General features: G+C 41.9%; 3 protein-coding genes across 7 annotated transcripts; 1 reads left to right on the top strand and 2 right to left on the bottom strand.

Annotated features, from left to right (window-relative positions):
• Positions 1–5363: 5363 nt before the first annotated feature.
• Positions 5364–13895, bottom strand: gtf3c3 (general transcription factor IIIC, polypeptide 3). The gene is made up of 19 exons (XM_073462710.1): positions 13655–13895; positions 13395–13479; positions 12553–12923; positions 12353–12476; positions 12085–12276; positions 11836–12001; positions 11600–11747; positions 11339–11507; positions 9937–10037; positions 9662–9833; positions 9040–9242; positions 8846–8947; positions 8561–8693; positions 7926–8151; positions 7783–7837; positions 7550–7685; positions 7063–7187; positions 6822–6974; positions 5364–6591 (listed from the first exon to the last, which is right to left on the bottom strand). Exons 1-19 carry the CDS (start codon positions 13745–13747, stop codon positions 6469–6471), a joined length of 2877 nt encoding a protein of 958 aa, XP_073318811.1. The 5' UTR covers positions 13748–13895; the 3' UTR covers positions 5364–6468.
• Positions 13896–16156: 2261 nt separating this feature from the next.
• Positions 16157–18127, top strand: LOC140992321 (adenosine receptor A1-like). Its single transcript, XM_073462627.1, has 5 exons — positions 16157–16168; positions 16498–16695; positions 16771–16905; positions 16995–17179; positions 17320–18127. The coding sequence occupies exons 2-5, from the start codon at positions 16519–16521 to the stop codon at positions 17996–17998; spliced, it is 1176 nt and encodes a 391-aa protein (XP_073318728.1). The 5' UTR covers positions 16157–16168; positions 16498–16518; the 3' UTR covers positions 17999–18127.
• A 472-nt stretch (positions 18128–18599) lies between these two features.
• On the bottom strand, positions 18600–188138 carry dmd (dystrophin). 5 transcript variants are annotated; one of them, XM_073462659.1, is made up of 79 exons: positions 188037–188138; positions 186155–186225; positions 183884–184002; positions 175631–175827; positions 167622–167750; positions 165363–165458; positions 163830–163928; positions 162581–162762; positions 160918–161068; positions 156327–156446; positions 152602–152703; positions 150741–150848; positions 150430–150609; positions 146790–146959; positions 145108–145231; positions 142431–142509; positions 140989–141101; positions 139651–139779; positions 135425–135617; positions 130191–130336; positions 123476–123576; positions 122296–122407; positions 122093–122206; positions 121668–121823; positions 121422–121592; positions 118266–118448; positions 115760–115894; positions 113064–113213; positions 107973–108134; positions 106066–106176; positions 105089–105262; positions 104845–105000; positions 104571–104741; positions 104204–104383; positions 103908–104030; positions 102944–103114; positions 102367–102489; positions 102147–102281; positions 100486–100638; positions 98565–98735; positions 93138–93260; positions 92295–92467; positions 92059–92194; positions 89735–89910; positions 89328–89475; positions 88862–88987; positions 88197–88346; positions 87948–88046; positions 87447–87546; positions 87131–87300; positions 86726–86843; positions 86154–86365; positions 85737–85891; positions 84384–84570; positions 79581–79753; positions 79336–79492; positions 77490–77601; positions 75648–75916; positions 74881–75027; positions 72867–72929; positions 69596–69659; positions 66965–67028; positions 62538–62573; positions 47159–47220; positions 46437–46511; positions 44018–44219; positions 43848–43933; positions 42440–42597; positions 39315–39481; positions 37425–37536; positions 35503–35639; positions 34172–34210; positions 32500–32565; positions 27918–27983; positions 25385–25543; positions 24464–24707; positions 23642–23756; positions 23232–23321; positions 18600–21144 (listed from the first exon to the last, which is right to left on the bottom strand). In XM_073462659.1, exons 1-79 carry the CDS (start codon positions 188124–188126, stop codon positions 21026–21028), a joined length of 10605 nt encoding a protein of 3534 aa, XP_073318760.1. In that variant the 5' UTR covers positions 188127–188138; the 3' UTR covers positions 18600–21025. The 5 variants fall into 5 exon arrangements, with proteins under 5 accessions (XP_073318760.1, XP_073318761.1, XP_073318762.1 ...); XM_073462660.1 differs by lacking the exon at positions 62538–62573 and having other exon boundaries at positions 66965–67025; XM_073462661.1 differs by lacking the exons at positions 62538–62573; positions 72867–72929 and having other exon boundaries at positions 66965–67025; positions 118266–118446; positions 121420–121592.
• Between the last annotated feature and the right edge of the window lie 57026 nt (positions 188139–245164).

Here is a 245164-nt window from a genome sequence, read left to right as displayed (position 1 = left end):
ATTTAGGTCAATTGTGCAAGCAGCTTATTAAGACCCATATTTACGTTTTCTGTTAGATGTTGACCACTAGTGGGCGTAGTAAGCACTACGTCAGCAAAGGAGGAAGTCAGGTGAAATTGTGCAAAGTGCGCCAAAGTCAGGAGACCCAGGAGACCGCTGCTTGTCTACAGTGAGTTATTTTAACTTGCTAACGTTATGTCACGTACTTAACGTCGCTTTACTGAAGTTGTGTAACTGTATGTGTTTTGGGAGTCCCAGCCAACCGACCTATTCAGTGGTTTAGGCACGAGGATGCGTTGGTTTAACTGTACTGTGTGAGATACAGTAAGTGCCATCTTTCCTCCAGTAGAAGCTTCCAGTCTGCCGGTTATTTATAAATGGTGAGACTTTGTGACTAAATATACACACAACCTGGTGAAAACAGACCCAGGCACTGACATCAATACACTGTCAGCCGGTGATGACGGCGCTACACACTTCACAAGCTGTGCTCACTGGCAGTAATGCACATACGGCAAAAACCTGCGTTTGATTTGGTGCTACTTTCATCCCACGCTGAGACAAAGGAATGATGGGGGAAAGTGCAGGCGAGGCATTCAAGTGTTTCCTATAAAAACTAAATGTTTGTGGGCAGGACAGGAAGAACATTTCATCCCTTGGACTCTAGAAGTCTCCACCGAAGTCAGAAACACTGCTGATTTTCTTCTAGGTGGGGCGGCGCTGGGCTGCATTACTGAATAATGCAGGTGTCGGAGCTTGAAAGCTGCAGCGGGCAAGATTTAGATGTAAAGAAAGAATCCAGTCAGCCTAATTTAATCACAAAGTGGAGCCACAGTGAAGACTGACCCAGTCCCTGAAGGGATGCCAGAAATTCGTCCTATTTGCCCAAATAAAGCTGTGGTGTTGGGGTGTTACGCTTCTCTGCCAGACATGAGGGCAGAATAACTGTCCCCTTGACTGATTTAGTCTCTCGGTTCACTTACAGGATCCTCGGGTCGAGTGTTTGGGGATCTGGATGACAAATTTAAGGTCTTTTAAGTTAAATATACGAGTATAAATCTGGCATGGGTTGGTAAAAAAAAAGCACTCACTCACACACACACAGCGTCCTGAAATAGCTGTAGCGTGATTGGAGAACAATGAGGCGGACCCGTCAGAGGCGACAGCTTCCTGTCCCCAACACACCCATCACATTCCTCTGTGCCAGTTTGTGTGTGTTTTTGTTTCAGTGCACTCTTGTATTTCTAACCTTGTGCAGGCCGAAAAGAGCCCAATCCTACGTGACGGACATGACAGAGCTGCCCCGACTGTGGACACAGAGAAACACTGCTAGTATTGTTAAAGGAATAGTTCGACATTTTGGGAAATATGCTTATTCATTTTCTTGCAGAGACTAAGATAAGACTATTGATACCACTATGTATGTATGCTGAATGTGATGCTAGAGCTAGCAGCCAGTGGAGACTCCAACAAGCCTTTTGGCAAAGAAATAGTCTGGCACATAAACCCCCGTAAAATCACAAATTGTTGTTTTTACACTTCAGTTTTTGTGTGATTTAACATATAACATGTTAATTATGTGAGAGGTGCTGGTAGGAAGATTTTCTTTACCTTTAGATAGAGTCAGGTTAGCTGTATCCTCCTTTAACAGCCTTTATGCTACACTAAGCTAAGCTAAGCTAACTGGCTGCCTGTGGTAGCTTTATTTTTAACAGCAAGACATACAGTAGCTACAAGCGTTGGCCTGTTTCCAACAATTACTTTAAAAGTTTAAACACAATATTACACAGCTTCAAAAGTGTAAGCATTAAAGCTGCAAACGTTAGCATGTGCGACTAACTAGCTTACCAAAACAAACCTTCCCAAGCGTTGGGAACTGTAGTTCTTAAGGCTAAAGTGTATTTCATCTTTCCTTAACATTACCGATTTGACAAGCTAACGTTGGCAACTCTGTCTTGCTTAATTAGCTCTCAAGCTACAGCTGATACAATCTGTTGCTGGCTGTTGCTTTTGTCTCAAGCGCCCCTTTGTTTAGAAGACTACTAACTATATCAAGCGTTAAATCTGCCGCTGTGACGACTGTAAACTGTATTTTTAAACTGTGTATGTGAAGCTGAGAAAATAACTGATGATGTTATCTTGGACTGGCCTTCATACCCAAAACAAATAGGGGGCAGAATGAGCGCTAACTGTAGCTGCCTACTGTAGCTGCTGTTAGCTAGCTAGCTCAGCTAGCTGGGCAGCTAGCAGTCCATTGGGAGCTTATATAACCGTCTATGTTTACATCTCGAGCACAGGACCTTTGACCTGACGGGACTGGGCTAACTGGTTAGCATGCTAATTTTAGTAAATATCTCTGCAACACAATACAAAGACGTAATTCTGTCAAAAATGCTATTACTTACGCTACAAATGTGCATTATGGGAAATTATGGTGCATTATGGGAAATGTAGGAGTGCTTCATCCAGACTAAAAGTCAGGATATTTCAGCCTTCTTTTCTAAATGTGTCCCCCAAAATACAAAATCACTGGAGTACCACTTTATATTTTGACTTGTCGCTTCCTGTGGGTTAAATACCGTGGCTTTAGTTTTGTCGCTTTAACTCACTGATATGTTTGCATACTGGGCACGTTTACACAACACGGCTGCAAATTTTATCCAAGAGCACCTCAGAAAAGGTATTTTCCGTTGTATATCAGGGAGTTTAATTCAAGGAAAGGCCCGGGACAGGAATCAGGATGCACTGATAATGAGAGTGGTCTCAAATATCGGGTCAATAGGCCTTGTGGTCAAAAATAGGCGCAATACACTTGGGAATCTCACTATCGGAGTGAAATGCTAAGATGCAGCAGAGCGGTGGTGGATCCAGGCCCTGCCCTGCTGAAGTGTCATCAAGCAAGACACTACAGATAAATAACACCGGCACCGCATGAATCTCATCCCACACGATCCGAAATACTTCTTCATGGTGGATTTAGGGGTTGCCGGAGTGCACATCCTCAATCAAATCCCTACCAACAACACAACCTCGGCCTACGCTGTAGTTTATTATACACAGATTACAATCAGGGTCAGATCCTACATGAAGCTATTAGAGAGGAAATGGGAGATGAGCTGTTATTCTGGGATTGATCTGATTGTGTGAGGCACACTACAGCTCTGATCTAATTTACTCACATTCTCCCAGCATGTGTGTGTGTGTGTGTGTGTGTGTGTGTGTGTGTGTGTGTGTGTGTGTGAGGCAGCAGGTTGAAACCACTGTTGACTTTCCCTTTTTTAAGCCACAGCCTGTCTCTCTCTCTCTCTCTCTGTGCTCTGACAGCCACACATGGTGCAGCAGGAGGAAGGGTTTGATGTGGGGCTTTGTTGTTGTTGCTGTTGGGGCCTTTATTTGTCACTGTTGCCGTCATGGCATGACTTCACCAGCTCCCCCAGGTCGGGAGGCAGCCCGGACAGATTGATGAGGGGGGGTGAAAATATGCGATCAAATACAGTCGTGCGTGGAGAAAAACAATTGATGAGGGCTTGATGCTGTCAAATCAGGCTACAGCTCCACATCAAACCTCCCTCTGCTGCACTGAAATAAACTCATCTATTATTACATATGCATGTGAGACACCCTTTCTTACCTTTTTTTATGCGATTTAAAGCGTTTACAGCCGCGTGTGCACGCCAGAAAGATCCCCAAAAGAAAGCGCGTAATCATGGACGACGGACCTCCACACGGCCCGGGCACCGCCGACCCTTCATCGGCTTCCCAAGCGGGCTCCTGCGCCTCGGAGCCCGGGGTGCAGCGCCGCCGCCTCCTCGGTAGCGAAAGCTCCCTTTTGTGGGAAAAAAAAAAAAAGGTTTTATCCCGTTTTTTCTTCAGATCATGGTTGCCATCTCCTCCTCCTCCTCCGGGCCTCGTATACTTCTCGGTGATGTTGGGCAGAGAGACGCGTTCATATCTTATTTATTCGGCTGGAGCGCTTCACATCCGCCGCCGCGCTTCCGCCGCTTCACGCGCTCCGTCCGCGGTGTGGTGACGCTCCTCCGCGCGGGGCTGAAGCAAAACCGACCGCATCCTGCTCATAGCGGCATATTTACGATTTAAGTGCTGGTTGGGAACTTTTTCTTTTATTTTTTTTAAAGCCAGGCCTTGTTGTGGGAGTCCATACTGACCGAGCTCAGCATCAAAATAACTGATCTAACACCTCCCACTGCCCCCCCCTCCTCTCTGCGGTGCCCAACATGAGGTCCGCGGACCTTGAAGGGGTCGCAAGAGGAATGATTTCAATTACAGACCATAGGAGGATTAGTGTTTTAATCACAGCTTTCATGTGAGGACAGTTCAATAATAAGGGCACCCCAGGATCAGGTCTCATCCATAGGAAGGGTAATGATATGAATATGTCAGGGCCAATGGTGGGTTTCATGGGAGCGCACAGGGAGGGGCCGACAAGGAACCAGCGGGATTTAAAGGTCCAGTGTGTTGGATTTGGGAGGATATACTGAAGTATTCATAATTATGTTTTGTTTAGTGTTTTATTAACAGAAAGGAGGCTCAAATGTTAACAAAAAACATGGCCGACCGCAAGAAAATGACGTCTCTTTGGGCAACTGCACCCTCAATGTCTAAATATTGTCGTCTACAAACACATCCGACCTCCTCCCCAAGTCACGGCCCTTTCAGTGAGGCCTCACGTGACCTTATTTTGGAATAAATTGTAAAGTAGTGCATGTGGAGAGACACATACGTTGTTGAATCTGTATGAATTGTGCCATGAATCACTTATATGATGTTTGTGGATTGAAAAGATATTTTTTCAAGTCAAGAAAGTCTCAGTTTGTCGTAATTAAAGTAAAATATCATCTAGTTTTGTGTGAAGCCGCTCGCTCTCTACTGTTGTGTGACGTTGGACTACGGCTCCCTTGTAAAGGTCGCAGTAGATGAATGTTTCCCAAGTTTTCAAGAAGAATTCAAACTTCGAGTGGCGTTTCATTGTACTTTTCTAGTAGGATGTGACTTTTCTTAACATAGAATGAGCCCGGCATACTTTTGGAAGTTTCTCTACTGTGTTCATAAACAGTATTCCTGACTTTACTTCTCAGTGTCGGTGGGGAAAAGGTCCCACAAACAAAGCTCTGCCCTCTCTTCCACCAGTGAGGCCTGTGGCCCCCCTCTGGCTCTGGCCTAGATGGAGTGCAGTGACCCGGGGAGGAAACATGATGGAAGCAGACGGTTGGAATAGGAGAGAGGGAGGGATTTGGCAAATAATCCCACCGCCTTAATCCCTGCAACAACAAAAGAAAAGTCTGCCCGTCCATCGTTTTGTCACACTACTGTCAAAAACTAAAATAAAATCACAACAAAGGATGTGTCTGAAACATCAAACTTATCTTTATTATTCAAAAACAATGTTTTGTTATCAAAAATAGAAATGTGTTTTAACAGCGTGACTTGAATTTTATAAAACAGTATTAAGACTTTGCACACATGATATTACAAACTTACAAAGAAAATACATCATCGTCTGAGACTGGAGGAAAACAATGTCTGAAAAACTCATCACCGACCACTTCAGTCTCAGATATCTGTCTGTGAAAGTGTTCACTGTGTAGGTGAACGTGTTGAGATGATAATAACTGATGTCTACGTTCATTACGCAGCAGCGCCTCCAACGCTGCAGACAAATAAATACTATGAAAAGTCTTACATATATACATCACAACTGACATGACAGCATGAAGACAGCCATTTGTACCCATGAGCTGTTTCGTATGGAGGATAAAAGATAACTTATGAATACAGAAATAAATACATTTGAATACATAAAATTACAAATGTATAAAAGCTGAAAAATAAAACATAATTAATAATTAAATGCATGAACAAATGTTGGTAATTAATTGGATAATCAAAATAAATGTTATATTTTGTTTAACACATTTCTACATTTATTAATTTATGTATTTCTACATTAGTATATTTAGTATTTTCTGTATTTCTGTCCGTATTTGAACAAGCTAGGTGTCACCAACCTCACTATAGAGCATGATTGGTCAACAAGACGAGAAAGAGTTACGCTATCTAAGCTAGCTAAAAATCGGTAGCATGTGTGAGCTCACCTTTATACACCACTAGCAAGAAAATTTAAGGGAAACTGATGTGACCAATCATAATTCACCAAAAAGGATCATCTGTGTCATTAATGACCATGAATATATAATATTAGAAATACATAAATAAATACGTGTAATTTGTAGAATACATGTAAATTAAATAAAGTAGGAAAAATAAAAATGTATTTATTTCGTTCTGCATTTACTTATTTTTGTATTCAGGTTTTATTTCTTCATTAAATTTTTTATCTATTTCTATATTTATTTGATCATTTATCCTCCTTATGTCCTCCATATCTTTATCAAAGCAGCATTTACAGGCACTGAATCAAAATCACTGTCACAGATCATGTGTGCATTTCTAAACAACGCAGTGTGTGGTGATGAGCTGCCGGGCCATCTCCATGTTCCCGCTGGCCTGGTAGATGAGGGAGAGGTTGAAGGCGATCTCCCTCTGCAGATCCACCTGATCGTCCGGCATGCCCTGCAGGGAGGAAGAGTGGTGAGAGGATGGAGAGACGAAAAGAGGAAAAGACCTTATCAGGCTGCTGAAACTGGAAAACTGGTCCATTCATCAATGTCCTCGATAGAAGTGAGGGAGAGCTTTCTAAATTTAAAGTCACAATGACACAGCGGAACGAGAGCTCAAACTCAGGAGTCCAGTTAACATGCGGAAAGAAATAGTTAGCTGACGTGTGCTGGGTGTAAACCGACCTCCAGTTTGGGTGCGGGCATCGTGAGCGCCTTCTGGTAGTAATGAATGGCCAAATGTGTGAGGCCCATCTGGTGCAGCGCTCTGCCCAGGTTGTACATGCTCTCCTGACACTCTCCACGCAGCTCCACGTACCGCCACAGGAAGGAGAAGCCCTGAAAACACACATGTATATTCAATAAGAACGGACAAAGACAATGGTGTGTAATTATGAATGAAAGCAAAGGTGAGCGACGCACAAACCTGCAGCACCAGCGCGTGTCGTTTGGCGACGTACTTCTGCGACGCCATGTGGAAGAAGGTGAGGCCCACACACAGGCTGTAGAGCGGGTTGTCTGGGTGAGTCTGGAAGGCCTGAACATACTGGCCTGAAGACACACAGCATGTTGGACAATGTGTTAGATGAATGGAAAAATTAGCGAGAAATATTTCCTCACCTCGCAAGACCAAAACAAACAGGAGGCTGCTGGACAACAATCTGCCAACCACGTGTTATTTTGCTCATGTTCCAGACTGATTAACTTTCAGACTGAAGTTTTTCTTCTAAGAACGCTCTCTGTTAAAATTCCCCATAACTGACTTTATATTTTTGTCAATTGTATTGCTAGCAAGAATGTGCCAACCTGAACATCACGACAAGGAAGCCGCGACACGGTTGTTTTAAAGCGGTTTGTACCTCGTTAGCTAAAATATGCAGAACAAGTAGCGCAGTCTGTATGTGTTTTCGTACCCAGAGCGTGTTTGAAGCTCCCCGACACCATGGCGTTGTGTCCGCAGAGGACGCACAGGGCGTGGTTGTCGGGATGTTTCAGCAGCAGGCGCAGACAGAAGCGATGGTGACGCTGGTGGTGGGAGGTGATCGTCAGCTGAGGGGAAGAAAAAAGCATCTCAGACATCCGTTCCACTTCTGTCTCGGATTATAAATCTTCAGAGGTTTAATGCAAAATGAAGACATTTGCCCACCTGGTTGAAAATATTCCAAAGCTGAGGCAGATCTACTTTTTCCATCAGCATCAATCTGTTGAGAAGAAAACACACAGAAGACGATTTACACTTTCATCAAACAGACAAAAAAGAAGCCGTACGACGGAGCCGTTCGAGTCTACCTGATGTAGTTGTAGGCGTTGTAGTGGTTGCGGTCGAGGATGGTGGCGGACAGGCCGATGAACTCCATCTCCTTCCTCCGGGGCTTGTTGTCGTAGAAGGAGTAGAACTCCATGGCGGACTCCACCAGCAGCTCGGCCTCCTCGTAGCGCTGCACGTCACACAGCGTCAGCACGCAGCTCACCAGCAGCTGCCACCAGTCCTCTTTGGACAGGACGTTGGTTTTACCTGGACACGAACCAGAATACACCGTCAGTTACAACGAGCTTCACCGACTGTCTGAACTACAGAGTAGATATTTTAAAGTTAAATGTTCACACGTGATTAGCTGTTTTGTCAGTTATATTTTCTATGCATGCAGATGTTGTGTTCAAGTGCTTGTAGGAACGCAGGACATCATAGCTGACACTGTAGTTAATGAAGTAAAACATGCACAGCTTCAAATATGTTCCTTCAAGAGAGCGATAAACAGCTTTCTCTCCACATATGGACGCTCTTAATAAGTGCTGACAGTGAACTGTATCCGGCCAACTGCTCTGCTCTGCTCCTGCCAACTACAGGCTATGTGCATCAGCCAGGTATGAACACTCAAACACACACACACACACACATGTAAATGTATATATAATATCCATACCAGTGTTGTCCAGATAGGCAGCCTCTTGGTCAGCAATTTCCGTCTGCATGTCTTTGACCTTCACCAGCCGCAGGTGATTCTCGCCTGACACCGTCACGGAGCGCACGCACACCTTCGCTCGCTGCATGGCCACCTGCATGTACACGGCACACACACACATTTGTCTGACTCGCTGGGGGAGATGATGAAAATGCAAATGGCCCTCTCTCTGCAATCTGTCTGCAAATGACTCCACATTAGCCTTAACCAGCTCGGCGCCTGTGTGTGTGTTCATGCGTGCGTTACCTTCAGCAGCATGGAGATCATGGTGATGGTGGAGTCCAGGTAGTCCTGGATCCGTCCCTGAGTCTTCAGCAGGGTGGAGCGGTGCAGCAGCAGCTTTAATTCCTGCAAACACACCGTGTATAAATACATACAACAGCCTTCTAGTAAGAAAAACACATTTTTGACTGGAGGGAGACAAAAGCACACGGCCTTGCCTTTTGTGCCGCTGATGAGTCCTGCGCCAGCGTCTCGCTGTCGTACATGGACTCCAGGGCCTTGAGCGCGCACTCGGGCCGGCCCAGCTGCTGCTGCAGGGTGGCCAAGGACAGTCGAGCCTCGAGGTGCAGCGGAGCCATCTCCACCACCTTACTGTAGCTTTCTGCTGCCACCTCCATGTGGCCCAGCGCCTTCAGACACTCTGCGAGGGAGGAAGGCGCTTTATGTAACAGGTTTGTTTTTTTCCCTCGCTCGTCACAGTCGAACCGAGAGGTCACTTCAAATCCTGTCTTGCACCTTCGCTGCAGAGTTTCACACAGTGGAGAATGTTTTGGATGGAAGCTCGTGCAGATACGCCTCTCAGCTGCTAAGAGGATATTTCAGGTTCGACTCTCAGATCTGTCTGAGCAGGATTACACTTTTTACACTCACTGGAGCTTTCAAAGCCATTAAAGTGGGAATAAAATAAGTATTTACTTCACTCAGGTGTCAGTTTAGAAAGGTACACCTGGCTTAAACTAATACGTTCAAACAGTCCTGCAGTAAACCCTCCCTTAGTGACGGTTATAAAGTTCAAACTCAAGTCTTCTTTTTAAGATGTTCGCTTCCTGTTGGTCTCACCTGCGTGTCGGAGCCACACGACAGCCAGGTTGTACTTTTCGGATATGACGAGGGCGGACAGCAGAGGCAGGGCGGTCATGTACTCGCCCTCCTCCAGGTAGGCTTCGGCCACGTCCAGGTACAAGTCCCCGATCTCCTCCGGGCTCTGCTCCATCAGAGTCGACACCAGCCCCTGACGGAGGCACATTTATTATAAAATCAGTATTTTAGCTTCTCATTTTCTCAATAATGCACCACATCACTGTTACTATGAAACCCTTGTTAGCCCTGTTTACCTCCAGAGGCGTGAAGACATGCAGGTGTATGAGGCAGACCATCAGCTTGGCTCTCAGGTCCACTGGGACGCTGTCTGGTACCTGTACATCCTTAATTTCACCTGGAAACAAACACACACACACACACACACACACACACAGTGGAACAGCGTTACTATGTTCCAATAATAACAGCTATGATTAGTTTCTGTGGTGGGTGAGGAGGAGTGTGAAACTTCACAGCTCAGGCGTGAACACTGTTAGTAAGCTACATTAATAACACAACAAATCACTTGTTGAGGACCTCCGGGAATCACGTGACTCCAGTTTTTTTTTCCATTTCCTCCCTCACTTCAGTTTGAAAGATGGTTTTCTATCTAAATCTGTTTTTTTTCTAATCAGCGGATGATAAAACTCCTCGTGGCGAGCGCTTCTCTCTCGGATCCTCGTCTGTTATTAAGAAGAGGGAAAACGACTACGATGCAAACTCACCTTCCTCAGCAAAAGAAGTGAGAAGGTTGTTTTCCATCAGCACGTCGTCATTTTGAAAAGAAATGATCTGTAACCCACATCAAACTGCAGGAAGTGGATGTGCCCGTGTCGGAGCTAAATTTGCTTCTTGAATAAAGGATCACAAAAACATTTGTCTCCTCGTCTAGACTAATAATCACTTCCCTGCTCTCTGTACAGTCAGCGTTCAATACGTTCGACTGGGTTAATTGGCGCTGCTGACACATCACAAGACGGACAGACAATGCAGCAAATGTCGTCTTCTTCAAAGGGTTAGGCTTTGTAAAGGGAATTATTCTCAGGTCCATAGTGAACGAGCGGCAGTGTTTTAGCGGCAGTGATTTCTGAGTCAAACATCTCTCGGGTTCAATAAATACAGTCGCTTCTGAAACGTCCCTCAAGGCCATAAAAGTGTCAGATTTATTAGACCTGAGAGCGTCTTCAGCCCCTCTGTCCGTCCATGAGGAAGACAAACTGGCTCCTGTTACTGTAGGTCAGTAACCAACACTGTAATCCTCAGTTAGGTTTAGGCAGGCTTGTATAAAGTACTCAAAGGTCAAACTTGAGTAAAAGTAAAGACATTGTGTTAAAATATTACTTTGGTCAAAGTGAAAGTCACCCATATGAATAGTACTCGAGTAAAAGTCAGAGTATCTGATATTAAATATACTCAAGTATCAAAAGTAAACCTAAAATATACACATGTTTGGTTCAGGTGCAGCATGTAATCTGCAAAGTAACTAGTAACTAAAGTAATCAAATAAATCTAGTGACATACAAAGTACAATATTTGCCTTCAAAATGTAGTAGAGTGGAAGTATGAAGCAGCAGAACATGGAAATACTTAAGGAAAGTACAAGTACCTCAACATTTCCAGACAGAGTCTGTCATCAGCGACTCTGGAGTGACTCACCTTTCTCCTCAGCTGCTGTTTTCTCTGCAGTCTCTGCCTCTTCTTCGCTCTTCTTCTCTTCCTCCTCGGTCGTTTTTTCTGCCTCTTTCTCTTCCCGTTTTGTTTCCACGGCTTCTGCTTTGGCTTCTTCATCCCTGATCAAAAGTAAACCTGCAAACTGGACCAACACCTGGGAAAAGCACAGTATGTGCACTCATTAAAACAAAACACATTTTAATTGCTTCGTTTCACACAAACACACGCACACAGACTGAGTTGTACCTCCAGAGCTTTGTTGTACTGGCGGCTGGCGATGTAGAGCTCAGCTGCCATGTTGATGAAGTCATCGCTGACCAGGCTCGGGTGTCGCAGCAGAGCGTCCTCGATGACACCCAGAGCTGAGGTCAGGTCGTTACTCTCGTAGTAACTCCTGAAGAAAACACACAAATATGAGTTCAAAAAAGAAAATATCACGACAGAAACTTTGACCTTGAATGTGTCTCCGTGTGTCCTCGTACTTGGCCATGTCCTTGGACAGCTGCATGAAGTGCTCTCCGTCCTCCAGCGGCAGCAGCGACAGGATCCTGCGGTAGCCGTCCATGCAGTGCTTGTGCTCGCCCAGACGCATGTGGAGGCTGGAGCGCTCCCACAGGTAGCGCACGTTGGTGGGGTTGTACTTGATGGCTGAAGAGGCAGAAGGACGACTGACGTTAGGGCTGAAAATAATAATCATGTTTTTGAATTTGTATCCTGAGTGTGAGACCGACCCTTGGTGTAGCAGACGATGGCCTGCCGGATGTTGTCCTGCTCCAGACTCATCTCTGCCAGCCTGATCCACTCCTCGCCGTCTGACGGGTTCAGGTGGGCGGCGATGAGACCGAACTGCAGTGCTTTGTCCATGTCTTCATCGTCCTCGTAGATCATCGCCAACGTGGAGAACGGCTCGTAGGCCAGAGGAGCTGGAAGGGACGATTCATTCAGACTCCAGTGCAACTACTACTCTTGCTCTTAAACGCTCTCACAGTCGTTTCCTACCTTGTCTGATGATCTCCATGCACATCAAGATGGCGTCCTCTTTCTCCCCGCGGGCGTAGCGGATGTTGGCTTCGCCCATCAAGCCTCTGAGAGCTCGGGGCAGCTTGCTGCGATGGCGTCGCTCCTAAACACACAGAAAGTCATCAGCTGGGAGAACCACCCACCCACACACTCCTCCTCCTCTTCCTCCATCTACTCACCCTCATCATCTTCTTGTTCTCCCGGTTCAGCTCCATCTCCAGCGCGAACACGTCCCCCACCGACGGATCCTCCTCATCCTCCTCTTCCTCCTCTCTCCTCTTCCTGCGCCCCCTCCCCCTCGCTCTCCCGCCCCCACCTCCGCCTTTCCCCCGACGCTTCGGCTTCTTCTCCGTCTCCTCCACCTCCACCTCCGCCTTCGCCTTTGCCCCCTCCTCCTCTTCCACCTTGTAGTCCTCATCATCTTCATCGTCAACATAGCTCATACTGTCCTCCTCTTCTTCTTCCGCCTCCTCTTCTGAGGATGGGGGTTGTGGGGTTTCTCCCAGCATGGAGGCGAAGGCCAGCTGGACCCCCGGGCTGACTCCGTCATCTGAGGGGAGAAGAAAAAGATTTGTGGAAGGTTTTGCCCTGGGTTTCGTCTTTTAGGCTACGTTAGGGCTGCAAATACTGATTATTTTATGTATCAGTCAATGTGGGGATGCACGACATATAAAATCGGACCGTTAAATTGTCAGCCTGGTGTTGGGAAATTAATATCAATCGCTATTTATAGGTCACATTGCTTTCACTGACGTAACAAGAGCAGCATTTACAAACTCTGATACAGTAGGTGGATGTTTGTACCTTTAATGTTGGTTTGTGATCCACCAATAAACACGGAGAAGAAGAAGAAGTATAGCCACAAATGTTTTAATACAACAACAATCTTATTATGAGTTACAGGACATTAAATGATCCATCTCTGCTCACTACATCTCATCATTTCTAACCATCAGTCATGAACTTCTGCACCAAACCACACTTGAAAACCCTCCTAGCCTCAGACAGACAGCAGTGTTACCTTTGTTCCCGGGGGCCTGTGCAGAGGTGGAGGGCTGAGCATCATCCTCCACTCCTTCAGCTGCGACCTCTGTCTCCTCTGACTCCTGAGAGAAGACAACATCAACTTTATCTTACCTCAACAACACTTACAGACGTGAACTGTGATGCGTTTAATGTTAAGAGTGCTACTGCGTCGGCTAGCTAGCTAGCTTAGTTTTGCCAGGAGCTAAGTCGTTGTAGATATCCAAGTGCAGACTTTAACCACACTCTGTGACCTACCTTGGCTCTCCTCTCATCTCTCCGCTTGTCAAACTCCTCAAAGGTGATCCTACCCTCCAGGTAGTCGATCAGCTCAGCGCTGAAACCAGACATGTCTGTCTGTTAGCCTGTTTAGCTTCCGGCTAAAGCTAGGAGATGGTCCTCTCTATTAAAATGCGTCACATGAGCTACAAATGTATTAAATCATAAACTGTAAGAGAAGAAAACCTCCTCAGCACTGACTGCTGCTCTTCATGTCAACACCGAGCACGTTGAGCTGCAGTCACGTGACCCGCAACAACTTCCGGGTTGGCGCTCTCGCGTTAATAAAAAACGATAACAGTGTTCTGGTGACACCTGGTGGTGACAGGTGAGAACGCAGCAGCAAAACTAAACAAACACAAAGTAAAAACAAAAATACTTTTATTGGGACATAAGTACTCAAGTACTGCTAAAAATTTGAGGTACTTGTACTTCGTTTGAGTGCGTTTTCTATTATGCGGCGAGTTACTTTATGAAATATAATGAGCTGATGTATAGTATAAACAAAATATAAAGAATTGGGTTTAATTGTTAAAATTAACTCCCTCTAAACAAACTACATCTTTAAAATTGTACTTACACATGAATGCATCAGTAATAAGAATATTATAATATAATATATAATTGTTAAACATGCACAGGTGTGTAATTTCCTGCATTGTGTCCTTTTAATCTTTGATAGTTTAAATACATTTAACCAATATTACTTGTGTATACTTGTACCTTGTAGCTACCTTGTGTACTTTGTGCAAACAATACAGCAATAATACGCTGCAATCTGATAACATGTATGCTCATGTTTTAAAGCACTGTGTAACACTTGTTTCTCATTGTAGCTGCACATTAAGCACGTTCGGTTCCTCCTTCATTGTTCTTTACTGAAACATCACAGTCATTCACCGCATGAAAGAGTTGCTCATGCAGACATAATCCAAAAAATTAATATGACTTGTTTGTTTTGTGGGGAACAGGATGGAGGTTTACGTCAAAGCATATCTGCTTTTCCATTTCACCCACATCCAGAGCCGTGTTGCAACTGCTGCTGTTCATTCAGCGGCCTCCTGCTTGACGTATTCTGCATTATTCCTTTTATCTCTGCTGTAAGAAAGAAAGAGAGAAAGAGAGGGAGAGGAGAAGAGGAAGGGATGGCGGGAAGAGGTGTGGTTTCATCCTGCTTCTTTCTCAGTTTCCCCTCAGTGAACTCTGATGTCTCTCCTGCATCAACCCCATGTTGTTAAATGTGTCCAGGATGGTCTGCACCTTCCAAACTGTGTGATGACTGCACCTGAAGCCTAGCACAGGTGAGTACGCATCGTGATCCAAGCTTAAACTACTTTATCCACCAATGAAACAATAATTATGCAGGAAATTGTCTTGTTGATATCTGTTTATAGAGCCTTATTACGCTCTATTTGTCCTTGTTTTGTTTTGTTTTTTTCTCTAAGGGACTGTATGAGAATTATTAGGATGGTCTGAACAGCATTTTGCATTAACTGCATTGCAATTTGTATTTTATCTTTTTGCTGAAGAGAGTGTAGTCCGATGTTTGGGGAGAGTCCTACAGCCAGAATTATATTAAATTTCACCCTCTTCTTCCAAAATTTGAAGGCAAGATACATCAAAATGTGAAAAACATTTCATTTTCTAGTCACTATAGTCGAGACAATATGTCAGTTTTGAGCCAAAGAAGATGATCTTTATAGAGAGTAGGGATCATCGTTAACTCTCACTTTGTCTTTAATCTGCATTCTAACTGAATAATGGTAAAATTAACATTGTTGATGTGTGAATAACAGACAACACGTTGACAACTTGTTTGCATGATGTTAATAAATTGCCTAGCCTTCCATAAAGAACGGCGACTGATTAAAAATAACAATGGCGGCTCCTCAAGAGGTTAAATAAATAAAGTTATATAATTAGGGCAGCAACTCAAAATTATTTTCTTGATAAGTTGATCTGTTGAGTCCAAGTTTACATCTTAAAATGTCTAGTTTTGCCCGACCAACACTCGAGAAGCTAAAGATGCTCAATAGAAAATCATATAAAACAAAGAAAAGTAGCAACTGCTATCATTTTAGAATCTGGAAGTCGCTAGCTAGCTGGATAATTTGCAATTTTGCTGGTGTGACGATCAACAAAGTTGCTGATTAATTTCCTGCGGATCAGCTAATTGATCAATCGAGTCATTGTTTCAGCTCTAAATAAACATCATGCATGTTCAGCACCAATTCCTCCTCTAATGTGCCAAAAAAACCAAACATTTTAACCTTAAATCATGGTTGAGTTGAGATATTAGGTGGGACATAACCCTTAATAAAAAGGTCAAACATAACGTTGACCTCACCTGGACTATCAAATAATTTGTGGACGGTCCCTAATCACTCACGCACAAATGCAGAGATGAAATGCAGCGACATGAAGTTAATTTACACCTGCTGCTGTTGATTTGTTGTGAGTCTGTCCTCATGTGTGCGCAGCCACAGGCAGCAGGTTTGATTCTCTATCTCTGAGTGTAACCGGTGGACACTTGGGTTGTGTGTTTGTTGTTTTTGTCCCTTATCAGGAACAATTTTCACCACTCAGTAGGTCGGCACAAAGGCCTCAGACTGAGCTTCATAACAACCACTGTTCCTCCGTCCCGTCATATCTCTTGTTCTCTTCAGCTAAATCCAGCCTGTTCTCTCAGTATAAAAGATAGAAACACCTCTCTGAGAAGCAGTGGACACATTAAGTGGATGATTTGCTCACCTCTTGCATGTTTCTTTTACAACTTGGTTATTTAAAGCTGTAATACTCGACTTTCTCACAGTCTCTTCCAGGTTTTCCAGGACTGTGGGATCATGAATGCGAGTGGTAGCTGTTCGGCATCGATGCCGTCTGGATACCTACCTCGCTTTAAAGGGATCTACATCGCCACTGAGCTCATCATCGCCATGCTGGCCATCATAGGCAACTTCCTGGTTTGTCTGGCCGTCATCCGCAACAAGAAGCTTCGCACCGTCACCAACTACTTCCTGGTGAGGGAATCAGTTTTTATCTGAAATGTGGGATTCTTGTCTTCACAGAGGTCTAAACTCTGCTTGTGTGTGAAGGTGTCGCTGGCAGTGGCGGACATCCTGGTGGGATTGGTGGGCATCCCCTGTGCAGTGCTGACAGACCTGGGTCAACCTCGCCACAACATGCCCCTCTGCCTGGTGCTGCTCAGCATGCTGATGGTGCTCACACAGGTAGGAATGTTTACCTGGAGGCTCTAGTGATTGAATCTATGCTAAACATCTTGTACGACTTCTTAGAAAAATGGTCGATTCTCTTCCAGAGCTCCATCCTGAGTATGTTGGCGGTGGCAGCGGAGCGATACATGGCCATCCTCTTGCCCTTCCAGTACGAGCGCGTCATGAGCCCCAGGAACGCCAACCTGGCCCTGCTGGTCACCTGGTGCCTGGCGGCCGTCTCCGGGTCTGTGCCCCTCATGGACCCACACAGACAATCAGCAGACTCCAAGTAAGAGGATGAGGAGGGAGGATAGATGATAGACTGAGTAAATAAAAGAGGGAATGGTAACGAGACTGCAAGAAAATCCAAGGATGAATGTATGAATTAATGTAATATAACATAATATATATGCCTCCTTGATCTTCCAGCTACTGTATCTTCACCTGTGTGGTGGACATGACCTACTTGGTCTACTTCAACTTCTTCTGCTGCTTCCTGGTGCCGCTGGTGGCCATGATCTTCATCTACGGACACATCTTCCTCACTGTCCTACACCAAATCAGACGCATCAACCTGGTCAGGGGGACGTCCGTTAGTGAGGTGACAGTTGTTGGTAGTGGGAGCTCCGGGATGGTTGACAGTGGGAGCGAAGCCGCTGTGGGAACGACTGGAGGTGGCGCAGACATGGGGGCGAGAAAAGAGTCCGGCATCGGTTCTCTTATTGACACTGAGACTACTGTTGTCTTCACAAAGACAGGACCCAGGGTCTCCACAGCTGGATCCATCAGCAGTTCTGCCCCCGCTGACCTTCATCCAGGAGAGTCCACCAAGGCAAAATCCAACTTTCAGGAGCTCCGTAAAGCCACCTCCCTCATCCTGGTCCTGTTTCTCTTCATGGTGTGCTGGATGCCCATCCACGTCATTAACAGCATCCTGCTGCTCTGTCCACAGTGTAAGGTGCCCATGTGGCTCACACTAGCGGCCATCATGCTCTCCCACGCCAACTCGGCCCTCAACCCGATCGTGTACGCGTACAGGATGAGGTTGTTCCGACACACTCTGACGGGAATATGGAAAGGACTGTGGAGCCTCCGGTCAACACACTAAGCGCTGGAGGATCACTAGAGCAAACACTCTTCACACACAGCTCGTCATGATAAAGACTACACATCAGTCATTGTAGCCACTGCTTGCATACTTCAATACATTGACACATGCAAGAAGATTCATCTGAAGATGTCCAATAAACTGTTTGGTTTTGGAAGTCAAAGAAGTCAGGAGTCAACCTGCAGACGAAACATTTCTATAAAAGTTTCTATATTTAGAAATATTCTAATATGTGTTGTTATTTACTGTCTTTCAAACTCACCTGTAACGTTTCATGCTCTGCTGAAACAAATTGCGCATTTTATTTAACATCAGGAGCTGTACGATGAGATGAGAGAGGATGAGAGGCCTGAGGAGCGAAGCTGCTGTGTAGTCTGGTGGTGTGGCAGCGGATACTTCTGTATCTCTTGGCAGACGGCAGCAGGGCGGGTGTTCAGTTTACTTTGGGCTCTGTGCAGACATCTCACCTCACTGATATCTAAATAGTAAGATAATGGTTGTTTTGCTTTTTGTACATAACCAGCTTTTCAAAATAAAAGTTTATATGTGCACTTTTTCTAAAATAAACACAATAAAGAGCAAATCAAAGAGGCGAGTCAAATCAACATAACTGCGTGCTTTATTGATATACAGTAAAGCATTTTATAATACAGTAGTAAGGCATATATTTGGTGGAATCTGATATGTTGTGAAGTATTGACGCGTTATTTTGAAAAATGATGTGAGAATGAAACAAACGTTAGAAATGAAAAACAAAGAAAATCAAATTCAGTGTCTGGATCAAAACAGAAACAAAAACTTTTGGATCATGCTGAAAGTATATGACGCCATAAACACACACACACACACACACACACACAAGTGTATAACGCCGCGATGCTCACCACGGACTTCTCTGAGTGGTTACACATTAAATAAGGATGGAGTTTATTTAGTCACACATGCTAATATCGTAACACCTCACACAGCACAAAACAAAATAGCTCTTTAACCGAAGACGAATCTGCTAGAATAAACGCATCCTCCACACAGAAAAACAAATGTCTAGTATGTTCCAGGTATGACAGTAGTGCACACGGGTTCATCTGATTTGTGTAAAATGCTCGTTTTTGATACGCGAGTCGTATAAATCTCTGACAGAGATGAGAAATGCAGTGAATGCATCCGAACATTCAGATCGGAGGCTCCTACAGTGCAGTAGAACATGTACGGAGCGTTATATATATTTATAGGACATCTGACGTGACTCAATCAGCCAGCAATAATCAATTAATAATAATCGATAATCTGAGAGGAGTGAGGGATCGAGTACAGTAGAGAAAAATTGCCTCCGGACCGGACTTCACACGAGGTAGAGCTTAACGTTACTGGGCTTTCCTAAAACTCAAATATTTCTCCGTTTAAAATCAGAAGAATTCTTCAGAAACAATCTCAACTAGCAGCCTTGTGACACTGTAGTGCTCAGATTTCATTAAAATAACATTCTTCTTACAGTACAAACCGATGCACAGTGTACTGTGTGTGGTCAACAGGCCGTAAAAAAGACACTCGAAAAGCATCTTAGTGACACCAGTGCAATAATCAGGACATTTTGTCTTAAAAAACGTTCTTTCTGGAGGATTCTGTCGAGGCCCGATGCAGAACTGAGGATTAATGCAACTTAAATAACTGAATTTTAGATGAGATCATCTTTAATACAACAAATGTTTATGCTCGGACTCTTAAAAACTTATTTTCAAGTTCTTTGCGCTTTAAAATGGACGCATGGAATTCAAAGACATGAGCACCTAGGGTTTACTGAAAGATGCTTTGAAGTTGCATTGTGGGAAAGGTAGGATCCAATGTTTTTAACATTTTACCCTTACTAGGAGCAAAAAGTCAAGATATCTAGGGCTGAATATATTTAATTCATTAATTACCATTTTATAAAAGGTAAATAAAATTAGTACTTTGATCAATAGGGATGATAAATGCAGGATATTGCACAGTGAGCCTTTCTAGTGTCAAATACTTGTTTAATGTACTATAAAGAGTCTGCCGTTTTTCATTTCCACTAATTAAGTTGATTATCATAAAGTGGAATCCGAATGAGGCCCAATTATGCCCTAATTATTTCCGGATTTTGACGCGACCTTGCTGAATTGTCTCAGTTCTGAACCGGGCCTCTCGCAGCACACAGTACACGGCGCTGAAAAGCAAATACAGGGATGGTAAAAACTGTTGCCATAGAGATGTTAATAACAGGGAAGATGGAGAAACTGATGGATGGGCGGACGGACGGATGAGCGGATGAATGAAGAATTCAAATATAACGTGGCGTTTGTCAGCCAAAGCCAAAAAAAAAAAAAAGCTGTAATGTAATGTGGATATTAGGCACCACCACACACACACAGACACACACACACACACACACACACACACAGACAAACTCTCACACACATACACACACACACACACACAGTCTCACAGACAACGTACTGTAAAGATCCAGGATGCCTGCATTACCTTGACAGTAGTGTACGCTGTTATAGAAAGACATTTTCCTCTTAGAAAGCACCCTTATGTTTACAATCATTCTTTTTTTGATACAAATGTCTGAAATGCTTTAGCTGTTTCCCCGATTACAAAGAGATGGCAAATATTCGACCACACTGAACACACTTATTTGTATCTCATCTCTCTTTGACGACCCCTCCCCTCCCGACCCCACTCTTGTTTTTATACAATTGCATAGAAGTTTAAAAACCAGCCTCTGTTAATAATAAAACAACTTCAGGACGTTTTAAGAAACTACTGAAATCTACAAGTTATAATGTTTTTCTTTTGTTTGTTTTTTTTTTTGTACGCGTCGTTGCTTTGAACCGCAATCCTTCACAAAAATAGACGTTATATATTCTCTTTGTAAACTGTGTTTCCAATCCAGTTGTTTTGACTAGAAAAGCATGCGACAGGTAGGGAGGGGAGGGGAGGGGAGGGGAGGGGAGGAGGGCGAGGAGACGGGGGATGAAGGTTGAGGGGAGGGCGGGATCAGAAGGGCAGGGCCTCGTGCTGTCCGGCGCTCTGCTCGTCTGTCATCACGCTGACCAGTGACTCCATGGCTCGGCCCAGATCATCGGCCATGTGGAACAAACTGCCAATACTGCGACCTGGAGAGAGATGAAAAAAAAAATACTCAGACAGCACACACTCGCTAATGGTGACAGAGTGAAAGGTGCACACAAGACCAAGTCTAGGAGTCTACAGCCATGCTAGCTGCTCTGTGAGGCTGTACATGAGCACTGCATTGAGTTAATGCTAATGCTAGCAAGGCAACATGCTCACAATGAATGCTAACATGCTGTTTAGCAGGTAGGGGTTCGTTCACCCTGAGGGGAACATGAACAGTGTGAACCAGATTTCATGTCAATCTATTGGACAGTTATTAAGTTATTTCAGTTTGGACCAAAGTGGCTGGCCGACCAATTTCTCCATTCACAGAGCCACGCCCCCCAAGCCCTAGTAGTGTTTTTTGTGTGGTCGAAACAATTTTATATACTCTAGTGAGGACAGCCTTGTTTCAATCTGCGATACTGATGTTCAATATGTACAGGGTTGATATTTGACGTCTCGGCTCTGACTTCGTCACTCCCCAAAATGAAGCACCTAGCTCAGCACAGGGAGTGACCATAATAACTTGCCAGCCTAGCTAGTAGTAAAAGAACAATGTTCAAAAACAAGATCAAAACTACATACTCAGGGAAAAAAGTCAGGATATCTCGATATCTTCAAATATATTTGATTAATTAATTACTGTAGTATATATATAGTAAATTAAAATTAAGGTTTTAATCAATAGGAATGACAAATTAAGTCTGTTATGAGCCTTTTCTGTACCAAATATTTGTTTTTTCACTACCTGACAAATAAAAGATTACAGTCTGCTGCTCTATGGTTGGCAAAACTGGCTCTGACTTCATCACTCCCCAAAATTAAGTACCGAGGTCAGAACAACAGGGAGTGGGGAGTGACCATAATAACTTCCCCTATAGCCAGTTGCAATTTCATCAATGAAAACTATGAAGAAGAGTTTGAAAACAAGAACTATGATGAAATGTACTGCCCTCCATTATATCTCTTCTGCAGAAGCTGAGTTAACCTTGCTGTCAACTTTTATCAAATTAAACTGTAGTTGAATCTTTCTGTGAACCCCACATTGTGAATCGACATGATCACATCTCATGCCAAATCTACATGCAATATAGGGATGAACTATGCACACACACATCACAGCTATGACTCCCTACTGTGACTAACAGCAGTGTGACAGAGGACAGCAAAGGGGAAAGGAAATTAAACAAGCGAAGAGGGAGGGAGGAGATATTTGTTGTTTTTTCACACTGCATCACCGCACCATGACGTCTCCACTCGGCCACAATGTCTCCGTTTTGTTTCAGCCTCATTATTAAGCCAATTATTAGGTTTTCTCTCAAGACAGTCACTCCGTGTTCTTGTAGGGGCTCAACGTGGCGTGATCATGGTACTCGCATGCAGCATAAACACTCTTTAGGGGTGGGGAAACGAGATGAGAAGGGTGAGAGACAGAAAGTTGAGCCACTAACCTCTCATGGGTGTCCCCTTCTCCCTCCTGGCTCGAGGAGAAAAAGAGGAAAGGAAGAAAAGAAAAGAGGAAAGAAGAGATAAAAGGAAATAATCAGCCTTTTTGGGTAATAGAGGGAAAGAAAGATGTGTGAAGGCTTACAGCATTACTTATTTATTTTCTTCTTTTCATTTTTGTTATACTATGTTTCTTTTTCCATTTTCCACTTTAAAAAAAGTACAAAAATGGCTGATCGGTGTGTTTTACGTCATGTTTATTAGAGCTGCTTTGCGTCTGATGAAGCTCAGATCCTGTGAGTAAAACTGGTGGTGTGAGCAGAGGACACATCTCATTAGTTTCCCCCGACCAGCCGGAGGTTTCAGACCTGTATCTTTCACATCACTTTAGGCTACAGTTACCTAGAAATGCTCATAATAGGTACCTCTCTGCTAATTAGCTGAGATACACTTTTAATGAGATCAAAGCTGCAAACTTTTCCATTTCCTCTGAACGCCTTGAGGAGAGCTTCACTTAAAAACATTTTTTTTATATTTCAGGGAAAAAAACAGGAGTGAAATATTTGGTTTGTATCTGATTTTTCCACAAAAGACTGGAAGTTGTTATGCGAGACGAGTTGTCGGTGTCGGCGTGTCGTACCCTGGCTATGAGGGAAAGAATTGTTGAGCTGCTCCATCACTTCCTCCAGCCCAGATGCATCTTGGGAAGGGCTGGACAGCTCGTCTTCACCTGCAACAGGAAGGAGACGAAGTTTTTCCACATTCAAGAGCGGCTGGCTGACAAATAATGCCAAGTCACATTGTTTATGTCGTAGGGAAGTGTGAATAACACACACACACACACACACACACACACGCACACACTCAAATATGACTAACAGTGCATGGTAGTCCGGTGTAGAACAATAACAGCATGGTCTCTACAAGCTGTGAAATCAGACGTCTCTATTTATATCCTCCGTGCTTTTCAAAGGGTGGATGCAAATTAAAGGATATAAGTGGGAGTGTGTGTGTGTGTCTGTGTGTGTGTGTGTGTGTGTGTGTTCTTACCCATTGTATCAGTAGTCTGGCTGGCGGCCACGCGGAGCAGAGGGAGGGAGGAGTCGGAGCGCTGGGAGGAGGTGGAAGGAGAGGACAGAGCTGTGCCGTTCACCTTGGAATCCGTCTGAGACACACACACACGCACACACACACACATTAGACACACAACAAATTGGCAGCAGCGGCGCACAGCTTAATTAGAGGAGTCAAAAGGGAAGTGAAGTGTGTGTGTGTGTGTGTCTGATCCTGTGTGTCAGCTGATACTGGCACTCAGACAGCGTGGAGGAAGCTGCTCCGGTCTGAACTCACTGGTGGGAAACTTCACATCAACTTTGTTTTATTAATCCGGGACGCTAAGTGGGTCCTCTGCTGTCCGTCACTTCATGGACGAGAGTTCGCTGCCTTGCTCAAGGGGCCTTTTTGAGAGCAGATGTTGTGTTGTGCTATGGGGACACGCCCTCCTCCGTTTGAAATTCAAATCCATCTTTGAAGGTGCAATATGTAAGAATTAGCGACCTGTCGTATTAGGAGATGGTGGCGATTCTTCAGTTGGGTGTTGATAAACCATGACTGAAGAGGACATTACGTTTGTTGCTGTATTTTGTTCTGCACACGTACTTGTGCTGCATCATATTTCCAGCAGGCTAATGCTTGAAATGTTTTGTTGAATTATTAAATTCTCTTTAATATGTTGTGACAGGAGACCCTCCGCAAAGGGGGCCGTGACCACCTCAGTCTGCCTCTGGGTACGACATGATATGGGTCCAGATAAAGCTGAGGTATGTCGGCTAATTTGGGTGCAGTCGGTGTAATGAGTGTGTGTTCGCGTACCTGCTCCAGCAGCTGTCTGAGCCGGTGCAGTTGAGACTCCAGTTGTTTGTTGTGGTCCTCCAGGATCTGCATCCGCGCCTCCAGGCGTCCTTTGTGCTGCCGCAGCAGTTTGGCCTCAGCGATGAGCTCGGCGTCGCGAGCGCTCTGCGGCGACACCGGGAGCATCTCCGGGGGCGACGGCAGCGGGGAGAGGCCCTTCCTGTCGTGGGCCTTCTTCAGACGGTCGTACTCGGACTGTAGCTTCCTGCAGCGAAAACATCACAGGAGTTAATCCAGTCTAGTCCAGCTGCTTTTCATCTTATCTTTTTCTTTTTATCTTTTTACCCCAAGTTTCAACGAAATCTCCATGTTGGGATGAACAAAGTGAGGACTGAGAGGAGGAAGTATATAAGGAGGAACATAAAACACAGACTGTGTCTGCTAAAGGTGTTAATATTTGCAGTTGACAGCCAAAGTCTTTATTTATCGATATTCTCGGACATTTGCATTATAGGATTGATTAAACACAAGGAAGGAGAAGAGGACACTGGTACTTGGCTGCCCTTACAAAGTGATTTTTTACAGGGGTTGAAGAGTTGTGTTATTTTAATGATATATATTTTCAGAGCCGTTTAAACTCGGTCAGATATTCACATAAATCCAAGTGTGCACCTGAAATAAGACAAAGCCAGAGGCAACACTTGTAAAGAGTCGATGGAGTCCGCCGTAGCTGTTCTGGTACGGATGCAAATTTAAAGTAATTTCTTTAAACGCTGCTAACAACATATGAAATATTTGAACATTTTTCCTTTAGAAAACTGTTTAAACTCTGACGTGATCTATGTTTGATGTAAGATATCTGATATTAGTGCAGAATCAGGACGCTGCAACCTGTTGAAGTTGAAGAAGATGATAACAGAAAAGCCGGGTCCGCTCACTGACCTGTTCTCCTGCTCCAGGTCGTTGAGGACCCTCTCCAGCTCTCCCTTCTCCTCCGTCTCCATGGAGATGAGGATCTGGGCGGGGCTGCGGGGCTGGCTGAGAGGAGAGCCTTGGTTCAGAGACTGGCAGTAGTGCTGGATCAACATGTGCTCGTCATCGCTGCAAACACACACACGCACGCCCGACAGTGATGGGCGGACACATACACACACATTTACAAGGAACATGCACACACACACACACATACATACACACACAGAGAGGAAAATGGAGAAAAAGAAAAATCAGCAAGTGAATGAGACAGCAGCGGTGGATCAGGACTGCACCACAGAAGAAGAATCTAGAGCCACAGCGGGGACAGAGAGAGGGCCAGAGCCGCCGTCTTCACAACACACTCGTCCTCCACTCTGTTTGCTACGCCGGATGTTTTTCGGAGCGATTGGATTGGCCACGCTCTGCCAACTCTGACCGATCACACGCTCGGCCCGCGGTGTTTCGGGGGGGGGTTTTAATTAGGCCAGGTATTTAGATGCTGCTGCGTTCGCCGCGCCGCTTTCAGCTCGGCCAATCTCCCTGTCTGAATGCTAAAGGAGCTGCAGACGAGCGGTTTGAAAAACAACAAATCCCCGTTAAGATGACTGCTGAGTTGAAAGTAAAACTCATTATGGGTGGAGTGTGTAGCACTCAGCGCTGGTCTAAAATAGCCTCGAGTCGCTTTCCGCTTCATCTTTTCGTGCTGCGTGTTATGTTGATGTGTTACACTGCAGCCACTCTTTAACCTTTTGCAATTTTAATTACAGGCTTATCTTTGCAGGTTGTGTTCGTGTGCATCTATTACACTTGACAAACTTTCAGCGCTATTGTGCCTGAGGGGAAATTTGTCTGGCACCCAGACTAAATATAGCATCCACGTTTACTTTAATTCTTGTTTTCGAATGTGTCCAGCGACTGTCTGCTGCGTGCATCTGTGGGATTACAGTCAGATTTTCAAACTAAATCAGTGACAGCGCTTGTAATTTTATTATGCGGATGAGAAATCTGTAATTGAAAGAAATCAGCACACACTCCGTGACTGTACGTTGTTATTTTTTTGGGGGGTTTAAAACTGATGTGATGCAGCGATAAATATTTACAGAAGAAGAAAAAAGCTTTTTTCCTCTGGCAACATTTGAGATCTCAATTTTTTTCTTAAAATGGGAACACCAGAAGCCTTTATTACAAAATGGGGGTTTGGAGTTTGACATGTGTGGGCGTTTAACAGTCCAACAAAAGGTATCAAGCTATCAAGTTGCATTATGGGAAATGTAGGATCCAGTTTCTCACAGCCTACGCCCAAATACCCCATTAATATATTACCATTAGTTGGTCTACTACATGTTAGCAGAGCCCAAAGCGATGTCGTTAAACTCATTTTGTTTGACAGTCATGATTTAAAACTAGTTTTAACCCGCAAACGCTCCATGTCAACACCTTTTCTCCGTAATATTGAATTTCTATGTTGTAAAGTTGCAGAGTTGGAGCGCTGCAGGACACGAGTACCACCGCACACTAAATGATCCTGGACTCATAAATCGTGTTTACACCCGTCAGTTTATGAGTTTCACATCATCTGGAGGCTCTGGCTGTTAAAAAGTAAACGCTACAGGGGTTTCAGCAGCTTCACACAGATGTTGCCTGCTGGATAATAAAATATAAATGTGAAATGGAGCAGCAGCGTTTACAACTATAAAAATTTGCTGTTAAATTGATTAATTTCAATTGATTCACCGCCGTCTGTGAAGTAAATCTGTTGCAACTGTAGAACTTTTTCCCCTTTAATAACTTTTTAATTGAATGAATGTGAGCTGCTTACTAGCACTAGCGCGTTCCCAGCTTGCTAACATGTTAACCAGCTACAGAAGTTCATCCCTGAAGAGTGAGCGGTCGCGTACAAGATATTTAACGGAGGTGCGTGTCGGCATTTCATGTTCGAGTAAGGCTAGACGAATGATTTTTGATAATGACCGACTCCAAATTTTCGGGAGCTTCTGTTCCTCTCTCTGTACCATTAAAAACTTCCTGTTTAAAATAAATCACATTTCTTTTTTACTGCTGTGAATACATTTCTAACAAAAGGGAATCAGAGAAAGCAAATATACAGTTATAAATGTAAACACTAAGACTAATACTCTCATTACTTGGGATGCTTGGATTTTGTTTAAGAGCTACATATGAGCTTTATATCCCAAATATATTCACCCAGATACAATATCATCCCAGAGGACAATACAGACATACTGACATCACCTGCTTATATCAGGTACACAGGGACATATTTGTATGGGAAATGACGCAAAAAACAAGATAAACACAATTATATGAGCTTGTATCCAGAATATTCATCACATGTAAACAAAGTCACTGACATATAAACACAAACCAGCCAATGGAAACAAAGAAAAAGACAGAGCCAGTTCACACGCACACAGCGAGCCAGTCGGTGGGTGAGGAGGTTGGCAAAAACAAAAACAAACAAACAAAAAGCGGTTCTCACATGCTCTCATTGGGTGAGATACTGTCATTCAGATAAGAGCCATTACGATTCTCCATTTCTGCTAACCTGCGGAGGGGGAAGAAACAGAGCAGTCAGTCCCAAAACCAAAAGGTCGAGCAAATTAGCAGATTCTAGAGGGAAAATACCGAGGACGATTGCGGCTTTTGTACAGATTGGGATGAAGACGCTCCTCGGGCTCCGTGTGTCCTGTCACGGCTTATTTAACTTCTAAACTCCGACTCTGTGGAAGCTGCTTTTCAAAGAGTGAGCGGATGAAACGGCTGCAGCAAGAAAACGAGGCTTGTTGTCTCCGGTTGCACTAATTGCGAGCAAACAGCGGCGGGAATAAAGGACATTGTGTTTTTCTTTTGTTGTTGTTGTTGAGGCTGCTGGAGTTTCCTCTGTGTTTGGCGTATGTTGTTATCAGTTTACCCTGAACAGATGAAATGTAAGACACCCACACACCGCAGCCCTCTGCAACCCTCCGTCTATTGCCTTGCCACTTTTATTTTATCGTGTTTACAACTGTTGCACTACAAACTGAAGCTGCGCCCTCAGTATGTGTCCTCTTCAGATTTTTACACAAGTTGGCTTGTATTGCCTCGAGAGCTGCCTTATTAAAGTGGTAGTTGGCAGAACTGTAACACTTAATGCCGCTATTTGGTTCTCGTTTTTATGACTCGCTTGTGTGTATGCCTTTTTAAATGATTAACTGGAGTCAAATTTCTTGTGCGTTAGTCTCAAACACTGCAGGGATACTGTATGTGATGTGGGAGACTTTTAAAATATTATGGCAACGTGTGCTAAACGCAGAGAGGCTGCGTTAGCGAAGAAGAGCAAAAGGTAAAACATGGGATAGTGTGAATGGACACTGGGTTCTTTCAAAATAATACTAGAGTTTGGTTTTGTATTCTTTAAAAGGAGTCGTTCAACATATAATCTGCTTCATCATTGGAGCTGAAGAGGAGTTGATTAGCTTAGCCTAGCATAAAGACCTAGCTAGCTAGCTTAACACTGGAAGATATTTGTTCTAACGCTTCAGTTTTGGTACAAACAAGATACAACTTGTCAGTGAACTTTAAAGGCTCTTTTTGAAGTTAGAGTGAGCAACGCTAGCCGTTTCCCTTTGCCTCAGCTTTTAGGCTAAGCTACGCTAACAACCCCAAGGCTCTACAATGAGACATAATTGAGGTATTATCAATCTTGTATTGTATTGTGTTGCAATGCATGTCAAACATGCTAACTAGCTAGCCCCGCCCCAGTCCAAATATCCTGTGCTACCAACACTTCTCTGGCGCTTCAAACTCCCAGTCCTGACTGCTAGCTGCACGGCTAACTGAGCTCACTCGCTAACGGCAGCTACAGCTGGCAGCAGCTAGCGGTTACTTTGATATGCTGCCCCTCATTTGTTTGGAGTAGATTCTTACATATTGCACCTTTAAAGCTGAAAAAGCGCTGTAAGGTGATCACTAAGGGTGGCGGCAAGGGCGGGATTTAGGTGGAGGCGCTGGAGATAAACGACTATACACGCGGCTAATTATAACTCGAGGTAAGTGAGAAAATGTGTTTTTTGTGACACGGTTGAACTGATCCTTTAAAAAGGAAACAAACCCTGGTATTATCTTTGAAGAAACCAACTCGGGCCATTAGCACGGGCCTTGTAAACAAACCTCCCGGCTGTGCTCCTCCATCAGATCTATCATGATAAAATAGCTGTGAGTGAAAAGCCAAAGATTTAAATTGCCCTGTTGCTATCTCCATCAGATCAGTTTCCTGGTGGTTGGAGTGTCTGCCCAGAGATTTTGGGGCTTTATCAGCGCTCAAATAAAAAAAACGAAAAAAAAAAAACGGCTCATCGCTTGGCAGTGAGAGTTTAAGCAGATGGACTGTGACAGACTGGCATCTGCCCAGGTCGGTGTGTTTGTACTCATAAGCTGCTACAGAAACAAGAGATAACCTCGTGATCTGGGGGCCATCGGCTCCCTCAAGGCTTAATTATGTTACTCCTTCGCCCTACCACCTTTCTTTAATCTGCTGGATGGTATCTGGAATCCGCCAGATCTAGACGAGTCAGGGGCTGAGAGCACAGGGCCGGAGGGGGGAAGTGTGACTCAGCATGTGTGTCCATCAGCGTGTGCTGCTGTGTGTTTATATATATATATAGATGTGTGTGTGTATGTGTGTGTGTTAGCCCGAGGCAACAGTGAGTGGTGTCAAACACTCTCTGGCAGGGATCAAAGCCTCGGCCTGTGGCTCAGACCTCACGCTGACTCCACAGAGGGATGCCAACAGTGCCCGACTGACTGATTCAATGACCGATTGATCGACTGCTTGATTGACTCTTTGTTTGATTGATTTGACTGCTTCTTGTCCCTCAGCGGTGGGTTTTTTTTTTCTGGGAGCGGTTAGGATCACTGCAAACTGAAGGAACACCGAAAATGTTTTGGTGAATAAGCTCTGATTGACTCAGTGTGGCACCACAACAATATCGATGGCTTTTCTACTCTCGTCGGGGTCCAGGTATTGATGAGGTTTTTTTTCGAGCGCACATGCTGGCGCGCCGGATGGTGCAAGCAACATCTCAGATGCATTAGCATATGCATATACTGGCCTCTCACTGCAGAGCGCTTATTCACCAAAAAGTCAATGCATCACTTTATCATGAGTACAGATTCAGTTTCTACTGTATGCAAAGGGATATCTTGACATTTAAGTTCAGCCTTACGTGCACTATTACTCATTGGAAAATCATTCTCAGCACATTCAGCATTTAAACCGACAGCGCTGCTGGCTCTTACTTTACATTTAAGTGCTGTTTTTCTTTGAAAAGCCCTGCAGCGATATTGTGTTTAAGCAAAGACTGAGTTATAGATAAAATGGCAAATGCCGGGTGATAAAAAGATACTCGAACGCTGTTTGTCAAGGTATCCCACATCTGTAAATAATCAACAATCGTGCATAAACCATTTTCAAAGCACTGACATATACAGCTGTTTATATCTGGTGTATTGATCTGGAATGAGTTGTTTTAACTGTTAGAGGTACAGGAAACTCAAAACTCTGACCAAACATGTCTCTACGTACATTTTATCTACAGTATTTCTCATCTATACCTTTAATTTCTGCTTCAGACGCTGAGATTTAAAACGTTTTGCTCGTGTTTTGTCAAGTGGACGAATGCTGGAAGTGTGATTAAAGGTGCAATATGTAAGAATTGGGTCCAAACAAAAAGGGGCAGCATATCACCAGAGTAACCGCTAACTGCTGCTAACAGTAGCTACTTTTAGCTAGTTAGCTATGCATCTAGCGGTCCGGACTGGGAGATCAGAGCACCAGGGGAGTGTTGTTGTTTGTTGTTGTTAACTCTTACATATTGCACTTTTAAAGGGTAACTCCACCAATTTTTCACATTAGTCTTGTGGAGTACTGCTGCATATGTGACATAATTTAAGTAAATTGCCTCCAGTGATGTCACTCATCATCCACATTGCATTGTGGGAAATGTAGCCTCCAGGTTTTGAAAAAGCTGCTCTCTCATAACGCTGTTGGATTCATCACAGACAGTTTAAAAACAAATGATCCAAACCGGAGGTATCGCCTTTATTATGCCACGCATTCTTCTTCCTGTTGCCTACATTACCCACAATGCAATTTAGCCACTGAGTGACATCACTGGAGGCAATTCATCAGATTACATTCAGCTTCCTCTGGAGCCACGAGAGGCTTTAAAGTATTTTTTTCACATATGCAGTAGTGCTCCACAAGAAGACCTGTCAACACACTTTAATGTGGAAAATTAGTGGAGTAACCCTTTAACAAAAACACTGTAGATGAATGAAAACTACATTACACTGTGCTGAAAACAGCAATTTAATAGTATATACTGCATATGCTTTGCACAGTACATCAGGTGTATACCTTCACGTGGACATGGAAGACGTTTCCTGTACCTTTAACTCATCTTCAGAAGATATAGGACACCAACTGGCCTCTATATTAAACCACAGACTGTATATGACATGTGCCTGAAGCGTAGGTCCACATCTTCAGTGTTAATCAAGGCATTTTAATAACATTGCTCAGACTTCGTTACTAAAATAGACTCACTGTGTTGCGAACAGTCCCTTCAAGTCCATCTGTCACGTATACATGCCTGAGTTTCTACATGACCTTCTCATTTATGAAAATGTATAAAAGATCTCTTTAACGATCAGCTTTTCACGTCTGAACGTTGACCGAAAGTTCCCCAGAACTGCGTCAGCAAAGAATTAGGGCAAACGATCCCCTGTGAGTTAACGGCAGCGTGAACACTGCGGGGGTAAAGACAGGCATCCCAATGCAGGAAGTGTGCTGCACTTTAGCATTTTCTCCAAATTCATTATTCCAAGTCACATCAATCAAAATGTTTCTGGTGTCTGGGAGAGCTCTCTGGAGGAGCTATTATCTTTGGCGCTCGTAGGGCCGAGGGTAGCGGTCGGGGGGGGGGAGAAATCTAAAAGTGGAGCGCGAGGAAGGTTACCGTTCGCAACACTGTGAGTCGACGCTGCGAGGAAGCTGCTGCTGAATGCAGATAGTGTGTTACCGGTTGGCGTAGTGCTCGATCCGAGTGTGCGTGTCGTCATGTGACAGCTGAGGGGACGATCCGGGCCTGCGACAGAGAGGGAGAAACAGACAGGAAGAAGGGAGAAAGAGAGATTGGTGAATTCAACCAGGAGGGACTCATTAATCCAACACACACTCGCACGTGCACAAGCCGCATGAATCCGCAGGAGAGCGATGGAGAGGAGCGACAGTACGAGGCACAGATGTGTGGCGGCGTGAGATGCTCTGTAAATAAGCTCCCCTGCTTGTATCCTGCACTCCCGGCTTGGAATACATTTGCCTCGCACTTCAAAAGGCGCGTCGGATCTGAGATGTCGCACCTCGTCTGCTGAGGGAAAGATCAGTATTTTGACATCATTAACCACGAGTCTCGGAGGAATCTCACGACTTTTCCTGCGGCGTTTTAGTCCTTGAGAATTTACGGTTCGTCTCTTTAAAATCCTGAAAACTTCCCTTTGCAGCGAGGGCACCTTGACGTTTGGAAGTTTCGTCTGTGAAGAGCACAAACAGATGAGTTTCTACACAGAGTAAAGGTGGACGAGGACTGAAAAACGTCAGGATAATCTAAAAAAATATGGAGTTACGACACGCTGATAGTGTGACTCTTGTGTTTTAGTGTCTTCAGGTCAAAAATGACCCGTGAAAAACCTACCCGAACCTCGCACTCATTAATTATCTTAAAAAAGAGAGACCCGGTGTGAACAGACCCGAGGATAATTAGACCCGATCCACGGTGCGGTCGACCTGAACAGAACACCTGCAGCAGCAGCATGATGATTTATCATTTAACAAGCAGCCACAGTGGGAAAGAGCAGCGATATAACGTTAATAATGTCATCAGAAAGATTGTGGAGTCATGGAAACTAATCTCAAAAATAATTCCTTTATGTGTTTGACTCATTTATAGAAATAATGTCCTCGTTCACCTCCTCCACCAACAATAAAACATTCTGTATCCAACGCGGTGATACATTTTTCTAATTAATTTCCCAAATGATGCTGCGATTATGATCAGAGCTGATGTTGGATCCATTGAGATCATTAAGACACACAGATCTCGGACCTGTGGCAGTACAATCAATCAGTTCTGACCTGAAGAGGCCTCTTGGATGAGGGGCGAAACGTCTTCAAGGAACTGACACAGTCGAGCTGCAACAATGAGTCGATTCTGTGATGTATCGTAGGCGACTGGACTTGTGTGTGAAGCGTAGCACGGCGGTGGTTTTCAATAGGAATCAGCGTACGGAGATGAAAAGTCGTATCTGCCGCTCATTACAGGCCGCGATGGCCGTCGTGTTTACAGTCGGAGTCGGCGAGTGACTCATCGTGAATCACGGAGCTGCAGGGTGATGTTGGGTCAAGCAGCAGCAGCTGTGAGATGTAAACCCAGCACAGCTACACACAAAATGACACTACACAATGAGTGTGACAATGGGTGGAGGTAAGGAAGTGTGTGTGTGTGTGACTGAGAGAAAGAATATGTATGTGTCATTAGAAGAAGAAAATGCAATCGTGTGTTTGTTTGAGCCAGAGAATATTTGAAGATGAGACTGACAGGAAGTGAATGTACAGGTGCAGTGTGTGTGTGTGTGTGTGTGTGTGTGTGTGTGTGTGTGTGTGTGTGTGTGTGTGTGTGTGAGCCAGGTACTCACGCATGGTCTACGGGCCAGAAGTTGATCAGAGTGACAGGACTGCAAGACAAAAAAACGTGAGATGATGACACAGGAAGTGGGAGCACACTGCGCAGCAAGGCATGATGGGAGCTGTAGTATGGAGGCAGCGGCGGAGTGACGGGGGGGAGACCGGACTGACACGAACACGACAGCGGTGTGGTAAAATATGAGACACTCACACACGACTACACACACTGTTACTACTGATGGACACACACACTTCAAAGTTACACATGAATCCTACATGAAGTGTCACTGAGTGCACGTGTATTGTGTTTGTGCGAGTGTTTGAGCGCTCTCATATTAGCATCGACCTTCGAGTCATTCATCAGTGAAAACTGTGAAGCCTTCACGAGCTTTTGTGTTGTTGTGTTTCTTCTTTCTGGCCTTGAATGAATAACAGTGAAGCATTCATCATTCCTCTCCAAGTGTCAATACCTCCATTTTTATTGGCCTTGTGTGTTTCTGCCGATAGTAGTTCTGGTGGTTATTTGGATTTCCATAATCATAAATATTCATGATAGATAGATATGATCAGCGTATTGGTAAATCTATGCAGTATTTCAGTCCAAGGGTTTGCTTCAACTTTAGCATTAGCATCCTTCAGGATCAGTTCACAGGTAGCATTAGCATCCTTCAGGATCAGTTCACAGGCAGCATTCACATCCTTCAGGATCAGTTCACAGGTAGCATTAGCATCCTTCAGGATCAGTTTACAGGTAGCATTAGCATCCTTCAGGATTAGTTTACAGGTAGCATTAACATCCTTCGGGGTTAGCTTACAGATAGCATTAGCAGCTCTTATGGTCAGTTTTCAAGTACAATTAGCATCCTTCAGGATCAGCTTATGGGTAGCATTAGCATCCTTCAGGATCAGCTTATGGGTAGCATTAGCATCCTTCAGGATCATCTTACAGGGATTATTAGCATCCTTCAGGATCAGCTTACAGCAACATTAGCATCCTTTAATCGTCTCTACCTTTCTCAAATCCCTCAAATCGAACACACTGGATATGGATAAACAAACTAAATGTGTAACGTGTAGACAGCAAACACACGAGGAGCTGGAAACCAACTCTGAACACACACTGCAGCATAAACACCATCACAGCTAAATCTGTCATCAAACTGTGGCTACACCTTAAAATTAAATGTGTGTGTGCGATCAGAGACCTGTGATTGTTTGAGCGAGCGTCCTCTAATTCAGGTCACATAAGTGGGAGTGTCTCGCAGTTTGTAATAAAACCTACTTTCTCGTCTTGTCCGCCCTTGTGTGTGTGTGTGTGTGTGTGTGTGTGTGTGAGACTCACGTTTCCATGTTGTCTCCCTCCAGGATGGTCTGGACAGGCAGGTAGCCCATGCGTGGGTGTTTGGCAAAGTAGCGCTTGGTCCTGAACTTGTTCTTCAGCACCTTGGCAAAGTCCCTGACATCCTCCCCTGATGTAGTCTGGAGAGAGAAAAGGGCACAAAGGTGGCTTTGTTCACTCCATGGGAGTGGGGCACAAACACACACACACCTTTCAGTACACGTCGCTCATTTATTTCTAGCTCTTTTGCCTTTATTCACGCATCTTGTGAGTGAAGTTAATGCCCTCTTTGTTGGGTCTGAGTGTGTCATTACAGTTACGAGAAAGAGGAACAGATTTATGAGGCTCAGCCAAGAGCTTCAGAGTCTTTATTTTCGCCCTGGGCCTGCGCTAAAGAAATCACAGTTTAACCCTCTATTTACACTACATGTTATAAATATATATAGCTACAGCTTCAGGTTTACCACCACACCAGCTGACATGTAGTGTTGGTTATGTGATTTGGCTACAAGTTCATTTCATGCCCTCCTTTAAAGTTTCCACAGTGGCCCTGCTGTAAAATTCACAGGCTTTTCCATGACTCTGTGCTATTATGTCAGAGATTATGTATGACCCAAAAAATGTCATTCCCTCTCTGGTGCTGGCGGGTTTTGCACTGAAGCTGGGTTCACTGTAGAGGAAAAAAGATGAAATATTTTAATAAATAAGTCAAGCTAGTAGGAAATTAGGTTTTCGTGTCTTCTTTCAAGCTGGTCCTTTGTTAAATATCTTACTATTCTCTGACTTTCCCTTAGCATACGCCCAGAAATGAAAGCTAGAGTAATTATTTTTGGTCAACTGAGGACAGCAGAACATGCTGTATACACAACAGGGACATATTATCACCTTACAAATTTGTTGGAGCTAAACAGCAATATCAAATTACCAATATTCACTCTCCTTTTAGCTCCATTTTTGGTCTCCACCAGCTCTCCTGAGAAAAATATCTGGATCTTTAGCTGCTAAACGCTCCATGATGGTCACCAGCTAGTTGCTAATTTTACCTGTCTGCTGTTTCGTGCGGAGCAGGTAGCGTAGAGTAGGTTTATCTGAGCCGGTTGAGAAAACCTGAAGTTAGATAAGAAGCTAAATCCAGCAGCTGATTAGCTTAGCCTAGCATAAAGACTGGAAAAGTTGAAAACATCTAGCTTGGCTCACTCCAAAGTTGAAATCACATTTGCACTCTAGCAACGGTACATTTTCTCAATTATCTCGTTATATATAGTATCATTTGTTAAATTGGTGAAAAACACTGTCGTAAAAATGACATGTGCTAAGCTAATTTCCCGCAGGCTCTAGCTTCATATTTAGCATACAGAAATGAGATTGCTATGGATTTTGATAGATAAATAAACAAATGAATGAATAAACTGAATAAACAAACTGAACTTAAAGGACAACACAGCTTCGTGCTGTTTAACTTTGTTTATATTTGGCGGACCCTGCCACCTTTCTAACTTCAAACAGTGTTCTGGGGACCTTATTTTCCTCTGAGAACAGCTTGTTTACAAAAATAAATATTTCTTAGTTGTATTATTACCTCATTAATATTGTATATCTGAGTTTGAATTCCTTCTCCAAAGCTACATAGTGCTCCTTTAAATTGGGGTTATTAATCAAGTCCACTGTTCACCAAAAAAAGGCTAGTTGAAGGCGCAGCAGCTAATCTACGGTGTATAATAGTAGGAAAAGCACAGACACTCTGCACTAGGTGTAATATTAATTTACTGAGGCAAGCGTGCCCGTGTTTTTCACTTCATAACATAAGGAAGAAGATTACCTGACAGCAAGTTTGACACCTTAAAATTCACATCTTCACCGTTTTTCATTTCCATTTCATTTACACGTTGCAGAGCAGGAATATATATATATATTTATATTCATACCGGAGTGCAGTACTCGACCATGGGGTACTGCATCTTATGTCCCTTGGCGACGCGACCGGAGAAAAAGCAGCTTTGGCAAATGTCATAGTTGAAATGTTTCAGACTGCGATATCTGGGGAGAGAAAGAGGAGCGTAGAGAAAAGAGAGGGAAGAGGGAAAAAGGGAGGATGGTGGGGAAGCAGAAACATAAAAAGAAAAGGGGAGAATCAATAAAAGAAGATTTACGGTTCTGTTTTTTCCACGTTAGGAGTAGTTAAAATTCCTCCAGCTCGGTAGCTAAATGAGAAATTTATTCTCTGGCCCTGGGACTCTTCATTAAAATTTATCACTGCTCTTCTCGTGAAGGGGCCCACCAACAACAGAGCGGACACGCCTCCCTTTACAGGTCCCAACCTCTAGTTTAAAAAAAGAAAAGAAAAGAGAAAAAACTCTCCCGGGCTTTATGAGTATTTTAAAGGTTAAGGTTACAAATATGACTGCCGTTCTGTCATTATAATCAGATCATCAATCATTCATATGTACAAGTGGGCTGTTTTACTGCCCGCCGCTGCGAATGCTGAATTAGATTAGGGCGACAAATAGGTTCACGAGCTTTTTCACAGCCGGAGCTAGACTCTGGTGACAGAGAGCAATGTCATTGATCAGATGGGTGAGGCTAATGTGCTTTTACTGGAATAATAAACCCCAACAAAAGGGCTTTTTAACCTCACAGTGGGCCTATTTCTGTATTCTCATCCTGAAGCAGTATGATCCAAGGTAGCTCAAACCAACTCTCTTATTTGGAGGTGTTCAGGAGTGGAATTATGGGGCCTGAAATGATTAGCAAATATTAAAACGGTTACCAACGCTGCGTCATTAACAGAGTCGCACTGCAACAGAAGGAACGAGGGGATGTTTGATATGAATTAAGATGCAAAAAAAACCTCATCTTAATCATAAAGTAGGTGTTCATGACTCACGCTGCCTACATATTGCACCATAATAATAATCCTGGAAGTTCATTTTATGTCGAACAGTGCGAAATCTGAACTAGAGCCTACAGTTATGTTGCTGCTATATGCTAGCATCAGCAGGCTAACATGTGGATGTTAAGCAGGTGTAATGTATACCTTTGTTAAAGTGGTTCCTACATGAAAACGAGCAGAAACTCTGGAAAGAAATCCTCCCTCGTGACATATCGCTTTGCAACTCGTCGATAGAGCTTCTTTGAACAGATGCTGAGGCGTCTTGTCTCGAGCCGCTGCCTATAAAACACCTCGCTGGGTGTCATGACAAATAGAAAAAGCTTTGTGGAGCCCAACCGGGGAGCCCGGCGCTCTTTCACATTTGTTCCTGCGTGTGCGCGAACACATGAAACGAAACATGAAAGTCCCACTTCTGCTCTCCGACTGTTTAAATAAAGAACACTACAGGGACGAGAACGCTCGCTCGCCTTTAAAAATGAAAAGCTCCTCTGTATTACCTCTCTAATAAAAAAGAAATGCCTTCTCTCTCTGGCGGTTATTGGAAAAATGGTGACATATAACGACATTTAAAAGGAACATATAGAGCAAATGGCCTGCTGATATATGCTATAGACCAAACACTGATATATTAAAACATTATTTCACAAAGCCCAAAGGCCAAAGATCTCTTTGTGCAGTCGCTTTTATTTGGGCTTAATTGAAAGTGAAATTAATTTAGTTTTTTATTGCTCTCTATCTAATGAGATAGAGAATATAATACTCTACGGCAAAATGGCTCCAATTGTGCTCATTTCTTCTGATTAGACATTCAGATGTGCTGCTCAAAAGGTGGATGACGTGTCGAACATTCACGTATAAAACCCAGATGAAAAACAGTTCAATCTCTCAGGCAGTTTGTACCGTGAAGCAAAAAGTGGTTACCGACCTGAATCCTATAATGGGACACTCTTTGCAGATGTTACACTTGGCCTGGTGCTTGGCGGTCTCGGCGGCGGCCACGCGGTGCAGGACGGGTAACCACACCATGGACTGAGGCTCCAGACGCATCCAGTCCAGGAACATGGCGGCTTCCAGTTCTGGTTTGTTGTTGGCCTGGGGAGAAAAGATGAAGGTGCGGTGAGCGCAGGTTGAAAGTAAAACAAAAAAAGTGACACTGGGGAATTAGTTTTCCATCTTATCTTTTAGTGAGGAGATGAAATCAGATCTTTGTTTGAAGTGTTTGGTTTTCACTGTGAATAAAAACTAAAAAAAATGTTTCACAGGGAGCTGGTTAATATTTCATGTCTCTTGATGTTTTTGGTTTTGAAAAAAAAAAAAAACGACCTTGAATGATATGTTGGGAAGAAGTCTGGTTAAAAGACTTTCTCTTATAAAACCATCCTACCATACTTACCGAAAGAACACATATGTTCATTTTCATTATTTTATATTGGGTTACAACAAGAATTACACACTTTAATGCTCAAAAAACACATTCAATCTTCTCATTCTGTCCAGCACAGTCTGTTGTAGCTCCTGTCTCTTTAAGGCCCTCCCTCCGCAATACCCAGTCTCCTCTGATTGGTCAGCTCACACACGCCTGAGCCAGCATCGCTAACAACAACACAGCAGCTGTGCTAAATCAATTTTTACGTGCCAAACTAGCTGCTAGGCATGAATAAGGCAAACATGTGACATGGTGACGTAGTGTGATGTCACAGAGTCACAGAATCAAAGGCGGGACTACTGACAAGGCGTTTGAGGAGCAGATTTTCCTGTGGGAGAGATATATCTTATTCTCATATATCATAGAGCTCAATCTTTGTTTAAAAACAGACTCACACTGCAGTTTATTTGGTCTCAATCCAACATACACATTCCTGCTACCACAAATACTCACTACAACACCAATGTGGGTTCTTCGACGGCTGAAAGTACGCCCCAATAAAAGCACAATCTCCTCCCGCTTGAGTAACGTCTGCTAAAAAACGACAGTGACCAGCTGTTTTGGGAAATTACCGAGCCTTTATTTCATGTCTGTCCAGCTCCTCTAAATGAAAGAGTTGAGCAAAAATAAGCAGACACAAGATATTGGCTTCATCCATCATTTTCCCATCAGCAGGGACTCTGGGAACTCGAGGGTTTTGGAGTTTCCATGGAATTGACCCCCCACATCTCCCTCTTTCTTTCTGTCTGTCCGTCCCCCGCCCACATGCACACTGACTCCTGGAATGAAGCTAAGCTACATCCATTTTTAGGGGTAGATGAGATTAGATCGTCCACCTGGTGTGTGGGCCTGAGAGTGTACATGTGTGAGTTTCTGTGTATTTGTGTGTCGTCTATAAACGAGCTGAAAATCATCAGAATCTAAAGAGGGCTGTTTGTTCGAGCCACATAATGACCAAAAATGAAAGAAAAAGCTTTCTGTGGGTGACAATGTTTGAGATAATCAGTGATGCACACAGGTGTCTGCAGCAGAATGGGTCTGCGATGCTTCAAGGTACAAACAAAGCACCAGACAATTACAGCCTCAGAAACTTGATTTTGACAGCTCACATATATCAAGGTGTGTATTAGCGGTTCTGTCAATCAGCCTGCATGTAAAGTGTCTTCAATAACATCACAAACAAAGCAGGCAGGCAGGAGCTGACAAATGCTGATTGTGATTCTCAGGGGACGATTATTATCTTCAGAAATCACAATTTGACGCTCGCTACGCCCGTCAAGCTTTCTGTTCTCGTAAGCAGTCGTCAATGATAACAGTGGCAGGTACCACCCGCAATTCTTGGTCATTTCAAAACGTGACATGTTCAGACAGAGTTAGACACAAATTGCTTCTTAATTCTGGCTGGCGACCGTGTTTTTGTCGGCAAAATAGAAAGCTGGAATCTTTATTAGCTATACACAGGACACTAATTTTGCCAACGTTATGCACACATGTGCAGCTAGCCTGGGCCGTCCTGTCTCGTAATACCACTCTGTACCTCAAGAGGTGACAGAGAGTCAATGTAGCAGCCAGTCTGCCCTCAGTCCAACATGAGAGGATGAAGAAGTAGTTCCCCCGAGGACATAAAAACAAAATCTTGATGTTCATTGACATGCATGCTCCTGGTAGGAACACTTTGTCAGTCTGGATTTGAATGCAAATTTCCATATGTGCAGCTGCTCCCACTACAGCCTCATGCACACTACTTCAATATGTGTACAAATCCAAAAGCTCATCGGGCCTCGACACGGTAGCTAAGCTGCGATTGGACGATCGCTGTACGGAGGAGGGCTTTTTAGCAAGCGGTCATTTTCCACAATATTCCCTTTGTAGAGCAAATGACAATGGTTTTCCCTTTCTGAATACATTCGAGGAGAAGAGCTAAATTCGGCGTCCAAAGAAGAGACTTTCGACATGAAAATGCTGGATCATCTTTTGGAGATCAGGGATAATCCAGTCAGCCCGCAATTACTGGAAGCCTCGTGTGTACGCTGGATTTGCTGCTTGTTTTGTGGCTCAAACGTTTTCTGCTCTCTGCTCCCAAACATAAAGAAACACAAAGGGAAGGCTGATCTCCAGAGCTGGCGACTCTCCTTCCCTTCTCTGTGCCGTTACACACTTTATCATTCTAACACCCGTGTGTACGTAGGTATACGCTTCATTCACTCCAATTTGTTTGTGAGATCTGTTTTTACTCTGCTTTCCATAAAAATGTGCATGTTTCCATTCCTGCATCATCTCTACAGCTGTCAGAGATCATTTGTTTGATCCTCTGCAGGATGTCATTCACACACACACACTCACTCTCTGGCCCTGTTTACTAGAGTCTGTAATGCACTTGTTTTTATCATCCTTGGTTTTATCGATGTTTCGCCCTTTATTTCCTGCAAAGCTCTTGGTGACAATCCAGTTTCTTTCTATAAATAAACCCCATTTAGCCTGATGTAAACAAACACTCGGACGCTCTTCATGCGGAGGGCCTCGGGCATCAGTGCGAATACATATGCAGCAATTGCAGCATTTAACAGTCCTGTTGCCGTCATCGTGACGGTATAGCTCTGCAGAAAAGGCAAAAAGTTACGTACAAACTGGAAGCAGCTGCGGACGGAGGGCTCGATGTTGGAGCCGCCGAAGGAGGCGACCTCGCCGAGCTGCCGGGGGATCTGGATGGAGTCGTGGAGGAGGAGGCCGAGGCGACGCTGGTCGCAGAAACCCGTCGCGCTGGCGACCTGTCGGAACAAAACTGGAGGGTGGAGAGGAAGGAGGAGGAGGAAAGGTGTAATGAGGGAATGATGGATGGGGATAGACAGGGAGAAAATGGAGAGGTATGAGATGGACTCTAGATATTTTGGGCTCTGTTTTTGTGTCGGGGCAATTTCCCGCTTTAGTTGAGCATTTTATGACCTTGAAGTTGTTGTTTCCTGTTTGTTAAATGAGGTAGTGAAATGTGATCTGTTGGAAATGAGGTCTTAGATGTAACATAACGCTTTAAATGTAAAAAATATCAAACACTAAACAATCGATGCACATGAGTCAGCATAAAAAAAGACTTCTGTGTGGTTAGTGGAGGCGCGTTTGTAAATCAGCCTGCATTTATCTATTAATTAACATGACTGCTCCACCACTGTATGAATAGTTTCTCCTTCACGTCATTAAATCGCCGACACCACCTGAAGGCACCACAACACGTATGTTAATGAATCTGCAGTCTGATTTGAGAAGTGCTGCCAGAGTGCCGCGCCAGTTACTATGCACAGCCGTCCGCTGTGTTTACCTTCATTAAAACACATTCAAATAACATCAGGCTGCTGCAAAATAAGCACACACACACACACGCACACACACACACACACAAGACGGGTCGGTTATAACTCTACCTGTTTATGTGGAGACGTTGGATTAATGGGGCTCATTAATCCTGTACTTCTTTTCCAACTTTTTGTAGCCAAAGCGTATTTAAAGTTTTACTCTTTAAACACAAAACGCTGCTGTTTCTCATCAATTACGATATTATATTACCGTTAATTACGTGAGAAGCAGCTGAATTATGACTGAGGGAAAAGTGGGATTGATGCGGTTCTGCAAACAAACTGTTATTGTTTCTATTATTCATTTCGTACTAATTAACTGTTAAAGCCCCCACACCATCTGCCTCTAAAATATTCAGACAACAAGATGATCTCAATGAGAGTTGTTACTCTCGTGCTCCACTGTGATTGGCTCAGCTGTTTCAGAGGCACGAGAGCAGTAACGTGATTTCACTTCCACTTTTTGAACTTTGCGCTGCGGCACATACATGAATGAAAACGGCAGGTGGAGACGCCCAGACAGAATCAGAAACAACACTACAGGTGAACACAGACATCACCATGAAGATGTTTTCTTCTGTCAGTCTGAAAGAAGTCATGTTACCTGTGGCGTCTCCCCTTAAGAGCAACTAAAATCCCTTATATTAGTGCACAACTGCTGTTTCTGTGTGTGTGTGTTACTTACATCTGTACTTATCCTCCAGGTGAGCCTTGCAGAGTGAGATGACTCCAGTTTTGAATGACAGAGTCCGGATCTTTCCGGTGCGACCACTGCCGGGCGACAAAACAACATGTGAGAGCACGTTCACCCTCACTGATTCTCAGATATGCGTGTGTACAACATGCTCCACGTACGTGTCGTAGACGTTGAGCAGCCAGTTGAGGCACATGTCGACGCACAGCGGGACGTTGACCAGGTGCGAGTGGCTCTGCTCCAGCCGCTGGTACAGGCTGGTCAGACAGGTGACCAGCTGGGAGATGTCGAGCAGCTGCTCGTTCTGCTTCAGCCCGTGCTGGTCGAACACCTCGCACGCCATCGGCATGCTCAGCAGGTCCACTGTACACACAAAGGGCGAGAGAGGAGGGCGGTCAGTGAGCGAGCAGCAGCGCGTCCTTCAACCGGACCGACAGGGTTCAAACCCCCCATGTTCAAAGTGTGCTAAAGGACGATGGCGAGAGGGCGACTTCGCTCGCGGGATCAATAAAGTGTCGCATTATTCATCTTTGTCATTCATCGAGTCCACTGAAGGACAGGAAGAGAGAGGAGAGAGGTGTGTTAACACTGAGGAACGGGTCAATATGTCAACTGAAGGGAAAAGAAAGTCTACAAACTGGACATTTACTTTGTTAAACAGAAAGAAAAATCTTTCTGCAAGAACTCAGATAAGAATCTGCCGGCTGGAACTCTTCAGATTGCGTCTGACAAGTTTGCTTTCTTGTGAATTTTGTGACTCACAAAACCGCGAGTCGTCTTTGTGACGCCGGCTGTTTCCCTTCTCCTCTTCCAAGAACACACAACATGGTGAACAGGAGGAGAGAGGCGCACTGAATAGATATTGATGAATAAGGCGTTTCACTTTTAATTTGAAATTCAAACAACTATTCAGAGATAGCAAAAATGAATATATCTACACGACTATAATCATAATCTGTGCTCATGTTAGTCCTACTTCAACAGATTGTGGGCGTTCACATCATGTTATATTAAATTACATTAAATCCGTTTGGGTTTTGATTTTGGGTCTGATTTTGTACAACTAGTGCAGTGCCAGTTCAAAATGTGCCTGTTTGATTGCTTGGCCTCAGTATCCGTATTGCAGCTTTAGTGGCGAGTGGTCTTAATATTGAAAGTGTTGTTTGTCCAGATTGCACCAAATTTGAAACTGCACTTCCTCGAGTCGTCATCAACAAACTCGCCAAGTGTGGAGAAGATTGGATCAACGGCTCTCGAGATGTGCAAACCACAGACAGACAGAAAGAAGGAGACTCCTTACTTTATAGTTAGATGCAAGTGCATCAGCAAGTGAAAGCTATACTGATGATTTTTTCAAGGCGGCTGCGTACCAATTCAATAGAAAGAGGGACATTCCTATACACACTGTTGGTATGCACTGTGTGTTGTTAGCTTGCTTACAGCTAACTTAGAGCTACTATATTGGCTCGCTTTCTGTCTAAACACACTTTTAAAGCTTTTTCACTGACCGCCTGCTGCTGGAATCGATGCTAATGAGAGTGAACGGTGTACGTGTTTGTTGCTACAAGCAATCCCCTTCCACATACATATAATTATTTGATGCCCTGCGCTTATGAAAATATTGATGATTGCAGCTTTAAGGTGTTTTATTTATACATTACGCTCTTTATTTTTTATAACTGTATTACTACTATCATTACTTTTTCATATTCCCTTTTCTTTACATCTAGCTTTCTCTTATCTTACTCTAACACATATTCCGTTTAAAAAAAATAGGGTTTCTATATCTTCAATATCATATTATACATATATTTGTTATTTATATACCACTGTGGGATTATATTAAGGCAAACAAAAAGCAATCTAAATAATTCAGGAAGACAGAAAGAGGACCATACATGAGCAAAAAGACTGACTGAGACTGAGGGATAAAAAGAAATGAGAGGAACTTGACAGTAAAAATAGAAAGAAGGAAAAATAAATTGAATCTTCTGTCGGGGAAAAATGTGAGCAAAGGGTTAAAGGAACAAAAAAAGCTTTGCCGCACTGCATTCAAGAAGGTTAATCACTATTCATTTTTATTTTAAAAAAAACCTTCATAACATAAATAGTGCTTCTTTGCTATAACGGCCGCAGCCGGCTATACGCCTCGAAACATATCACACACATAACAGCTCGTGGGCGGCTCACGCTCTCCAGATCCACCGGCGAGAGACGAGAAGGATGAGTAAACACACATATGGACACACGCAGACTGTGAGGGCAGAGAGGCAAAGATGGTCGAAGGACAAGAGAGAAGAAAAAGGAGGAGGAGGGAAAAGAATACGCAAAGGAAGGAAGCGAAGAGGAGACGATGGAAAAGAAGAAGGACGCTGCAAATGAGGTGAATTAAAAGAAAGAGGAGGGCGACGGAGGAGAGGAAAGAACAAAAGGAAGAGTGTAGGAGGGCTGGAACACAATGAGAGGAGCACTCGTGATGAGAGAGGAGTGTACTCGACGCAAGAGACAAAAACCCTATGTGACACATATACAGGAGAGGTATGTACATGTGAAGTATATATAGAGGAGGAGAGTACTTACAGCAGAGAGCTTTCTGCAGGCGTCTGAGCTTCATGGCTGTCCGGTAGGCCGAGAATCGAACATTGTTCAGGTCGGCTAAAGAAACAGAAGAAGAAGAAGAAGAGTTAGCTGTGGATCCACCAAAGCAAACAGCCTCATAGTTTATTCCTTTGACCTTGACAGTCATTTAAAGAAGAAGTCACCCAAAAATGAATATTCAGCCATCTAGTATCGCTGTTGCAGCAAACAACTGAAGTAGATGGGGATGGGGAACGTTGAAAAATAACAGCTCGCTGAGCATAATCCCAGCCTCTGAGAGCTCCAAGGTCCCAAATTGATTTGAAAAGACGTTATTTACAATCTTTGTTAAGCACAAATCTGCACAGAAGCTGCTAAGCTAAATCATTAGCGTGCACCCCAGCTGAAGTGGGTTTATGAGCTCAACCGCATCCTGAGGGCGTGCATAACGTCTTATACTTGAGCCATTTCGGGGTTTTTTGGGTCCCCATCTACTTCAGTTGTTTAGGAGAATGTTGCAACGCTGTTTTGCTGTGAAGCTCCAGAAATGTTTTCTGGTCTAAGAAACTTCACCTGACTTTCCATCAGCATGAAGGTGAATAAATAATGACTGAATTTTCATTTTGGGGTAAACTAATCATTTAAAAGGTGTTTTAAAGGGCAATTCATGGTTCTATGAGACGACAGGGGGTGGCGGTACATTCAGAGGTGAATGAGCATCTTACCCAGAGATTGGTAGAGCTCGGCCATCTTGGGATGATCCCAGCATGTTGTCTGGGTCTGGTGGCTGGAAAGGGACAAAAAGAGACAGACTGGTCAGATGCTGAGAGTTTTCTGAATCTCTTGGCTTGCTGCCGACTCTTTTTTCTACACCCCTGACTCCAGTAAAGTTGGAACAGGTGCTCCAAAACAGTTTTTAGATCATTCCACAACTTTCTCAGCAAAACCTGTTGCTATCATGTGATTTCAGAACAGCCATGTATTTACAAAAAACAATGACGGTGACGGGGAATTGGAGTTGCATACAAAAAGCTCATTGTAGGTTGTTTTCTGACCGTATGAGCAAAGCTGGCACACTATTTTAGCCTCCACATGTAAAACCATCAGCTAAACACCCAAATTGTCAATCACAGACATTCAGATGACAGATGTGCAGTTCCACTTTGATGCAAAATGAGTCACAATTAAAGTAGAATGGATAAACCGATGCTACTTCCACGAGAGAACATTTGAATCGTCTGATGAGTTTTGTAAGACGCTAGAAAAGATAATGTGTTTTGTTTTAATCAGCGTCACTGTCTAATGTTTTTCCAAGTCAGAATGTGTGAAAAAAATCAGGAAGTTGCCGAAGAGAGACTTTAACTGTTAGACAACAGTCTGTCTTACAGATTCAGCTTGTTCTTCACGTTTATTTGCAAAAAAAATGCACGTAGAGAGTTTGTTTTTAAGAAATCTATGGTTGCATATTCAGAAAAATGTGTCAGATTTCAAAATAAAGCTCTGCCATGAGCTCTACTAAAACCCACACCAGAAACAGAACTCAAAGAGTTGTTGTTTTGTTTCTTTATGTACGGAGGAGATCACAACACTGGTTTTGTACAGCTGACATAAAACCCTCTAAGATGGTGAAGTAAATATTCGACACACGCCTTTCAAAACCAGCATGAGGGCTGCGTACTTATACTGGTGATTGTGCCTTTCTAAAAACACCCAAAGCAGATGGAAAGTCCTTTCGGGCAACACCAAAATGAATCTCTGTCGCTGATGAATTAGATCAGCTTCCTCCAAAATCCCACACTATGACACTAATCCTGTTGTTTGTGTGTTTTCTCCCCTCCATCGCATAATCTCGGAAAATAACAGCCCGCTGTGGCCACAAAGGCAGCCGTCCTCGCTGCATCACAGCGGCGGGGAAGTGTGATAGAGGGAAGAAAGAGAGATAGATGGTTGCTGTGTCATTCTCCTCTCACACATTCTCTCCTCGTGACTGCTGCCCGCCGCTCGCAGGAGACTCGGGAGGCTGCGTATTCGGAGACACACTGTGCGATTCACGCCTTCACAACTGCACCGAGGGTGTATTTTCTCTCGCGCACGAGAATAATAATGACAGCGATGATATTTGGAAGGATTCACGCGTCTTGTTCGAGGTCTTGAACCCCGTTCCTATTATTGGAGCTGCTGCTGGATTCTGTCCTACACGTTCTGTGTCAGTCTTGCATTGTGTGTCTGTCTTCTCGTGGGTCGGAGCTAATTAACCAAGTTGACTTTCTTGTGACCCGTCACGCTCGCTGAAATTAAGCACTTCTGACAACAGTGACTTTTTTTTTTTTAAAGGACAAACAGAAGAAGGAGGTTGTCAGAGTAAATGAGACCGGCTTAAAGAATTCAGACGTTGACACCTCCAAGAAATGGACAAAAATAAATTGTCTTTATCCGAGCGTGGCTGGATGAACTTCTACAGGGACCCTGGGGCAAAAACGAGCAGCTTGGCACATAATATCCCCCCCCTGCATGCAATGTGTGCAGTTTTTCTATGATGGAATATCACCCAGCCCCAGATGTACTGCACATTAATTCAGAAATATAAAACATACCCCCAAAAACTAAAATAATAAAGGTCTTGAAACAAGAGTTTGGCCCATTCTCAATATACCTCTTGCTCCTGCCACGCCTACGGGCAGGGTGTTGTTCAATGTTGCATCCTCCTTTGAAGGCATATGACACCTGATATTTAACTCAAGTTCAGCAACAAAGATGCTGCACTTGGTACAGCTCCTCTAATATCAACTGGGTTGCTAATGTTAGCCTATAAAGCAGCGCTAGCCGCCAGGTAATGGAGCAGTGTTTATTAGCATGACTTAATCGATGGCGCGAAGCTGTAAATGAAATGCAAGTGTTACGGCTTCTCTGTCTCCGTCAGATTAATGGCAAACGGGATTGTGATAATACCAGGGCGGCCGTGGTTACACACATACAAGACAGCGTATTGAAAATGACAACAAAGACAATCGACGACATTCGAGGGTCTTGGCAACGATAGAAGCTATGAAGCATTTGAGTCAAGAACGAAAACATTCTGGTCATTTCAACTTGAAATTCAGAATCAGCTAGTCAAAGTTGTTTATAACATTCATATCCTTTCGGCCTCTCTGGGCCTCCATACATGCAGGTACATTATCCCTCATCCATCATGTTATTTTCTATTTTGGCTCTGTTATTGTGCCTTCACCATAAATTAAGTATATGTATAGCTGCTGTTTGAATAAAGCAGTGACAGATCGCTGCTGTGTATATTTGTTGCTTTATTACCTTAAATATGGTGTCAGTGCTGCTGCAGTTGTACAGCTGCCAGCTCTCCCCATATGTCCTCCCAAACACTTCTTGTTTAATCCCAGCCGAGTGTCATGATCTGAGCTCTCATTTGCATTCCCGTGGCATCTTTAAACACCCACTTTGAATTGGAAACGCCATCCAGAAAACATTAAAAAAACTCCACTTATACTAAACGGCAGCGAAAACTAATTATGCCACCGTAAAGCAAAGAGCTGATTTCACTGGTTATTAGTTCCACTTAGCAGCCGTTGTGATAATTATTGTGCTAACATGATAAGAAAATCCGGACAGCCACTTCCAGCCGCATTAATAACAAAGTGCATCCGTTTGAGCCAAAGTTCTGTCAGATAGATGCTGCTGTAAATGTGATGGTAATGTGCCAGCTGCCTGTTTACATAAAGCTAATGGAAGCCACATGTCTTACCAGCGAGGCAATTAAGTTTTTCTTGTTCGGAGCACATCAAATATTTGAAAAGTCCTTCACAGGAGACGGGGAACAATGGAACCTCGAGAAATAGTTTCTAGTGGCTTCCACTTTATATGTCAGACGGTTAATAAATAGACATTTGGCTCGCCGCAATCCTGGAAATGAGAGTGGCTTCTTATTTAAGAGCATGTGTCAATCACGGTGTCTGTGGCGCTTTCGTCATTAAGTTAAATATAGGACAGTTAAATGGCTATTCAGTGCCAGTTAGAATGAAATATTGGAGCCGTTTTGTCGCCAGTATGAGGGAGAGAAAGTGGAGCCGGAGAGAAAACTTGAAGATGAGGATTATTTGATGTGGAAGAGGGAAAACCGAACACACATTCAGTACAGGTGTGTGTGATCAAGGCTTACATACATGTGAGTGGTGGGCGTACGAGGTGGGCGACCACTGCAGCACAGTGGGTGTCGTGGATCAGACGGTAACTTTGTGGCGAACAAAACAAACAGCTTTTTAAAAAAGTCGTTTAAAACACGGTTCTGCTGCTCGGCGTTCCTTCACGGACTGTTTTCTGCTTCATAATTCTGGCCTGAGGCCTGTCGGTGCACAAACACAACCCTGCCCGGCTTGTTAAAAGCACACATGTCGAGTTGGTCACACACAAGCGCACCTGCAGTTAACCTTTGTCTGAAAGGCAGACAAATAATAATCCATATGCTGGGCTTTTTTTTTTTTTCTCTCCCCGCATTGCCCTTGTTTTTCTCTCTCCTGCCTTTCTGCCTCTCTCCCACATTCCCACTCCAGATAATGAGGAGAGGGGTCCCATGGTGAAGAGCTACTTAAAAATCCTCTAAGCTTAGAGTCTGTGCAAACAGTAGCTCAGTCACTCAGCTCGTCATCGGCGCACAGCTCCGAGCCACTCGGACAAATGCTTCTAATAAGCGTGCAGCATCAAACACGCAGCTGCTTTCATCCCGAGCGCTGCAGTGGCTCCGAGATGTGGGCTTCTGACTAAGAAGCGCTGCACTTCAACTCCCCGGCGTCCTTGAGCGAGACAGGTAAACTTGCAGCTGTTTACATCAGCCGCACAGTAGCAAACAGCGGTAATGAGAAGCTATTCTTTTCCTCATAAAACTGAGATGATCTCAGTTCCTGATTCGCAACCCAGGGGTCAAGAACCAATCGACGAGACACAGAATAATACATCCCCATGCGAAAGAAGAGGCTGGTTTATTAAAAAGGGGCACTGTGTCGTTTTGGAGAAGATATTCAAACTACGAGGTTTAATATTTACAAGAGGAGAGGAAAATAAGCTCGAAGCTAGAAAGGTGGCAGGGTCCGCCAAATATAAACAAAGTAAAACAGTATGAAATTGTGTTGTCCTTTAAGGTCAGTTTGTTTATTCAGTCGTGAAAACAAAGAGAGTTTGTTTATTTAGGCATAAAAAAATCAGTCATTGAAGATCTTTCTCTTCTGATTAAAATGTCTTCTCCAGTGTTAGACAACAAAGAAATAGGTTCTTTATCTGAGTAGTTTGCTTTGTAGTGATCTTAATTCCTGTAAGGGCTCAGGGGTGCGACTGTTTGGTCGCACCTGCACCCAAACATCCTTCAAGTGTGACTAAACATTGATTGGTTGTGTCAGTGCTCCTGATATTTAGATGTATATATTTCTTTAAACAATAAAAATGTCTGCAATTTCTTGTTTGTGTGATTTAAATGCAGAAAAACATGTACTCGCACCTTGTTTCAAGTCACTTACACAAAATGTATTAGTGGGTGCACCTAAATGATGTGCCAGTGCACCTAATTTGAAAAAGTTAGGCGCACCAGTGCATCCAGTGTGAAAAATCTGTTTGGAGTCCTGCTATAAATTGAAGCAAAACCCTCAGTACGTCTTAGTCCATGTAAAAACAGTGTCTCCATTACAGATTGTCTTGGTCATAATCCTTTAAAAGACAAATCTAATGCATTTGTATCAAGACGGCTGATAAATGACCATGGGCTGTATCTAAAACTGGGTCTAGGTCAGTGATCACCGACCTAAACTGGAGAAATCGCAGGTTGACGGTGAAAGAGATGTAAGCTGAACTTTCTTGTCTTCTTTCATTAATAACACTCCAAAGGGGGTTTTCAAAATAAGGGAACATTACACCTTTTTATGTGATTCTTCTCTAAACGTCTGACAAGCTGAGTTCGAGCCCCTCCCTGCTCATGTGTCCTTCAGCAGGGAGGACACTGAACACTCCCAGGTCCTGTGGCTAGCCAAAAGAGAACTCCCCTGAAGGGATCAATAAAGTATTGCATTATATTTCACTATTGCATCAACTCTAAACCTCAACCTCCATCTCTGCCACACCACCCACCTGTCCGCAACACCTTATCTGTCTCCACCGCCCACTGCGGCTTCAGCCTCCTATAGGAAACCAGCTATTTGTTTGGAAGAGGAGGATACTGCATCTGTTTTCTAACATTAGCACACGGATACACACCGAAAACTCCTGGCAAACATACATTGTTCCAATATGTCAACAAAATCCAAGAGCTGCAGTCCTATTACTTCCCACCAGATGTCCCGTCGGGATAAAAGAAGAAAAAACACAACAGAACAATCATATATCAATAGTGGCCTGCGGGAATCAAGCATCTTTAGTTTAGACTCTTTTTTTGTGTTCTTTGAAAGCTGACACCGTCTCCCTAGAAAATGTATCATGGCCCCGGGACAAGCCAAACTGTTGATAATGCATCGAAAACTGTCAAAAGATAAAATACTGCACAGCGAGCGGCTCGGGCACGGCAGTCAGGGATTCGCTGCCTTGCTCGAGGGCGATCTGATTGAAGCTGACGAGGGCGTTCAACACTCACATCCCACCACCTACGATTTCCACACATGAACAGGGATAGAAACCAGCAGAGACAATAGAGGTTTAATCTTATTGCGATGAAACAACGAAAGAAGTCTTGCCAGAAAAAAGACAAGCAAAAAGAGAAACACAAAAAACTGGAAAGACAGAAATGTTGTCTTGCGTTTCACAACAGTGGATCATGAATTTCTCCAATTGCACCGTTAAAACACATTATTGCATTAAAAGATAATTCTTGTTTTGGCACGAGCTCCTCATCTACCATACTGCCAGCTATAATCCACGTTACATTGCTTACAATATGCCACCCAAGGAAGAGCCACGTGCACGAGCCAGGTCAATGAGGTCATGTGAAGTTTGAATACACATGTGGACTTTAAATACCACAGTCTCTACAACTCGCCTAAAGAAGTAGAGCGCGAACACCTTCAAGATTGATCGCGATCCAAAATTGTCAGACTGCCCAACCCTACGCCTTAGCATGCTAACACTGCTAACTAGCAGTAAACGCAAAGTGCAGCTGAGACTGATGCTTATGTCATGGAAATGCTGACCTGATGATGGCGCTAGATGAAAGATCACCAAAGTTATTACAATCCATCCAACAGTGGTTGAATCATTTCACTGAAAGCTAAAAATGTGAACCTCACGATGCCACTATTTGTAAAGTTAGTGGATCTCTAACATCAGTAGGATTCATTCTCTGGGAACCATGAATGGTTGTTCAAACTTTCATGGCAATCAATCCAGTAGCTAAAGACATGTCAGTCTAGACAGACCAGCGTTGCCTGATGATGGCCCTAAAGCTCAAAGATCACCAAAGTTATCACAATTCATCCTGAGGAGACCATGAATGTCTGAACCAAATGTAATGACAATCCATCCAACAGTGGTCGATACATTTCACTTAAAGCTAAAAATGTGAACCTGATGGTGCCACTAGTGGAAAAGTTAGAGGATATCCAAAATGAGTAGGATCCATCCTCTGGGGACAATGAATGTCCATCCAATGGTTGAGAGCATTTCAGTCTAGACAGACTAGCATTGCCATTTATAGCACAGAAAGATAGGGGCTTTGCATGCATTAGGAGTCGATGAAATGGAAATGAAGTTGGTTTCATGTTCACTTTTTAGACAATCCTTACTTTAGCTGGCCAGTTTTGCAATGAAATCACAAAAGGTTCCAGGAAGCTTAATCCTGCATGGCACAACAGGTGAGTTATTAAGGATAAACCTTGCTGAATGTCTGAAAGTCAAACTGCAAACTATGTACACTTTGTGCTTTTAGCCTATAGTCTATTTGTTTACATTTGGGAAAATCTGCACTACAGAAAGTCCTGCTGCTTTGGCTGATAGTTGTTCCTGTTCACAGTGTACAGACAATCCCCCTCTGGGATTACTCCCATACTGAAGAAAAAAATCTGAATCTGATCAGATGATTTTTTTCTCTCTCCCAGAAATATAAGACGTTCCTCCTTGCAGTGTAACTAAAAGCGGGATAGAACTGGTGTCATTTCTTGACAGCGATAACGCACACACACGTGGCGTCGCACAATAACACACACACCCACACAGTCGCGAACACACAATGGTACATATTGCAGTTAACAGGCAGCTGAATAGCTTATTGCGGCAGTGACAGATAGGCGTTTTAAATAATGGATCCGCACAGAGACACGAGTGTCACTTCTCGCTGCAGTCAATTATGGCTCTTGAATGAATGATTAAAGGTGGTTTATGGGCTATGGCGACGTCTTCCTCTGCCTATCACTGAGAGTGAGCCCCGACAGAATGTTTCCTGCACACCAGGCGTCTGAATGAACTCAGACAATGGCCTTCAGGGATGTAATGTGAACAAGAGAAAAAAAGCGGGTTAAAAAGCATGAAAGCTGTATTCATCAGCTGGATATGAGGGGAAGCTGTTTGTGAGGGAGAAACGAGACGTACCGAGGGATCCCACAGAGCTGCGAGACAACGTTAATTATTTTCCTTGTGATATTTTATCATAATGATTAGAGCTACCATTTTAGAAACATCATCACTAATAAGTTTCCTTTTATTCTTTTAAAAGGCTCAATCTTTTTCCTCAAATAGCTGGTCAATGTATTTTCAGTGGTGGACGAATCCACGTTTGGCGCTCCAGTGCCTATTTGTGGCAGGACTCGTACAGCTAAAGGAGTAAAATTCAAGCACTTTTCAAGCACTTTCAAGGTACCTAAACCAAAGACTTCCAGACTCTCAACTCCTTTATCATCACATCTAATAGCTAAGTTACAACAGGCTATTGCGATTTCTATGATTTAAATGAAGAAATATGTGTACTTGCACCTTTATTCCTGTTTTCAATCATTTAGATAATGTGTTGGATTCAAATGTTTTACTGGGTGCAACTAAATTATGTGCCGGTGCACCTGAAAAAGTTGAATGAAGAAGTTTGTTTACACAAGGCAATTGAACTTTTTGGTGCAAGAACCAGATCAGACACAATTATTATTCAAGGTAGAGTATTTTAACATGTTATAAAACAAGTCTGGAGAGGATTATAGATCTAAACTCAATATTATTAGGCACTGGACTATTGATAAGGCAGGAAATGATAAGGGCAGTGGCGGACTCAGGATGTCTGAGGGCAGAAATAAAAAAGGGGCACCAGCTGTGTGTGGTGGGGCACCAGTGTGCAGAAAGGGCACTGGAGGGGCAGGCTAGAGGGCACTTTCACTGGGTTTACTGAACATGGCGGCACCGGTGGATAAGGGTATTTTTCCCTTGATTTTACAGAGCAGGACCAGATGGATTAACAATGAACACAATCAGTAGTTTCAACCCTACGTCAAACATTTTGCAGCTGAACAATCACGACCACGAGCGCTGCATCAGCTGAGCTCTATCTGCAGTGTGAACCGAAGGCGCACCAGTGAAAAAAGACACAAGTGTCATTTAATCACTATCAGCTGCAGGAAGGGAGAGCCTGCCCACCATAAACCTTATGTAATGTGAAAAACATACAGTCCTCACACCGACTGAACAGAAGAGATGATTGAGCCCAAATGGAACAAATACATTGCACACATTTTACTTTGTGACCTTTGGCGAATGTTTTTGTTTTCACAGCTTCTCTCCGCTGTAATAATCAATGTGAAATTGTATGAAAGGAGGCGGAAAAAATCTTTTGATGCTTTTGGCTTCAGGATGTTGAAACTACTTTTGAATGTTAGTGATTATAGAAACACTCGGGACTCGTAAACCCTTTTTAAAAGCTGCAAAATCTGTCATCTGCGTATGCGTGCAGGTGAAATACAGGGTGAACTTTTCCTGCAGCGACGGCAGATGTGTCTCGCTCGCACGTCTGGAAGAAGACAAAACAGAAGCAGCTCTTCCTCTTGTTCTGTAGCGGCAACGGTGGACATTCATATTTTACATTCTGGGCTTTGAGCTGCAGGATTTCGGTGGGCTCATCATCCCCCGAGGACGACGGAAGATGGTTATTAAATATCAAATTAAAACTTTTTCTGACAGCTGCTGCTCAAGTGTCCTTTCTCGGGGAACGGCCCGATACGGAGACATTCGTGCCGGAGTCATTACTTCTCAGATGCTGATACAGAAATATCACCACGTCCTCTCGAGGCGAGTATAATTTATTATTCAAACATGACACCTGCAGAGAAAAAGGCCGGCAGCTTGAATGTGGGAAAGTTTCTTCCATCACCGTCTCTGTATGCAGAAATTCAGCCCTTAAAGGGGCACCATGTAGTTTCGGAGAAGAAATTCAAACTCATGATTTGAATATTTACAACATAAATGAGCCGATAGTACAAACTCAGGAATATTTATGTTTTAGATGACTGAGTAAACGAGGTGTTCTCAGAGGAAAACACTGTGAAGCTAGAAAGGTGGCAGGGTCCGCCACATATAAACAAAGTAAACAGTATGAAAATGTGTTGTGTCATCGGAAGAGAAAGATCTTCACTGATTTTATTTAACTAAATAAACAAACTCTCTTTGTTTTCATGACTGAATAAACAAACTGCTGTTTTACTTTGTTTGTATGTGGCGGACCCTGCCTCCAAACAGTGTTCAGGGCCTTATCTCGCCCCGAGAATGGTTTGTTTATTCAGCTATGGAAAAACTAAATATTCCTGAGTTTGCGTTATTACCTCATTCAACAAAATTCTGAGTCTGAATTTCTTCTTTAAACCTACACAGTGCCCCTTTAAGGTCAGCTTGTTTGTTCAGTCATGAAAACGAAGAGTTTGTTTATTTACTTTATGTAGTTTAAGATCCAGAATTTCTTCCCCCAAAATTACACAGTGCCCCTTTAAAAAAAACGGCAGATTAGCCAGAAATAGAGCTTGTGGTTGATAATAATCTGCAGGAATACAAAGGCAGCACATAACAGTCATGCCTGAGCATGTCAGCAACCAGAGTTGAATGTGTGTGTGTGTGTGTGTTGAGGCTCTTTATCCATCAGCTGTATTTAATCAGCACACACACACACACACACCTGCATTCACATCGGTGCCAAAAATCTGCACCAGCAAGCTCCCTGCATCCTCTGCTCCCATTTCACCAACTCCTCACACTCACATATGCACAGAGATCCATGTCATCAGAGCAGGACGAGCTCATCGTGAAATGACCAGCAGCAGCAGCAGCAGCAGCAGCAGCACACATGAACCCAATCCCCCGCTGTTTGCGTTTTGAGGCCTGGCTGTTATTTTCCCAGCCCCGAAAATAGACCCAACGCAGCACATCAAAATCACCGTGCACACACCTCAACACACACACACACACACACACACACACACACACACACACACACACACACTCATCCAGGCATGGGCTGCTTCGCTGGCACGGAGGTGATTGTGTTTGTGGCTGTGAAGGAATGCAACACAGTGATCCATCGCTGCTGCCGCCGCTGCTCCCGCACGGTGGGAGCTTCTTCTCTCCCGCACACACACGCACACACGCATAAATTAACACAAATCCCCGCCGGGCCGAATTCAAACACATACGGGCAAATAAACGCACCGAGCCCCGCTTGCAGTGTGTTTGCTTTGAGGCGTTCAATGCCCTCCTTTATGCTCCACAACATGGCAGCAGCCGGTGAGACAGTGGAGGAAAAAGGGGGTTAGATTTGGGAGGAATGTGCGTGGAGGGGGATCCGGAGAGGAGAGCGGGGAGGGGGAGGCTCGCTGGCCGCACACCTCGCCTGGTTCCCCGGCAACCACCGCGACCAACAGCCGCTGCGAGGGGGAGCAGCCTGGATGGGGTTTAATGGCTACCAACAGAGAAAATTTGACGTCCTGTCTTCATGTCCATGCAATGCATTCTCTAACCCTTTGAATGCATAAATATATTACATTTATACTTGTGCTTTTTTTTGCTGTATGCTGTAAAAAAAACGCATCTGAACATGCTAGGTGACATTCACTCGATGCACTTGCAGATATGGGTTAACAGCGACCAAGAAAGGGGGGGTATCTGCGCCCCAGATGAGATTTAAAAAGCATCTTTATGCAGTTTTTTCTAACATCCACATGCTTATTTATGCGCATATTCTGGTCTACAGGTGAAATGCTGTGTTTTCTCCGGAGCATGAGGCACATCTCTGCCCCTGCTCGCCGCCTCTCTGCCCGCCTGCCCGCCTGCCTGCCTGCCGTGAAGCCCCACAGCCACAGTGTGTTCGTCTGTGTGAACAGGTTTACTGCATTACGACCAGCACAATTACCATCACCATTATTTATCACCACCATAAACCAGCACCCCCCCCCCCACGACACTCACTTCCGAAGCTGCTCCCGCATCGCCGGCCGATCAGAGCGCTGCGCGTCCGGCAGGAAAAAGGAACCGATTCCCGGGGCAGAACCGAGGCGATATCCCGACCCCCTCCGCGGTCCGACCGAGCGTCCTCTACCACCGGAGAGAGGCGTCCGAGATTTACCGTGTGTGTGGACGTGTGTGTGTGTCGGTGTGTGTCCCTCTGCACACGGCAGCGGTGGGTTGCAGAGGCTGACTGGCCAGCAGCGAGACACGAGGGTCAATCCCACCGGGTTACAGCAAAAGAGCACTTCCGTTTACTGCTTCAAAATAAAAGCTGCAATGACAGAAAATAAGCTTTTTTTTTTGACGAATGAGTAAAAATGATTTTTAAAAATCTATTCTAGTTTCTTTATTTTGTTTTTGAATTAGAAGAATCAGAAGAAGAAAAAGAATCAGAAGCTCTTGGCAGATGGGGGAAAAAGCTGCATATGACCACATTTCTAAATAAACTAATCTTGGTCTCAATCAGGAAAATTTAAGTCGCTGTGCATGTTTAGCTAGCCATAGCTTTAGCTTCCACATTACGCGGCCCATAACGCGTGCGCCCTATAGACTTCCGCCGAGGATAAAATCATTTAATGGTGTGTCGAGTTAATCGTTGGCATTAATCTCTGGATTACTGACCTGCAAGGTGAGCAACCACCCCAGTGTATTGTTGTTTGCAATGCTAGCACAGGAGCTTTAGACTGGGACTGGCCGGGGCTAGCTGGTTAGCATGCTAACTTTAGTAGATATTCCTGCGATACAATACCTTACACATCATAACATCAAAATAATTATTTCCACAATCGATTGATTTCTTTTAGTCATTTCTTTTGGTGTTTTTAACTAAATTTTTTAACATATTGCACCCTTAACAAACACCAAAGTTAAAATGGCAGGGGATCCAAACTCGTATTTGCTTGTCCACCCTGGCTGTTAATGGCGGGATATAGCTCAACATTTAATGGCTATGCAAGATACGATGGAATGAACCCAACACAGTTGACACCTTTTATTTTGAAATCTAAACCCAACGCATTTCCGGTCTACTGTTGTCTGCGCCTGTGAATCTTGACGCAGCTCAGCAAGACGAGGCGGAGCTCAGGCTCCCTGCCTCTGCCTCCCTTCCCCCCATCCCGCTGTTTCTGAAAGCAAAGGAGCCTCAACACCATCCGAGGAGGTTTTTCACCTCCCTGACAGAGAGAGGGAGGGAGAGACAGGAGAGAGAGAGGGAGAGAGAGGGAGAGAGTGGGAGAGAGGGAGAGAGAGAGGGAGAGACTCTGCTTTTCAAGACACAGATTCCCACATTCAAGGCCATGGAAGAGAAAGAGGCAGAAGAGGCAGGGAAAGGAAGAAAGATAGGAAAAGACAGAAAGGCAAAGTAGGTGGAGGAGGAGAGAAGGAGAGAAAAGGGGGTGCTCATTTTTTTTCTTTTACAATGCACACAGGAGAGAAGAGAGGAGAGACAGGAAGAGAGAGAGAGAGAGAGGGGAGGAAGAGGAGGAGGAGGAGGAGAGAGAAAAGGGGGTGCTCATTTTTTTTTCTTTTACAATGCACACAGGAGAGAAGAGAGGAGAGACAGGAAGAGAAAGAGAGAGAGAGGGGAGGAAGAGGAGGAGGAGGAGGAGAAAGAGGAGGAGGGGGGGTCTCTTTGCTTTGGGAATCAAGTGTTCAAGGCTTGAGAAATGTAGGCTGTGTTGCACCAGCAAAGAGAGACGAACAGCCTGTAATTTATCAGGCAAGTCTCAACTGTTATTTTATCCCACCACAACAGTGTGTCTTTATACCTGAGTGTGTGTAGGTGTGTGTGTTTGGAGCGAGAGACAATGAGAGAGAGACGGAGGCAGAGGACGCAGAGCGATTGATTCAACACATCAAACAATTCCTGATTACTGATTTCGAAGCTGCTGGACGTCATTTCTGCGGCTGACGGTGTTTGTGTAGGAGGTTATGGATTCGAACTGACGACTCCACCCGAGTGTGTGTGTGTGTGTGTGTTTGGGGGGGGCTTTACTTGCAGTGAGGCAAATCAAACACACCCTCCACGCAGGATGGCGAGGTGGATGTTGCAGGTTTGAGGTCCAAACAACCGGACAAGTGATCGCGCACGAGAAGCAGTTGGTCGGCCGTATGTTGTCGTCGCACTGTGGCCTGAATGTGTATGAGTGTGTGTTTGTATGCATGAGACACGGTGTGTGTGTGTGTGTTGTTAAGTGTGTGTAGGCTATAGCCTGAGTGGGTGTATTGTATGTTTGCTCACTGGCTGCTGCAGTGGGTGAAGTCTGCAGTGTGTACATGGACACTAAATCACCAAAAGTATGCAATGACGTACGCTCCAGACTTTGTGGAAAACTCCTGATGTTCCCAGTTTGGCGTGGCCTGTCCAAAGCCATGACCTCAACCCGATCCGACACCTCTGGGATGAAATGAAACACCGATTGCGAGCCAGGCCACTAGTAGTCAACCTCACTTGTGCTCTTGTGGCTGAGCGACTAGTGGAAGAAGAAGTATACACTACTTAAAGGGCTACTCCTGTGATTTAGTATTGTCCCTCTATAAATGCAGGGGGAACACGAGAACAGATTTACAAAAGCAATGGTCCAAATCGAAGCAGCAGAGGCCGAGATATCCCAACACTTAGTCCAAAGTATGTGTCAAACTCCAAAATACTACATTTCCCATAATGCAACTCAATTATGTCTTTTGTTACATGCTCCTAGACTAGTAAACAACAACATTTTTGAGACTACATACCTCTAGTTTTAACACAGGTTATAATTGGCCACCTGTCGAATTCATACTAAAGGGCCTCGACATGTCACCAGAGTAACTGCCAACTGCTGCTAACTGTAGCTGCCATAAGCTAGTTAGCTCAGTTAGCCTTGCAGCTAGTGGTACAGACTGGGAGCCAGGGGAGTATTGTTGTTTACACCGCTAGAACAGGAGTTCTGGACCAGGTAGCCTCGTCCCAGTCAGAATCACCAGTGCTATAGTCCCCTTGTCCCCATGCTCCCAGTCTGGACTGCTAGCTGCATGGCTAACTGAGCTAGCAACAGCTACAAATAGCAGCAGTTAGCGGTTACTCTGGTGATGTGCTGCTGCCTGTTTGTTTTGAGTATGAATTCAACAAGTGTCCAATTCTTACATATCCCACCTTTATCTATTAGTTGGGTGGTTTTATGTAAAGAAGTAGAGCGCAAACAATTATTCGATAAACAGAAACTCATCAAACAATAATTACCTGCAGCCCTGATTCATAAAATCATCTCATATTTTGTCTATAAATTCATAATCTGTGACGCAAACACCAACCATGTCTGTCAGATAGATGTTGTGGAGTAAAAAGTACAATATTCCCAATTGAAATGTGGTGGAGTAAAAGTATAAAACAGCATAAAATCAAACAGTAAAGTACCTCAAAATTGTACTTGAGTACTTGAGTAAATGAGGAACAGTGGATACTGGTCTAGGATCACATGAATGCTCATGGTTTTGAAATGACATGTCCAACAATCACATATGAGTGTAATGTTTGGGTGTCCACATATTTCTGGCCACATAATGTACGTTTGTGTGCACTGTATGTTTCACATTGTGTGTGTGCTTCATACATTGACGGATGTTGATGTGTGTGTAGACAGGTGTGTGAGTGTGTGTGTGTGGTCAGCTGGCACTCACAGGGCCTCGGTCATCAGGTCAGGTCCAGCTTTATCACTGCATGTGGAGAGGAGAATCTGTCATTTCTCTTTCCCTCCCTCCCTCCTTCCTCCTCTCTCCTTCTCTACGTCGAGTCTCACTTGCAGTTAATTCCACGTCAAACCAAGAGTTACGCAAACACTCTCGAGAGCAGCCAAGCATGTCGTGCCAGTTACATGCAGTCACTCTCACTCAGTCATTAAGTGTTAACTCAAACATGCCATACTGCTAGTTGCTGATTACCAGGGCCGGTGGAGTCCAGCTAAAGACGAAGCAAGGAAGTGAGCTTGATCAATCACACTGTGGGCTTATTCTGACCAATGAGTTAGGAATGTGAGGCAGAGAGCAAAGCCGTAACGTCTCACAGAGCTAGGTGGCTAACGACTGTGGCTGCTGAGCCAACAGCTAACACACTAGCGAGATGGGGATATGCTAGCTCTCGTCAGCCATAGTTGCTCTTTGGTCTTTTCTGTTTTCTTCAATTGTGACATTAACTTCCTTCTGGCATTTTGTTTTGTTTTGATATAGCTAGCTTGGTACCTGTTAGTGGTACCACTTGTGTAAATGCTAATATGTAGTGAAACAGCAAAAACAGAGTCACAGTCGGTCAATTATCTCAGTATTGTCAAGCCTCTTTTTCACAGCCTATTCAAGACTGGACTGTTGCGTCTTCTGCCTGGTCTTTCTGTTTAAAAGTACAAAGTTTGAATGGGGGACACATAGAAAGCAGCTAGCAGCAGTTAGCAGCTAACTCAAATATGAAGTACAGCAACTGAAAATGTCTGCAAGGTCTAGGAGCTCCTTACCCTCCAAGGAAAAGACAAGATCAACAGCCACATAATAGACGCTGTTGTGCTACACGTCATGCCTCTTTTTCTTGCCAACTGGTGGCATGCTATCCAAAATCACGTCAGTCATGCTGCCGAGGCTTTGTTCAGTGTAAAAAAACGAAGGCGGTGTAAAGAAGGGCCTTCGTTGCAGTGGTAGTGTGCGATCTCTGTGTAAAAAGCGCTTCAGTTACAATACCTAGCCAAAACTTTCTAAAACTAGCTAACATTAGCTCCTGGTTGAACCAGAACAAGTAAGGATGTAGCAGTGACAACTCCTGAGTGTACTGACTTGAGCAAGGGTGTGTTTTAATGCTAATGAATTCAACTTTTTATTTGTGAGATGAGTGAAGAGTTATTTCTTCTTTCCAAAGTTACAGTACTTTTATTGAGTGTCTCTACATTGTACCCCACTGAGTATGCATATGCTATATAAAGCTTACACTTGGTTTACCCCCTTGAGTTTAAAATGGAGTTCTGTGGGTCTGAACAATGCTTGGCTTTGCAAAATAATTTGTAAAGCCGGTGCTTCTGCCAGGTCTGGCAAGGTTGTAACGCCTCTACATTAATCATAGCATTCCTCTGAACTATCTAAATTAAAGAAGGCTTGTGGCTCCAAAAAACAAACATCATAAAATTGATCTAATCGTGCAGGATCATTTCGCAGGTGGGTCTCATGTTAATCTCAGTGAAATTACTTTGTCTTACCAACTCAGCAACAGTAGGACCACTGTTTGTGCCTCCTGCAGCGCTCAGGCAGAAGTTGTAAGACTGTGCTTACGACTGTGCTAACACACCCCACCTCCGAAACTTCTGCTATCTGCTGATGAGTAGTAAACAGTCTCCCGGCATTCATCAGAGCACTACAGGGCAAACAGGGATTCAACTGCTCGACAAGCATGTTTACGGACATAATGAAGTAAATAATGTGCATTTTCTGGCCTACCGTGCCGTCTCTTGGCAACAGCAGACTGTAAAAGACTTACTAAACATCTGCGTTAGCTGGCTGTTTACTGAGATACTGTAATGTATGTTTTAATTTAAGTTGTAGCCCAGGGAAGGAAGACCAAGGAGGCCAGGAACCAACCGGTGGATAAACAAAGCTTGTTCCCTCAGGAGGTAAATGATACAACACGACTGGCCAATGCTGTATAACCACCAAAAATGTTTTTCTGTTGGTCTGATCAAGGATCATTTAAATGTAAAGCTGCCATGCTTACAGGGTGAGATTCACTCACTGTTCTGGGTCTTAAAGATACCATTTGTAAGATAGTTGACTGTTGCGTCTCATCTCTAACTCATCAAATATCACTTTGGGCTACGCTTTGGGTTTACCCACTCGTCAAGTACTGACACTTTGGGTTGGCAGGTCGGGCTGACCTCCAACCCAAAACCAACCCAGCTATTTGACAGGTTGGGAATGAGACTCAACAATCAACTATCTTTTTAATTGGACCTTTAAAGAAAAACTGTCCTGACTGTTTGGATCCACCTTGGTTCTCTACAGGGGATGGATGGATGGATGGATGGATGGATGGATGGATGGATGGATGGATGGATGGATGGATGGTGCCCCTTGTTCCAAACCCCTTAAAGTGCCCCCTTGGTTGCCCCTTTGGTAGATAAAACAAGATAAAGTGCCCTCTTGGATGCCCTTCCAGTGACAAAACGTGATAAAGAGCCCTCTCTTCACTATAAATATATCACGACTTCCTGTGCACTGGTGCCCCCCCGCCATACAGCTGGTGCCCTTTTTGTTTTTTTCGCCCCTGGCCCTCAAACATCCTGAGTCCGCCACTGGATACTACAAAAGCCAAAACATTTCAAATCAGGGTAAAACATTACAGCTGCATCTCAGATAGGATGTTTGGCAGGGACATTACACAGGACATCATTCAAGCCAACGGGGAAATCACTTTTCTGTGTACGTACTGTGTGCCAACTGCTACATAATGAGCTAAATGAGCCAATAAAGATTATGATCGTACTATTTCCAGCGAGGAACATAATTGGGATTTGAGATAAATGCACAAGATAATAATGTAATTGTGTTACTGTTCATTCAAAATAAGCCTAAAGGGGAAAAATATTGAGCAGTTCATTGAGGGAAGTTGAATCCAACTGTAGTGCGTCACTTAAAACTATCCCGCCTTCATCAGGGTGGTATCATGTTACTTAGGGATAACCAATTAGTTACAAAGCAACATTGTAACGTACAAGAGAATTATGAACGAGCTGATATTCAAACCTTTAAAACAAACTTTTTCGAAAGCAGTTTTTCATCAGAACCTCTCAGTGGGTTTAAAAAAGCATTTTTTTTCTAACCAGTTTTAGGACTTTTATGTCCCACTTTTCTTCCAGTCCTACACATCCTATTCCACATGGATATGTTAAGAGGAGAAACAAAGAACAGCAGAACATAAAAGTGCAACATGATGTATGAAAGAAACTTATCCCGTTGCAGAACATTTCATGGAAATGAATCATCCATTATACAGGAAGTGGGGAGGTTTCAAAGAAGTTTAGAGAGAAAGTTGATCCTTCTGGATTTCTGGACATCAAGAGATATTTGAGTACGCTGTGTTTTGAAAAAGTATGTTGAATAAAGCATGGTGCACTGGAGAGCAGTTTTGATTTAGGTCTAGAGGCCCTTGTCTGAACATACACACTGTAATATATCTACAAGTACAGCATGTTAGGCCCAGGAAGTGGAGTCCTTGATCACTATTCTTAATTGAACAGTTTGCATGGTGGTGAAGAAATCCTGCCCGCTGGTAGTGACATTAGTTTATCATAAAAGCTGATGTTAGAAGTCGACAGATGCCCAGAAAAACATTTCAAGACATTTCTGCACATTCTAGCCTCTAGCGACTTTTAGCATCAATGCAAAGCACACTCCACTCTGTTTGTTAAAAGGTTAGCACACTCAAAATACAGATTTGTGTTCCCTCCATGACATTTAAAGGTGCAATGTGTAAGAATTTTAGTCTAAAACATTCAAAAATGATCTACGATTATCAACAGATTGTGAAGAAATAACAGTTCTGACGTTATGTCGATGACATCTAAGTTAGCATGCTAACCTGCAAGCCCTGGGCTTGATAACCCCTTTCTCCCAGTGGTCCAAAGCTCCTATATGGATAACTTTGCTAACAAGCTAACAGTAGCTTCAGTCGAGGATGCATAAGCAGAATACAGCTAGCAACAGTAAGCAGTTACTCTTGAGATATTTCTTACACATTGCACCTTTAACCAGACTGTTGAGTTGTGTCGAGTATCTGTCAACCTCACTGGAACTAGTACCAACCACTGACTGTATAGAAAGATGGACGACATGACAGCTGCTTAAAAAGGAAGCCAAAAGATCTTGATCGCCCCCTGGTGGCTGACTCACTAGTATGCAGACTCTGGCTGGCAATGACGCCACAAGCCCAAGATGGCAGTAAATGTATCTTGGATATTTTGGCTTAGTGGTAAACACATCGTCCATCTTTGTATACCACCAATGGAATTTGTATATAGACTGGTGGACCTGTCATATAAGTAGCATCCTTGGGCCACAGCTCAGAGGTCAGTACTTACTTTATGTAGTAGGGCACGTTGTTTGGGGAGATGCCCTGCTCGAAGGGGCTCTCTACAGATCCTGCTGAGACAGAGAAACAAGGGTCACAACGACTACTCAAACTGTCTGCAGGCTGTTTAACTTTTCACACACACATACACATTTCATTTTACTGCAGGATCAACATCCTGTAGGTCCCAACAAAAGCATGCAGGCAATGTGTATGCAGCAGTTAAACCAAAAAACATCACGTGTAAGGAAAAAGTTTGCTTCAAAGTAATATACGTGATAATGAAAAACAGCAGAAAAACAAGAAAATATTGCTAATTATCTCACTTATTATGCCCACAAGAGTTGGCACGCCAGCCATTAAAGCAGGCTGTGCTTTCTGGGAATTGTCAGCACAGTTGGAATGCATCTCTGACCAATCAGAGGGCTTGGCTGAAAGTACCCGCTGTATAAGCGTTATTGTGCCCCACGGGTAAAATTCGCTGCAGTTAAAAACAGAACGATGCATCGCAGGACAACTGCCAGAACACATGCGGCGTATATCAACACAGCAGAGTGTGTACGTCCTCACCGCTCTTCTCATCATCATCATCATCACTGTCATCTTTATTATCACCCCATCACCATCTCTATCTGCCCTGCTTTATCTTTCACAGCTCCATTATCAAGCTAGATCATTTATATATCATGAAATGTGACAATCTGGATGGTTAAAGGATATTATAATTTATGTTTTTCTCTTGACAGCATAATTTATGTACGGCGTTGTTGTTTAACCACTTCATTTGTATCTCAAGTGTCACTTTTTGTCTCTTCCTTCCTTTCGTTTTCTCCTCACCGGCCCCCCTGTGGTTCTTTAATTTTAATCACCGCCACGAGCGTGTGAGCGATGTTGTGATCTTTTGTTATCTGTGGTCTTTTAATTACTCCGCAGATGAGCTGTAATTAAAGTAAAGAGAATTGATGAGGAAAAACAGCTAGCAGTTTGATGAGTGGCTCCAGGTGGACGTCTTTAAATGACAAAAATCATCCTTATGGTCTTACGAGCTTACGCGCCATTAATCTGCAATGTTTAATGCATTCTGAGTCACTGTCACATATGCGTGGCGAGAGAAACTAATAGTGATCACAAACTAGTGTTTACTTTGAAAATGGATGCTGCATGTATAATTTTAAATGTGTGATAAATAGACCAGTCAAGAAAGAAAAAGGACTGAACTGACTCCAAAAGCTGATTAGACACTTTCCGCCAACAAACAACAACTGTTTGTTAAACTATAATTATAATTATACTATAATTATTGCTAATAATATCGTCTGTTGTGACCTCCAAGTGACCTTCCACAAAACCCACTTAGCTAAAGGTCAAAATAAATTGCTAAAAAGGCCCATTGTGCCCAATTGTTAGTCAATTTTGAAAAAACATGTCCTCGATTTCACACAGAGGCTTTTCATTTCTAGCCGACAACTGCCAGTTTATTTTTGGATGACATGACAACTGTGGCTAGCAGATTTTAGCAGCGCGAGCTGGCTTGCTAGTTTTTGTTGGTCTCCGACAGACCCTTTGTCAAACAAAAACCTTGTAAAAAATTGTCTGAAAATATGCACTTTAAGGCTACATAACAGCTCATTTTAGTATGCTAAAATACTAAGAAACAAAGCTAACAGGTCCCAATGATAATCCATGTAGACCAGGGGTATGTAGGGTTGTATTGAGGGGTAGCTATCTGAGTTAATCCTAGTTTTATAGTAAAGTATGATAAGGCAAATTTACGGAAAAATATTACAGTACTGTACAACAGTGCTCGGATCCTAACAACAGAAAAACCTACTTTGATAAGAAACAGCACTAGCTGTGTTAAACACACTGTTTAATCCATTCCTTGTGCTTTTGTTTTTGTATTTTTTGTATTTGAGATGCAAGAGAAAAAGACCTTTAGCATGTTGAGATTTGGAAGCTTTACAGGCCTGCTGTGCCTTGTCAGTAGATGGTTGCTGTTGTGGGTTAGGAAGCGATCAAGTATGCAACAGAACAAACAAACTGCAGACAGAACAAAGTAACAAAAACGCCCCATAGAAAAACAAAATGAGCTCATCGGCTTTACGCAGCGTCTGTGTTTTTTAGGGTGGATTTTGATATTGACCAGACTGGAGAGGCCATCCTATAAACATCTCTTTCATCAATGCGATAATCAATGTGGGACTTTCATCTATATGCTTTCATCAATATGTGACTGTGATACGGATGAGAGCCTCGGTCATATCGGGTTAACTGCTGGGTCGTATTGGAATTCAGTGATAAAACTAGAAAAACAAGTTGCATAAACAGATCGATACACCATCATAGGCTCATTGAGCAGCTGAACGATTGACGGTCTTTATAAGCTCACTCCGTCTCATCGCATATTCAGTTATTCAGCGACCCGTTGACAGCCCGGCGCCGCGTCGCTCCTTCTCCCTCGCTAACACGTCACTTATTGAGTGCTGCTGAGTGAGACGCTGTCGGGAGGTAGGTGCCTCAATTTGTCTAACACATTCTGCCTTATCTCTGTCTCTCACACACACGCAGCCTCTTGACTATCTTGTCAACTGTCAACAGTCTGATGTATGCAGGTAGGTGTGCGCGAGGGTGTTTGACTCACCGTGCAGAAGGCCAAAGTCCCTGTGAGCGTCCGTCAGCTGCTTTAGATGTTCTGTGACGGAGATCTGATGGAGAAAGATGGAAAGAAACACATTTAGAGGGATAGATGTTACCATCTGTATATGACATAATGACAAATAACGCCTATATTTACATTTTCTCCATGATATTTCACATTATTTCTCATAAATCCCCCCAAATTTGCATATATTCCTGTTAATTCCCACCTTGAATATTCCCAGAATTATGAGCTACTTCTGCTATAGCACCTGATAAACAATAATAAAATGTAGATACTACAACTTCAGCTGTCATGTTTGTTTAAGAAAATTTGCCTTATGTGATGATTTCTTAACAGCCGCAGGCTAGTCCTTAGCATTTCTGTCTTGAGAGGTGCGCTTAATTTATTCTGAAATCAATATAAAACTGAATCTACAATTAAATACATTTAATTCATGTTAATATGTCATTTAAAGGTAACTTAACTATATCACATTGCCTGAATTCCCCTCAAAGGTTGTGTAAGCTAGCGCTGAGCTAAGCTAGTTAGCTTCAGCTGCTGTTTCTCCTCTGATTGGATTGAACTACCTCCTCAAATTGAATTACCAAGATGTTAGTTTATCAGATTGGATATTTTACAAATACACACATCAGCTATTAGTAAATAAATGTAAATGTATCTTCGCTAGCTAGCTCTAGCCTTGGCTATCTTGCTATCAAGGTAGCTAGCTGTAAGAAAGGGAAGAAATATAATCCTGGCAATCACACTTTCAAGGCCAGAAGAAAACTTTCAGCTCTAATGCTTCTTCAAAGTAATGAATAACTTTATAAATGATGATGGAAACACACTGGAGGGTGATTTTTGCGTGTGTCGTATTGGATATCTATATCTATAATATACTTGTACCATTAAAAAAAAGTAGGCGTAATGAGTCGAAGTACAAGCATGGGCAGGCAGAGGATGAGGAAGGGGAGGGGAGGAGACACAAAGACAAGCATGGAGAAGATAATTGAATTTGTAGTGGAGGAATTAGAGAGGATGCAGTCTCCTGCGAGTCTCCTTCAGCTCTGAATGAGCTGTCGATCTAGATGGAGTTGAGATAATTGTGCCAAATCAGCACGGCTCTGTAGGTACACACAGGGGGGCGGGGCTAAGCCCACCAGGGTACACACACACACACACACACACACACACACACACTCGTCTCCTGGCTCACAGATTGCCATCTAAACTGCAAACTCTTAGCTTGTCATTGATCCAAATCTAAACACCTGTTTTGTGGGCTGTTTTAGTTGGCACTGATTCTACACCATCATATATCTAATGTAAGCATCCCTGGCATGGAAACCCTATATTTACCTTTTCAAGTGCTGAACATTCCTCAGGTTGCAATACAGACGACTCACAAACAAACAGAGCTCAAGCTGAAGATAAGATTGTTTTTGTTTGTGGTGTCAGAATACAGGGAAAGTGACCTTTGCACACCTGTATGCGTACAGGTGCGGAGGACTCCCACAGGCTGTCAACACTTACAGTTAGGTAATGAACAGATATATTTCGGTCAGGCATTTTATATAAAACAATGACATAAAGCCTGCGAATACAGCACGTATAAAAATATTCACAAAGTACAACCGCCACTCCTAAAAACCACTCTTAACATACAGTAACACCTCGCTGGGGGCAGAGGAAGAAAAAAAACATCTTTCATAAGGTTTAGTCAGATGAACTACAATACAATACAAATACAAACAAACAGGGCTACAAGAAAATTCCAGAAAATTTCCTGGAAAATGTAGCTTAGCTTGGGAATTTTGGGAATTTTGTACAGTTTCAATATAAAAGTACCTTTTAATAGTGAACTTATTGTCAAAAAGCAATACTTGGTTTTTAAGTGGTTCAAATATGTCCACTTCACTGAACTGTAGCCATGCACTTCATTCAGCAGCACTCTCTTCCATCACATCTACAGACACATTTTTCAGCATCCAATTAAACAGGAATCCAGTGAAATTACAATCAAATAGTGAATCCTCTCATGACATGTGCTGCCCACACTACTGCCAACGCGACTGCACCGTCTGAGCCAGAGCACTATAGGCTTTTAATCAAAAACTTGATTATATTACTGGAGTGAACTGGCTGCGTTCGATTGGGGTTCAACTCAAGTCGGTTTTTCATTTCTATTAGAAAGGTTTTCAATTAAGTCGGCTGACTTGGTAAAAGGTTTCTTTTTCTATCTGCATGTGACATGGTAAATACAGACTAATCACATACCTGACCTCTCTGAGGTTATTACTTTCTTTGTATTTTATTTTGTTGTTTCTGTTATGATTTGATTTTTTCCTGTGTTCTACTTTAAATCATGTGTTTTTTCTGTAAAGCACTCGGATCAACGTTTGTTGTTTTTAAATGTGCTCTATAAATAAACTTGTCTTCTCATTGCTTAAGCAAATAACCCCTTTATTTACATTTTTTTCATTATATTTCCCATAAATTCCAATACAGTTCCCTGAATTGGACCAACAAATGCTCACACAACCTGGGTGGATGGCATTTAAAGGTCAGAATTTCCTAAATCACTTCTAACCTGTTGCTCACTGTGTTCATTATTTATTAGACAGATGTGTCTCAACACTGTTTAACACCCGATTTGTGCGTTAACTATGAATACTTTCCAGCAATATCCAGGAAACATTCTCTAAATCTGCTGCTTCCATTATAATCTGATGTATAATTCACATTAAAGGCCAGCTGACACTAGCAGGCATAATTTCAGTCCGGTACCAGCGAGCTGAACCCTGAACATCCCCGGAGGAGCCGCTGTGTGTCTGTAATCACTGATGCTTCATGACACAATGTCCAGTGATCTAATGTTCCCAGGCAACACATGTAGCTCCGGCCAGCATGGAGAGCTTTGGCAGACGCTGATTAGCAGATTTTTGTTCCAGGAAGTAAAAAAAAAAAGAAAAAAAAAAGTGAATCATTGGAAGCTCAAAGGCGTCTCAACTTTCTTTGATAGAAGTCTTGATGCGGAGGGACTTGCATGAGCTATTATCCAGTCTGAGTGGACAGATTGGCTGATTAACCATCCAGCCTTTCATCCACAACCCATACGAGAAGGCCCCGCTGATGACACATAGACGGGGTGGGTGTGAGCGTATGTGCGTCATGGTATGAGATGAAGAACAGATGAAGATGAGGATATGACGGCGATGACCAGTCCTTTTTTATTTTTGGCTTGGCATGAAACCAAATACAGTGAAATTACCTTCGAGTCCACCTCACCCAATCCATTCCTGCCTGAGCTGCTTTTTCCCGTATCCACCGTAACCTGATCAGAATTGTACAAACGAGAGGAGCGAAGATTGTTGGGGAGAAATTTGTCGCAATTACACAGAGTGCACTGTGTCCACGCGCCGACCAATCAGCTCCGACCTTTTAGGAACACTGCGAACCACCTAAAGTGACCTGAATGTGCAAGTACCACACACACACACACGCGCACACAAATCCAACAAAAGCACTCACCTAAAATTTAAGCCACATTAACGAAAACAGAGAACATGAAAGCACAAACACATTGGACGCACTCACATTAGCACACACACACACACACACACACACACACACACACACACACACACACACACACACAGATTTCTATCTACAACCCTGCCATTAAAAGTGAAGCCAAAAAATTCCTGGGCAAACATCCTGCTCTCAATGAACCACCTGCAGTGGAAACCGACTTTTTAAAAACTGGCAGTTAAATCCTCTTTTCTGTCCAAATGAAATACTAAATTCTCTTCTTACCATTTTAAATCAGCTCAGGGATATCAGTGTAAAGAGAGGAAATGCCTTCATTTAACAAACTGCTAAAAGTGTTCTTACTATTTTAGTTTCCTCTGCTTTTTTACTAATTAATTATTTCCATAATTATGTCTATTTTGTTAAAATTCCCCCATTGTGGGACCAATAAAGGATTATCTTATCTTATAGTGACTAGCGCAAGCATGTTCCTAGCGTGCGCGTGTTTTGTAATGATTGCAATAAAAATCACTGATCATGACAAATAATCTGTTGGTTGAACATGTGCAATATGTAAGAATTGGCCACCTGTGGAATTCATACTCCAAACATATAGGGGGCAGCGTATCGCCAGAGTAACCGCTAACTGCTGCTAACTATAGTGCTCTTCCACGAAGTTTGATAAATACAGGCCGATTCAGTTTGTTTCTTATACAACCATAAATCACACCCTTCTTTCCTCCTCTATCTACATCAACTACACTGATGCTCTCACCTTACTACAACACAAAGGAGTGTGTGTGTGTGTGTGTGTGTTTGTGTGTATACAGTGCGTGTGTGTGCGTAAGCATCTGGTCAGGTGCTAACTTCAGAGAGACTGGCCGTCTGGTCCCGTCACCGTGGTGTCACTGTGGCGCCCATCTCCGCCCGGGACTCCACGGCATCAGTAGCGTCTCCCTGGCAGCTGATTGGCTCTATCTGTCACCCCCGGTAACAATCACTGTCTGACTTCCAGCGTGGCTGCCACTGGGTTTATTGAGACTGATTGAGGCACACCCTGCGCTGCCTCTGATCACCAACACAGTGTGTGTGTGTATGTGTGTGCTCTTACTGTCTTTATTACAGCCTTCCCGTAAATTAACACACACAGATATACTCGCAGACAGGCACACAGAGAAAGTCAAAGACATCAAGACATCAGACATTTGTCTTTTCACTGGTACTAAAGGACAAATTCACCCAAAAATGAATATTCAGTCATCATCTCCACACCCCCATGCCGATGGAAAGTTGGGTGAAGTTTCATAGTCATTTTATGCTTCTTTTTGGTTGTTTTTTTAGTCCCCAGCTACTTTAGTTGTTTGGGAGAATGTTGAAATGCTGTTTTGCTGTGAAGCTCCAGAAATGTTTAGTGGACTACGAAACTTCACCTGCTTTTCCATCAGCATGGGGGTGAGTAGGTAATAACTGAACTTTTCCTTTAAAGACTGGTGGTGACTAAACACTGTATTCGGCCGAAGAGTCTTGACAAAGCCGCAAAGTTGTGGAGACTTGCAGATGAAACATTATTTCAGTAATAAATAGTTTTGAAGCTGTGTGCAGCCGGCAGCTGCTGATTTTATTTGCATCTTTGCTGACATACACTATGCACACATATCTGCAGAAAAAACCTGAATACCTGTGTACGGTAGTGTGTGTGTGTGTGTGTGTGTGTGTGTGTGTGTGTGTGTGTGTGTGTGTGTGTGTGTGTGTACCTGGAGAAGCCTCCAGCGTGTGTTCAGATCATCAATGCGTTCCAGGTTGCTAGGCGACAGCTGGATGTCGTGTGGACCGAAAGTGGACGCCAACTGGTTCATGTGTGTTACGTCCTCCTGGATCGGAGCGATCTCGTCCTGGAACTCCTGCAACACACACACACACAAACACACACACAATAGCACACACATAGGTTGTTGTTTTGTGCTGGATTGTTGACAGTGTAGAGAGGACAGATGGGAAACACAGACAGGTTGTTAGTGGTTCAGTTCAGTGTAGTTTCTAACAGTGAGAAACAGATGCAACCATCATGTAAACCCCTCTTTTCTGCCTATTTAATGCTCGCTGATGTATGGAAAACACTGACAGGCTTTCAGTAAGTAGGATGCGCCCTCACCATGTGTGACATAACGGTTGATCGATGCTGGAGCGCTAACTCTGCTGTGTGCCACTTCCTTCAGATGTGATACAAGCAGATTAGGGAGGAAGTAATGTACATCTACAGTATGACTGCTACAGATGGCTTTCAAGGTGTTGTGGGAGCTATTTAACACCAGTGAATCAATCCCAAATTATTTATTAGAACTTGGTTCTATTTCTTCAACAAATACTCTTGAAAGTTGACTTTTGTACTGAAGTTACTCTTCCGTACAAAATAAACCTGAAATCAAGCAGCGACTGTTCTTTCAAGCTTCATGGATATGCACATCATCAACTGTAAATGTCATACACGTCTTCAAACAGCACTCAGTTCACTCAATCTGACCTTGACTTTCTCGATGTTCTCCGGCAGCGAGTCGATCAGCAAGTCACCGACAGGTTCCCACGCCTCCCTCACCATCTCGGCCTGTCTCAGCTGCCCGTCCAGCAGGTCCTCCGCCTCCTGGAGCTCCATCAGCCGATCAAGAGCCAGCTCCAGCCTCCTCTGCCACTCGGCCGAGTCGGCATTGAGCCGATCCCACTTGACCATCACATCATCCGCTTCTTTGCGCAGGACTCGCCCCACGTTCTGGGCACGCTCCTCCGGGCTGATATCTGAGGGTTATTGAAGGAACAAGTCACATCTGGTGAAAAAAGTCAACCACACATCAACATGTGAATGTAAGAGCAGTCAAATACCAATTCTTGCTGGGATCCATTGATCTTTTCACCATTTATATAAATAAAATGGTCTCTTCTTTGCGTGATCATGAAGTTAATCTTTATGCAGACGATACTGTTTTATACTGTGCTGGGGATTCTGGGTCATTTTACAAACCAGGTTGCAAGATGATATTTTAAGTTTAAGTGCCTTTATGCTACATAGGAGTATCAATACAAAACAAAACAAAAGTGCTAGTTGCTAAAGCAGTTCACTTTACCTAAAAGGTTTGATAGAATAACAAACCCACAACTGTCAGTGCAATTTGTTTAAAATGTTGTTGAACTCTGATTGGTGCAGGGCAGTGTGTGACACAACTGAGCCAGGACAAAGACACAAATATCGAGCCCTCTCTTCTGAAATAACCCAACCTGTTCTTACTTCATTGCAAAATCTGAGTGAGAAAAGGTTTTCAGAACCTTTCGATAAATACATTTCCACATACAATCCTTCCTCAACTAAGGCCATGATTAATCTGTGTCTTCTAATAAAATGTAAGAATATATTCATTTGTATTAAAGCATATTTGTGGGAATGAATGTCAATAGTAGAAAATGCCTGCTGCTACATGACTATCATTACGTCAAAGAAGAAGACGAGCTCCTGTAGACGTATTTCCACTGTGTGGCTGCGAGAGCAAGCAAAAACATAAGCACTGGCTTTGACATTGAAGACCGTCTCCTGAGAGACTTCCTCACTTATTTGTCAGACCACTCAGGCTTGTTTTGAAGACACACGTTCTCTTTTAGGAAAGCCAGCTAAATCTAAACCAAGCAAAATGTCATACAGTTGAAAGAAGCGCGTCAATTCTGCTTTTAAAGACGTCCCCGAACCCGCTGAAGGTCTGATCGCCAAGACAGAATGACTTTCTAAGAGAGAGTAAGTGCTCGTTTCCCTCAGTGCGGCAGTGATTAGCAGCTGGAGTTCACCCTTTCTTCCTCCGCTCTCCGAGTGTGTTTGAGTTGGCAGTTGAATGGATTTAATGGGCCACAGTTAAAGTTCAGCCGTCTTCTATGAGCCTGGTAACCAGGCTGCTGCCATGGTGCAGGAGGTGCTGCAGGAAAAGTGTGTGCATGTTAACCACGTGTGTGGTTGTCACCAGGCTGTTACCAGGGTCCAGAGTTCACCGTGTGAGTCAGAGACGAGAGGAAGAGGAGCTTTAGGTCGGTTAAATTCACTTCATATTTTCCTTTTCAGTGTGAGGGCTGATTAAGGTGCTGCTCAGGCAGAAAATGTCGCTAATTAATGAGCTATTTCCTGTATTTTCTGCATTTAAATGGCAGGTGCAACGTACATTCAAATGTAAATGTAACGATACAAAAGAGCTTATGCTGCTTCATTCTCAATCCATTCAGCATAAAAAACATCAAAGCATGTCTGAAGTGCTGAAGGGAGGCAATCTTACCTGAGCCTTGGAAGGAAAATAAAGAATTGTCTGGAGTTAATCATTGTTGGAGTGTGTGTTACCTCTCTGCTCAGGTGAAGGTGTTTCCCGCGGCAGCTCAGACAGAAAGATTCCCACATCGTCCAGAGCCTTGGTGACGACTGGCTCCTTGGCTCTCAAGTCCCTCTTGAAGCCCTGTGACAACACAAACACAGACACAGACACAGACACAAAAACTTTCATTTAAAGAGCTATTCATTGAATTTAACCTTAAATTTAGCTGGGGACACATTGAGAACAATTGGGGGAAGGTTTTTCACGTTATGTTGACATTTTTTCTCATTATTTCTAGATACAAATCAAAACTTCTCATGTTATAACAAGAATATCACTTTGGTAGTTAAATCACAAAACTTTCCCGATATTACATAAAATCAATGTACAATATGTCATTTCTTTTTATATAATTGCTCTGGGCCAGAGTTTCTCTTTAAGCATTGAATTTTCTCTCTTTTTGACAGCACATGGAAGTTTCTTATCAAAAACACCATCTGGTCATATTTTGGTACCTTGTAATGATAAGAAAAATGTCACAATAGCATGATAGATGGATATTTGTGGCTGTCACACCTTTTGTGTATTTTTCTCTAGCAGGTCATGTTAGTCCTGAAATGTGAAGAAAGGTTTGCGTCGTGAGAAGATTTACTGAAGTATTTTAATGACTGTTTTGTGCAATCTGCATTAATGAGCTTGGTTTCCTTGAGATCATTTCAATTTTGAGGCCCACGATAAAAAATCTTAAGAGCCCCTGCTGTAGAGATGCATAAAACAGCCTCAGGAGCGAGCATGTCACTCGCAAGATGTAATAAATTAAGTTCTCCACATAATTATAATCAAAGACGTGTTGAAAAGGATGTTGTTGTCGGAAAGTTGTCATGTATTCTGTGTTAACGCACAAAAGCCGTTGAATGAGTGATGAATATGTGAGTGTCCCTCATCATAAAACATAAAACACGTCCACCTTCATTGTGAAATGCTTTGACTAAAAGCCTTTTCCTAATGCGTATCTGCACAAAGTCACCATTTTGCAGAACCATAGTAGTTTTATTCACGAAATGACCAAATCAGCAGAGCCAATCATCTCGCTTCTTTGCATAAAATGGAGCACAAAATGGGTTTTTCATTTAACCTGTCCGAATATTTTCCATTCACTCGGAGCCTTTGATTTACATAATGTGAGTCAGAGAGACATGAAGTCTGCTTCAAACATAAATGGCTGCTTCTGCAATGAAACCACAAAACTTTTTTTTTTTTTATATGGAAGTATCAAGCTGGCTCTTTTTATTGGTTGCTTATTGCATTGGCATTGAGCTGAAGGTCTATGTAAGTGTTTTTCCTTTTATTGTGACTCAGCTTCACTTTCGAGAGAGATAACACCAAATTATTTCAGCTATTTTTTGTGATCAGGGACTGTATGAAAATTGTTGGATTGATGCTGGATTGATCAGATGTTAGCTTTATTTTTTGGACACTCCCTTGAGGTAGAAAGTACAATAAACAAACAAAACTACAACTGGCTGCTGGCTGTGGCTTCATATTTAACAGACAGATCAAGATAAATCTCGAAAGCGAAGGCTGGAAGAAGAAAAATATTCTTTGATGATACATTATTTTTAAAAGGAGACCCTCCCTTCAATAAAAACACAAAAATAATGTAGAAAAGCCACTTTCCTGACCCTGCCACCCTACAAATCATTTTTCCACAGTCCCTTACTGAATGTGTAAATACTGTACATGCCTTGTATCCTCAGCCAGCTTTACAAACAACTCCAGAATCAGCAGAATTTCAAATTCCTCAAACAAAAATGCTGCAGACACAAGCAGCGTGTCTGTCTGTGTCCCACATAGTGTGCGTGTCTTCCCTCCTACCCGGTGCGTGTCCAGCTGTGTCTGCACGGCGGGGACGTCGCCCCCTACAGGCGGCTCCAGCTCCAGCTGTTGACTCTTCAGCCTCAGCCAGTTGAGCAGCTCCTGCAGCGACATGTGGAGCCTCTTCCACGGGGCCATCTCTGAGTCCAGGTGGGCCCTAAAACACAAACACAGGCATTTTTATTTAGTTTGCTTTATTTAAACTCTGAACTAAGTCTGGCTGTCCCCACTGCTTTCACCCTCACCTCATGCTGAGGGTCTTGTTGCGCAGGTCGTTCCAGCGCTGGCTCATGTTGTCCAGGCGTCTCTGGAGCAGAGCGGCGTCCTCCGAGTCCCTGAGCGAGGTCACGATCCTCTGCCCATTCTCATCCAGGGAGTGATACAGCTCCGTGTGGCTGTCGATCTCTGCCTGGAGATCCTGTGAACACACACAGTGAGAGTAGAGAGCAGTAAATTCTGTTGGAGCATGTACACTTCATTTTCTTGGTAATAGCAGCCATCTTTCAGGAATTCACTTTTTCACTGCTCGAGTGCTCAGTAATGGGATCAGGATCTGAGCGAGTGATTTACTCCCTGAAAGCAGCAACCGCCAGGATTGAGTCACAACGCAGGACTTAATGCATTGTGGATGGAACCTTTGGTAGCACTGAAATGTCAAGATGTGATATTCAGCCTGGAATCAGCTGGTAACTCTGACAGCGGTGGTCCCACCTGCACAATCCATTACTAGAAATGCTCCCGATAAGACGCTACATGGGATCCAAGTGCTCAAAAAAAAACAATCTTTGTGAAGTGAAAAAGGAAATGAAGCTTTCTGTGAACTCGTCATGTTCAGGAATGGAGTGGAAAATACCAAAAGATCAGCATGTAGGCACTGAGAGATGTGACATCAATTCAATGCTGCGTCTTTACATGGCTGACTTTTACCTGAGCGCTGCTAACTCAGAACTGCTGTAAGGAAACAACAAGTCTGCCACACATCAAAGTGTGTTTGCAGGTTTTAGGGAGTATTACTAAATATGTGGAGGAGTTGTGTAAAGTCTGATAAATCAAAGACGCTAGAGCAGGAATTCCTACAACCTGGAAACCCAAAGTTTGTTCTTATTAAAGTGTTTAAAGCATTAGTGAGTGATTTAATAAACATTAGTAAAGCTGTTACTAACATTTCTATATTAAGTTCAACCAAACAGACATTTTTCCTTTAAACTTCTCACATTGTTACTTTAAATGACTGTCGGATAATTTGTCCTCTTTGTCCAAGAGGACAAAAAACAGATTAATTATCTCATGACCACTCCGATTTATCTTATGACCCTTTAGAGGGGCCCAACCCTTATACTGAAAATGAAATGTATTAAAATAATAAACTCTTTTTTCTCTGCTTTGTTTATAAGCTTTCACAATTCAAGAATAAATATTATATATAAAGTACCTCTAGTTTGAAATAACAGATGTTGAACAGCGCATGAAAAAAACCCAATGTTTTCACCTGTTGTGTGAAACATTTCTCCACGAGCTTACCCTTTAATAACATTAACACAAAAGCACCAACTGTTCTCTAATCAACAATATTTATGTCACTACTCTTTATTTCTGCATTCACACTCTTGGTCAGCTGAGAACTAACACAAAAACAGACTTTAATTTCACCGTTTGATTTCTTTTCACGTGTGTTTATTCCATTTTACTGCGTCTGCTAAATTCTCAAAATGTCCTCAAAGAGGAAAAAAAACATCCTGTGAAAGAATGTTATACAGGCTGGAAGTTTTTTAAGATGAATTGGATCGCATGAAATTTTAATGATACCTGAGGGGGGAAAATGGGTCATTGCACCAAAGAATAGGACACAGACAGGAATAGAACAAATAGAAAGCAGTGACGACAGCGAAGGTGGGGTGCAGTATTAGACTGACTAATATATTAAAAGTAGTTCCAGAAAGTTTCCTGCAGTTTTTCCTGTGATCTAAATGTTCTCTGATCCCTTTGAACACTTTGAGTCAATCCCGGCGCTGCAACTTCACATGAACTTAAACTTTGATGTCTTTATTCTAAATTGATGGTTTTGCTTTTCATATTCGTTTTTTTCATTTCGTTCTTATTTTTATCAGGTTTTTGTGAAAAAAATACTTCAATAGTTGTCCTTCAGCTGACCTCACGAGGAGCAGAATCAGCTTACTTTTACACTTTTGGTTTTTATGAAAAGCACTTTTGTCCATAGTGGGACAAGTCCCTGTCGAAGAAGCACAGATGCAAAGACGCAAAATCTCTTCTTGAAGTTTTTTGGTGCACAAAACTAGTCGATTCATACCAAAATTCAAAAGAAAAATCATGATTTCTTTCCCAACCTGAACATGGTAGACCTTCCTGCGCAGCATCCTCAAAACTTTTACTCTGGAATCCCCAAACTACACGTCAAGAAGAAGAAGAGGAAGCATCTTCTGCTTCTTCTATTCCCTCAAGATTAGCTGGCAGTGCGCCTGCATCAGAATGCGCTCTGTTTAAAATGTGTGTGTGTGTTTGTGTGACAAAGAGAGGGATTCGGAGATGAGGAGGAAGGGAGGGAGAGTCAGAGAGAGATGGAGGGAGAGTTAGTTACCCAGAAAAAGGGAGACAGAGTTGGAGAGTGTGAGTCAGAGTGAGTTCGAAAGACAGAGGGGGAGAGAGGAGGAGGAGGAGGAGAGAGAACTTGAAAGGCTACATAAAACGATGAGTGTGCTCATTTTCCAATTAAACCTTATCTGCGTGCAGTGTTGTGAGTGTGTGCGCGCTCTCTGGATGCTACGCCGCGTTGCTGTCCGCCATTATAATTGGACACAGAAGACTATCACAGCTCTGCATACAGTGCTGCTGTTGTGCTGGGAGAGCTGTGTGTGTGTCCGTGTGTGTGAAGAGGAAGTGCATGCATTTGCAACAGTGCGTTTCCAAATTTCTGCATGTGTGTTTCCTTTACAGTATGTGTGTGCGCGCACGCCGCTCCGCCAGAAAGTGTGCGTGGGTGCAGGGCGAGGGCCGAGGGTCAAAATATGTTCTCTCACAGAACAGAGCCTTCCCTTCAACACCCACAATGCAGTGGGGGGATTTTTGCATTTGTCTGCCAGGCAGCAACCGGCCAATGAGATCTCTTTATGTTGCCATGTCAGCATTCCTGTCATACCAGCCAGGGCAGAGAATCCAGGAGGAGCGTCTTAAACTTTGGGTCAGAAAGTGCAAATGTACTGCATGTCTGATGGATCCCATATGACAAAGAGTCGCAGTCATTAATATTTTCATTTTCGTTTCTCTTTTCATCACTACTGTCACATGTCAATCAAACAGTGTGGGCGGGACTACCGCACCTTTTTCCAGGCTCGGACTGGCTATCTGTCAATTCTGGCAACACCCTTCTCGTGCGCCGGTAATGCTACCACCAGAAATGTGGGGGGAAAAAATATGACATGCTGGACACGGCCCACTCCCCCATCCGATTGGGGGATACACGTTCCTAAACTGTCAGTAAGCTAACTATTGGTGCAAGAAGTTGTGCCGACGGTCATCTCCCCCTGGCCCTTCATGTGGAATTAGTCCATTTATCTAATATTAGAGGACAAGCGTGAAATAATCAAATTATATAAAGACAGAAAGAGGATCACAAACAAATGTATTACCAGAGAGCGTCTCTCTGTCTGCACAGCATGTGTGATTGACAGTAGAAAGGAGAGGAAGACCAAGGGCAGACTGTCTACTAGTTAATTGATTGCGGATGGCGTTGTTCTCTCGGACGGATTAGGAATATAAAAGTTTATGCTAAAATGGTTGCCAAATATACTTGGGCGGCTGTTAATATACCTGAGTGGACTGCACAAGTAAAATATATGTGTGGGAAACACTAGTTTATCAGCAGAATTACACAAAAACTGCTGAATGGATTTTCATAAAACTTGGATGGAGGATGCGTCTCGGCAAATTTCAATATTTTATTTGATATTGCATTAGGCTTCATTGAATTAAAGGGGACTGTTGGGCCTTGGTCGAGGTATGAGAATCATAGAAAATGTAAATCTTGGTAATTACAGTCTAGTTTCCAGATACAGGCTTAAACAAACACATATAAACATCGGAAACTATACTATAGTGTTGCCAATAATCACTTAAATGTCATGTCTGAATACGCTATGAGCTGTAAATGCTTCTTTGATCATAACTGTGATTATTCAGTTACAAAAGAAAGGTTTAAGTTTCACAAAGACATATATTTGCTATTACCACAGACATAAAGTTTTGTGTTTTTGTAAGTTATGACTGTTCGATCCAGTCCAGTGATCTGTTCTAGATGAAAATGGTTGAATTTTGACCTTTTCTGTAGTTGATGCTGTTTTCTTTATCTGTTCAACCTCCTTCTTGGGCTGATCTACAAAATTCTTCTTCCCCTGCTCCAGAGAAATCCTTATTCATGCAGCTACAAACTTATAATGGATCCCTCGCATTGCCCCATTAAAGATCTACATTACATTGGGTGTAAAAACTCTCATGGATGGATGGCCGTAGCTATAAAAGAGTTGTAAAACCAGCAGTTGTGGAACAGAAATTGTAAGAATAATGGTCATCTACACCCAAGCAGTGGGAAAAAAGGCTTCTTAAACAGGTCAGCTGAAAAAAAGAAGGGTTCTTCTGCAGAGATTAAGCTTTGTTGAAAGTTCAATAAGATCTGTTCTCTCACGTCCTGCTTTTTATTCCTCTGTGGGGTGATTTTCTGCTACTTCCTCCCGTTCTAATCTTCTGCTTTCCCACCCTGTCAAAGTCCCGACATTTACTCCTCTGAAATCACAATATCTGCTCAATGATTTTTCTGTCTACATTCCTCAAGCCAATCAGTCCTTGAAAGTTGGTCTTTAGATATCATTGAAATGCTGTCATTCTGTCTGTCAGACCTAAGATTGATCAACCCACCACCACCATGACCTCCAGGATGTTTCCATCAAATATTGATGGAGTCCTTCACTTTCAAATTAATCTCTTCTCATTGAAAGTTATATCTTCATATGTATAATCCCTCTGTGCATGTGTCCTACCTTCCACTGTGCCAGCAGGTTCCTGGCTGCCGGCTGCTCCTGAAGTCTCTCTTTGTTGGTGGCGTCTATTAACACGTTGCAAGTCGTCTCAGCTTCTGTCAGCCAGTTGAGGAACTTCTCCAGGTCAAGGTAGAACTGCTGCAGCAGCTTCAGGGCCGCCTCCAGAGCCGCCTCCCTGTCCGAAACACTGGAGAGACATACATACATGACAGGATGCATAGTCAATTTTGACTCAAAAATTGATTTTGTTCCTTTATCTAATGACCTTGAATAGACAGGGACATTATGGTCATCCATATAAATTCCTTTTGCAGACTACTTCGAGTGGTTGGATCAGAAAACATGAGCAACTTCTTTCCAATATCTGCTTGAGCAGATGAACCCAGTGAAATAAATTTGCAAGGATATGATGAGCATTTACTCATAACGACTTTATCAAACACATCAATGGCTCAACTATGGACAGAAATTCAAAGATATGTTCTATTTTGCGACATCAAAGGTCATAGTAATAACATTTTTATGAAAAAAGAATACATCTACAGAGCTCATAGAAAGGTGTTTTATCCTTAAAAACATAATTATGATTTTAAAATGTTTGTCGGGTCCAAAATGATTGTTTTGTTTATGTCTGTGTAAGAATTCTGACAGTTCCCCCTCCTAACAAGGTGTGTGAGCCAACAGTATAACAACGCTGGTATCATGTGGTATCTGTGTTTCTTCAGTGATCAACTGTCTAAAGGTTAGCTAGCATTAGCGACATTAACGTTAGCTAACATTTGCGAGCTAATGTTGGAAGGAAGGGGGAGATGGAATGCTACATTTAATAGCTGAATGTTATCAATAACAACTTTAAGGATTACAGCTTAAAAAAAAACAACAAAATACCAAGATATTTACAACAAGTAACAATTCCTATTGTCTAAATGAAAGTTTTATTTCTATGTTGAGTAACATCTTAGTTTTGTGTGAATCCTACACAAGTTTTTATTAAAGACAGACTATGATTAAATATGTCCACATATATACAACCACATCATCTGCATATTAACGAGTTTTAGTTCCGTGGGCAGTGAAATTGTTTCAGTAACGATAAAATAAAAGTGGGCCGAGCACAGAGCCTTGAGGCACGCCATTAAGTACAGTCGAACAATTTGAACTAAGCCCACTTGCTATCCATATAATAAACAACCTGTGCTTTACCAGGGCAGGATAAAAAAATGAACTACTCATGTAGTTATTTTTAAGGATTGGGCTCAAAGCCTATTGGTTGTTTTTTAAATGAGACTTTCTGTCTTGTGTTCAAAAAACTTTTAGTATGTTGTTTATGTACAGTAAGTAGCATGTTATTACCGCTTGCTGATGTGCGTCCAGGTGGCCACCATGTTGTCATTGACCTGGGTGACCTTGTGCGTGTCGTCGTTGGCGTACAGAGTGAGCAGTTTGTTAGCAAGCGCGTTGGTTTCATCCACCCGGCCCTGCCCCTGCTGCAGCTCCTTCAAAATGAGCTGAGGAGGGAGGGGGAGTGGAGGAAGAAAGAGAGAAGAACAGAAGGGAATTAACAAATTAAAGCAATTGTCAAATGTGATGATTCACTCTCAGCATCTAAATGCCTTTTGAGTCATCACTTTATAAGTAAATTCATATTTTTAGCAATCTGTTTATAAATTTCCCATAGAAGGTGGGAAATTATGAGTAATTAGAAAACTCATTTGGACACGCAACAGGAATCTGAGACAATGCATTTGATGATAAGATGTCCAACCCAACCTTTAGTTCAGTATTTTGTTTCTTCACTTCTTCCACTGTGTACGTGATCTCCTGCCAGGACTCCAGCCTCTCACTGGCCTGCTTGATGTGATGATCCACTCCCCTCTTGGCATCCAGCCAGTCGGTGGAGTCCTGCAGCATGTTGTGGAGCTGCTTCGTCCTATCGGACAGTTTGGTCTGAGAGTCTTCCCAGTGATTCTGAAGCCTGTCAACTACAATGACATAAAAAAGGGAAATGTCAAATGTTGTTTTTATAGTGATACTGCCATGTAGTTTTTGATTGCTAGCTCTGGCACCAAACTTTGAGTTTAAGAGTTTAGGAGTGGCTTTTTCTTGTGCAGTACAGTATACTGGGTGCAAAATGAGCCATTTTTACTGTTTTTTTTCTACAAACTGGCAACTACCGAGTCCGTTGATGCTGACGAAACACAGATACCACATGATACCAACATCGTTAGGCTATTTTTTGAAAAAAATAATTAATTTCTTTGAGTATTTGCAAAAGATGTCTTTAGAAAAATAAAATTTTTCAGGAGATGAGGTCAGTAAATGTATGCGCGTGTGTGACGTACTGCGTTCAGTGATGGCGTTGCGTGTGTCCTGGTTGCTGGTTTTGTTCTTCAGGTTCTGGGCTGCTGTGACCTGTCTCTCCAGGAGGGGGCGCCGCTGTTCTAGCTCCTGTAGAGATGCCTGAAAGTGCACAATTAATCTTTGTAAATTACCTGTTCATTAAAACATGAATTAGTGCATTTTTACAGTAAGAATGACTCTCGAATATACATCACATAAGTTACTCTGTTACTTTTAATTGGAATATAGTTCAGTGCACTGGAAATCATTCATTTATGAGACTGCTTATCCTAATTATGTTCACAGACATGATAAATATGTTTTACCCAGCCCTACTTTCAGGTGGCCCATTGGGCCCCAACAGTTCCCTCAGTGTTTGTTGTGTAGTAAATCTAGGTGATGCTGACCTTGAGCCTGACGATGTTGTCGTTGATGTCGTCCAGGTCAGCCACCACCACACGCTTGTTCTGCACCATGTTATCAAGCATGGTCAGCCAATCGGTGAGCTCAGCCCAGGACTTGTTGAACTGAGCCAGCGCCGCAGATTCAGGCAGGGAACTTCCTGTCAGACTTTCATCTGGGACACAAACACACACAATGTTTTAACCATTTATCCATGTCAAGTTATAGGCTTGAGCGGGTATCTGTGCACTTCTTGTCTCTTTCTATCCCTGAAAAAATCTAAAGTTGCATTATCAACCACTGAAGAAAATGAATCCTTACTGGCTTTTTTAGCTACTAGCAGAGCAGCCATCCTCTCCTTATGCTGCCGTAGCAGCTCCAGGATTATGGTCCAGTCCGCTCTCAGTTTGGCATACTTCACCTGTCACCACACACACAACACACACACACACACTGTGTCAGTCAGTGTTGACAAATGCAATCAAAGGCTTTTATTTTGAATTTATCAGAAGCACTTAGTTAAATATGCTTGAGTGTCTTTGATCTTCAAAAGGCGTAATGTTCTCTGACGTACATTAATGAAGTACATAATAAGGATTTGATGAAACACTTCAAGCAGAACTAGTGGTGAGATGAAAGAGAGAAGTGTTTATTTTATTGCCCAAAAGAATACAGCAGGCGAGCGTATTTAACACCGAAAATGTCCTGAAAATGCTCCCACTAAATAACCTCCACAGCATATGAAAAAAACATATGTGCCACCAGCATTCTGTTGGTTCCTTTCAGCAGATGAATCACTGGCGCAGTGTTTGGTTTCCTCACCTTGCCTGGTTGGTTGGGAGGACTTTCTTTGTACAGTTGATCGGCTCGCTCCAAAACAAACTCCACTTCTGGCTGCTTGACTTGCACTTCCTCAATGAGCTGAGAAACAAACAGAGGCAACACTGCATGAATACGTTCCATAAACAAATTCATTCAAAATTTCCCTTTGGAGGCATTTTGAAATCCTGTATTTCAAATCTGGGCAGAATATGAAGGTAAGAGCTGCTTGTGTGTGTGTGTGAGTCATACTCTGGCTGGTGGCTCCTCGGGGCTCTGCTCTAGCTTGGCTCTGGTGTTGGACGCCCAGGCCGACAGGTCATCCAGCTGACCCTGAAGCATCTCCAGCTCCCTCAGCAGCCCCTCGATCTCCAGCTGACGCTCAGGCAGAGCCTTGGACACCTGAACAGAGACAGGTTGTGATTAACCATTTACAATCGCACACGGGAGTCAAAGTCAGGATATCTCTGCTGACAGACTATAGACACAGATCACAACATTTAGGCTGCGTAGTAAACAAAAAAAACTGTATTGTTAGCTTGTTTTCAGAGAATTTCACCTGTTCTAGTAGCAGATTACTAGTAATATATTGTTTTCATTGTTTAATTATTTATTTTTGAAGAGGTATTTTTCCAATGTATTATGTAATGGATGACTTTTTAGTATTTTGGCTCCATCCTGCACACCCAGGTTGAGGACACCACACTACATCTGTGTGTATTAACAGGAGCCCTCAGTACCTGGAGCCCCATCAGCAGCCACGACTCCTCATTACCTTTATCTGTACAAAACATCATGATATACACGGTGCGAGTTTACAGCCCGCCGCAGCTTTGTTCTGACGAGTGAAGATGAATGCCTGTTTACAGAACGCCGGCGTGCTGTTAGCAGCGTCGTTCACAGTGGCGGCTGCTGACCTGAGCCCAGCGACCGTTGATGATCCTGATGTCTTTCTGTCTGTCGGCAGGAAGTGTTATCTGCTTGTGTCTGGAGTTCAGATCCTCCATCGCCGCCTTCTTGGCAGGAAGCTCCTCCACATGTGCCTGACACACACAGATAACACACACACAGGCTGAATTTAATAAGAAATCGTTGCAGCAGCTCGATGTAGGACACACGCTCCTTCAATCAAATTATGTAAACACACACACACGCACACACTGACAATAGAGTATTTTGAAGGTTGAATTTTAAAATGAAACATCACAGCGTCTTATTTGAAACCGTAATACCCTCTAAATTAAATTCAACAAGCCAACACACACATGTAAGCGCATGCAAAGTGTAATTATAAAGAACTAATTTGCAGTATGATGGCAGCTAAATTAAATTATACAGAGCTCAGCGGCTTATTGTAGCTGCTGTGTTGTGTCTTTATGGTACCTGGACTTTTCCCAGAGTGTCTCTGATGTGCTGTGGTTCTGCAGGCTGAAGAGGGATCGCCACGACGCCCTCCGCCCGGTCCAACCAGCCCAGCATCGAGCCCATGTCCTCTTGCAGCCCTGCAGCCGCCGTACGCGCCTCTGCGGACCTGCAGGAGTGGAGGGTGGAAGCAGCAAAAAGAGGGAAGGAAAGTGAGACACGCAATTTAGCATTTAGACCACTACTACAGAATATTTATATCATTTTATTGAGTTTCATATTCTAATGCTGAAACCTGCTGAAAGCACTGACAAGTCAAACAAGTAATATTCGATAAAAATGTTCTTTCAGGGACGTTTGAAAGTAAGACAAACAAAGATTATCCGTGACCTGCAGCAACACACACACACACACACACAAACACACACCTCCTCTTGTGCTCGTTAAGCTGCTGGCAGACGTTCGCCCAGTGAGTGTTGAGTAACTTGAGCTGCGATTGGAGCCGCGAGGCGTCGTCTGGTGTGCTCAACTGGCTGATGTCCTCTCCCGCAGAGTTCACTCTGCCCAACACCACTTCCTCGATAGGTATGGCCTCCGTCAGGTCCTGCACACACACACACACACACACACACACACACACAGGGTGAGCCAGTTTTGAGATGTTATAATGATGATCGATTTTTGGGTTTGTTTGTTTTAATTTCGGTCTCCTGCACAGCTTGAATGGGTTTTAAAATGTGAGACTCCTTAATACAAAAATTTTAAAAAACTTACAGGTACCTAATTAATTCAATTAGGATGCAAATTCAATATTTCAGGGTTTTTCAAATGGATTATCTGCATGTTTTAAGGGTTTTTCATGGGTTTCAACTTGAATTAACCAAAGAACATGAAAGCCAGGAATTTTCACCTCAGTTGAAAAACAGTGTTCGGTGGTATAAATTAAGGGTTTGCTTTCATATTATTCAGTCAGATCAAAAGGTTTTATTAGGCTCCTAAACCATTCAAGTACATCAATTAATATATAATAATAAATGCATGTCATCAGATACAAAATACCTTTATTGCATCGTTGTTTAAGGGTAAATTAATGGAATTGTAAGCGAGAAAAATAAGCAAATTAGTTTCATAGTGGCCAGAAGTTAAGCTAAGCTAACTGCCAAGTGGAAACTATGCTTTAAGGTGGGAGAAATTAAGAGCATGATTGTTTTTTGTGTGTAAACGAATGTAAGTCCAAACGATGTCCTCACAACTCTATCAAGACCAATTCACTCAATATGTCTGAGTGTGTGTGTTTGTACACTTGGGGATCAGGTTTGGGTGCGGTTCAGGTGGCAGCTTGTGATATGAGGTACCAGATGGTCCTGTGTCTCAAAAGCACACACACAGACACACTCACACACTCACACATACACACACACACACACACACACACAGGCATACAGGTTGGCAAGTGAGTGGCACTTGGACACTGCATCCCTGTCTGTGCAGGTGGACATTGAGAGCTGATCACAGCAGCCCAAAGTGGACTGGGCATGTCTGATGATGCAAACACACACAAACACAGACACACACACACACACACATACACACACATAACAGCACTTCATATGCAAGGTTGAGTGCATCAGTTTAACCACAGCAGCTGAAACTAAAAGTCAGCTCTGTGAAAACCATTCCTCGCACAATATTTCTCTGAATCTCGTCGATGTAAAAGCTCCACTGTTCTTCTCTTGTATGAAATTGCTTTTCGTAAATCCTCCAATTTCAGTTTTTGGGGTTGATGTAACATTGAAATGTCAAAATTGATGACATAATATTGTTACATAAGGCCTAAAAAGGGAAAGCGTTGTGTTTGTATCGAGGCTGACTGCCCTGTCAGACACTCGCTGCCTTTTCCTCCTGACAACTGCCATCTGTGTGCCAGCATGTGTGTGTGTGACTGTGTGTGTGTGTGTTACTGACTCTGGATGGGCACTAAAAAACTCATGACTACACGCAGAGACTTAATGTCATGCTGTGATGTTACGTTGTGTTTGGAAAGTTGTGTCATGCCGTGTTTTGGCATGTTATTTTATGAGTTATTATGTCATGACATTTTTTATTATGTGTCACCAGATGTGGTGAGTAATGAGTGACACAGTTCAACTTCTGTAAAGTGAGTGTTGCTCTGCTGTGGCTACAACAGACTCTTTTATTGCATGTGTACATGACTGATGATGATCTTTATCTATCTATCTATCTATAGAGTATAGGAGATTAACACACTCACTGGTGAACTTAATATTCTGTGGCCTCAGAGATGAAGATGGGAGTACATGTCCTGATTGATGACCAGCTAATCATTACCCAGAAAATGACGATGCGAGTGAAATAACTGTGATGACACGTTTTGATGTCATGTGTACCAGATCATGTCATCACATGTCACATCCCGTTAGGTCACATGCTGCTTCGTCCGTGCTCTGGCAGGGAAATTTGTCTTTTTATGCAAAATGTGGCACCCGTTAGGGCAGCACACTGAGAAAAAGAAAGATGAAAGTGCTGAGGAAAGCAGTTTGGACCCATGTGCCTTGCTCAAGGGCACTTCGGCGGCGTTAGTGGACACTGGAGACGGAGTATGACTCATCTACAACTGGAATACACTCAGCAGTTTTCTGGGTACAATCAGACTTGTGTGTGAAAACCTTTCTTGATATTTGTACAGAAATGCTTGTGTTTCTGTGTGTGTGTGCGTGCGTGTGTGTGTTACCCTGAGGTGCTGTCTGTGTTGTGCTGGCTCACTCTCGGCCAGTTTTAAAGTGCTCTCAGCGTCGCTCAGCCACTCCTCCAACGCCTTCTGATCTGAAACAAGCTTCTGCCACTTGGCGTTGCAATCCTGCCAACGCCTTGATGTGAACACACACACACACACACAGATTTTCAGTCAAACGGCTGCACAAAATGACTCAATATTCATGCAATCACATCACATCGCCGTCTCCTTACTTTAGCCGGTCCTGGTAGAGCTTGTTCAGCTTGTCCCAGTTGGTGTTGAGGAGGGTGGCGGACTCTTGGATCCTCTGGCCCTCCAGAGGCCGAGCCCCAGACACCATCTCCTCCCTGCGGGCCAACGCTCCCACCACCGGGCCCTGCAACTGGTCGATGCTACCCTTCACCTCCTGTGTGTTATGGTGGAGGCAGAGGACACATAGAGGGGATGCGTATCATATACTTTTGTAGTATTTACATCGTAATGCAGATAAACAGTAGCTAAAACTTTACTACATGTATAAAACTGCAAATTTAAAGGAGCTATTTCGCGTATTTTTCCTCACAACTTGAATTCATTTTCCCAACATATTACCAGAGTAGCTGCTGACTGTATTCTTTTTATACATCCATGACTGTAGCTACTGTTAGCGCGTTAGCTCAGTGCAGCTAGCCAGACTAACAGGAGAGCGTTGGTGTTTACACCGCTGGCACAGGAGCTTTGGACCACTGGGAGGAAGAGGTTTTCAGGCCCGGGGCTAGCTGTCTAGCATGCTAGCTTCAGTAGACATCTCTTCAACACAGTACACAAATATGTTTGAGACCAAAACACACTATTTTTGCATTTGCGTTTTTTCCTTTTTGTTGTAGTATTGAAAGAGGTAACCATTTAAATGTTTTTATTTTTTATTTTTTTATAAAAGTATTGTATCAAAGTTTAAGATTCTGGTATCGTCCCAACCTTAATTTGAATATTTCTTGAAATCATTACCATACTGCTTTGAACTGACTGTCCATGATATTATTCACTGAGAAATATTATCTGTGTCTCTCAGACAGAAACACTGAAGCAGTGCTGACCTTCAGGCAGTGCTCCTGCTGAGGCAGGTTATAATACGCTGCGGGCCAGTATTCAGGAGAGTTCAGCTTGAAGTCCGTCTCTGACACTGAACGCAGCAACGCCTGCAGCTCTGCGAGATAGTCCTGGACACACACATACACACACACACACACACACACACACACGCAGGAAGGCGGGGGCACCAACACACAAAGTAGAAAGGTAGATCAGAAAAACACAACAATATTATGACTTCATACAAAAGAGTTATGTTCATTTCTCTCACTTATTCTCTGGGAATTCATTTATCAAAGACCTTCACTGGACGTCATTTTAAAAAATATATGAGAAAATGTAAATCAGATCTACAGAATTCATCCATTATTTCAGTGTATTCTATATAAAACCCATATAAATTACTTATTCGGGATGAATTTCACATGATGAATTCTAAACTTTTGATAAATGGAGCCCCAGATATGTTCAAGGCTGTCAGATGTCATGTGATCTCTCACTATGTCTCTTCAAACACGATACTACTCCCTACTGTATACCACGATCGCACTGAGGCTTGCGTTGTTAATTTATTTGAGCTTTTGATTATTAGTCGGTGCTTGAAATAGAAATTAATTTTACATTTGCCCCGATCATGATACATAATACTCATGGTTAATGAAACTCCTCTCCAAGGTGCAGAGATTCTGGGACATTAGCACTCGGCTCGGTTCACTTCACCTCATTTTCACGCTCCCGTCACCTTTAAATGACGCTTTAATTAACCCAAAATTTAAAAAAAATAAAAAACACCTCTGTTTGCATTATTAGCAGCCTCACAGGAAGGTAATGATTGCTGCCGGCCTTAAGTCAAAAAGTCAGCGCTGGGTTCAGTAATAATGACTTTCGCAGGAGTGGGACGGAGGGAGCGGGCTGATTCACTCACTCGCTAATGGACTGAATATCCTCTTCAGGGATACAAATGTTCAATTTGGTGGCTTTTTGGCACCTGAATCATTAACAGTGTACTCCTGTGATTTAGCATCGCACTTTGAGACTCACAAGAGACAGAATGGTCAAAATTGAAGCAGCAGAGGCTGAAATATTTTTCTGACTGACATTCGTTAGGGTCAGGTTCCAAAAAAACTACACTTCCCATAATGCAGCTTAGCATGTTTTCCGATAAACCCTCCCTTTCTTACGAATGCCCATGTCTTTTAAACGCTATACCGCAGTTTGTAGCCCATGTTTTTTCCCCATCAGTGGGTAAACTAATGTGTAAAATTGGTGGAATGGCCCTTTAACTGCATTTTAAACTGCAGTATAGTCAGGAAAGAAAGTTTCCTTCACCATTTCACACATGTGCACTATGTGTTATGAAGTAAAATGAAAAGGCAGTTTTGAATGTCCCAGTTTCTCTGCGCACTATTAGCATTAGCATTAGCTCTGTCATACTCGGGTAAAGAAATGAGAAATATACAGATGTGTACACACTCTCACAAAATACATGAACAGTATGTTCACTTGTAGCAACATTTTAATATACAAGATAGGTTGTGGGTGGGTAAGAGCTGAGCAAATTAGCTTAGCTTACCCCAATTTTGCCACTATTATCGTTTTTACACTTTAATTAGATGGTCTGTTGTGCATTTTTTAAATCATTGCTACAATATCTGTATATTATTGTAATATTACTATTGATATTGGGCAAGAAGACAGACTATAATATTATTATTATTCATAAATCACAATAATCACGTCAGATACACACATAGACCGGCCTGCTCACACATTACATTTTTTCATTTGGAGCCTTTCTGACATTGTCTGCATGTGTTTGTGATTTCAATAAGTGCCACTGAACATGAGAGCAGAGCAGATCTCGAGGCTTAAATCAACATGTGGTTCGTCTCACACCAAAAAGTGGCCGATGTCTCACTTTGAACAGGAAGTTTGGCCCAAGTAAGTTATTCTAGTCTTTGTCTAGACTGACGGATATTTAGCTCCTGCCAGCAAACACACATTCCTTCCCAGCATCTTAAAACTGAATCAGTGTAGGCGGGCAGTTTCTTGAGACGCCTGTTGTCGTCACTCTTACTGATTTTTTTTTTTTTTTTAGATTCAAGGTTTGCGACTGCAGACCAAAAACAAGCATAAGTCGGGAAAGCATATAAAATAGCTTGTGTCTCCCACTGTCACGATCTGGTCTGCTCTTCTCTTCCTTCTAGACGACTTGGACTGAACACACATCTGTACTGCATTTGTCTTTATCAAAAACACTGTATGAGTAAAGGCAGCAGCATCCTAATATACACTCAGATTTGACAGTATGCTGCAATGATTCACTGCTGCTGAGGCGCTGAGAGGAGATGAAAATGAGTAAGGGCTCTATTTTGGTGCTCGGGTGCAGATAGGTGTGGTGAGATGGCTTTGTCCTGCACTCTGGATAGTTTTTATTTCGGTCATTGCACTACGCACTTGTGTCCTCACTTATTTGGAATCAATGTATTTATTTCATTTCAAAGTGTCAAATATATCCCGAGGTTAAATTTGGATTTATAATGTGGGGGATCCCAGCGTGGGGGAGTCTGAAATTGACTTTTTCGATGTGAAAAATCCACCAAGAATATTTTTACCAGTGAAAATGCAAATTGGGGAAAACGTAACAATTCAATTTTAAAGGTGCGCTATGTAGTTTTTGGGGAAGTTTTATTGCCCAAACAAACTAAGAAACTCTCTTTGTTTTCATGACTGAATAAACTGGATAAACAACACAATTTCATGCTGTTTTACTTTGTTTATATGTGGCGGACCCTGCCGCCTTTCTAGCTTCAAACAGTGTTTATTTTTTTAAAGTTTAAAATACAGGCCTGTTTTGCTCTAATGTTTAAACAGTTAAATACATTTGTCTTTAAAGTACATCTAAACTCAGGTTAGCTCTTGAAAACTGCAATATCTTGAATCAAGAGCGCTGTTTGTTTATTGGCCCGTAAAAAAGTTGTATACTGCACCTTTAAAATGCTAGGGTCGGTCTATATTTCACACCAAAAACCATCTGCAAACCACTTGACCACATTTTTGGTGTTTTGCTTCCTTTTCCTTCCTCACACAGATGTTTGAGATTCTCCGCCAAATGAAACCTGCTGCCTACATTACCCACAATGCAACTTAGCCACTGAATAACATCACTGGAGGAAATTTATCAGATTACATGCATCTTCCTCTGGAGCCACAAAAGGCTTTATGCTACTTTTTTCACATATGCAGTAGTACTCCCCAAGAGCTGTAAACACACTTTAAAGTGTAAAATTGGGGGAGTTATCATGGATAATGATAATGCATTCATTCTGACACAAAAGGTCAAAGGTCAGCTTCAACATCACCCCTGAGGCTGGTTGGGATTAAGTGATTTGTTTAATAATAAGTAGAGTTCATGTATGTCGTGTAACTTTTGATGCTGTCATCTAAAAGTTGAAACCAGGCCTGTGATTACAGATTACACACACCAGCGTGGAGAGTATGGGAAATGAAGTGCACCAATTACTGCTTAAGAGTTCTCCAGCAATGCACTGAAGTGTCTAAACAGCTTGAGAGGAGCAGCTCAGAGGACTGGGCAGCTCCCAGGTTTGCTGCATCACGCTGACGCAGAGTGAGTGTGTTCAGTCAAAATCAAACTGTCACTAAATATGTGCTTAAGAGTCCTCTCAGTGCGCCTGAAGAAACGCCTTACTGCGCGTTCAGATGTGTGTTCATCCAACAGTTGACACTATGTGGTGTAAGTGCATGTGGTCGATTCATGTGATTGGTGGACAGGGTACATACATCTTCAGTGACCGGCAGATCAGGGAACTGCGAGGTTGTAATTTAATTGGTTGGCGAGGGGGGCGGGGAGCATGCGGTGACACAGAGGATAGACAGAGCAACCAATGAGATTCAGACATGTGAGCAGGTTTCACATGTACACATAAGACATGTTAATGAGAATGCAGCAAAGAAAAACGAAAAAAGCAACTCGGATATTGTTCGTGAGGGAACAATCGAATTCTGATTTAGATTGAAGTCACTTTTTTAAACTAACTCTGGGCTGCCAGAAGAAATATTTTGGGGTTACGGTTAGAGCTTCATTTTATCTTAAAGGATAAGTCTGGTCTTATTGTTTATTCGTCTTATTGTCAACTAATCCCATGTGCAGACTAACAAGCATTGTGTGAGTATCAGGGTCTGATTTTATCTTCTTCCTCTGTGCCATGGAGCTCTATTGTTGTCCAAAAACTATTAAAAACATATCAGTGAGCCACAATGTTGCCAATGCTGTTATTTTGACTCAATCCTGTTGCCACAAATACTCACCAGAGGAAAAAAAATAAAACATTCTTCCTGTTTAATAACGTTTGTTAGAAACTGAAAATGATCCATATTTAGTAGGAACCAACGTGCTTGGGGCTTAGAGGTACAGCGTAGGAAAGTCAGAAAGTATCGAGGGATGGACTGACACATTTTTTTGGTCTTTCATATGATTTGTTGACAATAAGATGCCAGACTTATTATTATTAATAATAATTATAAATAAATGTCTTCTTTGACTCACTTGATTCCATTGTATTTCTGTACATTTTGCAAAATAAGCTTATTTGCTTCCTTGCGAATAGTTAGATGATGAGGTTGATACCACTCTTATGCCTAAGAGTATGCTAACTATGGTGCTAACTAGCACCGTCCAAAGTTTAAAAAATGGACCTACCAGGCACCTGACTCTAGCATTAGGGGATTTGAGCCTCCTGCTAGCATCACAATTAGCACCACACTCAGCTATGTTGCAAATTGGCAGTATAGTTAGCACCATACTTAGCTAACTATAGTGCCGACTAGCATTATAGTTAACACCATATTTGGCTATTTATGCTGCTAAAGTCAGGACCCTGCTAGGCAGATTTTTAAAACTTTGGACAGAGCCAGGTTAGCTATTTAACCCTGTTTTCATTGTTTGTGGTAAGCTAAGCTAACTGCCTCACAGCACTAGCTTCATATTTACCACCCAGACATGAGAGGGGTATCAATCTTCTAATCTAACTCTCGGCAAGAAAGTGACCAGGTGTTTTTCCCAAAATGGTGACGGGTTTTTTCTTTAGCCTGTACTCGGCTCAGAAATTAAACTGAACAACCAATTGGAATAAACCTTGTTAGCTGATGACACCATATTGTTTTTTGTTTAATTGTGAAGTATACATTGTTTTGTAAATAAAATGAAGACCTAAGTAAAACCCAAACCTCCGCTATTTGAGTGTTAGCTTTTTAAGCTAATTTCATGCTAATAGTTAGTGAAAATTAGAGACTCACACACTTTCTTTAATATGTTTAGAGCTTCGATAGCAGTATTATGCAGAAGTATTAGTATTAGTATCGTACTCTCTGTTAGTACTGTAGATAAAGAAGTCGTGCCTACTGAAACTCACACTTTGTCTTTTGAAGGGTATGAACTTGCCCTCCACCTCAACCCAGCGCTTGGTGAGCTGGAGTTGGCGGGGCTCCACTAGATTGGCGGCTCCAGCTTCTGAGAGCTGATTGGCTAAGCCCTGCAACTCCTTAAGCTCCTCCTTCTTCTTGTCGAACTCTGAGCCAATTTCCTATTGGACAGATCAACCAGGTGGTCACTCGCTATTGGCTGAGCACAGGGGAGGGGGGGGGGGTCAAGCACAGAGAGGCATGTGGATGTACTTGAATAATACACTCACACACACACAGTGACAATTAATAAATAATAATAAAAGACGTTCATTTACTCCTTAGCACACACTCCAACAAAGACACAGCACATTAATAAAAGGGATAAAATATCATGTTTGTCAGTGTCAAACATTCAAAGGAATTTATTGTATATTGATAGTATTTGTCTCCATTTGCACAATCCATATAAAATAAGCGGTGCTGTAATTAGGAGGCGCACACTGCCTTCAGACTTTATTTACATTGAGTAGGAGTACAATCACCGGCTTTTTAAATAAGTACAGAGGAGTAAGTGCAGTGTGTGAGGTGTGTGGGGGGGGGTGAAAAGAAGCAGAGACAGAAAGACAGATAGATGAGCAGACAGACAGACAGACAGACAGACAGACAGGCAGTGAGGAATCTCAGTTGCGGCAATGACAGGCGAGTCTGAGGCGAGCGAGTCAGACGTCCCGCTTAGCGAAATGTCATAACGATCATCTGAAAGTAAAAGACACACACACAGAGTCAGGGTGGAGGCAGAGAAACAGGTGCAGTCCAGGGTTGGGCCGTCAAAGCTTTTCCACATCAGTATTTCCACAAGCTGCACCTGAATGCAGCATTAAAGGCCCCATAGTTTCATTTTAAGGTTTGTACTCTTTATTTTGAATGTCTACTAGAATATTCAAGTTACACTTAAGGAACCCCAACTGAAAAGCTCAGTCTGCTCCGATTGGTCAGCCCTCACAGGCCTGAGCAGGCCCCGCCCACCGTGTTTCCACGTCAACCTTACAAAAGTCCTGACGGCGCATTTAAAGACACAGTTTCTAAATAGAGGCTGTGCGCATTTCTCCATGGATTGAGCGTTTTAATCACAATATGGGACTTTTAACATCAATATATCATGGCCAAATTAATGGAGTTAATTATATAAATATTACTATAATATATGAAAACAGTTTTGTATGTGTTCTCTCTATTACAGATGCTTCACAAGAGTTTTAATTGTTCATAAATACATTCATAAACTTAAACACGTCCTTATATATGCTTACAACTAAATCATAGTCATTTTTATGTTATGTCATTGTAATTGCTCATATACTAATTTTAATATACACACTTAAATACAGTGTGCAGCTCAGTAGGCATTGGTGATTTAAAGTCATAGTAAATAAGAATTTCACGACTGTCTTACAAATAATTTAGTAATGATTTATTGATGTTAAAATGCTGCACACAACACAGTTTAATTAGCTCCTTCCCAAGTGTGGGTCCACCACAGAAAGCTGAAGGGAACAAGAATTGATGTGCAATTATTACTCTGAAATAGATATAAGGACGGTTTCCTGGCGCAATTATTTAGAAAGTGCTCTTCCCAAGTGGATAAAAATGCAAAAGCCTTGACACCAACCCTCTGTCCAAAAGTGGGAGAAGATGAGAGGTAAGAAAACAAAGACAGAAAGAGGTTTATCCACACATGTGCCAAGAAAATGTGGAACATGAACACATTAAAGACAAAGAAAGCTGAGTGGAGAGAGTGAGATGATGAGCTGGATGATGAAGAAGACAGAAATAAAGAGGCTGCATATTAAGCTTCATGATTATTACTTAACATGATAGTGACATGATAATAGAATATTGTTGTGTGTGTTTATGTGTGTGTGTCGTCACCTTGACCCTCTCTCCTTCGGGGGGGTCGGGCAGCTGGTCCACACTGCGTTGGATGTCGTCCAGCCAGGCCAGCAGGTCATGTGACTTCCTTCTGTACTGGTACCACTGGGGAGCGATGGCCAGTGCCTTTCTGTTTCTCAGCACACGCAGGTCCTACACATTCACACACACAGGAACGTCTCAGACATCGCAGTGACATGTCATGAAATGTGTCTGCTTTAAGTTTGAGAATATAAAAAGCTTCAGGGTGCTGCCACTGAGACCTGGACCCAGATAAGCTGTAAGAAATGGATTAAGTTCATGTAATGCCTGATGCTAATGTCCCAGACTTTGATGAATGATCGAGCTAAGTCTCTGAGAGCTCAAGGCTGTGCCACTGGGAAATTGGCGAGTGTTTGAGAGCTCTCTGTTTGACTTTGGCTATTTTTCCCATAAATCTGCATCTCTGCAAACTTTCCTTAAAGGTCAGCTTTTCGGAAAATGCACCTACTTGTTATCAAGCAGAGAGTGAGATGAAAAGACTGATACAACGCTGATATCTCATATCTCTTTTCCTTAAAAGCATTATTTGAGTTCTACATTATGCACCCAGCATACTGTACTGCGCTATTATGAGCTAGCTGACACCAGCAACGTTAACGTTATCTGGTGTTAGCAACATTAGCTAGTGCACAAACTGGCAACCGCTTGAGGGGGCAGATGACTTGAACAACAGTGGTGTTGTAACATGAATGCAATGGAAGGAGGAGACGAGTACCACATTTAACCTTTAAATATAAGGTTAGAGCCAGTACGAGTAGCTTAGCTTAGCATAAAGACTGGAAACAGGGGGGAAAGCTAGCATGGCTTTGTGTGAATGTTACAAAATCTGTTTAACATGTCTGAAGTTCACTAATCAACATGTTATATATTTTTTGTTTATTTCGTCCCTGTTTCCAGTCTTTAAGCTAAGCTAAGCTAAGCTAAGCTAACCTATCTCAGTTCTAGCTTCATGATTAAAGTTGCAATATATGAGAATCTTAGTTTAAAACACTAAAAAACGAACTAACATTATCAACAGAACGTGAAGAAATGACAGTTTTGATGTTACGTCAAAGACATCCATCTACTGAAGTTAGCATGCTAACCAGCTAGCCCCTGGCCACTTTTTACCTCAAGGGGTGAACGAAGCCAACATTTTCCGAGTAACTCAGCTAATAGGAGCGTTAGCTACATGGCTAGCTTAGCTAACTATTCGGCAGCCATGTTTGTTTAGAGGTGGGCAACTCTTACATATTGCTCCTTTAATGCACAAACATGAGTGGCATCAGTCTTTTTATCTGACTCAGCAAGTAAGTGAAAAGCGTATTTTCCCGAAATGCCAAACTAAGGAAATAACCCACAATTCATCGCAGAGTGACATTCAGCAAATGGAAAAATAATCAAAAGTAAGGATGAGTCAGTCAGATGGCATTTTGAAGTGGAAAAACCGGCATTATGTGTGTGTGCCTTATGATGACATGACTTCTGATTTAACTGATTTTAGATGGACGTCGGAGCTCGGCCTCATTCATCTTCTGGCTGCAGCAGTTCAGGGCGCTGCTACTGTCGAGCTGTAAATATCAGACATGTTTGATCGTCACAGCATTGATTCGGTCCGGTGTCTCACAGTTTGTAGTTACCTTGACGGTGTTGTACTTGCTGTTGAGCTGGTTGTGTTTCAGTCTGAGCTGCTCTCTCTTGTCCTGATCCGGGACTCTCCTCTGTAGATTCTCTCCTTTCAACAATAACTCCTTCACTGCACCTTCTTCACAATCCTGCACGACACACACATTGTTCATAAGTGCACATGTCACAGTCAAAAAAGCCGTCATTATTCTGGTGTATGTGCATGTGTGAGACCTTGTCCTCCTGGAAGTCCTCCTCCTTAAGGTTCTCGCCCTGTTTGGCTTCCTCCTCCAGGAGCTCCAGCCAGATCTGTGCTTCGCTGTAGTACTGCTCCAGCTCCTTGGCCGACGCTGCCGTCTGACACACACATGCAGACGAGGAAAGGAAGATCATTAGTGGCCAAGAGAAAGTAAATTTAGTCGGAGAGGTTGGAGCAGATTTAGTGAGAGCTTGAAGTAAATTTAGTGTGAGAGTTTGAAGTCTGGTAAGTGAGGGTTTAAAGTACATTTAGCGAGAGAGTTTGAAGTCTATTTAGCGAGACTTTGAAGTAAATTTAGGCCGAGTTTGGAGTAAATTTAGCGAGTTCGGAGTGTGTTTGGAGAGAGTTTGAAGTAAATTTATGGGGATATTTGAATTATAGTATTTAGCAAGGAAGATGAAAGAGAGAGAGTCCATTTAAAGCTGCAGCTTCAAGTCAAAATCACAAACAAACAACGACTGACAGATTAATTGAATCTCAGCAGATTGTGTGTGAGTGTTATTGCTGTTCGTCATATTAGTAGTCAGAGTGTATAATCGTCTTCTTCCCTACCAGTCCAGAGGCGATGCGTTGCGCGACGATGTCAAATCTCCGGTTGATCTGCTCCACTTTGGGTCCCACCTGGGCCTGGCAGTTCTCCCCCCTGGTGGACATGAGCTCCTGGGCCAGAGCGTTCACCTCCTCCATCTTAGCCCTCGTCATCTCCAGCTCCGCACGCAACACCTGCAGGACACAAACGCACAAACAGACAGTCAGTCAGAGACGCTGAGGCATGAAAGTCAAAGACATGAAAGAAACAGGGTTTGAAGTTCAGTGGATGTCTTGTTTCACTTTTTTGGGGGGGCTAACAACACTTTCATGTTTCGTGCTTAATGATGCTGCTTTTAAATTCTGGGCAGATCAGGCAGAAAAATCATGAATATGTTTTGTGAAATTGCTGAAATTTCTTTACACAGATTCAAAAGCTACGAAGATGACGTTTTCATTATTTACACTTGTAACCACGGCTGTTTTATTTGTGTTTATTGTTCTTTTTTCATAACCTTCTCTTTGTAAATGGACAATCTAACTCTCTTTAGTGTGTATTTATCATCATTAGTTTGTTTTTTTTGTATGGTGCTGGTTTATAATGAAAATCATAAAAATAAAATAAATAAAAATAACAAAAAAACCCACTTTATCCTTATGTCATCTGCATAATGTTGTTTATAATACTAAATTGGTAAACAAATGCGTGCCTTTGTTCAAAAAAGTGAATAATTTGCATTCAGTTTATTCCACTAAATTAAAATGGCATTAACACAGTATTTAATAACACTGTAGAATAAACACTCGCTGCCTCCCACAGGGCACGAACACAACATAAAAGAGATGATAACTGATTCTCTCATCTAATCAAAACACGATCATTATTTGTATTTCAAGTAATTTCTTCTTAAAAAACGACCTCCCTCATATCTAATCTACAGAGTGAGATAACATCAAGCACAACATACATAAAGATAAACATTACCACCTTAAGCACAGCATCGTTGGGTCCCTGGCCGTCCATCTCGTCCATCTGTTTCTCTGCTCCGTCGATCCATCCGTTCACTTCCTTAATCTCTCGATCCAACTTCTGCATCTGCCGCTGGTAGTCCTGAGAGGGAGAGAGAGGAAGAGAGGGAGACGTTCAAGGTACTCACTTCTTCAGGCTCCAAACAGTGACACTTCCAATGATCTATTTTTGGAGAGTTAGGTATATTTTAAGCGCTGATGAGACCGACAAAACGAGCATCATGGAGGGTTTTATGTTCTATTTCTTTCTCTGACCAGCAGCAGGTTGAGCCACTCTTCTGCTCTGGATGTGACTGCGATCCAGTTGCAGTGCAGCAGGCTGACTTTGTCGTCCACGAGGCCCCCGTGGCCCCGCAGCAGCACCTTCAGGGCCTCGGCGAGGTCCACCACAGACTGCAGGTGTGGCTGACGCCTCTCTGTCTCCTCGTGGATGGACTGAAGCGAGAGAAGGAGAGAAATAACGTGATAACGGATTTTTAATATTTTTGATATTTTTCTCAGGGGTTGGTGGAGACCAAAACTGAGCAAAAAGAGAGTGAATAAGAAGTTTCTTTCTTCTTTTTCTCAATACTTTTGGAGATTGCCAGTGAAGACTTTAAGTTTTGTATTTTGTGTGTCATACCTGTGCCCACGCCACCTCCGCCTCCAGGTCGCTGGGCATACCGTCCACGGCAGAGCGTCTGGTCAGCTCGGCGTCAGTGGCGGCGAGCCACTCCGTCAGCCCGTTCAGCTCCTTACGCAACTTCCTCGACAACTTGAGGATTTTCTCCAGCTCCAGTTTACTCTCAGTTACCTACACACACATAAAAAAGGACAAATAAATGTTGATATCTTACTTGGATGATGATGATGATGATGGTGTGTGTGTGTGTGTGTGTGTGCGTGTGTGTACTGACCTGTGATCCCAGCTGGTTGTAGAGCAGTTTGAGGGCGGTCACTCTGTCGTCCAGCTCTTTGGGCTGCTCAGTCTGCTGCTTCTGGACGATCTGTCGGCCCGTTTTTATCACCGTCTCCACCTCCCCCTTCACTTCACTCAGCATCTTGTACATCTTCTGTTAGACACAAACACACACCAGGATCTATCGCAGGTCCAATCCAACCAATCATCCATCTATCCGCCGCCGCGATGCGATCACCCACCATGCACTGCTCCAGCTGAGACTGCACCACGTCCTGCTCCACGCTGCCGATTTCCAGCAACCCCACCTGGTTCTTGACCCCGGCCAGCACGCGCTCACACTCGGCCAGCCGAGCGTCGAAGTTGGCCGGCTTCTGGAAGAACCGGAACTTTGTCCACACGTCTGTCAGCATTTTCTGAAAGACACAAACAAACAAAGGAATGTAACTAATTCATCTACTCAAGTACTGTACTTAAGTACAATTTTGGGGTATAAATATACATATATATATCACAGTATATACATATATGGAAGTATATGTATCATTTACTTTTACTTGTACTTTTGATACTTAAGTACATTTAACATCAGATACTTTTACTCGAGTAACTTTCACTTTTACCAAAATAATATTTTAACACGACATCTTTACTTTTACTCAAGTGAGAGTTTTGAGTACTTTTTACAAAACTGACAAAACTAGACTGCAATTATCTCTGAACGAACTCCAGCGACAACAGCTGGTAAAGCCAGTAAATAAATATATAAATCAGAGAAGAAGAACAACGCAGAGTTAAGTGCAGTCTGCAGATGCAGCAGCTTCCTCCATGTTTTCACTGGACTTTGCTTCCACCTGCTCAGACGGACTCGTTGGCAGCGGATCACACTCGCAGCTCTCATGAGTGCAGCACGCACAGCTGGCAGAACACGGACACCTTCGTTAATTATTGAAATCTTCTGACAAGACACCGGGATGTTACTGGTGATGCTTTGACTGACCTTGTGCGCAAATCTCCAAACTCCATTTTGTATATGTTTGCATCATATGACTGCTTAAGGACGTTTTTTTTCCTCTGTTGGATAAGTTAGGACTGATATTTTACATTTTGAAAAGATATAAACGAGGAGTATTTATATATTAATTAGCCTATTTATTATTTTCTATCTTTAGCATATTTATTTTTCCATTATTTACTATTCGCACTATCATCTTATCACCTGGGTGAGGTCTATCTGTCCCACGATCCTCTGGGACGGCTCTTTGTCCTGGTTCTTCTTCCTCATGTCCTCCAGGGTCGCATCATGGCCGCTTAGCTCAGCCTGGATTTTCTGTCAAACACAAACACATTAAAAAAAACACACATTTTTAATATAAATGCCAAATTAGGTTAATTTAATATCAGATGTTTTAAGTCTTTAACTCAAGGCTATTCGTATATTCTGACCCAGTAGCTTTACTTTTACTCAAGTGGGGCTTTAAGATACTTTTTACAACACTGACTGAAGGCATGTGTTGTAAAAAGGCCAAATAAGAGTCAGTGTAAATTGATTTATAGTGTACCTGCGTCTTCATACCACAAGGGGGCAGGAAGAATCAAGGAGAGAGGAGAGGCTGCTCCAAGTCTTTAATAACTGGTCAGCCTGCCCCTCGCTCTTTCTCTCTGACACACACACACACACACACACACACACACAGACACACACACACACACACACACACACACACACACACACGGCCTCTGTCACCCCACTCTCTTTTTAAATACCAAGTGCCCTGTAATCACATATGCTCATCCACATCACTCTAATCCAATCACTCTCTCATCCTCCTGTCTGTGTGTGTGTGTGCCTGTGTGTGTGTGTGTGTGAGAAATGTCATCCGTTGCACCGGTGGTCTCCGGCGCACGTGGAGGTAATCTCTCCGTCCACACACACTCACTCACACACTCTCCGTCACGTTACTGTACCATCAGTCATCCTGTCATCGCGGGACGTTATGTGATATTCTAGCGTTTCCTTCGGCAGGAAGGTGTGTCGGAGAGAAAAAACAAACGAGGGACGAGGAGATAAGTGGAAGAAGTAGATGTAAGAGGAAGTAGACAAAAAGACAGAGGCAGTGAGGGTGTGTGTGTGTGTGTGTGTGTGTGTGCTGTCACGTCCAAAGCAGCTCCGGGTTTAATTAGGACCACAGAGAGAATAACAGCATTTGCCATTTTCTCTTGGGTTCCTCTGCACACACGCAAACACACACAAAAGATGTGTATTTTTATCTTTAAGTGTGTTTTCCAACCTCCTGTCCTTCTCTCCCCTCTCCTCTCTCCACCTGCAGCCGTCTCTATAATGATCGACTCTGACAGGGCCAAAGGCTTCACAGTGTTTTATGAGTCGGCTGAAACCTGCAATTACTGACGGTAAGCCGGAAACTTTGTGCTCAAATAGCAGAACTTTTTGTATTTAACACACTCTGACCCAGAACCAAGACAGTACAGCTGAACACAGTCTGGTCCAGCACAATTACTGCACTTCAAGGTAGGTCTTTATGGGTCTGGTTGGCCCAAAGTCATCTGATCAATTCTGGTTTTTAGACTGAAGTGATTAAAGGTGCAACATGTAAGAATTGGCACAACTGTAGCTGCCCTTAGCTAGTTAGCTTAAGCCTTCAGGAAGAGCGCCAGGCTTTAAAGCCAACTTTCGTAGTGGCCAAACCTTGTCATTACAACAAAACGTGATGCACCAGGGCCCAAAGTTAGCCGGCTCGGTTGGCAGAAACAAAGAAGATCTTTGAGTTAGCTCAGTTATCTCACTTAGCCATGCAGGTAGCGGTCCGAACTTCCAGGTCAGATGACATACGATAAGATATACGTTTATTTTAGTTAATTTTTGAATGTTGTCATCTAAAATTCTTACGTATTGCACCTTTAAAGGCCTTTTTTATACCTCAGTCTGCGCAACTGTTCAATCAGAGATCGCTGTAAATGGAAATCTTGACCATTTACTAGTGGCTCATTGTTAAATAAAATTAAGAATCACTCAGTTTTAATTGCCGGATCATTAAAGTATTGAAGCGTTGGACACGTCTCAGCAACATTCCTAAACCACACACACAGACACACACACATGGCTACCTGAGCCTCCTGCGGTAACTGCTGGGCGTCGATGTGGTCCGCCAGGTACGCGGTGAGGTGGCGGTCGGTGTTGGCCAGCGAGTCCTGTATCTGCCTCAGCGTCTTGTCATTCTCCTGGGCCCACTGGACGCTCTTCTCCAGCTCCTTCTGCCTAAGCGCCGCCTGAGGAGACAGGAAACCCCTCGTCAAAAACCACACACACACACACAAACAGGCTGTGAATACAAAAAAACAGCTAACTCGTGTATATAAAAACAATTTCCCTAAACAATAGCTTGAATAATCTCTTGGAGGATCTGGATAAGGGAGCCATGAGATTCAGATAAGATGCGTCTTTGGAGAATCCTCAGGGTGAGCTTGAGATATTTCATTCACATATTTAAACCCGTTATCTTGTTTACTGTGTGTGTATAAAAAGTCTATGCTGAGTAACATCACAACCTCTACAACTGTGCACAGAGACACAGTGTGCTACATTTTAAATGCTGGAATTAGGCCAATAGAAAGTTAAAAATAAGATTGACTGACAACATTCAGAAATCCGGTACAGTCTGCGTATCGAAAGTCGATTATATCTCATTCCTCTGTGCCGCAGAGCTCCATTGTTGTCCAAAATCTATTAAAAACACATCAATGAGCCACACTGTTGCACTGGGTGACACACACACTGTAGTTTATTACGACTGCTGCCAGAAATACTCACTAGAGCAGCAAATGTGGATTCATCTGGAGCTGAGAATAGCCCTCCTGTTTGAGTAACAGCTGATAAAAACTAAAGTGACCAGCTGATTATGGAAATCCTTTTTAAAATTAAACAATATTGTTTGAGTAGAAACAAATGGCCCTCGGGGCTGAGAGTCAGGGGTCTTGAAACCCAAGCTAACACACAAATAAACAGTGATAAAAATATTCTGGTTTAATTTATCTTCGTCTTTGTGAAATATGTTGTTCTGGAGGCCTGGTGACATCATGACATCCCTCTATTTGATATTTTCTCTGGACTGGGTTTCTTGACTGAGGTTAACCTGCTCCACCGGTGGAAGTCTCTAGCGCGCACGCTCTGTTGGCCCCGCAACATGGACGATCCGGGTAATTCAGTTGCCAGGAAGTCAAGCATTTTTGGATTTAGCGCTACTGAGCAGCAGTCATAGGAACGACAGAGCTCCACCTCCGACGCTGGATCCAGATTTTCCTTGTTAGATCCACGGTTAATTGCTGCTTCTGGGCTACGGTGCAAATTTAATGATGCCAGCTCACCGAAGTTGAAGATAAATTGTGCAGATTTCCTTTACCCACGCTAATCTCCACTAATTGCGGTGATCCCATTGAAATAAACTGATCTAGCTTCAAAATTTCGACCTTTAAAATGCAGGTGTGCCAGAGCCTTTATCCTTTAACAACTAAGAATTGGTTATTTTCTAGCCCGTGTAGCACAAACAATCCTCCTGAATAGACTACTGACACATAAGCACACACACAAGACAGAGCTACAAGTACAAACACCCCTCCCAACACACACACACACACACACACACACACACACACACACACACACACACACACACACACACACACACACACACACACTCCCCCTGCGTGTACCCTCTTGAAGGCCGGACTCCGGGGTTTCTCTCTCATGCCGTCTCTTTGTGAACAACCTCATCAAGGCCGCGATAACCGATGATCTCCTGATGTCAGTGAAGTGGTCAGACGCCCTGCGACTACTGCAGTGTTTCCTGTCTTTCTTCCCTCTGCTGACTGACCGCTGTACGAGATTAACTAATGAACCGGCCTATTACATCACAAACCTGTGCGGGCTCATGTGTCGGAGGGGAAACAGAGAGGGACAGTGTAGATGTGTTTACAGGTGAGCATGCTAATCCCATACAGAAGGATAATGACTCTAAGTATAGCCCTGAGCCTGCCTAGCTCTTGTGTCACACACACATCACTTCCAATGTTGCCAGTGGACGTATGATGAGGGGTTTTGTGCGTTCTCGCCTCCGTGTCTTCGTTGATAATGTATGAAACGAGAGCTTGAGTCGGATAAAATATTTAGACAAACATTGATAACAACCTTCCCTGTGGCGATGTACTCCATTTCCCTGGCAATTGTCGGCTCATGAATACATTTTCCCATTAAACACTCGGTTTTCCCCCTTATTACTCATTGCGCTCACACACACAGACACGCGCTCCCTAACGCGACGATTGTGTGCGAGGGAGATAGACGATCACTGTTTGCTTAACGGCCTCGTGTTGGAAGCGCCGTCGGCAGAGCGCGAGCGGCGTTGTCGGCAATTCCTCATATTGGTTTTCAGCCGTTACAAGAAGCTGAAATTAAACTGGCAAACACGCCTCTTTGATCTGAAGAAGGAGTGCAGGCGGAGATGTGAAACAACATTTTTTTTAAGCAATGCGCGGGCCGGCTTTATCTCCACATGAGTTTCAAAGTGGGACATTGATATAATGAGATTACAGACTATTTTCTACTGTCTCTGCAGTTGCTTGGACCCCGGCACTGCTTAGAACTCGGCTCCATCTGATGCCGGGGGAGTGTTGACAGTCTGCTCCGACTCTTGTACTTACACTTTTATGTGGATAAGAAGAAGGAAATAGATAAGAAGTAGTTTTGTTTTTTTACATCTAACTTTGATTTGAAAGACAGCTACAAATGTCAACGCATACTGCCACCAACTGTCAATGAGTGGAATAGCGTAAGAATGAAGATGAAGATGAAGATGATAAGATAGGAGAATGTAGTTATACCCAATAAAATGAGGACCTACTCTTAAAACATTGCTCTCTAGTGCTACTAGTGGTCAGAAACTCCCTTTCAGAGTACCTTTAAGTATTTATTCTATTGTGTTTAATCAAAATTTGACTGTTTATCATTATTGTTATTATCAAAAGGTGCAGTACGTAAGTTTTTACATCTACATTTGGACAGTCGGGGGCAAAATTCTAGTATGGCTGCTTCTGTTTTAGAACGATATATCGGTTTGCAGAAACTTATACTGATATGGTTATCGGCCTATATGCTGCCTGATATGTTGGCTGATATGTGCTGCTCTTTTTTGCTTGGGGTTGTTAAATTTCCAGTGAAGTTTATTGTTCCAGTGCACTGACGTCAAGTTTATTGTTTAACTGTAAAATATCCTGCCTCAGTTCGTTTTCACAAGTGTTTGATAATCACATTTCGGCGGATTTTCGGCGGTGTTTATCGGCGGATATATCTATATTGGGATTTTTTACTTCCTAATATCTGTATCGGCCCTAAAAATTGAACCCGACTGTTGTGTTAACAGTCACAAACTTAAGGTATCGAATTGGCAATTATGTTTGAACATTTTCCTTTTTACAATTTAAGGTATCTGCTGCACTCTCTGAGATGTGAAAGTTTTTTAACATCAATATGTCAAAACAACTCAGATCACATTCTTATATTTACTATGAAATATCTAGTTTTCTTCTCTGGTTTCTGGAAGGCTGAATAATGACTGTCCCCAGGACGGTACGCAAAACAACCCCAGAGATTCGACAGTGTGTTCTTCAAACGGCACTGATCAAGTTAGAAAAAGGACTTTTAAAAAGAGAAAAATCTCTCGATGCACTCCCAACAGGTCAAAAGAAAGGGGAAAAAACATTAAGGCAATACTTTGGTCTCTGCGTGCCTTTACTCTGCCATCTGTCTTTCCAGAGATACTCACAAACGCCCGCGTCCTGCCTCTGAGCTTCTCGTCCCCTTTATAGATGACAAGCAAACAGGGCTCGGAGCCGCCCGGCCTCACCTCGCATGCATACATGCTGACATACACACCGAAACAAAGGACGCCCGCTTCTGTGACGCTTTCAAACACGCACGCACAGACAACACACGCTATGACACTTCCTCCAAAAAAACATAGAAAGTCTGAAATAGAAGACAGTGTCACACACACACACACACACACACACACACACACTGTCTCTGATGGGTAGACAAACAAAGGGAGGCTTATCGGGCTGCAAGGAGAACATTAATCTGGTTCTATTGTGAGGGAGGATCAACCCGGCGGGCTGTGAGTGTGTGTCTCTATGTGTGTGTCTACTGTAATCTGTCACTGAGGATCACCACAAGAGGCTGAGAATGCAGCGCTGCCATTGATGATGGCTGAGGATGGCCGAAGGGAAGGGAAGGAAGAAATTGGGAGAGGAAGAGGAGGAGAAGGAGGAAGAGATCGAAGGAGAAAAGGCAGAAGAAAGAAGAAGTAGGGGGAGGAGAATAAGAACATTTAGGAGTGTCAGATAGAAGAAAAGGGTGGAAAGGAAGATGAGGAAGAAGTGCACTGAATTGTGAATCACTATTAAATGTAGTTCCTGTATTTAAGACAATGCTTAAGATCATAAAAAACTCAAAACGACGGTCCTCTATTGTACTCAAAAACGTACCCAATTTAGAGGTCTGGCAACCAGCTACAGTACACTAACTATCGTGTATAGACTTCATGTGAGCAGCATGATGGACACGAGCTGACTTCGGCTGATTGAGGACCAAAACCATTACAGACAATTGGCAGCTTTGACTCTGGCTGCATGCTGGCAGCCCTGACAGACGGGTGTCACAGCAGTCAAGGCGAGGGAAAACTAATGACTGTACCAAGAGTTGAGTGGCATACTCAGTCAAGTTAAGACCAGGTCGAGTGGGCCACGACCGCGGTTGGTCATCAATCACAACTCCAGTAATCCTTGGTAACTTTGTTGAAGAGAGTGAGGAGGAGCTGGGCAAACAGAGTGGAGGGTGAGGAGCTCCAGAAACCCTCTACAGGTGCTGCGTCAAGAAACAAGCTGAGAGCCAAAAGTCAGACACGAGTTCAGACAGATATTTGTCAGGCACTGTCGGATAACAGACATATAGATCACCCAGGTGGCCGTGATCTGCATTACTGAGCCAATCTCAGTCTGGACCAATCAGAGCAGAGCTAGAAAACAGTCATATACAGTCATATACTTCCCATCCACATATCAGACAGTGTTATCCAGCTCTTCATTTGTGTACACGTCCTCCTCAGCGCATTGCATTTCTGTATTAATGAGTACTGCATGTCTTACCCTGGCCATCAGCTCATCCCATCGTGTGTTGAACGCGTCCACTTTTTGCTGTATCAGTTCGTCCAGAACGCCTCCGTCCATCAGTGTCTGGGCCAGCTCTCGAATCTGGTTCCTGTTGTCCTCTGGGTGCCGCAAAAGGACCTCCAGACCCTGTATACACACACAAACGCACACAGGATGTCATCAGTCACACAGACTTAATCTTCGAGTTCTCAAGTTAAAACCCTCGGCTCGACGGCGGTAGCGATATTGTGACGCTGCCTTCTTGCATACAAACTGTTATTGTTTTGTGTGGAGGTGAGTCACAATGAGGGAGGAGAAGGAAAATTGAATATTATGCAGGATAAGAGCGTGAGGTGATGACACGCACAGGCTAAAAGAGGTCAATTAGCTCTTGTTCGTCTGACCTCGGCGCTTAACAGCTTTTCACATCTTCTGAAATCCGTAAAAAAGGTCTGTATGGCTGATCAGTCGGGCGTTTAGCAGAGCAAAATAGAGCTGAGTGGGCAGATATTTGCATTTTCGCTGCTCTGCACTACCTTAAATGACAGGATGCATCCTGGTCTGGAGGCTTTAAGCTTTTTGCATTGTTTAATCTCACCAAATCCCTGCATGCAACATCTGAAGCAATCTGCAGAAGCACAGTTTAAGCAAATGAAGGAGTTGGGGTTAACACATAAGCCTTTCACTTTATTTCCTCATGAAGCCCGCTGTCTCTAATTGCAAGATTCAGCGTAAATTCCAGTGGATTAAGTTAATTTTGCTCTGTGTGTGAGTTGACGTCTACACACTAAATCTGACTTTATTTCCTCCAAATGGCTTCTAACATAATCTCTGTCATATTTTCCTTCATCAGATGAAATTACCTTTTTCCAGAAGTACCTCACTGTGAATGATTTCTCTCTCCACCGCTGCTTCCTCTCATTAAAACAAAAAGAAAACTCCTTTTTTTACCCTTTGGCTGTTATTTTAATTCCTCCCATACTCCATCAAGTTCATTTTTTTCCGATGATTTATGGAGTTGATCATGTTCAGCGATTTCCCCCATTTAAAAGTTGTTTTTGATCTGTGTTTCATTCTGATTATTTGTTCTTGCTTTGCTTTGAATCGCTTTTCTTTGACTTGTTGATTTGATGTACGGTGAACATAAAAACTGAAATATTTATGTTTTTCACAGGACTTGATAAGTATTCCCACCTTCCTGTTCCTTTTTAGACATTAAATTATTTATTTATGTAGTAGGTATGAGTTCACTCTATGTTTTATGTAAATTCTATTGGTTATTGTTTTGCTTTGCTCTTACTTACTGCCTAAAAGGTAAATCTCACCATTACAGGTTGACATGTTGTGTTTCTTTCTTGTGTTCTTTTGTTTTCTTTTGACAAAACCTTGTTGCTTCTCTTAAATAATTTATTTCTCCAGCTCAAAAACATCACACAGCAACAGTCCTCTCATTTATCCATCTGTTCATCCATCGTGATAATGTTCGATGTTTTCTTTTCTTCCTTTCTGTTTTCTTTTGTTTTCGTTCCTTTATTTTTTTTTGTCACGTTTGCTCAATTGGGTTGGCTGGTGTTCATCTCATGATGGAGGTTATTTGTTCCACTCGGTCGAGCTTGTAGATGACAGAGGCCTGAGTCCTCGTAGTAATTGGTGACGAAAGACAAAGAAATCGCTCTGAAGCCCACAAGGATCAGACTCCTTCCTTGTTGAGTGTTGCCTCAAACTGGCATCCAAAAACTCACTGTGGATGTTTTTTTCTTGTACTATCCCCCTCTGCAGAACGTTAAACTGATCCACATATGTCCTGATCCTCATCTAATAGGATATCATCTTTATTCAAAAATAGCACCATTAACAACGTTCCATTACCTCTATGGCAAACACAGCATTTCCTATACCTGCCTTCACAATAAAAGCTTCTTTAGGTTTGCCAGTGGAAACTTTTTACCTTTCAGCGGCAGGAAGGGTTCGGTTTGCATCAAATCACTGGTTTTACACAAACTTCCTGCAGTTATTGTGTTCAATGTTTGGGTTAATTGTACAGATTATCAGTTGGTTTGGACTGTGATTGTAATGCACTGCATATCATATGAAATATCCATTAAATCAGCCAGGGGTCGTCACTTTACTCAATGACAGAAAAGGCATCGCTTTTGGAAAAAAGATTGTGAACCAATGCTCTTGGGTGCCCTTCCAATAAGGTGCCCTTTTTATTTTTCACCCCTGCCTCTCAGATAACCTTAGACCGCCCCTGTGCAGTAACTTCACACAGCTCCAACACGGCTGAAAGCTCTCAGAAAACGTACAAACTGGAACTCAGGAGTGAAACTAAACTCCAAACATCAGAGATTCGGCTCGTACAAAGAGCTGAACACAGAGAGCTTTTTGTCTCCGGTCTCCAGCACAGACACACATGAGTTCAGCTAATCAGTTCAGCTTCGGTCCGTGGGAGGAGGCGTCCCCGTTTGGCTGCTACCAAACCATAACAGCGCGGGCGGGCGGCTCACCGCGGTGTCCCCTGCTGCGAGGATGCAGTGGAAGAACGCATGTGATCACTGCTTGGCTCGGCAAAGCAGGCTAAACCGAAACGGAATAAGAATCACCCTGGCCTCCTACTTCATAGAGAGGAGAAACAAAACACCAACACACAAACCGTTTAACATTCTTCCTTCAAGTTAGCACCCTCTACTCACATCCAGCGCCTCCTGCAGCTCCTCCGCTCCCCCCTGCAGGTTGTCCGTCTCGTCCAGTTTCTGCTCCAGCTGGTCCAGGAAGGCGTTTTCCTGCTCCAGGTAGGAGAGCAACTCGCACCAACACGCCCACACTTCCTGCAAAAACACGCACAAAATCATCAGGAAGTGCGAAAACAGACAAAAAAAGAGAGGATGAGTGAATGGTTAAAAAGGAGGGAAGAAGACGGGAGAGGAAACCATCACATCAACATCTGCTCAACATCAACATGCTTGATGAGTTTGCTTCCATCTGCGAATTAGCAACAGTTGCCTCTGTCTGGCTGAAGAGATTGAACTGGCTTCCTAAATGTAAATGATTCCAACACAGTGGAAAAAATAAAAAAGTCTTCTGAGCAGATTTCACACAAACAAACAATTTAAAAACGACAATATTAACGCACCAACGACGGCGTCGGTGGCAGCATGTGGTTTCTGGCATTATCAAGTGGACAGGCAGTTTTAAACACAGCTTTTCAAAATGTCAAAAATTACTTTTCCTGCTGTCAGGTACTGTTTCATGGCAAGAGGAAGCAAAGCACTCCCTGATGAAAAATATATTATAGGCCTCCTCTGCACACAGGATATCGTCTGAATGTCAAGGCTTCTTCCTACAATCCAACACTCGCGTCGGTCAATAAATGTTGCACAGAGGGCAAAAGCCACAGTCTGTTGAGTTGCACACAGAGCTCTCCGCGACTACCGGACTGTACTTTCCTTATGGCTGAACCAAGTGGAGGTTGAAACGTAACAGATGTAAAACATGCGTATTGTGATTCCATGTGTGCGTCACACAGTGAGAAAAAATCAATTGTTCTAAAAGGTGCCTTGAGATACTCATCTTTATATCCACTTCAGCTTCTTTATCAGAAACACTTCATCAGGTATTGCATTGTGTAAAAATTTAAATACTTGTAAACGAGGAGATGTTAAGGTGAGAAAAGACTCGATTTGATTATTCAAATTTAATTAATCTTACCAATTATGTCCTTCACAGAAATCTGCTGAAATTCTGATGTTCGGTTGTTTGCTTTCTTTCATAAGAGAGAAAAGCTCTTTCTTTCATAAGCGTTTATCAAAGCAGGAACAATATGTGCCTCTCTAAATCAAGAGAGTGCATTTTAAACACCTGGCAGAGCAGCTGTAACTTTATTCATTATTCTAATCTCCTGATACCACAAAGGGATTTAATGATAAGTGAGCCTCATTGTTTTTCTAAACATCTGACAGGTAAAATGTTATTCACAAATCTATAAACTAAAAACATTTAGAACACCGTAGCCGTCCTCAGGGTAAATCCTGAGCTCCATCAGAGCTGTCAGCACATTTATGTTTTAACAAAACTTAATTTTTTTTGGATCTGTTTTGTCCTGAGAAGTTAATTGTAACAGTTCTCAGTTTTATCACACAATATTGACAGGAGTGAACACAGCTTTAGTAATCCTAATTAACAAAATATGGCAACAGGTATAATAATTAAACTGATTTTATTGTCTTATAAATTACTGCTAAGTTGCATAACTGCACAAACTCTAACTTGAAGCTAACATAAACATAAACCTAACCCCAACCCCCAACCCTTTTAACCCAAACCTAACCCTAACTTCAACCCCAACCTTGACCCCAACTCCCACCCTAACCTTGAGGTTGGGGTCAAACAAAGGGGGTTTAAACTGTTGATAGGCTGCGTGCCCACGCCCTTTTCTTTGGCCGAGAGGTCTAAGATTTCCTAATAATCCTTTTCTTGAACCCAACCCTAACCTTGACCCCAACCCCAACCCCTATGAGTATGAATTTCTGGTCTTCCCCTTTCTTTATGAAGATACTTTTTATTGTTTTCGGGAGAGGGAACAGCTCGATACTCAGATTGCCTAATTATTTTTGTTTTTTTTGGTTTTGTTTGCCCAAATTACTAAACACATTTGTTTTCACTTTCCTGGATAACAGTATCTATCAAAGCAGATGGTTTTAAGACATCCATGTCTGAGATTTCTGCCCCCAAACCGCAGAACACAGAATGACGGATCCCATGCATGCATTCATTCATCTTGTATCCCTTTTCTATCACATCATTTCTCAATAAAACCTCCAGCTCGAGCATTAAACATTAAAACGTCTTGTGTTCATTAAAATAGACTCGTTTTCGATTAGGCTCACACTTTGAAGGTAACCAGCTGACATCTAAAATGCAAGACAAGAGCCTGAAACGGTGCTGCATGGCTAACCTCGCCCCACCTCGGCTCATCTATAATATACTGTTTTTCACACTGTCTGAAAACACTCATCTACCCACGTACACAACATGCCCTGCAGAGCTGATGTATGTGAGCACCACAGCCTTAGCCTTGACTCATATAAGGGTGTCTTTTTTACCTCAGGTGCACACACACGCCTTTGTCTTCACCTGCACGGCAAGATCATCCAATTAAGACTTCCAAATGACGACAGATATTGAAGATAGAGTTTATACCTCCAGCGTTTTACATTTCCCATCCAGCCGGCTGCACAGGCGCTGGTAGTTGGCCGTCAACACGTCCAGCTCAGACCGCAAGGCGTCGTGGGCTGTGGGTGGAGCCTTGGCGATGAAACTGTTCACGCTGTCGGTAAGGAGTTTGACCTTGAGCTCTTTGGAGTGGACCTCTTCCTGGGCCCTCTGACAGAGAAACAGACAGAAGGAGAAGTTAATAAAGCACCAGACCTGTCGAGGGTCCTCAAATGATAAAAATCCCCAACCTCTAACTTGGGTGTTTCAAATGAAATGCGTGGATGTATCGAGTACGAGGCAATGGTGGTGAAAATTTACATTTTCCTTGCTGAAGTTAAATAAGCATAAAGCTCTCATGTGCACTACTGTTCAAAAGTTTGGAATTGGCTGCCAGGGTCAGATGGCTGAGAGGACTACTCTTTATCTCTGAATGGTCTCTCGTGCTTTCAAAATGGTATTTTCTGTACATGGAGAACAAAACACAGTACAAGAGTTCAACCGGACTGACAAGCGAAAGGGCAAATATACCTCTGAACAGCAGTTAAATAACAAAATAAGAAATCGCCAGCCCGTAGTCAAAGAAACTGGAAGCTCAGTGTCCTGTTTTACTGTCAAGTGCACAGCAATGCCTTTAACAAGCTAGAATTAATGGGCGTGTTGCTTTAAGTCAAACTTTAAAATAGAAACAGAGGGGTAGTCTAGGGTTAGCACTATTGGAATGGACATGCTGTGGACTGACAAATCTCAGTTTAAACCTCTTCGATCTCACCACTGAGAAGACTGCAGAGGCACCCTTTTGCTTCAATAAGGATTTTTCTTTGCCTTTATTTAGTCAGGAGAGTTTCACTGAGAATAAGTAATGCTCTCTTTTTCAGAAACGCCCTGATCACATTCACAATACTAACAGCTGGAAGCCGTCCAAGTATAACCACAGTTTGATCTGCCATCCGAGGACGAGGGAACCTCATTGGTGGTAATACGGAAGGTGCGACTGGTGCCTTTCACTTTCCTACCCCAGATTTATCCTGCTGGTGCTTTAGGTCAACATCTCTGTCAAGTCTTTGGCATTCAGTTCATCCCCCAGCACCAGTTCTGTGGCCCGCTAGGTGGCTTCCAATCCATATCAGTCATTCAATTCCTAAATTGAAGGGGTTTTCTCCCCTGTCATGCAACAATGTGGGAACATCGACCAAATAGAAGTTTAATCATTTAATCATTTACTGTAATTACTGTGTCATGGTTTACTTTCCACTTCCTGCCTTTGTCTTTTTCCTGACATTTTTTCGGTGTTTCTTTAGTCAGTCGGTTCCTGTGGATATAAACCAGTGTTTCTCCTCACTGTCGGACTTGATTAAGACTCGATTTTTGTTTTTCTACCTGCCTGCCTTAGTGTTTTGCGTTTGGGACCTTTTTTGATACAAATTGTCCGCACAAGCTGGGGCTGAAAAACTGGAATAAAACCGGCGTTGTGTGAAAAGGTCCTAAAGTTCAGCTGATTTTAGCCCGTGTGCATTAAGAACCCTTTTTTAAATCAATAAAACTCTGAAGAGTGAACGAAAGCAGAGACAGATGGCGGGAGATAAAGAGCAGGAGAGGGAAGGAAGAGAGGTAAGAAAGAGAGAGAGAGAGAGAGAGAGAGCTTAATGGATGGAGGGATGGATGCAGGAACAAATGAATCAATGTATCTTCTGTTGACAAAGCCAGCGAGTGTGAAGAGACAGCGAGACTGAGTGAACAAGTAAGCCAACGAATCAATGAATGAAGGAGTGTAGCTAATACTTTCCCGAACGACGGAGGGAGGGAGGGGGGGATTAGGAGAATAAACGAGTGAACAGATTCAAGAATGGGGTTTCACTTTAAGAAGAGGAGAGGAAGGAGGGGGGGAGATTAGGAAGAGCAAGCAGAGTGAAATCAATTTTTAATTTTCACTCGAGTCTCAAGTAAACTTTTTTCGGCGAGGAGGGGTGAATGGAAGGGGACGGCCATTGCCAAGGCACAAAGTAAATAGTGCCATAAATTTACATCACAAATACATCGCATTAAAGTTATGAAAGCTAAAAAAGTGCGGCGGTGAATAGGAGAATCAATGCACTGTGATAGAAAATTGAGGAACGGGGGAGAATGAGAGTGCAGAGCGAGGGTAAGGGAAGAAGATAAAGAGAGATGGAAAGAAAGAGAAGAGAGAGAGAAGAGATGGGGTTTTTTTTTAACTCCAACAATGAAAGGAGAGGCAGGCAGACGGAGGGCGTTATCGACCTGGAATTAACCGGGATCAAAACAGAGTGACAGAGAAAAGAGAAAGAACAGCTGCAGCAGCAGCGGCACCGAGTCAGTCAGAGCGAGATCACGGTTATCAAGAAAAAGCTCAGATGTCAACCGAAGCTGAACACACACAAAGTTCTACATATTCAGGACTAAAACTGGGACACGCAGGTGATTTAATGGGGCTGTGAGTGATCTCAGAGGACTTTCTATGCCATGAAATCTATAGATCTTTTCAAAGCTGGCTAACAATGTTCTGAGGGACTGTATGAAATGATTGGGATGGTGAGGGGTGAGAACTTTTCTGTTTCGCTCTAATTTTGCCTATTTTCTATACATTCTGTTTCCTTTTCATTTTTGTCCAATTAAAGGGTAAAGTGTGTTTACAGGTCTTGGGGAGTACTACTGCATATGTGAAAAAGTAGTATGAAGCCTTTTGTGGCACCAGAGGAAGTTGTGTTTAATCTGATAAACTGCCTCCAGTGATGTCATGAGATGGATTGTGGGTAATGTAGGCAGCAGCTTTTAATTATGAACACAATGTTTGAAAACAAATAATCAAAATCGATAAACAGAACCTGAGCTTTTGACTTATTTATTCCACACATTCTTCTTCCTTTTCAAAACCTGGCGCCTACATTACCCATAATTCAATTTAGCCACTAAGTGACATCACTGGAGGCAGCTCCTCAGATTACATACAGCTTCCTCTGGAGAATTTCTCCAATACTTTGGTTTAAGGCCAAATACCTGCGAAAGTAATGTAAGTTCAGACACTGAATTACGGTCATAAGCATTATGTCTCTGCATCCATCTCTTTCTCCATCTTACACTTGCACACATCCCCCACAACCTTATATTTCTGCTCTACGCACACACCTTGAGCTCCTCCACAGCCTTGCGTAGCTCTTCGGGTGTTTTGTATGTGAAGTCTCTCTCCAGGTAGTCTTCCTCGGCCTGGTTAATCCACTCCTGCATCTCCTGCATCTCCTTCCTCAGAGCCATGGTCTTATCAAGGCCACCTTTCAGAGCAGACTTCTTGGCATAGGCCTTGAAGAAGAACACTCTGTGTTACAAGGACACATGAGAGTAAGAACACACAGTTCCTGGATGAAGTTTACACACCTGTTTGCAGACGTTCTCCCACTGGGCGTTGAGTTCGTCCAGCAGTTTCTGGATGTAGATGGCGAATGGTGGCTCAGCCTCTTTCTTCAAGTACACGCCCACTTCATTGATGCCGTTGACGCTGGGTTGGATGGTGTGGATGTCATTCACCAGAGCCTGGCCAATCAGAGTGCAGGATGGAGGTTAAACGGGTGGAATTACGACTGCACGTGTTGCAGAGTGGATCGTTTCGGTTTTAATGAGAAATCTTTGGTGTTTTTTCGATTTCCATTTTTTTACGAGCCGTCATGAAAAAGCGGTGTATCTGCTCATTTCCTCTACTTCCTTGAGGGATATTTTATGGACTCTTAGACATTTTATGAACTCTAATATCTATATATCTATATAATGCAAGTTCAATCCGTGCAATTAAAACGTTTCCTTACCGTGCACTGCTCCAGCTGTTTCTCCAGAGCTTCAGAGTCTCCCAGCGCCGGCCATTCCTCGTTCAGGAACACATCCACATCTGCCATCCACTTCTTTAAAGTCTTTACATCATTCTGGTGGAGAGACAGTTGAAAATTGAGTCGAATTCATGTATCACTTGGATTCTCAAGCAACGTATCGCCATCCCGCTAAACAGCCTCACCTCAAACTGCATCAGTTTGGCCATCAGCTCCTGGATTCTCTGTGCGTTTTCTGTCAGCGTGGTGCCAAGTCGTCTCCAACGGGCCATAATGGAGTCCATCTCAGTGCGGTACCTACCAAAAATGTTTAATTTGAATTAAAGAAGGTACAGGTTTATTTCTTTACCCATATATTACTATACTACCTGTATAAACCATTTCCAATGCATTTATTTATTTATTTTTTAGAGCTCTTTTTGCCTTTTCTGTCCAGTGGGTCACGAATATGTCTGTCGATAAACATAAAAAATAAATAAAAATAATTCCAGGCATGTTTTTTGAAGTCCCAGTACCACAACTTGCAGCTTTACAGCACAAGTAGCCTCCCAGTACAGGCCTCTGTCCATTGCTTTGCATGTCTGTTGACTATAATCGTCTTTCCAGTCCTTGCTGCTAGTAGCATAGCCCGAGGAAAAGCTAGCTCGCTCCACAACAGAAGTGTGACGCAGCACATATTCACCTTGGTTTTTCTCCCACTCAGCGCTTTAAATTATTTTAAGCAGTCTGAAAAAGGCCTGAATTTGATGTAACTGCTGGTGCAATGCTAGGTTCACATTTCAAGTCTGTCTTAAAGTTATTGCCCAAAGCAATAACCGTCCCAACGCCTCAACTCTGCCTGACTCTCAGATTTCAGATAGTTTCTGTTGCAACCAAACTCCACTCTGTTTTCAGTAACTTTGCTTATGGTGGTGATTATACACATCGTTATACTCCTACTCATTCCATTGTGTGTTCAAGTTTTCTCTTTAATTCTGTATTGAAATATTTGAACTTACTTAGTTATTTGTTGTGTTTATTTCTGTATTGATACTTCTCTCTGTGTTAATATGTTTATTTACAGTGCATTACCGTTCCTGTGCAAAGCCTGGATAACAAGCTGCTGTAACACACACATTTCTTGTATTTTTATGGTGTTTTTTTAAAGGGCAGCACAGTGGTGAGCACTGCCTCCTCACAGTGAGAAGGTCCTGGGTTAAAATTCACTAACAGGCAGAATAAATGGAGATGAGCTGGATGCGTTTAAGTTGGACTATGTCGGTGGGAAAATTATTTTCTGTTCTTCCAGTTTGGAGCCAGAGTACTGCAGAATGATCCGGACTTCAATAGACCACACAGCACTACATAATGTTTCCCATGTCTTACTTCTGGCTGATGTCTGGCGGAGCTTTCAGGAAGACCTGCTCCACAGCTGAGGTCAGGTAGTCCATCTCCCCCTGGTGTTCAGCCAGAGCCACCTGTAGGGCCTGGAGGAGTGAACGATGGAAAGAAGAGGGAAAGAGGGAGAATTGTAAGCTTCTTCAAGCATGTCATCAAAGATGTTTCACAAAAATATCTGTTTTTTTGGATTAGTAGGTTTTGAATTGTTCTCTAGTGCTATTCATACTCATATCTTTGTGAGTATAGCTACTCACAAAAGACATAATATTTGATCTAAATTGATCAGATAATGAAGCCAAGATATGAAGTTATAAAAGCACCTTTTAAAGTAATTTCACAGAGGATTTGCAGACATTTATTCCTGATTGTCACTGGTTATCTTGATATCCTGAAAAAGTGTGAGTCCTGCTGATTGCATCGATGTGTTTGCTTTGACCAAATCATGACTGAGAGGAAGCAATGCGATGCAAATTGTGTCAATCAGGTGAAGAGAGAAAAGGATGCTGCAAAAACTCAGGCGCTTGTGCAATTATATCTGCTCAGGGCGCACTGTCTGTTCATAACTGAATAATATATCCATCTCTAATACACAGCCTTCCATGCGAAAATCAATTTGTTCAAATATATATGTTTGCGCCTGAGAAATCAATCCTCATGCTGGCATTTCCTTGACACGTTTATCAACAAGTCTCTGTATAATCGCAGCAGGAAACTCGCCTCACGATTTATCAGATCCATCGCGTGCGCTCCCACGCCTCATGAAAATGCCATGGAGCCAAAATGCTCTGGGCGAAAAGTCATTTTATCAGCTTGTCTCTTACATTACACCGCATTGAGCGGGGTGAGATGGCTGAGTGAGGGATGACGAGCATGAGAGGGCTGCCACTGTTAACATTTTGTAATGAAAGCCTTTTCACACTGTTTGAGTTTGCTTACCCCGCCACGCAGGGTGAATTACAAGAGGACAGGTGAGGGAATTCTTTGGTAAACCTCGGGTGCAGGATTTTGGGGAAGAAAGCCTCGTTCACACCAAGGTGGCTCAGAGGCTTAGTTTAGCTTAGTTCAAGCACAGCCCCTGGACAGGACATCCGTCAGTTACTATGGCTTACCCACAATCCTTCTGCTGCAACATTGAATCCCAAGCAGGGAAGCATTAAGGACTCTTTTTGCTTAAAGTTTTCCTTTTCTTTCCTCTTGTTTTCTCTCAGTGTTTTCATCCAGCTCAATAAAAGAACAAGAAACCACATGGACGGACCTCTGAAACTTTCTGTAACTGATTAAAATCAGATCCCACATTCACTTTCGTGGAGTGAGGTGAGGGAGCTCCTTTATTCTTTAAAGGTCAAGAGTTGATACATCATAATGCCAATGCTAAGTTATACCAGAAGACAGTAGAGATCCTATATTATGCTGATTTTTCAGGTTCATTATTTTATTTTTGGTGTACCAGAAAATGTTAACATGCATTAATGTTAAAAAAACACAGTATTTTTACTCATACCGTTTTAGTGCCTGTCTCTGATTGGTCAGCTCTCACAGGCCTGAGCAGGCATCGCCCATTGTTTTAAAATCATCATCTCTGTCTGTGTTTTTGCAGCCTTGGCCATGCTGGGGTCATAGCTGAGGGCTAGTTTTGACATCACAAACTTACATAAGTCCTGACGGATCATTTGAGGGTCCAGTTTCTGAAAGCAGGCCTTGTATTTTGCTATAAATAATCGCTAGAAACAGCTCTCTTTACTATAAATATATCACGACTTTCTGTATGTGGTGCCCCACCGCATACAGCTGGTGTCCTTTATATGTTTTCCCCCACTGCCCCTCAAACATGCCGAGTCCACCACTGGTAGGTTGAATCATAACTTTTTAGCAAGATTAAGTGGGCTTGAGGGCCTTTTCTGCTTCCAAATTACTAAAATCAGTTTCATGCTAATAATGTCATGAAGCTCTATCACTACTGGTTCCACTCCAAATATTGCCAGAACGGGTTTTATTTTGAATTGCTGTAAGAAAAATCTTGGACTGTATTAGTTTTGATAAGTGCTGCAGTCTGTAACAATCCATATGACATTAAGTGAAATGTAATGAAATTTAAATTGGGAGAATGAAACTCTTAACACTCTGTTTTAGTTTTTGGAGCTACAGAAACATTCATTTGCACAGTAGTGGTACAGAGATGAGCCTCTTCCCTCACAGATGATCTCTGGCTGAGTACAGACACACAAACCAGACAGCAGCCAAGTGTTATTTTGGCCTCTAGTCCAGTTACTCACAGAATTAACCTTAATTAGCGACAGCTGATGTGACCTGCTGCCACTGCCGTTAGTCATTTTTACTGGCGAGGGCAGGCTAGCCAAATGTTCCTTTCACTGCTCTTTGCTTATGAGAGAGAGAGAGTTAGCGGTTATGACGTGTATTTAGTCAAACTGGACATGCACAGATTTCACTCAGTCTTAATGAGGATTTTGAGTATTTTGTTATGAATAAACTATAAAAGATTCTATATGCTCTACGCTTTGAGCTCCATTGTTGCATATTGTATCTAAGTGTGTATATGTGCTTACGTTTCTTGACTCTCTCTACAACCACTGTCTTAAACTTGTTGCCCGCTACACCCAGGACTACAACTCCCTTGATGTTTAGCGCTCTGTTCTGTCTCTTTAAGGCCGCCCCCTCCTGAATGCCCAGTCTGCTCTGATTGGTCAGCTCACACACACCTGAGCCAGCACCACTTAGCATGTCTATGGTCAGGTCTGTTGTGTTTTCAGCTTCTAGTTAGCTTCACATCTACCGTGAATATGGTAAATCGTGCAAATATGTGACATGGTGATGTAATGAAGTCACGGAATTAAAGGCGGGACTACTGACAAGGCATTTCAGGAGCAGTGTTTTCTGTGGGAGAAAGGAGCTTCCGTTGGACTTGGACATTTTTTAACTTATAAGATCTTTTGCATGAGGAAAAAAAAAAGAATTTTAACACCACCCCTTTTAAATTAATTTAGATCAGGCTGGTTTTGATCGGTCTCTTCTGATTAAGGTGGCATTTTTATTCAAACTGGTCTATTATTCTGATTTTTAATGGTAAATTAGGGAGATTGGTTCCAGCGTATTAATTGTTTAACACAAACTAAACAGTTGTCAGACAAAACAAGAACTTTATAGACATCCTCTTGGGCTTGAAGAAGATAATTACAGTCCTCAATCAATTATCCCTACAGCCCACCCCTACTCACTTCTCACTAAATCACCCTGTTGCAAGATCACAAATCAATCACTCGACGTAATGACACCAAAATTAGAGGCAGTGATTGAACGCTGCAATCAGATCTTTAACAACTTCTGTGGATGATATTAATGATAATCTCTCCTCAGGCTGTCGGTTAGCTTTACCAATCAGGGATGTTTTTTTAATATCTGCTTTTTCTGACAGTCAGGATTCAAGGTTTCCACCTGGCAGGAGCTCTCATTATTCTAACGAACAAAGCAACCAGAGTGAGAGGTGATGCTGTCACCTGTGTATAGGAAACGTTTCCCGACCACACATGTACACACAGTCGTCTCTCCGAGCGACGAGAGGGGAAAACAGTTGCTCTGGAAATTAATGACGGCTTATCAGTATGCAGAAAGAATTCCCAATTATTATCTACAATCAACTTTAATTAATCTCAGGCTACAAGGCCTGATCTCCCTGCTATGCTACAAGACCATTATCAAGTTTAAAGAGGGCTGAGTGCACACACAGACACACACATACACTGACACTGACACACACACACACACACATTTCCTCTGTACTGTGACCTTGACTTAAACGGAAGATAAAAATCGCTTCCAAACAACAACAAAGTAATAAAAGAGAGAACAAAAGCTCTTGTATTCTTTTGACGGGAAATACGGATGAACATTGACACAATGAAAAAAAAAAAACTGTGTGTGAATGTGTGTGTGTGCTCACCTCCATATTGTATGCATACTGACACACTCTGCACTGGCATTTATGAGTGTGTGAGTGTTTATCTGTAGGTAGATATTGTGATAAACAGACACACTGATTTGCTCCGCTGGGATTATGCACACCCGCCTCTCATAATTGCAGAGTTGTAGACAAACACACATAAAAACACACACACACCGACGGCAGACGAGCTCTGGCCTGCACTCTGCATGTTAAGCAGATGCAAGCCGGCTTCACAAAATCACAGATTTTTACTGAAATTGAAATTCTCCCCGCTTGTTTGTATGTTTTTCTGAGGGTTTACAGTTTAGCTCGCTGTTAGAGCTGCTGCTTTAAATTTAAAAGACTAGTTTACAGGATACAGGACAGCAAACAAGTGTAGGTATGAATGTAAGTTTAGTGAGGGCTATTTGTTTAACTCCACAGTGAAAGAGGGTATTTATCAGCATTGTTTTTGTTTATTTAGATATTAAAATAGGGTTCTGGGACAGGACATAATGTAGGCAAGGATTGTTAAAAACTGTAAACCGATTCATAATTGAGTTTGTTCACAAGTGAAATTAGGTAATCCTACGTGGAAATAAGTGAAAATGAGCAATTCAATGAGATTTCGTGTGCTATGTTTTTTTTCCACATGTGAAAAAAAAGCCAATCACAGATGAATGTAAGTAATTCATATGTGAAAATGTAAATTTCATTCATGTGTTCACATTGAATTCAGTAGGTGAGGTGGTGGGTGTATATAAATATATATGTATGTGTATATCCATTGTATGTGTTTGAAGGTGTGAGGGGGGAGATTAATACACTATGGCAAAGACAAGAGAACAAAATCTTTTCTGAGAATAATGATAGGAATGGAAATGGAAATGGACAGGAATTAAAAAAATAATACATAAAAAAAGGGATAATTATCACAGTAATAACTTGCAAATTGCAATTTGCAAAACAAGCCACTTGTCAACATCCTGAGCCACAGAGGCGGGGGCAGTAATACAGAGGTATAATAATAATAATAATATGTCTTTAGTTGTCATTTTTATAAGATCTGGTTCATTTAAACTCAAATCACTTAACTTTCAGTTTAATTAATTTCGTGCGAACAAAATTGAGGCCAAAAACACATATACTGGAATGTGCCAGCTAAAAAAACCCTTTTCCATTAACAGTTGGTTGATGTTGGAAATGACCTCTTCTTTTTAAAAGGACACTCCATCTGCCTTAATGATTCGTTCTACAGGGATTTTATGTTTACAGCGGTGATTTGAGGATGTCCTGGTGTATCAGATGCATGCAATTTACTCACTACGCTGTGGATATGAATCAGACTCTTGGCTAATGGGGCCTGTCATCTGTTTTCTCTCCCTTCTTTATCCCCCGCCTGATACCTCAAAGAGCAGCGCAACAGCATCCCTTAAAAGAGTGCTGCTATGGCAGTTTGGCATCGCCAGCGGCAATATAACTTTACTACTCGTAGTAAAAACTGATTACAGTGTTATACAGCCCCACAGGATTATAGAGCCAGTCCCATTTTGGCATTTTATGGGAATTTGTAAACAGATCTGAGCAGCGGTGTTGTCAAGAGCATACACAGTGATACAGAGCGAATCCACCTATCAGCTGAATCACTGTTAACTCCGAGTGGATGATGGGATTATAGTATACCCAGCTAACAGCATAATTAACTGTGATTCATACCACTAAGAGAGCTGCCATTACCCCAAACATTACACTACACCATTACACAATCTCAGCCATGGGATAGTTAAATGTCCTAACATATTGAGCTTTTGAAACAACACAAACAAGTAAAAATGGCAAACTGTTGTTTAAAGAGGCAGATGTGAAGTTTAAGCATTTTGAAGTGTCAGTTTAGCACTGAAAGGGTTTAAAGTAGCAGTCAAAGCCAGAGCCACTTGAAGCGTAAACTGAGATGAGATTGAAATTGACTTGAAAACATTCAAAAGATTATCGACAGAATGAGAAGAAATAACAGTTTTGACATTTTGACGTCTATGTCTTGTGATGTAGAGATATCTATTGAAGTTAGCATGCTACCCAACTAGCCTACCATGCTAGTGGTGTAAACACCAACACTTTCCTGGTGCTCTGAGCTACCAGTCCAGTCTGCTAGCTGCCCGGCTAACCCTAACTGAGCTAACCAGCTAACGGCAGAATGATTTAAACTGGTGGAAAATTCTAACATATTGCACCATATTGCAAGATTAACTCTGAACTCTTATTTAAAGAGTACAAAATGAGAGTAGTTGGAGTGTAAGTTGAAGAGCAATCGCCCTATAAACGTATCACGACTTTCTACGCCCCTACCCCTCAAACATCCTGAATCTGCCACTGAGTTGAAGTATAAAACTGAAAGTAGTTGAACTATCTGATCAAGTGTCAGGTGATATTTTAAAAGGCTGCAATGCTTCTTCCACATAAATATCAAAAGCCAAGATATATAAATGGAGATCTATGAATAAATACAGTACATTACAATACATTTCTACAGCCCATAGTTCATAATGTTTTGACTTCTCCTTCATACTATGTGAGTGTAATGCGTAACTGTTATTGTACCTTTGCATTGAAAGCACAAAGATTAATTCAAATTTTTTATGACTGTGACAGCACATAACCTCAAATTTTATTACTTCTGACTGCACGCAAACTCCAAATGAGATATTAAAGCAGGAATATATCACTCATCTGCAGACCAAAGTGTGGGAGTGTGTGTTTGTGTACCTGTACGTCCTTCAGTCTCTGTTCCATAATAGGATACTCTGTAACGGCCGTGGATGGGATGGCCAGCTTGGCCTCGCACTGTTGTAACCATGCCAACAGAGTCGATATGGTTTCCTTGTAACGAGCCGGGGGCAAGCTCTCCAAAACTACAGACACACAGGGAGACAGAGAGATATGTCAGAGAGGCTCTTAGGTGTTCAATGCAAACCGCAAAGACTTTAATATCCAAGTGTAAGGACGAAGTCCAACATGATTTATTTCATAGATATAAATCTTCTATCCTTCAGTGTGAAAATACCTAAGGACACTGTTGTGCTGAGTGCTGTTTGGAAAGTTTCTTGGTAAGTTTGTCTTTCTGAAATAACTGTTGATTTATTTACTTTTATTTTTGTACCTTTGTGTACATTTACAAAAGTCCTCTTTTTCTGGGATGCAACGTATTTCAGTTTTACTCCATTTAAATACACCAAATGACACAATTAACCACCATAAATCATTCATCCAACTGGTTTTCCATATGTAATCAAGGTTTAAGTTTCAAGGTTAGCCAGGGTAGGAGATTCAGAATCCCAAAGTTAAAAAACAGACATCACAGCAATACAAATTCAGTAATCATGTCCCTTTGCCAGAATTAGATTTGGAGTGCCTCAGGGGTCAATTCTGGGTCCCTTTATTTTACATATGCTTACCCTGGGTCATATTACTCACTGCAATAGCATCTGATTATATCTTATGCTGACGACACGCGGCTATACCTTCCAAGTTGTCTAGTAGATGCCAAAAACTTGATGGAAACCAACCACCATTTCTTCATTTTGAATACTTTGGAGTCTTGCATTCACTGCATTTTAAGACTCTTTCATGATGCAATACTCTGGTAAACTCGCTCTTTTCTATTCTTGCTAGTAAAGCGTCCCTGATTTGAGTCGAGCACAGAGAAAGAAATGTCCTGACCTGACCTGAACTAATTTCAGAGGCTGATAGAGAAAGGAAGCCACAAAAGGAAATAACATTTAAATAAGTGGCATACTGCTTTAAGAGAAATTCTTTGCAATATGCTTCTCTACTGTACATGAATTCAGCACAGTAATCCTGCACATATGCCTATAACCATTCATTTGGAAGCAGCTGAATGTGTGCGTGTTGGATATCTCAACCCTGGCGTGGGTGAGAAAAGCGCAGTGTGTGGCACGAGGGAAGAAGCTGTCTGAGTGAGTAAAGAAGTCGAGTTTGTCTGTTCAGCTGTCAGCATCTTTCTCTATCTTTCTTTTCTCTCTCCAGCTGCCTCTCCTTCTCTTTCCTTCTTCCCACATCTTTGTCTCTCGACGCCTTTTCCCTCGGGGTCATTTTCTCAGTGGCTATATTTTTTGTTTTCTCATTTCTTTCCATCATTCTCTCCCTCATTGATATAAATAGCTATCTGCTCTTGTTTTTGTCACAGCGTCCGTCTGATTTCGTTTTCCTTGTCTTGATGGCCACAGCTCTCAGCTTCTTTTTCTATCTCATTAAGTCTCATTGTCATTGTTATCGCTGAGGAAGCCACAGAGCGCGTCACGCACAGAGTGAGAGTAGCACTACAAATTGGACTAAATGACTCACTCTCACTTGCTACTCACTACGCGGACATGTGACATGTTGCCACACAAGTCTGAGTCACTCTACGTGTTAACCAACTCTAAAATGACATGTAATTTGAGCATGTTTAGTGACAGGATGACACTGAGCTTTCTTAAGTCCTTTAGCTTGAGAATGTAGATCGCTTGAAACTTTACTAAACTATTTCCACATTACTTGTTAAGCTGGTAAGAACCGCCAGAGCCCTCTAGGTCCTTAGATCTGGCTACAGTTAATACAAATGTATTCATGAAAAGAATCACTTTATCTTATTGCTGTTGCTCACAGTATTGCAATGATTTTTTTTTTAGATCCATTATTAAAGCGATGCTTGTCAAATTACCCAAATGTAATGTCTTAAATTGGTAATGGTTCCCAATTGGTCATAACCATGGTACTGATTAAATGTTTCATTTGCCTATGATTAAAATAACCTCTATCCAATATGTAGCAGTAAACCACTGAGGCAGCGTTCCTTTGTGTTACACAGCTACGTTGTGGTTGTGTTTACATTCTGTGGATTTGAAGGAGGACAGGCTGACATCCTCTGACGAGTGGGCTAATTGTAGCATAGTGATTGAAAACACAGCAAATACTTGTTAGGAGGTGTGTGAAATGGGGTTAACATAGTGACCATATTGCTACAATAAACCATGTGGGTTGTTTTGTATGTCAAGCCCTCTTCACTAAAACTCCTTAACAACTTAAAGATACTTAAAGATAGTATATGTAAGAATTTCCCACCTGTCGAACATACTCCAAAAAAGTAGGGGGCAGCATATCATCAGAGAAACCACCTACTGCTGCTAACTTTAGCTCTCCTTAGCTAGTTAGCTCAGTGAGCCGTGCAGCTAGTGCATCTATTGGCTGACTCTGCCCGGGCTGGGAGCGTGTTCGTGTTGATTACTATCTGAACAAAGCAGTTAGGGGCTAGCTACTTAGCATGCTAACTTCAGAATATAATACAAAGACATCTTCGACATAATGTCAAAACGTATTTTAGTTATTTCTTAACATTCTGTTGATAATATTGGTTAATTTGTTAATGTTTTAAACTAAAATTCTTACACATTGCACCTTTAGAGAGTCATACTTCCAGTTTAAGCAAGTTTAATCACTAAAATTAACTTTGCTGCACTTGCTGCAATGTTTTTACATGCATGCTCTATCTAATTTGTCTACCATGGATCCATGTCTCATGAAAATGTACTCAGTTCTTTGTTGCTCAGTCTGAATATAAGGTGCACATTAAACGTCAGGTACATCTGGACTTTGGCCTTCCATTCAAATATGTATTTGATGTCAGCATAAAATCCAATAATAAAACGGATCTCCATATGGAAATTCTCTTTTCTCTTGCCCTCTCTACACAGACATCAGAGGTCAGTGTGGGCATTAATTAAGCGCTGGAGCTTGCAGAGATTCAGTGTCTCATCCAAGGATGTGTCAACAAGGTAGATGTTTGTTACAGCGAGGTCAGTGAAGGCAGTTTTGCTTTGCAACCCGCAGTGCAATTAGTGCTACTGTGAGTGGTTTGCCTTGATTTTTAGCGGGTAAATAAAATAATAACTATAACATTATTGTAGCAGTACAGCATAATAAGTGGTGTTTTCTGGCAGATTGATTCATTAAACGACCCTCTACAAAGCAGCATGCTGCGCCATATCAAATATGCTTAGTGGTGGTAATTGGAGAGCAGATGATATGGAAACAGTCCTCTATTCATCGGTGCATCTACCCACACTGACAGACGTAGCTGTAGGCTGCAGATCTGTTTGCATGATCTCGACGAATTTCGTTCCGTTTTCCAACAACCACAACAAGTGTCTGTGCTGAAGGTTGGGTTGTTGCTGTTGTGGGTAGAGACATTCGCCACTTTAAAGCTGCCTGATACAGTGTGTGGGCTACAGCAGTCTGTCAAGGCTGACTTTCAGCTGTTGGGGAACTGAACAGACACTTTTATCGTAAAGCGTTGGATCCAGAAACAGGCCTGGGTACTCTTTAGAAGTATGTAACAAAGATGAAGATTAGGAACTGGAACTCCATATTAATCTCAAAAACACGTAAGAAGTACCAGTCCTGGTGTGATGAGAGGGCCCCTGGTGGTCTGCCAAAACTAAATTAGCAGTATTTTTTTGTTACAGGATGTCAAAAAAAGGGCTGCCAACTTCACTTATGAAAGTCTGTTTCAGAAATGCTGTCTACTGGCAGGAAGAGTATGTTTCCCTCTAGATTGTTGCCATCTTGGTCACCTGTTACAGCTAGGTAAGGCTCCAACTCTGTTTGTACATCACTCCAAATAACTTTATCCTGCTACCTCGCTGTAATTTAATCCATCAGGCAAGAAGAGGAAGGAACTGTTGTTCATTTTGGTGCACCAGTACATCGTTTAGGTGCACCTAACAATACATTATATTGTAATTTCTGAACATATATTGTACATTTTTGGAAACGAGAATAAAATAATAGTAATAAAACACTTTTATAGGCTACATTTTATTTATCTGACATGCTGAATATTGCACCAGTGCAACCAATTAAAATGTACTTGACTGCTTTTTAGACGCACGTGCGACCATAATAGTTGCATCCTGGAGCCCTGCTTTACACCCTGAAATGAAAACCTAAATTACGGATGTACTGAGACAATCTAAAGGGCTGAGATCAAAGTCTACTGGGGCATTTTTTTATATAATACGTACTGGCAGTAAAGCCAGAGGTTTGTCCGGGGAATTGAAGCATTCAAAAATGGCCCCAATGTTCGAAACAGTGTAGCAAAAGTGCTCACTTTGATGCCCCTATGGCAGATAAAACATGATAAAGGGCCCTCTAGGGTGCCAGTGGACAAAATGTGGTGAAGTGCTCTCTCTTCTCTACTTCACAATTTTCTGTGCACTGATACCCCTCGCATACATGTGGTGCCCTTTTTTTTTTCGCACCTGCCCCTCAAACATCCCGAGTCCACCACTGCCATGCAGCATCGTTAGTGAGTGACCCATTGAGCCCAAAAAATATAAAAACAACAGCCAGCAGAAACAACAATTAATGACAAGGCAACATGCAGCAGTGAGTAATATCAGCAGAGCCACTTTCAGCTTCAAGAATGGTTGTTTTGTGTCAATTTCAAAAATCTAACTCAGATTTTCCTCTCAAAGCAAATCAACAAAGACATCTTCTCCCTACAGGAAACCCCACAAAATATGGGAAATCATTGCAGGAAAAACTTTTGTTTTTAATGCCGAGCTGTAAAAACAAATCGATATTGCCAGGCAATTTAGTCGTCTTAAATGCTTTAACATTCCGGTTATATTGATCTGCTAAGTGGATAAGTGCTTAAGATAATATTCTGGCATCAATGAGTGTGCACTTATAACAACCTACCACATAAATGATAATAATGAAGTCCAAATCTTTGAAAATAAGACCCATGTTTTAAAAAATAAAAATCTTTATGATGCGTTAATTACTCTAACAATCTGTACCCACCAGCTGATAAAATTGAGGGCACCTAAACGAAAGCAAGGGTCACAAGGTGCAGTGGAAAGGTCACGCCTTATGCTCTGCGCTAAATGAATTGCTGGGATTAAGTTTTTGCAGTGAATCAGCATTTCCTCTCTCACCCAGTTGTAGCTGCCTCTCCCTCGCCCTCAGATCCTCCAGGACCTTGTGGTAGTGCTCTTTGAAGGCGGTGATGTCGGCGTCCAGGAAGGCTGAAGGGTCCTCCTCCCCCTCCTTCTCCTCCTTCAGCTCGTTCAGCCGCTTCTCCAGGAGGTCCACCTGGGGCTGCAGGGCGGCCAGGCGAGCCACCTCCTCCTGCCAGGGACAAGGAAGAGGGGAAAAAGGGTCACACCAGGCCTCTGTTGTTGCCATGGAGATTTGTCGAGAAAAAAAAAAATTATTCTATATGTCCAAACTATCTCCAATAAAAAAATCAGTGGGAAAGTATTGTGTTTTCATTTTTAAGGTTCCACTCCATTTGCCATATGCTTAATCAGTTCTCTTTCACAGAAATGTTTAAATACACTCCCAACTGTTAATGAATAGGAAGCCAAGCAGGAAATTGGACCAGCTCAGCAAAACCGAATTGTAGCTGTGAAACTATTTCCTCTAAACATCAAATGGTACTAAGAGAACAGAAAAATCACTGCTGTATCAGCATAGAGGAGAGCAGTTGAATGATTTTTGCTATACTTTTCAACTTCTAGTTGTGTTCACCACCGTGGAAAAAAGCACTTAAAATAAGAATGCTGTATTTAAAAGTCACTTGTTCTGCGAAATGACTGAGGCTAAAGCTAACGGCTCCCAGGGAAAACGTTAGCATCTTTAGCAGTTGGTGATCCATGTGGAAGACACTGAAATAAAGAGAGGGGCATCGTCATCGTATATTTCCGTGTAGAGCTTAGTTAGTCTTAAAATTTTAATATGATAAGAAAAAAATGTTCAAACTGTTTTTTCTTTCAATCATAACCCTCGTTTAGCTGCTTAGCTTACATTGCTAGTCTTTTTAAACAGTAATGTTTCACTTTTTTACAATTAGCAACAAGAGAAAAGCAAGCAGCAGATTAAAAGCCTACTGTAATTTCATCCAATTCAAAAGCATAATTTATTTTATTTTAAAATATTCAGATACATTCACTGATGTAATGTGAAAGTGCGTTTAATCGATTGTTAAGGGAGGGTTAAATGCTGAGGGGGTTTGTATCAGATTGCGCTTTAATATTACGTATGCATGCCGTTTTTAATCCACTGTGTCAGTCAGCCATCACAAAGGTGTTTGAATAACTTCCAGGAGCCTTATCTTTACACTCAAAGACTGACGTTTGTTCTTTAAAGTGGGTTAATCCACAAACATCCACTGACAGCTGTCGAGTTAAATGTTATCAGCTGCAGATTACGCCTGTACAGAGTGGCGTTATCGGCAAAATGGGCAGTTACAGACTGAGAAGGTGGGCCTGATTAAAAATAAGAAGCTGTATGGGTTGTATGTATAGCAAACGTGTAAATTACTGATACCACGAACTTTCATCAGCGCTAAGCAGACCTGGACCCTGAGTCTGTAATAAAGTTTGAATTGAGTTAGATGTTATTTCAGATCGGTGTGGTTTCAGTTCACCTTTGAAGTCCATCAGCTTCCAGATGAATCACCACACGTTTCTCTGAGCAGGGAGCCTAAACACAGTTCTGTACCATCTTGAAGGTAACAACATGGCTGCCATACGTCAGCTCACGTATACCATTTGTTCTTCCAACGCTGCTCTCATGCCTTGATGCTAATTATGGAGCTAGAGCCGAACAGTTCCAGCATGTAACTCATTGTAACACCACAAATAGTTGTCTACTCTTTTCTGTTTAAAGTTTGAACAGCTAGCTGTTTAACCCATTTTCAGTGTTTATGCTAAGCTAAGCTGGCCAGCTGCTGGCTCTAGCCTCATATCTAATAGATAGATAAGAGTAGCAAAAAAAAGTGCTTGTCCCAAAATGTTAACTATTCCGATATCTCAAGCATTACTAGGACAGTAGAAAATAGTGCACGTTAGATTTAACATTTAGATTTAACATTTAGATTCAGCTTTGGCTTTTAGATTTAGATTTAGAATTAGATAACACAATTAACTTCCTCTTCTTTTTTTTTTTTTTTACCAATTTAAGTCTCAAATGAGAAGAAAATGAGCTAAAATTTAAAATATATCAGTTTGAAAACTGCAGTCAAATTAACAGTGTGGCTCTTTGATATGTTTTTAATAGTATCTGAATAACAATGGGGCTCTGTGGCACCGAGGAAGAAGATATATCAGGCTTGAGATACACACAAACATTAGCTTTGTTTACAATAAGGACAAATTAAAATGTCAAACACTGATTAATGTAATTATAATATAATAATGATACAATCATTTCAACTAGAGTTGTTGGTGAGTTGCATGATTGAGCAGGTAAGGCAGGTTAATATTCACTGAACCGTCCTGGAGTGAAGACTTTGAACGCAGCTCGGTCTTATCCCCCATAACACACAGTGAGTTAACACTCTTGCCTCAAGCCAAGAGACACACTCCTTATTCATGAGTAATGTTGGAAAACACCAGCATTTATAACCTCGACAGAATACATTTTCATAAGCTAACAGTTGGCGGCATGATTCGCCACAGGGAAGGTCGCTTTAAAAGTTTCAGTAAATATTTTATTTTCTCTGAAGTCTCTCCTGTTTAATATAAAGATGGGAACTCAGAAAGTATTTATGTGTGGGAGCGAGTGTGCGTTCTCCGTTTGTGTCTATGTGTGAGTGGGTAAGTGAAAATGTGTGGGTGCACTTCTGAGGGAAACCTTGTTTGTGTGAGTTTGTTTGCAGGGGAAGCTATATCTTCGAAGAAAAATCAAATTTCAGAACTCCTCAATCTCTTTATTTCTCCCTGTTTTATCTGTTAATTTCTCTCTCCCCCTTCTTCCTTTGTCTATTATTATTTCTATCTTTCTTTGAAAGTTGCCATTTCCCCATTCCTCCCTATCTTCATTCCCTTACGTCTGTGGTGCTTGCTCCTCTCTATACCTTCCTGCCTCAAGTCCTTTCTTTCACTATAATTACACCTGTCCTTCTCCCACTCTCCTTTCAGAAGTTTGTTTTTCCTGGCACTTCTCTTCTCCTGTTTTTAATGTGATTGAAATTAACCTGCTTGTGTGTGTTTTACGATGGTCAATACCCCTGCTCTTTAAGCCGCCCACTTATTTATAGACACGTTTGGTTTAAAGCAGTGTTTTCTTTAAACCAGAGTCGCACTGTGGGTCCTCCGTCCCAAATTGGCACCGTTAAAAGTATGCCTAATTACCTTTTAGCGGTTCCTTTTGGCAGTGTACCCAAGGATGTATAGAAAAATAACACTGGGTTACTTTGAAACTGAAGAAAACTCAAAAGCAAGTCTGGAGTTATTAGAAGCCTCTTTTTTCTGCAATTTTGAGTTTCTGCTCCCTGCTATTATCAGGAAGTGCAAGCCATACTGAGTCTAAAAATATATGTATCATGTCTTTGCCTCAGGACTTCACTGAGAAATGACAAGAAGGACACAAAAACTGACACTCCCATGCCCTCCTGGGAAGGCCTCACAGTTTAAAGGAATAGCTGGACATTTGGGGAAATACTAGTTTTCACTTTCTTGCCAAAAGTCAGCTGAGAAGATTGATACCATTCATGTATGTATGGAGCTAGAGCCAGGAGACTAGCTTAGCATAGCATAGCAACTAGGCTAAGCTAAAACAGCTAGCCTGGCTCTGTCCAAAGTTTTTAAAATTCAATAAACAGCAGCTTTAAATCTTATTTACTTGCACATTACATCTGGTTTGTTTAATCTCAAAAGTAAGAAAAGAGCAGAGCCAAGCTAGCATTTCCCCCTGCTTCTGCTGGGTTGCAACTATTGTACTATTTAACACAAAGACAATTCTTTGCATAGTTTCTACCAGAATATACAACACTTTAGTGGCTGCAGTTTCTTAATTAGCACCGGTTTTGGTAAGAACAGGGGTGTTTACAAGGGATAAATGGGAAAATGAGGAAGAAGTACATTTAATTTAGTCTCTGTTGGATGAATAAATAACATTCAAATACTTACAGAAAAGAGCTGTGACAAACAGATGCATGAAAAGAGACAGAAATTTAAACAAGACCAACAAATGAACATACCATATGAAGAAAAAAATTAAGATGATGGCACAAACAAATAATATATAGCAAAAAACAAATGGATTTCATGTTTATGCTAAAAAATAATGAATGCACATGTAAAAAGTGGCCCCATGTAATGTTTAGAATGGATAACCCTGAAAAGGTTTGGACTCAAAAACTCTTTGTTTGACTCACTCGGCATCGGTCCAGCTGCACTCTGAGCGGTTCTGGTTCAGATGCCGGAGGTGCCTGGACTTTGAGCCAGTTCTCACTGTTGTCCACAGCCTGCTCACACTGCTCATACAAGCTGTAAAAGGCCAGCACCTGCAGGACACACACACATACAGACACACAATGTGAATAAAAGGTGAAGAAAAGCCTCCGTTGGATTCCCACAAAGACACAAGCAAAACACCCACGCAACATCTGTCTTCTTTCACAAACTCCTAGTTTGCAGTTGAGCCGCATGATAATTCGGACTGACCAAATTCTATCCACACCTGTGATGACCTGAGAGTGAGTCATGATCACACTGCAGTTCTCACTCTGTACCAGACAGCAATTTTGTTATTTTGAGACTACATATAGTAAAAACTGTGCTTTTTACCTGCCTACTGAAAACATTAAGTGACAATATGACCTGCATAATGTGTTTGCAGTGGAAAAACATACAAAAACATGGCTATATAGAGCATGGCATCCACAATATATGAAAAATCCTCCATAGGAAGATTTTAAACACAGACCATTTAATTTAATTCAATGCAAAGTCATATTTTTAATAACGCACCAGGCCAAAGGGTTCCTAGTATAATTTGCAGTGTTAGTTCTCTATGAATCTTGCAATCAAAATTGGCACTGTAACTAAATTATCTCAAATTGAATCAAATCATTATTATTATCATATTCATTATGTAGAATGGCCGATTTCAGATAACTACATATTACTGTCATGGTTTGGGTTTTTGTTTTACTTTCCACTTCCTGTCTTTGTCCTTTTCCACCCTTTATCTCTGCACACTGTCATGGTGTGGGTTTTTTTGGTTTAGTTGTTTCCTGTTTTATTTTGTAGATTCTATCCTTGTGTCACATGTTTTACTTCTCACCTCCCTTCTTTGTCTTTTTCCTGCCACTTTTTTATTCAGTTCCTGTGTTTGGGTCCTTTTTTTTAACATAACCACATCTTTAGATTATAATTAGTAATATATTAATTTGTAAGCATCATTAATGTTGCAGCTGGTAAAGGGGGGCTAATCTCAACAACTTCGTATCCTACCGAGTAGCTCGATCCAGGTATACATCATGAATCATTAGTTGATTTTATATACAGTACAGAGAATTGTACTCAAGTAGATGTCGTTAGTCGCTAGTCTGCAATGACGAAACATACAGTATAGCATTCATAGTTATCATTAAAGTTAAGCACAAGATGGCATAACACTGAACTTGGTGAGACAGCTAAATTGCAGTCTGCAATGGTTACAGACTGTCATTAATGTGAAATGGGTAGACATGTGCAGTACATGTGCATACCTTTGCCTGGTAAGCCAGCCATGCCAGCCTGTCTGACAACAGGGCACAAAATCCCACCCAGCGCTGGTTCAGCTGCTCCGCTGCCTGGGCAATGTCATCAGCACGACTCCCCTCTGGAGGGGGCAGACAGAGAAAAGAGAGGGGGCTGTCACACACAGACACACATTCACGGTAATAATTCACACGGGCACGACTGGTCTCTCTGTGGGGGACAGACATAAATACACACTATCCATGCACACAAAATGTGGTGAATGTCATCTGTAGGAGAGGTGAGGCGAGTCATCAATATTCTGAACAAAATACGAGCTCCGAAAGCTGTTTGTCTGCCTGCCCACTGAGCACACACGCCTCACTGTGCATCACACTCACCGCTAACTGACTTTTTTTTTTCTTTAATGCAAATAGCCAATTTCAAGTGCACGTAAAACTCCAGTTCCCAGAAAATGAAAACCTCCAAGAGGTTCCAGGAGGGAAAAATCAATGCTAAAGTCGTACAAAGATGGATTCACACTCTTTTCTCTAAAAGGGCATACTGGACCCCATTGGCTGGATGATAATTGGACCTGGAGGAGAAGCATCCTGGCTCACATGTCTCATCTGGCACGCAAACGGCCTCAAAGATTGCTCCTTCTTCCCGTATTCGTGCCTCAATTATGTCCCGCTTTCATTTACATGTAACGAACCTGGCTGATGCTGTTTTTCCATTACAGCTTGCTAAGGAAACAACAGCACAAGCTTGATGCTGGGTAAGTAGCATTATATGTGACCCAGGAAGTGGAGGAGGTCGAGATTAAAGACAGAGTGCACTTGTAACAATAGAGGCATAGAAGTGCTCTTCTACAGTCTATCTTCTCTTTTTGTCACTAAACCAACATGAAAAGCCAAACAATGACTTTGAATGAATGTAATGAATGTAACTGATTACTTTTAATAATGAGTAATAAGTTAAGTGATGAAATTCGTTTTTCAAGTAATATCTTCTGAGAAATTGAGTAAACTTTTGAAGTCACTTGCCCAAAAAGATACTTATGTTATATGTTCATGGAGCTTTAATCATTGAGATTCCTCCACGAATGAACCACATTGCTTCACATCATGTAGCAGTGAGTTATGTAATGTTCTGGCGTGTGTTGCTTCAGTGGTGTTAAGAGCAGGAGCAGGAATGAATGAAGAAAAAAAAAGAAAAGTGAAAAAGTGTAAATTGAGTGTTTCTCTGCTTTCAGAGGCCCCAACAATCGCACAAGGACAGAGGAGAGGACGGACGAGGAGAAACATCTCTCTCTGTCTGTTCCTCTCTCTATCAGTGTTTCTATGGAGACAAGGCGAGAGGGTGGGACAGGTGGAGGCGTTGCCATGGGGACAGACAGGGTGTGCGTGCATGTGTTTGTATGCATGTGAATGAGTGTGTGTGTGCGTATGTGTGAGAGTGTGCACGTTACCCTGCTCGACCAGGGTCTGCGCCGTGCGCGTTGCCTCCTGAAGCTTTCGGTACTTCTCCGGCCGCTCTCGTTCTATCGCCTATGGCAAAGAGGAGGAGAGGTGGCGAGGGGGAGTGAGGGGGACGAGTGAGAGATAGGAAGTTAAAGGACAAGAGACAGACAAGGAGAGACAGGGAGACACCAGGAGAATTATTATTTATTACAAAGGAAGATTAAAACTCCCTCCAAAATCAATGTCTAATACTTCCAGAGAATATGAGGTCCTGTAGCTTTCATCCACCTCTGATCTTATTCTGCTGCGACATTTAGGACAACCTGAGCCTGTCTGGTCTAATATGGTCTGGTTTGAGGATAACGGATGGGCCATTCATCATTTTAAAGTGGGGAAGTTTTAATATTACAGCAGGAAATTGTTTCTATTTTGGTCAAAGGAATAGTTCAACTAATATAGGCAAGGTAGAAGAACAACAGAGTCGTGTTAGACTCGACACTGTTCGCACTAATTACTTTTTAACAGAAATAACATTTTGCCAGTCATGTCTTCTTTGTGGAACTCCTAATCAGTTCTCAAATCTCCACGATTCGTGATGCAATTTAACATTAAAAGCTACTTGGAAAGGGACGGCTACAAGACTTTTATTTTGAAAACACATAGAGGAATCGTTGAGATTCACTCAAGGTAGTTTCAGATTGTTTCAGGAGAAAGACAACATAGAATATCTGGATTAAATGATGTGGAAATTTAAATTTTTCTAAACTCTTCAAGAAAAAAAGATAAAGACAGATGAGGTTTTGAGTTTGCATTATGCCGAGAACGGGGGAAATTCTGAATAAAGGCCTGTCTCTGATATAACACTAAATAAAGATGATTCTCACAGCTCACACATAACTCCTGAGTTGTTCCCCCTGCTCCCAGCCTTTATTCTGTTTAACTGTCTCCTAAGAATTACACAGACATAATGTGTTAATTAAATATAATGTGTGAGCTTAAAGGCCTTTGCGAACCAAGTCTGTTTTATTCATATGCGTTTTTTCATTCTGTCATCCAATAAAAGAAGTTACACGCAGAAGCTTGCACACTGAGTCCGCTGCGTTTTTCTATGCATTGCCAAAATTCACAATACAAGACAAAATGTAATCGTCAAGGAGTGAAGACGAGTTTGTGCTCTCTCTCACTAAAAAATTAAAACAAAATGCCAGTCCATCCACTCCTGTATCAGTCGGCCTTTATTAAATTATTTAGTCCCAACTTTCCTCTGCAGTCGAGCGATCCAACACCGTTATCCTGTGGATGGGATCAAATCCAGACTAGCTTTGCTTCCTCATGTGGAGTTCTGCAAGAATTTAATGCTGTTTCTTATATAAGCTGCTGCAGAGCGCTGAGCTGACAGATAAAGCTGAAGAGGCCACCAACATCAGAGGCGATGTCGAACAATCTGCCTACATACATTTAATCAGTTTGCAGTTATTACCATGCGTCATTTGTAATGCCAGGAGTTGTGTTTACATCCCGCTCACAAGCGGTGCTTAAAAGATTCGTACATTGTTTATGCGGGTTATGGTGTTGAACTCATGTATTATGAATGATCTGTTAGCACATTGTAAAGGCTGACTTTCAGTCACACCAGTTTGTGTTGGGCTTAATCTACAGCCTAAGTTGTTTATCGTGAGCCACCATGCAGCAGCACATTGTGTAAGCATTATCTATTCAGCAGCGCTTCTTATTCATTACGAGTGTATTCATGTGAGTGGATGTACTGTATATAAATTATTTGCTGCCTCTAATTTAAAATTGGAGCAATTGGCAGTCATTTGTGTCTATAACAAGGACGGATTGAAAAAATATGATGTGCTGAGCGAGTTATTATGGTGTTTAAATTTAATGTTAATGTTAATTCAGAGAAAATGTCATTACTCTTAATTTGGTTCATGTAAAGCTGCTCTAACTAATATATTTATATGAAGAGTGGCTGAATTACTATATGTAAAGTGAAAGGGGTCAGTGCCAATGGTGAAGCCACTGAGTATTTTCACTAACTCTGCAGTTCCACTCCACTTTTTAGCCTCTTTCAGCTATTTGTTTTGGTTTTATGGCCCACAACTTCACTGCTTTGGTTGACTCGCGCCGCTCTCATCAACCTCAAGATAAGGATTTTTTTATTGAAAAAGTTTCAAAAACCCAGAGTACACCACTTGCCTGGCACCGAACCAGTGTTGCTAACTTAGTTTTAATGATTTTTAACACCCCTTTTGTGACTTTTGACAACTTTTTGGCCAGACCTTCCTCTCGCTGCCTGGGCTGACTGCGTGCAGCGAGTTCAGTCAACTAATCGGCAGCCAGACAGAGACAGGAATAAGCTGGGAATATGTGGATCTAAGGACCAGTCACTAACTCCCATTGACCATATTCACACAGCAGCCATTTTCCTCTGACATCACGGAGCTACTGCTGTGTTCCAGCTTCCTCAGACATACATCAGCGCTGTCCTGTATGCATAATCACAGTTCAGAGTGTCCTCGCAGGTATGATTGCCATATGAAAACTAAAATTCATTCTGTTTCTAACTGTGTGATGGAACCTTGTTATTTCAGCATCACAGGTCGCGGCAGATTAAGCACCGCGGGGCATCGCACACTCACTCACTCGCACCCGCTCACGCACACACAGTGTTTTTACCTGCACTTTGTCATGCAGCTCCTGAATGCTACCGTCTTTGCGTGAGACGGAGAACTCGGGGCTCTGTAGGATGGCCTCGCCGCGGGTCATGTAGCTGTGGACCTCTGTGAAGTCCACGTCAAACCTGAGGACACACACGCACACACACACCAGACATGTACTTGACAATGTTACCTGTGCTGCTTATAGTTTAGCACACAAAATATACGTCCAACATGGCATCCATTTATGTCAGTTATTGCAGTGAACTATGTATAAATCCATATAAATTAATGAAAACTACTCAAAAGGACATTTTATTCTAACATTAGCCTAAAAATGACACGTTTAAAGTTATCTATGTAATCACTAAAGACTAAGATACCTGCAGTGGTGGAAGTATTCTGATCCTTTACTGAAGAGAGTAGTCCAGGGACTTAGTATTATATCGAAGCAGCAGGGTCTAAAATATTCTGACTTTAGCGACTGCAGTAGTTGGTGCTGATGTTGAAGGTAGCGCTGAGAGGATGAAATATGATGCAGGAAGCTCAGTTTGACTAACAGATCCACGAGGTTAAAGGCTCTTTAGAAACCAAAAACTCATAATCTGGGACAGATTTAATTACTGTGGCCATCCTTGCATGCATTTGATTGGCTAACACAAAATCCTGCCGGATGACAGATGTTTATTTTTTGCTGAAAAAGCCTGATCCTACATTTCCCATAATCCAACTAAATTGCATCTTTTTGTTTGCCTGCTAAACACTCACATCTTTCAAACTCCATTCCTCTAATTTGTATAAAAGGCTTTCTGTTTGAAGTCTTCAAGCCAGACCGGAGGTAACCCTGATGACGGCACTAAGACGTCATCAGTTACTCATGCAACACCGTGCAACTGCTTTCACTGGATGACTAGAACTCTTTCTGATGAGTAAGCCGGACTTTATATGTCACATCTGTGCAGTGCCACTTTAAGTAAAAGCACTGAAAGCTTCATCTTTCAGGTACTGCTTTAAATATTGTAAAAGTGCAAGGATTAAACGAGTGTCTGAAATGAGTGTCCGGCACAGATAATGTACTTTTTCTGAGAATGTGTATCATCCAAGTAAAATGTGTCAATATCCGCACTCGTGACAAACTACATGTAGCGTACAGACATGAGGCTGGTATCCATTTTCTCAGCTACTTCGAGTAAGTGTATTTCCCAAAATGCTGAACAATTCCTTGAGATTTGTATGTAAATTCTTGGTCTTGAAATTGACTTGTAACTACAGCAACCAATTGAAAATACTCGATAGCAGAAAGTACCATAAATTGGAAATACTCAAATAAAGTAGAAGTTCCTAAAACTGTATTAAAGTTTTTGGATAAATGTGCTGAGTGACTTGCCACCACCGCGCAACAGATCCTAAGCTCAGGTTACTTGCTGCTCTACACACTATAAGATGACTTTCAGAATTTCCTACTTCACTACTATCATAGCTGGACTCCATTATCACGATCACAGATACTCATTATCAGTATCTGCAGCGTTTCATCACCTACCTGCTGAGAAAGGACAGCAGAAAGGGGTGCATGAAACTGAACATTCACACAAGTTAGAGAAGAGGCTTTTGATGTTATGAAACTAATTATAATTCAAGGGAGACCTCACAGGGGCAACACACACACACACCAACACCCACACACGCATACACACACACCTTTTCCTGAGTTCAGAATCCACCACGACTTGTCTCTTCTTCTGTGGTGGCGGCGACTCTCGGGTCTGGCGCATGGCTGACACCTTCTCCCTCGTCGTCACCTTGGTAACGGTCGCCGTGACAGAGTGGGTCAGCTCGGACTGCTGGGCCGCACTGACAGCCGTAGAGAGCTGAAGGTGCACACACACACACACAAAATAAATTTAGACAAGCTGCACACAACAGCAGGCGCTACATCAGTTTACAAGGATCTGTCAAAATCATACAGATCCCAAATCACCACTTAACACACTCTCGCATCTGTCTGAGTGCGCGCACACACACACACGCACGCACGCACACAGACGCACACACTCAGAGTGCAACGGTGTCCTTGAGAGGCGACGAGTCAAAGATCTGTTGCATCAATCACACATTACCGCAACAAAAATATAAGCAACGGTGTGTTCTGTGATATGAGTCTGAGTTTGTGTGTGTGTGTGTGTGTGTGTGTGTGTGTGTGTGTGTGTCAGTGAGTGCGTGTGTGTGCACTCAGACAGCTGTGAGATGCTGTCTGAGCAGCGATTTGGGATTTCTGTGACTCTGACAGATTGTAACTGCACAACAGGAAGAGTGAGAATCAGAGATGCTGCTTTTTTTTAAAAAGGTGTGTGCTGATTCTCATTCTGAGCACTGTTTTCTTCTGATTAAGTGTGTGTGTGTGTGTGTGTGTTTGTGTGTTTGCTTCAGCAGGGATGAGACTAATGACAGTTAAGCAGCAAGTACAACTGCTGGGATAGCCTTGCTACCATGGAAACGTATGTGTGTGTGTGTGTGTGCTGCTGAAGTGGTGGAGTGTGTGCTGTGTGCCTGCAGAGGTCAACCTGCTAATTATCTGACTGATTATAATGGACAAGTAATCGAGAGACAGAGAGAGAGGAAGCGGAAGACAGATGGTGTAAGTACTCGAGCACATATTTGTTTTTGGTTAATTGTTTATCATGTTATATTTGTTTAAATATTAATTATAAAACCAGGCACGTTCACCCAGGTAAGCTTTATTTTTTTGTTTTTTAAGTCCTCAAACACAGCTGGATATATTTGGATTTAACAGTGCCCCTGGGTGAAGGAGTTAAGGAACAACATGGTGCTCATAAGATGAAGAGAAGTCTGCAAAACTTTGGACTGAAACAAAATTTGGAGCATATTACATCTTGTAGTCGGTAATCTCAGGGCTTCCAGAGACTTGGAATACACCAGTTGTTTTTTTAACGTTATATAACAAGTCCCCATCTACCTCAGTTGTTTTGGATAATGCTGCGACTCTGTTTTGTTGTGAAGCTCCAGAAATCTTTGGTCAACTACCAAACTTTACGTCTGCATCAGAGTGAGCAGATAATGACCACATTTTCATTTTTGGGGGAACTTTTCCTTTAAATCTTCAAAAGAAATCTCAAATATTATATTTTCATTTTTACAAAAGGCCCAGTAATTTCCTTGAATACCTGGGCACTGTAGTTTTTAACATCTTTGACTCAAACTGGAGGAAATGGTGCAATTATTAGGGACTATTTTCAGTGATGGAATAATCCACATTTGGGATTTGTTTATTTATAATAGCATCTTGAAGACAATAACATACTTTACATAAACTACATTTGTATAATACACTTGATAAATGATAAAATAGATATTATGTTATATCAAAAATAAACATATCGAGGTTAACAGACACTTCTGTCCTGCTTTTGACCTCACACCTTGCGTCGAAAGGAGAAGTTTAACTTTCTTTTATAGAGAAAGTGCTGCCTGAGTAGAAGCACTTCAGGACACAAAGGTTCTTTTATAAACTTATAAATAATTCCAATAATTTACTCGACGCTCAGCGTGAAGCTCTCCGGAGGGCTTTGAGGATGAAACATTACCGAGCAGTATCTTTATCTGCAAAATTCCTAAAAACACAGAGGCACTATGCCTTCATCTCATCGCTTGTCAGTGAGTAGTTACAGACAGACATGAGAGAACAGCAGGGGGAGAGCAATCGAACATCTTCAGAAAAGTGCTCATGAAGTGTGATAATTGTATGACGATGCTGATTGAAAGCACCTCCTTCATCAGTGTGTGTTTGCTCGCACAAGTCGGTCCTGATTCCATCTTTGCCTCCTCAATATTCTCCACTACTGTGTCACATAAACCTCTCTGGTTGTTCCATGACCTCTGTCACCCAGCCAATCCATTGATTTTCTCAGTCCCTCAGGCCAAACACAGCTACCAGGACTCAGTTTCATCACAGCTGCATAGGACAAATGTGACCTCAGTGCGTCTGGATGCTACAAGGATTTCATCCGTATGGCTGCAGACCAAAACAAACCAGTTTGGCAAACCAGTAAGGAGCACACTGGCTGTTTTATTTTGGAGAAGAGGACACGAGTTGTCTGATTAAAGAAGTATTGTGGCTTAATTTTTGATAGCCTTTATTTCAAACTGCTATTCTTTAATCAGTGTTTCCTTTTTTAATCTAAGTCCCCGAGTTGCATCTTCCTGCTGGTTTTCATTCCACTAGCTAATCACACACACTGATTAAGACCCGAGACACTGAGTGAATGAAATGAAGTGCAATCAGTTCGTTGTCAGGACAGAGAGACAGCCCAGCCTCTCAGGACTAAAACTGACAGACTCTAACGTGGTAACACTAAAGTTAAATTCATGGGCTTTGTACATGTTTGATTCACACTTATTATCCTTTTTTTGCAGTGGTAAGTATTTACTTTTTTGTCTTTTAGCTTAGCTTAGCTTAAAGACTGGAAATGGGGGAAACAAGTTAGCCTGTTTTGACGTTTATCTTAAGTTTCAGTCTGCATTCACTAATTAAAATGCCGTATCTGTAAGATGTTTTACAGGAATTATGCTGGAACTATTTCATGGCGGGGTGCAGTGACCTCTGCTGGCTGCCTGGCAAACTCATGATGACAAGCAATATTTTGAAAGTTGCTTAAAAATACCTTGTAGTGTGGGGAATATGATTTGTGGCAATGGTTACTTTAAAGGAATAGGTTAACCTTTTTGGGGAATATGCATATTCTCTTTTTGGTCTATTAGCTTAGCTTAGCATAGAGACCAAAAATGCGGGAAAGGGGTAGCCAGTTTTAAAGTTTATTTAAAGTTTCAATCTGTACACCAGAACCTCTAAAGTTCACTGATGAACACACTTTATCCCCTTTTTTTCTTTACACAAATGACAAGATGTTTTACAGGAATTATGCTGGAACTATTGCGTGGCGTTGTGCAGTGACCTCTGCTGGTTGACTGGTAAACTAAACATTGTGGTTTAACAAGCAACCAGCTTACAGTTTGGAGGGCCATCAATACAGTAGCTAACCTAACACTACAACTCTGGTCAAACATTTCCTCGATGAAGGCTTCCCAGTTGCTATAGTTAGCATGCTAGCTCTAAGAAGACACAACAAACAGCCATACAAGTCAACTTTGGAGTTAATGGGAACACGCTGTGTGTGTAATTACAGACTGAGATCATACCATCAGGTTGAAAGCAGGCGAGGGGGCTGATGGCCTACAGATCTGATGGACTGTAGCTGCTCTGTGTTGTTGGTTTTTTTTTTGATTTAGGACACCAAAACACCTGTATCAACCTGGTACATACCTGCGAGCTGCTCATCTCCAGACTCTGGATGAGTCGGTCCCAGCGCTGGGCGAAGCTGTCCAGTCTGGCTTCCAGTTTGCTGGCCACCTCTTTGTTCTTGACGCTGGACAGCAGGTCCTGACTCATGGAGCACAGCTTGTCCATGGTGGGACGCTTCACCTCCAGCTCTGCCTTCACCGTCTGGTGAAAAATTCATAGAAACACACACACACACACACACACACACACACACACACACACACACACGTAAGATATGCTACTTTCTGTAAGTTCATCCTTCTTGCTGAATGAAGGAAGATCTGTTGGCTTACAGCAAGACGGCGGAGGCAGGCCACCATCTCTGCCTGGTCCTTCAAGTTGGAGGTCTTTATGGAGCGAACCAGCTCCTCCTTCTGAGTCAGCCAGGAGTCAAATAAACACTGTGAAGAGGCAGGACAGGACAGGACAGGACAGGAAAGGACAGGACAGGACAGGACGACAAGACAGAGGAAAGGAAAGGTGGAGGGAGAAGAGAAGGCAAATGAGGAGACAGGAGGAGAGAGAAATGTTAGAAAATGTGGAAGGAGGTGCACTTGAAGCCATCGTCTCCTGTTGCTACAGACAGCTCCTGATTGCAGCTTCCTCCTCGGGCCTATTGTCTGTGACAGCATCTCTGCCTCTGCCCGGGATCACTATGTGAATATTTCTGTTATCAGCGTACGGACAGTTCATTTGCAACCGGAGCCCGCGGTGCTACTTGAACAAGCATTTAGCCAGAGAACGTGGGGGGAAAATTGAATTCAATGTATTTCCTGATGTTTTGAATAATTAATCAAATTAAATTTGGTCCTTATGGATGTCTGGAAGCCATCGCAGCCAATGATCCCTCATTATAAAACACATTGGAGAGGTTGTTTCACGATGAAGCTGTACTTGTGTGAGCAATCACACTTCATCAAATGGGCCCCTGATGTCTTTAGTCACATATTTGGTCGCATTATGCAGAGGTACAATGTAAATATATACAGTATGCACAAAGACTTTTAAACAGTAAGGCTCCAGCAAACAAAAACAAAATGATCTAGACTTTATTATGGTGTGACTGGATAAAAAATATCAGCCGAACAATCTCTTATAATGCCACTAATTTGTGTCTCCAAACGATAAAAAATAACACTGATATAACGCCAGTGTGAGAGCCTTAAAATGTCTATAAACAAAGGGCGACTACGACCCCGAGGGCGGCAATGCAAATCCAGTTTATGGCTTCTAATTAAGACTGATCAGTTAATCGTGTTTAATCCAATGTTGTGATTTCAGCTTCCTCAATTATTAATCACAGAACACGAGCAAATCGGATATACCGACACATCTAATTTCCTTCATGACGACTGCCGCGTCTGAAAATATCAACCGCAGACAGAGAAAATAAGTCATTTCAAATAGGAGAGTCGCTAAAAAGGGCATCTAATTAATAATTCCAATCAAAATATATACTTATACTGTAGCTTAAGTCCTATCTGGTATGAAGGTGAAGGGTCACGATGCTCCAGTGCTCTATTTATTGATATTTTTGCTGTTGCATCACATGTAACAGATAAATATGACTGTTTTGAGGTTGTTGTTAATGTAAAGGCTAACTGCTGCTAACTGTAGCGTTAGTTTCCATCAGCTCCAGAAATATCTATTTATGTCACATTTTATTAATTAATTAATGCCTACATTTATTTTCATTTTCTATTTGGTGTATTTAATGGCATATTCATTTATTTATTTCTGCTTTTGCCAGGTTCAGTCCTCCATAGATCCAGACTGAAACATTTAAACAACTATTGCATGGATTATCATGACATTTAGTGTAAATTCCTGGTCTTTGTGAACTTTCCCCTTACTTTTTCCCTTGCATCATCAAAGATCAAAGTTTTTATTTGTAAAGTATTTTGTTTTACACTGCAGAAGTAACAGGAACGCCATTTTAGTGCAAACTTCCCTTTTTTTATTTAAACTATCCTTCCATGAATATAAAGTCTGTTTCAGCTTAAAGTGTCCCTTAAAGCCTTCAGGATGTGGGAGTAGACACGATCTGGATGATCTAATCTCATTATACATGCAGCAGATACTGCTGTGATCCTGCCTCGACTTCACACACACACACACACACACACACACACACACACACACACACGCACATACCTGTTCATTAGTGAAGTGCTGCCATTTCAGTAAAATCTCCTGAAGCAGAATCCAGCGCTCTTCTGTCCATCGACAAATGGCTGCCCAGCGGTCACCTAGCACCTGCACACACACACACATAGATCATCTATCAATGTCTTCATTAGCGCAAACAATCCTATATTTTTCCATTATTTACCCAGAGGAAGTGTAACATTTTCATCACGTTGCCTCGCAGGCTGATGGATTCACATTTTCACTTGCCAGTTTAATTTTTTGAGCTGCCAAAAATACAGCTTGATTCACGTTCCTCTCTCCTCCCAGACGGACGGAGCTGATCACGACTGTGGAAGGGCATGAAATTAAGTGATGGCGGGAACAAAATTTCTCCATTTCTGTCCAAGTGGATGGAAGTTCATTGACTGTAGAAATTAACCAATGATGATCTGGACTTCTCATGAACTGGAATGCCTTTTTTAATGATTTCTGTATGGGGAAACATCTGTCGACAAGCTTTTTAAAGTTGTCCACATACTTTTGGCCACGTTCTCTTCCAACGTGTGTTCAGATCTGACCGGGAGGAGTTTTAAAATTAAGATTGGAGAGATTAAAGTGTTACTTAAATTCAAGTGTGCTGTATTTACAGTTACTCATCTGAACAGACCAAAAGCTGAGAGGACAGGTCGACTCCACTTCTGCTGTCTGAACTTCACCAGTCTAATTTCATATTAGACATATTTTTTTTTACTTTACTTTTTTAATGAAGGAGTTTAATCAATTTCGACAACTTGAATATAGTGATTTTAATATTGGACACTAACGTTTTTATCTGAAGCCTAGTTTCAGTTTTTTTTTCTAATCGGACTCCTGGAAATGAACTCAGATGGCTTTCGAAGTAAAATGTGGGAAATGTGCTCCACTTATAAAGCGCTCATTTCCCTTTAATGGACACATTGCTTTATAATTTGTCCCTGATTCAATTACTGAAACACACACTGACAAAGCGATGGCAGGGGAACTACCCGTGGATTGAACCACCAATCCTGGGATACCTTTGAGGATTATACTTCATAACTGTTGCTAACAGGATTTTTTATAAATGACTAACATGCTAATAAACCTATAGCTTCCTTTGCTCTTTGCTGTCTGTTAGCTCCAGAATGCTGTGAGCTGTAAAAGTTGATTTTTCCCTCACTCTACTGCATCGGCATATTGGCAGCTGGCTGTTGGCTGAGTAAAACGGGAGAGACACTCTTCCGTTCCATTTAACCGGCGAAGACAAAGCCCACAGTGTGTCCAGTGAACAAAGTCATCAGAGTGACAGAAGAGACGGAGAGGAGGAGGGGAGCCAGGAGAGGAAATGAAAAGACAATGAGACGCCGAAAAAAAAGTGAGAGACAAGCGAGCGGCTACAGACAGACGTGGAGAGCGAGGCTCCGCAGGTTAATCTTAAGATGAATGGGCTGTAATTAATCAAGTGACAGTTCAACAGCGGGGAGAAACTGTGGAAGGCACGTTTTATTTGCATTTTTACATTCCTGCACACAGCGTTCTCTCATCTATTTATCTCTCTTATCTTGTATTTAGTAATAAAGTTCACTGCGGGAACACCAGCGCAACCTCCAGAAAGTCAAACACTGAGCTGAATTAGGTTTCTAACGATGTTAAGTGTGATTATGCTTCGCATTCAGCGCAACCATTGTGTGCTCAGCATTGTAATTGCTTAATATGATGTGGTGAATTCAAGATAGTAATTCTTTCTCTTTGCAAGCAGTTTGTGAATAAAGTTTGGGAGGAGAAATTCTCATTTTGGGCTAATCTGCTTTCAGTACAGAGCAGCTTAGTTTTATCCACAGCTTCTCAAACCTTTTTCTCCCAGAGGAAGAGTTTCAGTCGCATCCAATTATACAAATTTCTTCATTTCCTGTTCGCCTGTATCGCCGGCTCTGCCCAAATCTACCTTGGCCCGCTCGCTCCTCGCACCTTCCCCGAAGATATCAGACTGAATCGCCATGGCTTCCTCTTTTCCTCCACGCATCAACTTCCCATTTTCCAGCGAATCGGCTCTCCATCACAGTTCTCATCATGCTGTATGCAGCTCAGTGCGGATCCTTCGGCACAGCCTTCATCTGTAATCCAGTCTGCAGGTTGGCGTTAAAATATCTTCTATTTGGTGCGGACGGATTAGCATTATAGTTTGCCCTGAAGCTGGATACAGTTAGAACGTACTGTAGGCTACATGTCAGGAAATGTAATGTGACTGTAATCCACCATCCAGCATGCTTTCAGTACGCCTGATATATTAGAGGGATAAATAAAAGAACAAGTATGCTTCTTTACGCTAATTGGCTCCCTCCTCTGTTTTAAAAGCTGTTTTTAGCTCCTGTCAATTTCAGGCCCCCTCTCCTCAAATACTCAGTGTGCTCTGATTGGTCAGCTCACACACGCCTGAGCCAGCACCGCTCGCCATGTCTCCAGTTGGTTCAGTTGTGTTTTAAGCCTCCAGCTATCTTCACTTCTCCCATGAAATGATGCAAATGTGTGACATGAGGATGGAGTATGATGTCCCAGCGAGGCCTTTGAGGCCCTTCAGCAGGACGAGGAAAAGTGTTTTCTGTCTAAGAGATAGGTCTCCTTTAAAGAAAAAAATCCTAGATCCACACCAAATGTTAGCAGGGTCTATTCTGGGCTGAAACCCATCCTCCATCCAAGTTTCAAAGAAATCTGTTTGGCAGTTTTTGTGTAATCCTGCTTACAAACCAACCAACCAACTCTCAGTGGAGGTAGAAACTGTCCAATCAGTCCTGTCATGTTTACACCTTTTGGCTCATTTGTGATACGTCAGTGTGAACATTTTTCATTGGTCTGGACCAAATAAACCAAACTGCATCTGTGAAAGTGACCACGAAAACAAAAATGCTTCTAGCTTCCAGAGAAGACACGAAAAATGGCGGCAGAAAAATCCTCAGGAGTCTATAATAAGTACACAAAGTCATCATGTTCTCCACATTGTTTCACCTGGTTTAGGATGTGACCTGTTCATGACCTCATCTCCTCGAGCATTCTTCCATCTGCAATGGTTTAATGCCAACTGACTGCAGCACAGGTATACTTGTTTATCTAAAGTCCTTGTATCAACAGCTCGAACAATCAATTTCACAGTGAGATACCTCCCAACGAGTGCATCCCATACAAAGACAGTAACAGTGTGACGGTGCTTCAACGTGTTACAGCATGTGCAATTAAGGCAAGTGTATTAGACGGCAGTGAAAATCAGCGGCTGCAGTTTTAATAGATTTCAGCTTGATTCTTCGCAGTGTATGGAAGTTAACAAGGGGAACCAAGGCTCATACATCAGAGGCTAAGACAGGCGTGGAGAATTAACCGCACAAACACGCCGCAAAAGTCTGGCTCCTAGCTGGAGTCTGTGTGATGATAACTTATAGAGTAAACAAAATCAGCAGAAAGCTGCAGCACAGAAGCACATCTCGCTGGCAAGGTCTAATTACTGCACAACACCAAAGACAAAACTATCTCCTGTTCAATCTATTCCCCCAGAAAAACAGCAGCTGGAGTGTGCCGAGGCCCCTCCCGCCGAGAACGACCGAGCGAGCGATGGGAGAGGACGAGGGAGCAATGAGTGCACGGAGAGAGAAACTTTTAGAAAAGGAGATGAAAATTAGCCCATTAGGGTATTTGTCTTCTATGTGATCAGCAAAGAGTGTTAAATGCGAACACGTCCTTACCTGAAGTTTGCTCTCCAAGGCGGCGGTGGCGCTGTCTCCGCTGCTCTCGTCCACCACCACCACCATGTGGGTCAGAGAGTTCACCCTCACTTGCTCCAGCTCCAGGTCCTCCTGCAGCAGCTGCCACACAGGGAACGCATACACATGAGTACGGCGCAACAGGAAGACACAATAACCAGCTTTAACGATGGCGACTTAATGACTGAATGAATTTGGCTGGAAGCAATAGGAGCTGAACATGGTTGGTTTTCTTGTAACACCGCAGGAGTTCAGAACAGAGCGATGTTTCAACTATAGTCCCTTAACGCCGGGTGGCAAACAGAAAAGTTACAGTGAGCACAAGAGATGGAAGGTTTCTGTGGCAAAAACAAGTTGTAAACAGGGTTATTTCTAATTTCTGACACGTTTTGATGGGCTCCAGTTCCTCCTTTCTGTATTCAAATGTCAAAATGTTCAGGTCATTCAGGACGACTGATTCAGATTTTTCACGTCTTTCATATTTTTAAAATTCGGCCCATCTTCGGACCTTTGGAACTTCCCATCACCTCCTCCATACTCATTCACTTTCTCACCTAGCGTCCGCCCTTTGTAATGTATTGTATTAGTTCACCTCCTTCGAGCCTGTCATTGATCTTCAGAAATGGCAGTCTACGTTTTATTATCTTTTCTGTTTCTGTTGTGTATTGTGCAGAAGGTTTAACTTCAGCTCTTCTACTCTTTGTGACAAGGGATTCATGTTTAATCTCGTCATGCTCCCACATTTTTCACACTGATTTTGGTCTTACACCTCAACTGCCACTTCAAATCCTCTCAGGTTTGAGATCTTCATCTTTCAACAAAAAACTTCAGCTTTTCTGACTCCAACAATGTCCACTGTTCATGCACAACTTATACTTTTTGCTGCTTTCATTGCTTACAATTGCTTTCAGTTTCTTTCCACTTCAAGCTGAACGTATCACTTACACTTCAACACCTTTCACTGCATTTAAAATGATGGCGCACGCTTGAATTGACACTTTAGATTTTTAATTTAAAAGGTACAATATGTAAAAATTGGCCACCTGTCGAATTCATAGAGGACAGTATTTCACCTAACTGTCGCTGCCGTTAGCTATTTAGCCCAGTTAGCTGTGCAGCTAGCGGTCGGGACTGGGAGCTCAGAGAACCAGGGGAGTGTTGGTGTTTACGCTGCTACCAAGGGAGCTACCAGAGCTTTCAGTTAATGGCCATATAGTCTTTATATGTTCATGCTCATGACTGTGTACAACCAGCAACACATGACAATACTTAATTAAAGCTCCGCTATATAAAACAATAAATAAATGAACAGCTTTAACTGCAAAAACTGAATTAAAGAAGAGATAAAGTTACAAACTCTGTCTTAATATCTATAACCAGTTGCCACATAGAAGTGGATGTCTTCAGTAAGGAAACTCAACTTTCTACTAATTTTTACTTTTCAGTCTGTATAATGTAACAGGACTGACACAGGAGACTCAAACTGAAACTACCAAATCGCTACCACAAATGTGAAAGACGGTAGGGGTGTAAAATCTGGTCAGATTGTTTAAACCCCCTGCTGCTGGAACCAAGATTCAATTTTCAAAGCTCCTTTCAAAGCTTCCATTTTTTAAAAATGAGTTCTCCACTGGTCGCAGTCGCAGTCAGAATGAGTTTATGGATTGCGGCGGGAGAAGAAATGCTATCTGAGTCTACAGTGGTAAACCTATGATTTTCAAGTGAATGACAGCGTGTTGTGTTCGGTGTGTCCTGACTCTTGTGGTAAAATTGAACCACATTTGGTGGTAATTTAGCCAATTGGAGTCCATTTTGTTTCGCACCTTTCAAATGGGCCTAAGCACCAACATTTCTGCATCTACTGTCAACACGTCGGAGTCATCACTGCTCCCAAATTGTGTCTACCAGTGGATTTAATTTTAGCAGCTTCTAAGTGGCGAGGTTGGCTAATTGTTTCTCCTCTGCCGGAGCCTCTGCATGTTTGCTGTGTTCAATCTAGTCTGACGGAGCCTCCTACTGTGACAAGAAAGTGAAACCTTTTGACAAGAGTTTGCAAACAGTCGGCTAATTTGTTGCTTTTTTAGTTGTCAGAAATCTTTAAAATCTGCCAAATGAACAGACGGAGTATAAACGAATGCAGAGCTGAGCCGCACACAACCGAACACACTGCGATCAATTATATATCTGCTGACATTGATGATTCATTCTTGGAAACAGAATGAAAAAGCGCGTCCACATGACCATTTAGCAGCTGTTCTGGAAGCTTTCGGTCCAATCACACACAGTCTTAGCCCAGTTGTCACGGAAATATAGATGTTCACATTTTCCTTCCAAGACCATGTTGGTATAAGTGTTGAGATTTCCTTTAAAACAGCTGCTTTCTTTTTTTATATAATAATAATAATGATGGAAGCAGCAGCTGTATTTGTATAGCACTATTTAGAGCATGAAATACATTACCTTGGATGATATACTTTTAAACAAGAACACATTCAAAATGTACAATTGAAACATATGAGATAGATAAAATACCGAAAATAAAGTGGCATTTCGAAGCGAATACAGTGACTGAAGTTAAAGCGGCAACTTAACGGTCATGTTGTTATGATTTTTAGGTTGAAGCGTTGGCTCCCACATACGCATTGAAACTTGTAGAAGAGCAGAAGAGGTTTTAAATGTTTTGTTGAAAGCTGAAGTATAAATATTGAAATGAGATGAGGCATGAAGAACCCTCCTTTTTATTATTCTGAATTACCTTCCTTCAGATCATAAAAAGCTATCAAATTAGCAGCTAACTTATTGGATGGAGCTTTAGGAAATTATTATCCTCCAAATTGTGGCAGCAGTGAAGTCAAAACAAATTCATTATTATTCCCTGAACGTCAGCAAAGCCTTCTGCAGCCGCCTCTTTCTTTCCCTAATTTCTCTGCTCATGATATCAATAGGAAGACATGAGAAAATGGAAGAATGTGCCTGAGTCCAAGCAACAGTTTGGTCAGTTTGTTACGCTCAGCTTTCCAAGAATGTAGACTCGCTCGCACGGATGGATTACTGAAAAGGGCTACTGGGCACAGACCCAGAGGCCAAAGCAGTATTTTGAATAATATTTGTCGAGAGGTGTCAGTGTGGATCTTATGCAGCAGGAAGCTTTACAAAGGATTAGACAGTCTGTTTTCATCTCTAACATGAACCAAATACTCAAATACAGGAGCGGTGTTGAACCAGCAGCAGCACTTAGAGCTGGTTAACCTGCATAATACCAAGGCTTGTAGCTACTGTCTCATAATCTCTTTACAAGAAATAAAGAGGAAGAGAAGTATCAGCTCTCCTGTCGCTGGTGCAATTATGCATTCTCACGCTGGAAAAATGGTTTTGCATATTTTTTCATAAAGACTGGCCTTGTTGTATTTTTGAACAGAAATAAGGACTTGACTAGATTTGAACATGAAGGTTATTGAGAAGACCTCTACTAAATGTTTCTGACTCTAAGTGAGACTAAGTGATTATGAGAAGCTCTTAAATATAGTAAATGCAGACTGTATTTCCTACAACTTGACATTGATTTAAAGAGTCAACCTATTTCAAACTGAAGCCAGAGTTTATACATTTGTGGAAAATTACCTGAATTATTTCAATCAGACTGACAAATGAACTCACATTGCAAAAACTGGCCATACAACAGAATCGGTACACAGCAATCGCGCACACGTCGGTTATGCCTTAATAACTTATTGTATAAGAATGATGGAGGTGTGGAAACAGTGTGAGGAACAACGCAGGACTCATTAACATCACTTACAATGCAGGAACACAAATAAAATGGGGTTAATGCCCATTGCCCCAGTCTGTTTGGAGGCTTCCCTACACACACACCTGCCTCAAGAAAAGTGTGGTCATATGGTTAGCACTCAGCCAGTCATATGAATGCTGATTATAGTTTTAACTCTATGCACGTTGCCTTATTTCAAAATAAGCATTATTCATGATAACTTCATCTAACATTAACAAATATAACCTCAAACTGTAAAAACCAAATTAGCTGGATTAGAGTTGACCATTCGTTAGCAACTCTGTCCCGCTCTTTATTGGATTGGGGGAATTTACAAATGACCTGTTAGCTTTAGCCTCAGTCTTTCAGTTGATATCATGTATGTAGCCACCAAGTTCACATTTAAGACTCTTTTGCTTGAGTTCTCGTTTTGAATCAGGATCGCTTAAAACATTAAAAGGTCAGCTGGAGAAACCTTTTTTAAACATGGAGCTAATGTTAACTTCATTAGCTAGCTAGCTTGAGCTGATAAAATCTGCCAGTGACAAAGCTGTCAGATATTACAGGCCAGATTCTGCCTACTTTTGTTTGGAATAAGCAACAATTTGTTTTTTAAATGGTAAATCGCCTCTGTTATCAATTCAAATTACATAAATTGTTCAAAAGTGGAAAATCTTGACAGAGCAATTGCAACTAAGGGGGCTGGGGCTTAACAAGAGTCAATTAACAGAATAATTTTAGCCTGACAACAACATGTAAGCCTGGATTAGTGAAGCTACTCAGCTCAGGCTTGCAGCTGCCCACCTTGTGCTCCTCCACTTGGTGCTTGACATCCTCCAGGTCAGGACCCAGTGGCTGAGCCCCCATCCTCTTAATCCGTGCCTCCGTCTCATCCAGCCAATCTGTGAGCTGCTGCAGCTGCTGGTGCTGCAGGTCCATCAGGACCTCGTGGAGTCTAAGAGTGAGAGACAATTACATGTTGATACCTCGGGCTTAGCCATTATCAAAAACAGAGTCTTGCTCAAGAACAGTTCAGAAGGGGAGAAGGTCTGGTTAAACACGCCGATGCCTCGAGCAGTGACTACTGCTGGTTTTATTGGTCGGAAAAAAAAAGAAGCTATGTGTCCTGCTCTTATTTCCCCCTTGCATTACAACAGACCCTTGCTGTCTTGTCTGAGCGGTATTTGGTAGTTGAGGCCATGGCTGCACAGCTTTGTGTCGGATCAACAAGATCATCAAAGGAGATAGCTGAACTGTTAATTAAATTTGGCTTGGTGTCAGTTATCGCTGGATTCACCATAATTAGAAAGGCCACTGTTCTTTGTATCCATGAATGTTGTCTACTGTGGGGAGGTTCATTCATTGTGTAAAAGGAGATTAAACTTTATTCATAGGCCTAAATTAAGATGGAAAAAAGCATGTGGAATCACTTTGGCCTGAGCTATTCTATAAAGTTTGGGTGTTTTTTTCAATTCCTCCTAGCTTTTATTCCCAAATCTTTCTTTATATTTGGAATGATAAACATAATTTTTTGCAGAAAACCCAGATACAATAACTCACTGTGGGCATGGCAACACCCAATTCGCCATTGGGCTGCAAACAACTGTTGCTTGTCCAACTGGATGCATTTTATACTCAATCCATGTGCCAGTTTGAGTGCAGCAATTACACTTCAGCGTAACTGCCCAGTTGTTAGTTCACTTTGGATTGGACCCAGTTTAAGAAAAACTTTAGTTCTCAGCCTCTCTGAATTTGCAGTGCAATTTCAGCCAAACCCTTTCTTCTATTCATCCACTCTTGTTAGTAAAGCAAAGGGTTTTAAAATGATTTGAAAATGTTTTAATTAATAGTTGCTTTGCAGCCTTACATACATTTACACGTCAGTTCCTCAAGGTCAGTTCTTCAGAACGTCATCTCAAACATAAGTCCCAAGTGTCAACTATAAAAACTGCATGGGAACAGAGCTTGACTTTGAATTTTTCAGACAACATTTGGGACCAGAACGAGATACACATTGGTTTCAGAAACCTAGTGTTGCTGTATAAACATACGGACACAAGAGAAAAGAACAGGTCTTTCCTGAGGTTGAGCTGCAACACACAGACACACACTTCTTGTCAATCTCTTCTTCAGCTGAATCATACGTATAGGTCTTCTAGACCTTGGGTGAAAAATATCCAATTTAGCCTGAGGACCTGAGGGCGTGGGGATACCAGAAAATAACTTGTTTTCCACGACCTGTTGCAACAACAGTAAATGAAGAGTGACTGGAATAGTTAAGTAAAGAATGTAAAAGAGAGCTGGGAAGGGAATGTCATTAGTTTCACAAGTATTTGGTCAGAAACCAGAGTATCAGAAAGTCAAAGTTCATCCTAATAGGAACATGAATATCTGTACCAAATCTAATTGCAACAGTTGTTGAGATATTTCAGTCTCAACCAAAGTTTGAGTGTATGAGTGTATCTACCTGGTCTGTCTCTCCATGCTAGCCACTCTCAGGTGCTCCCATCGGGAGTTCAGGAGGTTCATCTGCTCCCTGACTTCCGAGTCCTCCTCATCGCTTAGGTTCCCCTCAGCCAGCAGGGCAGCGCCGGCCCGGAGGACCCGCCCCACGCTGCCCTGGTGGGTGGTCAGCTCCACCATGTAGCCCTGGTTCGGAGACGGGACAAAACATTTCTTACTAATTGCAGGCTGCCTCACATCACCACGACTCCACTTCATTCACTTTAACTGCTCTCAAAATACATTTCCACCCCTCACCTTCGTGCTTAATCGACTTTCTCCAAGCACTTAACTCCTATATGATCCTACTTGGGGCTAACACAGCAAAATGGTCAGGGTTAATTTAATTTTGAGAGCGTGAACGTCGATAGTGAGCCAGTGGTCCTGTAAGTCCACATCCATCAGAGTTAATTCAGCCCATACAGTTCACTTTAAAACAGCTGCTCGGTGCTGCAACTTCAAAAAATTTCATTTAAAACTAAATCATTCAAACGGGAATTTCTTACTGTTGAGGACCTCAGGGAGCCACATCTTACAGTTTATGGGACCCAGATATTTGCTAAATACCCCCAAAGTTTGTTGTGTTTCTGCGCGCTGCCTTCCTCAGATGTCTGTCTGCCCTCCACCGACAAACAGCAGAGATTGTTTTTTTGGTGATGGGCCACTTTACACTCATTACTGCAGTCTTTTCAAGCCCTTCATTGTAGTGGAGAGAGGCTCATTCTTTTCTCTAACAACACAGTTTTCCTTGTTATTGGGCATGGTATGTTGTTATAGGTTGATGGTTGCTATTACTTTAACTTCTTTGTTGTTGTGGCGGGGGATAGGTTTTTTCTGTGCAACAGAAGGACTGAAGGAGAAAAGAATCTTTACATTTTGTGCTTTTAATTTGTTTGCAGCCACCGATGGAGACAGATTATTGCTGCTCTTCTACCACTGCAGTAAAGTTTGATTTTTAAATATCTAACACCACACACACACACACACACACATCAAACGGATACTCTGTTAAAGGTGCACGCTGTAGTTTTGCAGAAGTTATCAAAGGTTAACACAATACATACTGTTTTACCTAGTTTACCATTCACCATTCACCCTATTACAAGACACTGTACCATCAAAATCATTATGAAGTTGTTATTTTAAGGTGAAAAAGTTACATAATGTTGCTTTAAGCCAAAAAAAAAAGCTGTTATGACTGTTATGGCTCTCACCTCATGAGTGTGGAACTGCTCCTTCACCTCCTCCACGTTGTTGGAAATGGACGGCTGACCCTGGAGCCCGTCCTCGGCCGACAGCAGCCACGTCAACACCTTAAAATTCAAATGAACACGAACACAATGAAAGGCTGAGTCTGAGAAAGCAGCCGGTACTCTTGTACACGTTGTGTTTTTTGTGGAAACTTATGGGAGAAGGTCAATACTCTCTGAAATAAATTGTTTCAATTACTAGTGATTAAATCTGCAGCATTATGTATTCTGGCTCTGTTGCCAGACAATATCATTTTAAATTAAAGAAAGGGGTTATGAGTTCGTCTGGCTACAACAGGATGTAGAATAATATTGAGGCACTGGAAATCATCAAGCCTGTGTCGTTTTAAAGAATGGGCTACGTTTGAGTGAGTTACATACAGAGTAAGGGGTATGTCTGACTATATCTGTACTGGCACCTGGTATAATTGACTGGTTAATACAGGTCTGATATATCTTGTTTACTCAAGACACTTGTTTTTTCTTTTTTTCTCTATTCTAGTCTGATGCTGATGCTGTAATGAGGGGCTGTGATGTTTTATTAAAGGGGTGAAACGTCTGTGTTTGTGGTCTCCGGTCTGTCATAGTTTTTTAAAAAAAGGGGGGGACAGTGAACATCACGTCTTGAACAATATGAGGTACAACAGCATCTGTTGTCTTCTATTGTAATGTCAAAATATCAATAAAAAAAAAAGGAAACCGTGTTGTTTATCGCCAACAAATCTTATGAAAACTGCCAACATTAGGCCGTGAAAAAGGGGGAGATTTTCTGAGGTTTCAGCAAATGGCTGAATGGAGGAGTGAAATTTGGAAGCGTATTTCTTCTTCTTGGCACCCGTTTCATCCATTTTCAGCGACGAACTGAGCGGAGCAGACGGTTGGAGCGAGTGATATACGTCAGGAGGGGGGAGGTTGGCGCTCGCTCACCTCTGCCTCTGGGTCGCAAAGTACCGCGACGCACATTCCCCCATAAATTTGAGACACTAACATTTGGTTTGTATCACTATGAAATCGGGAGATTAACGGGAGAGATCACCAATCGGGAGCACAGCGGTAGGGAGGGTTAAAAATAGGGAGACTCCCGCGAATATCAGGAATGTTGGCAGGTATGTCTTACTGGAGATGCGAAAATGTTAAAAACTCTTCGTGAATGTATAGTTTCTTTCTAGAAAGTAACTAAGTAAACAGCTGGTCGATGTAGTTTTTATCAAATGTTACTCAAACTGAAGGAAGTAGTGCATGTGTTGGGGATTATTTTCAGCAGCGGATTAACACACATTTGGTGCTCTAGTGAGTATTTCTGGCAGCAGGATTGTGTATGTGGGATTGAGTCCAAATAAACTGCAGTGTGTGTTCATTATAGTGTTTAATGGAGCTCTGTGGCACAGAGGAATACGATATATCATGCTTTGGTTACACACTGACAACAAGACAAAGTACAGAATCTCACCATACTAATGAAAAATACATTAAATAGAAAACATCTCTGTACCATACCTCCTCCAGTGCAGCCTGGTAGCTCTCCAGGCTGGTGGAGCCTGGAGGCAGAGGACTGAGGCCGCGCTGCAGCTCCTCGTGGCCGGGACTTAGGAACTAGATTGGGAAGGGATGGATGGGAGAGAGATGGAGGGTGATTGTGGAGAGGAATAGAGGGTGTCGGGGGTTAGATGGGAAAAGGGTTGAGAAGTCGAGGGAATGAAGGAGGGAAAGGAGGAGATGGGACAAGGAAACAGACAGCAGGAGGCAGAGAGATGAGTAGAGGAAAAAAAACAAGGCAGCATGAAATAAAGGAGGCAGACAGAGAAGATAGAGAGAGATGAGGAAAGGCCTGTTAGTGTTAGCCATTACCGCAGCTGACAAGCAGTTCTGGCCTTTGTCCAACCTTAACAACTTGTCCTCTTTCTCTCTCTCTCTCTCCCTCTATCGTCCTCTCTCCCCCCCATATCTCTCTTTGTGTGCCCGCTACTGATCCGGACGCTAACAACTTCTCTCTTTTTATCTCGGCTCCGCGCTCCTCCTCTCGCTCTATTCTTCTCTCTGGTAATAAGGTCCCGGAAAGATACACAAGGCCCATCCAACGGCGCTGATAACCGTCCAGCCTCAGTCAGCACGGCCCCTCTCTTGTTTTGTATCACAAATGTTTTCGGTAGAGAGTCAGGAATTATTCTTTCCTGACAGAGTTTACAGCTTGAAAAGTAGTCAAATGTGAAATAAAAGCTGGATATTTAGTCCCTGACAGCCCTCTTCCGTTACGCACCATGTTGTCCGTGTAAAACCTGTTTTTACTGAAGCAAACTGAGTACAATGCATCGCAAAATGTCATCCGTGTTGCTCATATATGAAAGGAAAACTTTGTTGCGAAGAGACTGTTTTTTTTACGCTAGGTTCTGCTTTACATCCTGCATTTCAAAGAACAGTGGGTGTGCTTGAACGAAGCTTATCTGACAAATTATCTTCCCCTTTTTTGCGTCGCCTTTTAGGTGCCAGCCAAGTTGAGTCGGGCACCCCCGCTGCTACATTAAATATTTGACACAAACTCTGAATACATTCCTGCCCAAGTCAGAGCAATTTATTGGCCGCGTTTAGCTACGCAGCCCAGGGTGACGGGCTTTGAAAATGCATCTGAACATTTTGAAATGTCGTGTTTTGGATTAAAGCGGACGTGGAGAAGAAAGTACAAGAAGGGCGGATGCACAGTATTTCTGTTTTTGTGTTTCGGGGTGCTGTAGGTTGTATTTAACAGATAAGACACAAACAAACTTACCCGTTTATGTTTGTTTAAGGCAGTGATATACAGAGCAGCTTTTTAGGTTCGATTAGCAACACTTGTTAACTTAATTGCTGAGGGTTAATTGAGAAGATTGATACCACACTCATCTGTACGCTAAATTTGAAGCTAGAGCTGGCAGCCGATTAGCCTAGCTTAAAGCATAAAGGCAGGAAACTGGGAAACATAAGCTGAATTTATTGTATTAGTGTTTATATTCTATTTCATTTAGATGTTTGCCACAGGTTTGCTGACACCAAGTAGGTGATATTGTAAAAAACTTTAATACCTGGGACTTAAAAATACAACCTGGAGACTGAGCCTTGTTGGCTGTTTCCCTTCCTTCTAGTTTGTATGCTAAGCTAAGCTAATAGACTGGTTTGAGCTTCACAGCATGGGAGTGGTATCCATCATATAAGTTTAATAATGATTAGTTCTCCTAATTTTGATTCACTAGCAAAAATCTCTCTCTCAGTAGCACGAATGATAAAATAAAGACTCGCTGAGCCAAGTTAGTACTACCGCTGACTCATGAATTGTTAAAATGAATCACATCAGTAGCAAAAAACATCGAAATGAATGAATGAAATTGAACCACAATGTGACTGACAGATATAATGCACAAAAAGTGTCCAACTCAGCAAGTCCACAACGTTCATATTCAATCAGAAGATACTTTTATTCAAGAGAAATTCAATAATTCTGCCTTCAACTTTTCAATGTGTATTCATTTGTCTCAGGGACAAGGGCAGACCGCTTTTTTAAAGAATAAAGTAATAGAATATATTTAAATAAGGAATTTATTTGGAGGCCTTGCATTCCTTTGTACTCTAGGTACAGTTTCAAGATCAGTCGTAGACTTGCGGTATTGAGCACTTTTTGCCAATGACACAGACAAACAATGGCAGCCAAAACAACAGGTGTGCAGCCAAAACATGCACCGACAGATGGACGTTTGGCGTGGGGTGTTAGTGTTGCGAGACACGGACCTGATCAGTAAAACGCCTCCTCTTTTGCTCGGGCGACTTGACATATGCAGCCTGGGTGTAGGCATAGCTTTTATAGCGAGGCTGAGGCGAGGGACTCCGCACTCGCCCCTGAGCCACACTCACTGTAATCTGAGAGAGAGACGGAGACAGAGGAGAGAGGTGGCAGGAGAGGACAGGAAAGAGTGAGAGAGGCAAAAGAGTGCAAGACATGGAGCGAAAGATCCAAAAGCCAAATAACACAGAAGAAGCAAGAAAATGGAGTAGAGAAAGAAAGAAAGGAAGGTGAGAAAAAGGGATGAGAAAGAGAAGCAGAAGAGAGGAGAAAAAAGAAACATGAATAATCACACATAAGCTCCGTTTCCATCCAAATGTCAAGCTAATTTTAGGTGAACTTTCGAAAGGGCGTAAATAATAAAATAAAATACAGATTTCTATCACCAGAGTGTCGGAAAACACATTTAGGAGGAAAATGGAAAGTCTCAAAAATTAATATTGAGCAAGAAGTTAATTTACTTTCAGTTCAGCAAATGTTATAACATTTGTTGTTGACATGTGCCGTCAGAAGGTGACAACAGAAAAATACCGCAACAAAACAAAGGTCGTGTTGGACTGTAGTGAACCCAAATTCACCATAATGAACTGTTTCAGAACTAGGAGAATGGGCTTAAAGGGAAACTATAGAACTTTTTAAAGAAGACATAAAACCTTCTTCCTTTCATAAATGACAAGTTGAATCCAAAAGTTAAAAAAAACCACCTTTGCTCAATTCAATACTGCAATAACCCTGCTTGGTATGACCTGTAGCTAATGTTAGCTAATGTTATGTGTCATTTTATATTATTATTGTTACTTGCGCAACAGTGGCGGCTGTTTAGCAAAGGTTAGGCTACATTTAGTAGTTTCACTGGATTGTTATTACCTGTGCGTTAATGTGTAAGTAGCACTTTAATGCTCTATGGTGGAGTTAGTTTAAATTAACCTAAAATATGGTTTGGCGCCTGCCCCCCGCACTGACATTAAAAGAAATAAAACTTGAAATCAGGCTAAAATCATCTAATATGTTTACTTATTTTAAAGAAAATGGGAGGTGTAATCAGTAAGAACTTGCCACCTGTTGAATTCATACTCCCAACAAATAGGGGGCAGCAGATCACCTGAGAAACTACAAACTGCTGCTGACTGTATTCCTGTTAGCTCAGTTAGCTGTGCAGCTAGCCGGACTATCGTGGGAGTGCTGGTGTTTACATCGCTAGCACAGTATCTTTGGACCGCTAGAAGAAAGAGGTGTTGTCAACATGGGGATAGCTAGTTAGCAAGCTAACTTTAGCAGATATCCTTAACTAAAAGTCCTGCATATTGCACGTTTAAGGACTCAATTACATAAAAATGATGATCTAAAATGTACTTTTTACCCTCCATGCTGATTATGTTTTCGTAAAAGGTAAAGACACATAAGTAGTAATCTGATTACAAATTATGCTCTTCAGATGTAGTCCTTGATAAAGTCCTTGGATGGAAACCCAGCTACAGATAATGCAGACATGAGAGAGAGACAGACAGAGGAAGACAGATGTGTTATGCAGCAGATGTGGACAGAATGAACAACAGACAGCGGCACAGAGTCAAAGCTGGTGTTGTTGTGAGCAGCTCCAGCTCCTACACACCCACCACACCCATCCAGACACCAACAGCTTTCCTTACACACTCTCTTTCTGCCAGCTGATGTTTGAAAGTCATCACATCAGTTTTACAATTTGTTTTCTCTCCGGGGGAAATGATCACTGGTCTGTTTGGCGTCAACATCCTGCTTCACATTCGGGCAGATTTATTCCAAACTAGCAGCAGATTTGTGCAACTGCAGTCCTCAGCGATTCACCATCATCCGTCAATCTTTGGCAAGCAAACAACTGATGGTCTTTTGCTTTCATGAAATCTCATTTTGGCTTTATAAGGCAAACACTTTGAACTGAATTTTACATCAGATCACAAATAACTTTCATTTCTGTTTTACTTTGTTTTGAGTTGATACAGAAGTTGTGGTAGCAGTTGAAAACATAAAGATTTTAGATTTTAAGAGTTATTTCTGTGCGCTGACTTATCAATTAGTGCAGTTGAGCAGCAGTGGGAAAGAAATGTTCAACTGCAGTGTAGGTGTGCTGCACACTTAGTCACTCTCAGGCTGCTATGTGTAATAAATACTTCATAGCGAGTGATAATCTGCACTCTCTCCAAATGTTTTCGACGTATAATGAAAAATTAAAAATATCAGTTTATGAAATCAGTCTACTAATGAGTCATTTGTCGTGCGGTTATCACACAGTTTTGGATGAAGCCTTTTGGATATGGTTCACAGCTATTGTGCGTGGTTTGGATGGGAATCTACAAGTGGGGATGAGTGTGTTATTCCTTTCTGGTGTGTGTTTCAATAACGCCTCTTCATGTGTATTCACACATAACGTGGTCTTTCAAAGCGGGAGGCAATTAGATGAATACTTCATTAGTCAGTGGATGACTCACCACCACTATGGAATCTAAATTGCTCGTCAGAGCAAAGCCCTGCTTTCCAGACATATCAAAAATATTTATGTTTAATCTAAATAAATTGGTTCTTATTGAAAACTTTGACACTTCAGTAAAGGCCCGAATGGCCAAAAGTATCGTGAACCCATGTTGGATTGCTGAACGTCTTATTCCAAAACCATAGCCATTAATTTACTGCTATAGCAGCCTCCACGTTTCATCTTTTTAACACTGCCAGTATAATATATATATATTTATAGGATATAAATATATAAATTGGGACGAAATAAAAATAACTCTGCTTGAAATGGATACAAAAAGAAATCCAAACTGGTGCAGGGAGGCAACTCTGCAGCTGAAAAAGCAGGCAGATTAGGGGAATTTAATACCACAACATGAATTGCTCACAAAAGAGATATATGGAAAGTGACTGCAAACAATATTAATACCAGCTTTACCATCAAAAATGATAGCATCAGCTGTTATATCAAATGCTAAAAAAAACATACGTTCAAGTGACAAAACCCTTTACTGACAGAAAGAATCGTGACTCTTTTCTGCTGTCAACAGCTGAGCTCTTATTTTGGAGGGTCAATTAACTTTTAATTGATGACGGATCCTCCCGCTTGTTTGACATTCCCAAGATGCCTTTTCCAAGACAGCCGCTGCATCGCTAAAACCAAGTCAACCATTCCACCGCAGACATCATAAAAGTTTAATCTCTCCCTGTCTCTTCTTCTCTCTCCCCAGCTATCAATCTCCCCTTTCCCCTCCATCCCCTGCCTCGCTTCTCTCCTCTCCCTTCCTCTTCTTCCTCTCTTCACCTGTCACTGTTTCTCCGTCTGTCTTCCGCTTCTGTTTTACCCCTCGCTGTTTTCCCCTCTCTCTCTTTCAAGGTGGATTAGGTGTTTTTCTTGCTGTAGAGCGCAGACAGCCAGAGGCGACCTCGCCCCCTGGATCAAACGGTTCCTGGCAAATAACTTTTAGCGTTTGTTTTCACCTGCTCTGAGCACCAGACGGGTGGAGTTTTAGTGCATCAGGAAACCTCAGATAATGTCAGAGTAAAAAAGGGTTGGTTTTCTTTGCTAAGCAAATTTGGGATTTCGTCATTTTTTCCATGAAATGTCTCTCCTCCTTCTTCTTGAGTCCCAGGTGGTGGTGGTATGGTGTTGATGTAAGAAGGTGGTGACAGCCCTGCTTTGATGATGACAGATGAGGGAGGAGGCAGATAATAGCCGCTGTCAGTAACTCTTTTTTCCCTCCCCGTCTCGCGTTTTATTGCCATCTGACTTGTTCCTCGCACTCCCCATTTGTCTGCTCCATCTCACTCTTCATTTCCACCCTCTCCACCTCTTCATCTTTCGCTACATCTTTATACATCTTTACACCTTCCCACCTCTTCAAAATCCACGCCTTTCCCTTCCACTTTTCTGTCTTGCCGTCTGCCTTTCTCTCTCTCCATCTGTCTGATCCCCAGAAGGAAAAGGCCGGCAGTTTCTCTCCACTCTCAGACAGAGGGCTGATGAAAGGAGGGGTTGATGTGGCCATTAAACTGAGTGAGATAATAATATTACCAGCCATTACTCCAGGAAGCTCACTCCATCCTGCTGCGATTCGGCGCGATAGCATGACACTGACCTCAGCTTAACTCAGCTCGAAAGGTCAGCGCCGGTAGATCTAATTTGTGACTTGATATTTGGTCGATTTTATGCAGCACTTTCACTCGGAGGTTCTGTCTCAATTTAGCGGTCAATTTTCATTCCGACGCTCACAAATTTTAGGTGCTGAGAGAATGAGAAAAGAGATTTGTCCGTTCCACGCTGAAGGGAGAAGACTACAGCGGGGGGAAGTTAGCGAGGATGAGAACATCTGCTTGCCTTGCTGCCTCTGAGACTCTCACCGGAATATGAGGCGACAAAATGGATGGATGAGTGGATGAGTGGACAGATGGGTGGTGATTAGACGCTAGACTGAAGTTTCATTTCAAACTCAGGTTTGGGAATATAAACTAACTGATGGTCAATTACTTCAATTCCGTCACTGAGCGACTTTTCATGTCAGTGTTTTTCATTAAAACCAAATAGCACTAGAACGTCACTGTATTTATTTATGGAGTATCCATATTTTTAGTGCATTTGTCATTGTTTTGCTTTTAGTTCTTTTGATTTCCTGTTTTATGCTGAAAGTTTACTTTCCTGCCTTTGTCTGTTTTCCCGCCCTTTTTCCGTGTACACCTGTGTCTCGTTTGTTCATTAGCCGTTGTGTATTTAAGTTTGTTTTTTTCCCTCTTTCTTTGTCAGGTTGTCTGCTTTTGGTTTGCGTTCCAGCTTTCATCACCCGTCACTTTCTTGTTTGTTCTTAGTTTTGTATTTGTTTTGTTTTTCTTGGCTTCTCCTTTACCCGCCATTTTTGTTGATGACTAGCCTAGCTGATCCAAGTGGTATTTGGTACTTGATGTGGTTTAGCTACCTTTAAATCACATATTCAAATATGTTTAATTGTAGATGAGCTTATCAAACTAGTTCATTTGATTAAAATAGAATAATATGCCAGTTTCACAGTGTCAACACTTTGACCACATTTAGCCATAGTTTTCATAAAATACATCTACATGTAACGCTCGTCTCAAAATTGTTCCCCAAAGTTTCACTTTTTTCAGGACTTTTCCAGACAGAGAGACAATATTTTTGCAAAAAGGCAGATTTCAAAGAAGCGCTTCACTGGCTACGCTTAAATAAACAGACTGAACTGAGCTGATTTTCACTGGCAGCAAGGGGAGCTCTGTCATTCTGTTTTCACATAGTTTCCCTTTTTCATACATTTTCCCTCATCACGAACTGAATGAACTCAAAGGAATTATATGTTTTCGAGGCTGCTTCTTACACTGAATAGATTTTCTAGTTCTGTTTCATTTTGACTTGTCTTTTTTGAAAATTGGCTCAAGGCATCGATGGAAATTGTTTATTTTCCAAAGTACACCCACACAACGATAATGAGAGATTGACCTGAAATGATCTTCCTCTTTCTAATTCAATTCCAGGAAATAGTAAAGCGGAAAGGTTATTGTCTTGTCACATTTTTGGGGGCTCTCTGTGCCAAAAACGTCTGCTGATACAATCATCATATTTTACATAAATTTGCCGCAGTTCCTCCTCTTAATCATGCCTTGTGATTAAAGTGGTTGTGTTAATCTGCTCGCTGCTGGGTGCTCCAGGAAAAACCTGCTCTCAGTTTGCGGTACCACTGAGAAGAAAATACGCTATCAAACGGCTCATTATCCAATTTATCATGAAAAAGGTGGAATCCAAACAATGTTTCTCTCAATCTTTATAACTATGCTTGTGAGCCTGCTGGTTAGCAATTTAATTTTATTTTCAGAGAAGTAAAGGGAAAAGGGGAGTCTCAAATCTCCGTTAATCTTTTGTTAACTGCTCACAGAGATGTAAAAATGAGGCGTCTCTGCAGTACTGCCGTTACATGACCCTTCGTTATCAAATTTATTCTCAAAGATATCCAAATCTCTGCAGTATTCCTTTGATTTATTCTGCTCTTGGTGTTGCCGCCATACAGTGCTGACTCAAGGCAACTGGGAGGACATTTGAGAGCAGAGATCATCCCCCCTGTTTCTTTCATCCCCTTCAGTTCCACTCAGACGCTACAACAGAGCGAGTAGGTCCTGCTGGGAATTTCACAATCCCGCTTAGTCAAGTTGATAATGTGGCAGGTAGGCAGGATGGGAGTGTTTGTGACTGGGTTAGATAATCCCGTTCTGGAGCTGAAAATACGCAGTGTACAAACAACTGCAGTCATTTAGTTGTATAATGTGCAATACTACAGAGCCTACTTGAGTGTTATTATTTAGCGTGGGCGCTGCCTCAACAACAAAGCAATGAAATGTGAAAAAAAGTAGCTCCGAAAAGACCAAAAGAGTGCACACGGCTGAGCACAGACACATGCAGAGCAAAGGCTCATGGGAAAATAAATCATGGCATCTTGCTCGCCATCACAGCACGAAGCCGTCATGGTGACAGTAACACCAAAATTTGTCAGCATTCGCCTAGTTCCCATGATGACTGACAGGCACTGTAACGGCACCTCGCTATGCTAACAGGACGCCATGCTTGCGTGACAAGATGTCGGGCTCATCGGTTTTGGTTTCCTCCCCGAGATATTCAGGAGTTCAAGAGTTTACATGTGTGAAAATGATTTACTGCAAAACTTTCCATCTTTTTAAATGTCTTTTTAGCCTTTTTCAGAAAGACGTGATGGCTTTTTGTCATTCAGACATTAAATGATGAACCTAACGTGCTCTTGAGATGACTGGAAACAGCAGTTGCAGGCATGGCCGTTCTCTTGTGTTTTCAGGTCACTAATGGGCTGCATCAGTTGTTTTTTTTTTTAAACCTGATGGATGCTTCCTCTTCTAATGCATCACCAACTAGACAGAGAATTATAGAGTGTGTTTAATAAAGTCCAACAGTACACGGACAGCGAATGACAAGACGTTATGACTCTCATTCAGTGAGTGTTTTGCGGGACACAGAAGTAGAAAGAGATAGTCATGACTGAAAAAGGAAAAACCGCTGGTCTGGTTATGATGGTTATGGTTTTTTTTACTCTCCTCTTTTGTCATGCAAGGAGAATAAAAATCATTTTTATAAACTGATCTGATCTCCTCAGCAGGTTCATTCACGGCATTCCTGTTTCATCAAACTGATTTTATTTTCTTTGTGCGTAAGAAATGATAATCAGGTGACTCATTCAGTCTCTCTGCGCGTACTTCACAATGTGCCGCCAGCCTTTATATTAATCTGATGGCATTCAGACTTGTTTGAAATGTTTCTGTTGTGACTCGCTTAATAAAGGCACGTAATCTGGCGCTTATTCAGAGTTGAATATGACATGTATAATTGCATTCACAAAGTACGTAACGAGGTGCACGTCTGAAAAGGGGCTTTAGTGATATTATTAAAAGGACTCCAACTGTGAACCCCGACGGAATGACTAGGGTTCTCAAGTTGGAAACACTTTATGCTGCAAAAGTGGGTAATATTCACACAGTAATTACCCAAAAAGCTGACTGGTGGAAGTCTTTACCTGCTGTGGATAAATGTGGAGGACAAGATCATTACTGTAGCTTTGAAGCCCTCTTTTGAATGACCCTCAAAGATTACATATACATCCAAAAACGTTGACAGGCAGGTAATTTTCTTGCCATTTTTCTCTTCACCGTCTACTCTCGGAAGATTTTCCAGGACACAAGATGACCTCAATTTGTGTAAACCACAGTGAGTACCTTTTCCTTATAACAGGAAATACGATTTTGGGGTACATGGGGAAATTAGAGCTGGTAGTTGGTTCAAACTAATCCTGCCCGTTGATTAAATTTTGAAATTTTGCTAAAAAGCCCCCCCCCAAAAACGATGAGCCGTAACAGCGTCACAACAAAATGTCTGCAGTGTGTATACGTGTGTGTGTGTGTGTCTAACCTGCTGGGAGAAGCGCTGCTGGGTCTGGATCTGGTAGTGCTCCTCTGTCGTCACCCGGGCGATGCTGGCCGAGGCGGCCCGCGGCAGCGTCTCCACCTCCTTGATGGCCTCCATGGAAATGCTTTGGGGGAGCACCTGGAAGAGTGACGTCACGTACATGATGACGCTCTTCTTGTCAGGGTGAGGCACGGCCACATCTGAGGAGCAGAAAGCGAGAGGAATAACGTTGATAAACATAAAAATGATTATATTTAGTTTCAATGATGGAGAAACAAGGCTCAAATAATGCTGTAGTTCCATTAAAACACTACAATAAAATCAATAAAGCATACAAATACTTTCAGACTGAAATATACACTATATTCTGTGTATAAAACAGTATATCGAGGTACCTGTCAGGCTATAGTTAAAATGATTATTTCATTAAGGAGTCATTTGTGGCCATGGTTATAATAATAAACACTTGGTTAGAGGGTAACTTCTGTATTTTTCAACCTGAACCCTATTTTCCCACGATTTGTGTCTAAGTGACTAATGGGGACAACAATTTTTGAAATTGGCGCAGCCAGCTGCAACGTTATCCCCTGGGGGACAACGGCGCACCTTCAAAGTATGCCCAATTAAAGTGCTTGTTTTCACCACCGACGGGCTCAGATTGTTCTTCTAGGTGTCTGACAACGTTATGGAAGGATCCAAACAGAGGTAGACCTTTTTGTTGAAGAGAAAACATCCATCCGAGGGGCAGTTTTTTAAAAATGCCTGCTTAGCGTGGCCACAGAGAGAGAAAAAAAGATCTCATTTAAAATGTTGACACTTTTGTATTTGTTGTGTCTGATAAGCGAGCAAAGGCGTCAAAAAGTAATGAAAACAATCCATTTGAATAAAAACAATTAATAAACAAACAAAAAAATAAATAAACAAAACAATTAATATAGAAGTTAACTGACATCAATTTAATTGGCAACCATCTCAAGATGATTCAATTAATTTTCTTCAACAAAAATGAGCCAAACTCTCTGGTTCCAGCTTTTAACATGCCGATATTTAATGTTTTATTCGTCTTCAATGAGAGTAAACTGAATATTTTGGGGTTTTGGACAGTTGGTCCAACAAAACAGGATATCTGGAGATGCTGACCTGGACTTAAAAGCAACATTATGTAACTTTTTACCTTAAAATAACAGCTTTTACAATGATTTTGATGGCACAGTGTCTTGTAATAGGCTGAATGGTGTCTCTATCACTTGTTTCTGCACTATGTAACCTCAGTGAGAGGTGACAAATTGTTACAGACCTGTGATTTGTATTTACAGCAGTGGTGTTGCATTTAGAAACTGTGGGGGGCGCCAAATCACACAAAATGCCAATTTCTACATAATGTTGCTTTAAGTTTGACATTTCCAGCGTAATTTTTCAGTATTTTCTGACATGTTTAATAAACTATGCAGCCCCAGACAACAAACAACAGATCTTAGTTGAGGAAGTTATTTCAATGAGATGGAGCTTTAGGATGGCCACTTATCAAGCATCCAAGATGCTGCAGGGTGCTGCAAAAACAGACTTGAGTCATTTTTCTTTGCGCTCATGAATAACTGTCAGCCACTCTTTAGGCTTTTTTTTTTATTCCCCAAAGCATCAGTGTGTGTTAGTCAGCCAGTCTGCCCTGAATCTTACAGCTAAATTAAGTCCAGAGCAAACTTTTCCAACAGGTGAAAGAGAAATATAAGAGAGCGGTGGCCAAGAGCCTGTGGCCCGGCCAGTCAGCCCGGGGCAAAACTAATAGAGACGGATCACAGCGGGGCTGCGACACAGCAGATAAATGAACACCATAAGAGGCTGAGACGCAGACGGAGAGAGGGTAGAAGAAAGAGAGAGGGCGAGCCGAGGGAGAGCAGGAGGAAGTGAGAGAGAAAGAAACAGGGCGCTAATGAACGGATGGTTGTGGGTATGTTAACAGAGTGATGTGCAGCTCACGACCGTATAATGAACAGGAGAAAGACGGAAGAGATGACAACACAGAGAGAAAAGTCTTGAGACACAAAGTAACATAAACGAGCGTGAGCAGAGAGAGATATGTGTGTCTGCGTGATCGATAGATAAAGCTGGAGTCATCTCTTTGGCTGTGGAATACTGATTCATCAGCATTACAGAGAAATCTCAGGATGTTATTGTTTGTCTGAGAGAGAAACAGCTCCATAAGTAAAGCCACCACCTGCAAGTGTGTGTGTGTCGGAGTGTGTACACACCCCTCACTTGTTCAGTCCACTCTGCTTTCCCATCCCATGATCTCCATTTTAATCATTTCAGCTGAAGCTACATGTGTGTGCATACTTATGAGTGTGCCTGTGTGTTTTGTGCGTGAGGATATTTGTATGGATTTTTCATAGTGTGTGTGTGTGTGTGTGTACGTCTGTGAGTTTTCGCAGAGGCACATTGACGATGACAGATTTGAAAGGGAGCACAAAGCAAATTCCGAGGCGCTGCTCGGCCTGCAGGTCAACATTCAGAGCACACAGGCGCAGGTTTGTAAGAGCAGCTAGTTTATGAGTCTGCTCGCTCACCGTTTCCCTGCCGCCGAGCGCTTAGAGTGGAAATACACACTGTTTTGGTTGTGCAATGGCAAAAGCGCAACCTTTGTGTTGTAGTTCAACCGTCCCTATTCATGAAAAACTATGGGAGAAGCCCATTTTCGCCAGTTAAGGAAACAAAATAAGATGAAAACTGAGCTCGATGAAAACAATTTTCTCAGCGTAAGTCATTATTATGACATGAAAAGTCGAAATCATTTCATTAAAAAGTCAGAATTAAGAGTTTAAAAGTTGAAATCAGGAGATAAAAGTCATGTGTATTGGATATATTGTGAAAATTATCAGAAAAAAATCAACATTTATCTCATAATTTTGACTTTTTATTCAAATAATTTCAACTTTCTCGCCTTTTGATTTCATAATTATGACAATCTATTTAATAATTTCCACCTTTTATCATCTCATAATTTGACTTTATCTCATAATTTTGACTTTTTATCTCATAATTGCAACCTTAATCTCACACTTTAGACTATTTAGCTAATAATTTTGACTTTTTAACTCATAATTATGTTTCAATATCATAATTATGACTTTTTATCTTGTATGTTTTATATTTTTTCTTATGTTTTCTTTGTTTCTCAATAATTTTCTGTCTCATATTTATGACTTACCATTTTTTACATACACACATTTGTTTTGTGGCACAAATGGGCTTCCATAAAAAATGCAGCCCAGTGGCAGGCAAGTAGCATAGTGAACTTTTCCAGCAGTTGGGGAAACATGAAACTTTTCTCAGTCTTGAGGAGCTGCACTCTTTATAAACAGATACACTTCTAACGTACATTAACTTTCAGATTGATATCTTACTGCTCACCTAATCCCCTGCTTTACCTGCACACACCTTCACTTTTCATCCACCCACTCCTCCACTCGCTCAACCACAAACTCACTCATACACGACGGAAGATATCGAACGTTTCATGTTCTTTCTACTCAGCATGTGGTTGTTTATTACAGCAAGGAGACACGCATTATTTGAGAAAAGGCTGCAGGCAGCAAGACAAAAGACTGGTGAAGAAAAGCAGGAGAGTTTGGAAAATCCTACATCTGGGCGCAGACGTCGATGACTCTGGCTGCTCCGACCAATCAGTGTTGTGCAGTGTTTTAAGTCCATCTGTTAGTATCAGCTCAGCTTGCTTGGAACCTCAACAATTAATTACTTAATCCGTTTGAGTAACTTTTAAGAAAATTTTCTTTTCTTTTCTCCACGACAGTGAACTGAATATCTTTGGGTTATGTTCAAAACGAGACATTTAAGGACGTCATCTTGGAGTTTTAGAAACAGCGATCGCCATATTTTTATCATGATTTCTTGTGTGAACTATTCCCCATAAATGATAATAAATCTATTTCATAACTGTTTAACTTAAAGTAGTTTTCTTACCACACTCAAAAAACAGAAGTTAACACAAAGCTAACACAGCCACTATGATGTTTGGCTAGTTCACAAACTAGATCATAAAATCAACAAATTGAGTTTGACTTTAGTCATTTAGCGTCAACGCATTTTAAGATTAACACAGACACCAAATACTGCTCTCTGTCCTCATCCGGTGGTGGAAAACACAACTGTCTCAGCTTTAAGTTTGATATTAAGGAAGCTTCCTTCTCTTCACTTCAGGGTCAAATTGAACATGAACACTCTCTGCTCCCACTTTTCATTTTGTACTCAGGGGACCCGGATCACCAAATGTAAAGGCCTGCTGTTGGTTCAAATGTAGCATCACGATTCCCTCTCTCACAACTCTGTCCACAAATCTGATTCAGCTCTTAAAAAACCCACGTCTGTGAGCCATCGAATGTTGACTTGCTGACTTAAGTAGCGCTCAAATTTGTTTTTGCTCTCTCAAATATTTTGTCAATATACTCCCATTCATAGACAAGTCACTGTGTGTATAATGTCCATATTTATGTGTATTGATGTGTGTGTCCTTTCACAGATATCTGTATGCCTCTGCTTGTGTGAATCTGTGCGTCTGCCTTGCAGTGATTACATCTGTCTCTGTAAACACACACTGTGGAACTGTCATTAGTTTGGATTAAAATAGCTCCTCAAATTATTCCCTAGAAAACATTAGGCTTTGAACAGTGATATTTAACTTATGACTGTCTCATGCTGTTCTCACACAAATCAACAAACTCTATTATTCCATTCACGACTTCTCCAAGTTGCTGCGACCCACGCTAGGTCAGATAAAACTTCAGAATCGCAGCTCGGTTGTGAGGAACACGTCTAACCAATATTCCACCGTTTGCTGATGTGTTCAAAGACTACGTGGAAAAAATATGGCTTCCAAGAGATAAAGTTTGAGACTGGAGCTTCGACGCGGCAGCTGGATGTCAGCTTTGATTCCGCGCTAAAGAAGTGAACAAAGGCTCGAGAGCACAGAGAAACAAAGCAAAGACAAGAAAGAGGAGTGAAAGAGGAATTAGAGGGAGACACTGGTGGGAGAAATACACAAAGACAGGATAAACAGTGGGAAAGGATACAGGGAGAAAAAGAGTAATAATGACATGAAGAAAGTGATTTTGTAAAACAGAGATTATCCGTAGAGATATCCCAACAGGGAAGTTATTACATTACATCACAGACTGTACACTTAGACAACCGCGTAATCGCAAATATGAAGATCAGGCACGTCATCAAATCCCTCGAAAACGCAGAACTCAGTGTTACATTGACTACACTCTTCACTGAACTTGTCCTGCTGAAGTTTGGTGTTAATATTGAACAGCAACACGGACACAACAGCCGTGCATGTGGGTTGTGAGAGCGCAGAAGCAGGTTCGGTCTGTATCCTCTGCACGCCATGTGGCGATCCATCACGCTCTCACTCCCCACTTGTCAAATTCAGCAGCTTGCTCAGTGGCCTTAAGCTCTAATCTATGCTGCTTTAACTACCCCTCTAGAGTCAGCATTAAAGTGAGAGCGAATACGTAATATGTAACGTCCTGTTGGAGTTTCAAAATAAAGCTGCTGACAAATGGTTTGACTTTGGGAATGTTATTAAGGTTGTCAACTGGCTGTGGTCTGGTTAGGTTTAGGCACTAAAAGTACTTAGTTAGTTTAAGTGCTATATCGTAGGCAACTGGACTCGTTTCAGTTTCTTGGAGATGTTCCTTCTCATCCAAGCGGCTTCTTCAGTTCTAACTAACTGGAGGGGAGTTGCAGGCTTTTAAACCCTGTGTGGGAGTGTCCTTACAGAGTAGTGCCTACGATATAGCACACTTCATCAACACTACTTAATTATGTTTAGGCACTAGAAGTCCTTAGTGAGGTTTAGGCACTGAAACAACTTAGTACTAAATAATGCTTTGGGTTAAAATAATAAAAGATATGTAAGTGTAGTCTGAAGGCTGGTATAATTTAGACACCCTTCTGTAGTTACTGATTATCTTCTGTGCACCTGCAGTGGACTTTCCAGTTAATCCTGATACAGAGAATGTTTTACCGTAGTCAAAAATACATTTTCAATACAAATATATTCATGACTTCTTATGGTTTGAACATGAAAAACACACCATTTGTTAACAGCTTTGGTGATAATCCCTCTTTTAAACATTCATGCAAACAAGTGATTTAACTGAAAGAAGACAGAGACGAAAGGAAATAACGAGAGGAAAAGAGCACAAGGGAAAATGGTCGGAGTCTATGATTATTCCCAAATACACAGTATATCTTGCGTTAAAGCTGCTGCTGACATCACAGGCAATTTGCTGTTTCAAAGGAGTAAACATCAAACGAGTGTCCAACTTCCCCAATCCTGACAGCTCTTCTTCGCTGAGATATGAGCCACAAAAAGCTCAGACAAACACAACGTGAAATCCTTTCGTAGCACAAGAAAATGTTCAAAAGGCCCAGGTGGGAGGTTAATGGTGTTATAAGCATTGATGCGCAGCATAATAATGAAACGCGTTCACCCCACTTGCTCCCAACTAGTTATTGTTTATTGTAAGATCAATGAAAATTCATCTGCCGTGATGTGTCGTTTCAAGGCTTAAGCGAGCTGCGAGGGATTACAACGCTCCCCACCGTGTTGGCTCAAAGCCTGAACACAGCATTCACAACAGTGGGGATTAAAGAGGAATACCGCTGAATAACTCGATCACTGATTACACATACAATCAATAGACCATTACAAAAAGATTTGGGAAAATGGATGAAATAAAAAGTAATTGATAAAATAAAGAGTAAAACAACAAAGTTAAGTCCCTGGTGATATTATATGGAAGATTTAGAATGCTTAAATAAAAACACATCAAACAAAGATCCCCAAAAGAGCTTAACATGTTAAAGTATGCCTTTTTCTTAAGCATTTTTTTCCTTTTTATTTAAAATGCTGCATCACAAATACCCCTAAGACTTACTGAAATTCTCCCCTTAAATGTGAAATGTATTGTTGGGTATTGTTTACCTTAGTTCCTGAGTCAGTATCATCCAGTGTTTTCTGGTGCGTATTGGTATGCATGTCTGTAGTTGTAACAGCACATGGCTTACAAGCAGCATTAGCCGCAAACCTTTCCCTGTATTGGCTGCTCCTCTCCGTGACCTGCTTCTTAAATTAGTATCGAGATGCGTGACATCATCAGCATATTGCAAGATGCTGAGTTAAGTGAAGTCCTTTATGTTACGTTATGTGACACTGCATTACATTACCTAGTTACTAAGTTAAGTTCTTTACGTTGCGCTGTTACGCTGCATACATTGCTAAGTTAAGTTCAGTTACTAAGTCAAATAAAGTTTGTTACGTTGAGTTACATTATATTACGTTACGCAGGATTATGATGCATTGCATTACATTGCAATAGAGTGCTTAGTTAAGTTCTTCATGTTACGTTACATTACATTACATTGTGTTGGGTATCCTTTTTTTCAGTTTCAACCAGAATTTTGGTCGGATCTCTGGTTCTGTATTGATTTATATCTGACTCCTGTAAGCATTTTCCTATATGTACTGATTAATCTTAACACTCCTACTGCCGAATAGTTATATCTTAAATATCACTCTTGAGTGATTACTCATTGGAAAACTGCATCTCTAACTCATGCCTGGTTTTAAAGCCCCAATTTGAGTGGTTGAAGAATTATCAGAATAAAATCAGATTATCTGGTAAGTGTAGTAAAACTAGACCTACTGTATGTTTGCAAAAAACACCACCACTATTTATCACAGCTGCCCACCTGCCCAAGACAGTGTTGCAATAAACTTTGACCCCTGTCAGCTGTACTCTCTTTTTTCCTGCCTGACAGTTGTGATTAAGAGTCTGTAAACTGGTCTGAGGTCAGCAGCAACACTGTCAGTGATGGATGCCACAAATGTCAACAACTTCTGGGAGGAACATACTTGTTAGGAGGCATCTCTGGTTCTATTTTGCACAAATTCAAAGGACTTTGTGCCAACCGGTCGGTCAGTTTGTGCATCAGCGATCAAGTCCTTCCACCAAGGTGACCACAGTTATCGCCATGGCAACACCCAATCACAGCATGACACATCATGTTCAACTGGGCCAATTAGGGTGCATGATTGGAAGGCGTGAAATACGATGGGAGCTGTAACTCACCTCGAATATTCTTCTCGGGAATTACTGGTGTGTGTGTGTGTGTGTGTGTGTGTGTGTGTGTGTAGGTATGTGTGTGTGTGTGTGTGTGTGTGTGTGTTACCCTCAGGGTCCAGCAGTCTCTCTATCCCCAGGTGTTGTTCTGCCTTATTAAAGGCGTGTTCCAGTCTGTCGATCGCAGACGTCTTCTTCTCCACTGAGCTCCAATCAAAAAGCTCAGGTCTGCGGAGGCAAAGGAGAAGTCAACAGGGATCATCCACCCTCTGTATCTATATTTTAATTGATACAAATATAGAGGAATAGCCCAAGCATTTATTAGATCATGTCCCTGGTTGATCATTTTGTCTGTTGTTGTGTGTAAATTCTTGAGCATATGTTGAGTAAAAGCCGACAAAGAGCTTCTCTAAAGTAAAAGGGCTGACATTGTAGTAATAAAAAAGTTTTTTATTATATAGCCTATAGATTAATTGTCTAAAAATGAAATACACTGTAATTAACTCTCTTCAGCTGATGCAGTCAGGTTTATTTTTGGAACTACTTCAAGTCAGCAGCCACGTATTCATCTGCCATGCAGTGATAGCTGCGCATGCTCTCCAGTTAAGCACCATCTCAGTAAACAGTGGAAGCAGACCATATTCATGCAAAATCCTATGTTGATTTTGTATGTTATTTGATTCAAACATTTAATCCGTGAGGTCTGCTGTTCGGTAAACACGACGTCGTCAGCGCGGAGCAACAGAGAGATGATCTGCAGGATGATGGCTTTGGTTGTGTGTGATCTCCCACTTTGTATTCATGTAAGGACACTGCTGACAGATGTTCATGGGACTAACCATGATTTAATTCATAATTACATGAGTCCAGTCCTGAGACCCAAACTCTCATGGGTATTCATAAAGGCAGATTAACACGGCATCAGCCACTCATCCATCTATTCATCCTCCTTGTCTTCATTACCCATTTACTGAATCATTTACTTTTTTGTTCATTCACTTGTTCAACTGCACTGGGTGTGTAATAATACAAGATGTTAAGTATAGAGCAGAATATTTTAGTTCAGTTTACCTTTCCTAAACTTCTAACCGTGTCGTATCATCAACATCACAACGTCACCCAACATACTGTTGAGAAAGGCTCGGTTCCAAGGCTCAATTTTTAGTTATTAGCATCACTACACATGTCAATGTTAGCATGCTAGCTTACTTCACTGCTAACTGAGCTAATTAGGTAACGACTAGTGTCATAGTTATATTAAAAGAATACAGTTCGCAGGAATAGCGGTTAAACTGGTGATGTGCTGCCCCCAATTCATTTGGAGTTTTGAGCCAACAGTTGCTTTATTCTTACTTATTGCACTTTTAATCAGGAACAATATTTCAGTAACTGCTTGGACAATTTAAACAATAAAGGAGTGGTTTGGAGGGTTGTTGACATTATCAAATTTAAGAAAAGCGGCCATATTTAAACTCCTATTGGACAGATTTTGATGATTTAGAAGTTTTAGAGGATGCTGAATCAGTTGGATTGGACAGGCACCTTATGCATTTGAAATAACTGAAATTATTTTAACTTGGCAAACAGCAAATAATAGGACGTTTATTAGCACAATGTACATTTTAATTCACAGACCACTGCACTCTGAGGTGACTCACAATGTCTGATAATTTTCTGATAACTGTTGGTATACTTAATAATACCTGTTTCTGAACTCGTGTTCTACCAGTAAATTGAGATTTCAGACAGTTATTATTCATGATTGTTTTGCGTCACAACTGTCAGAAGAGTCCACAATGTTGTCTACAATGAGATTTGTCAACAGTTTTAAAAAATATGAGGGGTGATAACTGAAACGTACTTTGTACAAATGACTCCAGAGAGACTTTATCATAGTAAAAAGATGGCAACCACAAAAATAAAGAACTGAAAGGATCCGACACATTACTGGCAGCAGCACTCGCAGCTCAGCTCATTGGCAGCTTCCTCCATGTCCACGCATTAACTCATTAGCTTTAAATGAAGACTATGTCATTCATCTAGTTGGCTTCCTCTCACAGTGCATCACTAATAGCCAGCTGGGTGCTAGCTGGCAGCACCTGACATATTCATAGTCTCTTTGCCTTTCTCTTTCTATTTCCTTTTTGTTCTTTTTCTAAGTACGTCGTAGTAATGGGCTCATTTTCCACCTCAAAGTATCTCTATTTAATAAAAAGTGTGAACAAGAGCACAATTTAGGCAGCTAAATAAATCCCTGACTGCGTCTCCCTCTGTGCACCTTCGACATTCCCTTGTCTGTTCAGTCCTCCTCTGTGTCTACTGCTTTATTTTCTTTCTATGTCTCTGCAGACACACACACACACTAGACATTTTACTGTACCTGTGGCTGTGGATGAGGGCATTGAAGGCCAATCCATCATTCCAGCTACTGGAGAAGTTAACCACGTTGACCTGAGGACAGAGATAATGGATATTAAAGGGCCAACCTATGAATGCAGGATGACACCCACTATTGAAAGACCATCGCCCCAGCACTGGTTTCCATTTTCATAGGTAGATATTAGATTGAAGACATCTTTTCTCTCTCAAATTGCCAGTCGGAGCTTTTAATACATGGAATGACAGACTACCGAGGCTAAAAATGGGTTTCTAATGTAATACAAAGCAGTATGGAGCTCGGGAAGTACTGCAGAGTCGACTGACTGTTCACTTAACCTCGCCCCCCTGCCGCTTTACCTGTCAAGCTTTCCAATTTGTGGAAAAACAGAAAGTTTACACTGCAAACAGTGGCAGATTACCGTCAAAGTTTGTACAGCGAGTGTTCTATTTTAAACAGAAGTAACCAAAAGAAGAAGAAAGGCCTCTCTAACAAAGATTGTTGATTGTGACGGCTGAAATTGCAAAATTATATGAACAAACCCTGTGATTTGGATGAAAACTAACTGAAAACCTCCCTTTTAATTTCTACAGTCGACTGACCCTCTCAAATGTGGACACAATGGGTACATATTTGACATGCTAAAGGACAGAAGCACCAGTCTGCTCTGATTGGTCAGCTCACACATGCATGAGCCAGCACTGCAAACAACACTACTTGGATGTTGAATTATGTTGAAATTCTGCTTTATTGATCTCATTTTCATCTTCACTCCAAAAAAGAAGTCTTGAAGACTAGCTGATATAATGTGTTTGGCTGGAGTTGCTGCAGTTTAACCTTACAGAAATCCAACAGGACAAAAAGCTGCTAACCTTAGCCTAAATGTTAGCGTAAACATAGCCACACCAATGGTCTAATTTTTTTTTTAGTTTGATACTGGATCAAGTGCACACATTTTTCTAACATAACCAGTAAGCCACAACATAATGTAGTTAGCTCATAGTATGCTACTTGGCAGTGGAAGTAAGATAGTTAGCCAGACTTTTTAAACGACTTTAGCTTCCGCTTTTGTTGGTTTTAGAAAGGTGATAAAAAGGACACCATCCTCATCATGTCATCATGTTATTGTTATGCACTCATGAGTAATATGTAATTCAGGATCAGTTATTCCTAATTGGAAAATGAAGACCTCACTTCAAATTTGTGTACAGGGAGACATTCCAAGCGATTTGGGCAATAGAAGCTATAAAATGTTATCCAAAAGTTGTTGTGAGTGCTCCAACCAATTTAGCTTAGAGATGTCAATACAATAGAGAAGAACCAAAGCCAAAAGAAACCAAATTAAAAAATGGAGAAAAACTAGACTCATCCCAACTGCTGAAATTTTAAGGTTAATTGAAATATTTTTTTCACCCTGACAACATATTTTTTTAGGAGTAAGGCTCAAGTATCTCTGTCTTTTAGTTTCATACTCAGGGCTATAAAAATGATAATCATCTGATGGCAGTAATCCCAGATCTGGATCACCACCAAATCCTAATCCATTATTTCTTGGCTCACAGCCTATCTGTCCAACAAATTTCATGAAAATCTGTTCATGAGGGGTTTGAGATATCCAGTCAGACAGATAGTCAGACAACATAAAAAAATAAAAATAACTTTGGCAGGGGTAAAAGCATTCTCTACCACTAAAAATAAAATGAAGAAAGGCGTCATTTCACTGTTGTACTCATTAGATTTGAACTTTCTGCTTAAAAGGAAAAAGACTCTACATTTAAATTAATAAGACAACGGTTATTTATGATGTCACAGGCCTAGAATTTCCTGAAAACACAGAAGAAACAACTTGAGAAAAGAACTCAAGGAAGAAGTAAAAGGTACAGACCTGAGGATACTGGCGTGTGTTCTGACGAACCCAACTCAGCAGAATCTTCTCACTGTTGGTCTGCTGTAGGCCCGCCATCACATCCTTCATCACATCCTTTACCTGCACACAAAGAGAAAGTATTTGGATGGAATAAATGGTCTGATTCCAACTTACTAAGGGACTACAAATTTGGAGTGTGTCCCGTGGAGGTCTCTAGAGGAAAGTAAATTGGGATCATTAAAAAGAAAAAAGGTTTCATCCTCCAGGACACAAGAACAAGCTTTATCAGTTGCATATTTAGTGTGCAAAGTTGACATTTTGTTCAGAGGGATGATTAAAGGGACATTCTTTTAATCATCCCTCTATCTTCTAGGGAGCATTGTTATCTGTGGCAAATTTAATGGAAATCCAGCTATTGATGTCCTGTGTGCAAAGCTAAAAGTTAGTCTGGAGAGTGCGGTGACAGGAAACCTCATTAATAACGGAAAGGGCTTCACCTCTGGAGAACAAGGCTATGTTCAATTTGTTTCATGAAAATGGACAATTTTAAATTTCTTTTTTTTTCTACAATGCTCAAAGCTCAAGGAGATGACACTTTGATCCAGACTACAATATCTGAGAAACTATTGGATGGACTGAAAAACATGGTCCCCTGAGGATGAATCATGATGTTGTTAAATCTTTCTCTCCTGTGAGATTGCAATCTTGTTTTTGAGTAAAATCTTGCCAACTGTTGGACGGTTTGTCAAGAGATTTGATATGTGTAGGCTTGCTGTGGTAGTCGTTGTTATGTAACAAGAGTAAGGTGAGTTCACCGACACAATTATGGTGAAGGATTGCTGTCAAAACAAAAAGCAAAAGTGCCTAATTGGCAATACTTAATACCCAATTTTTAACAGAAAACCTGATATTGTAATGAGGGAAAAGGAGTTGGGTACCTCACTGAGAAGTTGGAGGTGTGCAGCCTGTCGCCTACATCTTTTCATCTAACAGCTAAACGTCTTTGTCATTACTCTCACAGACTCAATAAAACTACTGCCAGACATATTTCAGATTGATCCGCTGTCAACAAATGCTGAAAATGACCGTTGTTTTGTTCTGTTCTTCTGCGTTTTCAACATCTGTTCCCCAGTTCTGTTTTTATCCTAGTGTCTCATCAGTGTTTTTTTTCTGGATTTGCCCCATCTGCTTCTTCTGTTTTGATTGCCTGCCAGTTATTGTTCTTTGGATTTCAGCTTTATCTTATTAAAGCTCACTTTTTTGTTTTTTTTCCAACTTGCCTCACTTGGTGTCTTGCATTTGGGTCATTTTGCATAAATCCTGACAAAGAGGACACAAGACCAATGGAGGCACTAGATGAGTCAAGTCAGGGGGTTATTAAGATCATTAAGAATCATCTTGTGGGGAATATAATATCGTTAACAACAGTACATTTAATGACAATCATGAGAGTATTCTGCTCTTGACAAAAATATTGATGGTCAGATGGACCTAAATACTATCTGACAATTGGACTATTGGCCTGTCTTGCCAATGTGTGCAAGTATGCAGTGTGTGTGCAAATTTGAGGCCTGCAATCGAGCATACTTTGTTTGTCATTCTGAGGATTTTTAGTGAATTGCAAAGGGACAGCTAGGCTGCAAAATACACGCAAATATGCCTGTTTGAACCCAATATCCACCTAGAAAGGATAAAAAATTCACAGCTAGCTGTTGGCTACTGTTAGCAGTTACCATCAAACACACCCATAACCACTCTCTTTCACCGCACATTCACATTCACACACACACGCAAAAACTCTTTTCAAAGAACTACCCTGACGGACGGAATAACAGATATTGAAATCCATGCTAATACGAAGCCGGGCGATGTAAAATTACCATAAAGAGACCTTTTTAAAAAAAATCTGCTGCTTTCTAGCAAACTTTCGACACGGCCTGTCAGAGGATGCTTTGCATCTCCACACACACATACCTGCGCGCGCGTGCGCGCGCGCGCACACACACACACACACACACGCGCACACACACACACACACACACACACACACACACACACACACACACACACACACACACAGGTACCTCCACATGGCAGCATGCACTCAGTCAAAGGACACTTGTGTACACACACATATCCATGCATAAGCCGGTGTGTGGATGTGGTTGCATCCTCACAGGCTGGAGTTTTTGGCAGTTGTGAGTGACAGTTTTGGAGCACTTGTTCAGGGCTCAGGGGGGAGAGAGAGAGAAAAGAGGGAGATGTTACACTTTTCACTGCCCGGTTGTGCATTGCTTATGCATATCTTACCCTCACCTTTCTATCTGCCGCATATGCACTCTCACACACATATATTGTGTATGTGAGTGCACGAAAAAGGCGAGTTTTTGTTTCCCTCCACTCTTCTTTTTCTCTTTTCCCCAAGAATCTGTGCCCCTACTTTCTTATACCACTCAACTCTCCTCTTCTGCTTCTTTCTCCATGCTTTCTGCACTCCTACACACAAACACACACACACACACACACACACACACACACACACACACACACACACACACACACACACTCATTCATGCAACAAGGCAGGGCAATGAGTGTTAGCAGAGATCTGAGCAAAGGCTGAACAGAGGTCTGAAAGACAAGATGCCAAAAAAAAAAGACTTGTAAGCCTCAACCTAGTCAAAAAAATAGTTAAAACAGCCATTTACACACACACACACACACACACACACACACACACACACACAGTTGCACTCAAAGGTAAAAGAGCAAAAAAAAAAAAAAGCAGGCAAGAGTCATTTATGCTTATACACACTCAAAGGTACACACTAACACACGATGTGCAACTAAACCTATTAATAGAGTTCGGTGTAATTTGGTGCTGAGGTGAATTCCCAGCAAGGACACACACGCACACACACACACACACACACACACACAGGTTTGTTAGCGATTCCTCATAGAATGTGGCCTGCCGGGTAAAAAGGGACTCATTTGGGAGTAGGTCACTGCATGCATTTCCACTTTAATTGGAGGGGCGCTTTGACAAAGACTGCTGTAGACACACACTCACACTCACAATGACACACACACACACTCACACACACACACAGAAGTACTCACAGACTGGCATACGTGCCCACACACAAGCAAGCGATAACCTCCAGGGCGTAGCAGCCTTTGACAGTCTCATTCACACACATTACATACACAAACGCACACATATGCTGCCCACGATCATGCCACACACACACACACACACCTCATTATAGAATTGTGTTTTGCTATTAATCGCGTCATTAAGTCTATGCCAAAACTAGTGTGATTGAGACATTAGCCTCTATCCAACTTAATGAGGAATGAAATACAATTAAAACCTATTTTAATTTAAGCTATTAAAACTTGGCTTCACATGAAGTTGGAGTCCATCCTGACATAGATTTTGAACTTTAAATACAGATTAAGGGGAGAGGTAGCCAACAGAGGAGGGCGGAGGCAGAATGTTTTTCTATAAATTGGCAGAAAGATGAAAGGCAGCGGGGGGGAGAAAAAAAAAAACCAGGAGGGAACGAGACATCATGAAAAAAAAGAACATTAAAGGAAACTCTGGAGCACCTTGCACTGTTTTTGCACTCGCATTAATGTGGCTGCTTGATGTACTTTTCTCCAGAGTTATAGTGTTGGATATCTCACCTGTGCTCGCTCAAGTTTTCTGGTCATAAATAAATAAGAGCAAATATGATGGAGATGGAAAATCAGGAGAATACAAGATTCTTTATCACATTGAAAATACACTCACACATTTACAATATCAATTAAATGATATGGTTGGAGATGATTTTATATAAAAATATTGCAGATTTAAGAGGTATTTGAACCAAAATGTAATATTTTAGGTATATCATTATCTGGGCCTACTCTAGTACTTCACATTAAAAGCATTTAACTGGCGAAACACAAGTTGACTCTTATTTTGAAGTAGGCCAGTCCCAGGAAATGCTAGCAAGTACTTTTATACGGTCTGTGGGAGTAATTAAACAAGAAAGGGGATGTGAGATGAAAAGCTGCAGGAAATTTAGGTCCCCGAACTAAAAGATTTGTTATTAATAAGATATGAAAGCATCAAACGTGCATTTTAGGTAACTGAGTTGTATACACTTTGAAATAACATCTATAAAAAAAGCGATTATGTTGTATGTAAGGTAGTACGTGATGAAAGAAAGAATAACAGCGTCAGAAATCAAGGAGTGAAAATATTCCAGATGTTGTAGTGAATTATTTAAGTATGAAGCCGACAATAAAAAAAAAAGTGGTATTTATTATTAGGATAGAGAGATGAGGTGATTGGAAAGTTACTGGTGAATGAGATAACTTGATTTTTTTTTTTCCAATGGAACATTTTTGTTACCTTGAATGTGTTTTCCTGCCTCACAGGGAAACTTTTCTTTTCTTGTCTTGCAGCATTCTATGATTATTTTTCCTTTTGAGTTCCCTGCAATCCGACTGCTACCTTCACCTTGACAGCTACAATCCATGAAACAGTGCACAATCCAAATATCACAGAGAAAAAGATTCAGACGGACACAGAAGAATAATGTGCAGCATTTTGTTCTCGTGATCTGAAATGAAATTGAGTATTGCAGGAAGCAATACCAACATCCAGCAATAGACAGGAGCGATGTATATAAGCCATCTATGTTGTTACAGATTCAGTTTGTGCGTCACAGACAAAAGGCAATTTCAGCTGGTGTTAAAGTGATGCTTCCTGGTGAGAAAGCTGTGTATTTGATCACCTCGTCATCACGAGCGCAGCCGTTTTACTCATTTTAGCATGTTTATCCTCACTATAAAACTTTGTGCGGCACTCTAAATGGGTTGCATTGAATACAGTGTAATTACACAGTGAGATGGAAACACACAATTTTGAGTTCAGGGACACTGCACACCTCTATTTCCTGTTTTACCAGGGTTTTGTGAGACTCTGTGAATACTCATTAAGGTCAAGGTTGATAGAAAAGCATTCAGTCAGAACAGAAACAGCTTTCTGAAGTACACGGTGAGGCTTTCCTGCAAAAAATAGTCAAACTTAATATAGGAGGTGTTACTAAAATATGAAAACTCGTGTTGCCCATAAACACCAACAGAGACACACACACGCATGTGCACACACACACCTGCCAGTGGAGAATGATGCTCCAGATGAGCCCGAGAATCAGTTTGTGATTCCCATCAACGATGTCTGCCGCTCCGATATTCACCAATTCAACCTGGAGCAGGGACAAGAGACAGGCAGATCTTAATAATAGTTTATTTTACAAAATACAAGCCAGTGCCCTCGCTTCCTCAAGCCCAACCTTTGTTTGAAATGAAGCAGTGTCTTGTATACTTGTTTTACAGGTTTCACACTTCATGTGGACATTTGCAACTATACACCAGGCCTGTTTAGCTTTAGATTTCTCTACATGTTGAAGCTTTGTGCATAGGCCTGATAGTAAAAGTGATAACTGTACTGATGAATTTGTTTTTCTTCTTTTTTACCAAAACTATTTTTGGTATATGCAGATGCGCCTACATAGGCGGGTTAACAATGCGGGTACATCCTCCTCCTCAGCTTAATACTTGTGCATTTGCTCATCTGCAGTCAACCAGAGTGCCTGTCCCTCAACAAAGACGAGGACTACAGCTTAAATAGCAATGGGCCAGGTCCTGGCACACCTGTGTCTTAAAGGGAATGGGAGATGACACTCTGACTGGTTTAATTTATGTTAGGCCCAAAGCACACCACTGAGTAATTAAGAGTCTAAATACAACTCCTTTGCGCCTTGTGCCTTACTTTGCAACCAGATTGCACACCTTTAACCAGCGAAAGGGAGTTGGATATGCCCTAAATTTACTTGTCCTCCTTGGGGGTCCTGGGTCCTTTTATACAAGATATCACTGTAATGATAAATATGTTTTTGTGTCTCATTTTTTCATCTTCTTGTGACCTCCTTATCTTTGGGTCCTTTGGCAGGTCCTGCAACCCAGGCTAGGAAACCACTGCCCTAAGTATTATTTGCTAAACCTTATGGAGGCACATGAATAACTTATCATTGCATTATCTGCAACACAAATGCAGATTTTAAAACCATATTTATACACTTATCTGGACTAAAATAACTCTCTCCTATGTATGGAATAGAGATGATACGTTAGAGGAGAAAACCAGGCAGCGTGAGAGAAAAATGGAGAACAAGCCAGAGGAGAAGCAAGACAATAGAAGAATTGTTGTAAAAGAGCCAGACAAAAAACATGTACACAGAAGAGAGACAATAGCATAAAAAAGATAGAGGTATATGTTTTTCTTAGACAGGAGAGTAAGCACATGGTGAAAGAGACGAGGGTAGAGGTATACGGAAACAATGTTTGAGAGGAGATGGAGAGAAACCTGGAAGGCAGTTTAATTTAAGCACTTGTGTCGCCCAACCGCTGCTTTATTTAATGTTTATTAATGAACCCATATATTTAACTCACACACATAATCACATCAGGATAAAAGGGAAATGTGTATCCGCGTGCACGTGTACTCACATTGTTCTTCTGCAAGATCTGCAGAGCGCGGTTGACATTGTTGAGCGAGTGAACACGCGTGAATCCTCTCTCCAACCTCACCTACACACACACACACACACACACACACACACACACACACACACACACACACACACACACACACACACACACACACACACACACAACACCAGACAGAGGAGATTACTGAGGCATAAACAGACCTTGCTCAGGGGCATCCATGAGCGCTACAAACAGCCACATTACAATAAAAGTGTGCATTTGTGTGTGTGTGTGTGTGTGCCATTACAAGAAGGCGATAGAATCAAACAAAGGACACGGATGATAATGTCTCTTCATGAGATAGAAGTGGGGAGAGACAGGTGGTGGAAAGAGGTAGAGAAAGGATAAAAGAGAAAAACAAAACGGCAAAAGAGGAAGAGAGAGGGAGAGATTCCAGCAAAACAGACAGAGTGGAGGAGGTGAAGAGAGCTGGAGGGGAGACAAGAAAACAAGGTGGGAGTGGAAGTTTGATTAAGACTGTGGGATGTGCCGGTGTTTGTGTGTGGGGACGGACGGATATGTTTAGGTTTTTTTTATCCTGGCACTTTGGCACTTCAGTCCCCGTTATTCTTTCCTCAAGTAATGATTTCAGCATTGAGGTCAGGAAAATGGTTAGTTTAAGGTTAAGCTGAGGTTAATGCAGCGTTTACAGTGTGGGATATGGGACATAAAGCAATGATGTGAAACTTGTGCAATGGTTACAACTTGCCTGTGGGGTAAAACATTGTGTACCGCATATCTCATTTGTTTCCAACTATAGTGCTGTCTCATGTGCACCCCACACCCCCTTTTTAGATAACTCATCCACCCCTTCTACCCCCGGTCATATGCCAAATATCTTCGTTTACCCAGAACCCAGAATCTTGTGATTTTCACTTTCCACCCTCTTCTCTGGTAAATGTGACTTGACCTGGCTGCAGGATCCTGGGTAACAAGGCTGATAACTGAAACTAATTTGAAATAATTATGTGTTCGGTTACAATAAAAGTTAATCAGCCTTTAGCAGTGGCTGTTCAAGGTGCGGAATATGAGATTTAACAGCAGACAGGACTTATTATCAACTAATTATTTCGAAAATTTGTGTTGTTTTTAATACGATTTCATGAATCTTTGCTATTCACGCCTCAGGTAATGGGCCCTTTTGGGGTAGCACTTTGGCAATGTTGGTTTTCAAGTGGTTCCATTATTTATATTGCCTCAGTAGTAGAAAAACACACTGCTAATGTACAAGTAAAACAGAAAATAAAAAATCTCCAGAACGACTATCAGGTCAAACCATGCCTATTGGACTACTGTTTTCCTTAAAGGCAGCTGCCATCTGCACTGGACCTTCTTCTCCTTACTATCCTCTTCTGATGACAGAGAGCAATACTGAGTTAAAAGTCTGGCATGACTCTGGCGTCGGGTTTGTTCTCTCTGTTTGTGGATATGTGTGTGTTTGTGCCTGTTTATACAGTACGCCCCTGTGTTTGTGTGCGTGTATCCATACCAGCTCGTGTCCTGACAGCCCCTCCAGCAGCTCCAGCAGGCGTCGTCCATCACACAGGTCTGAGAACAGATCCTCCACGGGCGGTTTCCTTGTCTAAAACACAGATACGCACGCAATTGTCAATTTATCTGAGGATACTAAAATGAAACATATAATGTGCAACATTCTGCAAGAACAGATTTCTGCAGACTGCGAGTGTGACGGATCATTTTTCTGCAAAGAAACAGCCAAACCTCGAATGAGAGCAACAACTGCAGGTGGTGATATGAGGTCAATTTACTTGTTCCGTGTAAATGTCAAAGGTTCAGTCCTCACACGGGAGACTCTGCTCTTCATTTGCCGAAACCTACGTCAGAGTTGTTGGGAGTATAGTGAGACATCTCTTGAGTAATCACAAAACCAGCCCTGCGTTAAATGTGAAGATAGCAGCTAATACCCAAGAGGTTGCTCTTTATCAGTGCCGATAAGTCTAGGATTACAAGCTCGCAGTTACTTCACATGGAAAATGCTACAGGCTGAATACAGTGGCAATCTTTGCTGAGCCTTCACGGCAGCCAGGAAGGAGGAATTAAGGTGCTTCTTCAGCTAATAAAATATAAATTTACAGTCAAAATGGCAGGGAGCTTCAGTAAAATATATATTTTTTATTTATTTCAGATGTAAGCTTTCGCCAGACTTTCATTACATGGTTACAGTATGACAGAAAGTCAGTCATCAGAATCAGTCATGAGAAGGTTATCAGTTACTAATGTGTCAAACTGAGCCCAGTGAACTAATATAGCCTGCCTTTTTGTTGGTGGAAGGCGCCAAAATGGTACAAAAAGTAGCTCAAATCACCACAATTATCCGCCCAAATCATTTTCTACCCACACAATTACATAAAAAGTAGCCCAACCCAGCCAATCTGGCATCACTGCCCGAGATGACAGATTTAAACAAATGTTACTGAAGAATCACTCTATGCAAAACTTTTATTCTCCCATTATTCCTCACATATATTTTCACCTCAGCAGCCTCCAGGGGGCCGCAGCTCTTAACTTAAATCTGATCAATTACTTCAATTTAACTTGGATATTGCAAATGACCTTCATATGCACACAGCTTATTAGAAGTGTCATAACAGATTTAAGATCAGCTAATCTGGAGTAATTTTTAGGCAACACTTGATTTAGCATGGTAAGCAGCGCAATGATATTATTTGAAAATGGAGAAAAAGCCCACTGAAGTAAGTAATTATGAGAAACTATGAGAGGAATTGGCGAAGACAGGAGAGGGGCAAGGACATAGACACTAACTAAGCAAAGGGAAGACAGGCTTCTTTAAAGAAAAGCTTCTCTTCTTTGTGTTTTTTCCTGCAGCATCACGTACAAATGACATCATGAATCTTTCCTGCATTATTACTGTCCTCGTTACTGTGGCAGAAATCTCTCTTCTTGCATCGATCATGCATTATTACAACAATCCCGCCATGTCCCCCACTCCTGCATCTAAAATGCATTACCGCCAGCAGTGAGACAGAAAAGAACGGAAAAAGAAAATAGTAGAAATGAGCCAGAACTGAAGAAATAAACACAATATAGGAAGAAAAGTGAAAAAAATCACTTTTCTACAATAAAGAAATTCAGTTATCAATCTTCCGAGAAACAACCTCTTCCTATCAGTGTCTCATTTTCTCACATTTCCCTGTCTTCCTCTGCTCTCTCTCTCCCACACACACACTCACTCTCTTATTTTTCTCCCTCTACTTCTTTTTTCCATCCCTCTCTGCCCTCGACCTACGCCTCTCGGCATCATCCTGAGACTCACTGTTATTGAGTCATTCTCCACACCGCGCGTGTGTGTGTGTTGGGAGAAGATGTATTACTTGAATGGCTTGTTGACTGCGCGTGGGCGTAGGTGATAAGTGAAGAAACCACAGATGATCACAGATAAAAGAACGGGGAAACAAGGCCAAAAAGAAGCATATGCACATTTTAATATTACCACACTGGGAAAACAGAACACACATGTAAACAAACAGAGGCTCTTTCTCCTTCCTGCCCACTCACACCTGTTAAAAATCTCTCTCTTGTCCATTTAGCGACGCCCTCCTTCATATTTCCAGCACACTCCAACAATAAAAACAGTTCTTCGGGTGTTCTCTGGGCAGAATTGATGTTCCCGTAATTGCAGCTCTCAGAGGAACCACTTGAACCCTCAGAAACCGGTCTGTACTTATAACTGAGGAATCATCAGAAGTGTGCACACACTGAGACGAGGTTGCCGCTCAAAAGACTCAATCAAGAGTAGATGTTTTATTGATTTTACAGCTAATCAATTCCAAATGGTTTCTTCTGGTCTTGCCATTTTCATGGCTCTAGAAACAAGGCAGAACGCAGCACTTTCTGGTGTCCTTCGATCCAAAGACTCTCAAGTACCATTAAACAAGATGAGCTGGACGGGGAGTTGCACAGAAGAACCTTGACATATGACCTATTATGATAACAATATAACTCAGTGGCATCGACTTCAGTGAAGTCGCAGCACTCTGACACAAGAGGCTGCTTTATGATAACCAATCCAAAGACCCATGGTTGGCACCAATTTCTGCTTTTTAGGACTCTGCTGATAACTGTGGTTGGGTCTGAGCGGAAATGAATAGTAGAACAGGAAATTCTCAAAATAAGGGGAAAATGAGGAGACTGTCCTCCCAAGAATAACATCAGCATTAGTGGTTCAGCAAGTGCCCCTTATGATCAACTGTGGTGTAGCAATCGATGGAGCAGAGGTGGAAGTCAGATGAAGGTGTTACAGAACGAACACAAAGAAGGTAGGTTGAGGTGGATGGATGGGTCAACACAACACTTTTGAGACAGTCCCTAACTTTAATTCATCAGGTTCCTGTCTCGATCGTTGAATCACTGGTGAAAAAGAAGCATTTGTTCAAAAGTGATTAAGAATGAACCTGGCATGATGATTTAACTGGTGCTCCAAAATATTGTGCTGGTGCTCCTAAAATTTTCATAGTTACTAGTGGAAAAGTCAGTCTGGAGCCCTGACTATGTAATCTTTATTTTTATCCCAAAGTCTGTCTGCCTGCAGCACACAGTCCTTGTCACGCTACATGAAACAATCCCCTAAATAACACTGATACAAAAGGAAAAAAAGTCTGAATCTGATGACGACTCAGAGCCAGATCTTCAGTAATACAAAGTACTGTTTTGTATTATTTCTTAACATGTTCAACCTTGATCAGCACTGATGTTGTCTGTTCTTATCAGGCAGAGTTACAGCTCTGAGAAGAAGTGGTGCGACGCTTGTCTAACATTGGGTAAATCAAGTTTAACTGCAAAGAAATTCAGAAGCTGTTCAGATCTGGATAATGTTTTTATATCCATTTCTATATCCTTAGGCTGTACTGTGACATATATTTCTTTGGATCTACAGTTGAAAATGTTTTCTAGGTGCTACACTTGAGGGATTGACTGATTTATACCAAGGTTTTCTTTTCTGTGTTGAGAACAAACCACTGCTGCTGCTGTAGCAAACCCCTGAAACACATTAAATCCCATCAAATAAGGGATGCTTCTATAATTTGTGGCCATGCTGGGATTGTGTTGTGTTTCCAGTGAAAATGACTTAATTAAGTATGCTTTAAAATACCAGCATGAATATTAAAGTTGCTTGATTTTTCACACAATGAAATATATAATGCAAATGGAAGAGTTATTCACAGTTGATTAAAAATTTAAATTGTAGATGCTGGAGCAACCCTCTGGCAATAAATCCTTTTAACAAATATTGCTTTTTTGCTAAAAAAAAAAAAAAATCATCCATAATTTGCTCCTGGAACAAGACAGTACAGAACATCCAATACTTGTATACCAACTGCACAGTGTGTGTTGCATGGTCTGGAATTGGTAAGTTAGAAGTTTTCAGTAACTGGGTGTGTATCAGTCACTGATCAGGGGGAACAAACAGGAAAGTTTTAAAGAGGAACTGTGGTGCAGAAACTGAAGAGTGTTCTTTCATTTTGTGGAGGCATTTCTTCATCAGAAGTCATACATCATAGATATGTTGGGTTTTAGTTTGTTTCTCCATGCACCTCCCATTGACCTTGATACAACTGTCACCACAGACTGGCATCGAAGAAAGATTCAGTGACATGATGATCCTTCCCTCTTCTTTAGGTTCTTTGACAAATTAGTTATTTACATAGTGTTTTTAATGTTTAGTTACGCTACCATTATTTTGAAAAGCACAATTTTGTTGGCTTCTGGCCTGGCTCTCGCATGGTTAAAATCGTACCTCCGTTCTTGGCCCTCTGCTTTTCTCTTTACATATTTATACAAATTTCACTACTACGCTGATGATACTAAGTTGTGTGTGTTTGAGCATGAGGCAGACGATCACACTCAAATAAAATGCTAAAATAGCTAAAATGAAGCCTTTTCTGTCCATGGCTGATGCAGAGATCCTAATTCATGCCTTTGTTTCATCAATTCTTTATTACTATGATGTTCTGCTGTCTGGTCTGCCACGTGCTAGTTTGATAACCAACCTCATCATCATGTGTTATTTGCAAGTAACACATTATCAGATAAGGTGATGAGTTCAAACCACTGTAGCTCACCTTACAGTCTGTTGCTGTGAGTGCTGATTGTTCCCAAAATGAATAAATAATAAAAATAAACCCTTCTTGATGTACCGAAACACTGAGACTGTAGTATTTGGGGTAACATGAAGGGCAGCCTGTTCCCTACATCTGCCAACAAATAAGTGTGAAATCACAGGCTGCTCCTGAAGCGCACTCAGCCCTGATTTGTTTTAGCACGAATGTATCTTTTCATCTCCTTCCAACACAAACTGGGATTTACATCCACACACAAATACAAACACACACCCCTACTACTCCACTGACAGACTATAGTGTGTATAGGGCAGAATTGATCGGTATAAACCCTCACACACACAAGCTCCTTTTCATTTTCAGCAAACAGTGATGGCTACGAGTACAATCACCTCCACTAGCATGTGACCGGAATGCCAAACTTACTCCTCTGACTCATTTCTGCGTGTGTGTGTGTGTATTAGTATTGCAATCTTTCCACAACTTCTCTTCATCATTTTGTGTCCTTCAGACGAAGGACAGTTGGTCTTTTCTCACCTTTCAAGGGTTGTGTCATTGCTGGGTTACCATTTAAATTTCTATAAATAAAGAAAAAATAAATATTACATCTGTGATAAGGACATGTAGTCTGGAATGTGACAGACAGATGTGGGGGAATAAAGTTTATTCATTTATTCCAATGCTTGTGTAAGCGAGGGTACACTGCACTTGACTATCAACTCTGCTGTAGATTACAGCTTAGGCCAAGTAAGTATAGCTGCTTTTTGTGTGTCCTGGCAATCATCACCCACACTCACCAGCCGCGAGCTACTGCAACCACTTGTGCCGCAGATTCTTGTTTGTCATCCTATATAATTAAACTAAAAGTATCAACACCACTGGTGTCAAACTTAAGACCCAGTGCCTCATTTTATGTGGGCTGCTAGTAAAGAGCTGTAGGGGTGCTGCTGGAGTGGGATGCCAACAATTGTATCAGTGAGGGCCATAGCGCCCCGACTCCATGGGGCCGCCACTGGTGGAGACAAGCCGGTTTTACTTCTTTGAAACTAGACTTTCACAGCTTGAATACATTTTTAATTTATAACAGAGGCCACTAATAATCAAATTCAGATGCAATTATGTAATATGACAACAAATATCGATTTATTATAGGTTTATATAGTCCTTTAAAAGGAAACTCATCACATTTAATTCATGAAGTCTATCTTTTTCTTGTACATTGTATTTTCCCAAATTATGTTATGTTCATTTTTATAGTTTTGTTTTTGTTTGTTTGTTTTTTAGGGGAGATCTGCTGTCCGATGGCTTCCTGACCTTCTCTCCTGACACATCTCTTGTCTTTTAACTATCTGATTATATGCTATCTCGTGTGTGCAAATAAAATCAAACAACATTTTTAAAAAAGGCACTGATGTGGACCAGGATGAAAGTGAGTTTGACACTCATAATCCACACTCATCAGTGACATCAAATAACATGTTCAAAGACACAATATAGGTCTGTGACTAACAGTTAGTCATTATAGATGAATATGCCACTTTTTGTTCTTAATAATTTTACCTATGAGGAGGCAGAAAATAGTGAAACGCACTAATAAAAATGTCCTGGAGCCCAGAGTGATTTTCAAATTGTTTGTTTTTATTTTGACCAAAAGTCTAAACCCCTTAAGAGATTCTGTTTATGATCACATACGGCAGCTGCGAAGTGGACAACTTTAATAAAAAAGATGAAAATAACAATCATGAGACCTACTAAAAAATGTGTAGGCTGTCCAAAGTGCGTCTAGGGATGCTTTGGCTCTGTGTTGGACAGCCTGTTGGGTTTAGTAGGGGTGTGACAGTAAGCTACCATCTGTATCTGTTTACTTCAAAATATGGGTATTCAGATTGATACTGGAAGTGGATAGGATCTAAACTAGAAGTTGTTAGAAAATGCATAAACTGACACTGTTTAGTTGCTTTCTGCTGACATCTATGCCACTCATGTGTATTCATAAGTTCTTCTGCTCACAAAATATGAAAAATAAATTTGAAACTATGAACCTAAATTAATCAAACAATATTGTATGATTTCAGCGATGTTGGTTTACTTTATCTGCACCGGACAACAGGGAAAGTTTATGAAAATGCCTAGTCATTATAAGAAGCATCAACAAATAGAAAACACAAAACAAGCATGACAGAACATCAGCAATAACAAAGAAAACTCTCCTCCCCTCAAACCATAATCAATAAGAGATAAAACATTGATGAAGTTCATTAAATTGCATCATATTTCCAGGAACTCACAATATTACAAAAGGTTGTTCTGGTTCTACGAGCTGATATTGTGATATTGCACCAAAAAACAACTATCGAGAAGTATAGCAGCAGCATGGGGTAGAGTGTGTAACAATGTGAAAGAGTGTCTTCAGCTGATCAACATTTATCACACAGAGGTGAGACATCACATCCTTGGAAGTCATGCTGCTTTGGATACCAGCAGTTCCTGTTTGCATTGCACAGGCAACAATCAAGTGGATTACTTTAAAATAGAAGAAAAAGAACGAATTTGATATTAAAAGCTCAACTTTTCTGTGATTTCTGAACAGATTTACAGATGAATATCCTTCTGCCACCAATGTAAAGCTTGTTCTGCTGATGTCTAATGTCTGTGTGTCATTGACATTTATTTTATCCCTACAGCTTATACAAAAACTTAAAAGTCCACCATGTCAGACAGAAACCCACCATCAGCTATGAATACAAATCAAAACTAGATGTGTTTAAAGATGTTAGCTTCTGTAATTGAATTTTCTAACAGGTCCTCTTGGGTGACTTCATCACAAAGAGGAAAGATGCCACAAAATATGGTACGCCAGTTGCACAATCTGATCTGAGGACAGGAGACAGTTTAAAGAAAGACAACCTTGCATTTTGGTGATTTGGTAAACAGCCAACAGCAAATTGCATCTCTTTCAGCCTTCCTACCGACCACGTATTTTCACTCTAGGAAGTGTCTGACATAACAGTCGATGTGACACATTTACTTGTTTTTGCTGGCAGGAGCCAGTGGCAGATGAATGGATGAGTGCTGTGAGTCACAGCTACTTTTGGTTAGTGACAGAAAACATCAGCTGTCTGACTGAATGAAAATATATTAGCATAACAGAAACGAATTACAGAGTTATGGACATTGCAAAGTTTAAGTCCAGGCACTTGGGCCTTAAAAGCCCCCAGGGTCTATATTTAATCAAATTAAAATAACATTTAATTAAATTGTCACAAGCTAATTGAAACAACAGCTAACCCAAGGCCAGGCAGTATTCCAGGATAGGAGAGTTGGCTTGCCTCTAAGGAAAATATAATTAAGACACTATGCGTATTCTATTGAGCGCCGTGTACTGTAGCCTACTTGACAGATTGTGTATAGAGCATGGCTCACCAACCCATCGATTGTGATGAACATGATCTTTGTAGGGTTTTAAGACAATGTTGAAGAATTTCATTTGAAAGGTAATTTGTTAATTTACACCAGAATCTTCATCTTAAATGCTGATTGATTTACTGGATTAAGTCACTCCTAATTCAAAGCAATCAACTGTATGCCATCACATGTGTGCCCTAATCTATAGCGTGCGATGGGACAGTCGCCAGAACAAAATGTTGGTATTGTAGGTTTCTGAAGTACAATGTCAATACAGTGTCATATCACATTCACATTACATGGATATGAGCTGACTTTCAGGACTAGTAGGTGATTGTGGTGGTGTGACAGCTAGCCATGAGGGCTGCTAAGCGTGAACCAACTGGATAATTTAAAAAAGACTTTTCCATCTGTGTTTGTGTTGACAGAGCAAGGTAAGCAATAACATGATCGTTTCCTAACCCTAACCAAGTAGTTTAGAGCCTAAACCTAAAAAAGTAGTTTTAGTTCCTGAACCTTACCAAGCAGTTTAGAGCCTAGACCTAACCAAACTGTGACAGTACAACCAAGGTCCTGTACGACAATATTATGCTGCAACTGTCAGTTTTTGGGAACGTGGATATGTCATTTTGGGAGTCACTGGCAATCAACCTATCCAGTTGATGTGTTGTACACAAAGATGATATGGAAACTTGAAGTCCACATACAGCGAGAATAGACTTTTCAATGAAGGAGGAGACATCTTGTTTTAGGAGTTAAACTTTTGATTCAAACAATATTTGCATTTTCATAGATTGTGGATTTTTAATGTAGGAGAAGAGGTAGATGATGTATTTTTAAAGAAATACTAGTCATTTTAACATTTTGATGGGAGCAAAAACAAAAACATTTCTTTCTTGCACATCTTGTTTTCCTCTTTTGGCAGCCTGACCTCAGTCTTTTGAAAAATTTGATTACCTTGAGGTCGTTCAATCTCCTGCAAAAACATCAGCACACTCATATTGTTTTGAGAAAACCTTGTTTCCGGACAGGAACACAGACGTGTATATGTAAGCGTAGACTGGAGGCAAACCAAATGTATTCTTCCAACGAAAAATATTGAAACAAGAGGTGGTTATTTTCTGCACCCCAGCTTTCATCTACCTCTGGGACGTATGAACAAGCAGGCAAATGGGATGGAGGGCTGTTTATCTAATACTACAGAACCTTTACAGAACAGCTTTCTAACCATAAAAAAACAAAGAAAACAAATAAGACGGCTTTAAAGTTCCTTCTGACAAGATGTAAACTGAGATGATCTACAGAGGTGAGCTGCACTGCAGAATGCTATCAGCAATTTCACAGGCAGGAAGCTGTGAAACGTATCTATTTAATTCATATCTCTGAGCGTTTCACAGTCTCTCTCTGTGAGCTACAAGTGCAGACAGACTCACACTCTGCACTGAGCAAAACACACACATACACAGTGATTTTACAGTCAAGGATATTGCTAATTGTTGTCTCCAGGCACATTTTACATGACTTTAAGCAGCAACATTTATCACGGTGTTTTGTGTGTGTCCTTTAGATCACAGTTCAACAGATTTCAGACGCTCTCATCGCCTCCAAATGCATATTTTCCAGATTAGGTGACTCACGGCTAAATCACAAGATTTCACACATCGTTTCTTGCTTTTGTTGTGCAACTAAAAAGAACATGTCATCCACAATATAAAACCTTAAAATCTTACCTTGAGGTGGTTGGACTCTCTTCATTTCTGAGACAATTAGAACAAAAAGAAGGTGGAACTAAAGAAGTGAAGCTAATTGATTTGTGCCACCGAGGAAGAAAGAAAACTGCTTCCAAGGGCAGATAGATAATTCTGTGCATGACTGTCCAACACAAACACCTCAAGGTGAAATAAACAATAAGAATATATTTACATTATCATATATATTGTCCTCGCACAAAAGCAAGAAGAGGTCTAATATAGGATTGGTAAATTACCGTGAGACAATATCCCTGGAGGGTACGTTTTGTGTAGACTTTGCTTATCTTATAAATACAAAAAAAAGAAGAGGAGAAGAAACTAGAATTAAACCAGTAAGATACCAGTGAGTCGCTGTTGATCTGTGCTTAACAGTGTGAATAACAACCTCACTGGACAGATAATGTTTCATAAGTGGTAATCTCTACATGGGATTCCATGTGGGATTCCACTTAGTCACAGAGGCGATCATAAAAATGTCTTTCAGTCACAGTTATTTCCACAAGTTGTTTTTTGGGCTCTCCGCTTAAAAGACAAAGATTGTTCAATTACAGCAGCTTTGAAATTTGCTGTCAGGGATGCCTTATCACAGTCCCGAGGAGACGGTAATAGTGCTAAATGAAATGTTAATGCAATTTAATGTAACATAAGTCTTCCTTAGGGGAACAAGAAAGGTTATGCCAAATTTTGTGCCAATTAATTCAGTAATTGTTGGGATATTTAAGTCTGTACCAAAGTGGTGAACCAACAGACCTACGGACCAATATTGTTACTGTTCGAGCTATGCCATTATCAAGGATAAAAATGTGAGTTAAAATAAAGGACAACCCATCTGCACACTGTTTCAGGGCGGCAGCTGCATCATGGTTTCTGAGCTCATGTTGTGTGAAAACAAAGCAAAATCTGATGGCGGTGTTGGTCTGCCAAACTCAAACCATTACATGCAGTACAACTTCAATTAGCATTTAGATTCAAAGTTGCAACAAATTCCTGTTTGCCACCTTTGAGGTGATGCTAGTCGTGGGCTGAAGTGTAGACATGGATCAGCAGAGCAAATGATGATGTGAACTCCAGACACACGGTTGACTTTAAGGGCCTGCATTGTTCAGCACAGGTAAGCTGACCAACAGAACGTGTATTTATGTAAAGTCGGAGCTAATCTGAGGACCGAGGGAGATATGATTCTGACTGACATCTCAACATGTGTTTTATATGCTGTACGATCATAATATAAGCAGGAATGGTGCAGCGGCATGGAAAGTGAACACTGGTCAGATAAGCTGAAAAACACTAGAATGTCAGTGTAGTTTACTTTGATTTCACCCCGGTGGCTCATACCTACGTCGGACCGCACCTCCCCCTCCAGTGCACCATCACCTGGATCAGTGTGTGTCTGTGTGTATGTGTGCTTCAGGAGAATTTTGTGTGGACACATTTCTATTGAGCGGGTGGCTTCATATACAGAAAGCAATATCTTCTTCACCAAATTTCCTGTATGTTTTTCTCTTAGACTTGTGTAATACTGTGAAATATTGCAGAGGGGAGAAATGTATATTGTCTTGTTCTTCTCAAGGTTTTGAATTCAGGGTTGCACAATTCAAATAGTGTTTGTTTTTTTTGTTTTTTTAATAAATGTAATGTAATGAATCCATCCAGTCAGGTTGTAGTGGTCAGGAGTGCAGGTTTTTCCCCAATATGTGAGAATTGATTTGAGAAGTAAAATATTTAGTTCTAGATTAGTAGATTAGATCAGACATCTGTTCCATTATTGTTTAATTGACCTCATTAAGGTTAAAGGGCCAAGATTAAGATCTATTTCGTTGATACTTTTGCCTTTGCTGATGTGTTTGAAACATTTTGTTTCTTTCACTGATTGAATGCTTGTTTGGCTAAATAAAGCTTTAACTATCCCTGCCTTTGCCGTTTGGTGCCTCACAGTGTGTATTCCACTCAAATGTTTACATGCACATTTTCACATTTTGCACATCAATGAAAAGTGAGTGGAAACATCACACAGAAATCATGTCATGCATGAAGAATACGAAAAAAGCATCAGATCTGTGTGGAGTGATGAGGAGACTGTAACCTGTCTCAGATAAATGCAGAAAACAAACAGAATCATAGTTTTTCCATCATGTTTTCTCCATTGTCTGAGCGTTTTAGTACATTATCTTGCTGCACCCTCCTCCCTTGCAATGGTTGAAATGAGGAATTAGCTCCGCTAACTGTTTATCCTGATGCACCAGCAGAGCTTCAAAATATTCCACATCTGAGATAAAAGAAAAATTGATATTTGTTTAAAATTTGTCCTGCGTTTAAATCAAACCTTGGCTCATAATTGATCATGTTTCAGGTTCAAACACTGTTAAATTTACACACAGTGAGTGTTTCCTGATAAAATTATTACTTAAGACACAAAAGTGATGAAAGCAAATTCAATTCAACAAGCTTTCATCTGCAGCGGGACGATTAAATAGTAAAAACACACACACGTACAAACACACAGTAGAAAATCACACAATAAATAGTAAGAAGGCTTTAAAAAAAGTATGAAGTACTTGTTAACAGATGTCCTTGCATAAACTTGCTTCTTGATTCAATCTGAATGTCTTATCAATTGTAAATGGAGTAAAACTAGAGGAAAGAAATTGTTGAAGATACAATATATTCAAGACCTTGAAAACTTGTTGAAGTTTTAAGAAAGAAAAAAAACACTCGGCTCTTCTACTTTGCTAGGACTGCGTGGGTGTAGTTTTATTCAATCTGACTGACAGTGCTGGCAGCATAGACACACAAGCTACCAACTGTTGTCTCATTTTGATTCAAAGATGAACTATCGTATGATTGGTGCATATACATTTGTGACATCACCTTCTTCCAAATTAGCCCCTCCCACCTCGAAGCGGCAATAATGTGCACTAAAGTGAAGAAAAGCAATTTTGTTTATCTTTATCAGAAACGTTTGTGTTCATGTAGGATTCCATCACTCAGAGTTAGAAGTTGTTTAAGAAAAAAAGGTTTTCAGGACCTTTAAGTTCTCAAATGGGTTGTATCCTCCTGTGATATATGCAGGCAAGCTGTTTTCTTTTCTTTTTGCAGACAATGTGTTGGATTTAATCACCTAGGCTCCACTTCAGAAGCAAAAGAAAAGGCACTGCCGGTGACAGAACCAAATCAACAACTCAATAAACCTAACTATTGTGTGTGGGGTTTTCATAAGTTAAAGTTACTACTGCGTCAATCACAGGAACAACTCAGAAACAAAGCTGCACACAGGTGCATGGTTTCACATTTTATTTTGCAGTAAATGCTGTGATTTTCCACAGCGGTTTGCCAAAAGCCAATCAAAAACACAGCTGGCAGTGAACCAGCTTTAAAGTAGGCACAAATAAGTTGGTCAATCAGCCGATCAGAAACCCCTTGAAAAAAGCACACTCACCTTTCCGAACTCCGTGCAGCAAGCTCGGCATTCTGTAAAAACCTCAACAATGACCTTTAAATCTACAGTACCTCGCAAGTTATGAACCTCTCAGCAGGCAGAACAAGCAGCCCACTCAGCCTCACTTCACTCACGCTGCTCCACGAGCAGGTCGAGATTAGTTTTGACTTGGGAAAGGATCACTCAGCTGCCGTAACTGTGTGACAGCTCTGAATTTTCACAGCTTAATTCGATCCTGGTTAGGAGAAATTCCTCTGCAGTCAGAAAGGCCAGCAGAGAGAAACTCACTGAATGTTATTGCATTACAGTAAATGCTGTGCAAAGTTGATGGTTTATTGAATTTCCTGGATGGAGTGGGATTATTTTAATACAGTATTTGTTATAATGCACACCCAACGATCTCTGGTTGTCAGTATTAGCAGAGACTCTAGTCTAAAACCATCAATATATATTTTTACAGTCAAGTTTGCGGCGATTAAACAGATATGTGTTAATCAGTGAGCTTTAGAAGTGCTGGTAAATGGATTCTCTTACATTTGAACACAGCCAGGCTAGCTGTTTTTTTAGCCGTCATGCTAAGCTAAACTAAGATAGCTTCATATTATAGAAAGAAAAACCATACAGCTCATTTTTCAGGCACATGTTCATCACACGAGAAGAGGAGCTTTGGCAAGGAGCTAACATGACAACTAGCATTTCCTTGACGTTAGCATTACCTTGCTTGATGTCGGATACAGTTGGTGGGGTTAGTTTGTAAAATACTAAGCGTCTTATACTTAGTTAGCAATGGATGCTACTTAAAGTGTATTCACCATACAGCAGCAGCAACAGAGTTGGCTAAACCAAGCTAGCCTTGACAAGGTGCTAACATTACAACCGGTTAGGGATGTTTGATGGACCTAGCAACTCAAATCTAACGTTTAGGATCATAATAAGCCCTCTTGCTAACAACAGTGTTGTCACAGGTTTATTAACCCCTGGATTTATGAACCCCTGGGATAATCCCTCACAATGGCCTCCCTATGGGACACTCTTCCCTCTGGGAAACTTTACTCTGAAACGCTTTCATGGGTTCCCTCACAGAAGACAGACGCTGGCTTTTATTATGATGATGGACTTGAAATGATAAAGGCGTAAATGAAACCAAACCAAAACACTCCATCTTGCCACAAACACTCATATTCATGTAGCTCATTACCCTGCACATAAATTCATTTCACCCCTTCCGACATCTGTGTCTGAGTTACTTTCATCAGATTCACAGTGTTTATTGAACTAACTTCTCTCGAGCTATTCAAGTTTAATGTTACCAAACTCCTCAGATGTAGTGGGTTTTTTTTCTCACTTTATTGAGTGGATAAGAAGTTGAAACACCTCCAACTGTCTGGAGACTTTACTGTTAGATCTTGCCGGATTTTTCTTTCTTGTGAACTTAACAGTAGCTTAGCAAAACTGGCCTTGACTTCACTGGGTTTTTACCTCTTAAAAGGCCCAAAACTTAACACAGATGATGTCAAACGACAGCAATGCAGTGCAGACACATTACTGAATGTAGATACTGTTCCGTTAAACTTAACATAAGCATAACAAGGAATCCAGCAGTGTTCAAAGAGGAAAATTATGCTCTCCATCCCTTTTCAAGGTTTTATCCATGCTTCAAATCCTCTCATCTCATCTCACCTCTCCTCTCCTTTTCTTTTTTGTTTCTCGGGCTCATTGTCGTCCCCTGCTCTCTCTTCCCTCCTCTCCTATCAGAGTTATTCTGCTGCTTTTGTGGACCTGAGCAAACAGTGACAGCCAGTGTGTGAAATTAACACCGGGCACTGGACGAATGCTGCCCTCCCCTCTGTTTATTTCATCTATTTTCCACCATTTCTGGCTGTCTGAGGTGGACTTACTTGTCCATTCTGAACTTAAAGGGGAAAAAAAGTCCATGCATTCTTCTTCCCTTCAAAAAACCTGGAGCCTACATTACCCACAATGCAACTTAGCCACAAAAGGCTTTATACCCATTGAAATCACATATTGCTGGATTTCGAAATCTCATTGGCTACACGATGCTTCAATCATCAGGAGGATGGCATGTAAGTGGCTCAGGAGAGAGGGAATGGAACAGAGAGTCAGTCTCCTCTCTATGCAATCACTCGTTGGCTGTTGTAGGCTTTAGTGTGGGCATAGAAGCACATAACTGCTCCAGTATGGAGGGATAATGGCGTTTTGAATTCAATGAAAGTAGTTTATACATTTTCTTAACCTGATCCTCTAAACTACCTGCCCTCAAACAGGTTAATAGAAACCCTGCAGGTTACTGGAAGGCATTCTGGGAAATGTAGGAAACACCTAACTAAGATATAAGAAGATACAGCAGGTTAGTTAAAATATAAGAGCCAGAAAAGTTCATTACAGCTGACATATTGCAGTACCTCCACACTGGAATGGAATCAGCTGTTGATCCTTGTGAATAAAGTACCAGCTGTGGTTGGTAAACAAGAAAAAAACAGCTCAGCTTCCTGCCCTGGTGACAGATCCTCATATATTCCTGAAGTGCCTCTTTTTATGGTTTGCTGAGTAGCAAATCACACTAAAATCAGACACGACGCCGCTTCACTGCCAGGCATCTCTCCGGCTTTATTCTCCATATTTCTCACGCCTGCCGTCACCACATCGTCCATCTCCTGCCACGACTCGTTTGCTCTCGCCGCCGGTCCCTGTCTGAACTTTTGTTTTCCTCTCACTCATTCTCCATTGCGCCTCTCATTCATCCTTTGTATCCTTGTCTCCTTCTCTCTCCATCTCCTCTCTCCTTTTATTTTTATTATACCATCTCCCATCTGCTTTCTCCCTACTCTCCTGAGGCCTGTGTATATATGTGTAAATGTGTGTATGTGTGAATGTGGGATGGACTCATCTATCTTGGATGGGGTACTCATTATGCTCCGGTGAGTCTGGATGGATGAGGGGATCTCTCTCTTCCTCTGCTGCCTATCTCTATCTCTCTCTTTCTACCTATCGCCTCACCACAAATCTCCAAATATTGTCCCTCCTTCGTCACTCTCTTAGTCATGGTTAGAGAGGATCAGGCACGCTGGCTGGACAGGAGAGGAGAGGAGAGAAGGCAAATACAGGAGGGGAAAGGAAGAAAAACTAGAAGAAGGGATGGAAAATAGCATATATAAAATGGCAAGAAAGGGAAGAGAGGATGGGAAAGGGGACAGGAAGGGAGGAGGGGAGGAGATAAGTGAAGCATAGAGAGGGGAGCAGGAAAAGGGAAAGGAATAGGAAGAAGGCAAAGGGAAGGATAGGTGAGGAATACAGGAAACACTGAAGGAGGGGAGAGGGGAAGGGAGGGAGGGAAAATACATGAATGAAAAAGAAAGAAAGGAGAGGAAAGGGGAAGGAACGGAAAGAAAGAAAAGTTAAAGCAAAGTAACATAAGTGGGGGAGGGGGTGGAGAGAGAAGGAAAGAAGAAGAACTAAAGAATAGGAAAAGGGAAGTGTGAAAAGGATCTAAGAGGAGGGGGCAGGGAGAAGGAAAGCAAAAGGAAAGGAAAGGGAAAAGGGAAAGAAAAGGCATTAAAAGGAATGGAAAAATAAGTAAAAGGAAAGCGAGGAAGGAAGACGACAGAAGAAGAGAGGAAACAAAAGGGAGAAGGAAAGGAAGAGAGAAGAGGAAAAGAGCAAGGTGGAGGAAAATCGAATGTAAGGAGGAAGAGGGGGAAAATGGGGATATGAGAGGAGAAGGAGAAGTCTAGAGAAAGAAAGGAGAAGAGAAGAGAAGAGAAGAGAAGAGAAGAGAAGAGAAGAGAAGAGAAGAGAAGAGAAGAGAAGAGAAGAGAAGATCTCTCTCTCCATCCCGTCTGTCCTGCTCCTGGCTTTAATCAGCCGGCTGAGATCAGACTCTGTTTCAACGGCTTTGCTCACACAAATGAGTACCAACATATACACATACTGTATGCACGCACACACGCACGCACGCACACACACACACACACACATTCACCTAAGTCTCCGTCACCATGGCAACGGCACACCTCTAGCACCCTGGTAATCAACTTTGAAAATGGGAAAAGAAGTGATGTGATGGCACGCACAAACACACACACACACACACCATAAAATAAACACACACACGTAAACACAGGAATGTAATTAGAATTAAATTCAAAACAAGTGATTCACTCCCAATGGGGCGGCGAATAACTGAATTACAGGACAGCAAAGTGCACCAGACGACAATCGGCGAGTGCTTTTAAGGAAAATATCTTCTCAAGAGAACCCAAATACAGCATGAAAATCACAATAAGAATGGAAACCTGAAAATCATCCTGCCTAGAGTGTTTCTTTATCCCGGCTTTACCTTTACAGAGAATAACCTTTGTGTGTGTGTTTGCGTCTGTGTGTCTGAATGCCTCCGAAATTGTCCGTGACTCTCAGAGACGAAGAGAAAAAAGCCAGAGATGAAAGGAGGTGGAAGATGCTGCCAGCGTTCTAAAACAACAACAACAACAACAAATCCTTTCTTTCTGTTCGTTTTCTTTTGAAAATAAGAGGGAATAGATGGCAACAAAACGGGGGAGGCACTCAGGACACCGAGAAAATATAAGGTTGACAAATAACGAAGAGATATCTGAGCGCACGTGGCACCAAGCTGGATATCAAACTTCGAAGTTTTTGTACACAAAATGCTCCCTTAATCACATGAATGCTCCAAAAACCTGAAATATTGGCATTAACCCATCTGTCTTAAATTATATATTCACGGATTTGAAATCTCATTGGCTACATCATCTGGAGGCTGGCATATAAGTGGCTCAGAAGTGAGGGGATGGAACAAGGAGTGGCTCTCTTGATGAAATCACTCATTGGCTGTTGCAGGCTGCAGGGCGGGCATGTAAACTCCTAACTGGCAAAATGAGGCATTGATCAATAGTTCAGAGGTTGGCAGCCATCTAAGGTATCTCTGTATTGCAGATTAATATAATTTTGCTTTCAAATAGTGAGTTTTTTGACAGATAAAAGCATGACAAATCATCCGTCATCACAGTTTGTCACTATTTCCTTTCCTCTATCCTAGTTGACTGGATATCTTTGGTTTGCGACTGATAGTGGGACATTTGAAGACAGGACTTTGACACCAGACACCTTTCTCGAGTCCACTTCGGCTATGTTTAGGGAAAGATTGTGGTATTGATCATACTTCACAAAAATAATACATTATGTCTTGTACTTCAAGTCACTGTTGACCTTTACAATACTAGACCAAGAACGTGACCTTTCTCTAATGTGCTGTGAATGCTGCTAGTGCCTACATATAACCATCCAAATATTGAATTATGATTTAGTTGCTGTTGAATGGGAAAAGCAGTAATTGTAGGGAAACAAATGTAAGCAACTTTTGAGATATGTTAATTAACAACATTTTCTCATTATGTAAATAGAAAACATAATCCGGACGGCATTATGCTCCCTCCAAAATGAATTAGCTGTTGCAAATTAGTTTAATTTTTAGGAGACAGGGTTGTGTCGCTTTGTCTCCCCACCTCTGCTGACACTACCTCCAGCTGAAAACTTGCCTCGACGAAACAAGACGCTAAGAACGAGAGGAAGCGACCGTAGAGTCTAATCTCTAGAAAGAGGAAGAGTCAGAGGGTGCAGTTGGAGACGATGGCGAGTGAAGACGGGGCGCAGAGGATGTGTGTCGAACAATGGGAAGGAAACAGGAAGCTGTCTTACCTTAGCCAACTGTGAGTTTACCCATTTTGTGAAAGTCTTCTTCTGAACGTCTTCTCTTTCATCTGCCGGAAGAAAAAAAACACAGACTGTCAGGAAAAAGGGATCTGTAGATATCTGTGTGAGCGTATGTGTGTTTGTGCTCAGATGTGGCAATCTGAGAGTACAGGTCATGTCAGATGTATGGCAGCAGTTCAAACAGAACATGAAAAGGGCGCACGCACACTTTGATGAATACCAGCACATACCACACTCCAATCTCTCTGACTGACTGGTTGACAATCCAAACATGTTCAACTGTGTCTCTTCGGATATCAGGCTCACACACACACACACACACACACACACACACACACGAAAACACAAGTGGTGCTTCGAATGATAAGAGGCTTCTCTAATCTTGCTCAGGGCTAATTGCATCCTCATCATATCAATCAGCGTTCCACTTCCAGGCCGCCGCCGTCACGCGTCGAACTGCGAGTGAGTCAGCACAGTTCCCACTTGTTGCCCTCGTGGAACGACCCCCCCTCTCTTCTATTTAAAAATCATTACTGTGAGATGATGACAGTCATTGTGAGGCGGCTTGCCACTTGCTGCTCATCAACACAAAAGCAGATTCGACTGAAAAAAACACCATCATTATTTTCTTATTGAGTAGATATGGCGGATCCTGTCTGAAAAAGTGACTCATCGACCCAGAATTTGAGTTCTCTCTTGTGTTTTAATTTTGTCCTGTCAATCATTTAGTGAGAGTAGGTGTCATTTTGTATTCAAAACTCATTATGAATTGAAACCCATTCTTTGAGGTATTTACTGCATTGCATAATTATCTAATAAGGCGTTTAAAAGTTCACGATTTGTGCCAGAAACTTTCTATCAAAGAAAAGCAAATCACGCAGAGACTCTATTCTCTAAATAACCTGAGCTGTTAAGCTCATGAGGAAGACAAAACAACCTCAATCTTTAGAAGAACTGACAAAATGTGGCCAGTACCTAATAGAAAAATGGTGGTACTAGGGAATTTACATTATGTTAACGTGTGCAATGTAAATCAAGGTAGGTTATATTCAGCCAAACGTTATATTAAGTTAAAAGCATCATGTTGTACTTGTTATGCATGCTAGCTAATGTTCACAATTAAGAAGTTATTGATTTTGTATGTAACGACTAGAAATATATTCACTTATGAAAATAAGGACTGAATTTTTAGTCTAAAGCAATGCCAGCAGCACTGGGGCTGTAATTAGCATCAGTTTTAGCTAGATGCTAACATCAGCATGCAAATATGCTTACAATGAGAATGCTAATGCGCTAGTGTTCAGCAGGTATTATGTTTACCATGTTCTACTTGAGCCAGAATATTGAATTTAATGATAAATAGTGCATTTATAACTAAAGAAATATTGATTTTGTGTTATAACTTGAAGTATGCAAGTTATTCAATATAAAAACCACTATGTTTACAGTTTACCAGCTAGCTATGCTAGCACCTCTGTGAGGGCAAATTAGCAGTGTTTTGAACTAAATGCTAACATCAGTCTGCTCACAATAAGAATGCTAACATGTTGATGTTTAGTAGTTAATGAATGCATGTTCAATATCTTAGTTTAGGCTGTTAGCATGCAAACACTTACTGAGGCTGATGGGAGTTTTGCAAGTATTTAGTCATAAACCAACACATTGTACGAGGAACCGGTAGCACCATAGACACCATTGTTTGGTGAATTGTTGTTGTATTTGTAGATGTATTTCACCATGACTGCTCACAGTAAGAGCGCAGTGAAACTACCTTTCCAGTCCTGTTCATCTGAGGTTGATGACAACTCAGACAGCAACATATTAACATAAATCATTAGTGAAAAAACTTTTCTCTCTCTGAAACATTGATTTTGTGGAAACACAAGATTTCACATGGTCTACTGTCTTCTATCTGAAAGGTCAACAATCTCAGGGAAAAAAGCTTTTACAGACTGACAGACAAACATTTTCCACTTTCACTGGCTTTCAAAAGGACTTCAAAAGCCCAAGATTGTAGAATTTCTCTATAACACAAGATTGTGCTTTTTAGCTCACCACATTTACTTAACAGCTTTATTTACCGGTTACTTAAAAAAGTACGTCTCACATAAAATTATATAAATTATATTTATAATTTGAAATTTTTGCTTTTACATTGATGCATGAGAAATAATAATCTAATGATTTAATACACTATATTAGTCTAAAAATCACAGGGGACATGAGCACTTTTGCATTACTTTAACTACATTTCCTCGAGTATTTTCACGGTGGTGTATCAGATTATATGACCATACGGCAGGGGAGCGTTATCCTCCACTGTTCAGGCTGGTTTCCCCTGTAGCAGAGCAGTGTACTGTGGCCTGTGACACGCATTACAATAGAAAATGACGACATGATGACTTATAATAACACCTCTCCCCCGCCTCGCTCATTTGACTGGAAATGGGGTCACTTCCCATTATTACGGATAATAAATTACACTCTCATCCTGAAACAGAACATCAGGTTAAATATTATACCAGCCCAGCTAACAGTACTCTCTCAGCGTGTGTGTGTGTGCGTGTGTGTGCGTGTGTGTGTGTGTGTGTGTGTGTGTGTGACTGTTGACACCAGCCAGGCATTGACTAATGGAGCTGATAATGAAACTTCTCCCTTAATTAAAAGGTCCCACGTTGAGCAGTGCACTGTGGTGAGACGCTGGACACACACACACATAGGTATACACACACACACACAAACACACAAGCAAGCAATTTTAAGCATACGCGCGCACATACATTCACACATTATAACCGATGTGAGATAATGGCAGACTGAGCGGTGAAGCATGAATGAAATGGAAGCGTGTAGCAAACAATCTCATCTAAAGCAGGTGATCCATCTGAGTACAGCGTGTGTGTGTGTGTGTGTGTGTGTGTGTGTGTGTGTGTCACTGTATTCCCATGACACAGAATGCACTTCACTATGCATTAAGGACTGTAAGAGTGCAATGTTGTTCTGGGTGCACGTGTGTGTGTGTGTTCAATGAATGTATTTTCGGATTGTTTTCAGCAGCAGTGTCTCAGGTTTCCATTCAAACCAAATGCAGATTTTAACCAAATTTTCATGAAAAAAAATCACCAAAATAAAAAGCGACTGAAGTTCCTTCCACTACTGTTGAATATCAACAAGTTGGTTCAGAGAGATAATCAGTTGGTGAAGATAATTCTTCAGTCAGGTGCAGAGAAAGAGGGACCAGAATATGTGATTAGAAGAGCTCCAGAAAACCAGGTGGAAAACAAGCTGGAAATCTAATATCTTTGTTTGTTTCATGTATTGTGTGAGGAAGGCTACAGTCTCCTCATCGCTGCACACGCATCTGTTATTTTTGTCTCTTCAGTAGAAGCTTAAGCTGTGTTTGATTAACAATCTTCATGTACGTGCCTCTTTTTTACACCAAGTCCGTTTCCATTGGACCTTGGGTGTAGGAATTATAAGCATCTGACTTTAATGTATGGATGTCCTTACCCCGTTTCATGATCCATATTTGTTCTAGTTGTATTTTTAGAACTGTGTCGGCCTGTCTGTTGGCTGGTCGACTGAAATATATCAACAACTGCTCGCTGCTTGCCATGAAATGTTGTTCAGACCTGTAATTCCCCTTGGGGTGAACTGTAATAATGTTGGTGATCCTCTCACTGTTCATTTAGTGACACCGTCAGGTCAAATTTCCATTTGTCCAATACTTTAATTCATACCCAAATACCTGCAACAAGAATGGCGTTCCTATACTTTGTTTTAAGCGCTAATTAGCAAATATTAGCATGCCAACCAACCTCCCAAACAGCCAACCAAACAGTCATCCAACCAAACAGCCAACCAACCAACCGACCAAACAGCCACCAACCAACCAACCAGCCAGCCAGCCAGCCAACCAACCAACCAACCAACCAACCAACCAACCCACCAAACAGCCACCAAACCACCAAACAGCCACCAAACCACCAAACAGCCACCAACCAACCCACCAAACAGCCACCAAACCACCAAACAGCCACCAACCAACCAACCAGCCAACCACCAAATGGTTGGTAATAAAGCCAAAGGACATGAGCAAGACACAAGTAATGACAATAAAGTAAATAAAGTTAGATAAAGGCGAATAACATTTGTTTAAATTCAGACAGATTTCTTCAACCTGAGCACTGACATATAAGCACCCACAGCAGTGCTGTAGAAACTGGATTCAACTGCAAAATGTCAGAGATATAGATGTAGAAACGACTGTTATTGGTCGCTTCTCGTCACATAATCAACCGAGACTGCTGGCTGAAGCTTATCTACTATGATGTTCGGCATGACGCTCGGCATGCCGCTTGCTCAGGAGGCTGTTTGGTTTTAACAGAGCACAATCTTATGTTTCTGACAGCAGGCATCTTGATCGTGTGGATCAGTGTGGGACGTCCTTACTTTGCTTTTCATTTCAGGGTGTGGATCATCTTTTTTCATTACAGCTTTACTTCTACGCGACTCGAGGACTACGTGACTCGGATGACATTACCATATCAAGATTGAACTGAGAATAAAGTGTCCCTGTAAACATATCATCATCTCCTTTGACTAAAAATGCTGTTGTGTATATGTGTTTTCCTGCAGCATGTGCACATTTGCATATATGCGTGTGTGCTGTCAGGCGTAATGAGTGAGTGTGTGAGAATTAGCGGGGAGGGCAGGAAGCAGTCAAAGACTGAGGCGCGATCAATAGTCCATTTAAACTGCTGTTCTGCTACTGAAACCTGCGGCAGCCTCACGCACACGCACACACACACACACACACACGACTCCCACACACACACACGCAGAAAGTTATGCATGGACACACACAGATATACTCGTGGTGTATGCACACAGCCACATGCATCTCATTAAAGAGACTCCAGCATTAATAGCTTAATCTTACTTCGAGAGAGGCGTTGGGGAGAAGAGAAAGAGAGGAAATCAAGTGGAGAGGAGGTAAAGAGAGGGAACGAAGGAAATGAAGAGAAAGGAGAACAGGCCTGAGAGGAAAAAGGAAGAGCGACTACAGGAAGAAATGAATCGCGAGAGAAAGAGAGCAGATAGCGAGAGAGAGAAGAAAGTAAAGACAGATGGAGATAGATAAAGAAGAAGATGGTTTTCGACGGACAGAAAGCTGGAGGAGACGGAGTGAAAGACGAAGAAGAATATGGAGGATTAGTCTGAAACAGGTTTCTATGACCGGAGGCAGAGCGACAGAAAATATCTCTGTGACAGCTGAGAATCATTTTCCCAAACAGGAAAACAGCCTTGAAATGGGCAATTTGTAGTTTTGGGGAATAAATTTTATCCAGAAGAGAAAAATCTTTATTCGCTGTTTTCTTTATGTCTACACAAACTGAATAAACAAACTCTCTTCATTTCCACGACTGAATAAACTGAATAAACAAACTGACCTTAGAGGACAACACAATTTCATACCATTTTACTTTGTTTATATCTGGCGGACCCTGCCACCTCTCTTGCTTCAAACAGTGTTCTGGGGACCTTATTTTCCTCTGAGAACAGCTTGTTTATTCACTTATGGAAAAATAAATATTAATGAGTTTGTATTATCACCTCATTTATATCACAAATACTAAAATTCTGAGTTTGAATTTCTTCTCCAAAACTTCATCGTGAACTCATCTTTGTATCATATCTTCTGATAATAAACCGTCCAGTAATACCAGCTGTTTTCTGAGATGAAAGCGTCTTCCTGGCGACTAAATCAGTCTCACTGTTTGTGCTGCGCAGCACACAAAAAACAAACCAGCCTGTAAATAAAAGCCCGCAGCGCGTTTACTACCGCGCTCAGAATCAATCCTCCGCCTCATCAAAAGACAGCTTCTCAAATTGTGCTCCCGCATATCGGAGAGAATCAGCCGAGTTCATGTAGAGCAGCACAGCTCAGCCTTTCATGTTTGTGTCACAAAATGATCACTTCAAGCGCACTGTAATGACTTCAATGCTCTGTAAGTGGTTCCAATAAGAGTACGACCTCCTTAGAGACTAGCTGGGAAGATGACATGTGTAATAATATATAATGAGAGGGGAAAAACAAAGAAGATAAAGATACTAAAGCTGACTACATAAAGACTGCATGTGTGAGAAGAAGTTGCAAGAAGCTTTTAGAGGGAATTCAGACCTGGTGTAAAACATCCATCCTGGGTGATCCGATCACAAGTGGACAGGATCCCATTTCCCCACTCTGTATGCAAATAAATACACACTGTACATCACCGAGACAAACGGACACAATGTTTTTTACACAAAAAAAGAAAGAACTCAATGTGTAACATATGCCGAATTAGCAGAGAAGCCCAAATAGTTAAGAATTTGTTGTAGACAGCGTTTCACAAAGTTTATTAAGTTCCTACTAACTAAGAATTCACAAAATGTAACTATTTTTGAAGGGAGTCTGGGGACACGGAAACAGACAGGCTAGTACTGCAATGCCACAACAGTTTTTACTAGGAAAGAAACATCTAAATATATTATATTTGATGAATTTACGAGACGGCATGAGTGCAAAACAGCTAGGGCAAATCCTGAATCAAAGTTTTCTAAAGTTTCTTCGACCTCAACAACTCTTAAAATCACAGCATTTTTAAAGGGAGTCTGGGGATTCTCTGGTGACTAGTTCAAAGGTTAGTTGAAGCAGGCAGTGTGTTCACGAACATCTGCCGCTAACATCAGCAGGATAAGAAAGCCCAAACATGTAGTTTACATTCGAGTGAATCTCATAAAAATCAGACAGTGTGTTATGGTGGCTTCTTCTTTTTCTTGTTTGGAGGATGTCATTTGAGTAGGTGGTCCTTCAGTGTGGCCCTGGACATGATGATTTCTCTGGTTCCACTGCATTGATTTTTATACTTTTAGAAAACCTTTTATATTGTCCATTGTGAGTCTGGAAATGTTGAACAGTGAAGCTAAATTGGTACAACTTTTCTTCAAGATTGATTCACAAAGCTAAAACAGCTCTGAGCTCTGTGACAAGTTTTTAAAAAAAACACTTCAACGAGTTATGTGCCTCACTATATCAACTTTTGGGAAAAAATATAGCAGTGGTCAAGTTTTAGAGGCATATTTTGATGGCAAGTGAGTTAAAAAAGGATCCAATCAGGTCACTGACAAATCGAAACCATCCAACAACAGCTGAAATGATGGTCTAGCAACTCACGGACACAGTTTTCAGAGACCGTCAATTTCAACATGTCTTCAAGTGTTTATTATATAACCTCCAACTGCAATAAATTCACAGTGAATAAAGTTGATTTCATGGCCCTCGCTGGATTATGGGGTAAAATTGGTGCAAATTAAAGGATGTTAATGTGGTCAGCAGCTTGCAGATGGTGTTTGATATCAGACAGGATCTAGTTGACGTGTTTGTTTCATGCATTCATTTTGTGACACAAATTAACATTGATCTGATCTAAGCTGGATGTTTTCGTTACCCTGATGTGCATTGATTAATAATTAATTTCACACACCAGTAACTTGTCATCCAAACCATTAGACAAAGTAGGTTCATTTAGAGTTGATAGAATTTACTTTGAAATTAACAGACAACTTTTTTGACAACTGTTTTTGACACTTTCCTGCTTTTTTGGTCTTACAACACAGTAAAGTTGATATATTTTGGGTTTTGCGACTGTTGGTTGAAAGATATAAGACATTTCTAGATGTTACACTCCGATTTAGAAAATTGTGATGGCCATTTTTCTTAATAGCATCATTTTGGAGCATTTGTAGTAGTAAGATAAGATGCTATGGTGGTATCTTAGTGTAAAGAGGCAGTGCTGAAGTATATAGTTTAAGTAAATGCGAGTCCTTTCCATCAGGACTGTAAGCTGCTGACTGAATGATGGTGAGTACCTGGGACAGCTCCAGGATCAGCACTGTGGACAGCGCCTGTGGCAGCCAGAGGAGGAACAGTAAATAGAGCTGATCTGTCAGAGACTGTAGCAGCACATCTGAGGGTGTAAAGCTCAGAGAAACAGACAAGCTGGCGTTCTTCAGCCTTCATGTTATCTGTTTTTCACTACTGTGTGGTCTTTAGTCAATTGCAATTACTAATTAAGTAAAACAATCAGAAATAATAGAACATTCCTACAAATTGCACCTTTAAAGATTTTGTTACGATTGCTTTAGTGGTCTTTCCTAGAGCTGAAACATGAGACAAGACCTCAATCAGCAGAAGAATAATGGTCAACAACAGTCTAGTCGCAATCCAAATTGTTTTCAGCTTCATCTTAACATTTTCTCAAATGTGATGTTTTCCTGCTTCCTCCTTTCATATCATTATAAAGTGAATATATTTGGGTTTTTTCACGTGTTGGTAGCAACATTTGAAGGCTTCATTGTCACAGTTTGGGGTTTTTAGATCAGTTATTTCCAATTTAATTTTGTGGGTTCTCTTTTATTTTTCACTTCCTGTCTTTGTCTGTTTCCCTGACCTTTTTCCTGCTCACCTGTGGTCCCGTGCTCCTCCCCAGCCTGATTTTCTCTCTCGACACCCGCCCTGCATCGACCTCATCAGCCCCGCCCTGTTAGCTCAGTCTTTGTCGAGTCGTCTGTGGTGTTTGCCTGTTCCAGGCTGTTGTTTATGATTTATGTTCACCTATCGATTGGTGTCCGTGTCCTGCGTTTGGGTCCACCTTTTCTGCTCTCAGCGTGACAGTCGTGATGGATCTTTTACGATTCATCTTTCATAACTGGCAAACCAAGCCTCCTCGTCCTTTTTGAACATCTTGGCTCCGACTTCCTGTTTGTTTTTAGGACTCAACTTCAATTGAGTTTTTGTTTGAAAAGCTTCACATGCTCTCGCCCAGAGTAACTACACACCACAAAACTTTTAATCTTGAGATTGCCCCACAGGCCTCCATCCATCCTAACTTTTTGGTTATGAGTCTTCCTCTGTAGCTGCCTTAAGATAATAGAATATTCATGACAGCACAAGATGAGCTGGATTCATTTTTACATTTCTCTTGATCAGTCTACCTTTAGTAATGCAAGCATCGGGTCTGTATTTTGCAGGAAGATTCTTTAATTTAAAGACGCAAATTACTCATGCAATGGAAGGTTTTTATCAAAAGACTTCTCCTGGGCTTCATACTTTTCAGAACAAAACTCTTCAATTGATCTCCAAATATACTGTTCTGCGTTCCCCTAGGAAAAACGTTTGAACACCTCCTGCTGAGAAGGAAGCAGTGCTGGCAACAGAACTAGCAGTTAAACTAGACAGCTACAGCAGGAGACAGTCATCCAGAGCTGCGGCACACGTAACGTCCGCCAAACCTCGCACGCACTCGACAAACAACAAGAAGTAATGAAAGGAAGGGAAAGGAACAGGAGTGTGTACCCACAAACCGAGCGGCTGCATCAAAGCAGCTGTCCGGCTAATGGAGTCTGATGAAACTAGGTGGGAGGAGGGAGCTGGATCCAACATGGGGCGTGCTTTCAACCCATCAGATTCTCAGCTAATGATGGCGCGAGAAACTGGGAGGTTGTTTTGATCCGTCGTGGGAGCCAGCTGGAGCCTGTCAGCAGTGCGTAGTGAAACTACAGAGGATCTGGAAACGATTGGAGAAACAAAGCCCGGGAGGAGAGAAATCGGAGGTCTAACCTCCACTAAGTGTGGAGCTGATAGTCATGAAATAAGGATGCAGATTCTGTCTCACTCTAAAGAACTGGGTGATTTACAAAGGGTGAGTAGTGTGGCCAAAAACTGCACTGTTTATCATAACACGTACATAAAACTACTCAACTACACTAGTTAGGGGTACACATTTATAGCTATCATCTAATATCGTCATGATAAAGCTAACATTTTGAAAACAAATTGAAAAATGACATTATTATCACTTAGAAAACAAAAATTAACCATGACAGTAAAGCTATTTGCACCCAACTCTCTTCCCATTGGCTCACAGATTTTTTGGTAATTTTCCACTGCTTTTGCTGCAGTGAAATATCAATATGTATATATAATGACATGCATGTGTTCAGGGTACAAAAACACGTGAAATACAGATTTATTCAAACAACATCACTGGCCATTATCAGGCACAGGCTGTGAGGAAGAACAGAGCCGACACTTAAGACTGCACACAACATCTTCCCTGTTCATTGTCACCGGAGAAGAAGTTAAAAACAAATAGAATGATTAAAGTTTTAGCACTTCAGCAACACGGGAAGCGTTTTTGTCTACTTTAATGGCTCTTGCTTTCAAAGTAGAAAAGGACAAAGAGAGCACTCTCCCCAAGGAAGCGAACACAAATCCATAAATACATTATCAACTTGAGTCATTACGTTCCATTTACATCTAAGGCATTTAGCAGATGCTCGTGTGGAGGGTGGCTTACCAAATGTGCGGCAGTAAAATAAGCTGAAGGTCTTGTTTCATCAAATTTGCAAACAGCCAAATAATGAGTTCAGGGGGAAGAAAAAGACATAACAGAAGGACAAAAATCCAATAATACAAAAATGTATTATTAACAAAGCATAAGTGCAGAATCAGAACTTGAGCCAAAGCAGCGACGCAGCAAAAGTAATAGTCTCCTAAATATTTTTGGAGAGAGACAAGACTGTTAGCCTTGGAGAGCTGTTTCACAAAAGCCATAGAGGGGAGCTTAGGGTCTCACACCACAACATGGACGCCAGCGGTGGTTTCTCAGCCGCACAGTTAACAAAGTGTGACTGCTGCAGGTAGTGTGACTACTGTTGGAGCTGCTGCAGCAACACGTTTAAAGCTTTCATGTTGAACTCCAGCAGGGATTTAAGAAATGAGATCCCCAGAGAGGACACACACAGCCCATACTAGCGTTTCAGACAGTGCGGTTTTTTAATGCAGCCCTGAAACTATCAAAGTACAGCCTAGTTATTGTGTGGTCTGTTCACCTGTTGGCTTAAAGCTATCAAAGAGTGAATGATTGCCTATAACAAAGCTTTCCTGTGGTACCAAACATGACTGCTTATGAAACTGTTAATGTCCTGTTCTTAACTTTTTAAAACATGTAACTGTGTTCACAAGCAAGTTTTTACCAAAAAGACAAAAATGGTTTTTAACAGCAAAAATCACCTTAAAAGACACTTAAAGAGGGTCATGCTAACTTTCCGCTTGCCACCTCCGCTATGTTCAGATTCACGAAAAAAGTCTTTGTCAAGAAGCACAAGTCTCCTAAAGCTTTCCAAATAAACTTAAATTTTACAGCTCTAATGTCAAAAACACAGAAAGCTGCGTTTGTTAACACAAAACCCCAAAATCAAGTGAAAGGAAAGACCAGCTAATTAGCAACAGCAACGACAACTGCAAGAAAGCAATAAAATCCTTTCAGGACATTTTTGTAACATCTGTTAACCTCTGTTAACAAGAACAAGCTGTAAATGTCCCGCTATGACCTATGACTATCAGGCACGTTTTCAGATCAACAGTTAATAGTTTGTAATAGCAAATATAACAGCTTGCTTGGTTAGCTTGCTGGTTGCCTCGGAGGGCTAATGCACTGAGCTACATTAGCTAATTTCGGGAGATAATTATTGTGTTTATGTTCGGTGAGAGCCAGAAACAGCATTTGAAGTTAAAGCTTTTTAGGAAGAGGCATCAGTTGAAGCCATTTCCTGGCAAGTTTCTGCCACAAAAGGAAGTTTTTCAAGAGGAAACTTTACCCATCATGCAATCCAATTTTACTGCAGTTGCAGAAAACTTTTACTCCTAAATCTGATCGTCATTAGGCAGAAGTGAGGTGAAAGTTGTGTTTCACTGGAAATTAAACTATAAAACTCAGTATATTAGCTGTAATTTCTCCTACAGTTAATGCAATCTTCTTGTGCTATGCAAATGAATTCAATATCGCACAAAGGGGTGATGCTTCTTTATCTCTTCTCCTGCACAGGCTGCTGTGATACACTTGATTTATAATCCTACAGCTACAAATCTTTGTAATTATGTGAACACATCCTGTGGAATTTTACACTAAGACACAGTGTTATTAAATCCCCGTCATAATATGCTTTAAGTTATGTTCAGCCGTAGTGCTATGGAAGCAGAAGAGCCAAGATCCCATTCAAATGAAATGATAATTAACGGAGTCTGACGCTAAATGTCATTTATATGTCACATATCAGCCGGGAGATTATGCAGAACCTGTACTTATCATCCTAAAATGTATTTCTAATAGACTGGGACTGCATGTGATAGATGGATAAACTCATGCAAACTGTCCGATCCATCACGGAGGCCAGTCTCAACAGGCCTGTCACCGTCCTAATGGAGCTCAGTGAAAGTGTAAGCAAAGAAGCCCCGCGAGGGCAAACAAGTGATCCGTCTCCGTTCATGTCGCCGTGGCCCGGCGCAACAGCCATGTTTGTCGCTGTTTTGGCACCGGCTGCCTAGCAACGGTCACGGCCATTAGCCACGGAAGGAATCTGAGACCAAATCCAATCAGATCAGGTCATTACTGAGAGATGAGTCGGAGAGGAAGAAGTGACGGAGAGAGGGGAGGTAGCTGGCGGAGAGAGAGAGAGAGGGGGGCGAGAGGGAAGCAGATGAAGAGAGGGAAGAGAAAGAGGGACCGACAGAATGACAAGGAAGAGGAAGAGGAAGAGAGGGAAGCAGAGAGGGAAGTGGCAGGCGAGGAGAGAGGGAGAGATGACTGGAAAGTGAGAGGTATGGATGACAAGCTTATGTCAGCCTCAATGTCAATTAGCACACACACACACACACTCACAGTCAAACTAATGCCAGTCTCACTTTCTGTTAGCGTCACACACACACTGCTATGTTCACCTAATCTGACACACAGACACACACACACACACACGTACTGCAAGTGCACAACAGTGTGAGTGTGTTACATTTCAAACTGCCACAGATGCACTCCAGCCCTTTCTCTTCAGCTGGAGAGGCACAGATGGGCCAAAACCACTGCTGTACAGTTTTGTGTGTCAGTCAGTGTGTGTGTGTGTGTGTGTGTGTGTGCAGCTGTCCAGGAAAAAATACATTTACAAGCCCCAAAATGTGGAGCTGATACCCATCATCTGCAGCCAGAGAGCCGGGGGAAGACAGAGGGAGGAGGAGAACACAAGAAAAGGAAATTGGAGAGAGGATGGACTGACGGCAGGGAGATGGTAAAACCCTTCAGAATAGAAATACTTTTGACTTTTACCCTTTTTTATTTAAACATCTGCCAACACCTGCCAGTCATAGCACCATGCAGCACACTGTTTTCACCTCAGAAATCCTAAATATACAAAGTCATTCTTATGTGGAAAAACATACACCAGGAAGGCGGCAAAAAATCACTTACTCCAACGGAGAAAGGTATTTTGCATTAAGGTTGATGCTTACTAACCTTTGTTTTCATTGTTAATTAATCTGTCGATTCTTTTCTGAATTAATTGATTAGTGTTTGGTTAATAAAATGGGACAAATGACGATCAGCATTTTCTTGGAAGTCCAAGATGATGTCCTAAAAATGTTTTGTTTTGTCCAAAACCCAAACATATTCAGTTTACAGTGATAGTGGAGTCATTTGTTTTGTTAAAGAAGACATATTATGCTCATTTTCAGGTTCATAATTTCATTTTTGGGCACTATTAGAATAGGTTGACATGCTTTAATGCTCAAAAAACATGATTTGTCTCATTCTGTCTGGTGCTGCAGCACTGTATTCCCCTTCTGTCTGAAACCCTCTGTTTTAGCTCCTGTCTCTTTAAGGCCCTCCTCCTGAATACTCAGTCTGTTCTAATTGGTCAGCGTGCACACGCCTGAGCCAGCACCGCTCACCATGTCTCCTGTCGGCTCTGTTGTGTTTTTTAGCTTTCAATGAGTTTTGCTTCTACTCAAATTAATGAATCAATTCTCAAAATGGTTGGCAGCTAATTGAATTGTTGACAACTAATCAATTAATTGCTAACGTGTCGCAGCTCTGATGCAAACCATTTTAGTGTGGCTGGATCACTTTAATATATTTCAACCAAAAAAACCCACAGGCTGTCGACAGACTCTGATTCAAATGCTGCTACATTCTCATATTACGTCACTTCTCCCAGCGAAGTCGCACGTCAAACCAGTGATGCTGTAAACACACTTCTCCAAAGATACACATAAACGTCAGAGAGGGATGTTATGGGTAACATAGACGTGCAAGCCTTCCACATCTCGGGTTTGAAACGGAGATAAAAAGAAAAAGAAAAAGAGTGGAAGGTAGAGGTGACACATGATCACAGTTTGCACGGATTCAGCTGTGTTATAAAGACTAAAGACATGGATGGGACAGGAAAACAGATCAGAGAGACTGAGAGAGAAGGAAAACAGCTGTTGAAAGAAAAGAAAAAAAAGAGACCCAGAGAGAATAAGCAAAATGTAAAAGAAAAGAGCAGGAAGACGAAAAAGATCCAACATGTGGTAGGTTTGTGCAGAAGACAGAAAGATGAATGGAAAGAGAAAAGAAGAGCAATGAAAAGCAGAGCGAGGGACTGTACATGGCTTCAGGGAGAGAAGAGAGAAATAAAGGGAGAGAAAACAGAGAGACTAAGAAAGAGAGAGAGAGTACAGTAATAAATGAGTGTGACACAGAATGTGTGTGTGAGAGATGGATGAGTGAGGACTAATTTCCCCTGGCTGGTAAAACCCTGTTATACTGTACATCCACACCCCCACTGATGGAAACATATGGCGCTGTGCGAGCGTGTGTGCGGCCGCTGAGGAAGGAGTGTGGGAAAAGGTGTGACGTCTGACTGTGTCTGTGTGAAACACAAAGAGGTGCGTGACAAAGTGTGTGTGTGTGTGTGTGTGTGTGTGCGCTCGTGTCTGTATGTGTGACACCTGCAGCCAAACAATGTGAGTCGAGAGCAAGCAATATTTGATTTTGCTGCTATTTTTCTGGAGAAATGTCGACGTCAACAAACACACACAGCAGCAGGAATCAAAAGCTGCTGATAGACAAAACTAAGCGAAGCCATTACACCTGCTGAACCAACTGCTCTGTCATCCTCTCTCTGCTTATTTCTCAAAAGCCTTTCTTCCCCAATTCAAATCAATTGGTTTCTAACCAACAAAAGACAGTGGATCCACATGTACATACAGAAAGCCGCTTCAAATTCCCTATAGAACAATTAAACTGAGCACAGCAGAACAAATGAGCAATACACAAACTCATTTCTGCTCATGTTTATTCATCAGCGTTCGGAGTAAACAGACGAACTTCACTTTTTCTTCAAACTCAAATCGATTTATGAGGCACTTTTTCATTTGGGAATCCATTAAAAACTGACAAAATCTTAAGCTTTGGCTCTTGTAGTGTCACCATTAGCTATCTTTCTTGTGGGTGGATGATATCCCCAGTGGTCTGTCCTCCTTCCAGATCCCTGTTGAACACTCAGAAATGAGCATGTGGCATGTGGAGTGTGTGGGAGCTGCTAAAGACTCAGCAGGTGATGAACATTCACCAATAACAAGAATAAATGTTGGCCTTGTATGTTCCTGCAGACCAGGCATGTTACATAAGTTACTTCTGTACATTTCACACTACCTTACAAAAACGCTTGGCTTGTTGAGGGCAAGTTCATTCTCTAACATAAAGTGTGCATAAAGAGGAAAACAGGCTGGCTGGCAGTAGATAGCACGGGTTTACATCGGGTCAGCAAACAGTGGCAGAGTCTATCAGCAGACATTCTTGTTCAAGTTTTTTTTATAGTTGCTGGAGGATGGTCTCATGGTTTTTCACAATGGTTGAGCCCCACCCACTACCAGCCAACCAAACCCAGAAAGAAACTAACAATATGACTGCTAAAGAGCATAATGCTCAACCTAGCACATGTGTAGTGGGCAGTTTGAAACTTCTTTACGTTTCCATTTTCAATTTTATGTTGCAACTACGCTATGGTTAAGGTCTGATTAGGTTAAGGGACTAAAACAACTTGGTATGGTTTAGGCACTTAAACGTCTCGGTTAGGTTTAGGGACTAAAGCTACTTGGTTAGGTTAAAAATAAAATAATATTTAGATATTCAACATTTAAGGGGAAAACTGCTCACGTTAGCTCGACTTTCCATGTGAGATTCAAACTTCGCAGCAGTAGGCGTCCTCCAGATGTCTATTGGCTTGTTGAAAACTGTCTTCAGGCTTTACAGTCTGACGTTTTCTGGCCCACTTCATGAACACTGCATCTGTTATTGACTACACAGCACTCAGATGTCAGATGCCATTGGAAACCAGAGGCTTGAGGCTTCCAAAAATGTCCAAAAGTGGTTATCTTCCTATGAGCTAGAGTGTCATAGTTTCTATGTCCTTACACAGAAAAGCGAAGGGAACTCAAATTTCAGCTCACATTGACTTCCTGTGTTCGATCCCAGGAGCAGCAGGATAAATCTGGCTGTTGAAAGTGGAACGCTCTTCCGCTGAGGTGGCCTCGAGCAGGACCCTTAACCCCCAGATACTTGAGCGGAGCTGCAGATCAAACTGGGGTTGTACTGGGCAGCTTCAAGCTTTGTATGCGTGGAACTGTGTGAGTGTGGTCAGAGATGTCCTGGAAAAGAAACTGCCCTGAAAGTTTGTCTTCGTCTTAAACTGACTTCACTTAATTCATTGAACTAATGCATATGGAATTAAAATGTAATCCAAAGATGAATATATTTCCGTTTTTTACTCTTTTCATTTAGGTGGGTGTGTTAAATATTTAAATATTTTCCATTTAAACTGAATCACAACAAAGGAAAATCCACTCTTGGCAGTTACGTGCGAACAAAATGTGCACCTCAGTTTTGAGGTTAAATGTGAGAAACAAAATGTGTTCGGTCTGACTAAACGTGTTATTTTGCAGCGTTTTCGAACTGAGGTTGAGAAGTGCTTTTGAACACCTGTCCATGCGCAAAGCCATTTAAGCTGTCCCATCATTTACCCGCTGCATGCGTTTGTGTGTGCCACATGACGCAGCTCCCACCTGTTCCAGATTAACCCAGTGTGCTCCTTTGCCAGGTAAGGATTAACCTCACTACAAACACAGATTAAGAACACACACGGACGCAGGAAGCGCTCAGGCACAACACACACATACAGTATACAGTATGGAGAGACACAGGATAGAAAAGGTGCAGTGGAAAGATACACAGAAAAAGGGACACACACCAGTCTATTCTGGCTCACAGTGTCATGATAATTCCTATTGACAGATTACAGAAGCCATCACTCCTCCGTAGTGTATTTTCTACTCCCCCACCACGTCTCTCCTCCATCTCCCATCTCTTTCTCATACCAATTTATGTCTTCATAAAAGCAGACTTTCTTGTAATTACCTCTTCTATAAAGAAAAGTAATCTTTCCTCCCGCTGTGTTTTATTAGACAGGAAGCCTTGGAGGGCTTTTTCCTCCCCTCTGTCTCTTTTTCCGTTGAGTCATTTCAAGCGCTAAACAAAAGCGTCAGGCATTAAGGCAAAAAAAAAAACTCTGCAGTTGTCGATGAATAAATGTCACCTTTTCAGACATTTACACACACACACACACACACACACAAAGAGAAAAAATAACCACCGCTCCCGAGTGAGGCTGGAGTCTACGCCGGCGGGCTGCGAATGCTTTTTGGAGGCCCTCGGGTCACGCGGCTTCCTCTGCACGGAGGCCATGTCAGCTTTCAATTCAAATTCAAGATATGAAAAACTGGAGTCGGACGCTGCACCTCCAAGGTTTGTTTCACCGCAGCTGTCTCAAACCGCCTGCCAGTCTACTCGCTCTGTAGGCTGTTTCAATATCGCTCAAATTTCTCTCCTCTGTCGACTCATTTTCATCATCCAAGAGTGGCGCTCTGTACATTCTCAACCCTGTAATTGGAAAATTGTTCAGATCTGCTGTGAATGAGGATTACTGGTACGGGCATCAGATTTCAGGCGCGTATCAGAGAAAAAAATAGGATATTATATCAGAAAATTGCACAAATCCAAAAACTGATAGCAGCGGAGCAAAATGAGCTGTTTGTTCGCACACACGCTGTAGAAGCATTTTCCAGGAAGCACAGCTTTAATTAAGGTGCACGCAAGAGCCTGTGTGTGGTGTGAATACCCATAATCCCCAGTGCGCAGCTCTGCACAGACCTGTTTAGACATGCAAAATGCACAGGCGTAACCTCAAGCTTAATGGAGAGTACTGGCCTAATTGAGTTTTTTTGTCCATCTCCAGTGGCTACCAATAACTTTCAACTGACCTTCAACAACTTTCAGTTTTTATCCTCTGCCTCGCCAGAAATCTTTAATGGCCTTCAAGAAATACCTCCAGAAACACCTTAATGTGCTGAGGATGTAGTTTTTCATCTGTGAATGCTGTCTGGTATATCAAATGCCTGCATGGTTTGCATCAAAAGTACATAATATGTGGATGAAAATTAAACCACAACGCGCAAATATTGCATCGGCCAAGCAAAGTGCTTACAGACGCATGTGATAACAAAGTCTAATTCACATGTAACAACATAAAGACCCCAAAAAGAGATCATGATTACCTTTAAATTTCATTTAAATATCTTTAAAGGTACAGATTTTTAGCCATGCTAACTGTTCTAGTCTTTTATGCTAAGTTATCCATCTTTTGGCACTAGCTTCATACGAGACAGATTAGATTATCAATCTTTTTATCTAACTCAGAGCAAAAAAGAGCAAATGCGCATAATTCCAAAATTTATAGCTTGAAGCTTTAAAGTGAAGCTATGTTGTGTGACTTTAGCTTAACGCAGTCACAATAGCTGCAAGTGTCAATTAGCTTACAGCATAATGACCCATTAGGCCGACCATTTCCTTCCTGCCATCATTAAACAGCATGACTGAGAGCAAGGGGGCTAAAACCCTTAAATCCGGGACTAAATCTAAAACATGGTATGGTGGAGAAGGGTCATAAGGTTTAACATCAATACCTAATGATCACACGACAGAGTGTATTAAAGAGAACAAATGTGTTATTTTTCTTTTAAAAAGTTATACAGCCTTGCCCTAAATCTGAGTTTGACACAGTGAAGAGCTATAAATGCACAGCAAACAAGCCTCAATTTATTCCATTCATGTTTCACAGAATAAACAATGGCTGCATAAACTTCTCACCTGTTGACTCTGACATAGTAAATGCCACCTGCTATTTGTTTGGGGACAATTTGTAATGCAATTTCTAAAAACGATTGCTGTCTTTAAATGGTGTTTATGAGGCTGTGACAGGTGCAATTTGATTTCTGGGGACACTTGAGACACAATTTATCTCCAAGTGTTACAGCACAGCTGTTAAATCACAAGTAGACAGGTCGATATGGGGGAGATCTCATCCAATCTGGATGTAATGTATGTTAAGGCCAGGCGAGGGTGTAAATTTAGTTAGCAGAGGGTCGGGGGTGCCTGTAGGGAAGTTGGTGATCATTTCTGGCAAATACAAGGAAATACCTGACACTATCTACTGCCATGCATGTGAATAGACGCTGGTTATTTTAGAAGGATTTCAGGTTTTCTACTTTGCTGCAGTTGGAGCCACACAGTTAAACGCTGGGCACACTTCAGCAGTGCTTGGCAATGAGTGGTGAAGGAGAGAAAATCTTTAAGATGAAGGGCAACATTTACTCAAAAGTTACTCTGTCAGAACTGTGGATTGGGTCCCTAATAATTGCTGCCACTGACTGTTAAATTCCCTGCTGACTGCTCTGCGGCTGTGTACCGAGATAAGCACAAAAATAAGCTAACTTTGTCAAATGTAAAGTATGTTTGCATTGTAGATTGCCATCACTGCTGTGTTTGCATTAAAGCTGGGGTAAAAGTTATTCCAAAAGCATTTTTTGTTATATTTATAGAAAATCTCTGAACATCTCAACAGCAATCAATAAATCAAATGCTCTGACAAATAAAAGAAAAAAATCCAGAAACTGTGGCTTTTGCCGGCCTCTGACAAGCCCATCCAAAATGTACAAAATTGCATTGTGTATGACTGATGTCTTTACATGGCTGGGCGGATGGATTGCTAAAGCTATTAGCAAGCCAGTGGCACAAGAATGACAGAAAAGTGCAGCCACATTTCCCAATGGTTACATACAAGCTTGACAGCAGTGAGAGCTAACAATAGTCATGTTCGTTGTTCACGCTCAATACGATAACGTTAGGTGTTTCCGTACAGATATGAGGAGGTTGGATATGGTTAGCACATTAGCGCAAAACACACAGCCCCTGCCACAAAGCACACAACTACAGCAGTGAGGAGTATCTGTTGCGCCGGTTTGCCAACAGCAGAGTTGTTAAATTATGTATTTATTAGACTAAAGAAAATAAGAGCGCTTGTTGAACGTAACAAACTAGCCGCTAACGCTTCTCCTAGCGGATGAGATTAAACACTTTGATTTTGCACCAGGGACATACAGCTTTAGCATCAGTCTTTCAACATAATATCATACAGATAAGTCACAATTACCTTTTAAAACGTTCTAATTTTTTGGACAAGTCTGATTATGAATTTGAATCCTGGTAAATCCGACAGCTTTAGCGAATGGTCTGTTTTCATGTTTGAATCCAGTTCTTGCCTAAATAGAGCTGTGGCTGCTTTGACACAGTACTTTGGTTTTCAAGCTTGTTTTCAGTGTCTGTTAAGTACAATATTCTATGAATAACTGTTCAAATGAATGTTAAATCCATGAAATCTTTATAGAAAGAGATTTTCAGCAGCCACCAATCTGATTCCCACGTCCCTGATTGCACGTTTGCTAGACTTCACAACGTGTGCTCCAAGCTGATAAAGTAACCACAAAAAAGCAGATAAACTGATTTGAATGGTGACCATTGGGTGTTCATGAAAGCTCCTAGTAAACATGTTTGAAGTAATATGAGCGTGCCGAAGCAGAGGGAGCGTGTCTTTCATCTGATGATAGAGAAAATGACGAGGACCTTTTCTAACAACATAAGCTCCCCCAAACACAAGTCTCATTCAAATGCTTTCTGGTGAACACATTCACTCTGAACACTTATCAGGCCTGAAGTGGCCTTGGGGAATGGGAAAGGCTCATGGATATTATACATATTGTGTTAGTGTGTATGTGTGCGTGTGTATATTTCCAGTTCTAATCTGGTTTTCCCCCGTGGTGATTGTGGTACAGCTCTTATATCACTTTCAGCTCTGTTTTTCATTCCACTTGAAGCATCTGTGTTTGTCCGTGTAGTTGGGTGCTGTAGCTCGAGGCGCAAAAACAGATGACGTGAAGGTACAGCTGCTGGTGATACATCACCCAACATATGGCAGGAACATGGGGGTGAGCACACAGATGCAGACACTTGTAAAATGCGAAAACAAATATGCATACGCACGCTTACATGAACGCACATCTTCTCTTTTTCTGCTGTGCCAATACTTTCCCTCATCCATTTTTTCATTCCTTTCACTTCTCACATTTGTCTCTTCTTCTTCCTCTCCCTCATTGTTTTGCTCACCATCTCTTTAAATTATCTTCCTCCAACTCCTTACTCCGATCTATGTCCAAACATCTCCTTCCCTCCGTCCTCCTCCTCTTCCCTTCTCTTGCTAGCCATTCCCAGGAGAGATTAGCCAAAAGACCAATTTGCTTCCTGATTTTCACTTCTCTAGTCCCTAATTGGCTTGAGGGGATCTGAGGGGATTTGTGGCGGGGCGGAGCTCAAGAAAAAGCAGACATCCCTCTCTTCCCGGTTAAAAGTGGACACAAATTAAAGCAAAGAACTGACTTAATAAACCTTCCAATCTGTAATTGCAGCCTGACGCCCTGTCACCCCATTACTGGCTTTGTTTACACTTTGCATTATTGGATTTGAGACTTTTGACCTCAGGGGAAGATAAAAACCCAAAGAAGTTGTGTGTTTAACCCACTTCTATGAAATTTGGTGCCCAAGCCTTTGGCCAAGGAACCACTGATTAGATTTAGGTGGTGGACTTAAACCCAAATATGTATGCAGGGTCAGGAAATCAATTTCAGTTCAAATTGAAGTGGTTGGAATGCAAGTCAATGTCAACCGTAACAGGAAAGTTGGAGAACCGATCATTGCCGTCTCTGATTGTCTTCCAGGACTTTAGTGGAGGGTAAAAGTACCATAACTATGTTTAATCACCTCACAAATTCTGCAATAGAGTTTTCTCATCAGGTAGTGCACTCTGGCTTTTGCTAATTCTGGGATCAATCATTTTTGTCCCTACTGGCACATTGTATGCTAATGCCAGAATTGCTGTTTCCTGAAAACACGTAGAGACCATCAACCCACCACCTACTCGTGCAATGCTGGAGTTAAACCCAAATTAACTCTCTGGTCTTAAATTAGCCAGCCAACATGTCTTCATATCTTAACGACTGAATATGCTGAATGCAAACGACAAAGCCTACTTTATACAACCGTTGGAGAGCGCCAGCAACAGATGCACTGGCCCTTCTTCCAACCAGACCTTCATCGTCATATGGATAACATTCTGGTTTCACATGGGACACGAGCAGTGCTACCCTGGGTGAAATTCTGTGTGTGTCTGACGCATCCATCCACACACCTCTTTAATATGCGGTCAATATGCAGGATAAAATGGAAGAGACAGAAACATGAAGCCATCAATAGAGCCATGGTGTATTAATATTGCAGGTGTAGGTCCCCAGAGGATGAATCCCAATTACTCTGGTGACCCTCTGAGGTTAGCATACCAACATTAGCATTTGACATTTAGCTCAAAGCAAAGCCATGCTGAAATACAACCTCAGAGAGCAGCTAGATTCTTGCTGGTACAAGGAGTATCGCTTCCTGACAGCATGATTTAATATGCTCAGTATTTTGGGGGATTTAAAATGACTGTTAGCACTCAAATCCAAAGCATCAATAAGGTTGACATGATGGAACTCAACAGTGAGAGGCAGCGTGTCTCCGTTTTTCCTGCGAAATTTCATGTGTGTCTGAGATAATACAAGGCAGACAGATGAATGATGAATAGAAACTAATCCACGCCTCCTCTACGGCTTTTGCAGCATCTCTCACTTACAGTCCACATATATACCCATGTGAGATGATAAATGACACTGAATCTTACATGACTCTCTTCCTATAGGAAGAGAATCAGTGTGTATTATAATATATTATATAACAGGAAATATCTGACATGCAATCCGGTCTGACTGTGCTTACAAGTCCCTTAAAGCATGGAGAAGCCCGTGTCTTTTATTGCTTGCCCAAGTCTTGTAACCACGGGGTGAGACCGAGATCTCCTGTTTGCTTAATCCTATTTGTCACTATAGATATTATTCAGAAGTATCTTTCCATACAGTGCATCAGCTTTATGAAATCCAGAATACAAAAAAAGGAAGTCTTTGCTGCAGCTGTGAGGATTCGCTGCTTAAGTGATGGTGCCAGCATCTCCTCTATGAGTTTAATAACACAATGCCCAATAGGCCTAGATATTATTGCACAGGCTAGCTCTTACTGCAATTTAATTTCACTGATTGTAATATTATGTAATGGCATGTGGTACCCACATGTAGGTGTACAAAAGAAAAATGTTGCAATGTGTGATTGATTAGCCTTTCTCAGGTTACCAAACTGAAGTAACAAGAGTACTTAGATTGATGAATTACAGCAGTTTGTTAATTTCTCCTGAAAACAATTATCTTTTTTCATTGAACAACACCAGATATATGCTTGATTAGCTGCCATTGAGCCGTGAAACAGAAACCAATCCACAAGCTGTCATACAGAACAAAGTATACAATGAAGACGGATAAAGGGAACATGAAACAATAAATCATGGAAAGCTAAAGTGCTCCATTGGTCAGTGGTGCTGGCAGTGAGAACGGGACATTACAATAATGTGTCAATTGTCTCAAACACAAAAATATTAATACACAACTAATCATTAAATTTGACATGTGACAAATCATGTGGGAGTAAAGTGTTTGTCTCACCAGGTCCAGTAATTTTAATTTCATTATTTTTTGGCCCTGTTCACCCCAGCCTGCCCCTTGCTCTTGAGACAGCCCAGCCTCCTAGAAATTACGACCACAGTGGGCGAGTCTGAATCTCACGATTTACGTCCACTGCCAATATCCAGCATCCATTTACAAAATAGTGTGCCCCATGTTGCAAAGCGGAAAGTTAGGGTCAGGTCAGGATGGCGAATGGGTTCAGACATTTTAAGCAGAAGACCAGAGCTTCACATAAATGCAATCAACATTTGCCTTTTTATGAATCATACATGTGAAAAAATAGAAATTGAGTCATCTGTTGCACCACATGGTGCAATTAAGAATGTGTGAAAACTAATTAGCAAGCTAGCAGTTGAAATGGTTAGTTGAAAGTGATGAATAAACAGTCCATGTTGTAGTAAAATGTAATGGATAAATGCTTGAAAAAGTTGTCTTAAAGTAATGGTTAACTGTTAAAATGCAAATATGTATGAGCTAATGTGAGATCTATCAATTCAGAAGAAGTAGCAGTGGACTGAAAAATAAAATATCAGAAATTTTTAATGGGGACAGGTGAAAACATAATATAAGCTCAGGGTATTGGGAGAAAGATCTCAATTTCGAGACCCATCTCTCTCAAGGCTGAGATATTTGGAGGTCTTGACTGGATTTCAACCTATTTCGGCCTTAGTATCAGCCATGAATGACCCCTGAGCTGATATTGGTTTATGCGGAAGATTAATCTTCAGGATTCAGGATTCCTAAACATTTCACCTCAGATTTCCTGAGATGTTGCAAGGCTGTCGAACTGTTGAACCCAGCTGCACTGTGTACATCCAAGGATAAAAAGATACTCGAAGAATTATTCACTTACCATTTCAAACCACCATATGTCCAAGAAATAAACTTTTGAAGCAAACTAGAAGCTCAAATGAACAACCACCACTAACTCACATCAAACTTTAAATGCATCATTGTGCTTCTGCCAGCAGTGAGCTTCCTTTTTTCCTCCTTTTTTTCCTGCCAACCTTGTAAAGCCTATTAATTTAGATAATTTTTTTGAAGATGCTCCTTTCCCTGTCAAAACATACTACGAGTGAAGACGTTGTTTTAGTGTAAGTGGCCCCAGCGGGAACAGAACCAGCCCTGGGGCAGTATGGTATGCTTTAAAAGTGTTGAGTTAAACAAGAACCCTTATATCCGTCCTCCATCCTTATTGCTATTTCCATCTCACCTCCTGTAGATTTAGATCTGTATATTTCACTTTTTCTACCAAACAGCTCTGTCAGTGGTCAAGTCAAGGGGCCAGGCTGACATTTTGTTACTCTCCTAATCACATAATGTTGATCTGAAGTCTGCTTGAGAAGGCAGTGGGTGACTGATAGGCAAGCTCTCGCAGTGGCAGGAAATTACACCGTTGCAATGCCATTTAACTCTGCGAGCAGCATTGTGCTTAGGTAGAACCGCGAATCAATCTTGCTTCCTACCTCCTGTTCTCTGAAATGCCAATGTGCACTTTCTCTCTTTTGGCTAATGGCTGACAGACTGACTGGCCTGCAGGGCCGAATGCTACATTAAGAGACTTGCTGAATGACTGCGAGGTGGGGAGAACCAGGTCACTGTGATCTGTCTTTCATGCGGAGTAGCACTATATACAAGCCCACACCGATGGTGAAGCATGGGAAATGTTCAGAGGCAATGAGATTTTCTTTCTTAGAGTCGAAAACTTTATATCTGAGAGAGACAGTAGGAGAGTTTGGTGGGGGAAGAAAGACACTAGTTTTTGTCGTTTCAAGTCAAGCGTGACAAGTTCAAGTCAAGTCTGTCAGAGCATGTCTTAAGGCAAGTCTCAAGTCTATCAGGGCAGGTCGGAAGTTAAGTCTCAAGTCTGTGGCAGCAAGTCCAAATCAAGTCTCTCGTCTGTCAGAGCAAGTCTTAAGCCAAGGCTCAAGTCTATCCGACCAAGTCTTGAGACTCAAGTCTTTTAGAAGAAGTCCAAGTCAGGTCTGTCAGAGCAGTTCTTAAAGCCAAGTCTCAAGGATATCAGAATAAGTCTGCAGTCTTAACTCTGTCGGATGAAGTCTAGAGTCAAGTCTCAAGACTTTGAGAACAAATCTAAAGTCAAGACCGTAGTGTGTCAGGGCAAGTACAAGTCAAGTCTCAAATCTGTCCGACCAAGTCCAAGGGAAATCTCAAGTCTAAAGTCAGGGCAGGTCAGAAATCCAGTCTCATGTCTATCCAAACAAGTCTCAAGTCTGTAAGAGCCCGTCTTAAGATGGGATTCAAATCTGTCAGAGCCCAGTCTTAAGTCTCAAGTCTGTGAGAGGTAGTCCAATACAAGTCTTAGTTTAAGTCTGAAGCTTGTCTGAGCAAGTCTCAAGTCGTCCGGCGCAAGTCTTAAGTGTAAAGTCAAGTCTAGTCTGTCTGAGTACTGTAGGTCCAAGTGAAGTTTCAAAGTCCAAATTCAGGTTGGTTCAGCTAAGCTAGATAAGACAAGAGAGTGGTATCTAATCATCCAACTCGAAAAGAGATAATGCCAAACTATTATAAATTCAACTCAAGTTCAAGTGTGGTATTTGAGACGAGCAAGTCAATGTGGTTTAACTATCAACTCAACACTAAGTTACTACGAAAGCCAAATGCAGATTTCCACACTTTGTTGAATTAAAATGTTTATTTATTATCTAGTATTGTAAATCTTATCAGATCAGTCAGGATTAAATGAGATAACATGTCGGTAACAACTTCATTATTTGACACTATATAACAGCTTCCATCACCGGCCATGGGAATGTGATTCTCCAGTTAGAATGTATTTGACAAGTACAGCCGTCCATTTCAGTTTTTAGTACACCTGTTTCCAACTATTCAATGCTCGGATGATGACTTTTCAACTTGAAGTCTTTCCTGACACCTACCCAGCCTGTTCCCTACCCAGCTTTGGGCTTAAAGTGGAAAGCTGTCATCTCTTTCACGGCACAAATGAGCACTTCTGATATGTTATTTTATTTCCAGCTGGTCTTAAAAGCACACTCAGTAAAAAGCAACACCACTTTTCATCTTTTCCCACTGTCCTGCATCTACTTTGCTCACATTTTCCCCTCTTATCTCTTCACATCCCTTCTCATAAACACACACACAAACATCCTCTCAGCCACCTTTCAGCCTCTCGCCGCATCACTCTATCTTTCCCTATGATTTTCTCCCCATCTGTCTCTCTTTCATTCTTTTTGTCTCGTGTTCAGCTGAGAAATACTGTAACAGGACCTAAAAATACCGGCGCTCCTGCCAAGAGGGGAGAAGACAAACAGTGCTGCAAGTTACTTCAACATGAAATATCTCCGCCACTTCAGCTGTCTACATCCAGCTCTGCCATGCCTCTTATGAAACACATCTCTCTCCACGCTGCTCCCTCCAGTTTCCTCACCCCTCTCAATATCTCTTGTTTTATTTCTCTTCTTTCATCTTTATCTCTCTCTCACACTTAATCTCACCAACTTTCGCTTTCCCACTGGCCTCTCTATCGAGCGGAACAATGAAAAAAAGGGGATCGGTGAACATGTTGTTTCTTATGACTGATACCCCCAACAGACAGCATGTCACCTTGATTTGACCTCGGATTGTTGCAACTCCATTAAATTCTGGGATGAAGTGGATTCTCACAGCGGAGGCGGCCTGTTAAAGCTGTTGTTTAATGTGTTATGTGGCTCTGGAGGAGCTTTGTCAAGTCTGAAAATAACCTTGATGATGCCATAGTGATGTCATTAGGGGTTATCACAACTCGGATATGGAGACTATACAGTAAATTTACAACCCAAAGGCTGCATTAGGGGTTGAGATGTGGAGTAAATGATGGCATTTAACAGGCAGTGGTGGTGTAAAGATTGAAGCTATCAAGTTGCATTATGGGAAATGTAGGATCCAAAGTTTTTGGATGTTGACCCACACTAGAGATTAGGACTAAAAGTGAGGAACGAACAAAAAAGTGCACAAACAATGCACTAAAGGAAGATATTAGACAAAAACTAAAACTAAAGATGGATAGACATCTCTGCATCAATCCCTTGGTGGGTCCAATGACAAGACAACCACATCCTCAGCAACGGTGACAAAAAGAGACAAAGGCAGCATTACTTAGAGAATCTCTACTATCAACGGAAAGTTATCACAGCTCTGTGTGACTCATGTAAAATCCCATTCTAGTCATGTTGAAAACACGCTCGCTACAGCTGATAACGGATCTTTTGACAGCAGCCATGTGGGAAATCTGACCGTGGAACTGCTTAAACTGCAGACAGATGACTAAAACCAATCTGATCGTCCTAAAGCCAGATAGCTGGCAGTTAATCAGGCGCTTTGACCCCTTCAAACTGCACTTCAAACCACAACCTATCTGACAGAAATCTAATTCTAAAATCCGTCGAGGGTGACAAAATAAACTTTAAAATCCATCTTAATCTACACAGAGTCTCGCTTGTTTAATTTAATCCCAATGCAGACGTCCAAGCCTCCCAAAAAACAGATCAATACTGTCTAGAATTAGTGACCACACTGTACCCATCCAGGGATGTTCTTCTGACTGAGCTCTCCTGTTCTTTCGCTGTGACACCGTGCTTCAACACTAAGGCTAACTTGGGACCTGCCTGTGACAAACACTTGGCAGAGGCTGTGAAGGGAGTAGGATCATGCCACAGTCACTTTCCCCCATGCATATGTTCAGTGTCTGTCTGAGATCCGACCACAGGGACGAGGATGCTTGGGTAACTTCTGAGCCATCTTAATGAAATGCACTCCAAAATAAACTCACTCTGGACTAATGGCTTTGATTGATAAAAATTCAGATTGATGCATTTGGCTGAAAGCAGCGCTGTATGTAAGTACAGCGTCACAGATTATGCAAACAATTTGCTAATCAGCTGTAATCAGCTAGTCTTCTGGTCTAGGTAAGATTATTTCAACCATTTTATTTTAGAAATCAAGTATTCAGGAATTTCCACATGTAAGAGGTTTCATTGTTAAAAAAAAGTCCCCCTCTACTTCAGCAGAATGCTGCAACACTGTTTTGCTGTGAAGCTCCAGAAATGTTTGTCGGTCTACAAAACTCCACTCGGCTTTCCATCAGCATGTGAGTGTGAGGAGATGGTGACTGAATTTTCATTTTTGGGTGAACTTCTCCTTTAACGTACAAAGTAATTACATCAGTTGAACAAGCACAGCGGAGTAAAAGGTACAATATTTGCCTCTCAAACAGTAAAGTGGTAGTAAATGTACTTAGTTGGCCTCCTCTTAAGGATCTCTGTGAGTCCCTAAAAATCCCCTCATTAAAAGAGCAAGCTCTCCTGATATGTTGCACAGTTCTCTCCTCCTCCTCCTCCTCCTCCTCCTCCTCCTCCTCCTCCTCCTCCTCCTCCTCCTCCTCCTCCTCCTGCTCCTGCTCTGCCTCTTCCCACTCCTCCTCCTCCTCATTGTTGTCGCTGCCAGCACAAATCACCTATACTGATGACAGCAGCTGATCAATAGCCTGCTAGTCCTGGTCACGCTTGTCAAGTCAATTTCCCACTAATGAATCCAGTTCGACCGCGATCCTCTTTGATGAACTATCTGAAGTTGTTTATCGTGCACTTGCTGCTTTCCTGCCGTACTCTTGTAAACGGGTTACACTGAGAAAAAAAATAAAAAAAACTCATGATGATGCATCTTCAGTTTCCATCCAGGCCCCGTTTTATTGTTTTCTCGGCCATTTTTCTTATTTCTAGGGCCAAACGTAGAAAACGTCACATCCCATCAAGATATTTACAGCAAAACAGCAAAGAGGTTTGATAGCACTTTTAGCAATCTAAGACATCAATGGTAAACGTCAGGTTTCGCTGTCAGCCTCTCAGAATCAAAGAGCCAGGCCTCCTCTCTAGATTAATCATTTTGAACTGATATTCCACAGACACGCGGGGAGAAATCCATCATTTAAGAGGCAGAGATACCATTTTCTCCACTGACGCTGGCTTCAGGAGCTGAATGCAATGCAGCCAGAGGGAGAGCTGGATAGAGCAGCAACGAGCTCATTTCAACCTCTACAGTGATTGTACCGATGACTGTTTGAACGTGAGAACGCAATGTGAATTATTGAGTTTTATTTGTGGGGAAAATGGAGA

Source organism: Pagrus major, chromosome 24, assembly GCF_040436345.1.
Source record: "Pagrus major chromosome 24, Pma_NU_1.0".
Classification (NCBI taxonomy): Eukaryota; Metazoa; Chordata; class Actinopteri; order Spariformes; family Sparidae; genus Pagrus; species Pagrus major.
Note: the sequence above shows the minus strand (reverse complement) of the source record. Positions and strands in the feature narration are given on the sequence as shown.

What these genes read in the sequence shown, in the direction of transcription:
- LOC140992321 (XM_073462627.1), top strand. Translation starts at nt 16,519, where the DNA reads ATGAATGCGAGTGGTAGCTGTTCGGCATCGATGCCGTCTGGATACCTA. An exon ending in CCGTCACCAACTACTTCCTG is followed by an intron (nt 16,696 to 16,770) that starts GTGAGGGAATCA and finishes TTGTGTGTGAAG; the next exon opens with GTGTCGCTGGCAGTGGCGGA. An exon ending in TGCTGATGGTGCTCACACAG is followed by an intron (nt 16,906 to 16,994) that starts GTAGGAATGTTT and finishes ATTCTCTTCCAG; the next exon opens with AGCTCCATCCTGAGTATGTT.
- dmd (XM_073462659.1), bottom strand. Translation starts at nt 188,126, where the DNA reads ATGAAGGATGTGATGGCGGGCCTACAGCAGACCAACAGTGAGAAGATT. An exon ending in GGCTGGCTTACCAGGCAAAG is followed by an intron (nt 139,780 to 140,988) that starts GTATGCACATGT and finishes TGTGTCCTGCAG; the next exon opens with GTGCTGGCCTTTTACAGCTT. An exon ending in CTGCTCAACGTCTACGACAC is followed by an intron (nt 43,934 to 44,017) that starts GTACGTGGAGCA and finishes GTCGCCCGGCAG; the next exon opens with TGGTCGCACCGGAAAGATCC.
- gtf3c3 (XM_073462710.1), bottom strand. Translation starts at nt 13,747, where the DNA reads ATGTCTGGTTTCAGCGCTGAGCTGATCGACTACCTGGAGGGTAGGATC. An exon ending in CTGTCCAAGGACATGGCCAA is followed by an intron (nt 11,748 to 11,835) that starts GTACGAGGACAC and finishes TGTTTTCTTCAG; the next exon opens with GAGTTACTACGAGAGTAACG. An exon ending in GAGCTTCAAACACGCTCTGG is followed by an intron (nt 7,188 to 7,549) that starts GTACGAAAACAC and finishes GTGTGTCTTCAG; the next exon opens with GCCAGTATGTTCAGGCCTTC.